Raw genomic sequence first — 288,358 nt, 5'->3', positions numbered from 1 at the left:
GTCTCCTTCAGATGCCGTCAGCCAGACAGTGTCGGCTGGCAGGCCCCCAGAGGAGAGCATTCTCTGTGGCTGCTCCGACTCTTTGGAATCAACTACCCCCTGAGATCCGGACCATACCCACTCTCATGGCCTTCAGGAAAGCTGTAAAAACCTGGCTGTTCTGGCAGGCCTGGGGCTGTTGACCTCATTGTTGAGGTCCAGCCCCGATTAGAATGAATGCATGTGGTTTTGTGATTTTATACTGTCTTTTTTTCTCTTTTTTTTTTCTTCTTTTTTTGTAGGCTGCCCGGAGTCCTTCGGGATTGGGCGGCATATAAATTTTGATAATAAATAAATAAATAAATAAATAAATAAATAAATAGATAGATAGATAGATAGATAGATAGATAGATAGATAGATAGATAGATAGATAGATAGATAGATAGATAGATAGATAGATAGATAGATGTCAGGCCCAAGCCCTAAAGACCACACAGTGAGATTCATTCAATTACAGGATTTTTTTTTTTTGCTTATACTGAATGAAAACTTACCAGACTAAATCTGTATCTGTAAACCTAACAGATATACCCTGTAATAGTTCAACGGTAAAGGTTCCCCTCGCACATATGTGCTAATCATTCCTGACTGCAGTGCTCATCTCCATTTCAAAGCCGAAGAGCCAGCGATATCCAAAGATTCTGAAGAGCCGAGGTGGCACAGTGGGTAGAGTGCAGTACTGCAGGCCACTTCAGCTGACTGCTATCAGCAGTTCAGCAGTTCAAATCTCATCGGCTCAGGGTTGACTCAGCCTTCCATCCTTCCGAGGTGGGTGAAATGAGGACCCGGATTGTTGTTGGGGGCGATATGCTGACTCTGTAAACCGCTTAGAGAGGGCTGAAAGCCCTATGAAGCGGTATATAAGTCTAACTGCTATTGCTATTGCTATGTCTATGGTCATGTGGCTGGCATGACTAAATGCTGAAGGCACAAGGAACGCTGTTACCTTCCGACCAAAGGTGGTTCCTATTTTTCTACTTGCATTTTTACATGCTTTCAAACTGCTAGTTTGGCAGAAGCTGGGACAAGTAATGGGAGCTCACTCCATTATGCAGCGCTAAGGATTCGAACCACCAAACTGCCGAACTTTCTGACCAACAAGCTCAGCGTCTTAGCCACTGAGCCATCGTGTCCCTATTGTAATAATTTAAGCTGTGGCTATCCTGAACCTTTTGTTTCATTGCACCATCCAGTTCAGGATTGTGCAGTCTGTTGTCTTGGACCCCTCTCTGGGATCTTGTGCCTTCTCCCTGGAAAGTGGCGCTATTACTGACATCTCTGCAAACTTCTTCAGCTTCGCATTTCATCACAGAATGTGAATTCTACTTCCACCCGGGCCATGCACTCTGACTCAGGTCTATGGAAGAAGGCAGCAGCAAGCCTCTTTCAAAAATCTTGTTAAGAAAATTAAAGGGAATAGTCCATGGAGTTTCCAGGAATTAAAACTGCCTTGAGAGAGGAACAGAGAGAGGTTAAGGATTTCAAAGATAAAAATTGAAATAAAGGAAATAAAAAGATTATGAGCCCAGCAGCCATTAACTTATTATAAAGTGCAAGCTGTCAGGCCTGCAATTATATTCCTTTTAGAATTTTGGCCTGCCACACTTTCTCTGCTTTCATCATGCAGTTTCATTAGTATAGTCGATGGGAGGAGGGAATAGAAGGAGTAGGATTGTGGAATGTATTGTTTTTCATTCTTTACTAGAAGCCAAGGTCATCCTTTGTCTCCGCACTTTCACACCTGACTGGAAGCAGTCGGGCGTAGACGCCAGTGTGAAAGAAGAAGATTGGACCATGTGATGGATTGTGGGTGTGGGGACAAGATCATGGAAGCAGTTGGGCATAGACGCCAGCGTGGAAGAAGAAGATTGGACCATGTGATGGATTGTGGGTGTGGGGACAAGATCATGAACTTTTAACTGATGTAACTTCCAGAGTTGGAATCCCACAGCATGATGCCAACATGCCTGTTTTATTAAATTGGAACTTTTAAGCATAGTTTTGCCTTCGACTCTGATTTAATTCTGCATGGTATTTGGAACCCTGACACAAGCACTTCCAGCTCCACTGTAAAAAAAATAACACAACAAGGCTTACGTATACTAAGAAACAGATCAGGTCAGTCCATAAAGTATATGAAGAGAAATATCCTAATTTATCTTTACTTCCACATTTCTATGAATGGTATTTCTTTCTGATTTTTCCATTTTTCTAGAAGTGGAGGGTCATTTGGCAGGCAAAAGGGGGAAAAAGCAAAATAAAGCTGGTCCTCACCCTTTTACCAGCTTAGATAAAACACTTTATTTATTTATTTATTTATTTATTTATTTATTTATTTATTTATTTATTTATTTATTTATTTATTTATTTGACTTATATACCGCTTCATAGGGCTTTCAGCCCTCTCTAAGCGGTTTACAATTTTTTTAGCAAATTGAGTCAGCAACTTGTCCCCACAGTCCGGGTCCTCATTTCACCCACCTTGGAAGGATGGAAGGCTGAGTCGACCTTGAGCCGGTGAGATTTGAACCGCTGAACTCCAGATTACAGTCAGCTAAAGTGGCCTGCAGTACTGCACCCTAACCACTGAGCCACCTCGGCTCTTGATACCTTCTTATTCCTGATTGGTTGCCTACAGTTAGAGGTTTCTAAGCTTTACCTGATTCTGTGTGCCACCCAGCTAAGCTAGTAGAATTGTGATTAACTCTTTTGAATCTGGACCTCTGACAGTGCATTCTCCTTTCCACTCCAGCTCAATTCAAACAACCATAGAATGGGGGGGAAGGGGACAGATAGAAATTTTAAGAATCCCTTTTCATTTTGCCAGACCTACTTTACCTGTTATTTCCTGTCTTATGTGAATTTCTTCTTACAGAAAGATGTCAACAAGATGAGTGTGTAAATCAGATCTTGCCTACTTGGGCAATCTCAGAAGTTGCATTATAGCACCTAAGAAATAGAAATATTTTCAACCATTCGAGAAAAAATAGAGTGGATGGAATTGGCTCTCTCTATATATATATAGGCAGCTGCTTTGGCTAAACAACATGTTTACATTTGCATGTTAAGAATTATTATCTCATCATTCTTTTTCGTACTTTAAAATACTTAATTTCCTGCAGTGGGATTTGCAAATTGAAGTCTGAAGTAATGGTCAAAATTTAGTAAGATCCAGTTTCTTTTCAAAAAAACAAAACAAGAAAATAAGCTTACCATCTTTATAATATTCTGTGTCCATTTGCCATATTATAGTTCTCTTCGTTTTTAAATTTATTCATTGTACATGCAAAGAAGCTTGTCTTATTTTGTACTGTTTTAGTTTTTTTTTTACTATGCTTTGTTTTGAACAGTTTTTAACATTTTTAAACTGCCCATAGTTTCTGGAAATTGGTAGCATATAAAAATATCATCATTATCATTGTTGCCGCCATTATCATCATCATCATCATCATCATCATCATCATCAACATCATCATCATCATCATCTCAAAGACAGAGATGAAAAAATGGATAAAAACTTGATGATAGTTTAAGCTACATTAGCAACTGGTTGTGAATAGGCTGATTATATAACAAATGATTTCTATGCAGGAGAGGGAATCCTGACACTAAAAGTAAATTTGTTTCTCTCTTAATACCACGTTACTTCTTAGTTCAACTATTTTACAGCTTTATAAAATACCCTGGTATTTATTTATTTATTTGCAACTATGCAAACAGTAATAAAATGGCTAATATGCTATTTATACAAGGGTAATTCATAAGTATCTGGTTGGAGGTGTAGCAGAATATTCTATTCACTCTTAGAATGATGGCTATTTCCTTCTTTGCCCCTTTTAGAAAACTTTGTTTCTCTATTATTTCTATAATATCTATAAACTGTATCTATGTATTTAGGAAGTTCCGAACACCGTAAAAAATCTCAAACTATGAGAAAAGGATATAAATATAAATCTTCTTACTTGAAATCATGCAGATATCCCAATAACCCACCTTACTTTCCACTAGAACAGTGTGATGTTACCTATATAAAAATACCCTTGTCAACATTTATCATAATCAGAATGAGTTTAGCCATTAAGGCAAGTAATGTGGAAATACTCCTTAGCATCAAGCTATAAAATCTGCTCTGAATGCTCTTATTGTTGTCAAACAAATAAGATGAATGGAATGTGTAGGGATATAATGCTGCTGTTAGAAGCATCTCCTGTTAGCAATTACTGGAAAATGTAAAGATGAAAGAAAATGAAGACCCAACTACAATATTATATGCTACCGAACAATGAAAATGTAATACTAGTTATGCAGAATGGAATTCTGGAGCACAACTATGTTATAAATTGGAATATAAGAAGTCATTTCTTGGTAATTGGGGAAAATTTTTTCAACTCTTGAGAATTTCCCAAAAGTATATTTTTATGACTTGACATAATATTTTTTTTTCAGGCAGTCATTATTTTAAAGCTTTTTAAAGTAGTAATTTTATTTAAATTACAATTTAAAACAATACAGATACAAACTAAAAAAAAATAAAAGAACAGAAAAGAAGAAAAAGAACGATAAAAATAGAAGGTCTAGAAAATAAAAGAGAAAAAGATGAAGTAAAATCAAAAAGAAAGAAAAATTAGATTATAGTAAGGAAAAGAAAATACATATAGAAGTGACCTCCCCCTTTTCACAAGTATTAAATTTTAAATGTAAATTTAAACATAACTTTAACAAATGATCTCTTCTTCCATTATCCCATCTCTTATATATAAACAAATCCATAAAACCTCATCATCTTAGTCCTGATCTCAGCAAAAGTCCATTAAGTGTTACCAGACATAAAAAAATATTTATTTTAACTTTGATCAAATAAACTAATTTTATATTCTTTCCTTTTAATTTTAACAATCTTGATCTTTAATTCATTCAAATAATATCCTAGATTTGTTTTTTTTTTCTTTTTTACTTCTTACACAAAGCATTTACAGGTTGTTTTGTAACTCCAATGTAGGAAAATTATTCAGATCACTCTCTTGGTTTGTTATTTGTGCATCCTTTTCAATTATTCAAACAGCATCTGGTTTCTTTTGTATGTCCAAAAGAACAAAGGTAACAAATTCCCAGAAACTAGCAAGTATCAGAAAAGGTGCAAAATTAACTATTCAGTAAGAAGGAAGGATGAAATTTTGTTCTTAGGTGCAGGTGCCTGACTACCAGATAAGAAAGAAAATGTGATAGCATTAAAAGGGGGAAATGAGAACATTAATATGTTAATTAAAGTTTGAGCACATGCCAAGGACCAGAGGTGGGTTCCTACCAGTTCGCACCTATTCGGTAGAACCGATTCGTCAAATCTACCGAAACGGTTAGAAGAGGTTCCACCAGTGGAGCCGGAAAGCAGGCCACACCTACAGAAGAGGTTCCAAAATTTTTTGAAACCCACCACTGGCAAGGATCTTGTAACTTGACAGCTTTAAGACTTGCATGCTTCAATGCCAGAGTTTCTGAATAGCTACTTGGACCGACCTAAGTACTAATTCATAATTTCATATCCGGTCACATGGGAGGCAAGCCATTCCCATCTGGTCACATGGGTGGCAAGCCACTCCCACAAAGGAGGCCACATCCACAGAGTAGGTTCCAACAATTTTTGAAACTCACCACTGCCAAGGATCTATACCAATCAGTCACAATAGAAGTAACTAGTGATAACACAATTTTCCTGGCCTACATGTATCAGTTAATACACAAAATAGATAAGGAAACCATTCTGTTATTTATACCCACATAGATGGAATCAAACCTCTTACAAAATTCTAATAAACTGGCTGTTTTTTTTTAAAGAATGCATTTATTCCAGAATGGCAATTTTCAATATGTAACTATTGTGCAATAAAACAAACAGTGTATAGAGCTCCATTCCCTAATCTGGAACCTTGAGTTATGTTAGATAGTAGCATAATTTTTGGCAGAATACCATAATAGGCTACTGATGTCTACACAACAGATGGCCACTAGGTTAACTTTATTACCTTATTATTTTGTCTAAAAGTAGCAGCTATAGAAAAGGGAACACTTTTAATTGTTTCTAGAAGCAATCAGATGGGATTCTAGCTTTTCAATTTGTAGATCTAATTCTACCATTAGAATTTAATTTAAGCATGCTCTGAATCCATGAAACTTATTTCCAAGTATGGTCAAAGCCTATAGCTAGCTAAATATGTCACATGATATTAATATATTGTTAATATAATTTTTCTTAATTCACTAAACCATATCAAATAAAAATTGAACTGCAATCTTCATCTTAAAAGGAACTGCAATTATTCCCATTAAGCTTGCATATGAAAGTTGTCTTATTAACATGTTACGGATGCTGATGCTTAGTTCAGTATTAAGCTGACCACCAACAGTTTTTTTAAAGACGGCAGAACAACTTCAAATCTTACCCTGAAGATTGAACCTGTAATTCTCTGAAAGCAAAATATTTCCTTTCAATGAGAAAGCTTGGTGCTCTGACCATCATTTAAAAACAGTGAACAAAAGACAGATCAGTAGATGCACCAATTTAATTTAGTGTGGGCTGTTTGGTGTTCTAAGTGCTAAGTATATTGATGCCAAAATAGCTCTCTAAAGTGCCTTTTGTCAAGGAATTTTTCATTGCAATTCAGTGCAAATAAAAATCTGTCAATGTATTTTATTTCAGACCAATGTCTACTTCAGTTGGGTTGACCTCATTTAACTTCAAGTTCAGGATGCAAGTGTTAAATTTAGGTTCAATTAAAAATATATAAATATTGAAGTACTGTGTCCTTGGAACAGAATCCCTTTCAGTGTTTGGAAGAAAACAGATTAGAAACAATGAACTGGTTCAATACCAAAATAACCATTCCAGAGTCCTATACACCCAGATTGTTGGGGGCAATATGCTGACTCTCTGTAAACCGCTTAGAGAGGCCTGAAAGGCCTATGAAGCGGTATATAAGTCTACTGCTATTGCTACATCTTCCAGGCTTAGAGTAACCCTGGTTCAAAAGCTGTTGGAGGACAATGGAATTAAAAACATCAAGTGTCTAGTTTGAATAGCTTCTTTTAGAAGGCTATCTAGTTCAAGTCCAATTGTTACAGTACTCAAATGAGTACTCAAAGAAATGGGCTGGAGGTCATAAATTGGCAATTAGCACCTGAACAATAAAATGACCAAGCCTATGCAATCTAGTCACGATTTTCTCTACTTAGGGAAATACCGCAAATAGCATTTTTATTTAACTTATGATTTGGGGCAGGATGTTTCTTTTAGCATTTTAGATGTCTGCTTAAAGACCAGCTGCACATGAATGTTAATGAAAATTTGTGTACTTTTACCTTTTTAATGAGTTTTTAACAGCAACATTAGAAGCCACTCTAACCAATCTGTATTGGGAAATGTGCTAGCATGGCAACAGACCCATTAGGTCCAATTAACCTGATGGAAACCCATTTTCATATTCATTTATGGATCAGGAAGCATTGTCTGATTTGTACTAATATGGAATTCTGATGAGATAAAAGAAAGAGCAATGTATTCTTCATATCTGTCTTGACAGGTCCCTAAAGAAATAAAGCTTGGACTCTTTTGTTAAATGTGTTACACCAGCAAACAATAAAAAGAACATAAATTATTAACAATGTTTCCATCCAAAAGAAATACTACTAAAGAGACCGTAGCTGACATCAAAGGCACAACACCGGTCTACCGAAAATGTTGCAGAAACAACAAAAATATTCCTTTTAAATGTCTGCTTTCCAAAGAAAAGGAAAGAAAGGTGAAATATCTTAAAAACTTAAATAAAGAAGAATATTTAAGATAAGCTTTATTGTCACAAGCTAATTTTAATATTTAACAATATTTTTTATTTATATTGATGATAAAATAACAGAATTAAAATAATCAACAAATGTATGTGTTAAGTTCATTAAGTCACGCTTTATATCCTTCCTTCCTTCCTTCTTTCCTCAAAAAGGGACATTTAGCAGATCCTATCTAGAACATCAGACTTGACCAGATTCAGTCCTACCAAGTCATGGACTATGTTTTCTGTTTGTGTCGTGTCGAGCTGTAAAAACAATAAATAGCACTTCAAGCAGGATCCAGCATAGTAGTGAACAATGCAGCAACTTTTATATGGATGCCATTCTACACTTGAAAAATTGTTCTTAGCACCGTGTTTTGTACCTTCTCTTAGTTTCTGTTAGATGCCTAAAACTAGCCCCACATAGATCATAGGACAGCAAACCAAATGAGTTATGAATGGGATGGTACTGATATCTAAACAAAGTTTATAGTTATAGTTTATAGTTTTATTGATTTGTATGCCGCCCACTCCTGAAGGACTCCAGGTGGCTTACAATAAAACAAGGGAGAGGGGAATAATACACAAACAACATTAAAATATACAACAATCACAATCTCTGGGGGGCTGGATATATCGAGGGCCCCCTGGCCTGCTGGAGCAGCCAGGACTTAACAGCTTTGCGGAAGGCCGGGAGGGTAGTAAGGATCTGGATCTCCACGGGGAGATCGTTCCAGAGGGCTGGAGCTGCAACAGAGAAGGCCGGGGAGTCGCCAGCCGACATTGGCTGGCAGATGGAATCCGGAGGAGACCTAACCTGTGTGATCGAATTGGTCTATGGGAGGTGATCGGCAGGAGGCGGTCTCTCAGGTACCCAGGTCCGATGCCATGAAGGGCTTTATAGGTAACAACCAGCACCTTGAAGCGGATCCATCACAACTGCACCAGCTGAAGCTGTTGAACACCCAAAAGGCTACAACTTCCAGCTGTTGCTTGAGCTATGAGTCCAGGGAAATCTTTGAATCACAAACCAAGTCTTACATGGGGAGCAATAGAAACTACTGGACTGCTGTTTAGGTGCTCATGTGTTTATAGAAAAATTAGCATTTAATCTGATCTTGTTTTACCTTGTCAGATTCTCACAGCTTGCAGATACTAGTTAAAAATGTCCATGGCATCTCTTGCGCAGTCTGAATGATGATATATAATCAAGTCTCCTCACCAACATTCTGGAGGAAGCCACCCCTTTCTTCACTTTCAGATTGAATCAAGCCCAGTTTTCCTTCACATAGATTCATTGATAAGCTTCAGCCGTGACGTGGAAAAGAGCACCAGGATAAACCAATATTCTAGATAGAAAAAACACAATGGTCAAGTAGTTGTGTGGAATGCATCCAATCTACCTTGCTTTCTGCTGCAACTTTCTTTTGCTTTACCTGGATCAGTTCCAGTACCTGTTCATTTCACGAACATTTCAATAGTGCACTAGCTGATCGGCTAGTAAAACTTCATTCAGGTAGAATTCAAAACAACATAAATGAAGACGTAATAGGGTTTTTTAAAAAAGTTCCTTTGCTTTTAACACATCAAGAGGTTTAGCAACCTCTTCAAGAAACTCTGTTTTAATGTCAGCATTTTGTAATGACCCTAGTCATAAAAGGGCCACTTTGTATGAGAAAGATATAATGTGCTTTTAAATTGCTAAGTGAAAGTACTTGTCTAGATAGTAAAACATCAAATTGCCTGAACAAATCTGGATTTTTATGGGCAAAAATGTCTGTGTGTGTGTGTGTGGATTTCTCTTTTCACTTCATAATTTTCTCTGGGCAGTGAAGCATTTTATGTTACTCTCCTTTACCAACTTTCTTCCAGCAAAATTTGGAAGGGTAAATTGCAGATGCCATCCTCTTTAGAAGCAAAGCTGTTACATCATCTAATGGGAAAGATGATGGAGGAAAATATTCAAGACAAATCCAACACAAAATAAGAACATATTTCTGCATTGTTACAAAAATTGTTTTTTTTAATACAACAAAAAGTGGGTAGTGGATGAAAATCCTACTATTTTATTTGATCAAACTATAAAGCAACTGTGCGCAAAGTATGTTCGTTATTGAACTTTGTAATTAATCACCTTAGTGTAATGAATTTTTTTTTAAATTAAAAAGCTTAAGTAGCTTTTTAAAAGCTGTTTCTGCATCCAAAAATCCAACTGCTTTGGTGCTCCCAAAACAATGTCACTAGAAATAGTAACCGATTATTTACAAATGGAAGGCAGCATTTTTTAAATATATTAACAACTGCATCCAGCTCTCAGGCTTAGCCTATCTCTACTCAGCACCTAATCAGATGGAAACATGGCACCCATAGCTTAATCTTCTGAGATTCTGTAAAATATAAATAAGGATTAATAGCTTAACCCAAGACAGAGAATGGGATCTAGCAATGCTGTATTGCCGGTTTTTACAAACCATCCATTGATGATGGCTTGTTGATGTTACCTAGAAAGAATATACACATACACATACAGACACACACACATATGTGTATACATACATACATGTTGTGGCTCGGCAGGAGCCGTTGGAGCTGCTGCCAGACTCCGACAGCGAGGGGTCTTATGAGTCAGCCTTGGAGGAGGTGGAGGACCCTGGACAGGGTGTCGACTCCGAGCAGGGTGAGGAGAGACTGGTTGGCCACCAGGTGGCGGCAGAGCATTGATCAAAGGAAATGTTCCGGAAAACATTTGGAAGTTGTTTCAGGATGCACGCAGGCGCAGGGCTACTCAGCGTAAAGAACAATGGAGTAACTACAGAAGGTGATTACGAGCAGCTGATGCTGATTAAGATCCTCTCCTGATTATAAAAGGGACTGTTTGTGCCACGCCCTGGTTGCAGGAGTCAACGTTCTCATTCACGCTCACAAATCAAGAGAAACCAACTTGGATAAGTGGTTTGCTGGGAGAAGCCTGTTTGCAGTGCTGCGTGAGTTTATAGGACTTTTTGCCAGAGTGATTATCTATGTGTTTATTTTGGGCTTGCAGCCAACAAGAGTCTGGACTGATTAAAACATTCTTTTGTACGTCACTTTTGGCTTTCGTTCCTAGACAGAGAAGGGGGGGTCAGAACACATACATACATACATACATACATACATACATACATACATACATACATACATACTCTTTTCCTGAAACCATCCATTATCCAAGACAGCATTTCATTACCAAGTGAATAATTCTATGGCAGTGTTTCTCAACCTTGGCAACTTGAAGATGTCCGGACTTCAACTCCCAGAATTCTGGGAGTTGAAGTCCAGACATCTTCAAGTTGCTAAGGTTGAGAAACACTGTTCTATGGAACAATATTGGTCCCAAAGAAGTCAACCTCAATTTAAGATAATTCCTCCAAAAAAGAAGGGATGGGAGAAGAACACAAAACAATAGAGTGAGATGTCATGTTCCTTCACTTAATTGAAAATACAATACATATAGAGCTGACCTCAAGAATAGGGGAGGAATGAGAAAGACATTAAGGGGGAACATTCACATAAAACTGCAAATAAGATTGAGAAAGAAGGATGTACCCAATGAAATTCAAAATAACCCTGCTTTGATTTAACTTAATATCAGCTGGTAAAGATGGAAGGTTGAGAGGCCTTCAAGACTGATTTCAGATATGGAAGCAATTTCTGGAATAGTCTTCATTGTTGTTAGGGCAGATAGAACAAGAGAATCTTGAAAGCCTTTTCTACTTTATTTTAAGTTTTCTTTCTATTCCAGCATATACCAACTATCTAAAAGCTGTAAATATGATATTTCCGGGATGGCAAACCTATGGCACGTGTGCCACAGGTGGCAGGTAGAGCCATTTGTCAGGGCACACGAGGCGTTGCCCTGTCAGCACGCACTGGCCAGCTGAGTTCAGCATTTTTAAAAGCCATGTTTCACCTTTCGTAGGCTCCAGAGGCTTTATAGGAGCCTGAGGAAGACGAAAAGAGCCTCTCCCTCCCCCCCCAGATGCCCTCTGGAGGCTTCAGGAGCTTCCCTGAAGCCTCCAGAGTGCAAAAAAAACCGACCCTATGGGCAAACCGTAAATTTGGGAACAGACTTCCGCTTTGCTCGTAGGGTCCTTTTTTGTCCTCCAAAGGCTTCAGGGAAACCTCCTGAAGGTCCCTGAAGCCTCCTGAGGTCTTAAACCAGCCAATGGTGGGTTTCTGCCAGTTCGTACCAGTTCGAGCAAACTGGTTCGTGAAATCCAGAGAGCCTATGAGAGGAGGTTCGACCGGTGGACCCAGAAGTAACCCGGTCAGACTTCAGAGAAGCCTCCTGAAGGTCTCTGAAGCTTCCGGAGGGCCTTTAGGGAGGTGGGAGAGGCTGTTTCCTACACAGCCTGGGGAGGGCGAAAAAGCATGCAAAAATGTGGGGACCACCTCTCATGCATGCATGTGCACTGGGGGAGGGTCATGCGTTGCATTATGAGTGCAGCATGCCCACACACGACCCTCCTTGCGTTCCCCCTCTTATGGCACGTGAGCCAGAAAATGTTCGCCATCACTGTGATAGCTTGTTGTTAAGTTTTGAGATAAGAGCAGGGGTGGGATTCTACTGCTTCGGGCGTACTGGTAGCTCTGAAGATTTGCTGAGAGCAAACAGGTGTGCTCCATCCTTCAGGTGGTTATACTTCCCGGGTTAACTCCCGGGTTATACTTACCAGGAGCCGAGGTGATGCAGTGGTTAAATGCAGCACTGCAGGCTACTTCAGCTGACTGCAGTTCTGCAGTTCGGCTGTTCAAATCTCACCAGCTCAGGGTTGACTCAGCCTTCCATCCTTCCGAGGTGGGTGAAATGAGGACCCGGATTGTTGTTGGGGGCAATATGCTGACTCTGTAAACCACTTAGAGAGGGCTGAAAGCCCTATGAAGCGGTATATAAGTCTAACTGCTATTGCTACTGCTATTACCTTCATTTCCTGATTTTTGAGCCTAGGTGATTGGCATGGCAGAGTGGATTGGCGCACCTCAACTGTTTTCCTGTCAACTGCTCACGTGTGTGCAGCATACGTCAGGTCCACATGCAGAGTGCAGGAAGCAGCGAGCATAAAGCGACCGGTTGTTAAACCGGTAGGTTGCCACCCCTCGATAAGAGCCCCAATTAAATTAGTCTTTTCTGCATTTTCCCAAATTCCTCTCAATTTTTTCTGCTGTTCCAATCCTTTTATTATCCATCAAGTCTAATCTAAGCTCAATACTATCCTTTTGAATTTTTCCAATATCAAGCTTGTTTTACATAGCAACATCACATGCAATATGTCGCACTTAATTTTCAAAGGGATCTATGTTTTCAGTAGCAATGCCAGTATCTCTTTTCATCTCCTGTATTCCCTTACTTTTAACAATAACTTCTGTTCTTCTTAGAAAATATATGAACCACCAGTGATGTTCGGTCAGCTTTAGGGCTGGTGAGGCACTTTTTAGACTTGTGGACTTCAACTCCCAGAATTCCACAGCCAGGCATGCTCAGTTCTGATTTAAAGTGACAGCATTTTCCCCACTTGCAAAATAAGTTTTCCCATTCTTTTTCTTCTCCCTCCCCCTCCTTCCTTCCTCTCTCCCTCCCTCCCCCCTCTCTCAAACAGACACATGCACACAGAGAAATTGAATTCCTCACCACTCTCAAACAAACACAAACACAGAAGTTGGATTGGATATATTTTCCAAAGGTTTGAAAGCAGCTCCTCTGCCATACCCCCCCTTCCCCTGCTGCCTTCCGATCAAACTTTTTGAATTCCTCCCCCCTCCCCCCCACACACCTTTTCCAGCTGTTTCAGAGACAATTTCAACTCTGCTTCTGCCTGCCCTGCCCTCCCCTCATGAAAGGCCAGGGCTCTGAGTCAGACTGAGCTAGTTGCTCCCAGAGAACTCTAAAAAGCCTCTAAAAATGCCCTCTACACGAGGCGAGAGAACATGTGCCTCCTTTGCATACAAAATTTTTTGCTTGTTAACCCTTGCTTAACTCTTAAAAGGCGAAAAATTGCTTATGCACCGGAGGCCCCTATTTCTCTGGCCTCCTCCTATGGTTAACACAAAGCACTGTTCCAAGTCACTGTGAATCTGGTAGCAACTACCTTGGCTTTAATTATTTTTAAAAAATTCTTTAAAATTCTTTCCTTTTCCTCATGACAGGTGAGGCCACGCCTCCCCTACCTCTAGTGACTGCACATCCCTGTGAACCACCCTCCCTGCATTGACAAATAATTACTGGGGTGGGAGAAACTCATCTTTCTATTAAGTCCTGTTACTCAGCAGAACATCCACCACCCATTCCAATTCTAAACAGCTAAAGAGATCATACTAATATAGATTAAGTTTAATGAAGTAATCTAAAACACATAATACTTACAGTAATAACATTTTAATATGTCATCATTCAAAGTTCGGGTTGTTTGAATTCTTTTTATATGATTTCACCATACATGCACAATCATGTACAAAATGTAGCATTTCAGCATTATGCTGCTTAATATTGCAAGTCATCTGAACAGATAGGTAGCCCCTCTTTCCAAGAAAGAGGGGCTATCCAAAATTAATTTGCAGGTGTATAATATGTATACAATGTTGTTGTGGCCCGGTAGGAGCCGTTGGAGCTGCCGCCAGACTTTGACAGTGAGGGGTCTTATGAGTCGGCCTTGGAGGAGGTGGAGGACCCTGGACAGGGTGTCGACTCCGAGCAGGGCGAAGAGAGATTGGTTGGCCACCAGGTGGTGGCAGAGCATTGGATCAGAGGGAGTGTTCAGGAAAACACTTGTGAGTTGTTTCAGGAGTCACCCCATGAAAGGGTTACTCAACGGAAGGAACAACTGTGTAATTGTAGGAGATGATTGCGCTTAGCTGATGCTGATTAAGATCTTCTCCTGATTATAAAAGAGACAGTTTGCGCCACGCCCTGTTTGCAGGAGTCAACGTTCACGTATTAACAGAAACCAACTTGGAGAAGTGGTTTGCTGTGAGAAGCCTGTTTGCAGTGCTGCGTCGGAGTGTAGGACTTTTTGCCAGAGTGATTATTTCTTTGTTTATTTTGGGCTTGCAGCCAACGAGAGCCTGGACTGATTAAAACATTATTTTGGCTTTCGTTCCTGACGGAGAAGGGGGGTCGGAACACAATGTAATATAAAATAGTTAAAATTCACTAAAATGATTAACCTTTCAAAATCAGTTAATAACAGTAAAGGCATATAAAAAAAGCAGGACGAAATAAAAATATTTAATCAATATTGGACCACCATAACGATAATTCTGATTCTGTCAACCATCAACGTCTTATTTTTTGTCAATGGGTCAAAGTCACCTTGCAGATGTGAACAGTGTTGATACTTTTAAAATAAAGTTCAACGGGAATAATTAAAGATTTTGAGAAATATTTCAAATAAGGGAAGAACGAAGGTATTAATAAAATGGAGCTGGTTAGAAAAATCTGCAGAAATAGAATTGATGACAATAAACAAATGAATAATTAATCTGTGTACAATGTAACCCACAGTTTCTTTTTAATAATATTGTTGCATTTTATTTTCTTTACATTCTGTTCACTGCTGAGTTTGCCTGGGATTTTGTTTTGTTGCTTTGGATAAATGGATTGTGACTTTCTTTATAATGCTGTCATGGTATTTTTACCTGTTCAACTGTGATGTGGGGTTAAGAATTCAGCCTTTCACTATTTACTGAAACTGTCCTATGACTTTTAGTCTTGATGAATTTTCGTGTAATTGGCTTAATTGTTATGCCACTGCTTCTGGATTCTTGTAAATCTGTGCTGAGTGCAAAGCTTAGAGATTAAATACAAAGCCCAAAACACAAAATCATACTTGACTTCCTTACATAAACAATAACAAATAATGACCATGCGGAAATAATTTTTTTAAGGCAGTGTTGCATCAACTACAGAGTCCGACTGTGAGAATTGGCTGCATATTGACTTAGCGCCAACTTTAAAATGTTATGTACTGATTTCTCTAAATTGTGAGATAGGGCTCAGAATACGCCTTTTAAATGGAAAAACAAGTTACAGATACTACCTTCTTTTGTTAGTCATTGGTTGGGTTTTTTTTTTCATGAGCTTCTCACTTATTCATTAAAGGTTCCAATCAGTGGTGATTAACACAAACCAAAGATGCCTTTTAAAAACAAGTTTACATCATATTCCTATGCATGCCAGTGCTGTGTGTGAGGTAATTTAAGGTGGTTCTGACAAATGTCATTGGCATCTTCATATCCGGTCACATGGGCGGCAAGCCACTCCCATCCGGTCACATGGGCGGCAAGCCACTCCCACAAAGGAGGCCACACCCACAGAGTAGGTTCCAACAATTTTTGAAACCCACCACTGCAGCAGTGGGTCATGGCATGCTAGAAACTGGGCTGTCCAAATAGGGTGAAGCCCTGTACACGGAATAGAGGCAGCACATGAAACAGAGATGGGTTGCTGCTGGTTTGGCCCGGTTGAGCTGAACCAGTACTGGAATTCAGGCTGAGTCCCAGAACCGCCAGCGACCTAGGCCTGCCACACACCCAAACCAGTTCCTTCACTGCCGCTTGACCGGAGTCATTTTGGATTTTAGTGACGGTGCATGCGCAGTTCTCTGTAAATTGTTCTGCGCATTCATGAAGAACAATTTATATTGAACAGGGCACGTGTGCACAGTGCACATCTTGCACGCATGTGGGTTGCAAACCGGTAGTAACGCCGGCAGCAACACACCCCAGACAGGAAACCACACCCCTTCCAGTCCGTGAAAAAACCTCTCTCCACAGAATCGGTCCCTGGTGCCCAAAAGGTTGGGGGCCGCTGCATATACAGATAGTCCTTGACTTACAACCACAGTTGACCCCAAATTTTCTGTTGCTGAGCAAGACAGTTGTTAAGTGAGTTTTGGCCCATTTTATAACCTTTCTTGCCACAGTTATCAAGTGAATCACTGTAATTGTTACGTTAGTAACACAGTAAAGTGACTCTGACTTCCCCACTGGCTTTACTTTGCAGAAGCTCACAAAGCCCACCTGACCCTGGAGCATTGCAACCATTGTAAACATGGGTTCACCGACAAAAGGGCGAACGACAAAACCGCGCCCGACTAAACCGCGGTGACAAAACCGCATGTTCTAAAGCGCTCCGACAAAGGAGCGCTGAATCGCGCCGACAACAGCGCGGCGACAGAAGCGCGCTGTAAAACTAAACCTAACCCTAAACCTAAACTTAACCCTAAATGTAACCCTAACCCTAACCCTAAACGTAACGCTAACCCTAACCCTAAATGTAACGCTAACCCTAACCCTAACCCTAACCCTAACCCTTACCTTAAGTTAAATCAACTTTCTGTCGCCGCGCTGTTGTTGGCGCATTGATGACGTCGCGGTTTTAGCGACGCGGTTTAGTCGGGCGCGGTTTTGTCGTTCACCCTTTTGTTGGGTCACGGTAAATATGAACCAGTTGTCAAATATGCTTACATGACCATGGGGATACTGCAATGGGGGTGAAAAACACAAGTCACTTTTTTCAATGCTGTTGTAACTTCAAACAGTCACTAAACCAATGTTTGTAAGTGGAGCAATATCTGTATTACTCTTTCCCCTTCACACGCATCATAATGAAGTAGGATATAAATAATGTGCCATCAAAATACTGCATTTTGTCTAGCATATACATTGCAATAAGTTGGTAACTCTGCAGTTGGAAAAGCTTATGTTGTAACTGAGCAAGTAGATTTACTATATTTAAAAATTGCTTCCAAGTGCTCATGATCAATTTCAACTAAAAGAACTTGGCCAAATAAATCATCACGGAACATCCTCAAATGTTGTCTCTTTCCCTTTCAAAATTTGCTCAGGATATCTGCATTTAACGTATCATCTAATATCATAAAACTTCTTATGCAGCCAAAAATATTGTGTTTTCTTTTTTATGGGCACATCTTCATTGGAAGATTAAAGTTGAAAAATTAAATGATTAAATCCATATCACTCTGGGATGCATTAAATGTACGTAAGCATGGTGAAATAATTGCATGAAAGTTTCAGCTCTGTTTACTCTACCAATTGGTGAACCAAAGCTTCACATGGTGTTTCACCCAATAGTGAAAGAGAAGAAATTCCTGCCACATAAAACAATAATTTGGCTGAAACGGTGAAGAAATTTTCATTTCACAGAAGTATAATCTGATTTAAAAAGCATTTTTGTGCATATCTTAAAGCTCATAGAAACAGATAGGGATAGTCCTAGAATAACAGCCATTCGTTTGGTAACCATTCGAAGTTAAAACAGTCCTGAGAAAGGTGACTTATGACTTGTCATTCCTCACACTTAGAACAGATGCTGTGCCCTCATTGTCCTGTGATTGTAATTTGGTCCCTTGGCAACTGTCATACATTTATGATGATTGCAGCATCTCACAATCGCTTGATCTCCATTTCAGCCAACTTCTGACAAGAAAATAGCAATAGCAATAGTAGTTAGACTTATATACCGCTTCATAGGGCTTTCAGCCCTCTCTAAGCGGTTTACAGAGTCAGCATATTGCCCCCAACAACAATCCGGGTCCTCATTTTACCCACCTCAGAAGGATGGAAGGCTGAGTCAACCCTGAGCCGGTGAGATTTGAATAGCTGAACTGCAGAACTGCTGTCAGCTGAAGTAGCCTGCAGTGCTGCATTTAACCACTGTGCCACCTCGGCTCTAACCAATGTGGATGCCAGCAAAGAAGGTCACAAGACAAAGAATCTTCCAATCTCAGTTGTGGTCAAAAGTCAAGGACTACTTGTATTTAGAAAGAAGGGAAAGAAATTAAAACCTACATTTCCTCCTCGTTATTTCTCTTCAGTTACTTCCTTACTTCCAAGTTCTGGTAATCATATAGAAATGGAAATAGCACCAGGGGTGGGATTCCACTGGTTTGGACCAGTTTGGGCGAACCGGTAGCTCCAACGATCAGCTGGGAGCGAACCAGTTATCCCCGATGAGCAGATGGGCCCACCTGCCCGCCCGCGCTAATTTCCTACCTTTATGTTCTCGGCTGATTGCTCCTCCAAAGAAACCCAGAAGTGAAGATTTCTTCAAACTGCACTCACACGCACAGCAATTCGCGCGATCACCGAACCGATTGTTAAACCAGGAGGATCCCACCACTGAATAGCACATATGCTTTTATACCACAATAGTGCTTTACAGCTCTCTCTAAGCACTTTATAGAATCAGCATATTGCCTCCAACAATCTAACTCTTCATTTTAGAGTGACCTTGGAAGGATAGAAGGCTGAGTCAATCTTAAGCAGTCAGGATTGAACTCCTGGCTGTGGCAGATGTAGCCTGCAATACTGCATTCTAACCACTGCACCACCATGGGCATATGGGCTAGGTGTGAAAACAACATGGTTCATCTTTCTGTCAGGTTGCATTGTATATGAGGGATCACCTCTAAATATGCTTAAATGCACACTCCATGATTATTCTTCAAGTTTAACTATGCCCTTTCTACATAGTGTATTCTAGGACAGAGGGATGCTGCAGCATTTAACAAGGGTTAGGTTATAGAGAGCTTGCATATGTGATAATGTGTAACACTGACATTTCCAGGACAATTCATTTTACAAATCTTTTCTGTGCCTATAGTCTGTACAATGCTCTGTATTTCAGCTGAAAAGTATTGTTTACTCTTGAAGCAAACATTTTGTTTTCCCCAAACACCACTTACCCTAGATGCTTGCCAAAGGCAAAGATATTATTCATTCTTTCCTACATCTTCTCATAGATCCTGTTTATCATCAGTATTGGAGAAACATCATTTCAGATTCAATGTTCAGAGTATCAATCTATTCAGGTACATGTATTTGTGTGCAGGTGTTTGTGAGACTGTTTGAGTGTGTATTGAGAAAGGGGTTGTTTCAAACTGCCTTAATTAATTGAGCAGCTTATATTTTAAGAAAAAAAAACACTGTTAGTGTCAGGTATTATGGAATTCTTAGGGATCTCTCAATGTCTCCCCTGATTTCGTTTCTTCTTTGCATTCAGTCATTCTCACAACTGTCCAATGGAAAAAGGGGGAAAGAAAATGCAGGTAAAAAGAATTGGCTTGCAGTATAGCTGCTTGGAGGCACCAATGAACATAGCAATAACACATTGGCATATGGAAGAACAGCAGCCCTAGTGATCCCTAATAGTTAGGCTCTTTTCTGAAGAATTGAGCTTGACAAGCAATAGCAATAGCAGTAGACTTATATACCGCTTCATAGGCCTTTCAGGCCTCTCTAAGCGGTTTACAGAGAGTCAGCATATTGCCCCCAACAATCTGGGTCCTCATTTTACCCACCTCGGAAGGATGGAAGGCTGAGTCAACCCTGAGCCGGTGAGATTTGAACCGTTGACCTGCTGATCTAGCAGTAGCCTGCAGTGCTGCATTTAACCACTGCGCCACCTTGGCTCTACAAAGCACTGCAAAGATGCCAACTTTAGCAGTCCGGACGAAGGACGAGGCAGAAGGCAGTCTGGGGTAACAGCAGCCCTTTATGCTTGGTACAGCACAGTAAAAACTATGTACATAGGCAGCTCAGCACCTTCCCTGCTTGACAGCTATTTATACGGAGCTATCAAGCATGGAAACCAATAGGCACGCCCCTAGCGGCCCGCGCTTAGCCAACCCGCGTCTTAACCAATCAGGATGTGGCTTGGCTGTTGCTAGCCGCTAGGTTGTAAGTCAAGGACTTAACAAATACTCAACACCCCTTCCCCCCTAGTATTCGGTGCCATTGGTAAGGGAGACCCTATAACAGCAGGGACCAGTTACAGAAGTGATGGTGGCTGGCACCCACTTCGGGTCCCATGAAAAGGACCAAGCTCAAACCAAATCCCCCACCCCAAAAGTGCGTGGAGGGGCCCCCAGGTTGCACGGCTGCTCCCCTGAATAGAGCAGGTGAAGCCTATTCAGGGGGGTTCGCAGGCGCCAACCCATCAGGAGCTCAGCACGGCTTTTGTTGTTAGTAGGGCTAGGGGTAGAGTGCTGACCTAGAAGGTAAGCTGCCACCCTTGCCGGCCAGTCGCCCCACTCCATCCTGCCAAGTGCCTTTTTGGCCAAGCGGACAGACCGTTCCACCCGGCCATTGCAAGCAGGATGGTAGGGAGCAGTCGGCACGTCCTGAACTAACTGTTCAGCTAGACCGCCAAGATCCCATCCTCGTCGCCAGTTTAGGAGTCCGGATGAAGGACTGAGGTAACAACAGCTCTTTATTCTTGGTACAGCACGGTAAAACTATGTACATAGGCAGCTCAGCACCTTCCCTGCTTGACAGCTATTTATATGGAGCTGTCAAGCAGGGAAACCAATAGGTGCGCCCCTAGCAGCCCGCGCTTAGCCAAGCCGCGTCTTAACCAATCAGGACGCGGCTTGACTGTTGCTAGCCGCTAGGTCGTAAGGACTTAACAAATACTCAACACCAACCACCATACTGGTCCTGCCACATAGTTATATCTGTTAACCACTATGGTCCATCACAGTTCCAAGTTACAAAATAAGTGATTAATGCATAACTAGGAGTACCTATACATCCAATCAACCACATCTGCCTAGACATGAAAACAGCAGATTGGTTTCCATTATAAAAAATAGCAATAGCATTTAGACTTGCATATAAACAACTTCATAATGCTTTAGAGCCCTCTCTAAGCTGTTTACAGAGTCAGCATTTTGCCCTCAACAATCTGGGTCTAATTTTACCAACCTCGTAAAGATGAACTGCTGAGTCAACCCTGAGCTACTCAGGATCGAACTCCTGGCCGTGGGCAGTGAGTTGCCTTGCAGTACTACCTTCTAACCACTGCACCAAACGTCTACAATTCCAAAATTAAATCAAAGTGGGAGGAAAGAAAAAGATTGATATCAGAAGTTCCAATTCAAAGCTGATTTAAAGCATTTTGCAGAGAACAGGGGAAAACAGTCTTCAATTAGACACTGGAACGAGCAAAATCAATATATTTATGTTCAATTGTTGCAATCATTTATTGATTTGCATATCTGTTCTGACCCCCACCTTGCCCGTTCAGAAACGACAGCCAGACACAGCTTGCAAAGGAATGTTTTTTTTTATCAGTCCCGGCTCTTGCTGGCTGCGAGCCCAAAATAAACACAGATAAATTCTCTGGCAAAAGTAAACTACAGCAAAACAGGTTTATAGATATCAAATCACTTATCCAAGTGCTTCATCTCGATGATTGCAAACAAACAGAGACTTGACTAGAACAGGAACGGAATGGAATGGAACGAACGAACGTTGACTTCTGCAACTAGGGCGTGGCACCATCAGTCTTTTATCCGCAGGAGGAGACATCCTAACGAGCCACAGCTGCTCGTTAACATCTCCTGTGAGCATCCCGAAAAAACTCACAGGAGGTTTCTGCTGAGTCACAACACATATCCATGTAAAAAGACACCATATATTAATTTTATTTAAAAATGTGACCTATATAGTACAGTACTTGTTTTCCTCCAATGCATGTGACCATCCAAATGGATACGCTTCAAGGTGCTAGTTATTACTTATAAAGCCCTTCATGGTATTGCACCTGGGTACTTGAGAGACCGCCTGCTGCCAATTACCTCCCAAAGACCCATTAGATCGCACAGGGTCGGCCTCCTCCGGGTTCCATCCACCAGCCAATGTCATCTGGCTACGACCTGGGGGAGGGCCTTCTTTGTCGCAGCTCTGGCCCTTTGGAACGAACTCCCCGCGGAGATTCGGACCCTCACCTCTCTCCCTGCTTTCCGAAAAGCTGTTAAAACCTGGCTGTGTCGGCAGGCCTGGGGTTGATGAGCTCCCCTCCCCTCTCGACAGGTGTGGTTGTTGGTTATTTTAAATGTCTATTTTGTATTGCATGTTCCCCTTCCCGTTTGAGTTGTTCGCTGCCCTGAGTCCCTTTTAGGGAATAGGGCGGCATATAAATAAAATGAAACTTCAAACTTCAAATAAAGTGGCAAAAATCCCCAAATCAATAAATGCTACAGCCCTACTAATGTTGTACAAAATCTACATGGCGTGTCATAAACAAGAATGTGATGATAGGCAGAATCCATAAGCTGATCTTTTTTTGACTGTGTATTTATAGAACAGCAGCCTGTTCAGAAATCTAAAACAGCCTAATGGATTGTGTATTTGCAACTGAGCACTCTCTTTCTGAAATATTTAAACTATTATCCTAATATAAAAAGTATGCAAGCCAAGCTTAGTTTCCTCAAAGGAGGACTACAGCCCTGAGCCATATTACTGTCTCAGCAGTTTATTGCGCCATAAGAAAGAAATGGTAATTGTGAGCTGTACGATATAATTCCTAGTTGTCTTTTTTATTATTATTATCTTTACTGGATAATATTTTTTTTTCCAGATCGAAGCAGGACATCATCTATAAAATGGCTTCTATCTAAATTTTGCTGACGGGTTCTAGATCGTTTACTTCTTCCACTGATCCCCCAAAGTTTTCACTATTTGTCAAAATTAAAGTATGTACATATTTTATATAATGCGACAAAGGGATTCTTTGCAGAATAACAGCAAGCGCAGAGCAAAAATTTCCATTGAGGCCAATAACTGGGAAGATTTTAAAATCTTTTAATTGGCACTGCCTGGGGAAAAAAAGAACAAAAAATTTAGGCATGATGTTGTTATCTGCAGTTACATTGGAATATAATACAAGAAAATACTTTGGAAACTGAAAGGATTTTTAATAGCAGTTTGTAACATGAAGATAGGGAAAATGCACAGAAAAAGCAAAAATAGCTTTTCAAAGCTCAGCCACTCCTTGAGACATGTCATTTAAAACAGGGGTCTCAAACCTCTGGGCTGAAGCCCACTGCCAACAGCTGGACGGCACACATGTGTGCAGCTTGAGACGCTTGAGTGGTGGTTGGGAACACACCATTGTGGGTTTCAAAAATTGTTCGAACCTACTCTGTGGGTGTGGCCTCCTTTGTGGGAGTGGCTTGCCACCCATGTGACCAGATAGGAGTGGCTTGCTGCCCATGTGACCGGATATGAAGATGCCGACGACACTTGTCAGAACCACCTTAAATTACCTCACACACAGCACTGGCGTGCATAAGAATATGATGTCAACTTGTTTTTTAAAAGGCATCTTTGGTTTGCGTTAAAACAACTCACGCAATGTCCTGATTGCACCACAAACGCAGTAGTCATCCTTACCTTTCACAGAGGCACTGAGTTTTATAAATATGAGCATGATAATGTAGAATAATCATATCCAAGGACCAGTGGTGGGTTTCAAAAAATGTTTGGAACCTCTTCTGTAGGTGTGGCCTGCTAACCGGTTTGGTAGATTTGACGAACCGGTTCTACCGAATAGGTGCGAACTGGTAGGAACCCACCTCTGGAACACACACTGCTGGAGTCACATGAGCAGCGCCCCGATGTGTGCATGCAACTGGAGTCCTGGGAGTGGCAGCCCAGTGCACATGTGCTGTCCCACTGTGTGCGTGGGCCGGTTCCTCTCTCCACCCCACCAGGGTCGCCAAGCAATAGAGGTAGAGGATAGCTGCTTTAAAACCCATCAGCTCTATAATTAGTCCATCATATGAATCTAGCTACAGAAACTACATGCACATATGAGGTAAAGGTAAAGATTCCCCTCACGCATATGTGCTAGTTGTTCAGGACTCTAGTGTTGCAGAAAATGACAGGCTTTAGACTTCTCAGGATACAGGAAAAGTTTATTTGGCAGCCAGATTCAGAAAGCTAGCCCATGGCTTAGCATTGCAAGTTCTGAATCACCTTCATTATTGAAGCACGCGTTCTTATACATTCTCAAAAGCATTGCAACACGGAAATACTTAACACATTTCTTAGTGGTTACCTTGAGGAGAAAGCCTTATAAGGAGATGAGGTCTTACTTCTCCTTTTGTTTATGGAGTACGTGTCATTAACTAACTTTAATTGAACCTTGGACTTTTGACATGGTTTTTGACATAGGCTTTTGACATAGGCACATCTTGAGCCGAGGTGGCGCAGTGGTTAAATGCAGCACTGCAGGCTACTTCAGCTGACTGCAGTTCTGCAGTTCGTCTGTTCAAATCTCACCGGCTCAGGGTTGACTCAGCCTTCCATCCTTCCGAGGTGGGGTAAAATGAGGACCCGGATTGTTGTTGGGGGCAATATGCTGACTCTGTAAACCGCTTAGAGAGGGCTGAAAGCCCTATGAAGCAGTATATATGTCTAACTGCTATTGCTATTGCTATTGTGGTTAGGCACTTGCTTCCTGTTCTTTTGCAAGCTGCAACTCTGCCTATGTGGCTTTACTATAGAAGTAAAGGGGTTCTAAGAGGCTGTCCAGCCTGACCCAGTCGGTTTCACACTTAATGTCCAAATCTCACTTTACGTCCTGTTTTACTAGGGTTCATCTCTGTTTCAAAGCCGAAGATGTGTCTGTGGTTATGTGGCCAGTATGACTAAATGCAGAAAGGGCATGGAACGCTGTTATCTTCCCACCAAAGGTGGTCCCTATTTTTCTACAGGCTTTCGAACTGCTAGGTTGGCCGAAGCTGGGACAAGTAACGGGAGCTCACGCCATTACGCGGTACTAGAGATTCGAACTGATGACCTTTCTGATTGACAAGCTCAGCGTCTTAGCCAATGAGGCACTGCATCCCTGACAGATGCACATATACAAGACAGCATATTGAAGACGCTGCCATAAAATCCTTATTAAATTCTTTAAAAATCAACTGAGTTTTATAAGATGATAAATGGGAGAATACAATTTCTGTCATTCTTCTCCAACTCCTAAATGCCTTGGCAATTCTAGTCAATACATCTAAGAGCACCATGCTGGAGAAAGATGCTTTTGGCAATTTCTCTCTTAAAGATTAAACAAAAATCTTGTATATTGTAATTGATCGTGAATCTATTCCCAGGAGGAAATCTCTGGAATGATGAATTGTGCTACAAATGATTCATTCTTTTTGTTCCCTGATGAGTTATGTAATAGATGCTCATAGATATTGGTGACTCCCCAAAATGTACATAAATAGCTTCTGGTGCTGACTGAAATGAGAAACAGGATGGAAAGCAATCCAAAGTGTGAGATAGCATCTCACATAGGGAGTATTTTAAACAGGCTATCTGAAGTTCAGGGATCACCATATGGAATAGGAGTTGCTCGGTTATAAATAACATATTCAAGCATAAAAAAGAGAATTGTGGTTAAGTAGGTAAAGCAATGGAAGAAAAAGAGCAAGACCAGATTGCATCCTTCTTTTCTAAAAACTTGCTATGCTGTTTCTCATGATGTCAGTTAAGAAACAAAAAAATAATTTCCCACCAGAGCCATTCATGGAGATGTCAGGATCAGAATAGAATGGAAGGGACCTTGGAGGTCTTCTAGTCCAATGCCCTGCTCAAGCAGGAGATCCTGTACCATTTCAGACAAGTGGCTGTCCAGCCTCTTCTTAAAAACCTCCAGTGATTAAGCACCCATGACTTCTAAAGACAAGCTGTTTCATTGGTTAATTGTCCTCACTGTTAAGAAATTACTCCACAATTTTAGGTTGCTTCCCTCCTTGATTAGTTTTCATCCATTGTTTCTTGTTCTGTCCTCTAGTGTTTTGGAAAATAAATTGACCCCCTCCTTTTTGTGGCAGCCTCTCAAATTTTGAATTTAATAAATTTTGAGTTTAATAAATTTATATGCCACCCAATCCCGAAGGACTCTGGGCGGCTCACATAAAAACAATTAAAAGGAATACTAAAAAGTTTAAAAAGTAGAGGACAAGTCAAGTTAAAAAAGATACAACATACACTCAACCTTAGTGGGGCTGGGCCTCATTCAAGAGGTCAACAGCCCCAGGCCTGCCAGAAAAGCCAGGTCTTAATAGCCTTGCGGAAGGCCGCGAGAGTGGGGAGAGTCCAGATCTCTGGGGGTAGATCGTTCCATAGGGCCGGAGCAGCTACAGAGAAGGCCCTCCCCCGAGGAGCCGCCAAATGACATTGTCTAGTTGACGTCACTCGGAGAAGGCCCATCCTGTGAGATCTTATCGGACGCTGGGAGATATGTGGCAGAAGACGGTCCCGTAGATATCCAGGTCCTAGGCCATGTAGGGCTTTAAAGGTGATAACCAGCACCTTGAAGCACGTTCGGAGACTGATCAGGAGCCAGTGCAGCTCACGGAGGATGGGTGTAACATGGGTGTATCTTGGTACACCCAATATCTTTCGCGCGGCTGCATTCTGGACCAGTTGTAGTCTCCGAACGCTCTTCAGGGGCAGCCCCATGTAGAGCGTGTTACAGTAGTGGACGCTGGAATACTGCTATCATGTCCCCACCCTCCTAGTCCTTCTTTTCTCTAGACTACCCAAATCCAAATCCTGGAATCATTTTTCATATATTTTAATCTCCTGACCCTTAATCATCTTAGTTGCACTTCTTTGCACTTTTTCCAAAGTCTCAACATCTTTTTTGTAATGTAGTGACCAAAATTAGATACAAAACAGGTGTGGTCTTACGAAGGCTTTATAAAATGTACTAATATGTCACGTAATTTTGATTCTATTTCTCTGACGATGTCAAGAAGAGCACAAAACAGCTAGAGACTGATACCCTATAGCAAAGAATAGTTCTAGATGTAATTCTGTCATCTACTTGGTTAATTGTAATAGCAGGTACCTCTCTGACTTCTGAATATCAGCCAAAACATAAAGTTACTTAATTGAAGGATTTGATGAGAGGGGAGGAGAAGATTTTTTTGATTAACAACCTGAGACTGAAAAGGATCATCTTAAAGGGCTAAAAATATGGTGGCAAGGTTTCCAATGTCACTCAAAATAGAGAGAAATGATTCAAAATTGCTTCAATAACAAGACATCAAGAGCCAAAACACTGACAGGATGCAGAGCGATTTTGTGAAAGGAAATGACAGAACTTTTTAAAAGTAATGAAATAGCCCCACAGAGTACAAACCAGAACTGCACATTTGTGCCAATGAAGCAAAAGTAGTTTTCCATTCAAATTGTATTTGCTACCTACGGGAAGCAATAGAAGCAAAAAGGTTTCATTTCCTCATTATAAAAATGCTACGCTGGTGGTAATTTTGAGCAGGTGGTACCCAATAAAACTGGCAGACTAATTACTGAACTTGAGCCACTGCGTTTCATGCACTCGAAGCGGAGAAGTAATTTCATTACTGCCCTCCAGAAGCTAAAAAAAAAAAAAACCAGCGCCTTTTCGATCCTCATCTTCCCTTTGAAATGTCACATTTCATGGTACCTTTAGCAGATGAGAATCAAACAGCTGTGGAAGCTTAATAGAAATTTATGAGATAGCTGCTTGACCAACCATTCCTAAAAGGGACAATACTGAAATGTTTCAAAGCCTACGAAGTTGAGATTGGCCTCTGAACTAAAGGATGTTTTAATGCAGGGCAGTCAAACTCACGGTACGCAGGCCAGATGTGTCATACATGGCCACGCCCACACCCAGTTTAGCAAAGAGGGGAAAAGTAATGATATGTCACATGATGACGCCATGACAACCTGAGTTTAACACCCCTGTTTTAATGTATATTGATGGGACTGTATAACAGCATTCTTCAATCTGGTATTTTTCACAGAATAATACAAGGTACCATGTTTCCCCGAAAATAAGAAAGGGTCTTCTTTTCTTTTGACCCCTGAAATAAGCGCTTGGCCTTATTTTCGGGGTGGTGTTATTATTTTTGAGGAGCAGGTGGCAGTGGGCGTGGTCACCTCATGGCTGCTGCTGTGTTGCAATATTTTCGGGGAGGGCTTATTTTAGCGCATGCAGTTAGTTAGTTAGTTAGCAGTTAGACTTATATACCACTTCATAGGGCTTTCAGCCCTCTCTAAGCAGTTTACAGAGTCAGCAAATTGCCCCCAACAACAATCCAGGTCCTCATTTTACCCACCTCGGAAGGATGGAAGGCTGAGTCAACCTTGAGCCGGTGAGATTTGAACAGCCGAACTGCAGAACTGCAGTCAGCTGAAGTAGCCTGCAGTGCTGCATTTAACCACTGCGCCACCTCAGCTCTCAAAAGCCCGATTGGGCTTATTACCCAGGGAGGTTTATTTTCAGGGAAACAGGGTAGTGTTTGATGTGATCTTGAAGAACCATATAAGCTGAATAACAGTTCCCATCTTATTATTGCCAACATAGCCTCTGAAGTTGTATTTAACTAGGGACTGAGGAAACTGTTAAAAATATGGAATAAATTCCAATCTTACACAATTTAGTCACATTTGAAACCATGTAAATGGTAAGTATTCAGCAGAAATGCAAGTGATCCTTGAATTACAATCATTTGTGTGGTGACCGAAGTAACAACAGCAAAAACTGAAAAAAACATAAAACATGACCATTTTTCACACCTACCATTGCAGCATTCTCATGGTCAAATGTTTGGCAACTGGCTCATGTTTATGACAGTTGTAGTGTTCCCATCATAAATATGAGTTGTATGTTCACCTTTTGCAACCTTCTGACAAGCAAGGTCAATGGGGAGGAAGCCATATTCATTTTACATCTGAGTTACTAACTTCACAATTGCAGTGATTCACTTAACAAATGTGGCATAAAACCTTTCTGGTTGAGGTTGAGGTTGAGAAAACTGAAACCATCTTGCTTAACAACAGAATCTTTGGGTCTTAAATTAAGGACTACCTTCAAGATTGGGCCTCCTTCGGGTACCGTCGACCGGACAATGCCGGTTGGTGACTACTCGGGGGAGGTCTTTCTCTGTAGCTGCTCTGGCCCTGTGGAATGATCTCCCCGCAGAGATCCGGACCCTTCCCACTCTCTCGGCCTTCCGTAAGGCCACTAAAACCTGGCTCTTCCAGCAGGCCTGGGGCTGTTGACCCCAAAATATGGTCCAGCCCCACTTGAAACGGGAGTGCATGGTGTGTTTTTAAATCTATCTTTTCTTTTCTCCTATTTTTGATTTGTATTGTTAGCCGCCCGGAGTCCTGCGGGATTGGGCGGCATACAAATGTTATTAAACTTTGAAACTTTGAAAGAACCAGGTCTTTATAGGTAGCAACCGGCACATTGAATCAAACTGACAATCACTGCAGCTAAAAAGCAGAGGTGTTACATGGCCTAACAAGGCATACCCATTGCTGTCTGTGCTGTTGCATTCTGGGCCAGTTGAAGCTTCTGAGAAGCCAGAGTCATGTAAATAAAATGGGTTGGTATATAAATGAAATGAAATAAAGAAGCAGGCATTCCAGACGTTTTCAAGGGACAGCCCTATGTAGAGTGCATTGCAATAGACAACTTGTGAAGTGACCACGTATGCAGTGGCAAAGTTCTGCTGCAATGTCCATAAGAAAAAAATCGGCTACAGTATAGTACCATCTTGTACCAATTATCTGGACATACCTTTAACAATCTTTGGACCATAATGTTATCATCCACTTTTAATGTAAATACACTTATTTATTTATTTATTTATTTATTTGTTTGTTTGTTTGTTTGTTTGTTTGTCTTGTATGCAGCCCACTCCCGGAGGACTCCGGACGGCTCACAAAAGACAAGGGAAAGGGGGAAAACGAGACAAAGACAGCATATTAAAAACAAAACCAACATTCACAATTTCCATGGAGGTAAATGCTTCTCAGCCCCCCCCCCCCCCGGCAGCCTGCTGGAACAGCCAGGACTTGGTAGCTTTGCGGAAGGCCGGGAGGGTAGTAAGGGTCCGGATCTCAACAGGGAGCTCGTTCCAGAGGGCCGGAGCTGCAACAGAGAAGGCTCTCCCCCGGGGAGTCGCCAGCCGACATTGGCTGGCAGATGGAATCTGGAGGAGACCTAACCTGTGCAATCTAATTGGTCTGAGAGAGGTAATCAGCAGGAGGCGGTCTCTCAGGTACCCAGGTTATTATATATAATTATATCTTAATGTTAGTATTTTTAATATAGTGTAAAGACAAATGTATATTGCTGGTCTTTGACCATAATAAAGATCTTACTTACTTACTGTAAGGGACCATAGTATGAGTGACCCTTTGAAGGGCCTCTCAATCTTGATGGCCTAAATACTTACCTACCTACTTTTTGATTATAGAACTTCATTATTTGAAATTCACAAAAACAACTGCAGGCACTTTCTAACCCATATAGCAACTTATATATGATTTTATGTATTTTTTTCTTTGACTAGGCACAAATTGGGGGAAGGTCCTATAAATAAAATGGCACATAGAGTTAAACTATCTTATTTATGGAGGCGGTGATCGGAGGGGAGGGAAGTGACAAGAAAAGATTCATAAGACTATGTAGGAGTGCCTGCTTTGGGCATGAATCAAAGCCTTTGATAAAAAGATGCACTAAACGGAGGACTTGAAAACTGAAATTGTCCTTGTATCCCTAGGGTTCTATAATCGTACATTTCTATAAATACTTACTCCTACCTGTAAGTAGATTCACATGCAGTGCAAAATCTTAACTATAGTTTGGATAAACCACACGACCATAAATTATATACTTCAATGGTTGGATTCATGAAATATGGTAAATGAAACAAATACCATCATTTCTTAGTGCCATATGTGAAGAAGATGCTACTACACTGAAAGTACAACATGGGTCAAAGGGAAAAGGGCACCTTCATTAGGGATCTTCTCACATATGTATCAGCAGTTTGAAAATTTTGTTACATTTATTTTATTGGAATCATTCCTATCCCTTAGAAAACCAAAATCTCTCAAAATGGATGGAGAGCATCATAAAGAGCCGAGGTGGCGCAGTGGTTAGGGTGCAGTACTGCAGGCCACTTCAGCTGACTGTTATCTGCAGTTCAGCGGTTCTAATCTCACCGGCTCAAGGTTGACTCAGCCTTCCATCCTTCCGAAGTGGGTGAAATGAGGACCCAGACTGTGGGGGCGATATGCTGACTCTGTAAACCGCTTAGAGAGGGCTGAAAGCCCTATGAAGCGGTATATAAGTCTAACTGCTATTGCTATAACTAAAATATTGTATTTTTAAAAAAGGAAATACCTTTTCTCGTCATTGTCAATCGATGATAATGGCCTTGAAGGATATGAAAGAAAGAAGTAAATTGATTAGCTTTCTTCGGCAACCACGTAACTACTATATACTAACATTGTAGCCTCCTGGCTATTGGTACCATTGTCATATGTCAAATAAATAAAATCTGCCTAATCCAAGATCCATTCACAAGGCAACAGAGTGTAGTTGGGACACTGGGTTGGAAAAGAAATTATTTTTATTAAAGGTAAGAGGTACAGGTTCCCTTTGGGTATATGTGCTAGTTGTTCCCAACTCTAGGGGGTGATACTCATCTTCATTTCAAAGCCAAAGAGCCAGCGCTGTCCGAAGACGTCTCTGTGGTCATGTAGCCAGCATGACTAAACACTGAAGGTGCACGGAATGTTGTTACCTTCCCACCAAAGGTGGTCTCTATATTTCTACTTGCTTTCGAACTGCTAGTTTTGCAGAATCTGGGACAAGTAATGGGAACTCACTCTGTTACGTGGCACTATGGATACAAACCACCAAACTGCCGACCTTTCTGATTGACAAGCTTAGCATCTTAGCCACTGAGCCATCACGCCCCTTTATTTACCTTTATTTTTATTAAGATCTTGTAAAATGCAGAAATAACTATCAAAGCTTAACTGGAAGTTCTGTATATTCCTTCATAGAATAGATCTGAATCCTACACTAGTCAAAACTAATCTTAAAACAATATTCTACTCAATTCTCTAGGGTTTGGTTTTCAAGAGGACAATTGTCAGAACTATTTGAAATTATTTTGCCTGTGTTTTGTTAAGTGGCCTAAGACTTTAGTTTATCAAGTTGTTTTTAGCTGTTTTATTTACTACGTGTGTAAATTAAACTACTTGCTTTTTTCTGGATGAAAGAGGTTTTGCTCTCAGCTTCGGTTTCTGCACTGTATACTTGAAAATGGGAAATAAATCACTCTTCATTCATTCACTCACTCACTTCTATAAATGCCTTCACAAGTGATTCTGAGTGGTGAACAATCATCAAGTTAATTAAACCAAGCCCAGTATTATGCAATTAACTAACCAGCTTGAGTTCAATTGACTGAATTGTGCAGGTCTCAGTCATTCCAGATTATATTTCTCTGACGCAATCTATCTCTATGGCAGGGGAACCTTTCCAGATAGTAAATTCAACAAACAAAACCAGTGTGTCTTAAAAACTGTTGATTCCAGTGGTGGGTTTCAAAAAAATTTCGAACTTACTCTGCGGGGGTGGCCTCCTTTGTGGGAGTGGCTTGCCAGCCATGTGACCTGGTGGGAGTGGCTTGCCGGCCATGAGTTCACTCTCTCTCTCTCTTCTTCCTTTTGTCTCTCTGTCCCTTTTTCTTTTTTTCTTTCATCTCTTTCTCACTTTTTCTTTCTTTTTTTCTTTATTTCTTTCTTCCTTTCTTTCTCTTTCTCTCTCTGTGTGAGTGTGTGTGTGTGTGTGTGTGTGTGTGTGTGTGTGTGTGTGTCAGTGGTGGGTTTCAAAAATTTTTGGAACCTCTTCTGTAGGTGTGGCCTGCTTTCTGGGTCCACTGGTGGAACCTCTTCTAACCGGTTCGGTTGATTTGATGAACCGGTTCTACCGAATAGGTGCGGACTGGTAGGAACCCACCTCTGGTTGATTCCCTGCAATGCAAATAACTAAAACAACCGTTTAGATTTCTCACAAAAGATTTCTTCTTACAAAAAACCTAGGCAGATTGCATGTCTCACTGAACTGTCTTAAACAAACTATCGGGGAGCCATTTCTTTCAACAATAGACAGTGCCCTAATCTGCCATGTATCAAAATTGTAGGTCTCTAGACAGAAGCAACTATTGTCAGGGAACAGATAGGCTTTTATTTATCTACACCTGGAAAGGTGTGTGGTCTGGCTAGCAACACAAATAATTCTCCGTGTTGAAAATAACAGAAAAAAATAAAGATAGAGTACATGAAGAGCTATAATAAGACAAGTATTATACTGTTAACTGTTTCAAGCTGATCTAGATATAGAATGAGACAGGATGAAAAATATTATAAAATAAAAGTTGCACAGTGCAAACCTTCTACCAGGGTTGTTTTTTTTTTAAATCATGAAAACATTTGGCATCTCTTCAAAAAGCCACTTGTTTCTGAAATGGGCTTTAGCTCACGGCTACCTAATTTTAAGTATAGACTCATACAATTGCTCCTGGTGAACTAAGTGAGTTAAAATTAGTATTGTTTTTCCAAATCAATACAGTGGTGCTTCAAAATAAAACTGTTCATGAAAACTTGTAAACAATCTGCTTCGTGTTTCTTGGAAGAAATCTGCTGTCTTTCCTTGATCAATTGGTCCAGTTTCCATTGGATCGATGTGTTGATACGAATGACACTATGAGGTAAATTCCTAAATGAACGATAGATACAGATTTGAATTCTACTTTTGAATCTATTGCATTTGGTACTTCTTGTCTCTCTATAAACCCTGAAGAGCTATAATTTTGGCGTTTTGCTGTAGCCACAGCACAAACATCCAATCTTAAGCAAAATCATCAATCTCCTTCTTAATTAATTTACTGATTTATCACATTTCTATGCTGGCCATCTCACAGAAAGATTGCTCTACTAACAGTAAACAAAAATACTCATCTGGTGATGTCAAATGTTTTGACCACGATTTGGGCAAGATGCCTATCTAACTTTGAAAGCAATAAACCAACTGTAGATCATCATCTTACCTTCCCCTCATGACCACCAATGACATGTCTGGGAAAAAAACCTAAGGGGCCAAACTTGAAATAAGATTTTGGAAGAGCCGAGGTGGCACAATGGGTAGAGTGCAGTACTGCAGGCCACTTCAGCTGACTGCTATCTGCAGTTCAGCGGTTCAAATCTCACCGGCTCAGGGTTGACTCAGCCTTCCATCCTTCCGAGATGGGTAAAATGAGGACTCAGATTGTGGGGGCGATATGCTGACTCTGTAAACCGCTTAGAGAGGGCTGAAAGTCCTATGAAGCGATATATAAGTCTAACTGCTAATTAATTATTTAAAAAAATCCTTGAATACTTTTTAAAAAGAAGATTTTAAAAATTGGAAACTGGGGGAAACTAGAGGGAACTACAGATTACAATTATATAACCTTAATTTACAATTACAGAATTAAGCAAAACGTTATAATGTTTGACAACACTAAAGGATATTTTTGAACAACGGACTCCGAAGTCGATTTTAATACTGATAACAGAAATGCCTGACTCTATGAAGAGAATCCATCTAAAATATTATGGAACAGGAACAAATTAAAGCTGACAAGATTGAGATTGAATTGAAAGGGGATTTACACATGTTAGTTACAAAAATGATATAGAAAGAATGCTACAATAAACACACACAAACACACATCAGCTGATGCCTTAATAATTACAGGAGATATACAAACAGAAAGTGATATAGTTTTTCTACATTGCATTTACAAAAGAGACTTGTTAAAGTTTTGAAGAATTTCATGAGAAGGGACAAAGAAAATAAAATAAAGTTCTGTAATATTATTTGAAGGAATTAAAGATTAATTTTGTTAGCATTTGAAAGATATATCTTTAAAATACAATACAAAGTTAATTTATTTGATCAATATTAAAATAGATGTTATGCCTCATAAAAGATATAACTCTAATAGCAATAGCAGTTAGACTTATATACCGCTTCATAGGGCTTTCAGCCCTCTCTAAGCGGTTTACAGAGTCAGCATATCGCCCCCAACAACAATCGGGGTCCTAATTTTACCTACCTCAGAAGGATGGAAGGCTGAGTCAACCCTGAGGCGGTGAGATTAGAACCACTGAACTGCAGATAACAGTCAGCTGAAGTGTCCTGCTGTACTGCACTCTTAACCACTGCATCACCTCGGCTCTAAGCCTTTGTTCAAGCATGAGTGCTTATAGAAAAATAATAATAAAAAGTTAGAGGATGTAAAAAGCCACAAGTGCAAGGCATTGCACTTAAGGGGAAAAAAATCAGAAGACTGGACTCAAAAATAGAAAAGAAAAAAGACAAAAAAGAAAATCGGAAAAGAACAAAATATTTCTGTGTTCTATTCAGTATTAACTTTAATTGTATGTCAGCATCACACCTTACCCTGAAGGCTTAATTAGCTGGGTCTTGTGTCTCTTCCTGGAAACATTAAATTTATCTCACAGCTAAAAAAAATATCAGCTATTGGAACTGGTTCAATTTCATTAGATTTACTCAGGCCAATATTGATTAATGAACTCGAGTACTGGCTAAAAATTATTTACCGATTGACTGTTTCCTTCGATATCAGAAGACTGGTTTAAATTTATTGCCACCCCTATTCAAAACCAAAAATACTGCATCGAAAAATCAATAGGCCTTTTGAGTGTTGTAAACTAGATGTTAGTGGTCTGCATGTTGCAATATAATATCTTTCTGGAGGAACCAGCTTATTTTAGAGAAGACAGATCAATTCCAGATTGTTGCTTAGTCATCTGTTCTGACCCCCGCTTCTCCGACTAGGAACGAAAGCCAAAGAGATGTACAAAAGAATGTTTTAATCAGTCCAAGCTCTTGTTGGCTGCAAGCCCAAATAAACAAAGACAATAGCTCTGGCAGAAAGTCCTATAACTCACACAACACTGCAAACAGGCTTCTCTATATCAAGCCACTTCTCCAAGTTGGCTTCTCTCGATTTGTGAATGCAAACGAGAACAATCACGAGAACGTTGACTTCTGCCACCAGGGCATGGCACCAGCAGTCTCTTTTATCAGCAGGAGGGGATCTTGATCAGCATCAGCTGTTCGTAATCACCTCCTGTAGTTACTCCGATGTTCTTTACGCCGAGCAGCCCTGCGCCTGCATGCATCCTGATACAACTCCCAAATGCTTTCCTGAACATTCCCTTTGATCCAATGCTCTGCCACCACCTGGTGGCCAACCAGTCTCTCCTCGCCCTGCTCGGAGTCGACACCCTGTCCAGGGTCCTCCACCTCCTCCAAGGCCGACTTATAAGACCCCTCGCTGTCGGAGTCTGGCGGCAGCTCCAACGTCTCCTGCCGGGCCACAACAGTCATCTATTATATTTCATCTGAAAAAAATAATACATGCCCTTGGAGAAACCATATGTTACCTTCATAGATATGAAAACATATTTGATTCAATGCTTACAAACATGGTATGGGTGAAAATATTTGGCTTTTCTATAAACTAGTGTCTCCTCACACTAATCTTGAAATTTTCCTGATAAATCCCAAATAATTTTATTGTGAAGAAACTGGATCATGTGCCATCAATCCTTAGAAATGATGGCTTCAGTATCAATTGGATTGAATGCTATTTAAATATATGAAATGAGGACCCAGACTGTTGGGGCAATATGCTGACTCTGTAAACTGCTTAGAGTTAAAGCCCTATGAAGCGGTATATAAGTCTAACTGCTACTGCTATTGCTATTGCAATTTATTTCTTGATTTTAATATCTTAGGAAAAAAAGATAAGGATTGTGCCTACAAAGCCTCAAAGTTTCAGTACGAACACTTCACATTTTGTGAGTTGCAGTGGTCACAAGTATGTATTGTCAACTATTAAGCCAAGGGAAGCAAAGGTTGAAGTATCTGACTTATGATGTACAAGTCTAATACTTATTACCAAGAGGTCTCTTTTGAACTTAATTAATCAAAGTTCTTAAACTCTTGCTAAATCTCTTGCTATGTATCTGATTTGTGTTGGTTCTGATCTCTGTTGCGACTTATATGCTTTGCCACCTAAAATCTTCGCTTAAGCTAATCTATGTAGAAGTTTTTCTGGCTTCCTTGACTTTTGTAAATTCTTTAGGATAGCTACTGTATAGCCCCAGATAACAGGTAAATGCATTTTAGGATTGCTTTTGTTACTTAAGACTATTTACAAAATAAACCTTATTGCTTAAGTTATATGCTATTGTGAATTATTCTTTACAATGAACTATCTTTTATTTATAGGTGGTTTCAGGAAGTTTTAAAGAGATTTCTGTGTACTGCCTTCGGCCATCCTATCATTTTTTCTTTTTCTTGTATTTTCCAGTAAGTTTCTAATTGAGATTTGTTCACTTTTCCACTACTTTCCCTCTGAATAGGAAAGACCTTTAGAGATGCAGATTGATTACCAGGTAGGCAATGAGTAACATCCCTGTCTTACTTATCTTGCTCACCTCATTTGATTTTAGGGAGAAAGGAAGGAAAAGAGACACAGAAGAATTCCTGAACTTGTTGCTTTTCTGAACATCACAGCTCTACTTCTTCCTTCTTCTTAGAACTTCACTCTGATTTAAGGGATTATTTCTCCAATTTGCCACTCTCCTGCTACCAGATTCTTTACTCTGATGGGTATCTCCTCTTCTCTTGTTATTGCTCTAACCCATCAAACAAACACTTTCAACAATTCATCAGCCACAACAATAGTAGTCACAGAATACAGCTAGAGCTCTGAACAAACTCATCTCCTGCCTTAAAAAGACAGTTAGCTTCACCTTGTACATTTGAAACAGGTAAAGGTGCATACCAATTACCAAGTGAGACTGTTGTGTGAAAAGAGGGTCACAGGTGTTCTCTAGTATACAGTTGTCCTATCATGTTCATAGCATTATAGAAGACGTCCAGGCAGAGGTGGTATTCAGCCGGTTCAGACTGGTTCAGGCGAACCAGTAGCTCCGATGATCAGCTGATCCCACCCGCCTGCCCCTGTTCTATCCTGCCCTTTATGTCCTGCTTTCTAGCTCATCTCAATCGTGTGTCACAGCTGATTCCCCCCCCAGCTGTTTTACTTACCATAAAACAGGTTGGAAGGTGTTCTGACCCCCCTTCTCCGTCAGGAACGAAAGCCAAAACAGACGTACAAAAGAATGTTTTAATCAGTCCAGGCTCTCGTTGGCTGCAAGCTCAAAATAAACAAAGAGATAATCACTCTGGCAAAAAGTCCTATACTCCGACGCAGCACTGCAAACAGGCTTCTCACAGCAACTCACTTCTCCAAGTTGGTTTCTGTTAATTCGTGAAAGTGAATGAGAACATTGACTCCTGCAAACAGGTGTGGCACAAACAGTCTTTTTTATAATTAGGAGAGGATCTTAATCAGCATCAGCTAAGCACATTCATCTCCTACAGTTATGCAGTTGTTCTTTACGTTGCGTAGCCCTTCGCCTGCGTGCATCCTGAAACAACTCCCAAATGTTTTCCCGAACATTCCCTTTGATCCAATGCTCTGCTGCCACCTGGTGGCCAACCAGTCTCTCCCCACCCTGCTCAGAGTCGACACCCTGTCCAGGGTCCTCCACCTCCTCCAAGCCCGACTCATAAGACCCCCCGCTGTTGGAGTCTGGCGGCAGCTCCAACGGCTCCTGCCGGGCCACAACAGAAGGTAACTTGGAAAGTAAGCAGCTGAGCTTCTAAATGCTCCATTTTCAGCACTGTGCGTGTGCATAAATCACACATGCACATGAAGCATGTGCTCACCAAGCCAGTTGTTATCACGAAGTGAAACCCCTTTTTATTTAGAAAGGCAGGAATACACAGCATTCACTGACAAAGGTCCAGATCACACATCCTTAGGTGATTCACGAGCCATAGCAGTCCCTGAGTTCTTCGCAGGGAGCCTCAATTATCACTTAAATCCCAACACAAAGAGTCTTGGCCAACCTGGCTAGTGGCAAGGAAATCTTGGCAAGGAATCTGCTGGAAGGAACTCTTCTGGAGCATGAACTCCACACCCCTCCTTATATCCGAGCCAGGGAGTGGCTTGTTAATGTCTCCTTCTTTTCTTGGCTAGTTGGCCCTCAATCCTATGTTGCTCTCCACTCTGTACTTTTCTGCATGTACGTGTATTTAGGACAGGCCCCAACTGTTCCTCCCACTCGTGCTGCTCAGACCCCGAAAACAGATGTGTCTCCACCTGAGCGTGAGTATATGGACCCTGCTTTGCATCTGGCTCTAAGACCTCCTGCTCCTGAGAGTCTTTTGCAGGCCCCGATGGTAACCCAGGCACCCCCTCCATCTCCCCTGACTCTTCTGATTGTCAACGAACCACAACAGATAGTCCGTCAAGTATTTGAAGATTACTACCTAAGTCTACTGCTATTACTACCATGTTTCTCTTAGCCTTTTCTTCTTTAGTCTGAATCCAATTTCTTTAATCATGCGTCATAGTATTTGGTCTCCAGGTTCATCATTTTCACCGTTCTTATTGTATTATTGCAATGCGCTCTACATGGGGCTGCCCTTGAAGAGTGTTCGAAGACTCCAATTAGTCCAGAATGCAGCCGCACGAGTGATTGTGGGTGCACCAAGGTACACCCACGTTACACCTATCCTCCGCGAGCTGCACTGGCTACCTATTAGTCTCCGAATCCGCTTCAAGGTGCTGGTCGCTACCTATAAAGCCCTACATGGCATCGGACCTGGGTACCTGAGAGACCGTCTCCTGCCGATTACCTCTCTCAGACCAATTAGATCGCACAGGTTAGGTCTCCTCCGGATTCCATCTGCCAGCCAATGTCGGCTGGCGACTCCCCGGGGGAGAGCCTTCTCTGTTGCGGCTCCGGCCCTCTGGAACGAGCTCCCTGTTGAGATCCGGACCCTTACTACCCTCCCGGCCTTCCGCAAAGCCACCAAGTCCTGGCTGTTCCAGCAGGCTGGGGGGAGCTGAGAAGCATCTACCTCCACGGAAATTGTGAATGTTGGTTTTGTTTTTAATTTGTTGTCTTTGTTTCGTTCCCCTCTTTTCCTTGTCTTTTGTGAGCCGCCCGGAGTCCTCCGGGAGTGGGCGGCATACAAGACAAATAAATAAATAAATAAATACATTTTGTACAATCATTCCTCTTTCTATTTTATGACCAAAAGTGGATACAGTAGTCTAAATATGATCTGAATAGAGCAGAACAGGTACTTCCCATAATCTCAACACTATACCTTTGTGAATACAGTCAAAAAAATGCATCCCTTTTGCAGATGCTCTCCACTGCTGATTCATGCTTAGTCTGTCATTTACCAGAACACAAAGATGACTCCTACAAATTCTACTACCAACTCAATATTTAATATCCAGAACCTGAGTTTCTTAAGATTCACAAAAGTCTGATCAGAGGTGCAAGACCTTCTCCAACAGTTGTGCAAGAAAGATCTAAGTTCCAGCCCAATGTTGTAGTTCTCTGGTTAATCTCATTTAAAGTTAGCATGGGATTCAAAAGTCATTGCATTGAGTCCTGTGATCTTCATTCAGCCAAAAGTGGATTGGCATTTCTGTAAGTATCACGGAAATGCCACTGCATGGGTCAAAATTAGTCAAGCTCAACTAATGGCCGTATTGTACCTGTCACAGCATTTCTCACGTAGCAGCAAATAATCTGAGAAACAATTCATTAAAGAATGCTATGAAAAACAACTGCAACAGCCATCTGCACAGTAAATTGAGAATTCTGTAATGTATTGGGCATTTAGAGACAGCATGGTTAGCACGCACTGTGCATATAATGTAGCCTAGAGAGACCTAAAATTATCTCTGCTTTAATATTTCACTGGCTGTGAGATGGGATGGTCCGCATGTCACCTCCCTTCCCAACCATCTTCTCTGACCCAAAATATAAGTAAAATGTGTGCCACAGCAGCTGCTCAGGCCAAATAACTCCCAAGGAAAATGATCACATGCTGCCTTAATTTGTCTTCCACACACTTCTCTCCTGCATTGTTGATGTGTACCATAGGTTTTGCTTTATAAAACTCTTCTACATAACGTACAAAATACGCAACAAAAAGCAAATACAGCTACATCAAGTAGTTCGGGAAAAAAGATAATTTAAACCCCTATTGGGACAAACTTTAATTACATGAACTAATATACTGTAAGGTTTAGAGTGCTGTTGCAAATGTTCAAATCTCCATTATTATTATTATTATTATTGTACAATTGTATCACAGCGGCCAGTTGTTTCGCCGGATTTGGCATTGGTTACTAGTCGGGCCCCACCCAGGGGCCTAGGACGTCATAACGTATTTTCGTAATATGCGTGCAGATCCAAGCAGTGCGGCTTTTTGCATTTGACTGATGGTGATTTTGTCAATTTTTAACTGTTTTAAATGTAATTCCAGTGCTTTTGGAATAGCACCCAGTGTGCCAATTACCACTGGAATTACCACTGCTGGTTTGTGCCATAGTCGTTGAATTTCGATTTTTAAGTCCTGGTATCTTGCGATTTTTTCATGTTCCTTCTCGGCGACCCTGCTATCACCTGGTATTGCGATGTCTATGATTGTGACCTTATTTTTCTCAACCAGTGTGATGTCTGGTGTATTATGCGCCAGTATTTTGTCCGTTTGTATACGGAAATCCCACAAGATCTTGACCATCTGATTTTCGGTGACTTTTTCAGGCTGATGTTCCCACCAGTTTGTTGCTGTTTTAATATTATAATTTTTGCACAAATTCCAATGGATCATTTGTGCTACTGAATTGTGCCGCAATTTATAATCAGTCTGCGCGATTTTTTTACAGCAGCTGAGTATGTGATCAACAGTTTCATCAGCTTCTTTGCAAAGTCTGCATTTGGCATCATCAGAGGATTTTTCGATTTTGGCCTTAATGGCATTTGTGCGGATAGCTTGTTCTTGCGCAGCCAGGATTAGTGACTCTGTTTCTTTCTTTAATGTACCTGTTTTTAACCATAACCAAGTTTGTTCACTGTCCACTTTATCTTTTATTTTTTCCAGAAATTGGCCATGCAGTGCTTTTTTCTGCCAACTCTCCATTCTTGATTTTATCACATCTTTTCTGTATTCTTGTTTCGTCTGTTGGGCCTTCAGTAGATTTTTGTTCTTTACTTCGATTAATAGATGTTCTTGACTTTCTTTTAAATAATCAGCCAGTGCATGTTTTTCCTCTTCAACTGTTTGCTTCACTTGTAATAATCCTCTGCCACCTGATTTTCGGGGCAGATATAGTCTATCAGTATCACCACGTGGATGTAAACTGTAGTGCATTGTCATTAGTTTCCTGGTTTTTCGGTCCAAAAGGTCCAAATCAGCTTGTGTCCAGTTAACTATGCCAGCTGTGTATCTTATAACTGGTATTGCCCAGGTATTTATGGCCTTGATTGTATTTCCACCATTCAATTTAGATTTCAAAATTTTCCTAACTCTGTTGGTGTACTCTCGCCTGACAATAGTTTTTACTTCTCCATGCTTGATGTTATCCAACTGCAGAATGCCTAAGTATTTGTAGGCTTCATTTTCTTTGCATTTAATTAGTTGGCCATTGGGCATTTCAATTCCCTCAGATGCAGTGATTTTGCCCCTTTTTATGGATACAGTGGCGCATTTTTCCATGCCAAACTGCATTGAAATATCGGTGCTGAATACTCGGACTGTATTTGTCAATGATTGGATTTCTATTTCTGACTTTCCATAGAGTTTCAAATCATCCATATATAGTAAATGCGAAATTTTTTCAGCTTTTTTGGCTGTTTGGTAGCCTAATTTCATTTTTTTTAAGATTACTGATAGTGGGATCATTGCGATGATGAAGAGAAGAGGTGAAAGTGAATCACCCTGGAAAATTCCTCGCTTGATATTAACCATTCCGTAGCTCTCATTCCCTACTGCCAACTCAGTTCTCCATTGTTTCATTGCCTTTTCAGTAAAGGATGTAATATTTTTGCTAATGCCAGTTGTTTCTAAGCATTTTATGATCCAACTATGTGGCAGTGAGTCAAATGCCTTTTTGTAATCAATCCAGACCATATTCAAGTTCGTTTTTCTGTTCTTACAATTTTCTAATATCATTTTATCAATTAGAAGCTGATCTTTTGTGCCCCTGCTCCTTCTTTTGTTGCCTTTTTGCTCTACTGGCAAGATGTTGTTTGTTTCCAAATAATCCATCATGTTATCTGCAATAATGCCTGTGAGTAATTTGAAGGTTGTTGGCAAGCATGTTATTGGTCTATAGTTTTCAGGTGTTGTTCCTTTAGTTGGATCTTTCTGAATCAAGTATGTTTTTCCAGTTGTCAACCATTCATCAATTTGGCCCTTTTGTAAAATTTCATTCAGTTGCCTGGCTAATATTGCATGTAAACTGGTCAGATATTTGAGCCAGAAACCATGTAATTGGTCCTTTCCAGGTGATGTCCAATTCTTTACCTTTTTAACTCGATTTTTGATCATCTCAGTTGTTATTTCTAATACTTGCATTTGTTTGTTGCCAATGCTTTTCTCAAAGTCATGTATCCACTTTGCTTCCTTGTTGTAGTCCTTTGCATTTTCCCACAATTCTTTCCAGAATTCAACTGTGGCCTGCTTTTCTGGTTTTTCACTTTTGGTGTCACGATTCACATTAAGACTTTGATAAAAACACCGTTGGTCTGATCGAAATTGCTGATTTTGTTTATATTGGATGATTCGTGCCTCATATCTTTCAATTTTTCTAGCTGTTGCTGTTATCTGCTGTTTTACAATCTCTACAGCTTCATTGATGTTTCTTGTATCCAATCTATATCTTCTGATTAGCCGATCTATGATTTTGTTGTTTTTAAGCCGTTGCTCATGCATGTTCTTTAAGTTACTAGCATCTGCCCTTAATTTTTTGATTTTTTGTTCTAAACGGATTTTCCACTTTGGCTTTGATGCTTTTTCTGTTGTGTGACTAGGTACTTTAATTTTAATGCCTAGTTCATTAGTGACTATTACAGCTGCGCTGTACATTAACTGGTTTGTTTCCAAGATGGATCCCGGTTCAATTGTTGAAAACACTGCATTAACCATTTTCATGATAGGGGCCAAAATTTTCTTAGGCACAGTTTTTAGTGATGGTAAACGTTGCCTTTCCTCATTAAGCAGAAAATGCTCCATGATCTTATCCTTCAATTCTTTTTGTTTTTGAGTTAGTTCATCAGTTGGTTCAATGATAACTGGTTCTAGTGGTGGTGATGTTATTTCCTCCCCGAGAGCTTCTTCTGGGAGTTCTACTATAGTGTCTTTAGTTGTGTCATGAATATCAGTTATTTCCGCTTGTGATATTGTTTTTTGGGTTTTGCAATTTGCCTGAATCTCCTCATGTTCAACTTCACTAAACACTTTATTCCGTATAATAAATCGCCTTTGATCTGCTAGTCGTTGTTCACTAACATTTGAATCTGGCTATTGTTGTTTCCATAATTCATACATTCGCTTTAAATATCCTCTTTTTTCTGGCTCTGAGTTGTAGTAACAGGCCATTATGGCACGGTTTTCATCTGCACTATATTTTTGTCGTTTTGTTGGCTGGTCCACTTGTAGCCCACTTGTCGACGGATGTCCAGGGACCCCAACATCCGCCGCGGCCCTTGTTAACCCGCGCGACGACCGATGCGGTATGGAATTCTTATTCGTTTTTTTCACCATATTGTATGGGTTGGCGGGGTTTTTTTTTACGGGACCAGATGCCAACCTGATCCCAACCTTCCTCCTTTCTCATCCAGGCTTGGGACCGGCAACGGCGGAGTTATTATTATTATTATTATTATTATTATTATTATTATTATTATTATTATTAATTTGTCTTGTATGCCGCCCACTCCCGGAGGACTCCGGGCGGCTTACAAAAGACAAGGGAAAGGGGGGAACAAGACAAAGACAACATATTAAAAACAAAACCAACATTCACAATTTCTGTGGAGGTAGATGCTTCTCAGCTCCCCCCAGCCTGCTGGAACAGCCAGGACTTGGTGGGTTTGCGGAAGGCCGGGAGGGTAGTAAGGATCCGGATCTCAACAGGGAGCTCATTGCAGAGGGCCGGAGCTGCAACAGAGAAGGCTCTCCCCCGGGGAGTCACCAGCCGACATTGGCTGGCAGATGGAATCCGGAGGAGATCCAACCTGTGCGATCTAATTGGTCTGAGAGAGGTAATCGGCAGGAGGCGGTCTCTCAGCTCTCTCAATAACCCACCAGGAGGATGATTCATTAAAAATATAATAAAACGGGGGTATATAAGTAAACAGGATAGAGAAGGCATCCAGAACATTTGTTTCAGGGAATTCTTCTCTTAATAATAGTTCTGATTTGGGTCATGTCACCAGGAGAGAAGGGATTTAGTGTAAAGCAGTTACTATTGTCAAGGCTGCTTCACTTAATAACCAAGAAAGAAACCACTCGAATCCATTTTGCAGAATTAAAAGAGTACTTTTACTGATTATAAGTAAATAGAAGCTAAGCAAAGCTGGATCTGAGCAAAAGCGCGCGAAAGCATTAGATATCAATACATGACCCATTCCCCTCCCCTTGGTAACCCCAGTCGATAGTCCAATCCCATATCTCCACAGCTGTCAGGTGGGAGACATCTTCAAAAATCATCAGGTTGGTATGCCGAACAGTTGGCCTTGGCAGGAAACTCCCGTCCTTGCCACATGCGCAGACGATGGTGAGAACAACTCCCAATTAACAGTCCTCCTGTACAGAATATTTCCCTCACCCAAATACCACGCCCTCCCTCCCCGTTTCAATGGCAGCCAAAAAGCAAGCAGCAAAACAGAGGCTGACACATTGGCCAATTGCCTTTCTCATAGGAATAGGAATTTTTTTCAGCATTTCTCTTCTGTGAAACCATCAGCTATATATGATCCATTTATACTTTTGCTATTAGCCCCCCACCCCCCAATATATACATTACATAAACCATATTGTTGCTCCAGAGCATTCAACTTTGGGGAAATTATCCTATTAATGGATAAGGTCTAGAGCCTATTTGCATAATTTCTTTCTAGCCTTCCATGCATAGATGGATAAACTAATAATAAAATTAATAATTTACGTCGTGCTGGTTAATCCAATGCAAATCAAATTGGCACTGGATTAGTTTTAGATGGATAATTTGTCGGGATTCAACTTTGTATGCACCGGCTTTCTACAGATGTAAAGCTACTGACAACGAGGGCAAAATATGTGGAGGTAATTAGCAGAAGAACATTCCTTTCCTGATTTAAAAGACTTATTTTGCAAGTCACTTTGAAACATGTCTCCTAGGTAGACTGATACTCGAAGGGCTGTCATCAGTCTTACCTTCTTAGATTGGTTCTCATTTGCCTTTAACCTCTGCAGTGCAATTTCTTACTTGGTTGACTTTGTCTTCAAATTAGAGGAAAAACCGCAACTGGTTTCTAAATGTAGCTTCACTCAAATAACTCAGACTTTCCTACCACCACATCATTTCTTCAATAAAGCTTATCTTTAATTTGTTTATGCAATTAACAGATTCATTTGTTACAATCAAAACTATAGTGTGTGTGTGTGTGTTTGTGTGTGTGTGTGTGTGTGTGTGTGTATACATACGTATTTAAATGCAATCTTTTCACTGAGCAAAGCTTTTTTTTAAAAAAAATTCCAATTTTTTATTTTATCAATTTCCTATATACATTCACAATTATATGATCTCATAACTGTTATTAATAATATGTATTTATAACAATTTTTTCCCTACAGTTGACAATATACTTGAAAATTGCTTTCTTACCATCCCATAGATCCATCTTATCTTACAACGGTCCTACTTCTTCTTCCCTCCCTCCCTCTTTCCTTCCCTCATTTCTTCTCTCCTACTCTCCTTCCTTCCCTCCTTCCTTCCCTCCCTCCTTCCCCCTTCCCTCCCTCCTTTCTTCTCTCCTTCTCTCCTTCCCTCCCTCCTTCCTTCCCTCCTTTCTTCTCTCCTTCTCTCCTTCCTTTCCCCCTTCCTTTCCTCCTTCCTTCCCCCCTTCCTTCTCTCCTACATTCCCTCCTTCCTTCCCTCCTTTCTTCTCTCCTTCTCTCCTTCCTTCCCTCCTTCCTTCCCTCCTTGAGCAAAGCTTTAACTTTAACTTTAATAAAATTTGTATGCTGCCCACTCCCATTGGGCTCTGGGTGGCTCACAGCAAAGTAAAAGCATTTAAAATATAAGAAAAGGTACAATATTAAAATTAATACATCATCCATTCAGTCAAGTGGGGCTGGATATTAATCAACAGCCCCAGGCCTGCCAGAACAGCCAGGTCTTGGTCGCTTTACGGAAGGCAGGGAGAGTGGTGAGGGTCCGGATCTCTGCGGGTAGATTGTTCCACAGGGCCGATGCAGCTACAGAGAAGGCCCTCCCTCGGGGAGCCGCCAGCCGGCATTGTCCGGTCGACGGCACCCGGAGGAGGCCCAACCTATCTACTACCTAGCATAATTTTAACAGATAAATTAACAGGAGACCAGCAATAATTTGCTTTCCTTACTCTAATCTATAATATAGGTCAGTGTTGGCTAACCTTTATGGACTGAGTGCCCAAAGTGCGTGCACACACAAATGTGCGCACACATTCATGCCCAAAACCTTAAAATGCGTTGTGCATGCACCCCTGCACATGTGCCCAGCCCCAGCGCATATGTGTATGCCCCCCCATGCATCTTATTTTGGACAGTGGCTCAGTGCTTAAGACACTGGGCTTGTTGGTTGGAAATCTGACAGTCCAGATTCGAGACCTGAGCTCCATGCAATGGGGCGAGCTATAGCAATAGCAATAGCAATAGCAGTTAGATTTATATACCGCTTCATAGGGCTTTCAGCCCTCTCTAAGCGGTTTACCTAGTCAGCATATTGCCCCCAACAACAATCCAGGTCCTCATTTTACCCACCTCGGAAGGATGGAAGGCTGAGTCAACCCTGAGCCGGTGAGATTTGAACCGCCGAACTGCCGAACTAGCAGTCAGCTAAAGTAGCCTGCAGTACTGCACTCTAACCACTGCGCCACCTCGGCTCTCATCCTTTCTTCAGCTCCTGCCAACCTTGCCATTCAAAAGCAAGAAGAGACCCGAAGAGAACTGAAGTCCAGCTGGTCAGCGCATGCGCAGCAGAATGGGCCAACTGCTCACATGCCACCTCTGGCCCATGTGCCATAGGTCCACCATCATGGAGATAGGTAGACCTTGACTTCTGCCCACAACTGAGAGTGGAATTTCCATTGCCAAGCAAGGCAGTTGTTAAGTGACTTGTGCCAATGTTACCAACTTTTTTTGCAATGATCATTAAATGAATCACTGCAATTGTGAACGACGATTGTTAACGGTTGTTAAGTGTATGTGGCTTTCCCCATTGATTTTGCAGGTCGGGAACCTTTTGGGAAGGATGCAAATGGTGATTCCATAATCTTGGTATGCCACAACCATTATAAATGCATGCTGGTTGCCAAGCACCCAAATTTGATTATATGACCATGAGAATGTTGTAATGGTTGTAAGTGTGAGGATCAGTTGTACGTCACTGTTTTCAGTGCTGTTGTAACTTTGAACGGCCACTAAATTAATGGTTTAAGCCAAGAACTACTTACCATATATTAATTTTATCCATCTTTTTTAAATGCTACATAAAACATACTAGAATTTCTACTACCTCCAACACTAGTGATTTCTATACCACTTTAAAAACAAATAAATGAATAAGGCAACATTGCAAAAATTTATTGAAAAAGTGTCTTCGTAAGATGTACTGATTGACTTAGAGAACCTAAATGGGGAATAACATAAATACATGACCAATTAAGGAATGTTTGGTTGACATTTTGGAATATATTTTGTCAATTTAAAAATATCACCTCCTCTAGGCATACCTTAGATGTTGAGAAAAGATGGGTATTATTCAGTTATAAATCAATTATATATTAAAGGCATTTGAGACTGATTAATTCATATCATTCAGTTCCCAGTATAGTCTCATTTGAAAGGATACAAACTAAGGAAACTGGATTGTTTCAAAAATTATTACTTATTAAATTGTTTTCCTGAAGTAAAATGCATTCAATCAATTCAGAATCTACTGTATGTCTACATTATGCTCGATAGTTTTGTCTACTGTATCCAGAAATTATTAATCAACTTGTATGATAAGCATTCTGCTTATGCTTCCTAGGGAATGCCTTTTTCTTTTCTCCTTATTGCTAGTTATTGCTTATCTTGGTGATTTTTATAAAAGAATAATTGCATGGCAAGACAATGTTTATTTTAGGTGCACTTCAAATTTAGAAACTGTCCAGTTCCTTCAAAAAGAGACTTGGGTGGTTTACAAGTAAAAATTTTAAAAATATAAAATCTGTATATAAAATTAGGAAGAAAAAAAGAGTTAAAATTCAAAGTTCAAAGGCAGGGAAGGGATTTCAGAGCACTAACCAATCGCATGGTCCTTTGTGGGCCCCAAGCAAGATGGCATTGCAATGACTTTAGATATTTCCAAAAAGCCAGGAGAGTGGTTGCATCTGGAAAAAGAATGTTCCAATGAGAAAGAATGTTCCTTACTCAAGGACGTGCAGTCACTAGAGGCAGGGGAGGCGTGGCCTCACCAGTCATGAGGAAAAGGAAAGAATTTTAAAGAATTTTTAAAAAATAATTAAAGTCAAGGTAGTTGCTACCAGATTCACAGTGACTTGGAACAGTGCTTAGTGTTAACTATAGGAGGAGGCCAGAGAAATAGGGGCCTCCTGTGCATAAGCAATTTTTTGCCTTTTAAGAGTTAAGCAAGGGTTAACAAGCAAAAAAATTCGTATGCAAAGGAGGCATGTGTTCTTTCGCCTCCTGTAGAGGGCATTTTTAGAGGCTTTAGAGGCATTTTTAGAGGCCTCCTGGGAGCAACTAGCTCAGTCTGACTCAGAGCTCTGGCCTTTCATGAGGGCAGGCAGAAGCAGAGTTGAAATTGTCTCTGAAACAGCTGGAAAAGGTGTGTGTGGGGGGGAGAGGGGAGGAATTCAAAAAGTTTGATCGGAAGGCAGCAGGGGAAAGGGGGGTATTGCAGAGGAGCTGCTTTCAAACCTTTGGAAAATATATCCAATCCAACTTCTGTGTTTGTGTTTGTTTGAGAGTGAGTGAGTGAGAGAGGGATCCAATTTCTCTGTGTGCATGTCTGTTTGAGGGGGGAGGGAGGGAGAGAGGGAGGAAGGAGGGGGAGGGAGAAGAAAAAGAATGGGAAAACTTATTTTGCAAGGGGGAAAAATGCTGTCGCTTTAAATCGGAACAGAGCATGCCTGGCTGAGTTGAAGTCCACAAGTCTAAAAAGCTGCCTCACCAGCCATAAAGCTGACCGCACGTCACTGTCCTTACTGGATAGGCTGGCCTCATGTAATGGGGACAAACATGTTTTAAAACCATGTCATAAAGGTCATAAACAATACCTTGAATTGAATCAAGAGGCAAAGAGACACCGAATGCAGGTCGTGCAGCAGAAGTGTTGCTATCCCTGGGTGCCCAAGATTGTTCGTGTTGCCATATTCTATACCAAACAAACTTTCCAAATGCTTTTCAAGGACACTTCCATGTAGGGTGCATTACAATAGTCCAAATGTGAGACTACCAGACTACCAGTGTAAGTGATAGAGCAAAGAACTACTATTACTTAATAATAATAAGCTTAGGTTAAGTTGCTATTATGTTTTCTTTTATAAGAGAAATAATTGTGGTGATGATTTAAGCCAATTTTCTGAATCTTCTAGTTTGGCATTTTCTAGTTTAAAACTCTAGTGCATCATTTCCGCATTGTGTAAAATAGTACAATAATATACCCTAATCTTTATGGCCCAAAGCTGAAATAATATTGAAGAAAGAAAATTGAGATAGAACTGAAACATCTGTGGGAAGAAGTATTTTTTGTTTACACAATATAGCTGGCAAGACTCCTGGGAACAAAATAATAAATTATTGGTGCTAAATTCTCCAGTAAGCAAATATTTTCTCAGCAAGGGTGATTTACAAAAGCTGGGACATATGTTCATAGAGATATTTCTTTCCCAAGCTACTTGCTATCCAAAGGGAACAAGGTGCAGCCACAGTTTTAACTTATTATTACACATTCTGCTAATGTGTATGTAGGAAAAAAGCCTCTACCAGCATCCTTCTTACATAAGGTCACTTATTCCATGCATGCAGTTATAAAACTCCAGAAAGGAAAATTAGAATTCTATACGAATTAGAAATATTTTTTTAATCCTCCCCGGGGAGTAGCATCTTTTAGCTTTTTGCTTTTCAACCCAGTTATTTCACTAGCACTGAAATACATTCAATCCCATGAAAAAAGAGCTTCTAAACAAATTACAAATCAATCAAAATGAAGTTCTGGTTTAACAGTTTATAACTGAGATCGGCCAGCAAATATCACACTGCAGCAAGTTGTTCACTTCCCTGATCTTGAAGAGCCGAGGTGGCGCAGTGTTTAGGGTGCAGTACTGCAGGCCACTTCAGCTGACTGTTATCTGCAGTTCAGCGGTTCTAATCTCACCGGCTCAAGGCTGACTCAGCCTTCCATCCTTCCGAGGTGAGTGAAATGGGGACGATATGCTGACTCTGTAAACTGCTTAGAGGGGGCTGAAAGCCCTATGAAGTGGTATATAAGTCTAACTGCTATTGCTATTGCTATCTTCAAGAATTCATTTCTATTTTACTTGTTAATTCAGTTTTCAACTCTGCCATCTTATATCTAGTATTCTCTGGTCTTAATCATTCTCCATTAAAGGTTCTTGGTGCCATTCCATTTGTTTTCCAATTTCTACAATACTGATACTCTGCCAAGGTGGTCAAAGCTGTTTTTATATGTAGGTGGGTACCATTCTGGCTGTCTATCATATACAGAAGATTGCACTGTAGCTAAAATAATACATGCTATTTCACCTTGAAAAAAGAAATTAAAGCCAGCTCTAAGTAAGGATTGTTAGATGTGTGGATCTGCATAAATGATGCTAATTTTGTCTTATTAATTTGTTAGATAGTCATTCTGGTCTAAGGATAAAAAAGAAAGATGATTTCTTAAGATCCACGTCTAATTGTTGTCCATCATTTTTCCTAAGATTTTATAGACAATTTATCCTAAAATACAGTTCACAATTTCTTTGATAGAAGCCTCAGCGTTCATAGATGCTGGAAGACCTTGCTAAAGGTAATGTCAGGATTAACTCTCAGAAAGATTTCTTTCAATTGCTTGGTACCCAAGGTCATTAACAGGAAAAACATTATCATCCACAGGGGAAAAAAACAAACAAGGAATGGCAATAGCAATAGCAGTTAGACTTATATACCGCTTCATAGGGCTTTCAGCCCTCTCTAAGCGGTTTACAGAGTCAGCATATCGCCCCCCACAGTCTGGGTCCTCATTTCACCCACCTCGGAAGGATGGAAGGCTGAGTCAACCCTGAGCCGGTGAGATTCGAACCGCTGAACTGCTGAACTAGCAGTCAGCTGAAGTCGCCTGCAGTACTGCACTCTACCCACTGCGCCACCTCGACTCTATCCAATTGGCGATTATAAGTTATTGGAATTGGATAAAGAGATTGTTGAAGAGATAATTTTCTACATCTTGGTGCCTTTATCAGTGACTGTCAACCCCATGAGTTCGGGTAGACCAGACCAGGAAATGAACATCACATGAAAGTTATAACTACTTGTATTAAGAACTACTATAGTACAGAATCTTGCAGTCTGATTATGCTGTACCACTTCTCCCCTTTCATACACCTGTGAATTGGCTGAACATCTTCTGCATGTATTTTGTGTTTTGCTGGATTTAATATATGTTTCTCCCCTTGTCATTTTAGTAATGGAGCTTGCATATCACCATCAAGCTCATCTTTCTACAGTCTCTGCAGAACACTCTTCTGTTTGTAAGACTCTTGAGATAGTTTCAGCACCTCTGGAAAGCAACAGATTACAGGGCAACTTCAAGGTTAGTAAAACCTTATTGAGGTGTGCCAATTCTCTTGTGCTGGTTAATGACTGCAATAAAGTTATGTAAGAAAGTATTGAGGTGTGTGACACTAACCGTATATCTTGACAAGATGTCTTAGGGAAATAGAAACATCCATTAAGAATAAGACTTCAACTTATATATAACTATTATATCGCTTAGTAAATCCTAGCTAGGTGGAAGTACCTACATGACTTTGACTGAGCTAAAAAGAAAACTAAACAAGGTACAATCTAGTTAATTCTCAAATGGAATACCATCAGTAATACCTAGTAGCTGAGAAATGTATTTTAAAAACCCCTAGAAGACAACAACGGCAAGCCACATTCTTATTGTGCAAAGGAAGAAAGCAAACAAACAAATCCCAGCTAAAAGGAAATCACCTATAATTATCTGCTTTACCTCTATTCATCTGGGAAGCAAACATTGGGCTTGTCAGCTGGAAAGCAGTAAGTCCAGCTTTGAGATCCAGGCACCATGTGATGGGGTGAACTCCTGTCCTTGCCCTTGCTCTAACTCCTGCCAGCCTAGCAGATTGAAAGCATGAAAATGTGAGTAGATAAGGTACCACTTTGGTGGGAAGGTAATAGTGCTCTGCAGTGGTGGGTTTCAAAAATTGTTCGAATCTACTCTGTGGGTGTGGCCTCCTTTGTGGGCGTGGCTTGCTGCCCATGTGACCGGATGGGAGTGGCTTGCCGCCCATGTGACCGGATATGAAGATGCCGACGACACTTGTCAGAACCACCTTAAATTACCTCACACACAGCACTGGCATGCATAAGAATAGGATGTAAACTTGTTTTTTCAAAGGAATCTTTGGTTTGCGTTAAAACAACTTCAACACACGCAATGTTCTGATTGCACCACAAACGCAGTAGTCATCCTTACCTTTCACAGAGGCACTGACTTTTATAAATATGAGCATGATAGTGTAGAATAATCATATCCAAGGACCAGTGGTGGGTTTCAAAAAGTTTTGGAACCTCTTCTGTAGGTGTGGCCTGCTTTCCGGGTCCACTGGTGGAACCTCTTCTAACCGGTTCAGTAGATTTGATGGACCAGTTCTACCAAATAGGTGTGAACTGGTAGGAACCTATTGTAAACTCGTGTGTGAGTGTGTGAGTGTGGGTTGTTGTTGTGAGGGAATTGACACGCAGGAGCCATGTATGCAAGACAGATCTTTATTAGTACCAGATGACAAGCGATTCAAAGATTCTCCCTGCAACTGTCAGGGTATTTATACTAGCCAGAAGCAACTGTCAAGCCCAACTGTCACGAGGCCAGCCAATCAGATGCTGTGCCTTGACCAACCAATTAGAATGCAACACAGGTTGTTGCTGGGTTATAACAGAACCCACCTCTGGTGCTCTGTGACATCACACTGGCCATATGACCATGGAAATGTCTTCGGATAGTGCTGGTTCAATGGTCTTAAAAGGAGATGAGCACCGCCCACTGCAGTTGGCAATTACCAACACAGTAAAATCCTCAGGGATTTCTTTATCTTTTTTTTACATATTCATATACTATTAATTGCATTATCATAAAACATTATATACAGATTCTTATTCCTATTCCACTCCATTCTGTTCTACTCTACTCTACGTTAGTTTCTCCATTTTTGGGATATCCTTGCTATGAAAGCTTATTCGCTCCTCTGGCAAATATTGGAAATGATCAGATCATCTGCTGCCAATTGTCCCACTGTCCTTCCAAAGTCTTTGCCTCTATATATATCTCCCTGCCACATTCTCTTTTATTGGATTTTTGCATTTTTGCAACTCTCACGTATTTGCTTGTTATGGTTTTTACTTCATCTCTAAAACAACAGAGTTATGCTAAACAAAGATTCATTTGGTTAGTAAATATGATACAAGTTATACAATCACTGTTTCATGCCAATGTTTTCAATTAAAGCAATATAAGAAACCTATTCACCTATTGTAGAATGTCCCTAACCAAATGGTACTAAAACAGCTATTAAGTACAAATAGTATTTATTTATTATTTATTAATTAGACTTATATACTGCTTCATAGAGCTTTCAGCCCTCTCTAAGTGGTTTACAGATTTTTAGCAAATTGAGTCAGCAAATTGCCCCCACAGTCTGGGTCCTCATTTCACCCACCTCGGAAGGATGGAAGGCTGAGTCAACCTTGAGCCGGTGAGATTAGAACCGCTGAACTGCAGATAACAGTCAGCTGAAGTGGCCTGCAGTACTGCACCCTAGCCACTGCGCCACCTCGGCTCCACCTCGGTATTGTATCAGTGTTTAATGACTTGCTCCTTGGCCTTCAAAATAGCCAAATTTATTTTACAGAGGATCTTTGTGGAAAGTCAAGTCTTGATAAAATTAGTTCCATTATTCAGTGTGTGTGTGTGTAGGGGGGGGGGGCAGTCATGAACTAATACACTTTATCTTGGTAGCACAAATCATAAGTGAATTCCCTATTGAACAACTGTACTGGAAAGTTTTACATTAATGCAAAGATTACCATGGGAGATTAATTTATTGCTTAAATCTGGTCCTTGTTATTAGATTCTGTTAACAGTGTAAGAAATGCAGTTCTAAGCTGCATCAGCAGTAAAGTGACACAATCAAGAGAATTATTGTATTTTCTATTGCTTCATTCCTTTCTATTCATCATACTTAATCTAGAATAATGTAGCCAACTCTAGGCATCAGATTTCAGAAGGACATTGACAAACTAAAATATGCCCAGTAGAAAGCAACAAAGATTTTAAGGGAAACTTCAATTGGAGGTATCGTATATTAATTGTATTGTATGTTAAACCTGGTGAATAGCAATAGCAATAGCAGTTAGACTTATATACCACTTCATAGGGCTTTCAGCCCTCTCTAAGCGGTTTACAGAGTCAGCATATCATCCCCACAGTCTGGGTCCTCATTTCACCCACCTCGGAAGGATGGAAGGCTGAGTCAACCTTGAGCCGGTGAGATTAGAACTGCTGAACTGCAGATAACAGTCAGCTGAAGTGGCCTGCAGTACTGCACCCTAACCACTGCGCCACCTCGGCTCTTTGTGATTAGATACAGTAGACATATTCTCAAGAGGTATTATGTAGAAGATGGAGAAGAACCGTTTAGAATGTTTTGAAATTATAGAAAGAAACAATGAATTTAAATTGCAAGGAAATAGATTTTGGTTACACATTAAGAATAATTTTTTAATGTAAGACTGTCTCAGGATACGTCAGATAGATAATTGCACCAATGGATTCTTGTGGCAGACAGAAGGTTTTACTACATGGTCATCCGCTTCCCTTCCAACCTTTTAATTCTATGATTCTGTGGGTTTTCCATTGCTCTCCCTTTATCTACCAAAGTCTGGGTGGATAAATACTAAGAAAACCCAACCTGATGTTCAGGATGCTCATATGTGCAGTGCATGGTCCAAGTTCTTAATTCTTCTCTTCCTTCTTAGTATATTTTTATTTTTAACCTTGGGGGGTGGGTTAGTTTTTGTCTTGCAGTTTAATTTCTTTAAATTATGCCCCCTTTGAAAGATCAGCTTAGAAATAACATATCAAAGTCCTGCCTCTCCAGGAAATAAAAAAACTGTTGAAAGTAGTTCACTTTATTTGTGATTCAATTTATGTGCACAGAGAGCTTAGTTATTTATACTCACCTGGGCTCATAAATCCCCCACTTCAAATCCACTCACCTCTTTTCCCTATGTGTAATCACAACCACTTACCTGGCTGGCACCGTAACCAGTAAGAGATGGAAAGAGGTCATCGGCAACTCAAGTGACCCCAAAACTGAACAGAAATGTGGACTTCAAGAGAATTGTGACCTCTAGTGATGCTCCGAAATGATGTAGGCTTCCATCCCTTCTTTCTACTTGTCATCACTTGTCAACGCTATTTGTATGCATCAGTATCACACTATGTAAGGAAAAGTGGTACTTCTGGACACTTATTATTGAAAGTTATGGCTTGGTGGGAGTAAGGAATGAGGAGAGAAGTGTTGAAATGTTTGCCTTCTATATAGGTTACTGTTGTGACTCAGCAGTTCTGCTGAGAGTCTTTTCGGGATCAAGATTCATTAGGCAGCTGGGAGTGGTTAGAAGCAAGTTTGGAGATAAAAGGAGGGATGCTGCCACGCCCCAGTCGCTGGAGTCAACGTTCCTTCGTGTGTTCCATGTTTGATTACTAATCGTGATTTATGCCTGTTACACTGGGACAAGTGCTTTGGTGTTTCATGTAAAACTGATCCGTGGAGACGGTGAAAGAACAGCGTTTGTAAGAGCTTTTGTTTTGAATTCTTATCGGAGATTTGTGTTTATGTTATTTTCTGGGCTCGAAGCCAGTTTGAACTGTAAAACTGATAAAGAAAAGTCCTTTTAAGTTATTTGCCTGCATTTGTTAACGAGCCGTGCAAGGGGGGGGGGGGCAGAACAGGTTACTATATTTCCCCCCAAATACGAGTGTCAGTGATGTCAGCAAATAAGATCTCACTAATAACTTGCATCCTGATTAAATACTACAGGGGTTGATTACGACAAACTGGAAATTACAATTAAGGTGTTAAAAAGTGTCTCCTCGGCCATGCAGTTTACTGAGTGTCTCTCTTGACCCAACCAATCTCGCAGTGTGACTATTGGGATGAAATCTGGAAGGCCACTATTCATGTTGCCTTGAGACTTCAGAGAAAAGATGGGATAGAAACATAAAAAAAACCCCACAAAATAAATCAATAGTGTGAGAACCAAAAAGCTGTTTGGCAGCACTGAGTAGCAATTTGTGTGTTTGTGTGCATGAAAATAAGTAGCTCAGTGTATATAGCTGGGTGGTAATAATAAAAACAAAGTCTTTGTTTTCTTTCTTGAAGTTCTATAGTGCATTAAGAGCTAGAAAAAAGGAAGGGGGATAAAAGGGGACCTGAAAATGTACTTACAGTAGGTGGTGGGTAAACAGAAGGTGATCTTTTCAGATAAATTTCTATGCCTGTGAACAGACACATCATACCAAAGCAGTGTAAACATAATTTTTAACTTATTTGTATTCCCAAAATTACACTGTAATTCACTTTTCAACAAAAAGACAAAACAACACAACACACATCGAGACCGACATCTTTCTGCTCACTGTTTCACTGTCATGTAAACAGATTTAAGTTGCTGAGTAAATGTACTTGCTGAGTAAAGATTTGTGTTTAATATTGGGGTAAAATCTATTGGCTCCCTTAAATTTTAATACTAACATACCATCAGATGATAATGTTTTTCTCCGAAGTGCTCTGATTTATAAAATTACTAGTTTTTTTGGGCATCAGATATAGTATTATACCTTCTCTATTTAACCATCATTATGGCACAGAATTTCCATACAATATAAGCCAAAAGTCATTAATTGCTTCTGAGATCATATCAATGAATGGAGTACAAGATCTGATTTAAAAACTGGAGCCTAAAAGTAAGATCCAATAAATGTGATGGAAGAATGTTGCTTTTGTTTGGAGACAGGGAGCATCAGCAGCTAATTCTTGATATTAGTAGAGGAGAACTATTTCACTGACACATTTAAGCCAATAAATTGAGCCTGTCAGAGACATCTAAACCACCTGATTTAAAGTCCAGCAAGATTTAGACTAGAGTGACTAGATTAGATTAGACTAGAACAGAACAATTGAAAGGGACCTTGGAGATCTTCTAGTCCAACCCCCTCAGTCAGGCAGGAAACCTATACCATTTCAGACAAATTGTTACCATAGGCAGTTTTCTTCCCATCTTTCAAAGTTGTTTTTTCCTTTCCTACTTATACACATAGTCCTTGTATTACAACTGTTCATTTAGTGACTACTCAAAGTTAAGTAGAGACTGCCTCCTGCCAGTTACCCCCCAGAGACCTATTAGATCCCACAGACTAGGCCTCCTCCGGATTCCATCTGCCGGTCAATGTTGGCTGGCGACTCCCCGGGGGAGGGCCTTCTCTGTAGCTGCTCCGGCCCTATGGAACGACCTCCCCGTTGAGATCCGGACCCTCACTACCCTTCCGGCCTTCCGCAAAGCAACAAAGACCTGGCTGTTCCGGCAGGCCTGGGGCTGTTGATTTATCCAGCCCCATTCTAAGCTATATGAATGTTGTGAAATTTTTAATGTTGTTTTTTATTTTTTGTATGTCCCCCCTTCCTTTTTTACCTGTAAGCCGCCCTGAGTCCCTTGAGAGTGGGCGGCATACAAACCAACTAACTAACTAACTAACTAACTAACTAACTAACTAACTAACTAACTAACTAACTATAAATAAATAAATAAATAAATAAATGGCACTGGAAAAGGGGGCTTATGATCATTTTTCACTCTTACAACAGTTGCAAAATCCTCATGTTCACATGATCAAAATTCAGATGCCTGGCAACTGACTCACATTTATGACGGTTGCAATATCCCATGGTCATGCGAACACTTTTTGGACCTTCAGTGAGGGAAGCCAGATTCTCTTAGATTCTCATTGTTACTGCAATGGTGGTGATTCACTTAACAACTGTGGCAAGAAAAGTGGTAAAATGAGGCAAAACTCACTTAACAACAGAAATTTTGGACTCAATTGCGTCAAGGACTACCTGTAGCACGTTGTTGCAGGAAAATTAAATACGCACTCAACTAAATTTCCACATTTTGTGCTTATTATTAAAAGTTTGACTTTTCTGCGAATTCACAGGCTCTCTCCCAATCTGCCTGAAACATGTTTTCTGTAACACTGTGCAACATTACTGACTCTGGAGTTCCAGGTTGTGAAACTTAATTGCTATATATGGTGGCAAGGAGAAAACATTGATATAATGTTAAGGAGCCGAGGTGGCGCAGTGGTTAAATGCAGCACTGCAGGCTACTTCAGCTGACTGCAGTTCTGCAGTTCGGCTGTTCAAATCTCACCGGCTCAAGGTTGACTCAGCCTTCCATCCTTCCGAGGTGGGTGAAATGAGGACCCAGACTGTGGGACGATATGCTGACTCTGTAAAACCGCTTAGAGAGGGCTGAAAGCCCTATGAAGCAGTATATAAGTCTAACTGCTATTGCTATAATCCTGACCATGCTGTCAAGCAGACTTCCGTACTCCATTTTAAGGCCAAATTGCCTCACAAAAAAAGTACAAATTACAATGCAATGAATTAAAAGTCCTACATTCATGTTGTTTTTATTGTTGGATTACAGCATTTACATTTCCTTCACATTAAGATCACAAAAGTATAGGCATAGATTCCTACCAATACTTTCTTCCAATACTAACCTGAGCCAATAATTGCAGCTTCCCCAGAGCCTTTTATCAGTTTTACATCATTACATCTGGTGTAAGGTTTAATTATATTAGAATCAACACATTTACATGTTATATATTTTTTTTTACATTCAGAGTAATTACTTCCATTAGAATAAAAAAAAAGGCTTTTTATTCTTTTGCCGTATTGCAAAACCCCTTCAACTATTTACCAAACACGGTATATATTTTTATAGCACTGAATATCAGATGCTGAGATTTTATTAGTGAAAATTATTTGTTAATACATTTTCTAACCACATTCAACGTAAATGTATGGAGGCTGCTGAGGCTAAAAGAAAGAACTGGCAGCATACTGTACCAATCCCCCCTCCTTTTTTATTTTTTGCAAGATTATAACTATACAGTATTTTGAAGAAGTAGGCAGTATGACATGATAACACCAGAAGTGCACATAAACCTCAATAAGAAGCTTCAAATATCCATATAAAGATAGAAAATTGTGAAGGCAATTTTATTCAGAAAAGAGATCATGACTAGGTAGGGGGAAAAAATAAGCAATAAATAAACAAATCAACAAACCTGCGCATAAAAGCTACTTTTACATAACAACAACATTGCCATAATGTATGTGTGTATGTGTATATACGATCAGCCAGAGAGGGAGGGAAGAACAAAATTAGTTTGAAAACATGATGAAAGCTCTAATTTCTATATAGTAGACGAGGGGTGTTCAACTCTTGTTAAATGTATCGCAACTTTTTTCCCCTTCACTAAACTGTGTGTGGGTGTGGCCAGAGTGTGGTGCATTTGGTTCGTGACCCGACAAAAGCGCGAACGTCATAAGCGTGCCGACAAAACCGCGGCGCTAAAACCGCGATGTCAAAAGCGCACCGACAACAGCGCGCCAACAGAAGCGCGATTTAAGTTAAGGTAAGGGTTAGGGTTAGGGTTAGGTTTAGGTTTAGGTTTAGGGTTAGGTTTAGGGTTAGGGTTAGGTTTTGGGTGAGGTTACAGCGCGCTTCTGTCGGCGCGCTTCAGGGCTCATTCGTTGCTCCTTCGTCACGCGGTTTTGTCGGCACAGTTTTGTCACCGCGGTTTAGTGAGGTGCACTTTTGTCGTTCGCACATTTGTGATGGAACCCATTTGGTTTGTGGGCCGCAAGTTTGGCACATTTTTTGTACTAGACAGAGGGCCACAACTGAAGTATTTTTATTTTTCTTACTTTTGAACTGGAAACCTATGTAATAGGACCTTACGTATTGGACCAGCAAAATGGAGGGATTAATGTTTCTTTGAAATGTGGCCTGCTATATATTGGAATGTTCTTTTTGACAAGGGCTCTCTGAAGAAGAGGACTCAAGTTTTTCTATTCTGTCTGAATAATAATAATTATTCAAAGAAGTGATTTGGTCAGAGAAATAAATCAATCACAGAAGAGGCTAAAAAGTTGGTTTTATCCAGAGTCCTCCCATTTAAGACACGTAACTTGTTTTGTTTGCTCGCAAGTACATTAATATTGAAGAGAGGTGTGTCTAAGGCTTTAAAAAGGGTGATAGTGTACAGGTAATTATGAGAAAAGGTGACTTTTGAGAAGGTGACCATGAGGTATTCATCTGGCTTAAACCATCCATTTATTTTCATCAGGTATGTTTTCTTAATAGCACCCAAACTCTTACTGTAGACTTGAGAGCTTCGTCAAAAAATATCCTTGATAGAAAATAAAGAGTGTCTAATTTTATTCTCAAAATAGGTGGGCACAAATAGTAGGAATAGCATCACATCATTATTACAGCCATTCAGAAAGGAAATAAACATAGATAAGGGAAAGCATGACCTTGGGATAAAACCTGCACCTGTTCAACTAATCACATTGAAATACCAGAAAGCACATGAACAGATGAGCTTCCAGGTGAAATTGAAACTCAAGACCACACTAGCTACATTCACAGTTATGGCTGCTCACTGCAAAGGCTTTGGAAATTCTGCAGTGACAGCCAAAAATAAGTAAAGCCGTAGAGTTATCACAACTCTATTCTGCTACTCTCCATGCATCACACTGAACAATTTTCAGTGTTTCACTGAAGCACGGAAGATATCCCAATAAAAAATGTTGAGCACCTCTTTAATAGAACTCCTAATGTCCCATTCTGGAAATGTATACAGAATATGCAAGTGATTTACAGAATATATAGCTATCTGGCCATTAGGGACAACTATTGAAAATCTTTTCAAACTACGAAGATAGGCAAAATTTATGCCTTTGCATATTTATTGAATAAAGGCAAATAATCCTGATATTATGCTGGTGTTATATCTATTTGTAATTTATTCCACTGCCTATATATTCAGATATTTAGGATCAACCCTTATCCAATATTTGTGAGATACACAAACCCCCAAAATTCTTGCCCTTACAAACTGCATGTTTTTCGCCCCAAAATTACTTTTTAATATACTACGTGATTTAAGTGTGTGATTTTAGCAGCTTTTCTTTGATTTTTTTTTACAAACTAATTGTCCAATCAATTTATTTCAAAAGGGCTTATCTATTCCAACTTTTATTGAAAAGATCACAGAAAGAAGGGAGGGATGGAGGAAAGAAGGAAAGAAAATAAAAGCTATATTTTACATAAATAGGCTTGTTACATCCACAGACAATGTACAATATGCAGGCCATGAGTCACTAAGAGAATTGTTGCAATGGCTTGATCAAAAGAGCTTCTAATAGTCTAGCTAGCTATTAGAGAAGAAGAAAAAAATGTTTAATTCATTGGAAGATTTTAATACATAATATCCTCTTCTATAGTACCATATCAACATTTCTTAAAAGTTGAAAATTGTTTCATTTTTTTTCCCTTCTCTGTTTCAGTGCAGTGCTGAATAAGATGGTGGTAGCTTCCAAACACATAGAAATTAAGGGTTGATCACAATTTTTCTGATCTTGGCAAAGATCTCCAGCTGGGCATCCCTAACTCCTATATCTATTTTACTTTGATGTCCAGTGTTGCAGAGAAGTCCCAAAACCAAGAAAGAAAGTTGTGCAAAATCACTGAAAGGAATTCAAATCCTTTTTTTTTTAAATCGATGTGTATTAGTGATTTTCTGTGAAGTAACAAGCTGGTTCATCAAATGGAAGTGTGCTTTTCTTCCCCATACAGAAATAAAGCATATCCAATCCCTCTCTTATTATAAAAAAGACAGATTTCCAACTTTTAAGGCAAACTAGCATTATTGTTTCTGAATCAAAGGGGCCCCAGGAACGATGGAAAATCCATTTGAGAAGTTTCATTTTTTGCTACAGAGGTGGGTAGAATGGGATCTATGTATATTAGCAGCTATGCTATCAAATAATTGCCCTTCATGCATGTACATATTGTCATAGAGTAACCTTACAAACACGGGTGCTTAAGAAAGATACCCAAAAAAACCCCTGCAGGTGTAGCAGACCGTGACCCGTCAAAACCGCGCTCGACTAAGCCGTGCCCGATTAAACCGCGTCGCTGACGTCATCAACAGGGCGACAACAGCCAGCGCGGAGAAAGAAGGGCACTTTAAATAGCGCTTTGAAAGCAAGCCGATTCAACTTAAGGTAAGGGTTAGGTTTAGGGTTAGCTTTAGGGTTAGGTTAAGGGTTAGGGTTAGGTTTAGGGTTAGGTTAAGGGTTAGGTTTAGGGTTAGGTTAAGGGTTAGGGTTAGGTTTAGGTTTAGGGTTAGGGTTAGGGTTAGGTTAAGGGTTAGGGTTAGGTTTAGGGTTAGGTTAAGGGTTAGGGTTAGGTTTAGGATTAGGTTTAGGGGGGTTAGGTTTAGGTTAAGGGGTTAATTTTAGGTTTAGGGTTTACAGCGTGCTTCTGTCTCCGCGCTGTTGTCGCCCTGTTGATGACATCAGTGACGCGGTTTAGTTGGGCGCGGTTTAGTCGAGCGCGGTTTTGTGGTGGAACCGTAGCAGACACATTTTGAAACAAACAAATTTACTAAGTGCATATTGTGCAGAAGAAACATTAAGCATTCCCAATACGACTGCCACACATTCATCAAGGCAACAGAAACTATTAAGCAAGTGTGACTGTGGCTCACTAAGTCACTTTCTCCAAGGATTTGGGGAAGGATTGTTGTGTTCCAAAGGACTTTAAAGTGTCAGTTTAAAATAACTGATTGAGCTCCAAACTAAACGACTATGTGCTCAAAGGAGAGACACACACGCACATGCGCGCGCGCGCGCACACACACACACACACACACACACACAATATTGGATTTTTCCAGAGTGTCCAGATGATTTTTTTCCCAGTACATGTTATTGCCAGCTGACAGTTTCAGCAGCTTTGCATAATTGTGCTGTCAATTATGTCAGGAAGGACGGATGTCTGAATATTTTGGCTGTCCCATTTCTGAAAGTTGAAAATTTTTTATTTCACTGTAGCCAGTCCCGATGGATTTGCAAAACATTATTTGCAGTACTCAAACACACTAACACACACACACACACACACACACATGCAGGCACACACCCATATCCATACGTTTGTTTGCTTAAACCACTAGGAGATAAGCAGAGTAAGATAAACATGCAGCTGTAACTGCATTTAGAATGGTGAGATAAACAGAATTGTCTTTTTTTTTTACATGTTGAATGTCTCTAAGAAAAGTAAATGCAGAGTCAGTCACAGATGACAATGTCTATTAGTTCTTAGAAGAAGGCTTTGATAACCCTTAAGAGCCAGTCTGGTCCATTGGAGTAAGACTGAATATGTCACCCCCTTTCAGCCTCATGTGGCTGTTATGAATGTGCTATGATTTGCAAAGCAAATATACCCACGAAGGCGCTTCATAAATAATGGTTAGTAATAGTTAACAATATTTCAAGAGTTTCAGTTCTGCCTTAAACCCTTTAACTAATAATCACTTCCTTGGAGCAATCTTCTTATTGGATTTTTTTTTTTTAAAAAAAGAACATAGGGAAGAGAAAAGGGAAAATAACAACAGAGGACACACATGAGTGCAAAGAAAAGAGTCATTAAAAGTAAAAAGGCAAGAAAGGTAGAATCACAGCTGTTAAAAAACACCGATTATGCCAAGATACCATTTGGATTTGACGGAATGTATGAAAGAGCTAAAAGTTCATCCTGCATGTGTATTAGTCATACTGGACCTTCTGTTATCCCTTCTAGAGGAAGGCTGGTAGCATTATCGGTGGTCGATGTGTCTTCTTTCTTCATTGATGTCTGGATTAGCAGACTGACATATGGTTTGTGACAAGCCAGGTTGCACAAAGGAGGGTAATGCTGTCTGTAGCAAATGTAAGCAAATGCAAGGCCAATGATTCCTCCAACGAAAGCATCTAGGTGTGAGGAAAGAAAAAGAAAAGAAAGATTATTTACTATTGGAATAATAACTTAGGAATGCTCTGAAATTAGTTTGGGGTTTCCTACTTGAGGATTATTTTTAAGATGCCTTTAGAAAAACACCCGACATGTAGGCAGAATTTCTTTTTTAGCAAATCCCCAACAAGTAGCAGGTTTTCTTAAAATGTGGGGCAAACATTCCCCAAAATTGTTAATGGGATTGGCAAGAATCTCAGGCCAAAATAAATACTTTAGGGGAGTTCAACATGCATTGTTATTCCTACAGCCTCTACATGGGACTGCCCCTGAAGAGTGTTCGGAGACTACAATTGGTCCAGAATGCAGCTGCCCGAGATACACCCATGCCACACCTATCTTCCGCGAGCTGCACTGGCTTCCTATTGGTCTCCGAACACGTTTCAAGGTGCTGGTTATTACCTTTAAAGCCCTACACGGCCTAGGACCCGGATATCTGCGAGGCCGTCTTCTGCCACATACCTCCCAACAGCCGATAGGGTGGGCCTTCTCCAGATACTGTCGACCGGACAATGTCATCTGGCGACCCCCCCCCCGGGGGAGGGCCTTCTCTGTAGCCGCTCCGACCCTATGGAACGATCTACCCCCGGAGATCCGGACCCTTCCCACTCTCACGGCCTTCCAAAAGGCTACTAAAACCTGGCTATTCCGGCAGGCCTGGAGCTGTTGACCTCATGTACGAGGTCCAGCCCTGCCTAGATTGAGTATATGAAGTGACCTTTTAATCTGTTTTTATTCCCTCTATTTTAATTTTTTATTTCTGAAATGTATTCTGTAAGCTGCCTGGAGTCCTTCGTGATTGGGTGGCCTATAAATTTATTAAACAGTTAAATAGCCTATTTTTATTCAAATGTGTAGGTAAAGTTTGCATCAGTAGTCAACTTCCTTGAACAGCTACTTCCCTTCAAGCTACATACAGTACATGTACACTCTATATTTTTTCCAGAATCACACAGCTGTTTCAAAGAGATATAGCTTGAACTATGTTGAATTCAAAGCACTGCACTGTTGTAATAAATATCATACCTTGGCTCTCTCTCTCAGTGCTACCTAGCCACCATTTTAATATACCATTCTCTACTGCAGGAACATGTAGCAGTGTTCCAAAGAAAATGGGAATTAAGATAGCAACTAACCCAAGATGCCCAATAAAACTTGCATGTGTGTGTGTGTTCTTTTTCTTTTTGATTGCCTAAACTCAGCAATTGTGCTGTTTCTATTTGGCAAATCATTTGAGGTGAGACTCTGGAGACCACAAACAATGAACAGAAGTTCTATACGTACCCAAGATCTAATCTGCATCAGCTTATCCACAGTTATAATTAATACTTGTAATCATTTACAGATTAGTTTCTACAAGAATTTCCTTTCCCTCAAACTTAAGACTTTTACAAAATTATTGGAAAACAACAACAAAGTCTTTATTTTCTGTCTGATTTTTAAGGTTTTGCTCTTTATCTCTAGAGATACTTATTATGGTGAATCAAAGATGAAAATGTATAATTATTTCCATTAGCATATCCAAATTTTATTCCCATTTGGAAAATTACAATCAGATCAACAATGTTGGATGTGTAGGCATCTCTCTGATAAATTTAGCTCCTAAAATAGCCAGTAATTGTTAAATCAATTACTGGTAGTCCTTGACTTATTACTACAATTAAATCCAAAACATCAATTGCTAAATAAGGCAGTTGTGCCCCATTTTACAATGTTTTCCGCACACAGTTCTTAAGTGAATCACTCCAGTTGCTGTAAATCATGGTAGTGAATCGGGCTTTCCCAATTGACTTTGCTTGTTGGAAGTCAACTGGCAAGGTTACAAAGATGATGCCAGTGCAATTGGCATAAATGTATGTCAGTTGCCAAGCATCTGAATTTTGATTATGTGACACTGTGGATGCTGCAAAGGTTGTAAGTGTGAAAAACAGTCATGTCATTTTTTCAGTGTCATTGTCTATTGGTTATTATTACTGTTATGGTTGGTTGCATAGTTAGCCAAATGTTTAGACTGGATTTGGAATTTTTATTCATTTGGTCATTCTTGAAGGCCAGTTTGGTCTCTCCAATATTCAATTAGCCTTAATAATGGTGTACTAACTTCAGTGCTACTTCTTCACTGTCCTTCAGATGTTCTTCAAATACTTTTTTTTACTTTTTCAAATATCTGGTATACTTGCAATATTCAACGTCCGTCTATATTCCTTGGTAAGTAGAGTTTTCTAGTAATAGAATCAATATACTTTTGAAAACCCACCCACGGCTAAGAATGTTAGTCACACATAAACATAAACAAGGACAGGTGGAAGACAGATGGAAAGCAGGAGAATCAACCAATCAGGGTAACACTATCCAAAAAGAACACCTGTTTAGCATCACTGCCAAAGTTGGTAATCTAGACAGCAATTTCTTAAGCCAGCTTGATTTCTGGCATGTTTCAGCATGAAGACAAGCAGCTTAAGGATGCTGAGTAGAATTGATTTTTTCCAACCATTAGCTCAGGATGTGACCCATTTGGATCAGCATTAGGATCATCTGCAGAAAAATATGCCATTAATACATTCTCTTTCTTTCTTCCTCCCTCAATACACACTCAGAAAAAAAGTGCAGCTAGTTGAGTTATTCCAGTTCTATCTCTTTCAACTTCAAAGACAAGCATATGCTGCTGTAATGGACACATAGTGGTCCCCTTGGGTGCAATCTATTTCCACTATTTAGAAATTGTAATTGCACACTACTTATTTTATCATGTGAATAATTGTGCCTCTTGGTGGAATACATTTCTTAAAACCATACTTCATCCAGCAAACCTGACTAGCCGTATTATTTTTAAACTGAATATCTGTGTGCATAATAATACCTACATATTGACTTTTCTAAAGTTTGCTAAAGCTTCCAATATATAAGTGCTGGACAACTAGCAGTCTACAAACTCTTAGTTACAAACTCTGGAGCCTCCTGGAATTGCTTTAGATAAACCTAACAAAAGAAATAAGGTTGGCTAAGGCATTGGGTAGGCTTGCCATACTAAAGTACAGAAATAGAAATAGATATCCTTGATCATTAACCCCCTCTATGAAAAAATGCCCCCATTCGTATCATGATCTTACATATCTCTGGGCCAATAGCTACCAGAATTTATTCAAGAATACTACCATATTTACCAATTATCTCTGTAATGTGCGAGTGAAGCTTGAATATACAAGTCAACGTATAGTTATCTACAGTGAAGCCTAACACAAAAATAGTTACGCTTGCTATTCTTCCTGTAACTCACATTAGCTACTTAATACATTTTAACAGCTTTTCTTAACTTGATTATGCAGTTGTGTTAAGACTACAATGCCTATGCTGGCCTGGAATTCAGGGAATTGCAATAAAAATACATTGGAAGGACGTGCTGACTTGGTAAACCACAACATGCCCTAACATAAATTAATAATTTTGACACCCTAACTTCTGATTATTACCATATAAGTTTCTGGATTTAATTCAGAGCTGGAATTTCATACAGGTAATGCTCCCATTGTTGAAGGATAAAATAAAATATCACTGATAATTCCTTCCTTTTCGACTTCTAAAACTCTAAAAATCTTTTCGAGAACTCTTCAAAACTGCTTCATTAAGTTTTTCCTCTTGTTAAATATTTAAAAGTCTAGGGCTTACAGTACAGTTTAATACATTCCCTACTTGGTGTCATTTATAGATCATTTAACCTTTGCCCAACATGGTTAAATAAGCTCCAAAAATCATTTAAAATCTGCTGTAAAAGTACACTGTCTTCATGGATTAGAAGAAGCAACCTGAATCTCTTTGTCTGCAAGCCTATTATCTAGGGATAAGTCCCACTGGTAAGAGTGAAAAACCTACTTTCATGAAGAGTTAGGCTGTGCTGAACTCTACATATCTCTAGAAAAGAACACACCAGCATCTCATTTTATTTTCATCTGATCTCATACGCTTTCAATGATTTAATTAGCAAGTTTCAGGATCCATGAAGCAGTTCTCACATGCTAAACCAAGTCACATTTGATCTTTACTGATCTTTCTACTGCAATGCGCTCTACATGGGGCAGCCTTTGAAGAGTATTCGGAGACTTCAACTCATTTTTTTTAGCAGTTAGACTTATATACCGCTTCATAGGGCTTTCAGCCCTCTCTAAGCGGTTTACAGAGTCAGCATATTGCCCCCAACAACAATCTGGGTCCTCATTTTACCCACCTCAGAAGGATGGAAGGCTGAGTCAACCCTGAGCCAGTGAGATTTGAACCGCCGAACTGCAGAACTGCAGTCAGCTGAAGTAGCCTGCAGTGCTGCATTTAACCACTGCGCCATCCAGAATGCAGCCGCGCGAGCGATTGTGGGTGCACCTCGGTACACCCACGTTACACCTATCCTCCGCGAGCTGCACTGGCTACGGATTGGTCTCTGGATACGCTTCAAAGAGCTAGTCGTAACTTATAAAGCCCTTCATGGTATTGGACCTGGGTATTTGAGAGACCGCCTGCTGCCAATTACCTCCCATAGACCCGTTAGATCGCACAGGGTTGGCCTCCTCCGGGTTCCGTCCACCAGCCAATGCCATCTGGCTACCACCCAGGGGAGGGCCTTCTCTGTAGTAGCTCCGGCCCTTTGGAATGAACTCCCCGCGGAGATTCGGACCCTCACCTCTCTCCAGGCCTTCCGGAAAGCCGTCAAAACCTGGCTGTGCCGGCAGGTCTGGGGTTGATGAGTTCCCCTCCCCTCTCGACTGTATGGCTGTATGACTCTTGTGTATTAATTACGTCTATTGTGTTTGTGTCCCCTTTCCCCTTTCTGAGTTGTTCGCCGTCCTGAGTCCCTCCCGGAGAAGGGCGGCATACAAATAAACTAAACCTCAAATCTCTTGTTCCTCACCGCCTGCCTAAATCGTATTCCAGAAAGAGCAAGGACAATTTAAAAAAAGCAAGGATTACCAGGACTCACCTTGCCAGTGATGCTTGTAATCGCACATGCGTGATAGAGCAATCATCATGGCACAATACAGAGGTAGAATTGCGGCACAGAGACGCCAGCTTTTTCCACGGCCTTTTTCAGTGAAGCAGTGCAGCTTTCCAGCCAAGTAGAAAGTGGTAAAGCCAAGGCCTGAAAATGCGACTGCCAAAGGAAGAAGAAAACAGGGAACGAGGAGGTGAAGTAGCACAGCAGAATGCCACCAATGCCAGAGAACGTAGCTCATTGCTGAAGAAAACAAGCTTCCCAAGTGATATAGGCAATTATCTTATGCCATTAACTAGAAATCCTATCTAGGCATTTCTCTATAGCTTTGACCTGAAATGAAAAGACAGGAGCTCTGTTCTGCTATCTTGCTCTCCTGCAATTATTATTATTATTTTAAATCACATTCAGTTCAAGTTTATCTCCTAACACTGGCCCGCTTCATTTCTTCAACACATTGCAAATAAGACCATTTCAGATTATATTATCATTTTGCAACCCAAAGCCTTCAAGTTATTGTGTGCAATTATCAAAGAAGTGCTTTTGATTTTTTTTTAATAACCCCCCAAAAAACAGATTATCGGTTTGCAAGAAAAGCAAGAAAGTGAGATGAAATTAATATGCTGCATTAAATTATAATTGGATCCTCCTGTGGCCAATATTGATTTAACCAAGATGCAGCTGTGATTTAATTATGTTCCAAAATATTCTACTTATAACTGTGTTGGGGAGGCAGTTAGAAGCAGCAACATTCACAAATCCCATTTCTGAAAGGGGAATGACAGGAATCTTTTTTAAAAAAAATTGGACTATAACCAATTAGTGATAAATCAATAGTATATTTGTCCTGCTATATGTGCAAAAGGTGCTTGCTTCTGATATACTTTTAGGTCACAGAATGAGTGCATGTTGCAACATCTATAATTTCTAATTTGTGCTGCAGAGATTTAATAGACCTGGAACTAAGATTGTCCAGTCATATTTTCTCAAACATTAATTTGCTTGATAATTTAGTGTAGTACCCATATACAAATCTCTCTCTCTCTCTCTCTCTCTCTCTCTCTCTCTCTCTCTCTCTCTCTCTCTCTCTCTCTCTCTCCTCCCTCCCTCCCTCCCTCCCTCCCTCCCTCCCTATCTATCTATCTATCTATCTATCTATCTATCTATCTATCTATCTATCTATCTATCTATATGTATATGTATATGGGTACTACACTAAATTATCAAGCAAATTAATGTTTGAGTAAAATCTATATATTAGATTTTACAACCCCCGGTATGCCCAAATATGGGAGGAAGATCACTACTTCCATTCTCTATCCTTCAGCTCGTCACAAGAGACCATCCAGGCAGAAACCCAATATTTTTACTGTTGCCTTTTTGTTACATTTTGTGTTGTATTTGTGCTGATAAATAAATAAAGGGAGACTAGTATAGATCTATTTCAAGCTATTTAGCTCTCATCAGCTAGCCATACCCTTACTGGGATTTGAACCTGGGCTATATTACACCCTGGCTTCGCTGATAACAGATAAGAGCCTGTGGCCTAATGGCTAAGATGTCTGCCTAGTATGTAATATAGCCCAGGTTCAAATCCCAGTAAAGGTATGGCTAGCTGATGAGAGCTAAATAGCTTGAAATAGATCTATACTAGTCTCCCTTTATTTATTTATCAGCACAAATACAACTATATATCTATATCTATATCTATATCTATATCTATATCTATATCTATATCTATATCTATATCTATATCTATATCTATATATCTCTATATATCTCTATATATCTCTATCTATCTCTATCTCTATCTCTATCTCTCTATCTCTCTATCTCTCTTATCTATCTATCTATCTATCTATCTATCTATCTATCTATCTATCTATCTATCTATCTATCTATCTATCTATCTATCTATCTATCTATGCTAACATATGTTTTTGGGGGAGCAAGGCAGAGAATAGGTTAATAGCCTGGAAACTAGCATAGCAAATGTATTTGTTAACCAGCCATGATTTAGAAATCAGTTGTAAAACCTAATTATTTCTTCTGATTGTGATTTACAGTTTGCTGAATTCACTAAAATATTACTGAAATATGATTGGGAATGCCCACAGACGTTTAAAATATTAGCCTTAAAACAGCCAACAATTTCCATTTCCAGAAGATTATAGGCTAATGACCTCTGTACAGCAGCCAATATGTTACATTACTTTCATCAAGGACCTTGTAAGATACACTACAAATAGAAACGAATTCCAAGTAACTATGCAGAGGAATACAAAGTTTTCACCAGGGGTTGGTGACCAGATGTCAGACAAAAGAGCATTCTTCAGAGAAAATAATGTTTAGTGAATTACTGCCACAGCAGTTGTGGTATGTCACAGCAGCCACCTACCCAAATGCAGACTGATATTAACATTTTCTTCCAGATGTGCCCTGCCCCTCCAGCTTATTTTAGTTATTATTAGGGGTTAATGGTTGCACTTCCAAATATGCCATAGGCTGAGGTATATATTTGATTTTCTATGCATGCCCGAAAGATATAGGTGGGCACTCAAGGCATTTTGATAAAAAATATACTTCTGTTACAAATTACTCTAAATGGTATGCACTCCAGTACAATATATATCTAAGACAGATAGATAGATAGATGGCCATTGGCTGTGAGAAGATGCTCAGATTCCTAGGAGGAGCTTATAATACACATAGAGCAATAAGGTTGGAAGGGACCTTGGAGGCCATCTAGTCCAACCCCCTGCTGGAGCAGGAGACCCTATACCATGTCAGTGCTTTAAAAATATAACTTCTATTTATATGTCTGTCTGTCTGTGTGTGTGTGTGCGCGCGCACACACGCACGCAAGAAAGAGAGAGAGAGAGAGAAGACAGACAGACGGGTGGGTGGGTGGGTAGGTAGGTAAGTAGGTAGGTAGATGGATGGATGCTAGATGGATGGGATAGATATAGAAAGACAGACAGATAGATGAATGATGGATAGATGAGAGAGAGAGAGAGATGAGAGAAGATAGAAAGATACAATAGACTAGATAGATGATAGATAGATAGATAGATAGATAGATAGATAGATAGATAGATAGATAGATAGAGATAGATAGATAGATAGATAGATAGATATAGATAAAGATAGATAGATAGATAGATAGATAGATATAGATAATGATAGATAGATAGATAGATAGATAGATAGATAGATAGATAGATAGATAGATAGATAGATATAGATAATGATAGATAGATAGATAGATAGATAGATAGATAGATAGATAGATATAGATAATGATAGATAGATAGATAGATAGATAGATAGATATAGATAATGATAGATAGATAGATAGATAGATAGATAGATAGATAGATAGATAGATAGATAGATAGATAGATAGATACTGTCTGTCTATAATTATTTTGGAAAAGATTTCCCAACTCTATAATAACCATGCAGTAGAAAATTGAAATATCCATCACCCACAGTAAGTGCGGCATACTCCGAATGCCACCCACATCATGCAAGACGGAAACCCCACTTTTGGGTCCCCAAAGTCTTCCAGAAATAATAAGATTTTGACAGGTTTTATTAACACCCACAGAGTTGGTGCTGATCTAATCTTAGATAGAACACTATTTCCAATGGAATGGCAGCATATAAAGATCTCAAATTGGAAGCGAAAATAGGCAGTTAATATTGTACGTGTGTTTATGTACATGCACCCACGCTCACACACATACACCACACTGTATATTACATTTAAAGGTCACTCAAAATCAGAGGTGGGTTCCTATCAGTTTGCACCTATTCGGTAGAACTGGTTCGTCAAATCTACCGAACCGGTTAGAAGAGGTTCCACCAGTGGACCCGGAAAGCAGGCCACACCTACAGAAGAGGTTCCATTTTTTTTGAAACCCACCACTGGTCCTTGGATATGATTATTCTACACTATCATGCTCATATTTATAAAACTCAGTGCCTCTGTGAAAGGTAAGGATGACTCCTGCGTTTGTGGTGCAATCAGAACATTGCGTGTGTTGAAGTTGTTTTAACGCAAACCAAAGATGCCTTTTAAAAAACAAGTTTACATCATGTTCTTATGCATGCCAGTGCTGTGTGTGGGGTAATTTAAGGTGGTTCTTACAAGTGTCGTCGGCATCTTCATATCTGGTCACATGGGCGGCAAGCCACTCCCATCCGGTCACATGGGTGGCAAGCCACTCCCACAAAGGAGGCCACACCCACGGAGTAGGTTCAAACAATTTTTGAAACCCACCACTGCTCAAAACCAAATGAATCTATCAAGCTTACATATTAAAACTTATAAACAATAAAATAAAAAGATACTATCTAGAATAACACAATACAGCATGCCCAAAACTGACAGGAATTCAGCAATCATTGTAACCCCAGGCCTGGAAAAGCAAAGCCAAGTTTTTAAAGACTTGCAGAATACATACAGTACAGATGAGGGGAAGACATATAAATCCTTTGGGGAATATTGTTCCAGAGAACAGGCAAAGTCGAAATAATACCTTTAGTTTCATTTAAAAGTTGGTATTTGAAGGGCATCGAGGGCTATGCCTACTAATACACTGCTGATTTATGAGCACCATGTTGCTTAAGTCTTTTCTGGTAGAAATAGAAATATTTCTCCAGAAATAGTCTGGGACATGAGACTTGCTTCAGATTTCAATCTCAAAATCTTGGGTCACTTTAAACAGGGGTGGGTTTCAACCGGTTCGCGGCAGTCCCTGCGATCCGGTTGGTCGCCGAGCCCGGAGGTAAGTAACTTCCGGGAACGGCGAAGCCCCCCCCCCCACGCCTGCGCGCTCGCTCCTTACCCGGTTTTGATGAATTCTGCGCTTCCATGCATGCGCAGGACGCATACAGCGCCTGCGTGATCCTCCAGGAGCAGCTGGAGCATCGCACAGACGCTAGTACGCATGCGTGCGCCACGCACGTGCATGCGCACGCCGCACGCGTGCGCGAGGACACCGCAGTCCTCGTTCCAACCAAACCGGTTGGAACGGGGCAAGAAACCCACCCCTGCTTTAAAGCATTTATATAGATCTGTAATTTTAAAAATATATTTTGTTTATAATAACTTTTCGTAAAGGATGCTCTGAATGGAATTCCCTGTGTGAAGCAGTTACAAGTAACATCTTGTGAAGCATATTATTCAGCCAAAGAAAATTTGTACTATAATAACAAACTGTTTGTTAAATCCAACTGTTAATGGATTTATTCAGTCCTTGCTTCTAACTTAGTTTATTTCAGGAAGTTCTTTAAAAACAACAACAGCAGCAATGTTCACACTGTTCCTTTTAACCAAGTCAGAAGCATAAACCTCAATACATAAGTCTATTCTCCTGAGAATGACACATAGGTATGCCCAAAGGACATAAATCTTGCAGTTAACCAGCCTGAAGTACTTCTGATGTACTCATCCCTTTTCCTACATAGATAAAACTGCAAAGCATTTCTAGATTTATGTTTCCTTTTGTAAAGCATCAACAGGTATTTGTATTTGTATTTTTGTATTTTATTGGTCTTGTATGCCGCCCACTCCCAAAGGACTCCGGGCGGCTTACAATGAACAAGGGAAGGGGATAAATAGACAAGTAGACAAACAACAATTTAAAATACACAACATTCATAGTTACCGTGGGGCTGGCTATTTCAACAGCCCCCCAGCCTGCTGGAGCAGCCAGATCTTAGTGGCTTTGCGGAAGGCCGGGAGAGTAGTAAGGGTCCGGATCTCCACGGGGAGCTCGTTCCAGAGGGCTGGAGCTGCAACAGAGAAGGCTCTCCCCCGGGGAGTCGCCAGCCGACATTGGCTGAGAGATGGGATCCGGAGGAGGCCTAGTCTGTGCAATCTGATCGGTCTATGGGAGGTAATTGGCAGGAGGCGGTCTCTCAGGTATCCAGGTCCGATGCCATGTAGGGCTTTATAAGTAACGACTAGCACCTTGAAGCGAGTCCGGAGACTAATGGGTAGCCAGTGCAGCTCGCGGAGGATAGGTGTAACGTGGGTGTACCTGGGTGTACCCACGATTGCTTGCGCGGCTGCGTTCTGGACTAGCTGAAGTCTTCGAACACTCTTCAAGGGCAGCCCCACGTAGAGCGTGTTACAGTAATCCAGTCTTGAGGTCACAAGGGCGTGAGTGACTATCTGAAGGGCCAATCGATCCAGGTAGGGTCGCAATTGGTGCACCAGGCGAACCTGGGGGCAAAGGTCCCCCTGGTCACAGCCGACAAATGGTGTTCTAAAGTCAGCTGCGGATCCAGGAGGATTCCCAAATTGCGAACCCTCTCTGAGGGGCATATAATTTCACCCCCCAGCCTGAGAGATGGAATTCTTGGCCAATCTTTGGGAGGGAACATCAATAGCCACTCGGTCTTGTCGGGATTGAGTGCAAGCTTGTTCATACCCATCCAGACCCTGACAGCCTCCAGGCACTGGCACATCATTTCTACTGCTTCACTGAGTTGGCACGGGGCGGACAGATACAACTGCGTATCGTCCGCATATTGGTGGTACTTAATCCCGTGCCGGTGTATGATCTCACCCAGCGGCATCTGACAGAGAAAAAGAATTGGCAGATCTAGTTTGGGTCTTTTTACAACCTGGTATCATTCTATATGAGATGGCTAAAATAATTGTGGCTAGTCATCTTTGTTCTGATCAATTCTACCAACCAAAATGGTTGTTGAAAAAAGTCTACAACATATGAATGTAAAAATAAATGCATGTGGGGCAGGGGGGGGGGGGGGGTTAGACATAAAAATCCTCAATAGATTCTTCCAGACTATGGATGGCCATAATAATAAGACACCATTGGCATTCTTAATTTTTGCAGGAAATATTAAACAACAACATTAGGGAGAAATGTTCTGGGCTGATTACACAAAAAAGCTTAAGAAAGAATGCATCCAGTTACTAAGTTGAAAGACTGCAGACTGGAATGAAAGTGGGGAGAAGGAAGAAAGCAGTGGCAAATTACTTCTGGTGTAATTTACTTGCTGATTTCTGCCAAGAAATCAACAATAGAGATGTGTTCCTGTTGTTACCAAGAGTTGAACTCAATTCAGGGGAGATTTTATCTTATTAAACACCTTTGTGTTTAAAACTGTTAATATTAGAAAGCAGACATCAAAATCTACAAAGCGTCTCCAATCGATCTGGAGTTGTTTATTAAACACACATAAAATAATATTGGGAAGAACAAAACAAAAGAAGAATTCAGGCATCTTTACATTATTCACAGATCCTGAACCTGTTATGTCAGACTTATAGAATATTTCTTCTAATGTGCAAAAGTGTTCATGAGCTTGTTTATTTGTTTATTCTCTTATAGCAGAGGTCATAGCCATTTCCCATTCACTTATTCATGTATAGTAATTCATAAAAAGCCAAGAAGGTGTTTTTTTACCCCCAGATTAAGAATTTTTCTGGCCTTTTTAGAAACAATACAGTGTGTTGTTGCTTTCAGCAATAGCTCAGCGTCAATGATAATAGAATAAAAATATATTCTTCCTTTTTCTGGAAGAAGAAACTGGAATGTTCTGATGTGTGCAAGAGTGTGTGTGTGATCACCACGTCAAGAGCATATGCCCGAAGGACAAATTCCGAGATGCATCCTGAAATGATGAGAAAAGTGATTTAAAAGTCATTCTAATAAACTAAATTGGCTTTTGGAAGGAAAGAGAATGAATAAATCATTTCGTTTTTTAAAAGATAATTATGAATGTCCCCATGCTGCACTTCAAGGAAGTCAATTATAAGTACAGACCTTCCTTGAGCTTTAACTTTTCCGAAAAAAATGTCCTCTCTGGAGGTTTTATAAAGTACAAGATGTGCTTCTTTTTCTCCCGCTTTCAACAAACACAAAAGATAATACGAAGGGAACACAAATTAGCTGATCCATGGGACATATAAGTCCTTTTGTATTAGACTTCAATGTTTAGGGGGGGAACTCTCTTGTGGAAAGGAATATGAAACAAAATAGGCTGAAGTTTATTAATATTAAGTTAAAACTAACAAGGTGGTCTTGGCTCAGGAATCTTAGTACTTTACTTGGGTAGCTTTTTTTTCTCTCTCCCTCCCTGGAATAAATTTTAAGAAAACCTGGGAAGATAAGATCTAGAGTGGGAAGGATACCGTTCATTTCTACACCATATGTTGAGTTGACCAAGTATTTATTTCTTAAAATATTTAATGGGAAGGATGAAGGCTTAATCTTTTCAGTCTCAGCCCAAGAATATTGACCTGGTTTCAGTTGTTTTTGCCTTAGCCTGTTTGCGGCATAGCTGATTTAATTTTAAATCAGTGTTACAACTTACAAATAACAAACTTCTGAAGTCCTTACAGTATTGGGGTTAAATATCAGTGATATTGGGGTGCAAATTCCTGCAAAAAATTGTCCTGAGAGTACGGAATCACCAAAGTTATGATTTAGTAACTTATTACGTGATAAAGAAGATCTCTTCTTTAGCCCACTTCCAGGTCAGAATGAAGAATTCTATGTGAGGCTTCTTTTGGAAGATAACAATCCCAAGATAACTCTGATTATTGCAACGTTTATATTTGTAGCCTGCAGAATGTTTATCCTGTTGACAGCAAAGTAGGCTATTCATGACCTCAAGTCTTTTCCTTGTGCATGTTACACCATAATTTATATTACAAGCTGTACTGTTTTCTTCTTTAATTAGGCTTGAGTCTATGACCTGCAAAGAAGTTTGACTGACTGGCCTTAGCCTGTTATGTAAAGCCAGCCACTGTAATTTGCAAACCATAATTTCTATCTTGGTGTTATGACAAAAAGTCCACTGTAGATTATTTCATAGACCAATGTTTAAAATAACTCATCGTGTTAACCCACAATTCTGAATTATATATATTTAGTTTTTAGGTGTGAGGCTAGATGATCTGCATTTGGAGGATAAGACAAATACAATTGATGCAAGGAAGCAATTTTTTTTCTGGAGGGCTGACATAACTCATTGTTCCTTACTTTTTGACTTTAGAGCATCTAGTTATAGTTATAGTTATAGTTTTATTGATTTGTATGCCGCCCACTCCCGAAGGACTCCGGGCGGCTTACAATAAAACAAGGGAGGGGGGATAATACACAAACAACATTAAAATATACAACAGTCACAATCTCCGGGGGGCTGGATATTTCGAGAGCCCCCCGGCCTGCTGGAGCAGCCAGGACTTAACAGCTTTGCGGAAGGCCGGGAGGGTAGTAAGGGTCCGGATCTCCACGGGGAGATCGTTCCCGAGGGCTGGCGCTGCAACAGAGAGGCTCTCCCCCGGGGAGTCGCCAGCCGACATTGGCTGGCAGATGGAATCCAGAGGAGACCTAACTTGTGTGATCGAATCGGTCTATAGGAGGTGATCGGCAGGAGGCGGTCTCTCAGGTAGCCAGGTCCGATGCCATGAAGCGCTTTATAGGTAACAACCAGCGCCTTGAAGCGGATCCGGAGACTAATGGGTAACTAAAGTAGCAATTCAGTGAAAAAGATGCACAGACACATAAGCATGTTGTCAAAAGTCCTGATCTGAATCTGTCCACCTGAAGCTTGCAAAGTAAGAAACTGTGAAAGCCCTATGCACACCAGATTCTGGCTCCTACAGAGATTTATCCTTATCTAAATGGCATGTGGAACAATGTTCTTGCATCTCTTTGCAGAAGTTGGTGAGTCCACCCAGGGACACAGAACTTTTTGATGGCGAAGTAATCCTATTTAATTTTTTTACTAGCATGGAGTGATTCACAGAGCCAGGATTTTCCTGAATAGAGGTGGTGATAGAGTGGTTACAGGAGAATGGTGAAGTATAGCAACAGCACTTAAATTTACAAATTGCTTCACAGTCCTCTCAATATGCGGACGATACTCAACTGTATCTGTCCGCCCCGTGCCAAATCAATGAAGCGGTTGACGTGATGGGCCGGGGTCTTGAAGCCGTTATGGACTGGATGAGGGTTAACAAGCTTGTGCTCAACCCAGAAAAGACCGAGTGGCTGTTGTGTTTCCCTCCCAAAGATTTGGGAGGGAACACAACACAAAGATTTGGCCAATATTCCAACACTCAGGCTGGGGGGTCAAATTTTACACCCCTCAGAGAGGGTCCGCAACTTGGGAGTCCTCCTGGATCCACAGCTGTCATTCGACCACCATTTAACGGCTGTGACCAGGGGGGCATTCGCCCAGGTACGCCTGGTGCGCCAGTTGCGACCCTACCTGAACCGGGAGGCACTCACAACAGTCACTCGGGCCCTTGTGCTCTCTAGGCTGGAATACTGCAATGTGCTCTACATGGGGCTGCCCTTGAGGAGCATCCGGCGACTTCAGTTAGTGCAGAACGCGGCCGCGCGAGTGATCGCGGGTGCACCCCGATTCACCCGCATAACACCTATCCTCCGCGAGCTGCGCTGGCTACCTGTCGATCTCCGGATGCGCTTCAAGGTGCTTTTACTCACCCATAAAGCCCTACATGGCAGTGGATCTGGATACTTGAGAGACCGCCTTCTGCCGATTACCTCCCTACGACCTATAAGATCGCATAGACTGGGCCTCCTCCGCATTCCATCGGCCAGCCAGTGTCGGCTGGCAACTACAAGGAGGAGGGCCTTTTCAGCAGTCGCCCCGACCCTTTGGAACGAGCTCCCCGTGGAGATTCGTACCCTCTCCACCGTCCAAGCCTTCCGCACAGCCTTGAAGAACTGGCTCGCCCGTCAGGCCTGGGGATAAGGACCGTTACCCCGCCCGAATACTGAATGCATGGTGTTGATTTTATTATATGTTGTCGTCTTAATGTTGTATTCCCCCTCCCTTGGTTTTCTGTGAGCCGCCCTGAGTCCCCTCAGGGAAAAGGGCGGCCTACAAATGTCAATAAAACCTACAAAAAAACCTAACCGGTTTACAGATTCAGCATATTGCCCCCAACTATCTGAGTCCTCACTTTACTGGCCTCAAAGGATGGAAGGCTAAGTCAACCTTGAGTCATTCAGGATTAAACTCCTAATAGTGATCAGAATTAGCTTGCAATACTGCATTCTAACCACCATGCCACTACAGCTATAATAGTGACATCATAATATACAGTAAATGACACGTTTATGTACTTACAATAGCAATAGCAATAGCAGTTAGACTTATATACCGCTTCATAGGGCTTTCAACCCTCTCTAAGCGGTTTACAGAGTCAGCATATTGCCCCCAACCACAATCCGGGTCCTCATTTTACCCACCTCGGAAGGATGGAAGGCTGAGTCAACCCTGAGCCGGTGAGATTTGAACAGCCGAACTGCAGAACTGCAGTCAGCTGAAGTAGCCTGCAGTGCTGCATTTAACCACTGCGCCACCTCGGCTCTTCTGCCCTCTGATGCTATTATGTAATTTACAGTATTTAGTCATGGCATGTTGATACCATTTATCTACTTTTCTTCTCACTTTGGGATATTTTTTTTTAAAGTCTGCCAACTTTAGTCTGCCAAAATAATATTCAGGATCCCTGATCAAAGTACTTCTAGAAGTCACAAAAGGAGGTTTTTGGAATGCAAGCTGTCTATCACAACAGGTGTGATTTCCTCAGAACACAGCTACTTCCTGCATAAGTGCTTCGTAAATTATTCAGAAAGAGTTATTGTGATTTGTTTAATCTTAACAGGCAAGGCACTTTAGTTCATGAAGACTAGAAGTGAAGCATATGTTAACATCTAATCATGCATTCCTCTCGTGAAAGTTAAGTCCATGTCCAGCAATCAATATAATATATCCTGTTTGAAGGTATGAAATACAAGGACAATAATGAACATAAGTATATTTTCTGAAAAAAATAATACTAATGTCAACTGAATATAGATTGTAGAATGAAAATGAGGTTTTTAATTTTACTAGATGAAAAATTTGAGACGGTAAATATTATTCGAGGATATGGATGTTAAAACACTTGTAACCAAACGACATGTTGCATGTGATGATGGTTTTTCTTTTCTTTTTGTGTGTTTTTCTTTTTCTTTCTTTCTTTTTAATTTTATTTTATTGTTGTGTCTATTAAATATATAACAGAGAGTTATATAGAGGGTTGTGTATGTGGGGGGGAAACATAGTTGGGATGGACTGCCACAGGTAGGGGAATAAGAAACGATATTAAATTATAATCTATTAAATGAAACAATGAATGTATAAGAATGATAAATGTTAAAAGACCTGTAACCAAACGACATACTGTATGTGATGATGGGCTTGTTTTTTGTTTGTTTTTTGCTTTTCTTTTTCTATTGTTGTGTGTATATGGATTACTGCAATGTGCTCTACATGGGGCTGCCCTTGAAGAGTATTCGGCGACTTCAGCTTGTCCAGAATGCGGCCGCGTGAGCGATCGTGGGTGCGCCTCGGTTCACCCACGTAACACCTATCCTCCGCGAGCTGCACTGGCTGCCTGTTGGTCTCCGGGTACGCTTCAAGGTGCTAGTCGTCACCTACAAAGCCCTTCATGGTATTGGATCTGGGTACTTGAGAGACCGCCTACTGCCAATTACCTCCACTAGACCAATTAGATCCCACAGACTAGGCCTCCTCCGAATTCCATCAGCCGGCCAGTGTCGACTGGCGACTACCCGGAGGAGGGCCTTCTCTGTGGCTGCTCCAATCCTCTGGAACGAACTCCCCATGGAGATTCGTACCCTCACCACCCTCCAGGCCTTCCGCACAGCCCTTAAAACCTGGCTGTTCCGACAGGCCTGGGGCTAAGACTCGCTGCCCCACTTCGAATGGTATGATTGTTGTGTTTTTTAACTATGTATGGCTTTTTATGTTTTTTGTAATTCTGTTTGTATTTCCCCTCCCTTTTGAGTTGTGAGCCGCCCTGAGTCCCCTTAGGGAAAAGGGCGGCATACAAATAAATTAAACCATAAACCATAAACCATATGTTGTCTATGTAATAAAAATAAAAATAAAATTTTTTATAAATATAATATATCCATCTTCTCATTATTAACCGTTGCTGCTAGAGTTTGTGGAAATTGATAAAATTATAAAGTATGCATATGATCAGACTGGGGCAACAAAAAATCTTGCCACATTAAAGGCTAATCAACAGGTAATCATATAACTATTAATGGATACTATTTGTAGTATAACAGAAGGGGGATTCTTTCTCTAAGAAGCTACAGTACGTGGAACTTCTACTCTGCACAAAATACCTACTGAGAGAACACTGCTGTGACTTGTAGCTATGAAACTAATATATTTTTCCCCCAAGCCAAGTCTTTCTTATAAAATATTTATTATAATATTGATTTTCCCAGTCATGCAGCTATCCAGAATAGGGTTGTTTACTCCTACAGTGAATGCATGAAGTGTTAGCCAGAGATTTTTTTTTAAAAAAAAAACCCAATGTAAATGCTCCCCATTGTTTAGGTCTATATTGTGAAAATGCCTCGTTAATAGTGCATTATTTATTAAATCCACTTAGTTTAATTGCCATTCACTAGAAATGTAAGTGTGTCAGTATGTGTCTTAATATGCTCTTTAAATGTAGCACTATGCAATAAAGATTGGGAAATTCTTTCTCTACAAAATAAGCCTTGTTTCCGCACTACTTTTCCACTTCCTACACACCATTACCTCCACTAGACCAATTAGATCCCACAGATTAGGCCTCCTCCGAATTCCATCCGCCGGCCAGTGTCGACTGGCGACTACCCGGAGGAGAGCCTTCTCTGTGGCTGCTTCAACCCTCTGGAACGAGCTCACCGTGGAGATTCAAACCCTCACCACCCTCCAGGCCTTCCGCAAAGCCCTTAAAACCTGGCTGTTCCGACAGGCCTGGGGCTAAAGATTCGCTGCCCCTATCTCGAATGGTATGATTGTTGTGCTTTTTAACTATGTATAGTTTTGTGTTCTTGTTAAACTGTTTGTATCCCCCCCCTTCCCTTTTTGAGTTCCCTTTTTGAGTTGTGAGCCGCCCTGAGTCCCCTTAGGGAAAAGGGCGGCATACAAATGAAATAAAACTCTAAACTCTAAACACTGGAACATCTGATCAGGAAAAGGATTCCTTGTGGGATTAATAATGCTATTCCGAAGCCTGTTGTCCTCCTATCTTCTCACCTTCAATGTGTTCTCTGACTTATTAGACTGAAGCTACTACTAGAATAAAAATTAAACTTCCTATACTAAATTTATATTTACGCAGTACTAATGTTTGAACAATACTAAATAAGTATATGTAGATAGATGTCACTTTATTTTATTTTGTTTTAACTTACTTCTAACTTAAACTTTTCATTTTACGCTAAAACTAGTTGGAGATAAATAACATACCGATTAATTTTAGACAGATAATATTCTGACAACAATAATGAAAATAAAGCTCTGTACTACAGACTATCACCTATTTGGTCCTTCTCTTTTACTTTTAAACAATTCGTTAATTGTTTCGTTCTATTCTGGTCATTAATCGAAATAGTTTGATGGACTGATTGACTACTAAATATTTAATATGTTAAGATATGTTAAGATATACTAAACTTTACATTCCTAACATGCTTGGGTACTTGAGAGACCGCCTGCTGCCAATTACCTCCCAAAGACCCATTAGATCACACAGGGTTGGCCTCCTCCGGGTTCCGTCTACCAGCCAATGCCACCTGGCTACTACCCGGGGGAGGGCCTTCTCTGTGGCAGCTCCGGCCCTCTGGAACGAACTCCCCGCAGGGATTTGGACCCGCACCTCTCTCCAGGCCGTCCGAAAAGCCGTCAAAACCTGGCTTTGCCGGGAGGCCTGGGGTTGATGAGTTCCCCTCCCCTCTCGACTTGTATGGTTGTGTGATTCTTGGCTATTTTAATTACTTGTATTCTGTTCTATGTTCCCCTTTTCCCCTTTTGAGTTGTTCGCCGCCCTGAGTCCCTCCCGGAGAAGGGCGGCATACAAATAATAAAATTCAATTCAATTCAATTCTTTATCTCAGCACTGGTTCCCATTGGTCAACACTGCCAACAAGTGTAGCATGTCAATTCTTCTCTGACACTATTTTTATTTATTATGCCACCTGCCCAAACGTGCGTCTGCACAGAACTACTACAGTAGCTTTACTTTGTATAGACAACCGGATGCAGGTTTTCTTCGGGGGAACACATCATTTGTGAATGTCTCCATTATCTCAGGAAGATAAAACAAATCTCTCCTTGAAAGAAACAGAAGGAAGGCAAATGAGAAGGGACCAAGAACAAGAGTTTGCATTCTGTCAACATCTCTGACAGGAGCTGCCTTTGTTATATAATGGAGTGCAGAGGGCAGACATCACAATGATTGATGTCAGCTTCCAGATCAGAGGCATTTTACAAAGTAGGCAGACAAAGTAATGATTCTTTGAAATAATTTTTGTAAAATAATTTTTTGTGAGGAGGAGAGAAAGAAAAAATTCTAGGCTGACAGAAGGATGTGGGCAAATCTAAAAAGGATTGAACATCAAGCACATCACACCGGTTTGTTATCATTTGTCAACTTATGGAGAAGATTGAACAAGATTGTTTCCAGATTGTATATATTGAGCAAACAATGTTTAGTTTTTTAAAAAGGTCATAGAGAGGAGTATGAAAGACTCCAGGCTGGGAATATATATTCCCAATTCTCATTGAACTGTCTGTTCTCATAGCTTTCAGCTCTTATTGAAGATTTCTTTCTTTATATAGAAGTTATTTAAGTAAATGTTATTATTATTATTTATTTCTAATCATCCTCTTCACTACTATTCATATATAAACATATATTTAGCTGTTGGTATATTTTAATTCCATTGTAACTTCTGTACTGTGTGCACACACATACACATGCAGTAAATATGAAATGGGTAAATCTGAATTAAATCCAAACTGAATGCCTTTTTCCTTCATTCCTAATTGATTTGATTTGATTTATTGGATTTCTATGCCGCCCTATTCCCAGAGGGACTCAGGGCAGCTCACAAACCAAAATAGGGGGGTGGGAATACAAACAAGAGGAACAATGGACAAACAACTACAAACAATTTAAAAACACTCAACAACCACACAATTTGAGCGGGGGCGGGGAATCCGTCAGCCCCAGGCCTGTCGGAACAACCAGGTTTTAAGGGCTTTGCGGAAAGCCTGAAGGGTGGTGAGGGTCCGAATCTCCACGGGGAGCTCGTTCCAGAGGGCCGGAGCAGCCACAGAGAAGGCCCTCATCCGGGTGGTGGCCAATCGGCATTGGCCAGTAGATGGAATTTGGGGGAGGCCTAATCTGTGGGATCTGATGGGTCTATGGGAGGTAATTGGCAGAAGGCGGTCGCTCAAGTACCCAGGTCCAATACCATGAAGGACTTTATAAGCGATGACTAGCATCTTGAAGCGTATCCGAAGACCAATAGGCAGCCAGTGCAGCTCGCACTAATTGGGACACAAACAAGTGATCTCTGAAATCATTTGTTACAATCAGGGCCCTTTCTTAAAAATGGGGAAATAGTGCAAATTGATTTAAGCTTTTGACATTTTGACAAAAAAAAATGACATTAATTTATTTGGGTATGTTATTGTTCAAAATATTAGGATCTGTAATATAAGAAAATTGTACATTTTCCGAGGATAAATTGAACCCTGTGATTTAATATGTTATTACTTTTGTGCTTATATTATTCATGGTGATTAAATAAATAAATCCAATAGAATAATGAAGAATGGGATTCAATTATGATTAAATATATTTATGCTACTGAAGTAAGTGTCCACCTTCAGTAAAGGTGAATGTCCAATTTCCAGGAAAAATCAGTGGTCTCCTAATTATTTAGTCTGCCGCTTCATTAAAAGTACAAAGCGTGGCCCATTAACTAATCTGCACCATACGAAGGACCAAAGCTATTTGTTCTCCTTAAAGGCCCTTTTTTTTTCTTATACTGCACTAAAAATTACATTAATTTGCCAATGGCAGAGATAAACCAACATACACATTCACTTGGTACAGTATCCCATGCTTAGGCATTGCAGAACATTATGTATCAACTGCTTTCTAATAGCTGTTGAGGTAAATAAAGTATTAAGTAATTCACTGCTATCTCCAGGGCCGGATTTTCCTATAGGCTAACTAGGCTTCAGCCTAGGGCCTCAAGATCAAGAGGGGCCTACATTCAAATTGTTAGCAAAATTAAAATTACACTATTCTAAAAACAGTGAACACTAAAACACTGAACCGAAAATAAGGAAAAAGTCTACGCATATGACTAATAAACAAACATAAAAATGTATTGGTTAAGATCGTTCCAGCGCCACGGTAGTTGGGGAGCCCGCCCACGTTCCTGGCACCGGCGGTCGGGCGAGAGGAGCGGCCATTCCCAGTAGCCGCCCCGTCGACGTGGAACCCACCAGCAGCCAGGCAGGTGAGGGCGAGAGGGCCAAGCCGGGCAGCTGAGCGCAGCAGGGGAGGCGGCCGGCCTCGCTGCCTTTGTCACAGAGCAGAGCCGCCCTCCGTCGGGAGGCCAGCTATATATATTGATATATATTGATATATATCACAGTAATGATGTAGTTTATTGTCTCTCATGTAATTAAGAAACTTAAAAATGGGAGGTGAAAGGGCCTCATAAGTGGAATAGCCTATGGCCTCTTTTCATCTAAATCCGGCCCTGGCTATCTCCCCTGTAAGAGGCAAGAGTACAATGGCAGCTATTGGTGAGGCTGACAAGTGATAGGAACATTGTCAGGTTGATACTTATTAAGTTTTTCATCAAGAGACAAGAGAGGGAGAAAGAGAAACAGAAAAAGGAAGCACGGCTCATGGAACAGATAATTGCATTGTATCCTTAGTGAAAATGTAAACTGGAGGTGAATTGGTTTTCAAAATCAAGGCATGACAATAAAACCTGACTGGGCGGATACATTATTTGATATTAAAAACTAAAAACAGAAGATTGATTCTGCTTGCTAAATTGTAGAGTAATAGTTTTTGAGTTAGTTTTGAGTTAGTTTCTGTCAGATTCATCTAGTTACCGCTAGACAAATTATTATCCATGGCACAAATGTCTACTACAAATAGCAATGTTTTTTTTTAAAAAAATGAAAGGGCAACATATTATAAATCCCAGTTTTTTTCAAATCATATGAAACTGTTTATCACAGATCAATGACCCAGATTAAATAAAACGTACTAAATAAAACCTACAGAGTAGAGCTACAAAACAGAACATATAAAATAAAAAAACCAAACAAACATATGAGATAAAATATATATATACAGCGATGCTGGTGCTATTTTACTATCAGCAATATATAAATTTTGCAAACAAACTAAGAGTTACCTTGGAACTTTACTAATTGCACAGAAAATTCTTCAGTCCAGCCCAGAACTGAAGCAAATAAGAAGTATTAGAGTTTCTTTCTGTTTGTCTCAACAGGAATTACAATATTGCAGAAAGTGACTCTGTGTTCAATATCACCATCTTTACAAGGACACAGCCTTCCTGCATATTACAATATTTTCCCTGCAGCTCTGCTGATTAAATAATATTGAACCCTAGTGATGTAAATGTTCAGCAAAATTTATTATTTGCTGCCTGAACTGGGCATTGCAATGGCTCAATGGCACCCTAGGTGAGAGTTTACTACATTCTGACTGTAATTCTCTATCAAAGATCCTTTGCTTAAAGACTGCCATTGGCCATACCATAACAATGGATGTTCTCCCCTAGCAGTTTCATGTAGATGAGGGCTGTCAAACTCGCAGCCCACAGGCCAGATGTGTCACGCACTGGCCATGCTCACATCCGGTTTAGCAAAAGGGGGAAAAGTCATGATACGTCATGTGCTGCCGTCGTGATGACACGGGTTTGACACCCCTGACGTAGATATCCAAAAAGAGTCTTGCTTCTAAGAATTATTATCCAAGTAACAATGTTACCTTTCTGAAATGTGAGTTCAGGGTTTAATAGCACTTTCAAGATTTAAATACATTGATCTTTAGAATTTTCTGTTGATTCACATGGGAATCACACTGCTGTCTGGGAAATTTGTGAACATATCACAGGTAATAGGAAGATTAAGGACTTAGGGCATAGTTTTAGATTGTGGATTCATGTTTATCTGATTTTTAATCTCTTCTTTTTTCACTTAGCAAATGAGCAAGCAAGTTACTTATTCCCTGCATAGCTTTAGGTAGTTTGATATACAATGTAAATTGGCCGAGGAGAAAGTCATGTATACAGTTTTGTAATCAAATTGCTCACAGGATACCGAGTAATTAAAATCAGTTAATTAAGAGAAGCAAGTGTATGGTCAATGCTCCGGGTCAGGGTTTAAAAAAGAAATGACACAAACTTTAATAATGGGGCTATAACACAAGAAAGTAAACATCTAGTTTGGAATCTAAGTTTCAGTTTGATTTGTGCTTTCACTATAGCAATAGCAATATCAGTTAGACTTATATACCGCTTCATAGGGCTTTCAGCCCTCTCTAAGAGGTTTACAGAGTCAGCATATTGCCCCCACAGTCTGGGTCCTCATTTCACCCACCTCGGAAGGATGGAAGGCTGAGTCAACCTTTTGCCGGTGAGATTTGAACCGCCGAACTGCAGCTTAGCAGTCAGCTGAAGTGGCTGCAGTACTGCACTCTAATCACTGCGCCACCTCGGCTCTCTATCACAAGGGAAAGCTCAGGAAGAGCCTTAAACTCTATATTAGTTTTTTGTCCATTTAGTCTTGGTAACAGCACCAAACAAACCAATTATTTGATCTAGTATGTCAATTAGCTATTTTACAAACTTATACAAAGATGCATAATAGAATGATTCCAAAGAGAAGAAGCTAGGAAGGAATATTTCTCTCTTCCAAACTCTCACTGGCTTGTGTAGTTTTTTTCCCCATATTTAAAGAAATAAAAGTGAAAATATATTTAATGCATTAAAATCACCAATATGCAATAGTTACGGCCCCATCTATTCAACTTTATTCTTTTTAATATGGCAGAGGGACCTGTACGAAAAAAACCACCGTGTCTGTGTATAGTTGTGGTGTTATATCTAGATGGAAGCAGCAGATGGTAAATATTTATGTGTGAATTTGATTGTTAAATAAAGAAGTCTCTGTGGAGGTTTTTAACTGTGAGCAGAGCTCTGCTGGCTATTCCAGTGAACAGTTATTTTTTAGATCAGTGATCCCAGCAGACGTAAACAAGATTGATAAAGTTGAAGAAGCCATAGACTATTCTAGAATGCACAATATTTTTCTCCTTCCCATATGTAGCTCTAGGGACATAGACTGTAGCTCTCTGCTCTGAGAAGAGGACAGGATGAATGACTCCGGTAAATCTCAGTGGGTAACGAATGTCCCAAATGACGGCTTATTTGGATGCAGTACCAAACCAGAGTTTGATAAAGCTTCACACTGTGATTTCAAGTCCTTGCTTCCTGGATGTTCACCTAAACTCAAAATGTATTCTTCTGTGCTGAGTTAAAATATTCATCAAAGAAATTAAGGAAGAATGAAAATGCCTCCGTCCAATAGAGTAAGATTTTGCAGGGAAAGAGAAAGCATTTCAATTTTTTAAACAAAGAATAAAAGGAATCCCTTTTTTATCCCCCTACTTCGTGCAGCATTTTCTTTAGACTATGGTAAAAAAATAAATACCCCATGGATAGAACTATTTGTACCAAAGTGAATTGTCACTATTATTGGGATGGACAGATAGGCTGCCTCCGAACCAGTGAGTGAACATCATCTGCTCTGAATGTCCTGAATAATCTTTACTAACCCAATTTGTCGGTAATGAAAACTTGAGCATCTGGTTCCACTCCAGTTGGAATAGAAACAGAATTTCTATTCTATTTCTAAGCACCATGTAATAGGAAGAAATAACATGGAATATTTGCCCCGTCTATGATTTAATTATAACGGTCCTAGAAACATCAGTTAAGCTTTTGCTGGAACAAAGGAGTCCTAATCAAGCTTTGCCAGCTCCATGCTTATGTGCAATCATGTTGATGTGACGGTATATCTCTTGCCACTTGTCCCAATTCCATTCCCTCATAGATATCCATGTTGGAAACAGAAGAGATGGAATATTTGCTCTCATCCAATAGAGCTCTCGTGGCCTATAGAAAGGCGAGAAGAACATGGGGCTGCCCTTGAAGAGTGTCCGAAGACTTCAATTAGTCCAGAACGCAGCCGCGCGAGCGATTGTGGGTGCACCTTGGTACACCCATGTTACACCTATCCTCCACGAGCTGCACTGGCTGCCCATTGGTCTCCGGACATGCTTCAAGGTGCTAGTCGTTACTTTTAAAGCCCTACATGGCATCGGACCTGGGTACCTGAGAGACCGCCTCCTGCCAGTTACCTCCCAGAGACCGATTCAATTGCACAGACTAGGCCTTCTCCGGATTCCATCTGCCAGCCAATGTCGGCTGGCGACCCCCTTGGGGAGAGCTTTCTCTGTTGCAGCTCCAGCCCTCTGGAATGAGCTCCCCATGGAGATCCGGACCCTTACGACCTTCCAACCTTCCGTGTAGCCACTAAGTTTTGGCTGCTCCGGCAGGCCGGGGGCTGTTGAAGTATCCAGCCCCACGGTAACTATGAATGTTGTTGTATTTTTAAGTTGTTGTCTGTCTTATTTATTCCCTTTACCCTTTTTATTGTAAGCCACCCGGAGTCCTCCGGGAGTGGGCGGCATACAAGACTAATAAACTATAACTATAACTTTTCCTTCACAGACAGAGAAAGTATTAATCACTGCCCTATTGTCCCATTGCCCGAATGGATCAGCAACCATTTTTGGAGGGGAGAAATAGGCAATATTGCCATTTATTTATTTCTAGTTTGTTTGTACCCGGCCTTTATTATTTTTACAAGTAACTCAAGGTGATGAATATATTCAACACATCCTCCTCCTCCTGTTTTCCCCACAACAGAACCTTATGAGGTGGATTGGACTGAGAAAAAGTGAATGGCCCCAAATCAGTTTTCATGCCTAAGGATGGATTAGAATTCAGGGTCTCCGGCTTTCTGGCCTGGTGCCTTACCCACCAGACCGATCTAGCTCTCAATCATGTCTCTATTAAGGTTCCTGGGCTTCACTTTTCCAATGTAGGTTCTATTTTCTAGCAATTCAAAACTAGTATTAGAATGAGATCAAAAACCGCCGAAAGAATAACTATCCAAAAATTGAATTTGAATGGTAATTCAAATACTCCTATTAAGTTCGGATAGAATACTGCAGCCACCCCCGGCAGTTTCACTGGGAATTTATCAGAGGCAGTAATCCCACCTTCAGCTGAATGCATGCTTATCCTAGCCTTTAATACATTTTAGAGCTATCTTTTTCATAAATTCGTCACAACTTTTTACAATACTTCACAATATTTTGGCTTGAAAATAGAAGATTTCAAAACCCAGAAACCCAGAAATATTTATTTTCTCCATGCTTGTATTAAAAAGAAAGAAGTAAAAGTCCAGCAGTGTGCCATTTCATCATTTTTCTGTGGTAAAATAGCAATAGCAATAGCAGTTAGACTTATATACAGCTTCATAGGGCTTTCAGCCCTCTCTAAGCGGTTTACAGAGTCAGCATATCGCCCCCACAGTCTGGGTCCTCATTTCACCCACCTCGGAAGGATGGAAGGCTGAGTCAACCTTGAGCCGGTGAGATTTGAACCGCTGAACTGTAGATAGCAGTCAGCTGAAGTGGCCTGCAGTACTGCACCCTAACCACTGCGCCACCTTGGTTCTTAAAAAGAATTTTGCCCTTATATCTTCCAAGTACCTGTGGATAATTTAGGCTATTTTAGAGTTGAGAATGAACTCCTTCTAGCTAGAATGATAGTAAAACTGATAAAAGAATATTGTTGGACTTTAGAACACGAACGTGGAGAACATCTAGAAAGTTCAGGGAGAAAAATGATGACTGTAAAAAGTTTTTGCCAAGTTTTGAACAAGCAACCTTCTACATAAGAGCCGATGTGGTGCAGTGGTTAGGGTGCAGTACTGCAGGCCACTTCATCTGACTGTTATCTGCAGTTCGGCGGTTCTAATCTCACCGGCTCAAGGTTGACTCAGCCTTCCATCCTTCCGAGGTGGGTGAAATGAGGACCCAGACTGTGGGGGCGATATGCTGACTCTGTAAACCGCTTAGAGAGGGCTGAAAGCCCTATGAAGCGGTATATAAGTCTAACTGCTATTGCTACATGTGCAGTAAGTCCACTCACAGGAAGGCAAGGCTGTGTCCTATAGGAGAGTTCCTCACAGAAAGAAAAGAAACCAGCAATTGCTTTCCTGGAACCAAAAGTGGAGAGGGCACTGCAGCAACTGAATTGTCTAATGGGAGAACATAGGAGCCTGTTGACCAGATGGAATCTCTTAAAAGTAATCTTAGTCTGGACAGGATTTTCTTAAGAAAATTTAGAACAGAGGTAGGGAACTATGGCCCTTTTATGACTTGTGGACTTCAACTCCCAGAATTCCTGAGCCAGCATGGGAGTTGAAGTCCACAAGTCATAGAAGGGTCATTGTTCGTTCCTCCCATAGTTGTTCTCTGTCCCCTCTGATGTGAGCCGAGGTGGCGCAGTGGGTAGAGTGCAGTACTGCAGGCCACTTCAGCTGACTGCTATCTGCAGTTCAGCGGTTCAAATCTTACCGGCTCAGGGTTGACTCAGCCTTCCATCCTTTCGAGGTGGGTAAAATGAGGACCCAGATTGTGGGGGCGATATGCTGACTCTGTAAACCGCTTAGAGAGGGCTGAAAGCTCTATCAAGCGGTATATAAGTCTAACTGCTATTGCTATTGCTATAGCTCAGAATTGGAAAATGCAGACACAGTCCAAGATCACACTACCTACTTCTATTTGATTCCTGTTTTTATCTAACGTTGCTCTCTGGTAATTTCCCAGTGTCTCCAATGATTGGTTCCTTTGCGGGAATATTCAAATTCTGCAGTCTGATATGATACTCTTAATGCCGGTCTCGAATGGTTGGTTCCATTGCAGGAATATGCTAATTCTGCAGCCTGATATGATATTCTTTAATGTCTATCATGTGTCCCATCTGACAAGTCTTCCAGTTTACATTACCGAAAAATCACCCCTCGTTTCTAAATTCTAAATCTCATTTCTAAATGGCAACAAATTATATGACTGCTGAACACCAATATACAAAGCTATCCAAGCAATAGCAAGAGACAAATGATTCAGCTCTTTGTTTGTAGAGCTTGATATTCACCAAGATTATTGTATATCTTATCCCCATGCAAACAAGTAAAACTCATCACTTGGGTAACACATTCACAGTCTTGCTATTTTTCTAAGGAGGGATTTTGAGTGAAGCCATCTCTACAAAAGGATATCCATCACTCTCACTTGAAATAAAATATATAAAATCAGATGTCTAATCAGTGATCTGAAACCACAGTAAAAAGCTAAGATGATATACAATTCCACATTTTAAGATTTGAATTCTAGGTTTGTTGTCACAGAGTCATTTTATATAATGCATATTAAATTAAATATTGATTTCTGAAATGCTTTTTATATAGAATATTAGAAAGAAAATGAAGCTTAAATTTGAAATAGAATCCACAAGAATATAGCAATACAATTAAGGCAAAACATTATGAGGGCAAACAATGGTTCCTATAAAGACATGTTTTTCTAAAAAAGTTTTATGAACTGTACACACTGCACCTTTTTCCAACAGTTCCATCTTTTTTTGTATCCTGAGGTTAAAATTTACAAGGTTAAAACCTTGCCTAAAACACAATTTAAAGTCTCCATGTGTATGTTTAAGAATGATTCATATTTTAGCATAGGTCATGCATTTACTACAATGGGGATATGCTAAATGAACACCTATTAAAATGGGGCTAATAATGATTTGTACCACTGTATTATCTTGATATAGCATTATTAACACTTCACTTAATCCTCCAGGGAAGAAAGATTGAAGGCAAATGAGGTCGAGGCAGAAGAAGAACATCATGGTTTCAAAATTTAAGGGACTGGTTTGGACAAAACACTTTTTTGTGTGGCTGTTGATGAAAATAGGTTCATGTTCTGACCCCCCTCGTCCCACACCAACACACTCTGAGTGAAAGATAAGTTACAGCATTTAATTAACAGACAGACAGGTCCTTGGCAGCAAACCGGCACAGACAAGCTTGAGCAGCAATCTAGCACAGATAAGCCATGGCAGCAATCCAGCCTGCCAAGCTCACAATAATGTTCTCCAACATTAGTTCCTGCTTTGACTTCTGCAAAAGGGGCGTGTGCACAAGCAGTACTTTTATAGTCTGGAGAGGAGCCTAATGACCACCACCTGAGTGCAATTACCTCCTGTAATTACATAATTGTTCCTTACGCCTATTAGCTCTCTGGTGCTGGGCATCTAGGAACAACTCCCTTGGCTCCTCCCCACTGCTGACGTCCGGATCACACTCCCTTGTCTCCTCCCCATTGGTCCAAGGCTCAGGCGCCTCCTAGTGGCCAACCAGCCTCTCTGCGCCCTGCTCGGAGTTGGAACCCTGTCCAGGGTCCTCCACATCCTCCAAAGCCGATTCATAGGGCCCCTCGCTGTCGGAGTCTGGTGGCAGCTCCAACGTGTCCTGCTGGGCCACAACAGTTCATCAACATGATAGCCCACATCCAATGATGGATATGGCACAAGAAGAAGAAGAAGCATTACTAATAATAAATTATTTATACACTGATGATAGATAGAAGGAAGTCCAGTAAAGAATCTAGCAGACTGAATTAGATTTTAATATAATAGTATTTCTTCTTGTTTTCAATTTATTCAAAAAAATGGCAGATACATTCTGAAAATTTTCATAGCTTTTATCTAAAATGAAAAGGCTTATATACCTTCCCATAATTTTATATTGTTGGTTTTGTACAATCATACAAAATGACTGTCTTTCTCTGTTACTTGTCTGATCGTTGTCTAGTCTGCAGCTCTTCCTTCTGTCTCCCAAGGTCATTCTCACATACCATTACATACATTTACATCACCTCAGTTTGCCACATAAGCATATCTTCCATAAATGATGGCAGCATTTATTCACAAACACACACATACATGTGTGCCTGTATCAATTTACTTCAAACCAAAAATTCTACATCAGAAAACTATGTTAAATATTAAATAACCCAATCCCCCTCACATGTGGGGCTTGAATATTTCGGTAATTGACAAATCTATCTTTGGCTCTTATGACTGGGTAGCCATGACCTTTTGTTTTCAATTTTCCATGAAGGCAATCCAAGAGTCTCCCAGATTACTCTCCAAACAAGGTTCTATTACCATCATTAGTTAGTTAGCCTCTCTAAATGTAAGAAGAAGTGGATCTTTATCCAGCATTATGTTTCTGGAATCAAATAAATTAGCCAATAAGACCGTTTGTCATATATTTTTAAACTAGCTATTGGATTTGGATTTCTTCATGTGAGGATTACACACAACCAATCAATCCAAATAAAAAGTTTTGCTTCTTCCTGGGAAAAAAAAATCCTTTTGAAGTCTTATCTCTCTCCAAGAAATAAAATCTATATGTAATTGAAAGTTGAACAAAAGTTTGTAAACCCTTGTGGATTTGTGATTTATTGGACTTCTCTCTCCCATTTTACCGATACCAGGCTTCCCCCCAATCTCTTAAAGATATAATGTGAAGGTGAATTTCCTTTTTGGATCAATGCAGCAATTTGTCTAGCTTACTTAATTAAACAATCACGAAATTGGGTATAATATCATATTTGTATGGATATTACACAGCCAACAGTGGGATATTTGTCATACTTTCTTATAGATTGCTATTCCCTTTGGCTTTCTGACAGAATTTGCAATGGTTCTGTTCCATCTTGTTTTTCTTTACTTTTAGTCCTTTTTTTCTATCTTGTTCCCAGAAGCCAAATCAATGATTAATTTTCATTAGATTCCTATATTTAAAGCATCTCATTTCCCCACCTCTTTCTTGAATAATCAAAATCTAATACTGGTACAACTGAGTGAGAAATTACTCTCCAAATTAAGTCTCAGCATTTCTTTAAGCTATGGCCAATGGCAAGTTATTGAACTTTCTAATTAATAGAAAATTCTAGAAGGAAAAAAAGTAAATATGCAAATCTAAGGATATATCCCGTACCACTTTTCACAACTTGGTGTTTTTTTAAAAAAATGTTGGAACTATAATTCTGTGAAACCTTATAGCCAATAGTGTAGTGATTAAGGCAGTATGTTCAAAATCTAGGTAACTTTAAGACGTGGACTTCAACTCCCAGAATCCCATAAATCTTAAAGTGATCAAGGTCAAGAAAAAGTGGGTTAAGATATTGGACTGGCTTTTGGGACAACCAAGTTCATTTTTTCCCTGGCTGCTCTGAAAAGTGTTGTGCACCATGCGTGGCAGCGCAGAAGCTTTAAAACACAGATAAGGAGCTCAGGCGGGCGGGTGGGCCCTCCGGAGCACCGTACCGAAACGGTATTCAGTGCTCCGGGCTGGCTCCGGTTGGTCCATACTGCGGTGTACCGCCTGCAACCCACCACTGGAGAGCAGGCACAGAATTTCATTTTAATGTGTGCCAGGCTGCCCACAGGAAGAAATAACAATAAAGGTTATCTCCTCTTCTTCCTCCGCCCTTCCTTCTTATCTTGATAGGAATAACAGAGTTGGAAATGGAAAATCCAATCGATTGTCCTTCCTCTTTAGTGCTTCTTCCACTAAAAATGCTTGGCCCCCAATTGCTTTTCATCTAATGCTGAACATTATCATTTGCCCCCAGCAATCTCTTTGTATTCTTTTTGGCCCACCTGGAATACAATCAAGACTGGAGGGGCATTTTATAATCTATAATCTTTTTCTAGATCCCCCCCCCCTTCACTTAGGTTCCAGCCTCTTAGCAAAGAAAAAAAATGGATGCAAATGAGCCATGATTTAATATCTCATCTAATGTGGCCCTAAATGCGAAGATGTGTTAAGTTTCCTGCAAAGTAATTCTTGACTGCCGAAAGTGATTTTCAATGTTTTGAATATTCGTCAGGCCAGTTGATCTGTTTTTTAGAATGTTCTTTCATGGAAGACTTCTTTGATATTCCTCAACAGGTTGCACATGCATATATATGCAGTGACGTTTTGTTGAAAAATGAAGGATTGATTGATTGATTGATTGATTGATTGATTGATTGATTATATTTCCATGCCACCCTTTTCCCCGGAGGGGACTCAGGGCGGCTTACAATCCAAGTCAAGGGTGGGGTACAAATAAGGGAAAGAAAAAAGCACAAAACAAAACAGTACCACAATTTAAAAGCACACAGCAATCATACCATTCGAGAGGGGACAAAAGCTCATTAGCCCCGGGCCTGTCGGAACAGCCAGGTTTTAAAGGCTTTGAGGAAGGCCTGGAGGGTGGTGAGGGTTTGAATCTCCACGGGGAGCTCGTTCCAGAGGGCCAGAGCAGCCACAGAGAAGGCTCTCCTCTGTGTGGTCGCCAGTCGGCATTGGCCAGTGGATGGAATTCGGAGGAGGCCTAATCTGTGGGATCTAATCGGTCTATTGGAGGTAATTGGCAGCAGGCGGTCTCTCAAGTACCCAGGTCCAATACCATGAAGGGAATAAGATCTCTGTTTGAAGGTATTTTCTGGAAAAAAATAATACTAATGGTAACTGAATATATGGTAATACTAATGGTAACTGAATATATATTGTAGAATGAAAATGAGGTTTTTAGTTATACTAGATGAAAAGTTTGAGATGGTAAATATTATGCAAGGATGTGGATGTTAAAACACTTGTAACCAAACGACATGCTGCATGTGATGATGGTTTTTTTATTATTATTTTATTTTATTTTTATTTTATTGTTGTGTGTATTAAATATATAACAGAGAGATATGGTGTGTGTGTGTGGGGGGGAAATGTAGTTGGGATGGATTGCCACAGGTAGGGGAATAAGAAATGATACTAAATTATAATCTATTAAATGAAATAATAAATGTATAAGAATGATAAATGTTAAAAGACCTGTAACCAAACGACATACTGTATGTGATGATGGGCTTTCTTTTTTTCTTTTTTCTTTTTCTTTTTCTATTGTTGTGTGTATATGTTGTCTATGTAATAAAAATAAAAAATAAAAATTATAAAAAAAACAGGTTGCACATGCTTTATCTTTATTTTTTCATTGCCATTGCTTCTTGCTATTGGAATTGCAATTGTTTTGCAATTGTAGTTGTTACTTACAAACTTACAAATCCTTCATGGTGTACTTGAGAAATTTTCTATCGCCAAATGTTCTATCCGGCTGACGGTGAGGTCAGCTGGAATGGGAATTCTGTGAGTCTCCCAATTAAGCAATGTGGGACATTTGGCAAGCATCCTTTCTCAGCAATGCCCTTGAGATTCATGCTGCTATCACTCTTTTGCCTTTCCATCACTTTTTAAACATCTGGTTGATGTTCCAGAATGAAATCCTTTAGCAATGAGACAATGGTATCAGTCTTTTGGACAGACTACTATATTATTATTATTCTATTTGTGTGCTTTTAAAAAAAAATCAAATTGTTGCTTTGGAACTTGGCCTTGAAAGTGAAATAATAAATGCATAAACCTTTTTTTGGCTATTATTGCTCGTATTCTATTATTACTATTCAACTCATGTAAGCCTTTCCAGGAGCTACAAGCGCAGTGAAATGGCAGCCTGAAAGTATTTCAAATAAATAATTTTGTGATGGAATCTTTTGTGCCAACACTTGACATAAAAAACAGCAACAAATACAGAAGGTTACTGTTATATATGCTCTTGCCGTTCATTTTTCTGACACTAATTAGATTAATATTTTCACCCACAAATATATGCTCTATATCAGTGTTTCTCAACCTTGGCAACTTGAAGATGTCTGGACTTCAACTCCCAGAATTCCCCAGCCAGCGAAAGCTGGCTGGGGAATTCTGGGAGTTGAGGTCCAGACATCTTCAAGTTGCCAAGGTTGAGAAACACTGCTCTATATATCCTTTCAAACGCAATGATAGCAAATAACTTTTAAAAAATTAATATGAACTGCATTTGAGGTGCAAATGTTACACATATTTTTGAGGCCCATGAAATATATCCTTTTTAGTACTGCCATTGGAGGTTAGAGAAAATAAAGTTGGACAATAGCTAAGATGGCTTTCCTTGGACCCATTTACAAAATAATGTGCAACTTTCAAAAATGTGCTCAAAGAAAGACCTGATAGGTCTTTATAGGAAAGAAATGGAAATGTTCTGCTTTGCAGACTTGTTATTTTATGGCTAAGATAGTAGCACTTCTACAAAGCTAATTGTATAGTCATAAAACATGCAATGATCAAAGAAACCAAGAAAACAAATACAAGTGCAATCCTTCAAATACAAAGGATCAGACAATGAATATTCAAGTACAGCTTGAAGAATCAATATCCAGGAACGGTTCAGATAATTTCTGAATGAATTCAAGACAAAAGCTAAGTGACATAACAAAGTGTTGTATGGCTTGAAACACTAGAATTGTTTCAAGGGGAAAATACTGACACAAGGAATCTCCTTACTACAGGTACTCCTCAGGTTATGACTACAATTGGCCCCAAAATCTATACGGCTGAGTCAAATATTTATTATGTGGGTTTCGTCCCATTTTACGACTTTTCTTGGCACAGTTGTTAAGTGAATTGTTGCATTTGTTCGTGGTTGTTAAGTGAATCTGGACGCCCCATTGACTTTGCTTGTCAGAAGGTCACAAAGGCTGATCACATGACTCCATGACATTGCAACCGTCATAAATATGAGTCAGTTGTGAAGCATCTGAATTTTGATCATGTGACTAGGGGAATGCTGCAATGGTCGCAAGTGTGAAAAATGGTTGTTAATTACTTTTTTCAGTGCTGTTGTAATTTTGAGCCATCACTAAATGAATTGTTGTAAATTGAAGAATACCTGTAGTAAAAATGTGATAATGAATGAGTTTGTAGAAGAGTATACTTGTATGTGAAGTTTTTGTCATAAATAGGTACTGTTCTCATGGCTAGTAGTTGTAGTTGAATTTATTTATAGGCCGCCCTTTTCCCTGAGGGGACTCAGGGCGGCTAACAACTTGTATGGGAGGGGAAAACATACAATAACATATAAACACAATGTATAATTAAAATCAAGCAACATTCATTCAACATTCGGGTGGGGGCGGATTTCTGTCTATGGGATATGGGGAAGGTTCAGATTTCATTTTCTCCAGCACTACTTGGCCCAGTTTCTAGAAGCTGCGAGCCAAAAGATTATGCTTGGACTTAAATCAGGCAATTCTTCTTTTTGGGATAAGGAATTCTGGTCAATAAGCATGTAGAGGCAGATGTAGGGACTCCTGCTTGGGCAGGGGGTTGGACTAGATGACCTGCAATGTCCCTTCCAACTCTGTTAATCTGTTAATGTCTCAACTATTTCCAGACTTATTTGGGTTTTAACTTGGGAATTTCAAGGGATGGTAATGATTGGGCTTTAGCATATCCATTTCCAAGCTTTGAAATTTTTGTGCTAATAGTTACACAATCTTAATTTGGGGAGCACAATCTTTGAACTCTTCAGATGTAAATGGGATTTTTTGAGGCCACCTACCATCTAATGGTAGAGGACAAGAAAGCCTGGAGGAACGTTGTCCATATGGGTGCGATGGGTCAGGCACGACTTCGCAACTAACACCACCAGCACCTAATGGAGTACAGATTATCCATTCTTCAGCTAGATACTATATTAACAAAACTGGACGTTATTTTTTTATAAAAAGAACAGAATCTAAAGGGATTATCTAATGATAGGAAAGAGTAAATCCTCAAAGAATGTAGCCCTAACCAGATACTATAAATCTTTTTCCCGTGGATAGAAAGCTTCCTGTTATTCACTATAGCTTAATTTCTATATTTATAAAAGATATTTCCTGAATTAATAATGGTAAAATAAAACATTCCAAACTCAAGGAAGGAGAGAAGGAGAGAAGAAAGGAGGGAAGGAAGGAGGATAGGAAGGAGGGAAGGAGAGAAGGAGAGAAGAAAGGAGGGAGGGAAGGGGGAAGGAGGGAGGGAAGGAAGGAGGGAAGGAAGGAGAGAAAGAGAGAAGAAAGCAGCGGGTTCCACCACAAAACCGCGGTAGACTAAAGCGCGTGTGACTAAAGCGCGGTGACAAAACCGCACCGTCAAAACCGCGCGACAACAGCGCGCCGACAACAGCGCGCCGACAACAGCGCGCCGACAGAAGCGCGCTGTAACATAACCCTAAAAATAACCCTAAACCTAACCCTAAACCTAACGCTAAACCTACCCTAAACCTACCCTAAACCTAACCCTAAACCTAACCCTAAACCTTACCTTAAGTTAAATCGCGCTTCTGTCGGCGCGCTGTTGTCGGCGCGCTTTTGACATCGCGGTTTTAGCGCTGCGGTGTTGTCGGTGCGCTTTTGAGGTTCGCGGTTATGTCATGCCACGAAGCAGGGAAGGTAGGAGGGAAGGAAGGAAGAGGAAGTAGGACCGTTGTAAGATAAGATGGATCTATGGGATGGTAAGAAAGCAATTTCAAGTATATTGTCAACGGTAGGGGAGAAAAATTGTTACAAATGCATATTATTAATAACAGTTATGAGATTGTATAATTGTGAATGTATGTATGAGAAATAAAAAAAAACATTCCAAACTCATCCAACTCTTAGCTAATTGTTAGACAAAAGCAAAATAATAAGAATTACACAATAAATTCTAAGGATATTGCCCAGAGCAAAATTAATAAACCAGTCAAGTCTGCAGGAAGCCTTTTGTCTGAGCTATTGCTATGTCTTCTTAAGGAATGAAATATTTTAGACGTACTGACCTACGGAACGGTTAATTAACAGATTTATCTTTAAAATAGGAAAAAATGGTTGTAATTATGGGCAAGCACTAGGTGCTTGCAGTTCATCAAATACTTTAAAATCCTTCATTTTTGCTGAAGGAAATAGAGTCGTTCTCCATAAAATAAATGAAAATAATGACATCTCCAATTTCCATACCAAAGTATAATGAGAGGTACAAGGATCATGTACAGTGTAAATTCATGTCTGTCTGTAGGTCTATCTATCTACTATAGATAAGTACATATGCATACATTACATACCCTAGCTATTGAAAATAGGTTAATATTCCACTGCATAATGTAACATCATTTCAATTTTGTAGCTAATGAACAGCTTCAGGAAAAATAAGACTATTCTGCAATTCATTCATATTCCAATTTGTGTAAATAGGCTATCATGGAAATAATTTATTTCATGTCTTATTATTATCATAATCTTCCTGCTTTGATTCTGTCGACAATAATATAATAATTTATATTTAATAGACAGTTTTGGTTGGTTGACCTTGAAAAAAGTTAAGGAGCCCTGGTGAGTAACTGTATAAAAGCCAGAAAAACGTAGAGCCATAAGCTAAACATGGCAGTCAAAACAGAAGAAGACAAGCAGCTGCCAAAAAAAGCCAACACAGTTCTAGACTACATAAACAGAAAGATATAATCAAGATCAAGTGAAGTGTTAATATCACTTTATAATGCCTTGGTAAGGCCACACTTGGAGTTCTGCATTCAGTTTTGGTCGCCACAAAAAGATGTGGAGACTCTAAAAAGAGTGCAGAGAAGAACAGCAAAGATGATTCGGGGACTGGAGACTAAAACATATGAAGAACGGTGGCAAGAACTGGGTATGTTGAGTTTAATGAAAAGAAGGACTAGGGGAGACATGATAGCAGTGTTCCAATGTATCTCAGGGGTTGCCACAAAGAAGAGGGAGTCAAACTATTCTCCAAGGCACCTGAGGGTAGAATAAGAAGCAATGGGTGGAAACTAATCAAGGAGAGAAACAACTTAGAACTGAGGAGAAATTTCCTGACAGTTAGAACAATTAATCAGTGGAACAGTTGCCTCCAGAAATTGTGAATGCCCCAACACTGGAAGTCTTTAAGAAGATGTTGGATAGCCATTTGTCTGGAACGGTATAGGGTTTCCTGCCTAGGCAGAGGGTTGGACTAGAAGACCTCCAAGTTCCCTTCCAACTCTGCTATTGTATTGTATTATATATTCCACATGTAAGTCTGTATTAAGCCAATAAAACTTAAGATGCAGAATCTGTCTTCTTGCACCAGACTTTGATATGTTTCATGAGCCATTTTTAACCCATTTGCTCACTTTAGATTCAGGTATAATAGACTATTCACTTTGCAGTACGAGATCATCTTATACAGAACATCCAACAGTTAAATGGTCATCATGGAACAGAAATTATTTTCAACCATATGTTGGATTGAACAATATGATCTTATCCACAGCTGATCTTAGAACATCATTTGTCGGCTGTGACCGGGGGGGCTTTTGCCCAGGTTCGCCTGGTGCACCAATTGTGACCCTATTTGGACCAGGAGGCCCTTCGGATAGTCACTCACGCCCTTGTCACCTCAAGACTGGATTACTGTAACACGCTCTACATGGGGCTGCCCTTGAAGAGTGTTCAAAGACTTCAGTTAGTCCAGAATGCAGCCGCGCGAGCGATTGTGGGTGTACCTAGGTACACCCATGTTACACCTATCCTCTGCGAGCTGCACTGGCTTCCCATTGGTCTCCGAACACGCTTCAAAGTGCTAGTCGTTACTTTTAAAGCCCTACATGGCATCAGACCTGGGTACCTGAGAGACCACCTCCTGCCAATTACCTCCCAAAGACCGATTAGATCGCACAGACTAGGCCTTCTCCGGATTCCATCTGCCAGCCAATGTCAGCTGGCGACACCCCAGGGGAGGTCCTTCTCTGTTGCAGCTCCGGCCCTCTGGAACGAGCTCCCTGTTGAGATCCGGACCCTCACTACCCTTCCGGCCTTCCACAAAGCGACTAAGACCTGGCTGTTCCGGCAGGCCTGGGGCTGTTGAGTTGTCCAGCCCCACTTCAGATTTGTGACTGTTGTGTAATTTCAAACTATTGTTTATTTTTTTTATACCCCCCTCCCTTTTATTGTAAGCCGCCCTGAGTCTTTTTTGAGAGTGGGCGGCATACAAAATTTAATAAATAAATACATTTAATAAATAAATGATGAAATATTGTGAGCAGGTGTCTTTCTGAGAAGCAAAGCAGTGATTCTAATGATAACTCATCAATAGCTTGATGGACATACTTCCTGAATCAGATGCAAGATGCAAGTAAGAATCAGCTACATTTCTGGCTAGAAAAGGGGTGAACAACAAAATCATCAGGTGGCAAAAATTGTTGAAACATACATATGAGTGGTTTGTGATGCCTCAGCACAACAAATGGAACATCCCTAACATAAGCATTAAAACATAAAATAGCCCATACACATTCCAAAGCTTCATATTAAAGCTATGGACATGTCTTCTTAGGACAAGAAAGTGAAGTCTGTCATTTGTCTTCCTGAGTATGTAGCAAGATGATACTAAGTCCCAACTTAGTTAATACATATTTCAGCTGCTGAAATGCAGATTCAATTGAAAGATGCAACCAATTTCTATGTCAACTTCAAAATGGAGCAGGCATCTTTCAATTTCTCAGCTTGCCACACATTGTGGGGTGGGGTGGGGAGAGCTCGGGAATGTCAGACCAGACAGCAATCACAGACAATTCCATGGGAAGGAAGATCATCACAACAGGGGCAGGGCGGAAACTGAGGGGAGCCGCTAAAGAGATACCAGAACACCTAATTGGACAATGCAACCCAATGTGACAATGAGGGAGGGCATTATCTATTATTTAATTTTACAGAAACCACGGGAAATATTTAGAGCTGGTTTTGTTTTCATTTCTGCCAAAATGATGTACTCAATAAAGCAGTTCTTTGAGAAAAAAGAATGTCTCAGATTTTTGAATTGGTTGGGTTCATTATGCAAATATTTCAGAAACTACTGCATCTGCTGATCGCAAATATCCCTTCCATCTTCAATTCTTGCAATCTTTCTTAGAGGACACTAAGAAAGATTACATAGTAAGTTATAACTTAGAATTTTTTATCACATAGCTTCATTAGTCACAGCACTATTAGTTCTCCATTATGTTTTCCTCCTTTCTTAAAATCTTCTTTTCCAGTCTGATGCCATCCTCCTGTAACCTATGGTAACTTGTTCGGACCCCCCTTCTCCGTCCAGGAATGAAAGCCAAAAGCCACATAACTCAAAAGGTTTCTTTTAATTTTTTATCACATAGCTTCATTAGTCACAGCACTATCAGTTCTCCATTATGTTTTCCTCCTTTCTTAAAATCTTCTTTTCCAGTCTGATGCTCCTGTAACCTATAGTAACTTGTTCTGACCTCACTTCTCCGTCCAGGAATGAAAGCCAAAAGGCACGTAACTCAAAAGTTTCTTTTAATCAGTCTCGGCTCTTGCTGGCTGCGAGCCCAAAATAAACAAGATAATAGCTCTGGCAAAAATCCTATAACTCATAACAAAATGCAAACCCAGCTTATCTTATCTCAAAACCACTTATCCAAGTTGGCTTCTCTCGATGTGTGCACGCGAACAAGACAATCACTAGAACAGGAACGGAACGTTGACTTCTGCAACCAGGGTGTGGCACCAGCAGTCTCTTTATACTCAGGCGAGGATTCCAATGAGCAACAGCTGCTCGCAATCATCTCCTTTGTCCTTTACGCTGAGTAGACCTAAGCCTGCCTGCCTCCTGATACAACTCCCAAATACTTTCAGGAACATTCCCTTTGATCCAATGCTCTGCCGTCACCTGGTGGCCAACCCATCTCTCCTCGCCCTGCTTGGCGTCGACACCCTGTCCAGGATCCGCCACCTCCTCCAAGGCCGACTCATAAGACCCCTCGCTGTCAGAGTCTGGCGTCAGCTCCAACGGCTCCTGCCAGGCCACAACAGTAACTATAATACATTTTTAATGCAGAAGTAAATTCATGTAGTCAGATATGAAAGCAATGTAAAAATTAATTGCCCAAACCAATTCTTAAATTTCCATATTTTTCTTCAGATTTCTGAGATATCTGAACATGAATTTATTCCTGTTTTCACCACTTTGTAAGATAGACATGTAGACAGATACTTATATACATGTGTAAACATATAAATATACATATTGTATCAGAGGTGGGTTCCTACCAGTTTGCACCTATTCGGTAGAACCGGTTCGTCAAATCTACCAAACCGGTTAGAAGAGGTTCCACCAGTGGACCCGGAAAGCAGGCCACACCTACAGAAGAGGTTCCAAATGTTTTTGAGACCCACCACTGGTCCTTGGATATGATTATTCTAAACTATCATGCTCATATTTATAAAACTCAGTGCCTCTGTGAAAGGTAAGGATGACTACTGCGTTTGTGGTGCAATCAGAACATTGCGTGTGTTGAAGTTGTTTTAACACAAACCAAAGATGCCTTTTAAAAAACAAGTTTACATCCTATTCTTATGCATGCCAGTGCTGTGTGTGAGGTATTTTAAGGTGGTTCTGACAAGTGTCATCGGCATCTTCATATCTGGTCACACGGGCGGCAAGCCACTCCCACAAAGGAGGCCACACCCACAGAGTAGGTTTGAACAATTTTTGAAACCCACCACAGTATTGTATCTATAATCTCTCTTTCTCTCTCCCACCCTCCCTCACTCTAGTCTATTCTCTCAGAAATATTAAATGAAAGGAAGAAAAACAAAGGCAGTGTATATGTATGATTAAGTGCTCAAATTGATGTAATTCACAGATTGAGTTCTTGATACTGTAAACTAAAAACAGTATTCTCAATTTTAATATCAATATACATGTTTCATAATGTAATATATCAAACATGAAAAAATGTGTTAAAAGAAATCACTGATCACAGAATGATCAAAGCATGTGTTCACTTTATGGGAGTATTACAGGATCTCATCGAAAGAGATTGGTTTTCTTCATGAGATAAGAGAAATATAATTTGTAGGTGAGAAGTCACTGATGACTTATATGCAGCTAATGTTACTGAAATACACATTTAAAAAGATTGTGCTTTCAAATGTTGGCTTTCATAGCCTTTTCAATGACACAAATCGATAGTTAAGGTACCAATAAGAGCCGAGGTGGCGCAGTGGTTAGGGTGCAGTACTGCAGGCCAGTTCATCTGACTGTTATCTGCAGTTCAGCGGTTCTAATCTCACCGGCTCAAGGTTGACTCAGCCTTCCATCCTTCCGAGGTGGGTGAAATGAGGACCCAGACTGTGGGGGGGCGATATGCTGACTCTGTAAACCACTTAGAGAGGGCTGAAAGCCCTATGAAGCGGTATATAAGTCTAACTGCTATTGCTAATGTTTTTAATAATTACTATAATGGTTAGCGCATCACCATTTCCATTCCATCTTATCCCTGAAAAGGACAAAGGCTTCGGCAAGTTATAAATATATAAAATATCAAAGAAAAATAAATGAACCTTCCTATTTACTGGAATGTATTTAGCGAACATTGGATAGGAAAAATGTATTCATTCAGTGAATTAGTTATATAAATCCTTTTTCCCACTAAAATGTAAACCATAGAAGTTAAGGGAGGGCGGGGGGAAACAGCAGATGGCAAACTTGGTTGTATAGAGCATTTTATTTCATTTTTTCCTTAATTCTTCCAGGTACTGCCTGTGCCTGGAAAAACAATCATATTCCACAACTTTTCACTGTGCATCTGCCACAGAGACAAAAATAATTGTGCTGAGTAGTCTGTATATTCTATATTCCATTCCTCATATTCAAAAACCATGCACCTTTTTTCAGTATTTTCTTAATTTAGAATCAGTTACCAAGAAAATTAGGGGAGGGGGAATAGCCAAAGTAAGTAGCCAATGATCTCTCTGCAGTACTGGGCTTGTTATCTGGAAGACATTATATTAAAACCTTCAGATGTGGTGCATATATTCTTATTTACTTCCTACACATTACATAATGTTTGTTTTTCAGGATTCCAAGCATTCTTGCAGGATAGGACTTACTGCTTACTACTGTAATGCGCTTTACATGGGGCTGCCCTTGAAAAGTGTTCAAAGACTTCAGCTAGTCCAGAATGCAGCCGCGCGAGCGATTGTGGGTGCACCTAGGTACACCCACATTACACCTATCCTCCGCGAGCTGCACTGGCTGCATAATGGTCTCCGGACTCGCTTCAAGGTGCTAGTTGTTACTTATAAAGCCCTGCATGGCATCGGACCTGGGTACCTGAGAGACCGCCTCCTGCCAATTACCTACAAAACCAATTCGATCGCACAGGCTTGGCCTTCTCCGGGTTCCATCTGCCAGCCAATGCCGGCTGGTGACCCCCCCGGGGGAGAGCCTTCTCTGTTGCTGCTCCGGCCCTCTGGAACAAGCTCCCCGTGGAGATCCGGACCCTTACTACCCTCCCGGCCTTCCGTAAAGCTACTAAGTCCTGGCTGTTCCGGCAGGCTGGGGGCTGTTAAAGCACCCAGCCCCATCTTAATTGTGACTGCTGTGGATTTTAAAATTGTTTGTTTGTATTGTCTTATTTATTCCCTCCCCTGTTTATTGTGAGCTGCCCGGAGTCCTTCGGGAGTGGGCGGCATACAAAACCAATAAACCTAACCTTAATTGGAAAACCAATTAACCTTGAATCAACTGGTAAAGCTCAGGTTAATCTTTGGACGTACAGTAGTTTCTTGGGCGACGTGGGGCTGGGATCATAAACCTTGGATTTCGTCCACCCTTGCAGTGGTAGACGTTGTTATATAACACAGGGATGGGAATATCCAAATTGCATTGTCGTCCAAGAATAATCTTGACTTTCCTTGGATTGGAAAGGAGAGGGTTGAATGACGCTGGTTTACTATGGAACATCTCCCACCAGGATTCACAGGGATTGAAGCAAATTCCTGTAAAACACTTGAGATACATTGGTATAGTTTTGAAAAAAGAGGCTCTTTCCTAGTAGGAAAGCATCTAGTAGTGCAATTTAGCTTTTTGGACCAAAGGAGGGTCTCTGATCCTGGACTGCCGAGTTCCTGTCCTCACCTTCCACAGCTGGTATTTAATACACATATTAAATGGATACACATTATTGTCAGTGCTTCTTGGCAGAACAGTGTTTTGCAAACTGTTTGCAGACTGTCCAGGCTTTGATGCTAAATTATGAGTCTCTTTCTCTCATTGATGACATCTTTCAATCCAAAGGAGCAAATTAACAAAGGACCAAATCAATAGAGATTTGGCACAAAGTTACAAATTACTTGCAAGGAAATAATTTATTGACTCAAGCAAACAAGAAATTTCTTCCTCCTGTTTCAGTCCCTTTAATCTTTGGAGAAAACATAACAAGCTACATATTATACTGTAGGGAAGGTTTTCAAGGGTATAACAAGGGAGATACAATCTTTTTCTTTCCTTTGATGTAGATAAAATCACCCAACACTGTGAAAAACCAAAAAAGAGCAACATTCATTGGTTATAAGCCAACAGAGACATAAATGTCTTTTGCTGTGTTAATATTGGTGTTTAAGTTTTGTGTGAGATGATGGTAATGTATGTTTTATTTAGCTATGATTTGAATGTATTTGTTCCATAAAATGATTCATATATTAACATATACTAAACACAAACACACACACACACACACACACACACACACACACACACACACAGAGAGAGAGAGAGAGAGACTTGACCATTCATGCAGATCAAAGGGTTTCAGACTATTGAAATATTTACTGCCGGAATATATTCTAAAACATTTGGAGTCATTTTATAGGATATTAATTGGCACTGGAATCATGCATTCATGCATTTAATAATGTGTAGGAAAGGACAAGGTTTCTGTGCAAGAGAGAGATTGATGTCTCTGTAATATATCCGTTTAACCACAGGTGGGAGTACTTTCCTGAAATCATGAACAACTTTCCTCTTCCACATTTCCATATCTTTCCTTTGACTCACTCAATAATTCCCAATGGGGAATTATTATTAAGGACACATGTATTTTAACTACCTTATTTAATTAATTTAATTATCTTAATACATTATTTTAATTATAATGTATTTAAAATTGTGTATTTTAAGTTTATTTCATAAAGTTACTACTACTGGGTAGAATTGATGTAAATTGTGACAATAATGCCTATAAATGGGGAACTCTGTCTTCCAGCTCCAAAGAGTGAACTTGCCATTATAATTCTCGATTTCATTTGATATACTATTGGAAGAGGAATACGTCCATGCATTGGTGCAAAATGTCTTCTACCAAACTGATAGATGCATTTTCTTTTATTTACTAAATCTATAAGGCTGTTATACTCTAACGGTGTGGCTCTGTGGTGTCTACAACAACAAAAAAGGAAGAATAAACCGAAATCCCACTCTATGTAATATTAAAACATACACAAGGTATAAGACACAGAACACAATAGCAATAGCAGTTAGACTTATATACCGCTTCATAGGGCTTTCAGCCCTCTCTAAGCGGTTTACAGAGTCAGCATATTGCCCCCACAGTCTGGGTCCTCATTTCACCCACCTTGGAAGGATGGAAGGCTGAGTCAACCCTGAGCCGGTGAGATTAGAATCACTGAACTGCAGATAACAGTTAGCTGGTGGCCTGCAGTACTGCACCCTAACCACTGCGCCATCTCGGCTTGGCAACCAAGCACCACTACAAAGCTATGAAAAAAGAGAACTTCAAGGAACTGGTCCCTAATGTCTTGGGACGGAGACGGCAATCACATCTTAATATCTTTCTTAAAGGCAAGTAGAATTAGGCCCCATCATGTATCTAGAGGGAAGTTGTTTCAGACAGTTGAAAACAGAGCAAGATAACACTAATTAATTGTTACAGGACAGTGAGGTGCTAATCCTGAGAAAGGATCTGAAAATCTGTATTTTTACACTGCTGTAATGTAGACTATACGACAGTGGTCCATGGGGCATCAAGGAAATATGTCTATAGTTTGTTGCTCTTTAGTTGCCAGCAGTATTACAGAATGAGCATCAATGCATCGATCCATCATTCCGTTCTGCTTAGCAAAATCCCAGATAAGATCAGATTTGGTTCCACTCTTCTAAATGGTTATGGGGTTAATGATTGTAGTACATCTTGGATTGGATACAGCAATAACATTCCAAAGATTTCAATTACTCCCTGCTGTTTTGCCAACCTTGGCAACACAAATAGTAAACAGTACAGAATTAGCTCTACTAAGCTCATTTAGAAAGCCTCCTTATTAAACTAAATGAGAAGTAGCAACAGATAAAGTAACCTTATTAAAGCACCAATTTTCAATTTTACATTAATGTGAGCATCATGAAGAAGGAAAGAAAGAAACGGAGCTTCTTTGCACAGGACTATAAACTTTTGGGATAGAATCAAGATCACATGAAGTGTTAATACCACTTTATAATGCTTTGGTAAGGCCACACTTGAAATACTGCATTCGGTTATGGTCGCCATGATGTAAAAAAGATGTAGAGACTCTAGAAAGAGTGCAGAGAAGAGCAACAAAGATGATTAGGGGACTGGAGACTAAAACATATAAAGAACGGTTGCAGGAACTGGGTATGTCGAGTTTAATGAAAAGAAGGACTAAGGGAGACATGATAACAGTGTTCCAATATCTCAGGGGCTGCCACAAAGAAGAGAGAGTTGAGCTATTCTCCAAAGTACCTGAGGGTAGAACAAGAAGCAATGGATAGAAACTGAGCAAAGAGAGAAGCAACTTAGAACTGAGGAGAAATTTCCTGACAGTTAGAACAATTAATCAGTGGAACAACTTGCTTCCAGAAGTTGTGAATGCCCCAACACTGGAAGTCTTTAAGAAGATGTTGGATAGCCATTCATCTGAAATGGTATAGGGTTTCCTGCCTATGCAGGGGTTGGACTAAAAGACCTCCAAGGTCCTTTCCAACTCTGCTATTGCATTGCATTGCATTGTATTATATTGTATAAAGAAGCAACTCTTAAAAATATCAGATAGAAGCAGCGTCTAAAAGCAAGAGAGCTAAAAACTACTGTCATTGCAATTATAGCAAAATATATTGATTGTATCATGTATTTTAGATTTCTCCTAGTGAAGGCTCTGATCTACAACCACGGTAGTTAAACATAAAAATAATGATTATAATAAGCACAGCATGCACAATAGTTTAATAAAAGCAAACAGGAACCTGAAGGTTAAACTCCTCCCCCCCCCGTTCAAAATGAAAGAAGTACACAATGTACACAATACCTCAAATAATATCCTAATGTTCCGTTCTAGAATAAAGAGGCTTTCAAAAATAAATGATAGGTTTTGGTTTCAAAATCACTGCATGCTCAACTCAAAAGTCAAGATAGGCATAACAAAGCTATCTGACTGAAATCAGGTTTCCACCTTTAAATACAGAAGAGACATTTAGCAATTATCTTTTTGAAAGACAAATTCCTTTTCCATCTATAAAACAAGGTGGTTACTACACAAAGCTATCTAGTTGGCTGATCTTGCCTTAGGATGTCAACTGGATTGCAAAACCCTCAACTAAAACCATCTGTTGACACTCCTTATGAATTTTTTTCCATCCTACATAGTAGCCCAAATTCTTTTGAACATGGAATGACTATCTGAATGAGCAGTTAACCAGGGCAAGTTCCAACACATTGAGTTGAAAGTGGCTAGTCTTTTGACAGTGGATCGTAACAGTGGCATCTGCTTCAAAATGTAATGATGCTAAAATATTATGTATACAATAATGTCATCATGCATACATCAACATTTGGTACTTTCTTCCCAATATCTGGCACAAGTATGTATATTGTGGTGTCTGCATGGTAATATTGGCATATACAAGTGATTTGACGTAGCTTGTCTCCATTGAGAACACTTAGATTACCCAGTGTTCTAATCAACTGTCTAAAATAATGATTTATATTATGGGGTCGCAACCTATTCTTTCCTAATTGTCTGATCGATCAAGACACTCCCCATTCTAGTTTGTTTGCTGCCTCAGTTCCCTCTCCCTTGTTTCCCTCTACTACACTTCTGGAAGGAACTTTGACCTCACTGTCTCAGCTTCACAACATAAAAACTTCATTGGGGTCTTAGACTATTTAAAATGTCTAATTCAAGTAATCAACAGAATATCCTGATCGCATTGCGCATATCCACAAGAAGAAGTATAACATGTAGAATGACTAATCAAATTCATCCTACATGAGTAACTTTATATAAAACACATAAAATTGTGTGGTTTAAGTGCGACTTTGAGGTGTCTATCTGCTAAATCATAATTTGTATCAATTCCATCAGGATGACAGGTAAGATTTTAATGAAAGAGGAAAAAATAGCCTTAGTCTTAAATCATAGGCCACACACTCAATGTCATCTGTTGCACATGAGCACAGTCTTTATGATATTGGAAATTTATTAAATCTATCATACAAGATTACTGAGGGTAAGGCAAAAAGCGTGGCACGACAAAACCGCAGTCCACTAAAGCGCGCCCGATTAAAGCGCTTCGCTGACGTCATCAGCAGCGCGACAACAACGACCGTGGAGAAAAAAGGGCACTTTAAAAAGCGCTTTTAAAGCAAGCCAATTCACGTAAAGGTAAGGGTTAGGTTTAGGGTTAGGGTTAGGTTAAGGGTTAGGTTAAGGGTTAGGGTTAGGTTTAGGGTTACTTTAAGTGTTAGGGTTAGGTTTAGGGTTAGGTTAAGGGTTAGCGTTAGGTTTAGCATTAGGTTAAGGGTTAGGTTTAGGGTTAGGTTTAGGGTTAGGTTTAGGGTTAGGTTTAGGGTTATGTTTAGGGTTAGGTTTGGGGGGGTTAGGTTTAGGTTTACGCGTTAATTTTAGCTTTACCGCTCACAGCGTGATGTTTTCGTCGCACTGTGATGACATCAGGTACGCGGTTTCGTCGAGCGCGTTTTAGTCGACCGCGGTTTTGTGGTGGAACCGGCAAAAAGTGGTTCCACAGAAATACCTTTGATACCTTAAGATTGTGTTTTGCAGGGAGAAAGGGAACTCTTTGCATCTTTAAAGGGGTGGTGTCAGCTCCTCTCCATTAGTTAATTAGGAAAGAAAGACCATGAGACTCCATGCGTAGAAATCAAATGTACTTTTACTAATTAAAAATGGTTAAAGGCAATGCATAGCGAAGTCTGATTAATTAGGTGCGAAAGCAGTTGATATATAGAATAGCCCATTCCCCACCCCTTGGCATAATAGTCCCAGCCCAATCATAAGTCTTCCAAATGTCAGGTGCAAGATAACTTCAAAAGGCATCATGAAGATGGAATGTCAGTGCCGTTAGACCTGGCGGGAAACACCCACGCATGCGCAGCCCGATCAGTCGGTGAACTCCAGAACCTTCCACCAGCACAATGAGTAACCCCTCCCAAATACCATGCCCTCCCTCCCCGTTTCATGGCAGCTGAAGCGATAGCAAAGCAGAAGCTGACAGGTGGAGGCTTGTACAGTTTTACAACATTATGAAATTCAACATTCTCAATCCATTACACATATCAATCTGTACAAAAAGAGAAAATGTCACATTAGCCTGTTTTCTTGATATTTACAGCTTTTTACATACTTGGTGACTTCATTGATATGCCATTTATAGTTGTTTTTACTATTAGAATATATCTGATTTTTTGTTATTGGTTTATAATCAATTATTCTTATTGTTGGACTAAGGTCTCAATGTTTCCATGCCTCCAAGCCTCTAAGTGGCAGTGTTACTTCTTTTTCCTCTGCTTTTATCTCCCCCCACTTTATATTCCAAACTTAAGAAGAAAAGTTCTTTAAAAACAATCCAAGAGAGCATTCAAAAAAGAAAAAGAAAGAAAATCTTAATCAATAAGTATTAAAAAAAGAAAAATAGAAGAAAAAACATCCAGTCCAGTTTAAAAAGTAAGAAGTGTTTGTAAATATTTCATCCAAAAAAAAAAAATTAAAGAAAGATAACACACTAAGTTTGACTCAGGCTTAATCTCACCGCTTAACCTCTTCTGTCTTCAATTTTAATTTTACTTTTGATCTTTTTGGGTGGTCCCTTCTCTAATAATAAATTTTATCTCACTAATTTGACACACTTTCTCTCCCACTTTCCATCCATTCTGGAGTTGTCCCAACTTTCAGCAGCTTCAATGGCTGCTTCTCTGTGACTGGAAAAAAGAGCTTCTCCTGGATCTACCAGGGACTTAGCGATGTCCCTAGGAAGAGCAGGATGTGCCCTTCTATATCACCGTCTTTATGGGATGGTTTAGGTCCAAAAGGACCGTCCAGCAGCAGAGATATTGACGGCAATCTTGGAACTCCAAGATCACACATCATATCATTGCGATGTCAGCCCCGCCTCCTTTTCGTTTGGACTTTTTCAAGGCCAACCATTCTCGGTGTCCAAAGACATACAATATATATGGAAGAGTCAAATAACATCATATTGGACACTGTTGGTCTTTTTGGGCTGGACCCTGAGGGGAGGGATTTAGGGTGATTTTCAATGTGTAACTTTGTGTGGGTTTTTCCCAGATCTCGCCTTGCTTTTGCTGCTATCAGTTCATTCTTAGCAAAAGTACCTCTTCTCTAAGTCCATGGAGTCGGGAGTGGGGGATCTTTCTTAGGATTTGAATGGAGGCAGACCTGACAGCATCCTTATGACTGAACTCCTAACCTAATCTTGCCCTTCCATTTCTCAGCTGCCATGACAAGATCCTTCAGTCACAAGTACAGTACATGGTCAAGTTTAGGATCTCTGGCTGGGTTGTCAAGCTGCTTCATACTTCTGCATAAAAAGTGGGAGAGGTATGGCCATCTCTTGACTGACTGCAATATTGTTAAATATTTAACCTTGCTCCCTTGATTCTGTTTGTGAATTTTCCACTATCATACTGGTATCTTAAGACTAACAATCCCTGTTGGAAGGGATAAAGAATCAAATATATTGGTATGTTATTGTAGAGTTGCATAGAAGCTCCAAAAGGGCAATCTCTTAACTTTCACATTCTCAGGATAAATTGGATCATAATAAGCAGCAACTGACAAGTGATAATTAAACCTAGATTAATGCAGCTGGCTGCAGAAAGACTTAAAATCCATCTGCGTGAAGGCAGTTGCCTATAAAGAGTTTCTTCTGTTTTGGGGTTTTGCACTGAATGGAGCTTACAGAGGCTTGTTAAGAATTAGAAATAGGTTACACATGTCCCATCCACAGTATCTGGACAAGCAGATAGTGCCCCAGGCTAGCTTTCAACAGTGAAAGTGGCCAATGCATAATTACTGTAAGAATTAGTTTGTTCTTCACTTGCCACCTTTTTAAAAAAGAACCGTACAGGATGATGCAGCAGTTAACCATCTGAGTTAAAATACTGCACACGTGCAGACTATACATGCTTTATTCCCTCAGAATGCAATACTGAAATAAAAGAACAAATGTAACACCATGGTAAAATACACACTTTGCATGGAAAAAGTTTTAGCTCAATAACTGACTATTCCAGATATGTTAAGTTAAGTTTAATAAACTTATATGCCGCCCAATCCCGAAGGACTCCGGGTGGCTTACATAAAAGACAATTTAAAAAGTACTAAAAAGGTTAAAAAGTTTTAAAAAAACAAAGCAGGTTAAAACACAACACACTCAACCGTAGTGGGGCTGGACCTCATTCAAGAGGTCAACGGCCCCAGGCCTGCCGGAAAAGCCAGGTCTTAATAGACTTTTTGAAGGCCGCGAGAGTGGGGAGGGTCCGGATCTCTGGGGGTAGATCAATCCATAGGGCCAGAGCAGCTACAGAGAAGGCTCTCCCCCGAAGAGCCACCAAACGACATTGTTTAGTTGACGGCACCCGGAGAAGGCCCACCCTGTGAGATCTTATTGGTCGCTGGGAGGTATGTGGCAGAAGACGGTCCCGTAGATATCCAGGCCCTAAGCCATGTAGGGCTTTAAAGGTGATGACCAGCACCTTGAAGCGCATTCGGAGACTGATCGGGAGCCAGTGCAGCTCACGGAGGATGGGTGTAACATGGGTGTATCTAGGTACACCCAATATCGCTCGTGCGGCTGCATTCTGGACCAGTTGTAGTCTCCGAACGCTTTTCAGGGGCAGCCCCATGTAGCCCCACACTTTATCTGTGTGATAAAGATTCCCATCTAAGAATCAGGACTGTCCTTCAGTGTGGAGAATGGTAGAGGAAAGAGGCCTTTCACCGACTGAGTGAAAGGCCTTTTAAATGAAAATCAAAAACTGTACATCAGCTGTACACCACACCAAGACAAAAGCAACCAATTATCTGAATATTGAAAGCAGCTAGGCAACATAGATAAAGCCTTTTCCTCCCTCTTTTATTTTCTTTTTATTAGCGACAAAGAAAATTTCTAAATGGCTGGTTTCCAAAAGGTCACTGAAATTAGCAAAATTATAAAAGCCAGAAACAGGCGGTATCAATCCTAATTCCATGTTTTAACATCCCAACATCCCAGGAAAAGGAACTCTTATGCAACTATGCAACAAAGTCCTGCAAACAGTTTGCTCTTCCTTGGTAACCCCATTCAAATCTCAGACACAGAGGGGCCTATCATGAAGCAAAATATCTAGAGAATCAGATATCCCCCCGGGGTTTATTTTGGGATGGGGTCCTCACAATAGCTCCATTCTGGCCAAATGTGCTAAATCAGGGGTCCTCAATTTTTTTAAACAGGGGGCAATTCATGGAGCCTCAGACTGTCAGGGGGGAGCGGACCAGGTGAGCAGGCGTGACTAGGTGGTCATATGAATGGATGGGCATGGCCAATTTAGCAGTCCATTTTGCCTTTGTCCTTGCTGTACCTGTCCCTTCCCTACTCACCTACCAGCACAGGATCATATGGCTGTGAAAAACATCCTAAAAGGATGTTTTATTTGGCAAGGGGAAAAAAACTTAAATTACTACAAGATGCTAGATCTAGAGGAGGATTTGGCCTACCTGATTGGGAGCTATACTATCAAGCAACAAACTTGATGCGGATTAAGGAGTGGATATCATTAAAAAACTCTAGACTATTGAATGTAGAAGGTCACGACTTATTGTTGGGATGGCATGCTTTCTTATGGTATAAGGGAACTAAATCACATGGTTACTTTAGAAGACATTATATGAGGGAGGCGTTGCTATTAAACTGGGAAAAGGTAAAAAGATTACACTATTTGAAAATTCCAGTCTGGATATCAACAATTGAAGCATTTTCATATCCAATAATATATAAAAAGGAACAAACAGTTAGATATATAGAATTATTGAATGCAGAGGGTGAGCTCAAATCTATTCAAGAGTTGAAACAAGAAAGGATGGAAATGAACTGGTATTCATATGTACAGATACAATCTAGATAGAATGAAGATAGAAAAACTAAAGGTCTTTATAATAAAATGACTGAGTTAGACAAAATTTTAACAGGCACTGATGAAAAAGTAATTTAAAAACTATATGGATATTTATTGGAGTTTAAATTGCAAGAAGAACAAGTTAAAGAAACTATGATAGCTTGGGGGGAAAACTTTAGGTATGGGATTGACTTAGAGAATTGGCAGAAATTGTGGTCTCAAAATTATAAAATGACAATGTCTACTGCATATATCTAAAAGGCTGTTTTTAAACAGCTTTTGCAAGACCTTTAAAGCACTACTTTGCAATCAGGCAGCAGAGCTGCTTTTCAAGCAACAGCAGCCCCGCCCCTATTCACCCACAGGCCCTGAAGTACGTGGCTGCACTGGCGAAATCACCCCTTAGTCAACTGGTCCTCCCCAACACCCTTCGGCCTTCAGCAGCAACGGTTTGATCAGAAGTGCAGCAGGGGTGGGTTCTGGTGGAGACTACTGCCTGTTTGCTCAGGGACGAGCTGTGTGCACACACTGTGCGCGCATGCACAGTACAAATAAAATTGCTCTGTACCTGCACAGAAGCAAAAAACAAGATGGCGCCACCTATGTTGCCGCCGGGGGGGGGGACAGCCACCGGGGGCACACACAGTGCATGCACAGTACAAATAAAATTGCTCTGTACCTGCACAGAAGCAAAAAACAAGATGGCGCCACCTATGTTGCCGCCGGGGGGGGGACTGCCACCGGGGGCACACACAGTGCATGCACAGTACAAATAAAATTGCTCTGTACCTGCACAGAAGCAAAAAACAAGATGGCGCCACCTATGTTGCCGCCGGGGGGGGGGACAGCCACCGGGGGCACACACAGTGCATGCACAGTACAAATAAAATTGCTCTGTACCTGCACAGAAGCAAAAAATAAGATGGCGCCACCTATGTTGCCGCCGGGGGGGGGACTGCCACCGGGGGCACACACAGTGCATGCACAGTACAAATAAAATTGCTCTGTACCTGCACAGAAGCAAAAAACAAGATGGCGCCACCTATGTTGCCGCCGGGGGGGGGACTGCCACCGGGGGCACACACAGTGCATGCACAGTACAAATAAAATTGCTCTGTACCTGCACAGAAGCAAAAAATAAGATGGCGCCACCTATGTTGCCGCCAGGGGGACTGCCGCCGGGGGCACGCACAGTGCATGCACAGTACAAATAAAATTGCTCTGTACCTGCACAGAAGCAAAAAAACAAGATGGCGCCACCTATGTTGCCGCCAGGGGGGACTGCCGCTGGGGGCACACACAGCACGTGCACAGTACAAATAAAATTGCTCTGTACCTGCACAGAAGCAAAAAACAAGATGGTGCCACCTATGTTGCCGCCGGGGGGGACTGCTGCCGGGGGCACACACAGCGCGTGCACAGTACAAATAAAATTGCTCTGTACCTGCACAGAAGCAAAAAACAAGATGGTGCCACCTATGTTGCCGCCGGGGGGGACTGCCGCTGGGGGCACACACAGCACGTGCACAGTACAAATAAAATTGCTCTGTACCTGCACAGAAGCAAAAAACAAGATGGTGCCACCTATGTTGCCGCCAGGGAGGACTGCTGCCGGGGGCACACACAGCGCGTGCACAGTACAAATAAAATTGCTCTGTACCTGCACAGAAGCAAAAAACAAGATGGTGCCACCTATGTTGCCGCCAGGGGGGACTGCCGCTGGGGGCACACACAGCACGTGCACAGTACAAATAAAATTGCTCTGTACCTGCACAGAAGCAAAAAACAAGATGGCGCCACCTATGTTGCCGCCAGGGGGACTGGTTTGTGGGCATGGGAGGCCTACATTGCTGCTGGTTCCAGCGACCCAGGATGCCAAGCTACTACCAGTTCGGCTGAATCGGTCCAAACCGGTAGGAACCCACCACTGAAGTACAGCTCAGCCAGTGAAATAACTAACCAGAAGTGCAGCTGGAGTGGATGCTCGCTGGAAGATAAGGCAGATGGTGAGATGCGGGGCAAAGGGCAGGGCTGAATCCCACCACTCCACGGGCTGGATACTTTGCATTGGCAGGCCATATCCGAGCTGCGGGCCATAGTTTGAGAATCGATGTGCTAAAGGATCAATTGTCCTTAGAGGAGGCACTCTTCATATTTGCTATTCACCTGGTGAATTTAGATTTTTCCAGGGTTAACATTGAAAAGGGCTAATAAATCTAACAATATATCTGTTAAGTTCTTGGCCTCTTCTAAACACCAAAAGTAATTCCTTTTCTAAGCTTGATTCTCACAGTCTCTTTGGCAAGAATTTATTAGAAAGAAAGGGATTACAAGACCTCCAGCAAATGAAATATTTCCCAGGATACAGCCAATATAGATTAAGGCAATGTTCCCTTATATTGCTTTATTACTGCTTTTTTTTTGAGGGAACTGGAAACTGGAGGGTCTTGTCATCGATAAGAAAGGAGCTTGGAGAATTGCCTCCTAATTAGTCTGGGAAATAATCATTACAGATTCACAGATTATGCTATGCCAAAACTGATTTTGGTTTAGCTCCACAGTATTTAAACTGTGTTCCCTAAAACCTCAGGGTTTCCATGAGAATCACCCAGGGTTTGAACATGACTATTTAGTTTGCACTGCATTAAATTATTATTGCAACATTAATTGTAACATTTTATTCAAATAAAACAAATTGCATAAAATGTTTTCATTAATGCATTCGGGATTGGTTTTTCACAGTTGCCTTCACAATCTTCACACTAAAGATTTTTCAGGTTCCTTAAGTTTGAAGTCAGTGATTTAGCTCAATGTACAAACCTAGCCGTAATAATTTATAAAGCATAGTTGATCATTTTTTGTTGTTCAGGTTTCCCTCAACTACTGAGCCGAGGTGGCGCAGTGGTTAGGGTGCAGTACTGCAGGCCACTTCATCTGACTGTTATCTGCAGTTCAGCGGTTCTAATCTCACCGGCTCAAGGTTGACTCATCCTTCCATCCTTCCGAGGTGGGTGAAATGAGGACCCAGACTGTGAGGGCGATATGCTGACTCTGTAAACCGCTTAGAGAGGGCTGAAAGCCCTATGAAGCGGTATATAAGTCTAACTGCTATTGCTATTGCCATTGCTACTTCACTGAAAGTCATTTCACTGGCATGGCTTCAAGCTCTCAACTAATATTTGCAGCATGGGAGTTGGGATCTATTCTATTTCTACTTGATCAGCTTTTTGTGAGGCAGTGAAAAGGAATTGACACACACATATCCATTCCCCCCCAAAAGTGTTCTGACAGTCATTGAGCTAGAAGATTAGATTAAGAAAAAAAAAAAACTAAAATATAGCAACAATTCATTTTAAGGATTTATATCCCGTATGGAAATCACCACCGTTGTGAGGAGAAAAAAGGAACATTCATCAGTCATGTAATGGCTTTTCATTCATATATGTGCATTTGGAGAAAACCTTCTGATTTAAAGACATAAAAAAACATATAAGAGTTATAATTTCCATGTAATTTTTATGGATGTTTATTACAAAAAACTAAACTACCATATTTTTCAGAGTATAAGATGCACCAGAGTATAAGACGCACCATGATTTTGAAGAGGTAAATGTTAAAAAGTTTTTGCACTCCTCCCAAACCTTCTGCACACCTCATTTTTTGCCAAAAAAGTGGGGGCATGCAGAGTTTTGGGAGGCTTGTAGAGTGCTCCTGGGGGTTGAGGATGCCAAAAACAAGCAAAAAATGGGCCATTTTTCGGGGGGGGGGAAGGAGCCAGGAAAGGCTTTGGGAGGCTTGCAGAGTGCTCCTGGCGGCTGGCGAGAATGAGCAAAAACAGCCCAATTTTTGCTCATTTGTCCCCCACCCGCTCCCAGGAGCATTTTGCAAGCCTCCCCAAGTCTCTGCATGGCCATTTTTGCAAAGGGGGGTGGGTTTGGTAGGCAAAAATGCTGTATTCAGTGTATAAGATGCACCCAGATTTTCACCCTCTTTTTTGAGGAAAAAAGGTGTGTCTTATACTCCGAAAAATATGGTAATACAAACTAAAGTTAAAGAAGCAAAAAGAATAGTAATAAAAAATAAAAAGTGCAAGAAAAACAGAAAAGAATATATTCTGACCTAGGCTTCCTGATACAATAAAAAGCACACAATTAGGTCCCCAAACCCTCTTTTTATTTCAAAGGCTGTGAATTATAGTCATTCACAGCCTGTAATGAGTTCAAAAACGTTGAAAACAGTTCTGCCAAACAAGAGACTGTCAAAGTCTTTCGGTATAAAGCTGATAAGCACCAACCTTTATCTTCTTTGAAAACACTGCCAAAGATTTAATTAGCAATTAGCTTGGCAAGGCCACATGGAGCAAAGAGTCCAAACGGAGTTTCAGAAAGTAAACTGACCAGCATGAACCAATTTGTTTCCTGCAAAGGCTCATGTGCCTTGGCTCCTCCTATATGCCTATGGGAGGGGCCAATCACCTCCTAACCTTACTCCCGAGTCGTCCCTTCTGTTTTAACTGTTCTTGCCTCCTGGCAGTTCTGCGCATGCGCACACCAGGAACAGGGGGAACCTGTTCCTCTGCCTCACTACTGTTTGACTCTGGAGGCTCCGGAGGTAGCACATAACTCCCAGATGGCCTTGGCTCCCTCTCTGCCTCTGATGCAGAGCCTTTGTCCATGCCTTCCCCAGACTCCTAGATTAGCCCATGTTCCTCCCCAACCTCCTCGCGGTCTGATTCTGCTGCCAGTTCCACAGGCCACCGGCGGACCAACACAATGTGATTTAAAAAAAAAAGAAATACATAAATATGTTAAACTTATTTACTATACAAATTAAGTAACTTCCTATCCCCTATAAGGTTACAGACATATTTCTTAAACCCATATCTCATTCCTTAACTATTAGCAAATCAACTTTTCAATCTAGGTATCACTCTAAAGGTTTGCTGGAATTTTGCAAATAAAAGTCTTATTTTAACCTTGATCAAATAAAGTAATTTTTTTTAAAAAAATCCGTCCTTTTCCTTTTTATTTCTAATAGTATTTAGTTCATTCAAATATTGATATAAGATTTGAGTTGGCTTGTACTTCTTTTCAGTTAGAATCTTTAGCCATATCTAGTGTCCAGTTTTTTAAAATTATTGAGTTACTTATCTTTTATGAACTAAGATAACCAAAATAACCCACAAGCACCATTTATTTTTACAGTTAATTCCAAAATCTTAAAGCAAGCGTCAATATTCCAAATTTAACTGGACCCTTAACTTTCTGAGATCAAAATCTCAGCAGCCCTTGAAGAGTATTCGGAGACTTCAACTCGTCCAGAACGCAGCTGCGCAAGCGACTGTGGGTGCACCTCGGTACACCCACGTTACATCTATCCTCCGCGAGCTGCACTGGTTACTGATCAGTCTCCGGATACGTTTCAAGGTGCTAGTCGTAACTTATAAAGCCCTTCATGGTATTGGATCTGGGTACTTGAGAGACCGCCTGCTGCCAATTACCTCCCACAGACCCGTTAGATCTCACAGGGTTGGCCCCTCCGGGTGCCATCTACCAGCCAATGCCACCTGGCTATTACCCGGGGGAGGGCCTTCTCTGTGGCACCTCCGGCCCTCTGGAATGAACTCCCCGCAGGGATTCACCTCTCTCCAGGCCTTCTAAAAAGCCGTCAAAACCTGGCTTTGCCGGCAGGCCTGGGGGTGATGAGTTCCCTCCCCTCTCGACATGTATGGTTGTGCGACTGTTGTCTACTTTTATTATTTGTATTTTTTTATGTTCCCCTTTTTCCCCCTTGAATTGTTTGCCACCCTGAGTCCTCCCGGAGAAGGGCGGCATACAAATAATAAAATTCTATTCTATTCTGCTTTTTATTTCAATTTCTTTTAATTTCCTAAATTGTAATTAATTGTTCCTTTTTTTAGAATTGAACTCCTTGGGTAACTTTTCAAACATGTTTGTTTAAAAGTCTAAGTTTTAGAATGGTTGATAGGCAAGTGATTAGAAAGTGAAGCTTGTGTACTTAGTGTCCTTTAAAAGGCTCCACTACAACTGTGAGCAAGATGGCTAATCCCTTTCTCTCCTGGCACTTAACTCCATGGAAGACCACTCTCCTGAAAGATGCCCTGCAAGGACCAACCAAATGGAGTAATATGGGTGACCTCCTGTTCTCTCCTTATCCAGAAAGGTTCCAAAGAACCCATATACTCATCAATTCTTTTATCTTTGCTGCAGTCACTGACTACATTTTTTTTTCAGAGACATCTTATTTTTCTAGGCCTCTCCCTGAAGTCTAACTCTTCTAGTTTCCAAAACTTTGCAGGGATTGTTTTACAGGTCTCATTTGTTATACAGGCCATATATCAGCTATCAATGACTTAAACTGGAATTACCATTATGTATCAAACTATACATTCTATACATACTATGTCAGGCCTGCAATTATATTTCTTTTAGAATTTTGGCCTGCCACACTTTCTCTTATTTCATTATGCTGTTTCATTAGTATAGTCGATGGGAGGGGGGAATAGAAGGAGTAGGATTGTGGAATGTATTGTTTTTATTCTTTACTAGAAGCCAAGGCCATCATTTGTCTCTGCATCAGTACACCTGACTAGAAGAAGCTGGGTGTGGATGCCAGCATGGAAGAAGAATATTGGACCATGTGATGGATTGTGGGTGTGGGGACAAGATCATGAACTTTTAACTGGGTGGAATTCTGATGTCATTTCCAGTATTGGGATTAACACAGATGTGCTAAGTTGTCTGCTTTACTAAATTGGAAATTTAAGGATAGTTTTGCCTTTGATTCTGATTTAATTCTACATGATACTTGGAACGCTGACACACTATACATATGTAGGCGTGGCATGACTGGGTGGGCACGGCAGGGGAAGGATACTGTAACATCTCAATTCCCTCCCTACTCCAGGGAAAGGTTACTGTAACATCCCCATTCCCTCCTGATCAGCTGGGACTCGAGAGGCAGAGAATAGATGGTGGCGGGGCCAGTCTGAGATGGTATTTACTGGTTTTCCAAACAACTCAAAATTCCTGCTACCAGTTGTCCAGAACTGGTCAGAACCTGCTGAATACCACCTCCAGAGGTGGGTTCCTACCAGTTCGCACCTATTCGGTAGAACCAGTTCGTCAAATCTACAAAACCGGTTAGAAGAGGTTCCACCAGTGGACCTGGAAAGCAGGCCACACCTACAGAAGAGGTTCCAAAATTTTTTGAAACCCACCTCTGGCCCTTGGATATGATTATTCTACATTATCATGCTCCTATTTATAAAACTCAGTGCCTCTATGAAAGGTAAGGATGACTACTGCGTTTGTGGTGCAATCAGAACATTGTGTGTGTTGAAGTTGTTTTAACACAAACCAAAGATGCCTTTTAAAAAACAAGTTTACATCCTATTCTTATGCATGCCAGTGCTGTGTGTGAGGTAATTTAAGGTGGTTCTGACAAGTGTCGTCGGCATCTTCATATCCGGTCACATGGGCGGCAAGCCACTCCCATCCAGTCACATGGGTGGCAAGCCACTCCCACAAAGGAGGCCACACCCACAGAGTAAGTTCGAACAATTTTTGAAACCCACCACTGACCACCTCTGTTATGCATACATTGTAATTTACTTCCTATTCTTCTTCTCATCCCAAGAATTGATACTCATTACCATTACTAGTATGTTTAGCAAATACAGGAAAATATGCTGTACACTAAATGAACGAATGAATGAAGAAATAAATAAATGAATAAATAAATAAATAACAGAATAGCTTAGACAAAAGGAAAGAATGATGTGAAAAAAACACCAAACTTAGGAGAAATGTTGTCAGTTCAAAAATGACTTGCAAGCGCTTATTAACACTTATCAATTGGACCCTGAACCCAGCCAGGAAAATATTATAGCTAGGAGAAAATTGTGAGACTTTTCTAGCATGTTGCTTTCTGATTACTTGTAATAGAAAGATAAGCAGCAGAGAAACTCAAATTATTGTGAGCGTTTTTAAAATGTCAGAAGTTAATTAAAAAGGTCTGGAAAATGCATTGTGTATACTATTTCAATATCTTCACTAATTCAGCCAGACAATTTCCTTGTGGCCAACAGCAGTCAATGTTACTCAATTTCAGGTAGAGCTTATGTATGTCTCTACCTGATGATTTTTTTTCTCATTTTCCCTCTGTAAATGAAAGCAAAGTTAAATTTCATCATCTGTCCAATCCATTTTTGCAAACCTATCACATAGGCTTCTCTTTAGATTGTATGATCAAATCCCCTACTGGGTTCTCAGATCTTATAATCTAACATAGCTGCAAGATACCCAGAAATGAAAGTATCCATAACGCCAAGACTTAGAAACTGTGTCATATATTATTAATGGGTGCAAACAAATAAAATGGGATGAATTCAAATGTGAATAAGGCCTTTGGCTTTCATAGCTTGAAAAGAGAACAAATTAATGGAGGGTAAGAATAGCAATTATTTTTAACTATAGTACATGGGGGCTTGTAATAAAACGCTGCACCATGGATTGCTCTGCTCAGCCAGGGTTATTGTAGGATGTGCTGCGGCTTTCAAAATGCTTTTTGGTTTTGCAATTAAGTGTCAATCAGTGCCCTGTGTCCAAAAGGCATGCCCATTTTTTTCCTTTCTTTCAATGGAAAAGGCTCTAAGCTTTCACACCCTGCTTTTACATTTCCCAGAAAATGCAAATAGGTATAGAAAAAAAAATCAACAGCACTTTCAATTTACATAGAATTTGTGAATCAACCAAGTAGCACCTCAAAGTAGACGCAATATGTCTTGATTATTAATTATTTGACAGTCTTTTTTCTTTATTGCCATACATTCTCTTTGTTAAAATATTTGCACATTGCATCCCTGTCAGCCCTACTGCCTACTGCCAACCACCTCCACGCGACCAATTAGATCGCATAGATTAGGCCTCCTCCGAGTTCCATCTGCCGGTCAATGCCGACTGGCAACTATGCGGAGGAGAGCCTTCTCGGTGGCAGCTCCGACCCTATGGAATGATCTCCCCGTGGAGATTCGTACCCTCACCACCCTCCAGACTTTCCGCACAGCCCTTAAAAACTGGCTATCCCGTCAGGCCTGGGGCTAAAGACTGTAACCCACCTGAATGGTATGAATGTTGTGCTTTTAATTATGTACTGTTTTACATGTTAAATGTTTGTTTCCCCCCCCCTTCGAGTTGTAAGCCGCCCTGAGTCCCCCCAGGGAAAAGGGCGGCATATAAATAAACTCTCAAATAAAAATTCAAAAATCAGGAAAGAAAACCACAGGACTCCATTGGTAGAAATCAAGTGTACTTTTACTAATTATAAATGAATAGAAGCTAAGCTAAGCTAAGTCTGAATATTTAGGCGCGAAAGCGAAGAATATATTGTATAATTCATTCCCCTCCCCTTGGCATCCCGTGCACAGTCCAATCATAATTCTCCCAAATGTCAGGTGTGAGATAACTTCGAAAGGCATCACCAGGGTGGAATGCTGGTTCCGTTGGCCTTGGCGGGAAACACTCCTCCTCCACATGCGCAGTAAGGTGGACGGTTCAAAATCTAGAATCTTCCTCCAGCACAACAATGAGTCCCCTCCCAAATACCATGCCCCCCCGTCCCCGTTTCAATGGCAGCCGAAGCAGCAGCAAAGCGGAGGCTGACATCCCCTTTTTAAAAGCCCTAAAGTGGTTTGCAATGAAAGTTTAGACTGCTCATATTCTTCATCACCTTAAACAGTTATAAGAAAGCAATTATCCTAGCATTCACAATTATAAGGACTGGTTGAATTGGCTGTTATACCTAAATAAGTGGGATTAAATGTGTGGGCTAAAAGAACTAAATGTAGTTTTAGGTCACCTTCAACTCTTTCTTCTGGAACTAAATGTTGTTTTTGCAACTCTCGCAAGTAGCAGCTGGTGCTTGAAATCATGCATTCATTACTAGTAGGAGATTCCAAAATTGATGCACTGGCAAATTGTTCTTCAATTGCTCAGAACAGTAATCTATTTACAGTAACAAAGAGCAGGATGATGTTAAGAAAAAATAGCTGCTCTGATTTAATTTCCAATCTTTTATCAATGAGCACCTGGTTGGATGATTTGGCTTGCAAAAAAAAAAAACATAACACAAAACAATCCAAGCCTCTTTAGAAGAGTTTCCAAAACACTCTTTCTGCTTGACATGGTTTAAAGCCAAGATTATATTTAACAAGGGACTTTGGTCCAATAGAAATGCTTTAGTAAATATTCAAAGGGCAAGGCATTTTTGAAGATAAATTACCCTACAGAATCCAAGCCTTATGGGGGAAAAATCTTCTTGGCCTGGCATTGATATAATGTCATTGATTACTTGAACCTGACACCAGACTTTGGGGAAGAGATCATTTAATTATTTTGCTAAAGAACACTGAAAGGCTGCCAATTCCTTGTGAGTGTCTTATTTAATTTAAATCATATAAAGGAAACTAGACAGAGATGCAGATAATTAAATAGTTAACTCCATTACCAATATTTTGTTGGCATGAAATCAATCTCAATTTGCAATGCCTCAGGTTTAATACCACATCTCATCATATTTTGAACAGCCCTAACAACACACCGTATTACATGTCAGTTCAGAAGCCAGTTCAATACAGTAATCATTATAAAGTAAATGAGTATAGGATTAGATCCTTAACGACATCATAAAACATTAAGCATGTTAACGTGTACCAGTAAGTCAGAAGTCTGATAAATTCTGCCTTACTTTGGGAAAACTCAACCATTCCCTCTTGGCTGTTCTTGCAACAAACCACAGAAATACTTCCATGATTATTTTCAGTTAATATCATATAAGAATGTATCACTCACAGATTACTTTCATGCAGTCCTTGGTTAATTTAAAAACTAATCAACCACTCAGAACTTGCATGTCTTCTAGTCCAACCCCCTCCTCAAGCAGGAGACCCTATACTACCATTTCAGACAGTGGTTGCCCAGACTTTTCAACCTCCTCTTCGATAGTTAATTTTACACCAGAGGTGGGTTCCTACCAGTTTGCACCTATTCGGTAGAACCGGTTCATCAAATCTACTGAACTGGTTAGAAGAGATTCCACCAGTGGACCCGGAAAGCCGGTCACACCTACAGAAGACGTTCCGAAATTTGTTTGAAACCCACCACTGGCCCTTGGATATGATTATTCTACACTATCATGCTCATATTTGTAAAACTCAGTGCCTCTGTGAAAGGTAAGGATGACTACTGCGTTTGTGGTGCAATCAGAACATTGTGTGTGTTGAAGTTGTTTTAACGCAAACCAAAGATGCCTTTTACAAAACAAGTTTACATCATATTCTTATGCATGCCAGTGATGTGTGTGAGGTAATTTAAGGTGGTTCTGACAAGTGTCGTCGGCATCTTCATATCCGGTCACATGGGCAGCAAGCCCCTCCCATCCGGTCACATGGGTGGCAAGCCACTCCCACAAAGGAGGCCACACCCACAGAGTAGGTTCGAACAATTTTTGAAACCCACCACTGTTTTACACTCATAGTAAAAGTTAAATGCCTCTTCCCTTTCCTATGCTCTGTTTCTTAGAAGAAATATATCCTCAGAAAGAACCATCCACAGCCATAGTGGCACAGTGGTTAGAGTGCAAAACTGCAGGCTACTTCTGCTGATCACTGGCTGTCAGCAGTTTGGCAGATAGAATCTCATCAGGCTCAAGGTTGACTATCCTTCCCGGTAGGTAAAATGAGGACCCAAATTGTTGGGAGAAATATGCTGACTCTGTAAACTGATTAGAGAGGGCTGGAAAGCACTGTGAAGAGGTATATTCGTCTAAGGGCTATTGCTATTTGCAATATGCAAATTGTGACCTCTAGGCTGGAGTACTGCAACGTGCTCTACATGGGGCTGCCCTTGAGGAGTATTCGGCAACTTCAGCTAGTCCAGAATGCAGCCGCGCGAGCAATTGTGGGTGCACCTCGCTTCACCCACGTAACACCTATCCTCCGCGAGCTGCACTGGCTACCTGTCAATCTCCGGATACGCTTCAAGGTGCTACTTGCCACCTATAAAGTCCTCCATGGTAGTGGATCTGGGTACTTGAGAGACCGCCTACTGCCAATCACCTCCACACGACCCATTAGATCTCATCGATTAGGCCTCCTCCGAGTTCCATCTGCTGGTCAATGCCGACTGGCAACCACGCGGAGGAGAGCCTTCTCGGTGGTAGCTCCGACCCAATGGAACGATCTCCCCATGGAGATTCGTACCCTCACCACCCTCCAGACCTTCCGCACAGCCCTCAGAATCTGGCTAGCCCGTCAGGCCTGGGGCTAAAGATTGCAACCCGCCCGAATGGTATGAATGTTGTGTTTTAATCATGTATTGTCTTATATGTAAAAGTCTGTTTTCCCCCTTTCCTTTGGATTGTGAGCCGCCCTGAGTCCCCCCAGGGAAAAGGGCGGCATATAAATAAACCTTCTAATCTAATCTAATCTAATATGCATTATTTGCCTTTGCTTGATGCATCTCTAGATGAATGAGGCCAAGGAACATCATCTTTTGCGGAAGTCTCTGCCTTGTTCCTATCTTTCAAAAAAAAAAATAGTGTTGGAAGCTAAGAAAAAATTCTTCTCATTTTGTTTACTAAGCCTGAAAAGCAGGTGACAGCTCTGATTTAGGAGGGGGGAGTATGGGGGAGGGGCTTTTGCACAACATCATATTGCATCAATATATCAATTTGGCATCTGGATGCAATAAAGAGGACACATTCTGGGGCCCTTCAGGGAAGCAATGTCGTTCCAGGAAGAAGGCCTTCTCTGTGGTGGCCCCTGCTCTTTGGAAACTACTTTAACACCCTAATATTGTTGGGCAATAATACCTGGCTTGGGCCTTGGAATCAGGATGTTTCAAGTCTCCAGTTGATGAGCTAAAAAGAATATTAGTTCTGATCACCATTTCATTGTTTTAATGATATATTAATTTGTAAGGGGTTGATTATGATTTTTTTTCTTGTCCAGAGCCGCATGACCTGAGCCATAGAAATGGTTTAAATAAACAGCACAGAGAAGCAGCACACTGCTGATTTATTAATAGTCCTCTAGAAACTTAATTGACTTAATTTGATATGAGAAGATAGGCATTGTGGAATCTGAAGTGAAGTGTTTTTATATGTATATAAGGTCAGAGGTGGGTTGACAATTTTTCTACTACCATTTCGGGGGCGCTATTACCGGCAGCAACCCACCTCTATATAAGGTAAAGCAGAGGTGGGTTCCTACCAGTTCGCACCTATTCGGTAGAACCAGTTTGTCAAATCTACCGAACCGGTTAGAAGAGGTTCCACCAGTGGACCCGGAAAGCAGGCCACACCTACAGAAGAGGGTCCAAACCTTTTTGAAACCCACCACTGGTCCTTGGATATGATTATTCTACACTATCATGCTCATATTTATAAAACTCAGTGCCTCTGTGAAAGGTGAGGATGACTACTGCGTTTGTGGTGCAATCAGAACATTGCGTGTGTTGAGGTTGTTTTAACGCAAACCAAAGATGCCTTTTTAAAAAACAAGTTTACCTCATATTCTTATGCATGCCAGTGCTGTGTGTGAGGTAATTTAAGGTGGTTCTGACAAGTGTCGTCGGCATCTTCTTATCCGGTCACATGGGCAGCAAGCCACTCCCATCCGGTCACATGGGTGGCAAGCCACTTCCTCAAAGGAGGCCACACCCACAGAGCAGGTTTGAACTATTTTTGAAACCCACCACTGAGGTAAAGGTAAAGGTTTCCCTGGCACATATTTGCTAGTCATTCCCAATTCTAGGGGGCGGTGCTCATCTTTATTTCAAAGATGAAGAGCCAGCACTATCCGAAGACGTCTCCGTGGTCATGTGGCCAGGATGACTAAATGTGTATCTATGTGTGTGTGTATATGTGTATGTGTATGTGTACGTGTACGTGTACGTGTACGTGTACATGTACATATACATATACATACATACATACATACATACATACATACATACATACATACATTTATATGCAGGTTTTGGCATATTCGGGTCTTTTCCCGTGTAAGATTGAGAGTATCTTGGCAACGTTTTGACAAGGTCCCACTCGCCATCTTCAGGCTGGTGCCTTCGGCTTTGTGCTTGTGTGAGCAAAGCGTGATCAGAGCTGCCATCTTTCTATAAATATTGGTTGGCTGTGTTGTAACATCTTGATTAGTTGACTGAGTTGATGTTTGCAGATTAGTCGGCTGTTTCGTTTGCAGATTAGTCGGCTGTTTCATGGCTGAGGTACTGGCTGTGTGCCTATTGTTCTTTTGTGTCGTAATGACCTGGGTAATGGGCTGTGTGATGACATCCTGAGTTCTATTGTAATGATATCCTGAGTCCTGTGCTGCAACCTCCTGGTATTTCATAGACTCCTTGGTTTTCTAGCTGGATCTTGTCTTTGGGGTTTCTTAAGATGTTGGCTATTTTTTGGTCATTGCTGAAGGCTGACAAACGTATTAATCTCCAACAGATTCCAAAGAAAAACAATTACCAACCTAATCCAAAAGGAAACACCCCCCAAGAACCAAGACACAGAACAGGACAATGGCATCGCCCTCCTCCCTTACATCAAAGGCACCATGGATAAAATCAGCAAAATTCTCCACAAGCACAATATCAAGACAGCCTTCAACGCAAAGGCTCAGGATGTTACAATGCAGCCAACACTCCAGGAGGTTGCAGCATAGGACTCAGGATATCACTACAATAGATGTCATCACACAGACCATTACCCAGGTCAATACAACACAAAAGAACAATAGGCACACAGCCAGCACCTCAGCCACACAGGATGATACGAAACAGCCGACCAATCTACAAACATCTACTCCATCTATCAATCAGGATGCAACTACACAGCCAATCAACCCACTTACAGCAACAAAGCTGTTGTAGGAAATGACGGGACACACAAGCCAGCAGTCCACACATCCCCATCAAGATTTATAGAGAGACGGAAGCTCCAACCACGCTTTACTTGCACAAGCACGAAACCAAAACCACCAGCCTGAAGATAGCGAGTGGGACCTCGCCGAAATGTTGCCAAGACAATCTCAATCTTATACGGGAGAAGACCCGAATACAACAAGACCAGCATACCTACACCCGTGAAAATCTACGACAACAAATATATATACAACAACAACAACGGACACACAGCCAGCACCAATCAGCACCAATTTACAAATCATTACACAACCACACGACCAATCATTCCACTTACTGAAACAAAGCCAGCACTCCACACACCCCCACCAAGATTTATAGAAAGACGGCAGCTCCAACCACATAACTAACTAACTAACTAACTAACTAACTAACTAACTATGTATGTATGTATGTATGTATGTATGTATGTATGTATGTATGTATGTAGAGGGAGGGAGGGAGGGAGGGAGAGGGAGAGGGAGAGGGAAAGGGAGAGGGAGAGGGAAAGGGAGAGGGAGAGGGAGAGGGAGAGGGAGAGGGAGAGGGAGAGGGAGAGAGAGAGAGAGAGAGAGAGAGAGAGAGATTGATTTTACAACCCCCGGTTGTAAAATCTAAATAGATACCTTTCACCCTGGCTGGCTGATAAGCAGTCAAGCTCTGTGGCTCAATGGTTAACACATCTGTCTTAGAGGCAATACAGCACAGGCTCGATTCCCAGTAAGGGTATGGCTAGCTGATGAGAGCTAAATAGCTTGAAATAGATCTATACTAGTCTCCCTTTATTTATTTATCAGCACAAATATTACATACACACACACACACACACACACACACACACACACACACACACACAGTTAGTTAGTTAGTTAGTTAGTTAGTTAGTTAGTTAGTTAGTTAGTTCGTTCGTTCGTTCGTTCGTTCGTTCATTCGTTCCTAACAAGGAACTGCAACAGGATGTTTTACATGTCCAAACAACAGAATCTTTTAGTCCTGGAAGTCTAATTTCTTACAGCTTAGAGGTTTGTCCGCTACAACTCACTCCTAGAAGGTACAGAAAAAGTATATTGATTTTAGCAAGATATTGCTCAAAAGTAATAACAGATGCAATGAAGCTGATGAACAGGTATCCAAGAAATGAAAATAATACAGAGATGGTAGAGGATAAATGCCAGCAGAACATACCACTTCTATGCCAAGAATTCACAACCACCTACATATGTACATGCAAAAGAAATCTACAGACAAGAAATTTGCATTAGAAAATGCTCGACATCGAAGATCCAGAAATACGTAAACAGGGATTAGGAGATCAGATTTACATCCACTCTCAACCACAAAAAGCTTGCGTAACATATTTTACCAGGTGGTTGGGAGGAGGAAGAATTAGTGGGGCAACCGTATTCATTTTGAAACCCCTTTTTTTTTAATTCCTAAATGTAATTTTTTACACCCAACAGGACTGATACCAGCAACTATGAAATGAGTGACAGTATAAAATTAGGTCTTTTATCATGCTTTGCACACTTTTGTCAGCTGTTGGTTTCTTACTTTATTTTATGTGTAGTCTGCTAATTGTCTTCCTGCTCATTTGAGCAATATAAAAAAGAGGGCATAAAAACACAGAAATGTCAGTATTTTCTCAGGCAGCAAGAAGACAGAAACAGGCTGACAAAATAAAACAGAGTGCCGTTTAATACTGTCATAATTAGCCTGAAAAAAAAAATCACAGTGAATTGGTGCCAAGAATAAATGGTGTGATTTATTGCAGGAATTCATCCTGTAGCCCATTTACCATTTGGTTGATTAGAAGGCATGTGGTTTATTAGACAATAAGTTAGCACAATTCTCATTAATAAAAATGGAAAGAGAACACAATTTTTCAAGAAGTTTGGGAGATGTATGCCTGAAAAGATCAAAAATAGCTGGACTATAAATCTATATCAACTGTTCAACCACTTTTACCCTTAAGAAGCAAGCTTTTTTGTTCCTAAAGAAAATTTAGGCAGGAATGACTTGCTACTTTATCCAAGAAGTAAAGAAGAGAAGGAAATGGAGGCGTTCTATGAATATCTGTATTCAGTTAATAGATAGATGTGTCTCTCCATCAACAAAAAGAAGAAAAATGATTCTTCTGCTGGGTGAAGAAGTATCAGTAGACAATCTAACTATTAATTGTTTGGAAGAACTATCCTATGTTGACAATATATACCATTTGGGATAACTTGATCAGAAAAAAGAACCAAGGAGTTAAATACTATGCACTGTTTCATGAAAATATATCAAACATATTAGCAAACACTAAATAGAAAATCTAATCTGGGCCCAAATAACCGTTTTCCAACTCTTGTGTCATGTGACTTGTTAGTGTTACAAGGTTTCATGTGTGAAGGGGGAGCAGGTGTTTTAAATTTGGTGTTATCACTCTCACTCTCTCATATTGGTCACTGGAAGTTCAACCTGGCACCTCATCAGTGCTGGGTTTCAAAAATTGTTCGAACCTACTTTGTGGGTGTGGCCTCTTTATGGGAGTGGCTTGCTGCCCATGTGACCGGATGGGAGCCGCCCATGTGAGTGGATATGAAGATGCCGACGACACTTGTCAGAACCACCTTAAATTACGTCATACACAGCACTGGCATGCATAAGAATATGATGTAAACTTGTTTTTTAAAAGGCATCTTTGGTTTGCGTTAAAACAACTTCAACACACGCAATGTTCTGATTGCACCACAAACGCAGTAGTCATCCTTACCTTTCACAGAGGCCCTGAGTTTTATAAATATGAGCTTGATAGTGTAGAATAATCATATCCAAGGACCAGTGATGGGTTTCAAAAAAATTTGGAACCTCTTCTCTAGGTGTGGCCTGCTTTCTGGGTCCACTGGTGGAACCTCTTCTAACCGGTTCGGTAGATTTGATGAACCGGTTCTACTGAATAAGTGCGAACTGGTAGGAACCCACCTCTGCACCTCATGGCAATGAACGATTGTTGCTCTACATAAAGATGGCCTAGGCTATAACTAACACACACACACACACACACACACACACACACACACACACACACGTATAACTCAACCATTGCAAAACAACCTTGTTCACTGAAAAAATAAATTCTATTGTGTTATTTAATGTCTCATATGTGCATTTAGGACTGCAAAAAGAAGAATCAGACTCAGTTTTATGCAATCTTGTATGACAGTGATTTTTTGTTGTTGTTGTTAATCTGCCAATAGTTTGTTGGTGGGAAAAAATCAGAACAAAGTGGACAGCAGTAGAGAGAGACAACTTGTTCTGAGAATTTGAAGAAATTTACCCAGAACCTTTGGTAAATCTGGATAGCAGCCATCTCAACAACAGTGATCCTGTTTTACTTCCTTCTGAAAAGTGGATTATTACTCATTTATATGCAATACACTTAGAAAACTGACTTTTTTAAAAAGCTGTACAGCATCACACATGCAGAACTGATACTCACTTGCATTTGTTAGTTTATAATTTGTCATATACAATATACATAACTAGGCATTTGCCTACAGCACTATTGTGTGTCTTTGTATACTGTAAGCGTATGTGCATAGAAACATTTACAAATAGAATAATATACCTATATTACTGTAGTTCTTACATATATCCTTTCCTGTCCAGAATAGCAATGATCACATCTTTGACATATATTTTATGACTTCAAATAAAAAAATTGAAATCAAACTGAAAGTACCTGACATTATTTTTTCCAATGATTTAAATTAAATTTCTCTTCTGTTACCTTAAAAGTTATCTTTCAAAGGCAGATTCTTTGGAATGGGAAGGAATTCTGGGAATTGTGCCCATATAATAAAACTCCTGCACAGCCTGGGATATATTGTATTCATTGCAACAATGATTAGCCATTTAAAAAGACTTTGTAGCAAAAAAAATGATACTAAACGAGGACTGAGTAAACATTCCAGCGATAGAATCGTTGCCTCACATATTGTGCAGGTGTAAACATTTTTTTGTTTATAGGCTGCCTGATTCCAAATGACTCGGGAAAACTTCCACTTGAAAATCAAGAAAAAAACAAATCACCGAGAAACAGCATAAGGGATCAAAACAACTGTAGGTAGCCCTCAACTTACGACTACAATTGTGCCCGAAATTTATGTTGCTAAGTGAGACATTTGTTAAGTGAGTTCTGTCCCATGTTACAATCTTTCTTGTCAGAGTTGTTAAGTGAATCACGGCAGTTGTTAAGTAGTTGTTAAGTGAAACTGGCTTTCCCCATTGGTTTTCCTTGTCAGGAAGTCACAAGAGGTAATCATGTGACACTGCAACTGTCATAAATATGAACGAGTAGCCAAGCATTTGAATTTTGATCACGTGACCATGGGATGCTGCAACGGTTATAATTGTGGAAACCGGTCATAAGTCACCTTTTTTCAGTGCCTAAATGAATTGTTGTAAGTCAAGGACCGGTACCAATTATCTCAAGGGCTTCCTGATCTAGGGACAGTTACAATAGCAATAGCAGTTAGACTTATATACCGCTTCGTAGGGCTTTCAGCCCTCTATAAGCGGTTTACAGAGTCAGCATATTGCCCCCAACAATCCGGGTCCTCATTTCACCCACCTCGGAAGGATGGAAGGCTGAGTCAACCCTGAGCCAGTGAGATTAGAACCACTGAACTGCAGATAACAGTCAGCTGAAGTGGCCTGCAGTACTGCACCCTAACCATTGCGCTACCTCGGCTCATTAGATGACACTAGATGAATACGTATGAAAGGTCTCTTCCAGAAAGGACTATTATGTCTAATAGGCCCCTCAAGATGCATATCAGTTTCATCCAACACTTAAAATGAAAAGTCTCCAGCAGCAGAACCACTTCTGAGTTGTTATTTATGATCCAGACCCGCATATGATTCAAAATATTTCTACTTTTCTTCTAAATCAGGGAGTAGATTTATGGCCAAAGACTGATGCTTTTTCTTTCTTCCTTCAAATATCCCAGTCTCTCTGACTTTTCTGGGTTTAAATCACTTTTAAAAACAGCCATAGAATCATACCCAGCAGACAATTAGAAAAGCGTAAGCCCTTCTGTTCTGGGCCATTGCTCCATCCAGTGCTTCTAATGTTTAGTTTGGTGGCACCAGAGGTGGTATTCAGCCAGTTCTGACCGGTTCTAGTGAACCGGTAGCACCGGTAGCAGTAGTTCGGACAACTGGCAAATATCACCACTGGCTGGTTCCGCCCCCATCTATTTGCTGCCTCGAGAATCCCAGCTGATCAGCGTCCCAGCTGATCGGCTAGGTTTTGTTCTGTTGCCCTGCACAGGAGGCCAGGGCAACAGAACACGGGACCTGGAAAGCAGGTTAGTGGGGTGGGAAGGGAAAGGGGATTTTACAGTATCCTTGCCCTGGAGGGGGGTGGAAATGGTGATTTTATAGTATCCTTTCCAGAGGTGGGTTCCTACCAGTTCGCACCTATTCGGTAGAACCGGTTAATCAAATCTACTGAACCGGTTAGAAGAGGTTCCACCAGAGGACCCGGAAAGCAGGTCACACCTACAGAAGAGGTTCCAAAAATTTTTGAAATCCACCACTGGTCCTTGGATATGATTATTCTACACTATCATGCTCATATTTATAAATCTCAGTGCCGCTGTGAAAGGTAAGGATGACTACTGCGTTTGTGGTGCAATCAGAACATTGCGTGTGTTGAAGTTGTTTTAACGCAAACCAAAGATGCCTTTTAAAAAACAAGTTTACATCATATTCTTATGCATGCCAGTGCTGTGTGTGAGATAATTTAAGGTGGTTCTGACAAGTGTCATCGGCATCTTCATATCCGGTCACATGAGTGGCAAGCCACTCCCATCTGGTCACATGGGCAGCAAGCCACTCCCACAAAGGAGGCCACATCCACAGAGTAGGTTCAAACAATTTTTGAAACCCACCACTGATCCTTTCCCTAGAGTATGTTGGAAATGAGATTTTGCACCATCCTTCCCCTGCCATGCCCACCAAGACACGGCCACCAAGCCATACCATGCCCACAGAACTAGTAGTAAAAAAAATTGTATCCCACCACTGGGTGGCACACTCTCTGTCTATCTCCTACATGTCCTGCATATATCCTCTTGGAAGCAGGAAGAATCAAAGCAAAGAACAACATTTGGGGGAAAAAACTTACAGGAGGAGTGGATGCTGGGAAAGCTTTTCCTTCCTTCTGACACAATGTTTGCATCACCCGTGCAGTGCATTTCAGAGTTCATTATTCCATCCGGAAAGCAGCGGTAAAAGAAATCGGGACGTGGTCTGCAAGAAACCCCAGGAACATTTGATATGGAAGAGCAGTCATTAGTAAAGCCTCCAAGTGATCATTATACTAAGCTGACTGTTTCTGCTCGGGAAGCTCTTTTTCCCCCCCACTTTCCTTGGAGTACAAAGTGCTGAGGGAAATTAATTAGTTATTTTCATCCAAAGCATTGTGATCATGAAAGCAGTTTAAGAATTCTAACCGCCTAGAGTTAAACCAAGGGGTTTATATGAGAAGACCATTTTCAAAACTTAATTGGCTTTTCCAATCTCATGGAAAAGATCACACGAGGCACTTTTAAAAGGTGAAGAAAACAGAGGAGTCATACTGGTATCATGCAATGAACTGATTTCAACCGAGCTGGGTTTATGGGAGTAGGCAATTAAAATTAATTCCTTCTACATTTTCCCATACAAGATTTCATTTCTCCAAGTAAAGCAGAGTGGAAGTTGCTTTAACCTAAACACTTTTGTGGAATTTTTTTGCTCTGCTCCCTACATACAGGGAGAAAATCCTGTGTATGTTTTTTTTTTTCCCATTACAATACCCATTAAGGTTTTAATATAGCACCTTAAAGGGTGTAAGCACCCTTTAAGGTGCTATATTGTGTAAGCAATAAGCAATAGTTAGACTTATATACTGCTTCATAGGGCTTTCAGCCCTCTCTAAGTGGTTTACAGAGTCAGCATATTTCCCCCAACAACAATCCGGGTCCTCATTTTACCCACCTCAGAAGGATGGAAGGCTGAGTCAACCTTGAGCCTGGTGGGATTTGAACAGCCGAACTGCTGAACTGCAGTCAGCTGAAGTAGCCTGCAGTGCTACATTTAACCACTGTGCCACCTTGGCTCCACCGTGGCTCCACCGTGTACTTGGGTGCTCCAAAGTTGATCTAATCTGAAGCACTGCATAATATTTTCTAGATGACTAAGCAATCTACAAAGCATTAATTTTACCAGTTTTTCATTTAATTGCCCATTAGTTTCTCCACCTTTACAAGAACATGCACTACAATAGTAGCAATAATGATGAAAGGCAACCCAATGTCTTTGAGGGTATTTGGGGTATTCTCCAAAACAAGCTTTTTGCTTGTCATTCTTATCCAGAATCATGATTATGGGTACGTTGGTGTATATTGAATAGTTACTCAGGACTTACCTCCCCACTATTAATTTAATAGTGTTTGTGCAGAGTCCGTTTAAAGCAAGAGCCAAGGACACAGCTAAAAGCAAACAAAAAAAACGTATAAAACCACAAGATATGCTTTAAATTTGCAATCAGTACTCAGAAATAGGCTGCTATAACATTTTCAGAAAACCTAACTGATAATTTGATGAAATATGAAATGTTTCCAGTGGCATTTCTCTCCACGCCCCCCTATGATCTTTCTATCCTATGATAGTGAATTCTTATCTCATGCCTTGGGAACACACAAATTCCTTCAGGATAAAGATGGATTCATATTCTATCAACAACATATCAATAAACCATTCCTTCGTGCTCAATTTATTGCCAATGAGAAGGGTTATATAAACAGCTAACAAGGGTTGATATACTCCACATGAACTAGAACAAGTTTTTCCTCCTTTATTTGCAGTCTTGCAATGTGTTTTTCATCTTTTTTTTGGAGGGGTGCTTTTTAGCTCTCTTTTTAACTTTTAATCTCTCTTTTAAGACAACTTTTCGATTGATTTTTTTGTGCACTGTGTGCCTTTTGTTGAATGCTGACTCCTGGCAACTGCCTGGACAATCTGGACTCTGCAGTTTTCTTAGCAACGTTTTTGGAAGTGGCTTGCTATTTCTTAGGCTGAGAGCGAGCATGACTGTTCCAAGGAGACCCAGCTTGGTTCATGGCAAAGATGGGACCAGAGCTTAGTGTCTTCCAGATTCTAGCCGGGCATCTTAAACCCTACACTAATTTAACTCTCTATGCCAGGGGTGTCCAAACTTGGGAACTTTAAGACTTGTGGACTTCAACTCCCAGAATTCCCCAGCCAGCAAGGAGGAAAGGAAGGAGGGAAGGAAGGAAGGAGAGAAGGAGAGAAGGAAGGAGGGAAGGAAGGAGGGAAGGAAGGAGAGAAGGAGAGAAGAAAGGAGGGAAGGAAGGTGGGAAGGAAGGAGAGAAGGAGAGAAGAAAGGAGGGAAGGAAGGAGGGAATGAAGGAGAGAAGAAAGGGGGAAGGAAGGAGGAAAGGAAGGAGAGAAGGAGAGAAGAAAGGAGGGAAGGAAGGAGGGAAGGAAGGAGGGAAGGAGAGAAGGAGAGAAGAAAGGAGGGAGGGAAAGAAGGAGAGAAGGAGAGAAGAAAGGAGGGAAGGAAGGAGGGAAGGAAGGAGGGAAGGAAGGAAGAAGAAGTAGGATTGTTGTAAAATAAGATGGGTTTATGGGATGGTAAGACAGTAATTTCAATTATATTGTCAATTGTAGGGGAGAAAAATTGTTACAAATACATATTATTATTATTTGTATGTTATGAGATCATATAATTGTGAATGTATATATGAGAAATAAAAATTTATTAAAATAAAATAAAATAAATACGAAGTACAAAAACAAAACAAAACAAAAAATCTCAAAGTTCCCAAGTTTGGACACCCCTGCTCTACGCAGACATAAGGACATGATTTCATCAGATGCAAAGAGCTTCTGGCTTTTCAAAGAAACAGTAAGTCAGAATACCAATACAAAACCAGGGAATACTCAATAATTGCTCCAGATATTTCCAAAGGTCCAAGAAACACTGAAATTCTTTCATCAATCGTTTTTTTAAAGACCATCATAATTAAAATTTGTTGGCAATCCAAATAACCATATTTACCTGAAAGGAAGATGGGAGTTTCTCTTCTCAAAAAATAATTACCTTTGAAATGGGAAACTTGAGTTTTAATCATTAAATAGAGGCAGACATTGTTGAAAGCAAGTGGATAGACCAAAAGTGGAAGCCTGTAGCCATAATAACAAGCTAGTGCCTAATAACAAGCTAGTTTCCTTCTGCGGAAATGAGACTCAGAACTAAAAAAAAAAGAGAATGTTTTGAGCCCACTGATTGAAAGGACTTCATGCAGTTTGCCTAGTCAGTAAAGGCAAAGCAATAGCTACTTCTCTCTTTTGTCTCATTGTAGACACACGCTTTTTAGAGTAGAGATTAATAAGAGACATTGAATTCTCCTAAACTGTTAAAAGATTTCATAATGATGAATAGGATCAGAAGTTCAAAGTACTCTTGCTAGTAGAATGGTTCCTGACCTCAGTAAAAGTTCCCCTCGCACATATGTGCTAGTCGTTCCTACTCTAGAGGGAGGTGGTCATCTCCGTTTCAAAGCCAAAGAGCCAGCGTGTCCAAAGATGGACACATAGTCATGTGGCTGGCATGACTAAATGCTGAAGGCGCACGGAAACACTGTTACCTTCCCACCAAAGGTGGTTCCTATTTTTCTACTTGTATTTTTACGTACTGATAGGTTGGCAGAATCTGGGACAAGTAACAGGAGCTCACTCCATTACATGGCACTAGGGATTCAAACTGCTGAACTGCCGACCTTCTGATCGACAAGCTCAGCATCTTAGCCACTGAGCCATTGCATCCCTCCCCCTGAACTCAATAGGCCTACTTAATTACTACTATCTTTTTCTTCCCTACTGTCTTCCTTTTCTCTCTCTCCTTTCCTTCTCTGTCTAGTTAATAGATAACTCAATTTATTTTTTTCTCAAGGGAGGGAGATCTTTAGTTGATTTGTATAGAACATATTGTTTGCATATTACTCTATCAATACATTGTGACAACTTTAGAAGAATCAATGCAAAGGAGAAGAACCCTAGTAGAGTGATGATGAACCTTTTCAGCATCGAATGTCCGAATTGGAACATACGTGTGTGCACATGCCGGAGTGCCGGAACCAGCCAGCACCAGCCAGCTGGTTTTCGCACGCACCTGTGCATTCGCACTGGCCAGCTAATCTTTGGGTTTCCGGCAAGCATGAAGACCAGCTGGCCAGCATGCATCGGAAAGGTGGCAATGGTGCACATCCCCATAGAGAGGTTCTGCGTGCCACATTGTGGCATGCATGCCATAGGTTTGCCATCACGGCCCTAGTAACTGCAAAAATGAGTGGGAACTAAAGGCCATACATAAGAGATGATGATGTTGATAGCAATATTCTTCAATTATTTACCAATACAGATACCAAGCTTTTGAAAAGAAGGTTTTTTTTCATCTTCCAACATTTCTGGAAGAAAACAATTTCACATTATTCTTGGCATACCTAGCAAAGCTTCTTTAATTTCAGTCTTGTCTGTGCGCCGGATTATTTTCACCACAAAAATGACAGCCAGGGGTGTCAGGAATGAAATGGCCTACAACAGACAAAACATATTAAATGTTACTGCTGTATCTCCCCATCAGAAATAGTAATATTTAGTGTGCTTCATTTAGATGGGATGATAGTAATAGTGTGCTTCATTTAGATGGGATGATCTTCTGTTATTATTGATAACAAAGCTGCAGGAACACAAGAACAACAACAACAATAATAATAAATACTATTATTATGAAAAGAGAGACTGAATTCTGAATCTTAACTGATACAAACAAAATAGAGCTGTAAACTTAACAACGATCAGCTTTCAAAATGAAAACCAAACTCTGAAGAGGAAGCAATACATTACAAAACACCAGGACAAAGATTTTCCAGAAATATTCATGGCTTTAGTATATCCTATATACAATTCAATTCAAATTCAATTCAAGCCTTTATTGTCAATGAACAACTTGTGTACAATGAGGTTGGATGAACCTCCCTTGGTGCTGCTTCCCCAAGACACAAAATAAATCTCAATATATTTTGTACATGAAACATAGGTTTACGGAATGTTCGGATTTTTCAGAATCGAATTATTCTGCCCAATCCATTTTCTCGCCAGAAGGATTTATTTTCCAGAAAGTATACTTCACAATTCAGCCCCTTTAAATTTTAACAAGAATTCTATTGTGTGAGTTCTGCAGATCATAATGTGCCTTATTTTCCCCTCCTCTATTTTTAAGACTGTTATTGTTCCTTTAAAATTCACAAAAATGAATTTGTGAATTTTATTCACGAACGGTTCGTGATGGGGAATGTTTTCAGCATTGAGTGCCAAAAAGGTTGTGTGGAAACATTGCACACGCACGTATGTGCTCATCAGGCCACACTCTGGAAAAGCCAAACTTAAGGGTTTTAGCGCCCTTGCCTATTAGTCTTCTGGGTTTGTGGCACGCATGCATGTGTGATGATCAGCTGCCCTTTGTGCCGAATACTGGTGTGCACATGCGTGCCCAACAATCAGCTGGCCAGCACGCAATGCACACCAGTTTTCGGCACAAAGGGCAGCTGATCATCACACATGCATGCGTACCACAAACCCAGAAGACAAACAGGTAAAAGCGCATGTGCCGGACAACATGGCTTCATGTGCCACTTTGGGCATGCGTACCATAGGTTTGACATCATGGGTCTAGGAGGTCCTCAAAGATGTGCTAAAAAGCACCGTTTCCCATTTTATCTGAGAGAAATATATCTGTACTTCAATCAGCCAAATTCTCCTGGATTCATGATATGACTGCATGTGTCGTTCCCTGCTATTTGGCTTAATATTCACATTCAATAAACTCCAGGAGTCAAATATAGAAAGCTTTTAAAATAACCAAGCAAGCAAGCAAGAATAATGTTATGCTGGCATGAAAGGTTTTATGAAGAAAACTACAGCTTTTCTATTAATACTTCATACACAATCTTCTACTTATTTAAAAATCTAAGTTCACATTGCCACCATCCTATTTTTTTTTCCATTTATCTTCTTGTAATCCCTTGCATTGAGGTGGAGTCCTGGCAACTGAATGGCGCTTGAGCATTAACTGGCTGGATGCCCTTCCTGATGCCTATGTGGAGTTCACAGTAGACAATTAATCATTGCATCCAGAGAGAGAGAAATATCTGCCGCAATCTAGAATTGAACTCACAGCTTCCTGATTATTTGGCGAGATATTTACCTCTAGGCCACCGTGAACACTCTGTCACCACCATAAATGATCATTGCAAAAGCTGATCATGTAATAATATACACCCAACAGTCATAAAATAGAGTATTAGGAAAGATATTATTCACCATATAGAGGAACATTCTGCATATAATGCCATATTTCCTTTTCAATTTTAATTTCATTCTTTTCAATTTCATTTGTTTAGCGCCATTCCATTTTCACAATCATTTCTCCGAACCCCAAGAGTTTTGTATGCACCTATTTTCTTTCATATTTACCCTAATAAACTGTATTGTATATATTTTGCATAGTTTTTTCTTCTGACTTTTGACCACCAGCTGTCAGCTGTGACCAGGGGGGCATTTGCCCAGGTTCGCCTGGTCCGCCAGTTGCGGCCCTACCTAGATCGGGGGGCCCTCACAACAGTCACTCGAGCCCTTGTGATCTCTAGACTGGAATACTGCAATGGGCTCTACATGGGGTTGCCCCTGAAGTGCATCCGGCGACTACAGCTAGTCCAAAATGCAGCCGCGCGAGTGATAGTGGGCGCACCTCGGTTCGCCCACGTTACACCTGTCCTCCGCGAGCTGCACTGGCTGCCTGTTGGTCTCCGGGTGCGCTTCAGGATAATGATGACCATCTTTAAAGCACTCCATGGTAGTGGATCTAGGTACTTGAGAGACCGCCTTCTGCCGATTACCTCCCTAAATCGACCAATCAGATCGCACAGACTGGGCCTCCTCCGAATTCCATCTGCCAGTCAATGTCGACTGGCGACCACACGGAGGAGAGCCTTTTCTGTTGCTGCCCCGACCCTATGGAACGAGCTCCCCATGGAGATCCGCACCCTCACCACGACCCAGACCTTCCGCGCAGCCCTCAAGATCTGGCTCTCCCAGCAGGCCTGGGGATAGGCTTCCAATTACCCGCCCGAGTGTTTGATTGCTGAATGAAAGCTGTGTTTTATTATTTTTCTTTTGTTCACAAAGTGTTTGTTTTGACCTTGCACTTCCCCTCCCCTGTGGTTGTAAGCCGCCCTGAGTCCCCTCAGGGAAAAGGGCGGCATATAAATCCCAATAAACCTAAACCTAAACCTAAACCTATATGATCCTATTTTTTTAAAAAAAGAGAAATATATAAAAATAAGAAAATATGTACTATTCCATTGTAGATTTCTCTGCTTTAGTGTACAGGTTTGGGATATGCAAGCAGGGGAAGTTTATATAAATTTCAAGCTTCCATCTTTAAGAATGAATAATGCTACAAAATGATTACGATGTGGGCATTTCTAGTTCTCTGGGTTGATAGTGCCTGTATATATACCATCTTTTATTAAGAAAATATTTCAATAACTAGGATTAGCATAAAAATAAATTAATCCACAGAAGTGAGGGAATAGATTGTGATCCAAACAGACAAGCATTATCCCGGATACCTCAAGGGCTGAGAAAATCTGAGTTTCTTATTAAAGTGCACAGAACATATTAAAAATTCTTGAAATATAGGGGATGTTTGATTTAATGTGACATGAAGGCATACATCTGATTCAGAATCCTATAGCGCCACATGTATGGTTCCACCACAAAACCGCGAAGCCCTTATCCGCGCCGACATAAGTGCGGAGGGCAAATCTGCGCCTTCCGAAGCACTCAGCACCCTAAACCTAACCCTAAACCTAACCCTAAACCTAACCCTAACCCTAACCCTAACCCTAAACCTAACCCTAAACCTAACCCTAACCCTAACCCTAACCCTAACCCTAACCCTAAACCTAACCCTAACTTAACCCTAACCCTAACCCTAAACCTAACCCTAAAGCAAACCCCTAAACCTAATCCTAACCCTTACCTTAATATAAATCGGCTTTCTGCCACCGCGCTGTTTTAAAGCGCCCTTCTGTCACCGTGCTGTTGTCGTCGCGGTGATGACGTTGCAGCTTTAGCGACGCGGTTTTATCACCGCTATTTTGACGAGCGCGGTTTTGTCGTACCACACACATGTATACATATGTGTTTGAATCCGCAGCAAAAAATGTAGGCTTCAAATCACAAAGTTCACTTCATAAACGGAAACCGTGAAAATGTTGACTGAAAAATGAAAACATTGAACGAAGCCTTAGTAAATTGTCATATACTAAGGCTTGGCACAAAGTCTTCTTGTTCATATCTGTGGACAGATTTTCTGTCAAAGTGAGGCACTTATAACAAACCGAAATGTAAAATAGTTTTACAAAACAATCATACGCTATGTTTTTAACCAAGGATTTGTGCTTGTTTTGTTTTTTAATTAAGGTATTATGGTTTCTAATTAAAGTGTTTGCCTGAATTAGCCCTATTCCTGTTCCAGCTTACAACAGCAACCAGGCCACAGGCTCATTTACAATCGAAAGGTCAGGTAAAATGGAAACACGTGGGGCTTTGTGTGCCGTGAAATATGCCGTTCTCCACAGATTCTCCCACAAGCTTCATAAGCTTCATTAGTGCTGGAATACTGACACCATTCATCATTTCAATTTGCTTGTGCTGCTTTGAAAGAAAGGACTGTCTCAGAGGTGCAGCAGGATCAAGCTATGAATTGCATAGCCAACTTCAAAAGGCCAGTTAGGCTTAATCTGCTTGAACAATACTTACGTTCCCAAAAAAGGGGAAGGGGGAAACAGGGTACAAGGTTTCCTTTCTTTGGAAAGCCTCCCCCTTTTGCTCTGCTAGACATAAACAACATTATCATTCTGGACTAAACTATGTGCAACTTCAGTATTATGCTTCACCTGATTCTGGATATCTACACATAACACAAGGACCCACACAGATAGAGTAGTACATGCAGATACTGTGTTCCACATGTATTCAATTGAATCAGTTCTAAAATGGGCCTGTGTGCAGTATATCCAATGCATCTGTGAATCAATCAATCAATGAACACCAGTGTTTCCTAAATGAATATTTATTAAACTAAATGAACATTTATTAAACTCTGCTCAGGGGGAAGGGAAGTAAAATATATTCCCACTATGTATTTCCAGGTATGTTAAAACAGGATTCATAACCACATCATACCATGCATTGTTAATCTTATAATTGCATTTTTGTTAATGATTTTGAAAACAGTAGAAGGATAGTATAGGATAGAGGGGGGTGGGAAGGGATAGGATAGGATAGAATAGAAGTTGGAAGAGACCTTGGAGGTCTTCTAGTCCAACCTCCTGCCTAAGCAACCAAGCCCCTATACCATTTCAGACAAATGGTAATCCAATCTGTTCTTAAAAACTTCCAGTGTTAGAGCATTCACAATCTCTGGAGGCAAATTGTTCTACTGATTAATTGTTCTGTCAAGAAATGTCTCCTTTTTTGCTTTCTTCAGGTGCTTTAGAGAATAGCTTGACTCTCCCTTCTTTGTGGCAACCCCTGAGATATTGGAACATTACTATCATCTCACCCTTAGTCCTTCTTTTCAATAAACTAGACTTACCGAAGTCCAGCAACCGTTCTTGATATGTTTTAGCCTGCAGTCCCCTAATCATCTTTTCTCATGCAGTATATTAACTACTCAACCGAATGCTAATGATGTATGACTAGGTATTTAAATACAGCAAGTCCTCAATTTATGACCACAATTGAGCCCAACATTTATGTTGTTAAGTGAGAAATATGTTAAGTGAGTTTTACAACTTTTCTTGCCACATTTCTTAAGCGAATCACCGCAGCTGTTAAATTAGTAACATGGTTGTTAAGTGAACCTGGTTTCCCCATTTGACTTTTGCTTGTCAGAAGGTTACAAAAGGAGATCCCATGACACCGGGCAGGGCCGGATTTTCCTATAGGCTAACTAGGCTTCAGCCTAGGGCCTCAAGAGCAAGAGGGGCCTACATTCAAATTGTTAGCAAAATTAAAATTACACTATTCTAAAAACAGTGAACACTAAAACACTGAACCGAAAATAAGGAGAAATTCTACGCATATGACTAATAAACAAACATAAAAATGTATTGGTTAAGATCGTTCCAGCGCCGCGGCAGTTGGGGAGCCCGCCCACGTTCCCGGCACTGGCGGTCGGGCGAGAGGCGCAGCCGCTCCCAGTAGCTGCCCCATCGACGCGGAGCCCACTAGCGGCCAGGCAGGTGAGAGCGAGGGGGCTGAGCCGGGCAGCTGAGCGCAGTAGGGGAGGCGGCTGGCCTCTCTGCCTTTGCCGCAGAGCAGAGCCGCCCTCCGTCGGGAGGCCAGCTATATATATTGATATATATTAATATATATCACAGTAATGATGTATTTTATTGTCTCTCATGTAATTTACAAACTTAAAAATGGGAGGTGAAAGGGCCTCATAAGTGGAATAGCCTAGGGCCTCTTTTCATCTAAATCCGGCCCTGACCCAGGGATATTGCAATTGTCCAAATGTGAAACAGTTGTCAAACATCTGAATGTAAGTCAGACCATGGAGATGCTACAACAGTCATAAGTGTGAAAAATAATGATAAGTCACTTTTTAAATTGTCATTGTAACTTCAAACAGTCACTAAGGGAACTGTTGTAAGTCGAGGACTACCTGTATATAATATTTATTTAATCATTCATTTTTTTTCTATTTTGCATGCAATTATTCTACTAGGAAGCAGTCTAGAGGAACAATCTAACAAAAGCTAATTTTGATAATTTTGATGGATTATGGGAAGAGTTTCTCAATTACATTTTCAGGGGCATGCAATTTTTCAACAGACCTGTAGTTACAGCTTTCAGTTTTAAAAAGACAATAAAAAGAAAGCTAAACAGGCCTGTCAGTTTGTTTTAAGGAACACTCAAAGATTTATTATTTACTGGCTACAATTATCTTATTCAAAATAATCCCATTTGTTGCCATGTCTCCTACGGAGAACGAAGAGAGATAAAAATCATTCAGGTGAATTCTTATAAATTGAATTAGTTTGAATTTCTGAAATATAAAAATATTTGCATGGCACCATATTTGCCTTTTCATAAAAGTGTAAAACTCTATGTAACTTTTCACGGCATAATACTCTTAAGGAATGTTATTTATGCAGACTAGTTAGACATGTATAAAAATGTTTATTGTAAGAAATGTGTATTAAAAATGTATATAAACTTTCACAAGTATTTTCCTTACTTTTTGTTTAACTTTTTTATATTTATTGCAAATGCTCCAAAATTTGCAATACGTACGTGGTGAATATAACAGAACTATTAGAAAAGCAAAGCAAAGCAAATTTCTAAAACTGGACACTACTGCTGCCAGCTATAAGTTATTTTTTTGTGTTTATTTCTTCATTTAATATATAGATTACCCAAGACTCTCAAAAATTCTGGCCTGCTTACAATTAAATTAAAAGTAAACAATCAAAACATTAAAAAACAAAACAATTACAAAGACAGAGGAGAAGGGAAGGGAAGGAGATGGAGGGGAAGTCCAAGTTGAAGTTAGGAACTCACACATAGTAAGTACTATCCTTGTAAGTATAGCTAGAAAGTTTATATTAACCAAGAACAGTGGCAGACATATTTTTACAAAATTACTCTTCCAGACACTGAAAGAATAGAAAAGAAACCACCTTTTGATCACCTTTGTATAACATCTTGATTAGATGTTAAATCAATCTGGGCTTAAAGTTAAAGTTTAAAGTTTTGACAATGAACTCCATGTCCCTGGAGATTTATATTCTCTTCTTAACAGTTTTTTCACTGCTGCTAATATTGTTGTTGTAGTTATACTTTTGACAATAGGCAGGCAGACATTCTGACAGTTCAACATGAGGGAATAAACAATTCATTAATTGCTGTAGTAAAAATACCATGTTTATGAAATTGTGGCCAAGGTACTACCACCATATTATATTAATGTAACAAGAGAGAGGGCACTGTCTTTCAACACAACATACAACAAAGGTTTGTGTATACAATTATTTTTCCTAAAAGCCAAGAACATTGTTTACTCTCACCCAGTTGCCTCTTGAAAAGACACTAAGTTTCACAAATCATCCCAAAAAGGCATTTCAGAATTGTTCTTTCTTTGCTATAAGAAATCCACTGACAAATCACATTTAATAGTTATGCTGAAAAATACTGTCTTTCACTTAAGATATATTTCAGCTTTGACAGCATATTTCATGCCAGTCATAGTGGTTTTTTTTACTGAACTGTGGCTGTTTTATTTTTTTTATTATTATTTTTTAAAAAATGAGTGGATAACTAGACTTACCTTGTTATCAAATGAAGGAAAGTTTCCTCCTTTGAAATATGAATAGCATGTAGATAACAAAGTTTACCTTTTGTTTACTCACCTCTTTAAAAGCAATAGTTTGTATTGGAATGGAGCACCTAAGTTCTATTCTTCTCTAAAGTGTTTTGGTGAAAATCACAGGTTTTCAGTGTATATTGAAAGATGAAGAGTCAAGAATCCTTCTCAAATAACTATTTTGTACAATTATAGGATATAAGAACCAAAATTGTCCAGATTTTCTTTCTTTTTTCTTTTCTTCTTTCTTTTTCCTTCTTTCTTTTTTCTTTCTATCTTTCTTTCCATGTATCCATTTACCCACCAACACATCCATCCACCCAATTTCAAGGCATTTGTAGCATTATCTATGCCCCAGAAATGTTAGAAATATAAAAGGAATCACTTGAAATGAAATGACATTTTGCTGAACAAAAAAAAAAAAAACCTCCAAAAGTTTGCATATCTGTTCAAAGTATCTACTAAAATGATTAGGAACCAACTGATACTAAAGGTAGAGAGGTCCTTACACTCCTTATTCAGCCAACCTGACTATTGTGCCAAGGCAGGCATAATTGAGTTCCCAGCATCATCATTTATCCTGAGTGACTGTAATACTGTTTTGCTATCAGGTCCAAGAGAAGCCAGACACAGCATCATGGCATGGATTCCGTGAAAAGCCCTCTGGCACAGTTTGCTATGAGATTTATACAGGCTGCCTTGTGAACTGGGAAAAGAACCAAGATTTAGACTATATCGATCATTAACTGCTGTGCAGGTGCCTCTCTAAGCATATGTGATCATGATGAGGAGGAAAAGATCAGCTATAACAGAGGGTTAGCAATAGCAATAGCAGTTCGACTTATATACCGCTTCAAAGGACTTTCAGCCCTCTCTAAGCGGTTTACAGAGTCAGCATATCACCCCCAACAATCTGGGTCCTCATTTTACCCACCTCGGAAGGATGGAAGGCTGAGTCAACCTTTGAGCCGGTGAGATTTGAACCGCCGAACTGCAGTTAGCAGTCAGCTCAAGTGGCCTGCAGTACTGCACTCTAACCACTGCGCCACCTCGGTTAAAAAAAAAGTTGGGTAGCAAGCAATAGTGGCCTCTAAAATCTCAATTTGATTTTACCTCAGAATTCTTTATGAACCATGATACCGCCAGCAATTTATAAAAAGCGAACATAATTGCGATAAGGCTGCTTAGCTGGCCGTCATCATCTTTCATACCATAAGCAAACAAATTATTTTGCAGTGTTAAATTTACTACACGCTGTTAGGAATTGCATTAATGCATCTCCCCGCTTATCAGTCTGTTGTTTTAAAAACATACTTTTCTACTTTACATTCGCTAACAGCCATAAAATTAGTTCTCAGTCCACCACTGAATGATCGTTAAATTCTAGTACTTACAAACATGAGACGAGTAGGTATGTTGTCGGATTCTACCAGTGGATTTTTATACAGCCAGATCTCTTCTGGCTGAATAATTCTCTGGAATGGATCCAAAAACTCTGTGAAACTAAACAAACAAATAAGAAAAAAGTTTTTACCACGTATTGCAATGAATTTCAAAACACTCAAAAGCATTTCAAAATGAGATGTTGTCAAAACTGTTGAAGTTAAACTAAAGGAATTGTTAATTTTGCCACGTGTAATCAAATAGATGCATAGAAAGTTTCGTTTGTTTTCCTTGCTCTCTTTCTCTATTTCGGGGGCCCAGAGTGAATTGTGTGCGTGTGTGTGTGTGTGTGTGTGTGTGTGTGTGTGTGCGCCTGTGTGTGTGTATATATCAAATCAACCCAACAAACTGACATGACATCCTTCACCATAATTGTTAGAGAACTTTTATTTTCATCACTACTGCCCAAAACCTCATCTTTGAAAGCTGAGTATTAATTAACATTTCAATATTTCAGAACCAAAATACATGATTTATTTTTTACAATGTGAGTTGCAGTGAATAGGTCTAGAAGAGCAGTCCCAAACTTTGGCTTTGCGAACCAGTGCCATCAGGCAGAAAGGATGTTTCACACACATAGCGATAGCAATAGCAGTTAGACTTATATACCGCTTCATAGGGCTTTCAGCCCTCTCTAAGCGGTTTACAGAGTCAGCATATCGCCCCCACAGTCTGGGTCCTCATTTCACCCACCTCGGAAGGATGGAAGGCTGAGTCAACCTTGAGCCGGTGAGATTTGAACCGCCGAACTGCTGAACTGCAGTCAGCTGAAGTAGCCTGCAGTGCTGCACTCTAACCACTGCGCCACCTCGGCTCATCATGTCTGCCACTTGCGCAAATGGAGTTTTGCATGCTTGCCCACCCCTTCCACAGCCCAGTTCCCAATGGGCTGCGGACTAGTACCAGTCCATGGACGAGGGTCTTGGGAACCCCTAGTCTAGAAGATGAGCTTTTTTAGTTATAGCTGTTGGAATACTACATAAAAACAGAAAAACCATAAAAACACAAAGATAGCTATAGCAATAGCACTTAGACTTATATTTTGCAATTATTATTTTTTTTTGCAATTTTAATAGATTGGTATGCCACCCAATCCCGAAGGACTCCAGGCGGCTTACATAAAAACAGTTTAAAAGCATTTAAAAAGGCTAAAATACAAAACAAAGATGAGTTAAAAGAGGGCACAACATACACTCGATCTTAATGGGGCTGAAGATCAGTCTCGAGGGGTAGATCATTCCAAAGGCCGGGGCAGCTACAGAGAAGGCTCCTTCACAGTGCTTTACAGCCATCTCTATAGCAGTTAGCAATAGCAGTTAGACTTATATACCGCTTCATAGGGCTTTCAGCCCTCTCTAAGCGGTTTACAGAGTCAGCATATTGCCCCCAACAACAATCCGGGTCCTCATTTTACCCACCTCGGAAGGATGGAAGGCTGAGTCAACCCTGAGCCGGTGAGATTTGAACAGCCGAACTGCAGAACTGCATTCAGCTGAATAGCCTGCAGTGCTGCATTTAACCACTGCACCATCTCTAAGCAATACACAGAGTCAGTATATTTCCCACAACAATCTGGATACTTATTTTACTGACCTCAGAAAGATGGAAGGCTTGAGACACTCAGAATTGAAGTGCTGGCAGTTGGGCATAATTCGCCTACAATACTGCATTCTAACCACTGTGCCACCACAGCTCGGGGTTGTGTAGCATAAGAATTTGGGTAAGAACACTATGTGTATCTGGTTATGTTTTAGAAAGTGTACTTACCATATTTTTCAGAGTATAAGATGCACCGTTTTCCCCCCAAGAGAGCATAGAAATGTTGGTGCATCTTATACACTGAATACAGCCATATGTGGCCTCCCAAAGCCTCACCCCTGCACCCAATTTTCGCAAAACATGGGCAAAAAATGGGCCATTTTTCACAAAAATTGAGTTCCTTTTTCCTTCCTCCAGCCCCCAGAAGCACTCTGCAGGCTTCAGGGCTGAGAAAAATGGGGGCATTCACAAAAATGCTCCCATTTTTGTGAAAACTGAGCCGTTTTTCGCAAAAACAGCGACGTTTTTGCCTTCCTCCAGCCCTGCTGAAGCCTGTAGAATCTTCCTGGGGGTCAGGGAGACAAAAAACTTTTTTTCTTACTTACCTCTTCATAATCTTGGTGCGTTTTATACACGGTGCATCTTATAGTCTGAAAAATACAGTAAATTGCTACCTATGTTCTGAATCTGTTGGGCTCCTATCCTCATTTATAAGAGGTCCACACTATTAGGATTTCTGTCTTATTAAAAATGTTGCTTCCCATAAGCAAAAGTTTATTCTGCTAGTGTAGGGGCGTGTTTGAATACAGATGGTCCTCGACTTACAACAGTTTGCTTAGTGAGTGTTCAACACTGAAAAAAGTGACTGATGATTGCTTTTCACACTTACGACCGCTGCAGCATCCCCAGGGTCAGATGAATTTCAGGCACTGACTCATATTTGTATTTGTATTTGATTATTTGTATGCCGCCCTTCTCTGGGAGGACTCAGGGCGGCGAACAATTCAAGGGGGAAAACGGGGAACATAAAAAGACAAAATACAAATAATAAAAGTAGACAACAGTCGCACAACCATACATGTCGAGAGGGGAGGGAACTCATCACCCCCAGGCCTGCCGGCAAAGCCAGGTTTTGACAGCTTTTCGGAAGGCCTGGAGAGAGGTGAGGGTCCGAATCCCTGCGGGGAGTTCATTCCAGAGGGCCAGAGCTGCCACAGAGAAGGCCCTCCCCCGGGTAATAGCCAGGTGGCATTGGCTGGTAGATGGCACCCGGAGGAGCCAACCCTGTGAGATCTAATGGGTCTGTGGGAGGTAATTGGCAGCAGGTGGTCTCTCAAGTACCCATATTTATGACAGTTACAGTATCCCAAGATTGTGTGATCATATTTTGCACAAGCAAAGTCAATGGGGGAAGCCAGACTGTCTGAAGTGATTCACTTAACAGCTGTGGGTAGAAATGTCATAAAATGAGGAAAATTCACTTAAGAAGTGTCTCTCTTACCAACAGAAATTTCAGGCTCAATTGAAGCCATAAGTCAAGGACTACCTGTATAATGATTTTTTTTTTAAAGAAGCAAGCAATATAGGAAAGCTATTTTTTTTTCTTTTTTCTTGACTGTGGAATTCTGAGAGTTGAAGTCCACACATCTTAAATTTGTTGAGAAACACTGGTCTAAAGTAAAAGGAGAGATAAAGCAGACACCAAGAGTGAGAAACTATGACTCTTCAACAGATCTTCCACATCGGGCGTGTCAAACTTGTGGGCCAGATACGTCATGCGCTGGCCATGCCAAACCCCATTTTAACGAAGGGGGGGAGTTGCAATACGTCACGTGATGACATGTTGTTGTGAGTTTGACACCCCTGTTCCATATAAAGATACAGTATAGTGTCATAAGCTAGCGTCCCATGAAGTTGCAACTGTGGCTTGAAATTGCGGTTCCACCACAAATGCGCGAACGACAAAAGCGCGGCTGACTAAACCGCGGTGACAAAACCGCGCCGACAAAACCACGCAGACGAATGAGCGCTGAAGCGCGCCGACAACAGCGTGCCGACAGAAGTGCGCTGTAACCTAACCCTAAACCTAACCCTAACCCTAACCCTAACCCTAAACCTAACCCTAAACCTAACCCTAAACCTAAACCTTACCTTAACTTAAATCGCGCTTCTGTCGGCGCGCTGTTGTCGGCACGCTGTTGTCGGCGCGCTTTTGACATCGTGGTTTTAGCGCCGCAGTTTTGTCAGCGCGCTTTTGACGTTCGCGCATTTGTCGGGTCACGGAAATTGCAAGCTGTTTTGATCTATCCCTGTACCAGTGGCATCCATGGAGAGAGAAATGCCATTTCAATGCAGTGACCTTCAAACACTCAAGAGTCTTCCTGTCTTATGTTCAAAGGCACAGTGTGCTCTTACAGAAGTTAGCACTGCTAGCTAAAGGAGCTGAAATGTAGAACTGCCAGAATGCCACTATTTAACAGTATGGAATGTAATTGAAGATTGCCAGCAGGGGCATATAAGGGAAATATTGACTATTTATCGTCTTTTGTTTTTGCAAAGAGAAGCAGGTACAGATCTGGGTAAAGTATTCAGTTATTAGTTGACAAGCGAACTCTAATTGGCTCTCAGTTCTCTATGCTCAGTTACAGCCAGAAAGAGCAAACACTAATTGGCAGGCATTTTCCACAAGCTCTAAACTTGTAAATAATATAAACATATCTTGTGCCTCTATGTGTCCTGATCTCCCAACAAAGCAGAAATAGGGGGAGGGGGCGAACCAGAACAATTTGTTTGTGTTGAAATTTGATTGCTGAATTGTTTTTGTTAAATTCAGCAAATTTGAGATGGGAAAAGGCTGATCATCTGGAAGACCCAGATATATTTGAAACCCAGGAAGCCAGATATAATGGGATATGTGGATGACCTTGATAAAATAAGGGGAAGGGATGCTGCCTAGGCAACAGATAAGAGATGTAGGAGCCCTCAATGGCTTAATAGTCATTTGTTTTTTTTTGTTTGTTTGATTTATTTATTTGTCACGCATGTATAAGATAACAGATATAAGTATAAACATGATTATGAAAACATGAAATGGATACGAATAAATGGGGACATTAGGACAGGGACGGTAGGCACTTTGGTGCGCTTATGCATGCCAGGGGTGGGTTCCTGCCAGTTCTAACCTCTTCTGTAGAAGAGGTTCCACAAATCTACAGTGTCATTTAGAACCGGTTCCAGCTCCCTCCCCCCGCGCATCCGCACATCATCAAGATGAAGAGCGAGAGGAGGAATTCTGGGAGTTGAAGTCCACAAGTCTTAAAGCTGTCAAGTTTGAACACCCCTGGTGGTTTTTTTCTAAAGGGTTAGGGGTTCAAGGGTCTTGTAACTTGAAAGCTTTAAGACTTGCACACTTCAATGCCAGAGTTTCTGCGACAACATTTTGATTGCTAAGCAAGAGCGCTGTTAAGTGAGTTTCACCACATTTTACAAGTTGGCCACGCCCACCCAGTCACATGGCTGGCAAGCCACCCCCACAAAGCAGGCCACACCTACAGAAGAGGTTCTAAAAAAATTTGAAACCCACCACTGATGCACACCCCTTACAGACCTCTTAGGAATGGGGTGAGGTTGTCAGTAGACAGTCTAAGGTTAAAATTTTGGGGGTTTGGGGAAGAAACCACAGAGTCAGGTGGTGCATTCCAGCATTGATCATTCTATTGCTGAAATCTGCAATCAGGTTTGGAGCGATTTACCTTCAGTTTGTATCTATTGTGTGCTCGTGTATTGTTGTGGTTGAAGCTGAAGTAGTCATTGACAGGTAGGACATTGTAGCTGATAGTTTTATGTACTACACTTAGGTCAGACTGAAGGCGGCGTAGTTCTAAGTTGTCTAAGCTATGTTAGAGACAGAAACTTGGGAGGACCCACCCTAGTGGATCCCGGAATTTAACAAGCAAGTTAAAAATGATGGAGAAAATTTGCTCTTTCAAACTTGGAAGATGCCATTAATACAGCCTTACAAGAAAATAGAATTAATTCATTTAGTCATGTTTTCTATCTCCCCTCTCTTTCTCTCTCTCTCTCTCCCTCCCTCCCTCTCCCTCTCCCTCTCCCTCTCCCTCTCTCTCTCTCTCTCTCTCTCTCACACACACACACACACACACACACACACAGCATAGCCCATACGAAGTGATGCTGGAAATTATAGCTTGGCAATATCTGGAAAGTTCCAATTCCCTACTCTACAAAAACTACCAAATTCTATAATTCAACATACTGGCAGTTGAAGTTAATGCCAGAGCAATGGAGCCAAATTCTCTCTATTTCTAAAACCCGCTCGATATCCCTAGCACTATCTCACTACCTATTTCCTAATGGTGAGATCAGCTGGGTGGAAAGACTGATGCTACCACTTTCCCTGGACTTTCATTTGCTAATGCTTTTCTCCGCTACATTATAGTATGAACTTTTGATTATTTGAATCAAGTAATTAACCAAGGAGATTCTGTCTCCCAGTGCCTAGAACCTAGAGGAGCCTAGATGGGACTCCACAGGCTTTCATTCAAATCTAGCAAGACCGATTATGTTTGAGGTTTAGGACTCTCTGGTTCTGGGGACTAGCCATCCTTGCTTCTAGATGGGGTTACATTGCCTCAAACACATTTGGACCCACGGATCCTGTTTGAGATGGTAGAAGTCTGCTCCTAGACTTCCATCTGGAAGTCTAGGAGCATCTATGCACAGCTTTGTACCATGTCCAATTGTACCTATTCCTGAGACGTCCTCTCATAGTCACTCATGCCATTGGACAGTTGCAACATCCTGTACATGGGGCTGCCTTGAAGACCATTAGAAGCTGCAGCTGGTGTATAATGCATAAGGCCTTGAAGACGTGGCTCAGTGCTTCAGCCTGGGGGGCCCAGCACATCTCCTGGTTATGTTGATTCCTATGGGTTTAAAATTTTCATACATTTTTATTATTTTAATGTAAGTTCCCAGAGTAATGTTTGAGACGGGATGCTATATAAATCTATAAATACATACATATAGAGAGATTCATACTTTGATTTGACAGTAGGATATATTATTTATTTCAACTGGGAAGGAAGGCTTCTTCTAAGCAAATCCTAGAGCAAGCCCTCATTCCCATAAATTGCCGGCAATCTTTTCCCTCCCACTCAGCAATGACCAGACTTGACAGTTTGACAAGCAGTGAGCATTTTTACATTAAAGGCTGGCCTCTTTAATAATGTAGCTGCAATGTAATAAGGCCAAGTTAAGAGTATGGATATCAAAAATATCAATACAGCGTCACCAAGATTATGTTCCCAATGCTGTAATCAAGCCCTGATAACCTTAGATTTCCTATTAGACTTGTTAGGATATCTTTTCTTTGCCCTTACAAGTTTTGGTGCAGCAAAACATGCCTTTGAGATCCTCTTTTTCTCATCTTTAAGTACTCGTCTACATCCCATGCGAATATATATAATTAACAGGTTTTTCCAGTCAGAGCTCGCAGCTTTTCAAAGACTGTAACCCAAATCTCTTTCATTTTACATTCCATAAGCAATTTGCACAATATACAGAATGAATAAAGGCCTGTGGTGAGTAGATCTTTCATGCCACCTGAAGCTTCTTTAACATTTAATGTGCAATTATGACATTTCAAAATATATTAGTCACACTCAAGGATAGTAAAGTTCTATATTGTAGTGCCTATTTATATTTAAACCTAAATATATACCTATTTACATTAGATGATCAAGATCTTATCTCTTTTGGTGTCGATCACGCCATTCCAGTCACCCAACAATATACAAGACTCAAAGTCCCACTGTACTAATTTAGCGTGAAGATTTCTATAAAATCCCTCTTGTTGTTGATTAGGAGCATAAATTCCCAAAAGTAACGTCTTTTTCCCTTCTAAGATTAAATCTAATGCAATATATCTTCCAAAGGGATCTGCTTCAATTAGCTCAGCTTTAATGTCTTTTCTTAAATATACTACTATGCCATTTTTCTTTTCCATGGCTGAGGTCGCAAAATGTTGGCCCAGTTTGGGGTTAAACAAATATTTTTGATCGGTTGATTTGATATGAGTTTCTTGCAAGCAAATTATGTCATTCTTAAACTGTTTGAGATAATGAAATATTTTCTTTCTTTTCTGTAGAGAGTTCAGTCCGTTAACATTCCATGTCAAAATCTTAGTTGTCATTTTTGGTTGCCTGAAGCTTTTTTAGAGCCTCCCGCAAGGCCTGTCTCACCTTTGGTTTGGCTCCTCCCACAGCTTCTGAGCTTGTTGCAGTAGCTCCTTGATCAATGGCCAACGATTGTTGAGATTGTTGCATAGTAGCTTGTTTATCCGTTTGTCTGGTGGTCTTACGGTTGGATCTTTTTTCCTTGACTCCTTGCCCTTCCGGAAGAGGGAGATGATACATTTTATCTGATGGTTGTGTGGTTTGCTGTTTATCTTGTTCGTCTCGTGGTTTTTCACCATATCCCGAAGGTTCAGGGTGTCCCATCTTCAGAATCCTATGATAGAAATCATGAGCTTTCCATACAGAGCTGAGACGATATCTTTGTTTGTCCATTGTAACTATAATACCGAATGGGGCATCCCATCTGTACTGTATCTGACGCTTTCTGAGCTCTTCCACCAGAAAAGCATAATCTCTTCTAGCTCTTAGCATCTGAGGTGGTATTTCTTTCAAAACAATCAGGTCCTGTCCACCAATTTGAAGCTTAGTATTGTAAGACTCTTGTAGTATTATATTTCTAGATTCTCTTGTAACAAAGTATATTACCACGTCTCGGGGAAGTTGCCTTTGTTTTGCCGCCCATGAGTTCCAATCACTAATTGCAGCTGCCAATCAAAATTGGATCCCGGTTTTCCCACCAGACGGTCAAAAGCTTCAGAAAACATTTGCTTTAAGTTCTCCTGTTTTTCTTCATGCAGCCCCCTCACTCTTAATGCAAGCTCCATCTGCTTATACTGTATCATAATAATTTGTTTTTCAGCATTATCAATTTTTTGCTCCACCACTTCAGTTTTGGATATCAGGTTAGTTTTAGCTTCATTGAGAGTTTCTAAATTATCTTCCATTCCAGAAATATATTCTGTTATCACATTTACAATTCCCATCATATTATCATTCATTTTAGTGACCCTGGTATCGAATTTGTCATATAGAACTTCCATCTCATTCCTTATTTCATCTTTGAAATCTTTAAGCATTTCTAGGTTCTGTTCTCTGAATTCTTTAAACATTTCTAAGTTCTGTTCTCTGGATTCTTTGAACATTTCCAGAAAAAATTCTTTTGTTAGTACATCTCCACTAGGAGGCATAGATGGTGGGGGCTGCAACTTTGTACCAGGTATGGGAGACGTTTTCGGAGGTAATTTGACAGAGGTTAATTTGGATGCCATTATATTTTGGTTTTAATTATTTATTCTAAATTACTAATCCACTGTGCTATGTGGAGAAAAAGAAATTCCTCCCCCCCCCTTTTTTTTCCTTTTTTTTTTCAAGGGGTTTTACGGAGGATTTCAAAAGAGAAAGTCCGTTTGGAATGTTTGGAATGTCTCTTTATCAACAACAAAGAGTCTTGAAAGCTTTAAGGGAGTAGCTCTAATTAAATTATAAGAAATTGTTTCTTTGATTCTGTAGCAGGAAGCCGGAGATAACAAATGCAGAAGCTGTAAACGCCATTTTGAAGACAATTAAACAAAAGAGGTTTTTATAACATTGAAGCTGGTATTTCAGATAGAGAAAGGTTTTAAAGTTCACAAGTTGGTCTTTGCTCGTATTGATTTTTAATAGTCTCTTTTCTAAAGATTGTCCTAAGGGGGAGGGGTCCTGTCTGGTGCTGTGAATAACAGCTGCGGCGTTCAGGTCGGAGTTGAATGACTCAGCTTTGGGTTGATCCTCCCCCTCCATCCACAGCTCACAAAAAAAACAAACTGTGAACTTCAAAGAAGATTCTTACCAGCTGAGATTCCTCACTGCTTTTTTCTTGTCTGAAAAAAGAGTTATCTTCTTGATATTGAGTAGATAACGAACCTGAATTCTGGGGGCAGCTCTGTTAAGCTGCCGACCGGCGACAGGCCACTCCCCGGAAGTCCCAGATGATCAAGATCTTGTAAACCAGCTAAATCACATAATATTACTTGGTTCTCACATGAACTTTCTCAAGATGTTGGCAATTTTACATTTTAGGTTTTTATTCTCATATCATAAGATGGGGAAAAGCTGATGGTCCCTGTTTTAGGGATACACTGAAAAAAATGTGCATAATAGATAGGTTTAAAATATTATCTCCTGAAAATTGAAGGTTCAAAAATAAGAACTTTGTGAAACAGTTTTGCCATGGGAGATCCATCCAATACAACTGACAAAACTTCTAGGATAGCAAGAGAAAAGTCTTATTTTTCCTCAAAAAAAAAAAGAAAAAAGATCAGTACAGTTGTGTTTTCAAAATAAAAACCAATTTTGATACAACTGTGATGGCTGAGAATCTTCATAGACATTTCTAGAAGCAGACTATAACTGAAACCCTAGCAATACTTTCAGAATAGTTATTTTAGGAAAACTGCTGAAAAACTCCTGGAGTGGACTTCTGGGTTCTCCAGTCAAACATTCAATTTCCTGAAAATGAAATTTGAAGCATATCCAGCACATACTTTGGTTCTTAGTAATTTTGTTGTGCAAGATGCAGATATTTTCCTGTCCACTGAAAATATTATGAAATTAAAATGAATAAACCAAGAAATATCCTTAAAGGAGCAGGTAAGACATTCAGTGTCTCTCAAATATACAAAATACTTGCACCATTCAGATTTGATTAATAGCAAGGCAGACACATACACTTTAATATAATATTGACTTGTCATATTTGTGCCCAACAGGACAATTTATATTAGGACCATAGCGTTTCCATTTTTAAAGATAAAAGAAATAACAGTGAAATACATTGTGCAGATCGGTTTTGGCAAAGATACAATCCCGATAGCAATCACACATAAATGAATTGGATCCTTACTGAACATCCATTTAAATTAGATATATTGAAATGTATCTTGACTATAAACCTATACAAGCCTACTTGTAAGTGAGCTCACTAGAGCTTCCAATTTGGTTTGTAAGAGGCCAGTATCAATTTAATATCCTATTGTTTGATGTCATTTTGCAACAATATGATAAGGCACACATTTCAAAGGCTACAGACAGCAGATTAAGAAAGAATCACTGAAAGATTTCAGCAATCAAGCAGAGCATGCTATCAATGGTCCCTGAAGTATGTATTGGAATTAGCTGAAACCCAATCCTTAAATCAAATTAAACCACTAAAATCCAGTTCCATGTTCCACATTTGTAAAAGTACTCCCAAATTGTCCAATCACAATTTTAATGTGTGTATTAGTAACCTAGAGATCTGCAGAAATGTATATGAAAGATTATCATCCAGTTTTAGTTTATGGAGAAAAAGTGGGGGAGAAGGATTATAATTAACCAAAAACTCAAGAGACTTTGGCTAAGTGACACAAGCAAAAGATATCAGTAGCTAAAAGACGGATGGGCAGGATCAAAGAGCTCATAAGAATATTATTGGAAGAGCTAATTATAGATAATTATCAGGGTCCAGTTAAAATGCAATAGCAATAGCAATAGCAATAGCAGTTAGACTTATATACCGCTTCATAGGGCTTTCAGCCCTCTCTAAGCGGTTTACAAAGTCAGCATATTGCCCCCAACAACAATCCGGGTCCTCATTTTACCCACCTCGGAAGGATGGAAGGCTGAGTCAACTCTGAGCCGGTGAGATTTGAAGAGCCGAACTGCAGAACTGCAGTCAGCTGAAGTAGCCTGCAGTGCTGCATTTAACCACTGCGCCACCTCGGCTCTGTCCATAGGAAAGATGACACTAAACTTAAAGGCATCTAAAAAACAATTCCTTGAAAGTCTGAAAGGTACATTAAACTGATCCTTGCTTGACAACATATCGAAATCTGTCACCAAATAATAATAAGCATTTTCCTTTAATAAATAGAAATCAAAAAGAACCTCTCTCCAGGATATGCTGTTGTGGTCTGCCAGCAGCCTTTACTGTATCAGGAAGCCTAGGTTAGAACAATGGCAGTATCTCTTATCAAATTCAGCATACCTCAACTTCTCAAAGCATGCCTGCAAATTTCACCGCATCCTATTAACGAAGTCTTGAATTTGTAATTTCCAGCAACTAAGTAAATATTGGTCTGATCCTTGTTGATGCTTTAGGTCAGAGGTGAACAGTCTGAGTCCCAGGCTCTCTTTTTCCTCCACCTGGACCTTCTTTGTTTCTAAGTTTCATTGCATTCATGTCGCCGTCTCTTTAGCCTAACGAAGAATTTCTATGCATGCATATTAACAGAAGCCATGTGGTGTTTCTCAGATTTAAACATTTCCACCTTCAGGCCTTTTTTTTTTAGTTCATTCATGAATTAGAATAAAGTTACAACTTCACTAGTGATCCTTCTTAAACCAACAGCCTCCTTTGTCCAACCTCAATTATGAGCGGCAGTTATGAGAGGCCATCATATTTCATGATCTCCCCATCTCCTAAAACTGCAGTCCAGTGATGTCAATTGAGAAATGAGAAGTTCAACAGTCATAACATGGTCGTGCTATGCTAGTATCTCCACGATATAAAAGTTAAATGTATGCAAAAAATGTGGTTTTTTATTTTTATTATTTTTTCTTAATATTTTATTTATTTATGTGCACCCTGCATTCATTATTATTATTATCATTATTATTATTATACAATTCTATCACAGCGGCCAGTTGTTTCGCCGGATTTGGCATTGGTTACTAGTTGGGCCCCACCCAGAGGCCTAGGACGTCGTAATGTATTTTCGTAATATGCGTGCAGATCCAAGCAGTGCGGCTTTTTGCATTTGACTGATGGTGATTTTGTCAATTTTTAACTGTTTGAAATGTAATTCCAGTGCTTTTGGAATAGCACCCAGTGTGCCGATTACCACTGGAATTACCACTGCTGGTTTGTGCCATAATCGTTGAATTTTGATTTTTAAGTCCTGGTATTTTGCGATTTTTTAATGTTCCTTCTCGGCGACCCTGCTATCACCTGGTATTGCGATGTCTATGATTGTGACCTTATTTTTCTCAACCAGTGTGATGTCTGGTGTATTATGCATCAGTATTTTGTCGGTTTGTATACGGAAATCCCACAAGATCTTGACCATCTGATTTTCGGTGACTTTTTCAGGCTGATGTTCCCACCAGTTTGTTGCTGTTTTAATATTATAATTTTTGCACAAATTCCAATGGATCATTTGTGCTACTGAATTGTGCCGCAATTTATAATCAGTCTGCGTGATTTTTTTACAGCAGCTGAGTATGTGATCAACAGTTTCATCAGCTTCTTTGCAAAGTCTGCTTTGGCATCATCAGAGGATTATTATTATTATTATTATTGTTGTTGTTGTTGTACAATTGTATCACAGCGGCCAGTTGTTTTGCCGGATTTGGCATTGGTTACTAGTCGGGCCCCACCCAGGGGCCTAGGACGTCGTAACGTATTTTCTTAATATGCGTGCAGATCCAAGCAGTGCAGCTTTTTGCATTTGACTGATGGTGATTTTGTCAATTTTTAACTGTTTTAAATGTAATTCCAGTGCTTTTGGAATAGCACCCAGTGTGCCAATTACCACTGGAATTACCACTGCTGGTTTGTGCCATAGTCGTTGAATTTCGATTTTTAAGTCCTGGTATCTTGCGATTTTTTCATGTTCCTTCTCGGCGACCCTGCTATCACCTGGTATTGCGATGTCTATGATTGTGACCTTATTTTTCTCAACCAGTGTGATGTCTGGTGTATTATGCGTCAGTATTTTGTCGGTTTGTATACGGAAATCCCACAAGATCTTGACCATCTGATTTTCGGTGACTTTTTCAGGCTGATGTTCCCACCAGTTTGTTGCTGTTTTAATATTATAATTTTTGCACAAATTCCAATGGATCATTTGTGCTACTGAATTGTGCCGCAATTTATAATCAGTCTGCGTGATTTTTTTACAGCAGCTGAGTATGTGATCAACAGTTTCATCAGCTTCTTTGCAAAGTCTGCATTTGGCATCATCAGAGGATTTTTCAATTTTGGCCTTAATGGCATTTGTGCGGATAGCTTGTTCTTGCGCAGCCAGGATTAGTGACTCTGTTTCTTTCTTTAATGTACCTGTTTTTAACCATAACCAAGTTTGTTCACTGTCCACTTTATCTTTTATTTTTTCCAGAAATTGACCATGCAGTGCTTTGTTCTGCCAACTCTCCATTCTTGATTTTATCACATCTTTTCTGTATTCTTGTTTTGTCTGTTGGGCCTTCAGTAGATTTTTATTCTTTACTTCGATTAATAGATGTTCTTGACTTTCTTTTAAATAATCAGCCAGTGCATGTTTTTCTTCTTCAACTGTTTGCTTCACTTGTAATAATCCTCTGCCACCTGATTTTCGGGGCAGATATAGTCTATCAGTATCACCACGTGGATGTAAACTGTAGTGCATTGTCATTAGTTTCCTGGTTTTTCGGTCCAAAAGGTCCAAATCAGCTTGTGTCCAGTTAACTATGCCAGCTGTGTATCTTATAACTGGTATTGCCCAGGTATTTATGGCCTTGATTGTATTTCCACCATTCAATTTAGATTTCAAAATTTTCCTAACTCTGTTGGTGTACTCTCGCCTGACAATAGTTTTTACTTTTCCATGCTTGATGTTATCCAACTGCAGAATGCCTAAGTATTTGTAGGCTTCATTTTCTTTGCATTTAATTAGTTGGCCATTGGGCATTTCAATTCCCTCACATGCAGTGATTTTGCCCCTTTTTATGGATACAGTGGCGCATTTTTCCATGCCAAACTGCATTGAAATATCGGTGCTGAATACTCGGACTGTATTTGTCAATGATTGGATTTCTATTTCTGACTTTCCATAGAGTTTCAAATCATCCATATATAGTAAATGCGAAATTTTTTCAGCTTTTTTGGCTGTTTGGTAGCCTAATTTCATTTTTTTTAAGATTACTGATAGTGGGATCATTGCGATGATGAAGAGAAGAGGTGAAAGTGAATCACCCTGGAAAATTCCTCGCTTGATATTAACCATTCCGTAGCTCTCATTCCCTATTGCCAACTCAGTTCTCCATTGTTTCATTGCCTTTTCAGTAAAGGATGTAATATTTTTGCTAATGCCAGTTGTTTCTAAGCATTTTATGATCCAACTATGTGGCAGTGAGTCAAAGTGAGTCAAATTATTATTATTATTATTATTATTATTATTATTATTAAAAATAAAAATAACTAGTATAAAAATACAATGAGGAAATAGAGGAGGAAAAGAGAAAGAAACAAAAAAAGAGAGACATCTTTGTTTTCTTTTGCTACTGTCATTCAACTATTTGCAGATCTTTGTATTTGGTGATTTCCTCTGGTTCTTTGTCTTCTCTCCTGCTCTTTCCAGGTACTGCCACATCTATTAATCTAAGTCTGTATCGGAAGTTTCAAGAAACACTTTGACGTGCCTCAGACTTTACTTTATAATGGGAATGGAAGCAGAGAGAGACAGAAGTAGAAAATGGAACAATCATAGAGAGTGTTTTGAACAATAGTTTCATTCATACTTGGCAAAATATAGAGATTTGTCCCTTTGTAAGGATTAATACTTTCCAAATGCACTGCATTTAGATATTTTGATTCTGCTTTCTAAAACATTGTTCTATTAGTGTAAGGGCAGGCAATTATAATACTACAGTTACCATTCTTAGAGACTACGTTATTGCTGTTGTTAGTCCCGAAGTCATGTCTGACCCATTGTGACCCCATGGACAACATTCCTCCAGGCCTTCCTGTCCTCTACCATCCCCCAGAGTCCATTTAAGCTCATGCCTACTGCTTCAGTGACCCCATCCAGCCACCTCATTCTCTGTTGTCCCCTTCTTCTTTTGTCCTCAATTGTTCCCAGCATTAGGCTTCCTTCTCATTAGGTGGCCCTTTATTTGAGTTTCATCTTCAGATCTGGTCTTCTAAAGAGCAGTCATGGTTGATCTCCTCTAGGACTGACTGGTTTGATCGCCTTGCAGTCCAAGGGCTTCGCAGGAGTCTTCTCCAGCACCAGAGTTCAAAGGCCTCAATTCTTTAGTGCTCAGCCTTTCTTATGGTCCAACCTTCAAAGCAATACATTGCAACTAAGAAAACCATAGCCTTGACTATATGCACTTTTGTGGGCAGGGTGATGTCTCTGCTTTTCAGAGACTATATCTCCCAGCAAAAGTGGAAGGGTGGCTGTTGTGGCCCGGCAGGAGCCATTAGAGCTGTCGCCAGACTCCGACAGGGAGGGGGCTTATGAGTCGGCCTTGGAGGAGATGGAGGACCCTGGACAGGGTGTCGACTCCAAGCAGGGCAAGGAGAGACTGGTTGGCCACCAGGTGGTGGCGGAGCCTTATATCAGAGGGAGTGTTCAGGGAAACACTCGTGAGTTGTTGCAGGATGCACCCCGTCAAAAGGTTACTCGACGGAAGGAACAACGGAGTACTTACCAGAGATGATTGCGAGCAGCTGTTGCTCATTGGGATCCTCTCCTGAGTATAAAGGAAACTGTTTGTGCCACGCCCTGGTTGCAGGAGTCAACGTTCTCGTTCTCACTCACATTCATGATTCAGATAAACCAACTTGGATAAGTGGTTTGCTGTGAGAAGCTTGTTTGCATTGTCTAGGTTTGTAGCAATTGCTGCCAGAGAGCTTATCTATTTGTTTATTTTAGGCTTGTAGCCAACAAGACTGATTAAAACATTCTTTTGTACGTCTGTTTTGGCTTTCGTTCCTGGACAGAGAAGGGGGGGCTCAGAACAGGTGGCAATGATGATATATATAGTTTCTGCAAATCAGTGCAAACACTAGTAACCATTGACTGAATTTCTTTCTAGATTGGTGTCTATGGAGAGTCTCAGTCATCCAGGTCATGGTTGTCCCAAAGATGCTTTTTCAAGAGGCAACTGGACTTTCTGGTTTTTATTTGAAGAAGTTTCAGCTCTGAAAGCCGAGGTGGCACAGTGGTTAAATGCAGCACTGCAGGCTACTTCAGCTGACTGCAGTTCTGCAGTTCGGCTGTTCAAATCTCACCGGCTCAGGGTTGACTCAGCCTTCCATCCTTCCGAGGTGGGTAAAATGAGGACCCGGATTGTTGTTGGGGGCACTATGCTGACTCTGTAAACCGCTTAGAGAGGGCTGAAAGCCCTATGAAGCAGTATATAAGTCTAACTGCTATTGCTATTGCTATTGAAGCTGAAGAAGCTTCTTGGATGAGAAGTGAAACATTTTCAAAGAAAACCAGAGTCCAGTTGCTTCTTGAAAAAGCACCTTTGGAACATTCCTAGATTGGTGATACATCAGGCTTTCCAATCCAGCTTCCACCATTTGGCAAGATTCAAATTTACTGGAATTACTGGAATCTAATAACAGCTCTAATTATTTGGCGGCAAGGATTATTGTGGTACACGTAATTCAACATATTAGAAGGTCAGATAATGGAAAGCTGATCGAGTTTCATTTCCCAATACCAACAAAATAGTTTTGTTGAGAAATATATGAGCATTAATTATCAGTATGAAGGAGGTAGCATAAAAAATAAGTATAATAAAAATATTGGCTCAAACTACCTTTTAAGAAACAAATCCTGCAAATATTTGGTCTTAATTACCTTTTCACCGTCATGCATCACAAGACATACCTATTACAATTATTGTTCCTCCTAAACTTCACCTTGGGCAGCAGAATCTAAGTTTGCAAATATTTTACATTCCATTTCCAATTTCCTGGGTTAAACACAACTTAAAACTCACACTAACTTATTTTGTGGTTCTGCATCAGAAGAACACATTCCTCACAAAGTACTGAAATAGCTTTTTTGCACTCTTTGCCCTTTGTGCCAAAAATGACAACTCAATTTGAAATGCAATTCTTTTTTTAAAAAAAAGAACATTAACCATTCTAGTTCATTATTCAGAAGAATTAGATTTTACAGGCAAGCTAAGAATGTAGGTATCATAATAAACAAATGTGTATACAAACCAGCCCAAGAAGAATGTTCAGAGATCACATCCCAAGGCTATTTAAAGTACAAATGGCGTCTCATTTATTTTCTGTTTGTTTTTTTCCCCTGAATTCAGGATGGATGTATGCACTACCATCTAAATCTGGGAGTAATGAAAGGGCAACAACATGTGATTTCCTTGTTCATCAATGTGTGTTGTTATTGTCAGAGAAAATGTTCTGCTTCAAGTGCCAGATACCTTGTCTGGCTTTATGTCTTATATACCATATTATGAACGTGATGGGATAGAACCATTTGTGTTGATTGACCCAAGTTAATCATAGGCTAAGACAAAATTTTCTCTTTTGCACATACAGAAGCCAAATCAATTTTAACTGAACTGAACTGAACACCAGTGCAAGGACAGCTTCTCCGCTACATTAGATTAGTATACAAATCTCTGACCTCTGACCTCGGAGGAATATTTTTAATTACCAAAAATCCTTAGCAAAAAAAAAAAAAAACCTGAACAAGCAGAAGCAAAGGGAGAGCCCTCCATGGTAGTGGATCTGAGCACTTGAGAGACCGCCTCCTGCCAATTACCTCCCTGCGACCTATTAGATCACACAGATTAGGCCTCCTCCAAGTTCCATCCGCCAGTCAGTGTCGACTGGCAACTACGCGGAGGAGAGCCTTTTCAGTAGTAGCTCCGACCCTTTGGAACGATCTCCCCGTGGAGATTCGCACCCTCACCACCCTCCAGACCTTCCGCACAGCCCTCAAGACCTGGCTATCCCGTCAGGCCTGGGGATAAAGATTCTAATCCGTCCCCACCCGAATGATGAATGAATGTTGTGTTCTATTTTTACTTATGTACTGTCTCATGTCTTGTCTTGTACTCCCCTCCCATAAATTGTAAGCCGCCCTGAGTCCCCTCAGGGAAAAGGGCGGCCTATAAATAATAAACAAATAATAAACAAACAAACAAACAAGAAGTCAAAGGTTTGCTTTTTGGGGACTATCTAGCTGTTGAGACTTACTGCAAGGTACCTTAAGAGCCATTCTGAAGTCTGGCAGAGACTGGATGACTGAAAGGCTAAGATTGCATTGTCAGCCTCTGCTTTGCTGCTGCTTCGGCTGCCATTGAAACGGGGAAGGGGGCATGATATTTGGGAGGGGAATACTAATTGTGCTGGAGGAGGATTCTGGAGTTTCTGATGCCTGTCTTACTGCGCATGCGGAGGTTTCCCGCCAAGGCCAACGGCACCGACATTCCATCTGGGTGATGCCTTTCGAAGTTATCTCACACCTGACACTTGGGAGAATTATGATTGGACTGTAACTGGGATGCCAAGGGGTGGGGAATGGGTTATTCTATATATCAATCGCTTTCGCGCCTAAATAATCAGTCTTCGCTTTGCTACGCTTCTAATCATTTATAATTAGTAAAAGTACATTTGATTTCTATCAATGGAGTCTCGTGGTTTTCTTTCCTAATTATTCAATGGAGGAGTGCTGACAGTATGGCCCTAAGTTCTCCTTCAATGTTTTTACTGAATCCCATCTCAGGGTCTACTCTAGACATTAAACCACTTGGATGTTTTACTAACTTTTATAATGAAATTATATAAAAAGAAAACAAAGCACAACCATCATGATTTGGATTTCAAGTTTTTACAATCTCACCCATCTCACTGTTTTGTCCAAATAATGTTATTAAACATTTTGGATAACGCTATAAAAAAATAATATAAACCAAAAAGATAAAAAGTGGATATATATATATATAGAGAATATATATATAAAGAGAAAAGAAAGAGAAGCTAATTCCCCCAAAATCCAAGTCAACAATAAAAAATCCAAACAGAGCTCTAAGATTGTAGCATTAATTAACATATACAAAATTCAGTTCTTCATATTTTGTCTCTTAACTGTAACAAAATCCCATTTAAAAGTTATGAAAGGGTCCCAATATTCTATTATAAAGAAAATAAAAATCCATAATTTCTTATGACAGAGACCATTTCTCCTTTACAAAAAATAAGGCGCAATACCGGGCTTCCTGGGAGGAGCCTACTGGTGGGGGCAGCAAAAAATCAGCTGCCTCCGAATTCCTGGCTACGTACCTGTTTAGAGGATCTTCCATCTGACGTCTTATCAGGTTTTCTTATCCTTCAGGCAAGAAGGAAAGAAGAAACTGTTTTGCTGGCAAATGCTCTTCGATTTTTGCAGCTTTTGTGCTTGCAAGGAAAGGGGGGCTAGCCCAAGGCAGAACGGCTGTCCGTGCTGGGAACTTCAAACTGCCTTGTGCAGGACAAAGTAGGTCTCTCCCACTCTGCTCTAAGTTTTGTTTGATTTATTCTTATCACGAGCTGGATCCGTTTACTGTGGACAATAATTGCTTATCAACATTTTAGCTTCTTTTCTTTTTCTCCTCCGAAAAATTATTTACTCAGAGGCTTCTAAAATGGCGCCGAGCAGGCTGGTTTCTCCGGTAATAACGAACACTTTCTGCTAATCCTCACAAGAATTCAAAACAAAAGAGATTGCTTATCACTTGTTTTGGTTTCACAACAGAAGAATTTTACTCCTTCATTAACCTTGCTTATTTGGAAGTTAAATGGTGATGAATCTGCTGAATGGTCTGGTTACAATGTTTACTCACTGAAAGTTTTGCCAAGCCTTAAACTTCAAAATAAAAGCCTCTTTATTTAAAGCTGCATATTTAGGCAATAGAGTTTTATTAACTGCAGGCAGATAAATTTTGAAATGGCCTCAAAACCAAATATTAACTTGAAGTCGTCACCCTCTACTTCCAGGGGCACATCCTCAGTGCCTGGCACAAAGCTGCAGCCTCCGCTTCCTACGCCCCCTGCTGGGGATGTGTTAACAAAAGAATTTTTCCTGAGTAATCTAAGCGAGGCTCTTAATGCACAGACAATTAAAATGGAAGATAAATTTAGAGATAATAGAGAGGAGAGAAAAGAGGAAATAAAAGAAATGAAAGAAGAAATTAAAAGTGAAATAAAAGGACTTAAACAGGAGCTGTATGAGAAATTTGAGGCTAAGGTTGATAAAATTAGAGACGACATGCTGAGTCTTGTAACTGTATTAACAGAACATATTTCTGGAGTGGAAGATACTCTAGAGGTTCTTAATGATGCCAATGCTAACTTGACATTGAAAACAGAGGTGGTGGAACAAAAAGTGGAAAATGCTGAAAAAGAAATTATTATGATACAGTACCGACAAATGGAGTTCGCATTAAGAGTAAGGGGGCTGCGTGAGGAGAAACAGGAGAACCTGAAACAGATCCTATCGGAAGCTTTTGACCGCCTGATGGGAAGACCAGGGACCAATCAAGACTGGCGAATTGACAAAGCTTACCGCGTTAACTCCTGGCTGGCAAAGCAGAAGCAGCTTCCTCGAGACATCGTTATATATTTTACTACAAGAGAGTTTAGAAATATGGTACTGCAAGCATCTTATAACACTAAGCTTCAAATTGGCGGTCAAGACCTGGCTGTTTTGAAAGAGATACCACCTCAAATGTTAAGAGCCAGAAGAGACTACGCTTTTTTGGTCGAAGAACTCAGAAATCGTCAGATACAGTATAGATGGGATGCACCATTTGGCATCATATTTACATTTGATAAGCAAAGATACCGCCTCAACGCTGTATGGAAAGCCCGAGATTTTTATTATAATATATTGAAGGCCGGACACCCTGCACCATCTGGACCTAGAGAAAGACCACAAGAAGGACAGGATAGACAGCAAACTACACAACCACCAGACAAGATGGAGCATCTCTCTTCTCTAGAAGTGCAAGGTGCTATGGAACCTAGCCGCATGACTACTAGACGTATGGAGAAACAAGCTAAAAAGCAACAGCATCAACAATCATCGGCCATCGATCAAGGATCTACAACAACAAATCTGGAAGCAATGGGAGGAGCTAGACCTAAGGTTAAACAGGCCGTGCAGGAAGCTCTAAAAATGCTTCAACCAACCAAAGATGACAACTAAGATTTTAACATGGAATGTTAACGGACTGAACTCTCCACAGAAGAGGAAGAAAATATTTCATTATCTCAAACAGTTTAAGAACGATGTAATTTGTTTGCAAGAAACTCATATCAAGTCAACTGATCAAAAATATTTGATCAACTCAAAACTTGGTCAACATTTTGTAGCTTCTGCTATGGAAAAGAAGAATGGTATAGTTGTATACTTAAGAAAAGACATGAAAGCTGAATTAATAGAAGCAGATCCCTTCGGAAGATATATTGCTTTAGACTTAATCTTAGAAGGGAAAAAGACATTACTTTTGGGAATTTATGCTCCCAATCAACAGCAAGATAGATTCTATAGAAATCTTCATGCTAAATTAGTACAATGGGACTATAGTTCCTGTATACTATTGGGTGACTGGAATGGAGTGATAGACACTAAGAGAGATAAGAAGATTTCCCGCCTAAATACCAAGATGCGAGCAAAGTTACCCAAATCTTTCTTTGACATTATGGATGATTTTGAATTGAGAGATGTTTGGCGAGAAAGAAATGCAGAGGAATGCGACTTCACTTTCTTCTCGGACAGGCATCAATCCCTCTCAAGGATTGATTTTATTCTAACCACTAATGATTTGCTTTCTAGGGTCAAGAAAACAAAGATTGCAGCTAGGATCCTTTCGGACCATAACCCAGTTTGGATGGAGTTGGGAAGGGTAGTGCAGGCAAGAAGGTCTTGGAGATTGAATGAAAACTTATTTAGATATGAAAAGTATATTAATGATTGTAAAAAATTACTATCTGAATATTTTGTTTTGAATATGAATAAGGGTACATCTATGGAATTTGTATGGGACGCAAGCAAAGCGTATATGAGAGGAGTTTTGATGAATATAAATAAAACACATAGAAATAAGCAAGGGTTAAAACGAACAGAACTGGAAGAGGAAATTAAGAGAAAAGAGCTGGAGTTAACAATGAACCCAGACGATACAAAGGTTAAGGAAGCTATTAACATATTAAAATCTCAATTTGACATGTTGATCTCTGACCAGGTGGCTACTAATCTACTATATGCAAAACACAATACTTTTTGTAATGCAAACAAACCTGGCAGATGGTTAGCTTATCAGATTAGGAAAAAAAGGAAAACTCGAAATATATCTAAACTGATTTACAGAGGGAAGGAGGTGTTTCAACAGGAAGAGATTCAAAAGGCTTTCTGGGAATTTTTTACAGAACTGTATAAAGGGGATAAAATTAATGGTTTAGACATAGACAAATATTTAGACAAAGAGAAAATACCTTCAGTTAGAGAAGAACACAGGCAAAAATTGAATCAACCAATAACCTCGGGGGAAATCCTGCAGGTAATTAAGCAATTAAAGTCAGGGAAAGCACCAGGTACAGATGGCTTGACAGCGGTTTACTATAAAAACTTACAGTTAGAAATGGTAGAACCTCTTAGAGAATTATTTAATATGATTCAAATGGAAGGTAAAGTTCCTCCATCTTGGAAGACAGCGTTTATATCTTTGATACCCAAGGAAGATCAAGATACTACTCAACCCAAAAATTATAGACCTATTTCATTACTGAATGTAGATTATAAAATTTTTACTAAAATATTAGCAAATAGGTTAATGTTGGTCATTCAACAATTGATACATACGGACCAAACAGGTTTTATACAAGGGAGACAGATGAAAAGTAATGTTAGATTAATTATTAATGCATTAGAATATTTGGGAAAGAACAACCAGATTCCTGCTGCGTTTATATTTTTGGATGCTGAGAAGGCCTTTGATTGAGTTAACTGGCAATTTCTGTTGAAGATACTGCAAAAAATGCAGATAGGAGATAATTTTTTACAGTCAATTAAAGCAATATACCAACAGCAAACAGCACAAATCATAGTCAATGGAAGTCTAACAGACTCTTTTCAAATTGGAAAAGGTACAAGACAGGGCTGTCCTTTGTCCCCATTATTGTTTATTATAACTTTGGAAGTATTGTTGAATAAAATACGGGGCTTGGATGGTTTAAAAGGGATCAAGATTAGGCAGCAAGAATATAGAGTCCGCGCTTTTGCGGACGATTTGGTCATAATATTGGAACAACCGCAGGAATCTAGTATGGTTTTAATGAATATGATTAATCAATATGGTCAAGTGTCGGGCTTTAAAATAAACTTAGGAAAAACCAAAATATTAGCTATAAATATGAATATTAAACAAAAGGAAGAATTAGGAGCGATGCTAGGATGTGAGGTAGTTAAAAAAGTCAAATATCTTGGAGTTAACATTTTAACTTCAAATGGGAAATTATATAAGCATAATTATGAACCACTTTGGCATAGTATACAGACAGAGATGAAAAAATGGGAGAAATTGCACCTATCTTTGCTGGGCAGGATAGCGGCAGTGAAAATGAACATTCTACCAAAATTTTTATTTCTCTTCCAAATGTTACCTATACTAAAAAAAGATGCGAACCTTTTAGAATGGCAGAAGGGTATCAACAAATTTGTGTGGGCAGGAAAGAAGCCGAGGGTAAAGATGAAAATAATGCAAGATGTACGTGAGAGAGGAGGATTGAAACTACCTAATTTAAAACTATATTATGATGCAGTGGCATTATCTGTAATTAGTGATTGGATTCACTTAACCAATGATAGAATATTGAACATTGAGGGACACGATCTGCTATTTGGTTGGCATGCTTACCTGTTATTCAACAAAAAATTGGATAAGAACTTTAAAAGTCATATTTTAAGAAATGCTTTATTGCGGGTCTGGAAGAAATACCAATATAAATTAAATGACAAGATACCCATGTGGGCAATTCCTAGACACGCAATTGAAAATATGAATACAGCACAAAAACAGGACAGAATTACCTACAGACAGCTTCTTACCTCGGAAAGGGGGGTATTACAATTAAAATCTTTAGAGGTATTAAAAGAGGAGAAGGTAGTTCAAACATGGTTCCAGTATGGGCAATTACAGGCTAGGTGGAAAATAGATCAAAAAATTGGTTTTATTCAAGTTGAGGATAATCTGTTTAAACAAATAAGAGATCAAAGCTTAATGCATATAAAGAGGATATATAATGTATTAATACAGATGGATTCGGAAACAGAATTAGTTAAAGATTGTATGATAAAATGGGCTCAAAATATTGAGGAACCAATAATGTTGGATACATGGGAAAGAATTTGGGTAAGAAATGTGAAATTTACACAAGCTCAAAATCTGAGAGAAAATTTTTACAAGATGTTCTATAGATGGCATTTAGATCCTAAAAAGTTGGCTTCTATGTATCCGAATGTACAGCCTAAATGTTGGAGGTGTGGTTCTCTCGATGCTACATATTATCATATATGGTGGACCTGCCAAAAGGTTAAGGCATTTTGGATAAAAATATGGTGGGTTATGCAAAATATCTTTAAAAGAAGGATAAAGTTTACTCCTCAGTTATTTTTACTAGGTATATGTACTGACTTTACAGTGGTAGAGACCAATTTGATTCTGCACCTGATAACTGCAGCAAGACTGTTGGTGGCGCAATATTGGAAGAAGGAAGACTTGCCTACAATCCAAGAATGGACATTGAAAGTAACAAACTTAGCTGAAATGGCTAAAATATCGGCATATCTTAAAGATCATTCAAATGAGAGATATAAACGAGACTGGAAAAAATGGATTGACTATATACAAAATAAATACGGGACTAAGAAATTCCAGTTAGCCTATGCTTAAGATCAGAAATGATTTAAACTGTTAAAAGTCAGTTCAGTAAGAAGAAGCTAAGGTCAATCTAGAATGTCATTAATTTCTTTATTTCTTTTTTCTCAATAGATTTTAGACTGTGTTAGTTAAAAATCCATACCGGGTACGGGTTCTGGGAAGTCGGGGGGGGGAGGAGGAAGGGGGTGGGGGGGTGGAGGGAGGGAGGGGTACACACAACAAAAAAAAATTGTACTTCAATGTCTTAATGATTGACAAATGATGACATATTTGTGTTTTTTTTTAAAGAAAAAATAAAAATAAAAAAGTTCAAAAAAAAAAAAAAAATAAGGCGCAATACCCAACTATCCTACTAACAAACATTTCACAAGTATAAAGGAATCCCAGCATCCTAGTATAGGGGGGAACCCTAAATTTTAACATGACAAATAAAAAGAATTTCGGTGAAAATCTACATAGATTTTCACGGGTGTAGGTATGCTGGTCTTGTTGTATTCAATCTCAATGTTACACAGGAAAAGACCCAAATACAACAAGACCACCACACACACAACACACACACACACACACACATTATATTTATTTATAGTAAATATATACACACACTGTTGTGGCCCGGCATGAGCCTTTGGAGCTGCCGCCAGACTCTGACAATGAGGGGTCTTATGAGTCGGCCTTGGAGGAGGTGGAGGACCCTCGACAGGGTGTCGACTCCGAGCAGGGCGGAGAGAGACTGGTTGGCCACCAGGTGGCGGCAGAGCATTGGATCAAAGGGAACGTTCAGGAAAACATTTGGGAGTAGTTTCAAGATGCATGCAGGCGCAGGGCTACTCGACGTAAAGAACGGAGTAACTACAGGAGGTGATTACGAACAGCTGATGCTGATTAAGATCCTCTCCTGAGTATAAAGGAGACTGTTTGTGCCACGCCCTGGTTGCAGGAGTCAACGTTCTCATTCGCGTTCACAAATTGAGAGAAGCCAACTTGGATAAGTGGCTTGATAAGAGAAGCCTGTTTGCAGTGTTGTGTGAGTTATAGGACTTTTGCCAGAGCAATTATCTTTGTTTCTTTTGGGCTCGCAGCCAGCAAGAGCCGGGACTGATTAAAACATTCTTTCGTGCATCTGTTTGGCTTTCGTTCCTGAACGGAAAAGGGGGGGGGGGTCAGAACGCACACACATGTATATATATAATAAATATATATGTACACACACACAACCTATAAATATGATTTGAATTGACCACTGCCTTAGTGTAACTCACTGATATCAAGAATGTCTATCTTAGCTCCAGCCATTACACTTTTTACAATTTTGAGTTTCCCAACCAATATAATAATAATATATTTTTGTTGATATTAACTAGCAGCTTTATCTTCTGTTGGCTTTTATTGCTATTTTCTTCCGTTATTCCAAGCACCAGAAGTTTTTTCCAATGACTTTTAGCTTCATGTTATATGTCCAAAACATTTGGTTTTTAGTTCTGCCAGGAAGCCGTCTGCTTCATGCCATCCTGTTTTGAAGGATTGTTTGTTCTGCAGTCCATGTATTCTCAACAGTTTTTGCCAGCATTGTAATTCAAAGGAATCCATTTTGCTTTATCCAGCTTTCTGATGTTCCAGCTTTCATAACCATATGTTGCAATTGGAAAACTTTAAGACAATTAAGCAACAACACCAACTGTACAATTCTACAATATAAATTAAATGTTGATGCCTTTGCTGAATAATGTGTTTTTTTACTTTGGAGATTAACAATGTATAAAATTAACTTAAACTTTTGTTGTCTTTGATTGTACTATTGTACAAAGTTATTTTAATATACACTTAATATAGTATTTTAAAAAATTCCAGAAATCAGGAGTCCCCATTCTTATCTTGCCATACTCAGCAGTTCTATAATTATAAGATGCTTTAATTCACAATTAATGCTATTTGTGAGGACATGATGGCTTAATGATAATGGAACTGTTGGCCAAAAATAATCTGCATTCCATGGTTTGAGCCAGAGGTGGGTTCCTACCAGTTCGCACCTATTCGGTAGAACCGGTTCGTCAAATCTACCGAACCGGTTAGAAGAGGTTCCACCAGTGGACCCGGAAAGCAGGCCACACCTACAGAAGAGGTTCCAAAAATTTTTGAAACCCACCACTGGTCCTTGGATATGATTATTCTACACTATCATGCTCCTATTTATAAAACTCAGTGCCTCTGTGAAAGGTAAGGATGACTTCTGCGTTTGTGGTGCAATCCGAACATTGTGTGTGTTGAAGTTGTTTTAACACAAAGATGCCCTTTAAAAAATAAGTTTACATCATATTCTTATGCATGCCAGTGCAGAGTGAGAGGTAATTTAACAAGTGTCGTCGGCATCTTCATATCCGGCCACATGGGCGGCAAGCCACTCCCATCCGGTCCCATGGGTGGCAAGCCACTCCCACAAAGGAGGCCACACCCACAGAGTAGGTTCAAACAATTTTTGAAACCCACCACTGCTCTGGCTGTGCTTCTTGACTGGATTATCTCATAAAGCTAACAGTATGTTCCTTCCTATAATGCAATTTAACTATTCCTATACAAACCTAAAGGAGAATTTTATGATTTCAACCTTCATTGTTTGCTGTTTTATCTTTTTCTTCACAGTTGCATGAAGAACTGTTTTTGGCATTCTTTGCCAATCCCCACTCAGCTTTCTTGATAGCACCTATAACATCCCAATGCTAAAGAACTGAACATTATAATATTCCTCTACGTGACTTGTTTCTCTTCCAGTCTCCTCTAGGTGTCCTTTTTGGATTTAGTTCTTAGCTAATTTTTTCATGGAGATACATTATCTGATCATATTTCTATAATCGAATTCCTTTCCTACTCCTATATCCTAGTTCACCATTTCCTGATAGAAAAAAAAAACTACTCTTGTTGGAAAAGAAAGAACCAAATAAAAATGAGTTGCTGTTTCATTTTTATTGCCCTAACTATTTCCCCATCTTCACTGAGATATTCGTATTGTTCTCTACATTTCTAAAAAAAGATATTTTTTTGTTCCTAACATATTCCCAGAGTTGTCTTATAGCAATAGCAATAGCAGTTAGACTTATATACCGCTTCATAGGGCTTTCAGCCCTCTCTAAGCGGTTTACAGAGTCAGCATATTGCCCCCAACAACAATCCGGGTCCTCATTTTACCCACCTCGGAAGGATGGAAGGCTGAGTCAACCCTGAGCCGGTGAGATTTGAACAGCTGAACTGCAGAACTGCAGTCAGCTGAATCACTGCGCCACCTCGGCTCTCTGAGGGGATATCGATATTATAAAAATTTAATAAACGAATAAGTAAATATATTTACTGCATTTCATCCATCTGAGCAGTTGCTTTCCTAATAACATCTCTATCCCTCTTCCTATATGTGATCGGTTTTGATTCTTCACATTCACTTTGCTAGATAATGAATGCATTTTGGGTCCTCTGTTTTTTTTAATATAATTTTCCCTAAATGGATTGCTTTGAAATTTTTCTTTTTGTAATTACCACTGATTTGAGCCCATGTGGTTCTGGAAATGATTCAGAAGATGTGCCTACATAAATGTAATTGTAACTGCACAACTAAATTCTCAAGGAAATGTGTGCTTATTTCAATGGATAGGCCCCACATTTAAATTTAGTGAGTTTCAATTTTATAAAGTTTGAGTAATACCACCTTCTTTCTTACTAAAACACATCTTCCGAAATTGAATATACTGTTTTGGAGAATTATAGGGGGAAGTTTTCCACCTCATTTTCCATTCAGTTGTGTCAAGATCCTTGTTAAAAGAGGTTTTTAGTTTCTTGACTTCAGTTTATATCACAACATGTTTATCTTCTGTTCAAACAAGAATGACATTTTGTGTGTCTACTAGATGATTTCCCAGAAGTATAATCTTGGAATTGGCATATATGACGTAAATAAATTGAAAATACAAATTGAAGGGCTTTAGGATTCAGTTACGGATAATATTGAAATCTTCCTCCTTCTATATTAAAGGAAGAATTCCATAAAAATATGGTTTGCAATAGCATGCCAACTCTAGTTTGAATTTTATGATTGTGCTATTTTAACAAAAGTGAAATAATGCAAATTTGATAGCAGCAGCAGATCATTTTTGCTGGAGAGGCTGGTGCAATGTGTTATGCATACTCTAATTCAATTGATCGAATCAGTCGGTGAATTATTGTCAATTGAGAAATTGCAGCATTAGTTTTATTTATAAAAAATTCAGAGTGGCCATAATTTAAAATACTTCTTGACATTATATACGCCTCAATGCACCATAATTCTTTATTTGTGGATGAATAGACAGACTCACCACAAAATAATATGCATATAACTGCTATTTATAAGCATTTATTAAATTATGTTATGTTAGACCTTCAAGAATATATGGAATAGAGCTGTGTAGCCCTTTGGATTCAAAGTAAAAAGAGGCAATGCAGCTCCTGGGGGGGAAAAGAAATTTGGTTTAACGATGAGATAGATACACACTACACACCCTTCACATTCCTGTACATCTTTTTGCTTTCATATCCAAAACACAACACAATCCTTAATAGGAGAACAATTTAGGGAACTAGAGTATCTGCCCTATCTGTGCCAGATAAAAAGCTACATTAATCCCTGTTGAAACAAATTGTTTCACAGCTTTGCTTAATCTAAACAAAATCTTATTATTTTATACTTCATTCTTCTTGGAAAATTCCTGTGGTAAATTTCCGGTTTAGTTTGCACCCAACACACTCCCAATTAATCCTTGCGTCCAGATCAGAGCAAGCATGGAAACCACTCAAAGCAGCTGGCAAAGGAATTACTTGCTTTTGTGCATTTAATATCATCAGACACCAAAACAAGGCTACTTGGGAAGCCAGAACTAAAACCATACAATTCAAGGAAAAAGAGAGAAACATCTGAGAAGAGATTAAAAGGGCAGAGGGCATAATATCAGCTATTTACATTGCCAATATGTCATAAATCAGAAGGGCATGGATTTTCTAGAACCACTGGAAAGAACATTGTAGGTATTTCCTCTTTTTTATTGGGGACGAAAAGGGAAATTTTCTTATAGTCTTAAACTAAGAATCAAGTGTAAGTGTTCTTTGGACATCCATGGAAGAAATTGGAAAACATTATTAATATTTATTTGTGTTTTCTTTGTCTTTCTTCAGATTTTTTCAAACTTTTATCCCCATAGTCTTTTTAATCTTCATCATTTCTGCTGATTGTTAATGCTTTTTATGTATATGCTTTGTAAAACATAATACAATTATTTGAAACATTTAATCCATTTATATACAGTAGCTGTACACTGGGTGACCATTTCCCTATTTATGCTATTAAGGAAACAATTTGGTGGTTAGGAATAATGTATCCAATAATTCTTGAGCTCATGGGGAAAAAATCTCTAGGTTTGACTGTTGGCTGGCAAAACACTAATGGTGTTTTTTTTCTTTTATAAGATGTCTTCCACCACTCTGAACCTTCCTTAGCTGTTCACACTTTTCATTTTGAAAAACAAAATAAAATACTGTATGAAATAATTCATGTTTTATATCTTCCTGTGGGATTTAACTGAAATGTGGAGAGGCTGAAGATTATTGGAAGAGATAATTGCATGACAAAAGGCAAAAAAAAATCACACATATCTTTGATTACCTTGCATCTAAATAAACGTACAGATATCACATTCTGCCCATGAGAATTTATCGTCTCTGAAATAAATTTGAAAATCAGATTCTCTTTCACCAAATGTAATGAGAATTAGTAAAAAGAAAAATAAGGTATAATCTGCATGGTGCTCTTTTGAGTCTTTAATTTATAAACTTTAGATATTTATGTTATATGTGCATGTACAAAGAAGAACAGAAACAATATCAGTCATGTTGTTATTGGAAAATAAATATACTCACAACATTGGATTTAAATAATGGCTGGTCTATATTCTCTAACTTGAGAAACATAATTCTAGATCTATTAAATTTTTTAACTGAAAACTTTTATTAGTTCTTTATTTATTAGCTACTGGGGCTATATGAAACTTTAAAAAGTTGATTCAATTTTAAGATTTGATTGAACTGAATCTCAGGAATAATTTAAGTACAGGTAATAAAAAAAAAATCCAGAGAGAACTGAAAGCATTTTTAGAATTTCAGTAGACTTTCTACTGATTCTTAGCTATTCCAGTTTTTCTTTTATGAAGTGATAACGTTGAAGGTAAGCTTGAATGCTGCAATTGGTTCTCTAAAAATGAGATGAATAGCTAGCCAATGAACTTTGCTAATTAACCTACCAGTTCAGGACTGCAATTGGTCAGAGGAAGAATAACAGTCTGGTCTACTATTAAGACAGGCTTATTATTTGTAATATATTTGAAAGTATTTCTCATTTAATTGAGTAAACAGAGTGAGACCCTTTTCCACATTGATTCAATACATTCAATAAGTTTTATTTATCCTTACACAAGGGCTCCTTTTTTTATGCCTTCCAATTCTCCCTGAAAAATGTAGAAGTAATAATTTTGATGCACAATTGTGAAATCTTTAAAGCTATCTGAAAGAAACCTGGTGAATTCTTAATGGGTTCCATCACCCTGCTTTTATACCCAGCCTCTTCAAGGAATTTTTATATTTCTCCATTGCATCATATGGCCTCTGTGTCTATTGTATTGAATCTTGACTTCGTTTAAATCTTGTTGCCTTCAATCTTGAATTGTTGGCCTCTTTGAACCTAGAATTTATATCAGTGAAGACCGATTTGTATTGCATAGCTTTTTGTCACCTAAGATGGTGCTTAACTTATCCAAGTGCCCTGGACACATTGCAAACAGATAAGTGTTGCTGATAAAGGGATTCATAACAAGAAAATATTCCATATATTGTTCTGTGCAACAGCTCTTTGTACACAGTTTACATTCTCCAGGAAGGTCTCTACTTTCTCAAATGTACTTATTTGAAAGAAGTTGTAGAAATGAAAAGAGGTCAGTGCAGTTTTTTTTAAAAAAAATATTTTTTTTCTATTTTATTTCATATTCACCTCATTGTATTACATTTTGTTACATCTTAAGCATAAAAGGTAGAGGCATTACTTCTATGTTATATACATCACTATGGTGTATTTTTTGTCCTCTCATCCCCTGTAAAGAAATGGATTATCCTGTTTACTCTTTTTGCAAAGTTTGTTGGTGCTTCTGGAAAGAACCAATCATGTAATGAATCTTTAGCCCTTGAGCAAGCTACTTTGAAGCTACCCAACTAGCAATAAAACATACATAGCAATAAAGATAGAACTGCTATCGCTAGCAATAACAGCATATTTGAAACCCAATACGCTAAACTTAATCTGGACTGCAAATTAACTTTTGCGCAGTGGCTCATTGGGGAAAGTCAATGCTCATAGGCAAACATTCCCAACACACTGATGCTAAGATGTTTGTGACCACAGGATGCCAGTTTTGCCCTTTGATGCTTGCATTGTGACATCTCATGCAAGTGGATAAGGGACAGATATGTTGTTGCTTGTTTTTTCTTGTTCACCCGACATTATGTCACTGTCTGTATGGTTTCCCAATGCTTTTATAAAACATGCCTGTAAGTAATTATGGCAATGGTTAAGTTACTTTAAGAAATCAAATCAACTTTAAGCACAGTCTATATTTACAAAGTATTGGAACAGTAATTCAGTAATTCATATTTAGCATCCTAGATAACCCACATGAACTGAAGTTCAGAGTGCTGTAGGCAATTTTAGTTAATATTGCAGTCAAATAAACTAAAAAAGGTTTCTAAGGCACTCACATGATCTGCAAATGCATCCCCCATAAAATAGCACCTTCACTGGTTCAGCTCATACAGATTTCAAAAGCACCATTGAAACATGCATAATTCAAGAGAAACCTGAATAACACACAAATATCACATGCAGTGAAAAAATATCACATATACATTGAAGAATAATGATTAAGGAACCATTGGTTGCAGAGGTTTCTTGAATCACGTTATTTGGGAAACACACAGATCATTTTTGAAATTCCTTCATCAGCACAAACTGTGACTGAAGCCAATCAAGACAGTGGCATAGGTACACAAGGGGGAAACAGAAGAACACATTCATCTCAAGTCGCCACTTTTCAGAACATGATTTAGATATTCCCCCCCCCCAATTTTTGCAAATTACAGATGTCTGAACTTCAGCTCCCAGAATCTCATCACACTGGGCTTTGGAATTCTGGGATTTGAAGTTTCCAAACTGGAATGGCTGTTCTGCTCCGGGCAATGAAGTTTTGCTCGGGCAGTCAGTTAACTCCATGTTTAGGAATCTCTTTCAGACCACGTTTATTATCAGGCATCCTTAATAACAAAACTTACAGTTCAGGGTTAAGATTCTTCTGACTTTCCATGATCTGTCCCATCTTGTAGTGTAAAAAGATGATGATTTTATCCCCATGCTGAGTGGAGATGTAGAATGCTATTATTCCGGTTCACAAAAGCAATTAAACTGCCCGGCTATAAACTTTGCATGTGGGCAAAATGCCCCGGTGGCCAATCATAAACAGAGATGTGATCACATGTCATGGAACTACATTTCCCATAAGGCAGTCTCTGCCTGCATTTCCCATGAGGTAGTTTCTTAAAGGAGACAATTCTTAATTCCTACACTAGCTATATACTGTTGGGACAGCACAATGGCCAAGGTTAGGAAACATGACTTAGATCATCTTATGAATTGTGCTTTTACTGGTTTAGTTTATCCCAACTAGCAGTGAAATGTATAAATGAACAACTAGATGATGATGCACAGGTGGTACCTTGCTCAATAGTAGTAACTGTGAGAGGGATCTTGGAGTCCTAGTGGACAACCATTTAAATATGAGCCAGCAGTGTGCAGCAGCTGCCAAAAAAGCCATCACAGTTCTAGGCTGCATAAACAGAGGGATAGAATCAAGATCACATGAAGTGTTAATACCCCTTTATAATGCCTTGGTAAGGCCACACGTGGAATACTGCATTCAGTTTTGGTCGCCACGATGTAGAAAAGATGCAGAGACTTTAGAAAGAGTGCAGAGAAGAGCAACAAAGATGATTAGGGGACTGGAGACTAAAACATATGAAGAACGGTTGCAGGAACTGGGTACGTCTAGTTTAATGAAAAGAAGGACTAGGGGAGACATGATAGCAGTGTTCCAATATCTCAGGGGTTGCCACAAAGAAGAGGGAGTCAAACTATTCTCCAAGGCACCTGAATGTAGAACAAGAAGCAATGGGTGGAAACTAATCAAGGAGAGAAGCAACTTAGAACTGAGGAGAAATTTCCTGACAGTTAGAACAATTAATCAGTGGAACAGCTTGCCTCCAGAAGTTGTGAATGCCCCAAACACAGGAAGTTTTTAAGAAGATGTTGGATAGCCATCTGTCTGAAATGGTATAGGGTTTCCTGCCTAGGCAGGTAGCTGGACTAGAAGACCTCCAAGGTCCCTTCCAACTCTGCTATTGTATTGTATTGTATTGTATTGTATTGTATTGTATTGTATTGTATGAAAGAAAGAAAGAAAGAAAGAAAGAAAGAAAGAAAGAAAGAAAGAAAGAAAGAAAGAAAAAAAGAAAGGTGGCGAGGTGGCGCAGTGGTTAAATGCAGCACTGCAGGCTACTGCTAGATCAGCAGTTCAGCGGTTCAAATCTCACCGGCTCAGGGTTGACTCAGCCTTCCATCCTTCCGAGGTGGGTAAAATGAGGACCCGGATTGTTGGGGGCAATATGCTGACTCTCTGTAAACCGCTTAGAGAGGGCTGAAAGCCCTATGAAGCGGTATATAAGTCTACTGCTATTGAAAGAAAGAAAGAAAGAAAGAAAGAAAGAAAGAAAGAAAGAAAGAAAGAGAAATAGAAAGAAAGAAAAAGAGACAGACAGAGAGTTAAACTGATGCAATGAATATGCACATATTGATCAGAAGTACTACTGGACTAGAAGTTCCATATTGCAATCTAAATTAGTTGTTTTAATTTTAACTAATGAAGGCATGACTAACTAAACACCATTACTTAATTTAATTTAATTTAATTTAATTGATTTATAGGCCACCCAATCGGCAGGACTAAAGGCTGTAGTCTGTATGCAGGTTTGTATTTTATTATTTTTAGCTTTTGAATAACTGCAAAAATGTGGATACCTAAAATTCTTCATGGGATATATAACCAATTAAAAAAGCATTGATCTCTCAATTTGGATCTTATACACTAGCAGCTTTTGAAATGATTGGGTGTACATAGGAACATTCTCAGGGGACTCTTAAACATATAGTACACTTATATAAGTTACTGAAGAGCATTACTAAGATAGACACCGATAATTTACAAGTACTTTGGAACAAAGAAAGGCAGTATCTTGTCTTAAGCCTTTAACAGGAGATTAATTTAAAAATGATTCTTTTGTGACTCTTGCAGCAATGACCTCAGAATGTTTATAGATAATTAAAAATGTGACTTCTTTGTGGTATTTGACTTTGTAACTTCAATCATGAAAATTTCGTTGTTCTATCCAGGAGATACTATCAGAAAAAAATAATTTTAAAAAGAAAAATTAAGCAGGGAAGATTTACTTTTGTTACAGTTCAATATTATAGAATTATGAAAGCTTTATTTCTATGCCAAGAAAGATCAGCTATGGTTAAAGAAAATCAAATGACAATTTTCGCCACAGTTTGAAGCTTTATATGAAAAGCCTTAGAGAAGCAGTAAATTAAAAATGCTCCTGGATGAACGCACGCACTGTTTATATCTAATAACATGCTACTTTTGCAGTTCAGAATTTATTGTATTCTTATATTTAACTTTATCCTCATACCAATCTAATTAAATTCTCTCTCCTGAGTCCAGTAATAAAGACATATAAATTAATGAAAATTACCCAAAAGTTTGTTGAAAAATTTGACAGTATGTATATTCAGAGGAAATTAATCCCTGAAATTGAGTTATTTAACACTATCTTACTAAGATGGAAGGATAAACAAGCTTTTACAACAACACTTCCTTAAAAATTGAAATTGAAAAATAAAAAAAATAGCAGTTATAGCAGTTAGACTTATATACCGCTTCATAGGGCTTTCAGCCCTCTCTAAGCGGTTTACAGAGTCAGCATATCGCCCCCAACAACAATCCGGGGTCCTCATTTTACCCACCTCGGAAGGATGGAAGGCTGAGTCAACCCTGAGCCGGTGAGATTTGAACAGCCGAACTGCAGAACTGCAGTCAGCTGAAGTGGCCTGCAGTGCTGCATTTAACCACTGTGCCACCTCGGCTCAAATTCAGTGTAGGTAGTCTTTGGTTAATGATCACAATTAACAGCAGTACTTTTGTTGTTAAGTGAGTTATCGAATGCCCATGAAAGGCTTACAACCTCACCTCCGCTGTGGTTGTTAAGCCCATTATCCATTAATCCATTAAAGAAGATGAGTTTAATCCTAGGCAGATGCAGATATTTCTCTTGGCACACAGAATATATCTGCTGAAAAAAACTCCGCATTGGTGACAGGAAGGGCATCTAGCCAGTTTGCACTCAGCTCCATTCAGTTGCCCAGACACCACTCTGCAAGGGATGATGGGGTCGTTAAAAGAGGATTGATGATGATTAAAGAAGATAGTGTGCAACTTGCAATTTTACTGCTGTCTTCATTGTTGGAAGGTGGCTGCGAAGATGCAAATGGCAATCATGTGACCAGGGAACCCCACTGACAGTTGTCACTTATAAAGCCCTTCATGGACCTGGGTACTTGAGAGACCGCCTGCTGCCAATTACCTCCCAAAGACCCATTAGATCACACAGATTAGGCCTCCTCCGGGTTCCGTCTACTAGCCAATGTCATCTGGCTACTACCCGGGGGAGGGCCTTCTCTGTGGCGGCTCCGGCCCTTTGGAACGAGCTCCCCGTAGAGATTCGGACCCTCACCTCTCTCCAGGCCTTCCGAAAAGCCGTTAAAACCTGGCTATGTCGGCAGGCCTGGGGGTCGATGAGTTCCCTTCCCCTCTCGAATCGTGTGGCTGTTGGTTGTTTTAAATTCCCTGTACTTTTTGTTGTAGTTCTCCCTTCCCCTCCTTGGGTTTGTGCGCTGCCCTGAGTCCCCCCGGGAATAGGGCGGCACATAAATAAAATGAACCTTGAACCTTGACAGTCATAAAACTGTTACAAAAAAACCCTGGATTTTGTTCATGTGCCTGCAAGGATGGTATAATGGTCATAAGGAAGCCAAATTGGAACACTTTGTCTACAAATGTACATTGTTTTACACTGATTTTCTTTTGGAAGACTCATTGTTTTTATGAATGCCCATTTTTCTTTTGGAAGACTCATTGTTTTTATGAATGCCCATAGGTTTGTCCCGTGCCTTGATTTTGATATACAGGAAACAAACTATATACCAGTGGCATGGAAATCGACATTGTACATTCTTACAATCTCTAAAAGATTAATAAAAGAAAGAAGGAACCATCTATTTTTTGTCTGTTATACAAGGTTTTGAAGACATTACCTCTAAATATTGGAACTACAGTTGTGTCTCTAGGAATCTTCACTGATAAAGTAGTTCCATATGCGGTACAGACACAAAATAGTAAGTATTTAATCTTTGTGTGCTAAGTTAGACAAATTATTCTAAACATAGATTAATATTATAATGTGAACATATTTTTCTCTTTTCCTTCTGTTATTATTTTTGTTTCTGTTTGCAAAGTGATTAATTTTATCCTACAATGTTAAGACAAAACAGGATATTACTATTCTTGTCTTGAAGTACTGAGCTATCTATGTGGTTGCTAGGAGTAAAAAAAAAAGTCTTGATGACACAGAATCAATTAATCAATATGTTTAGCTAGGCTCCCTGAGAATGTTACTGTATTTGCCAAATAATTTTGAAGCTGATGGCAGATGCAAATTGAGAGATCAATATTTTTCTTTTCTTATTTTTCTGTATTTTTCTGCGTCATGTAGATTGTATTTATTTTATTTGTATAATATAATCTTCCATAAAATTAGTGGGAAAACCCCCCCAATGATTTTAGATTACTTTTTTATTTCTGCTTTGGTGGCTGACATCATGCATTATACAGTGGATTCACTGCAGTCTTAGACTATGCTCCAGTGTCTTGGTGAAATGTAAGAATTACAAAATAGATAATTCTAGATATTCTAATTGAATATTTCTCTTCTAAAATATTCTCTTTGTGGAATATAAAAAGAACATCTGGGGCTTACTGATGCATTAATCCTTTGGGATGCATTAAGGAATTCATTTGGGAAAGTGTTATCTGCAAAATGAAAGTGAACATTTTGCAAGCCCCACCACTCAGGAAATGGGTATTGAAAAATTAAACAACTGGTTCTTAAATCCAGCGGCCAAAATAAGGATAAAACAATAAAAGGACTGAAACTGGACAATTCTAAGCTATTTTTTTTTAGTAACTATCATTAGAACTAAAAGTCCTATTTCTTATTTATAAATAAATGTAGGATTTCCCATTATATATATTGATGGCAGCAAGATTAAGCACAAAAATGGAAGGACACTTTGATTAAGTGGAGCTGAATTGAGGTAACGATCTCCGGATGCGCTTCAAGGTGTTATTAGTCACCCATAAAGCCCTGCATGGTAGTGGATCTGGATACTTGAGAGACCGCCTCCTGCCAATTACCTCCCTGCGACCAATTCGATCTCATAGATTGGGCCTCCTCCGTATTCCATCGGCCAGCCAGTGCCGGCTGGCAACTACAAGGAGGAGGGCCTTCTCAGTAGTAGCCCCGACCCTTTGGAACGAGCTCCCCGTGGAGATTCGTACCCTCTCCACCATCCAGGCCTTCCGCACAGCCCTTAAGAACTGGCTAGCCCGTCAGGCCTGGGGACAAGGATAGGCGCCCCTCCCGAATGATGAATTTTTTAGGATTTTTTAGGATTTTATTGAAAATTTATATGCCGCCCTTTTCCCTGAGGGGACTCAGGGCGGCTTACAACAGTGAAGGGAAGGGAGTGCAAGACAGGACTTAAAAAGAAAAAGAAAAATCGTGATTAAAAGAAATTGATCATAAAAACACAACATTCACTCAACATTCGGGCGGGGTGAGAGTAATCCTATCCCCAGGCCTGACGGGATAGCCAGTTCTTAAGGGCTGTGCGGAAGGCCTGGACTGTGGTGAGGGTACGGATCTCCACGGGGAGGTTGTTCCATAATGTCGGAGCAGCAACTGAGAAGGCTCTCCTCCGCGTAGTCGCCAGTCGGCACTGACTGGCGGATGGAATTCGGAGGAGGCCTACTCTGTGCGATCTGATGGGACGCAGGGAGGTAATTGGCAGGAGGCGGTCTCTCAAATAGTCAGATCCACTACCATGGAGCGCTTTATAGGTGGTAAGTAAGACCTTGAAGTGCACCCGACGATCAACCGGTAGCCAGCGCAGCTCACGGAGGATTGGTGTTATATGGGCGAACCGTGGTGCGCCCATGATCACTCGCGCGGCCGCGTTCTGGACTAGCTGAAGTCGCCGGATGCTCTTCAAGGGCAGCCCCATGTAGAGCACATTGCAGTATTCCAGCCTAGAGATCACAAGGGCTCGAGTGACTGTTGTGAGAGCCTCCCGGTTCAGGTAGGGCCGCAACTGGCGCACCAGGCGAACCTGGGCAAATGCCCCCCTGGTCACAGCCGACAAGTGGTGGTCAAAACTCAGCTGTGGATCCAGGAGGACTCCCAAGTTGCGGACCCTGTCCGAGGGGAATAAATTTTGCCCCCCCAGCCTGATTGGTGGAACGTTAGCCAAATTTTTGGGAGGAAAACACAACAGCCACTCGGTCTTTTCCGGGTTGAGTACCAGTTTGTTAGCTCTCATCCAGTCTTTAACAGCCTCAAGGCCCCGGTTCATCACGTCCACCGCTTCATTGAGTTGGCACGGGGCGGACAGATACAACTGAGTATCGTCCGCATACTGGTGGTATTTTATCCCGTGCCTTCGAATGATCTCGCCCAGCGGTTTCATGTATATGTTAAATAGCAGGGGGGACAGAACCGAACCCTGCGGCACCCCATAGGTTAGGGGCCTCGGGGACGATCTCTCCCTCCCCACCAACACCGACTGCGACCTGTCCGAGAGGTAGGAGGAGAACCACTGTAAAACAGTGCCGCCCACCCCCACCTCCCGCAGTCGTCGCAGAAGGATACCATGGTCGATGGTATCGAAAGCCGCTGAGAGGTCGAGGAGAACCAGGATGGACGCATAGCCTCCATCTCTGGCTCTCCAGAGATCATCGGTCAATGCGACCAAAGCGGTTTCAGTGCTGTAACCGGGCCTGAAGCCAGACTGGAAGGGGTCAAGGTAGTTAGCTTCCTCCAAGGTACGCTGAAGCTGTAAGGCCACCACCTTCTCAACAACCTTCCCCAGAAAGGGGAGGTTGGAGACTGGACGATAGTTGTTAAGAACTGCTGGATCCAAGGACGGTTTCTTCAGGAGGGGCCTCACCACCGCCGCCTTAAGCGCGGTGGGGAGGTGTCCCTCCCGAAGAGAGGCGGTAACAACCGCCTGGATCCAGCCTCGTGTCACCTCTCTGCTGTTGGCAGTCAGCCAGGAGGGACACGGGTCCAGTATGCAGGTGGAGGAACTCACAGCTCGCATAGCCTTGTCCACATCCCCGGAGGCAACATCCTGAAACTCAACCCAGAGATGGTCTACCAAGTTATTCCCCTGTGTCCCGGCTGGATCTGCAGGGGTGGAGTCCAGTTCCGATCGAAACCGAGCAATTTTGTCCGCCAAGAACTGACTATATTCCTCAGCCTTACCCTGCAGGGGGTTCCCCGTCTCCCTCCTATTTAGGAGGGAGCGGGTTATCCTGAACAGGGCGGCTGGGCGAGACTCGGCGGACGCTACCAAGGAGGCAATGTGTGATCTTTTGGCGGTTCTCAATGCCCAAATATACTCCTTGGTGCAAGCTGTCAACAGTGCTCGGTTCGATACGGACCTATCGGATCTCCACCGGTGCTCTAGGCGTCTCCTCCGGCGCTTTATCTCGCGGAGCTCCTCGGTGAACCAAGGGGGTCTCCGCGAGCCGCTGACCCGGAGGGGCCGTAGTGGCGCAATTCGGTCTAGAGACTCTGATGCCGCCGAGTGCCAGGCCGCAGCAATAGTCTCCGCCGAACTGTGGGCGAGAGCATCTGGAATGACCCCAAGCTCCGTCTGGGTCCATCAGTCGCCTGGGGCGGAACCACCTGGTCGGTTCCTCCTCCCTACGGTGGGGGTTTGGCCTCCGGAAGTCTAGCCTCAGTAGGTAGTGGTCTGACCACGACAGGGGAATGATCTCATTTCCCCTCAGACCAAGATCATAACTCCACTGCTCCGAGAGGAATACGAGGTCGAGTGTATGTCCTGCCAAGTGGGTAGGGCCTCGAATTACCTGGGTCAGGCCCATGGCTGTCATGGAGGCCATGAACTCCTGCGCTCCATCAGAGTGTTCACCGAGCGAAGGCAAATTGAAGTCCCCCAGAACCATTAGTCTAGGGAACTCAATTGCTAGCTCGGCTATTGACTCGAGGAGCGCAGGGAGGGCCGCTGCAACGCAGTTGGGAGGCAGGTACGTTAGCAGCAAACCCGCTTGACCCTTGAGGTCCAACTTCACTAGCAGGGACTCACACCCGACAAGCTCCGGAGCAGGGATCCTACGAGGAGCTAAAGACTCCCGGACTACAATAGCCACACCGCCACCCCTTCCCTGGGCTCTCGGCTGATGAAGCACCTGAAACCCGTCTGGGCACAGCTCTACGAGGGGGACTCCTCCCTCCGTGCCCAGCCATGTTTCAGTAATACATGCCAGGTCTGCCCCCTCGTCTACAATCAAGTCCCGGACGAGGGGAGCCTTATGGATAACAGACCTGGCATTTAGCGACAGCAGCCTGAGACCAGGGTCCTGATCGCTCACGCCATCTGACCTTGGAGTGGGACTCATAGGGCCGGAAGGAGGGATCTCTGCAATATAGCGAACCCTCCTTCCCCTATAATGGCCAGCCCTAAAGTCCCCGCCATATCTGCCTCTCCCTGTTATGACCGCAATGCTCCGACTCTCTCCCGTGGGCATAATTCCCCCAACCACCCCAATGGCCCCCGCTTGCCCCGCCAGGTCCTCTGAATCAGGCATACTCAGACACTCACACAGGCAGTTCCCACAATATAATTAAAACACAAAAAGAATACAGCAGTAATAATACTAAAAGTGGGTCTTTCATACTAACTCATTCAGTCCCACGCACTCAACATACCCATTTAAAATTGCGCAACACAGAATTTAAAATTATGAGTTCCAGAAGAGCCAGCCTCCCTTCCTCCAGTTCCAGAGAAATCCGAGGCCAAAGTCCAAGATCCGTATTCTATAAATAGTTGTAGATGGAGGGGGGGCAAAGCACAGGCCCCAGGTATCAGCCAGCACCAGCTTTGCAATCTCGCACCCTCCAAATCCAGATAAAACGCGGAATAGTAAACAATAACGGTCCATAGGAGATAAAACGGTGAATGTATGTTGCTTATTACTTTTATTATATGTCTCTATGTCAATGTTTGTATTCCCCCTCCCTGATTTTATGTGAGCCGCCCTGAGTCCCCTCAGGGAAAAGGGTGGCCTACAAATATTAATAAAATCTCTAAAAAAAATCTCTAACGGCTCATGTGCCAACAGAGAGGGCGCTGTGTGCCACAGGGTTACCTTCACAGGCATAGGGCATACAATGTTACGGTGATCTACATACGTCTACTGTGTTTCCCCGAAAATACAACCTGCCCTGAAACCAAAGCCTTGCCACATTTTTTGCGTGGGCAAAATATATAAGCCCACCCCCCCAAAAATAAACCCTCTGCTCTAGGAGTGCGCTCTATGGTTGTGCGTTGGCTGCTGGAAGACTCTGTAAGAGAGTCTTCCGGACAGAGAGTTTTCCAGAAGCCAGCCCACAACCATAGAGCGCACTCCTAGAGCAGGCGCTGCTGGAAGACTCGGCAGCTGAGTTTTGGAGTTTGGAACTGGAGAAGACGTTATGCTCAAGGAGAGTTGTTTTTTAAAAGGCATCTTTGGTTTGCGTTAATACAACTTCAACACACGCAATGTTCTGATTGCACCACAAACGCAGTAGTCATCCTTACCTTTCACAGAGGCACTGAGTTTTATAAATATGAGCATGATAGTGTAGAATAATCATATCCAAGGACCAGTGGTGGGTTTCAAAAAATTTTGGAACCTCTTCTGTAGGTGTGGCCTGCTTTCCGGGTCCACTAGTGGAACCTCTTCTAACCGGTTCGGTAGATTTGACAAACCGGTTCTACCGAATAGGTGCAAACTGGTAGGAACCCACCTCTGAGCCAGAGATACTAGCTGTAACTTTATTATAAGGTTACATTAACAGAATCTTGCAAGCCTGAAAATACACTGCCTCATACACACAGTGAGACACACACACACAAACACACCTCTACAATCCAAGAAACTAGAAATATCTCTTCTGAGATGATTGCCATATCCCCATGCCTTCTGCATAATCAGCTGCTGCTTATCTGACTTCTATTGCTCTTCCTCCTACCTCCTAAGGTTATTCCCACATATCCTTACACTTGCTGACAGCTTGGCTGAACTTGTATGCATTATCTCTGAGGAATCCTGGAGTACTGGTGAAATGTCAGATGATGATCAGATTCCTTCCCTATCTTAAAAATACATAAAAATGGGGAAACAGGAAAGTATCATAGAGTCAACTCAAAATCTAGCCTGGGAAGTTTCAACAACTGTTCTTCAAGAATCCAATCTGTTAGCATTCAGGAAAAAATGTGGCAATCACCACATGTCAAGATAGATTTGACTAATATGTCTTTTGCCAAATCATCCCATTTTTGATCCAGTTTGTAAGATTACTGTAGATATAACTATATTTCTGCAAAATGTTTGACAAAGAATCTTGTGATATTCTAATTACCACCTTATGGTTGGATGGTGTGAAGTAAACTAGATACATGGGTAGCTATGGAGTCAATTAACTAAATGTAGTCTTCTCTGATTTATTATGCTCAAATGAAAGCTACGTAGCCTTATGACTTAATGTAGATTTCTACAATGAATACAAGTTGGATTATACAGCCTAAATCAGTGGTTCCCAAACTTGGCAACTTTAAGACTTGTGGACTTCAACTCTGCTGGCTGGAGAATTCTGGGAGTTGAAGTCCACAAGTCTTAAAGTTGCCAAGTTTGGGAACCACTGGCCTAAATGATCACTTCCAAATTTCAGATTCTGTGATTCTATTTCTAATAGGTCAAAGGAAAACTGTAGCAGATGCTACAAGGTAGGCTATAATTAGAAGATACTACAAAGAAGATGTTAAAATTTTATTTTTATGCCATCTAGCTGCTGCTGCTCTTTGATTTCTATACATTAAATAAAAGATTCAGGAAGTACGATGACCCTAAAAAGAAGGATATTTAGTTAAAAGGCATGTTAAACCAGTATATAGTTTTTCCCCTGCTTTTATTCCTGCATAGAGGTATGGTTTTAACAAGCAAGGGAAATAACCTTGCTCAATGTCAAAAACCAGAACTTCAATAATTATCATAAGTTTCTCAAGTCTACACATCCTTAGAAACAAGATCCCAGAACAATTTTAATAAGCTCAGCTAAAAGAACTCAACCATAATCCATGTTCTTACTACAGGGATATATTGTATTCCTTCTATAACAACAACAAAAATCTTCCAATTCCATATGATCTACAAATTCTCAGTGAAACTTAACAAAATTTTAAATTTCCATTGACAGCTTAAATGTTAACACTGAAAATCACAGAGAATGCATCAGGCTGTTGCAATACAGAGGAAACACAAAGACTTATGTGAATACACCTTCTGTAATTGATATCTTTCTGTTCTGTGAGAATGAATTTAAAGCAAGACAACCTTAATATGTTAATCTGGGTTCACCAACAAATGCGCACTTGACAAAAGCGTGCCGACGAAACCGCGGGGAAAAAACGGCAAGTTCAAAATCGCACCAACAAATGACCGCAGAAGCGCACCGACAACAGCGCGCCAACAGAAGCACGTTCTAAACCTAAACCTAAAGGTAATCCCAACCCTAAAGGTGACCCTAAACCTAACCCTAAACCTAACCCTAAGCCTAACTCTAAACCTAACCCTAAACCTAAACCTAACCCTAACCCTAACCTTTACCCTAACCCTAACCCTTATGCTAACCATTACCTTAACTGTAATCGCGCTTCTGTCGCCGCTCTTTTGTCGGCGCGCCTTTGTGGGCGCGCTGTTGATGTCGCGTTTTTATCGCCGTGGTTTTGTCAGTGCGCTATTGTTGGGCGCGCATTTGTCAGGTCACGGTTAATCTGATCTCCAATGGAATAGTATAACATTACCTCCCTAACGTATGAAGTAAAGCTTCTCATTGTAGAGCCCCATGGAAAGACAATACTTTGGCAAAGTAAGCAACTTTATAGAAGTTGCACAAGTATGGCTGGAGCTGTTGATTCTTTGTGGTCTTTGAGTAGCATGCCAACTAAATGCAAGTTTGTTCACACAGTCAGTGAAAAACTTAATCAATTTAACTTAACATAATTTAACCAAAAAGGGTGGGAAAAAGAAAATGCAAAAGAATTCAAACATTATTTCTTTATATAGGATTTGGTCTTGAATAACTACAGTTGCTGAAAAACATTAAGGTTTTATTCTATAAACATAATTTATCTGAGGTTCTTGGAACTTTCCTAGTTGTTCATTTCTCCCTATGGAGGAAAGTCTGGCAAGAAAAATAAAAAAGTGATTTGAAGTTACAGGTTAAACTCGAAAACGATATTCTATCGTGCAATAGTTCATTTATTTCAGTAATGCAACTTAAAAGGTGAAACTAATATTTGAGATAAGACTCATTACATGCAAAGCAAGATAGTTCAAGCCGTGATTTGTCATAATTCTGATGATTATGGCGTACAGCTCATGAAAACCCCCAAATCCACAATCTCACAATATTAGAATATTGTGAAAAGGTGCAATATTCTAGGCTCAAAGTGTCCCACTTTAATCAGCTAATTAAGCCATAACACCTGCAAAGGGCCCCTGAGCCTTTAAATGGTCTCTCAGTCTGGTTCAGTAGGAATCACAATCATGGGAAAGACTGCTGACCTGATAGTTGTGCAAAAAACCATCACTGACACCCTCCATAAGAAGGGAAAGCCTCAAAAGGTAATTGCAAAAGAAGTTGGATGTTCCCAAACTGCTGTATCAAAGCACATTAATAGAAAGTTATGTGGATGGGAAAAGTGTGGAAGAAAAAGGTGCACAAGCAGCAGGGATGACTGCAGCCTGGAGAGGATTGTCAGGAAAAAGGCATTCAAAAGTGTTGGGGACTTTCACAAGGTGTGAACTGAGGCTGGAGTCAGTGCAGCAAGAACCACCACACACAGATGGATCCTGGACATGGGCTTCAAATGTCGTTTTCCTCTTGTCAAGCCGCTCCTGAACAACAAACAACGTCAGAAGCGTCTTACCTGGGCTAAAGAAAAACAGACCTGGTCTCTTGCTCAGTGGTCCAAAGTCCTCTTTTCTGATTAGAGCAACTTTTGCATCTCATTTGGAAACCAAGGACCAAGGAGTATGGAGGAAGAATGGAGAGGCACGCACTGCAAAATGCTTGAAGTCCAGTGTGAAGTTTCCACAGTCTGTGTTGATTTGGGGAGCCCTGTCATCTGCTTGTTTTGGTCCACTGTGCTTCATTAAGTCCAGGGTCAACTCAGCCATCTACCAGGAGATTTTGGAGCACTTCATGCTTCCTTCTGCAGACGAGCTTTATGGGGATGCTCATTTTCCAGCTGCCCACACTGCCAAAAGCACCAAAACCTGGTTCAATGACCGTGGGATTACTGTGTTTGATTGGCCAGCAAACTCGCCTGACCTGAACCCCATAGAGAATCTCTGGGGCATTGCCAAGAGAAAGATGAGAGACATGAGACCAAACAATGCAGAAGAGCTGAGGGTCGCTATTGAAGCATCCTGGTCTTCCATAACACCTCAGCAGTGCCACAGGCTGATAGCTTCCATGCCACGCCGCATTGAGGCAGTAATTGCTGCAAAAGGGGCCCAAACCAAGTACTGAGTACATACGAATGCTTATACTTTTCAGAGGTCCGATACTGTTCTACATACAATCTTTGTTTTATTGATTGCATGTAATATTCTAATTTTCTGAGATGGTGGATTTGGAGTTTTCATGAGCTGTAAGCCATAATCATCACAATTATGACAAATCACGGCTTGAACTATCTTGCTTTGCATGTAATGAGTCTTATCTCATATATTAGTTTCACCTTTTAAGTTGCATTACTGAAATAAATGAACTTTTGCACGATATTCTAATTTTTTGAGTTTCACCTGTATAAATACAATTAAATACAGATAAAATGCTTATATATTAAGTATTTCATAATGCACCCCTTCCACCATGTTAAGAATTATAATGAAGGAGCAATATTTTAACATGAGGGGTCCTTGGTGCTCTTTGATTGTTTTCTTGCAGATGTTTCATTACCCAAACTAGGTAACATCATCAGTGCTAGTGACTAGTGACTTGTAGGTGCCTGCAAGAAAACAAATAAACTCAGAGAGTAACAAGGACCTTTCATTTCAACCCTGAGCTACAAATATTCTCCAGTACTTCATAGTTATTCAAGTGATTCAGAAATTAGTTATGCACTAAATGAGGTAACAGTTATTTTATCCCAACTTTTTCTTGCTGTTCCCTACAATCAGATTTCCAAATGGCATTTTCCCATTTTTTTTTTCCTATTGTACTTACTTTCTTATCTGACCCCTTGTTCAATGTGGAATTTGGTCCTTTCTTTCAGACTGCTTGTTTGGGTTTCTTCTTAGAGACTGTTCTGAACTTTTAGATAAATCTACCTCAGAGGTGGGTTCCTACCAGTTCGCACCTATTCGGTAGAACCGGTTCGTCAAATCTACCGAACCGGTTAGAAGAGGTTCCACCAGTGGACCCAGAAAGCAGGCCACACCTACAGAAGAGGTTCCAAATTTTTTTGAAACCCACCACTGGTGGGTGTGTAATGTCCCGCAGTTAACTACGTATTAATAATGATCTAGTAATATTTCCTTATACATTTTAGGGACCTTTCCTTACATAATTGGTGTTTTCTTTCATATTTTTGGATTTCTAATTTAATTGTCAATTTATTTATTCCTGAACATTGTAATATTTATTCACTTACATATCTCTGTTTTTCCACTGTTGTGCAAAGACAATTCCAGCAGCTGCTAACATGTGTAAAATTAAATATATATTATACTCCCTTTCAAATAGCCAACAAAATATTTCTGGTTTTAATTCCGTATCTTGCTTTACGATTGCTTCTAACCACTAACTTCTGAATAGCTACTTGAACCGACCTAAGTACTAATTCATAATTTCATATCCGGTCATGTGGGCGGCAAGCCACTCCCATCCGGTCACATGGGCATCAAGCCACTCCCATCCGGTCACATGGGTGGCAAGCCACTCCCACAAAGGAGGCCACACCCACAGAGTAGGTTCCAACAATTTTTGAAACCCACCACTGATCCACCTTTTAGATCATAGTTTTCTCTTCTCTAAATTTCACATTTCATCTTCCTAATCTACCCCTTCCATCCCTGATTCCTATTTCTCTCATCTCAGCTCTGCTCCCCTGGCCATTGTAATGCTAACCGCTCTGATTGTTTCAATCAGCACTTCCACTTATAGTTCATTTGAGGTTTCAGAATTGGAAAGAACCATTTAAGGTGCCTAGTCCAACCCCTGGCTCAGTTCAGGAATCTAATTTAAAGCAATTATGACTATGGCTGACTATGCTTGAACACATCCAGTGGAGAAAAGCTCACCATCTGTCTCGATAATTAGTTCATTGTTGAACTGCTCTTGCTGTTAAGAAGATCGTTCTCCCCTCTATTCACTTGCAATCTGCCTTCTTATAGCCTAAACTATCATTCCCAAGTTCCCTTCTCACTGTAGCCTTCTCAGTTTCCTCACTTCGCTGGACTTAGATTTTGATCATTCCCATTAACTTTCTATGATCCTACTCCACTTCATGTTTATTTATTTTTTACTGAACTGTGGTACTGTTGAAAGAAATGTCCTTCTGGATTCAGCTCCAAGTGGGGAAGAAGACACTGGAGACATGGAGGCTGCTTGGAAAGATGGTTTATTGTTGGACAGGGCCACATGGCTTGAGCCCTGAACAGAAAAGGTGATCACATGTTTCAATGTTTGTGGAGAAGAAGAGAAGGGCTGAGGGAGGGGCTTGCTAGGCCTTTTATACCCTGTTTAGTCCCACCTCTCTGTTTCCTGTTCCTGTGTAAGAAATGTATTCTGATTGGTTGTCAGACTCCCATGGTGCCATGCAGGGGCTACTCTCTAAGCTGTGATGAGTCCAGGTATAGATGAGTTCTCAGATGCCATGTGGAGAGTTGAGTAACATCCCTTCCCCCTGCAGCTGCAGTGGGGAAGTCTTTATTATGTAAAGTGGGCGAGCCTGGCCTTCTCAATGGCCTATTGACAAAGTGTGGATGGGCAGGAAGCTACAGGCAATTATTCTGTCTTTTAAAGCATGTTTCTTTCTTTTCACATCCAGAGAAATATTCTAATATTTCCTAGGATATTTCATTTTTCTGGAAGAGGGTTGGATGATAACTTCCCACAGTACTAAGAACAGGACAAGATGGATGCTAGACCAAATCAGAATGAAGCAGAGCTACTCCTTATAATTTGAAAACTATACTACCAATTCTGGGGATATAGGCCTTCATTTACCAAATTTTCCTCCAGCTAACTCCCATTTAAAAAATAACCTTTCCATTCTGCTGATCTTCCTCAGTCTCACAACTGGCCCTTTAATGTTCTGCAGCATTTGTCTAGAATGAGCCCTGGTTACTGTGGAAGACATCTGTTTATATTCCATCTGCCAGAGGGCAAAGTGTGGTTCCCTTTGAAGTGGTCACCCTGAGTTTCAGTTGTAGCTTTTTTTCCTAGTTATTTGCTTACTTGCTTGAATGCTGCTCCATAAAGAAAACTAGCATATCACAGAATTGTTCAAAGGTACATTCAATCATCTGACACAACCTGGAACTCAGGTAGTATAATCGTGACCTACCTTTGCCATAATAAGAACCAGATCAGAAAGATGTCAGAAGCGATAGCAGCTAAAAACTACTTTCATTCCCTGACTGGAAGCACAAGCAAGAATTTTAAGCATTTAGAGTAAAACTCCATGTCAAGCAAAAAAGTGAATCTACACATGTCTGTATATTATATGTGAAAATTTTATGCACACAGACCAGTGGTGGGTTTCAAAAATTGGTCAAACCTACTCTGTGGGTGTGGCCTCCTTTGTGGGAGTGGCTTGCTGCCCATGTGACTAGATGGGAGTGGCTTGCTGCCCATGTGACCAGATATGAAGATGCCGACAACTCTTGTCAGAACCACCTTAAATTATCTCACACACAGCACTGGCATGCATAAGAATATGATGTCAACTTGTTTTTTAAAAGGCATCTTTGGTTTGCGTTAAAACAACTTCAACACACGCAATGTTCTGATTGCACCACAAACGCAGTAGTCATCCTTACCTTCCACAGAGGCACTGAGTTTTATAAATATGAGCATGATAGTGTAGAATAATCATATCCAAGGACCAGTGGTGGGTTTCAAAAAATTTTGGAACCTCTTGTGTAGGTGTGGCCTGCTTTCCGAGTCCACTGGTGGAACCTCTTCTAACCAGTTCGGTAGATTTGACGAACCGGTTCTACCGAATAGGTGCGAACTGGTAGGAACCCACCTCTGACACACACCAACATGTGCATTTAATATACCTTACTAGATGCCCCATTCATCTCCAGGAGAGCTTATATCTACAAGAAAACCATTATACTTCAGTAAGACATTTAAAACTGTTGTGGTAGCAGAGTTCAGAATTTCATAGAAAATAGCTTAATTCACTTTTGTATAGTAGGAAGAGGACATTTATTAGAGCAATAGATGTTCAACAAAGCTCATTTATTTTGAAAGGTGAATTAAGCTACTTTTCTACACAAACAGAAGACAATGGGTATCAAACGAATTACTTAAAAGCAAGTCTGACACAGAAATTAGAACAATTCTTTCCACCTTAATTTAACTTTTGCTTTGCCCCGTGCCAAAAGATATCTTAAACCTTAACAAAGTAGCTTCTCTTCTTTTTTAATTAACTAATGTTTGAAGAGTGGTATGGGAAAAGCTTGGTAGCCCTGCTAAGGATCATTATTTCAGATGTGAATAAAGTAAACAAAGTGAGTAAATGAACCAAGGAAATTTTCAACTGGGGAGGGGAGGGACAGAAAACAATGGAGACTTTTCCCTTTAATCATGGACTTTAAGAATCTTGCAAAAATGAAGGCAAGAGCAATAGAAGAGCCGAAGTGGCGCAGTGGTTAAATGCAGCACTGCAGGCTACTTCAGCTGACTGCAGTTCAGCAGTTCGGCTGTTCAAATCCCACAGGGCTCAAGGTTGACTCAGCCTTCCATCCTTCCGAGGTGGGTAAAATGAGGACCCGGATTGTTGTTGGGGGCAATATGCTGACTCTGTAAACCGCTTAGAGAGGGCTGAAAGCCCTATTGTTGCAGCAGATTGAGGTTTGTAATCTACTTACGAAAGACCAGGACTTGAGACCACGAAGGTGAGAGAAACAGGTTTATTTGATGCATCGAGTTCAGCGTGTTCACACACCAAAATCTGAACTGCCTGGGCTCTGCCCAGGATGCTACTTTTATGCTGTGTTCCTTACTGTGCATTATCAAGGCGTTTCCATACACGAGACAAACATGACATTTCAAAAAGGGGAAATTCATTTGGAATGTTACAGAGAAGTACATAGGAAAAATACAAGAAAGAGAAGTTCCTATAATGTCTTAAGCTGCCAGCAGTTTTTACCTCTGTTCTATCTCTCACCCATGTCTGGCTTCCTGTGCCCCTCCTTTACAGGGTCTTGCCACACTGTTCAGCCCTATTTTTAATACTTATGAGGAAGTTGGAGAGAAAGTTCACTCCAGCTAAAAGTCAACTTTGTAAATCCAGGGCACTAGAATGAAAAGCCAAGCTAATATGAATTTATAAGGTCCATTCTATTAAGACCACCTAACCTGGCCAGCCACTGGTGGGTTTACCTGTGCAACCCCTCCTGCATCACTATGAAGCAGTATATAAGTCTAACTGCTATTTCTATTGCTAATACGTAATACCTTTCAGTGCTAGAAAGGGAGTAGGTAATGCATTTGAATGACTTCCTTATTATAGGCACAGGATACACTTGGACTAAGTCTTTGAAGTACTGACTCCTATCTGCCATCCTGCATAGAGGTAAATTTGCTCCAATAAAATGCATTCATAACAGGTGATAGTACCTACATAGGGATTTTAAAAAAAAAACTAAGCAAGGTTGGGCAAGATTTCTATTTGGATCAGAGACCACTGGGAAATCCCATGGCTGTAGATAAGATTGGAAGTAAAAAGAACTCCCAGAGGAAGTTGGTGACAAGCCATGTCCATACTCGTCCCAATAAAGCATTTTTATGCAGTCACTGTCAGCATTGACTTCATTTAGTAATCAGGAAGGAAACCACTGGGCTCCATTTGAATGAAATCAAGTGTACTTTTACTAATTATAAATGAACAGTTGCAAAGCAAAGCTGAGTCTGGTTAATTAGGTGCGAAAGCGGATAATATCAAGTACAATTCAATCCCCTCCCCTTGGCAGTCCCTGTACATAGTCCAATTATAATGCACCCAACTGTCAGGTGGGAGATAACTTCAAAAAGTCTCATCAGGATGGAATGCCGGACAGTTGGCCTTGGCGGGAAACTCCCTTCTTCCACATGCGCTGTAAGGTGGTCAGATCAGCGACTAGAAACTTCCTCCAACACATAATGATTCCCCTCCCAGATACCATGCCCCCCTCCCCGTTTCAATGACAGCTGAAGCAGCAGCAAAGCAGAGTCTGACAGTCACCTACATTCATGGCCTTGATAAAATACAGTGTTAGAGCAGGAAGTCATAGCCTCCTCATTGTAGCATCCCACTGTGGCATGTTACTTGCAAGTGGGAAGCTCCAAAAACCTGAGTTTTCTAATATTCCAAACAGGTCATCATTCCAAGACCTGATAAATTTAGAACTTTAAACCTCCACAAAAACAAACTCTCTGGCCCGCTTCTATTTTCCTGTTTCCATTGTCTTCCATTGTGGTGCAGTGATTAGAGGGCAGTACTGTAGGCTGCTTCTGCTGACTGCTGGCTGACTGCAATTTGGCAGTTCAAATCTCACTAGGCCCAATCCTACCAACCTACTGACTTTGGGGGAATTGCTTGAAGACTCTCTTGTCAAGCCTACTAAATGGGAATGTTTAAGGAAGATCTTTGAGAAAATTTAGCCAGAATTCTTATTTGCAAGGACTCAAAATTATGCATTAAAGCCAGCATAATCTAATCCTATGTTTCACAATCTATGAACATAAAGATGAAAGGAAATATGCCATATTATATATTATCAGCTGGACAAATACCAGAATCTCTTCTCACTTGCATGTACTATATGAGAGGATTCAATCACAAAGAGTAATCAGTCGAATAATTATTTTATCACAGCTATTAGCAGCATCTAACTAAACTTGGCCGACCTTGAAAAAATTGAGTGGACCAATTAGTGCTTGGATAGGAGACTACAGAAAAAACACCAGGGTACCATAAAATTAGGAAGAATTCAGTCCCCAGACTCAACCTATCTTATCTCCCTCTTCAAGAAATACAATACCGTGTTTCCCTGAAAATAAGACAGGGTCTTATTTTATTTTGACCCGCAAAATAAGCGCTTGGCCTTATTTTCAGGGAGGTCTTATTATTTTTGAGGTGCAGGAGGTGGCGAGCGCGGTCACATCATGGCTGCTGCTGTGTTGCAATATTTTCAGGGAGGGCTTATTTTCAGAGGAGGACTTATTTTAGTACATGCGCTCAAAAGCCCAATTGGGCTTATTATCCAGGGAGGTCTTATTTTCAGAGGAACAGGGTAACTAACATACTATGAGAAGTAACTGAAACCTTAGTCCAATGAATAATATTTCAGAAGTTGTAATGTGATATACTGTATCAGGGGTTGCCACAAAAGTAGAGGGAGTCAAACTATTCTCCAAGGCACCTGAAGATAGAACAAGAAGCAATGGGTGGAAACTAATCAAGGAGAGAAGCAACTTAGAACTGAGGAGAAATTTCCTGACAGTTAGAACAATTAATCAGTGGAACAGCTTGCCTCCAGAAGTTGTGAATGTGCCAACACTGGAAGTCTTTAAGAAGATGTAGGATAGCCATTTGTCTGAAATGCTATAGGGTTTCCTGCCTAGGCAGGGGGTTGGACTAGAAGACCTCTAAGGTCCCCTCGAATTCTGCTATTGTATTGTATTATTGGCATACACAAGAGCTAAGGTGGCGCAGTGGTTAAATGCAGCACTGCAGGCTACTGCTAGATCAGCAGTTCAGCGGTTCAAATCTCACCGGCTCAGGGTTGACTCAGCCTTCCATCCTTCCGAGGTGGGTAAAATGAGGACCCAGATTGTTGGGGGCAATATGCTGACTCTCTGTAAACCGCTTAGAGAGGGCTGAAAGCCCTATGAAGCGGTATATAAGTCTACTGCTATTGCTATTGCTATTGCTACTTTAACACGCATTTGTTGATTACACTTGTAATCCTAAATACACTTACCAGAACATCAACAAATTCTCTATATCTATTTAGACGTCCCATTGCTTACTCTCTGATTACAGAATTGCACATTAAATACCATTTAAAACATGATCTTACTTCTAACCAAACATATATACAGTCATGCTGTTTTATAACAACTGTTCTATATCCTTATTTGTTACCAAAATAGAATGAAAATGCTGAGAAGCATTAGAAAAGGTCTAATCTATATTCTTTCTTCCAAGGATTAATTCAAAGCAGCTGGTTTTCTCCTTAATGGAATTAAATAAAAATCATAATGTTTTTTACTAGTTCAAATTATAGAAAGCCCCAAAGGTGATTAATTAAAATACACTGATGGAAAGGCAGATACAAAGCTTCAGCCTTGCTGTTTATAGGCAGTTAGTAAGATCTAAAAGGATCTTAAAATTCTTAGAATTACCCAGAAAATTGGTATCATCTTCAAAGACAATATAATACTGGTGAGCAAATTTGCAGTGACCTTAATTGTGAATATAGAACATTTGGAGATTGTGATTGGATGTACACCAAATATTTTTTTTAAAAAAAACACAAAAACAACTGATATCCAGAAAGCATAGAAATATTTTCTGATGATGAGTGCCTTCTTTCATGATCCTGCCTTATTATCTTTCCCCTGTGTTTTCCTTGTCAGTACTGCCTATTTATTTCTGTCTATAGATCTACTTCCGCTGAAACATTTTTCATTCCCCGAGTTGTATCTTTCATTGCATATATAGCATTTTTGATAGGACAGGAAGAGAACGATTTCTGACAAAGCTGTTATTGTATTCTGCAGTTTATACATTTCAATGCACGGGGTTGAATAGAGAAGGGGAGCTGTTAAATGAAAAACTTTTTTCAGGTCTCAAGCCATATTTTTTCCAGGTTCGCCATATGTGCTTCTATTCTGTTATTAAATATCTCAAGATGGATAATATAAAAACACTGCCACACTGGTGGCAGTGCCAAAAAACTGCCACAGAGCTCATACAGTTTTATTTATCTTGAAGAAAAAAGGCACGGATGTTATTTGCCAAATCATTACAATTTATTACATAGTCTGGTCATATCAATACCGTTTGATGGTTACTAAGGGTGGATAAGAAAAACCCCAAGTAATACCAAATGATGACAACGATAATGAAGATAACTACCACTGTTGATGACCTACTCAGAGGATATAAATGTTTGGGATACAAAAAACAATGTGTTAGCAGGAAATATGTTGACTTTAAAAGGCAAACAGAAAGCATCAGCATCAAGAAATGAAGTAGGTCAAACTAATAAAAAATTCCATTCAAAGATTTTAGGAGCAGCAAAGTTGCTTATATATAATCTATATTTAGAAGAACTATATTGTGAAATTATTGGAAGACCCATGATAAAGCACTAATATTACATTTAAATCAGATGACGGACTGCCACATGTTGGGGTGGAAGCAGATTCTTTTTATATCTGAACCAAAGGAAGCAGATGAAAGGAAAGACTTTTGCACCATTAGAATTATAAAAGTAAGAATAATTATAATAATTATCAATGTATGTATATAACATGCCACCCATACTGAATACATTTCGATTGCAGAAAGATAGAAAATAATAAAAATTCTTAACTTACACAAGGCATAAAAAGTTTAATAGAAAAATATTCAATAATAGTTATAATAATAAATAATAATATCACAACAAATTACAGCCATAACACTTCCTAGGTAAATACAACAGATATTGTTTCTAAGGAACAATCCAATTATCTCTAAAGACATTTCTACTACAAATTATTTCACAGTCAGGGACAATCTCAAGCTATAGTACAACAGCCCTTAAAAAGTCTTTATTTTAATTCTAATCAACCATATGAAATAACTTTAACTAATAGCAAATGCCACTTTAATCAACACGAAGATCCAGACAAGATAGCAGTAGCTCGTATCAACATAACATTTTAAAGATTTGAAATATCCGTCTCAGGCTATCCCATAATAAATAAGGATCTCTCTCTCTCTCCCAGAACTTATTCTCATTATTGGAGAGTGGGAAGAAGGCTGGGTGTCTTTTAGACTGCTAGGGGATGATTGCCTTTCAGAGAAGTGAAGGTTTTGAGAAAACTGCAACATTATCTCAATGCAAATAGGCTTGAAGCTAGGGCTACTGCTCACTTCCTTTACTATTCTTCCAACTCTGGAGGCAGAGATTGCCCCATCTGCAACCTTCACCCAATGTGAAGGTGGCGCAGTGGTTAGAGTGCAGTACTGCAGGCCACTTCAGCTGACTGCTATCTGCAGTTCAGCAGTTCAAATCTCACCGGCTCAAGGTTGACTCAGCCTTCCATCCTTCCAAGGTGGGTAAATGTGGGAATAATTGCAGAGACCTGCTCCCACAGGATGTGCCATAGTGTACACGAAACAATGAAAGCGCATGGGAATGTGGGAAACAGGATAAATGACTCATAAAAGTAACTGGCCACAGGCAAGCTCTGGCCCTAAGTGATAACATTGTATGCTAATGAGTGTAATAAGAATAAAAGGGGGTTTCAGAGTCTGTTATGAACTCTCATCCCGAGACATCTTGCCTGAGTGTCTTATTCCTCCTGAGAGACCACCACAGGTAAAATGAGGACCCAGACTGTGGGGGCAATTTGCTGACTCTGTAAACCGCTTAGAGAGGGCTGAAAGCCCTATGAAGCGGTATATAAGTCTAACTGCTATTGCTATGACTAAACCAGCGACTGTGGATCTTCCAGCAGTTATTTTCATCATATGGAGGGAACACTGTTCTTGTACTTTTGTTATCTCTCTTTTACTCTTAGCATCCAAGATGAACCAACGGAAAGCCACTATTTTCTCTGAAAAGTACAGCATGAGAACGAAAGGAAATATTTCCCTAAGGGAGAAGAAGAAACTTTAAATCCCACTTTTAATTGGAAGGATTGGAATGAGCCCTTTCCTCTCAGATGCCACCTGTCAGGATCAAGGGGAAAAAATTGAATATAATTTCGCTTTACTTTGTTTAGCCACTGGTGTACTTCCATTATCTTTTATCTTGCTGTTCCCACAGGAAGGCAAATAGTCTGATGAGATCCTGTATTACAGGCAGAATACAATCAAATACTTAACTTGAACTCTACAAACGTGGATCTGATTCCTGGCGCATGACATTTACATACAAATTGAAACTACAACTTTATATGTTCAAAGCCATATTGATATGGAACTTTTACTTGCTTGACTCATTCACAGAATTTGACATGGGCCCAGATATTAAATCTTGACATTTCTACCATCTTTTTCAGCCTTTTTCTTTTCAGAAATATATTCCACACGCATACATGGAAGAAAAGCAAGAGTTGAACGAGGGATTTTCATTGGTAATGCTAGAAAATTCCATGTACATTTTAAGTTTGTTGTTAAGAGCTAGTTTGGTGTATTGGTTAAGCTGCTAGGCTAAAATCAGAGGGCTATGAATTCTGGCACCTCCTTAGACAGCTGGGTGACTTTGGACTAATCTAGAGATCAGCAATCTGCGGCTCTGGAGCCACATGTGGCTCTTTTATCCCTCTGCTGCAGCTCCCTGTTGCTCATAATGTGTGTTACACCCGCCAATGTGTGACACCCGCTGGAATGTGATTTCTTGAGCTTTTCACTCAAGAAATAGTCAGGCATGGGAAGGGTTTTGTGGCTCCCGGTATTTTCTTTTCTGTGGGAAATGAGTCCAAATGGCTCTTTGAGTGTTTACGATTGCCAAACCCTGAATTAATCCATCTCTCTCTCTCTCTTTCAGTCCAACTCATTTCACAGGTTGTTGTTGTAGGAAAGTAGAAGGAGGTATGAATATTAGGTATGTTCGCTGCCTTGAATTGCATATAAAAATGGAAAGATAAAAATCTAAAAAATAAGTTACTATCATTGGAAAATAAATATAAATGTCAGGTTCAATAAAGGTGATCTATATGCAGTAATTGATAATTTACCTAATTGATAATTTATCCATATGAATAATTCTTCTATAGTGCTTACTTATGCTCAGAACAAAATATTCACATGTGCTCATAAACACATGCTTTGAAAAGCTAGTAAAAGTTCAATGTTTTGGCCTTTGGGTTATTTATATATTTGGAGAGGAAGTCAAAGATTAAATGCCACCCTGAATCAGGGCAAACTTGAATTGTGTTAGCAATAGCAATAGCAGTTAGACTTATATATCGTTTCATAGGGCTTTCAGCCCTCTCTAAGCAGTTTACAGAGTCAGCATATTGCCCCCAACAATCCGGGTCCTCATTTTACCCACCTCGGAAGGATGGAAGGCTGAGTCAACCTTGAGCCTGGTGAGATTTGAACAGCCGAACTGCAGAACTGCAATCAGGTGAAGTAGCTTGCAGTACTGCATTTAACCACTGCACCACCTCGGCTCTGTTAGGACAGTAATTATGTGAATTGTTATCCCAACATCTCTAGAGGTGGCAAGGCATTGAAGAACTTTATATCAAGATCCTGGTTTTTCTCTTCAAATAATTTGGCATCAGCACTATCACCCTGGACAGCTCCTGTCTTTGAGTGTGCAAAACAGAGAAGTTAAAGTACATCTTCCTACAAAATAGCCCACTGGTGAGAAATAAATTTGAATTGTAAAGAGAAAATGTGACCAAGGTTCTGCAGTATGAAAGAGACAATTTGTCCCCCCACAAGGGGATGTGCAATGATGGTTCAATTCGCATCAGAGACGTTTATGAAAGAGTTCGTTTTTCTACCTACATCTTATTATTTATTTATTAGATTTTTTTAAATCTCCCCTTTACTACTCAAGGCAGAAAACATACCTAATACTTGTTCCTCTTATTTTCCCTACAATAACAACAACCATCTCAAGGACCGGGATACTTCTGCTGGTAGAAGGACCTTGATCTGGGAGCAGGTTCAAGGTACAAGGTTCATTTTATTTATATGCCGCCTTATTCCTGGCGGGACTCAGGGCGGCGCACAAACCCAAAGGAGGGGCAGGGAAACACAAGAACTCCAACAAAAAGTACAGGGAATTTAAAACAACCAACAGCCACACAATTCGAGAGGGGAAGGGAACTCATCGACCCCAGGCCTGCCGACACAGCCAGGTTTTAACAGCTTTTCGGAAGGCCTGGAGAGAGGGTCCGAATCTTTGCGGGGAGCTCGTTCCAAAGGGCCGGAGCCGCCACAGAGAAGGTCCTCCCCCAGGTAGTAGCCAGATGACATTGGCTAGTAGACGGAACCCAGAGGAGGCCTAATCTGTGTGATCTAATGGGTCTTTGGGAGGTAATTGGCAGCAGGCGGTCTCTCAAGTACCCAGGTCCAATACCATGAAGGGCTTTATAAGTGAGGATTAGCAGCTCATGAGCCTTCACTGAAATGGCAAAAGAAACCACTGAAGGTCTCTGGTGTGAAGGCGTGGCCAAGGGACAATACCAATGGCTGACACCATAGTGCCTAACAACCATGGCATGGAGATCTGGGGCCAACTGACAGTTCAACTGTCTTTCTGACAGGAGTGTTGGCAAGGTGTGTTGGCCCAAAGTCACCTCATTCATCATGCAATACATTAGGAACATTTAATAAAGGTCTCCTATACTCTGTGGCTGAAATGTCAGAATCTGGAAGTGTTTTAGAAAAAAAAAATGGCAATCATTTCCAAATCCTTAAAATCAGCAAAGGTGTGATATATTAGATCAAGAATCCATTTTTTCTTTATTTCTTCTTATATCAATATTCTAACATTTCTCCATTATAGATACATATCCACCCCTAGAACCTATTGAACATTGGAAATTGTAATATTGTAATTGTAATAATTGCAATATTTCCCACGTTCAATAAAAATAATGTAATCATTTATTAACAATTCAGCAACTTGATTAACTAAATTTAATTCAATAATTGTAATAAAATATATCTGTGGACCATGAATGCAGAAAACAAATAGCAATAGCAGTTAGACTTATATACCGCTTCATAGGGCTTTCAGCCCTCTCTAAGCGGTTTACAGAGTCAGCAAATTGCCTCCAACAACAATCTGGGTCCTCATTTTACCCACCTCGGAAGGATGGAAGGCTGAGTCAACCCTGAGCCGGTGAGATTTGAACAGCCGAACTGCAGAACTGCAGTCAGCTGAAGTAGCTTGCAGTGCTGCATTTAACCACTGCGCCACCTTGGCTCTTCCAAATGTACTTACGTTATTATATATATTATAGTGTATCATGTCATATTATATTAAATTATGTGATTGTATCACATATATCATATTCTATTACATTATGCTATATGTTACATTATATCATATGATAATTACAGTTAGGAAATAGCATAATATGTTGCATAATAGCTATGCTATTAGCAACTATGTTGATGTTGATCACCATGGCTAATGATTCACAGAAATAGACAGACACAGAAATAGGGTTTTTACCAACAATAAACTAACAAGATATCTCACCATTATATCCCACACAGAGAAGCCGACTCATTTGGCAACTGAAACAGAAACACCGCTTCAAAGACATAGCTAATAAGTTACCTGTTTTTCTTTGTATGTTTGTTCATTTATATTCAAGGGATCCTATATTAAAAATGAATAATGCAGGAATTGTAACAGGAAAACCCAGAATAAAATTGTAGTGGAAACAAATGACTAAAATACCATAAAATGTGTGTGTGTATGTGTGTACGCACATGCACGCACATGCACGCACACACACACAAACATATATACATACACACATACATACAATGGGATGTGGCTGAAATGTCAGAATCAGTGGCTAAGATGCTGAGCTTGTCGATCAGAAAGGTCAGCAGTTTGGAGGTTCAAATCCCTAGTGCCACGTAACGGAGTGAGCTCCCATTACTTGTTGCAGCTTCCGACAACCCAACAGTTCAAAAGCATGTAAAAAATGCAAATAGAAAAAATAGGGACCACCTTTGGTGGGAAGGTATCAGCGTTCCGTGCACCTTCGGCATTTAGTCATGCCAGCCACATGACCACGGAAATGTCTTCAGACAACGCTGGCTCTTCGGCTTGGAAACAGAAATGAGCATTGCCCCTAAAGTCAGGAATGACTAGCACATATGTGCGAGGGGAACCTTTACACACATACACACATACATACATAAAAATACATACAAAAAGAAGTATCATGTCCATTATGTTACACATTGCCTTTGGCAACAGAACAATACATCTGAGGATATAGCAGATCTTACTTAAAAGATCTAAAACACATCACTTATCTATGACCTTCAAAAAACGTAATATTTTTCTTTACTACTGTACTATCTGCTAACCCAGATGGCTATTGCTGCCATTTGATAGACATGGCTCTGCTCTTCTAAAGATCTCTGAAAGTCGGAATATAATCCCATCATGTTGAGAAGATCTTCCAATATCTGCAGACTTGAAAAAGTAATTAAAAATGTGGCCCAGGGACTAGTTCATTGTTATTGCTACTTTTTTTTTTCAAACCAAGCAGCTCATACATGATAATACTTAAAAAAAGAAAATGTGGAAGAAACAGAATTATCATAGAAATTTATTTCTTAGTCACTCGTCTTTTTTTTTTTATCTGCAAGCAAATGAGATGAAGACATCCTAGAAATTCACGGGCTCATATGAAATGCAATTTGCAATTTTGCTATGAGATGGCCACAACAGCAATTCAACACAACAGCAAGTGATTTACTCCTTTAAAAAATCAAAAGAGTGGTGAAAACAATTAAGAATAGATGCTGCTTGGGATTCCCACTGAGAATGTATTGGCTGGAACTAATTCCTAAAAGTGATTTATAGCTAGGATGCTGACTCCTATTATTCCTGGAATGTTCACTGTAGGACGTCTTTTGTGTACTTTTTGATAGCTATGCCTTCAGCTCCTATCTTTTCACTTCCAATCTAATTACTTTTGGTCTTTTGCATTTTTCCTTGCTGTCAAGGCCATTGTTCTTTGCCAGCATCTATACACGGGGATAATTTGGCTGCAACTAATGGATGAGCTTCCACAAGTGATGACATAACACGAAAGCAGAAACAATTGGCGTACTTTTTGGTAACTGTCTAAAATCCTTTAATCATCTTTCTAGCAGACATTTAAGGAGAAAGGGAAGAAATGAGCACAGGAAATAGCAATGAGAGGAATCATAGTTTCGGTTCCACTACAAATCCACGAAGCCCTTATCCGCGCCAACATAAGCGCGAAGACTAATTCGCGCCGTTCTAAGTGCTAAGGAAAAACGCGACCCTACCGCGATGACATAATCACGGAGGGCAAATTCGCGCATTCCCAAGCACTCAGTACCCTAAACCTAACCCTAAACCTAACCCTAAACCTAACCCTAAACCTAACCCTAACCCTAAACTTAACGCTAAACCTAACCCTAAACCTAAACCTAAATCTAACCCTAAAACTAACCCTAAAACTAACCCTAAAACTAACCCTAAACCTAACCCTAAACCTAACCCTAAAACAAACCCCTAAACCTAATCCTAACGCTTACCTTGATTGAAGTTGGCTTTCTGCCGCGGTGCCGTTTTAAAGCGCCCTTCTGTTGCCGCGCTGATGACGCGCGGTGATGACGTCGCGGCTTTAGCACCGCGATTTTATCACCGCGATTTTGACTAGCATGGTTTTGTCGTGCCACGCATAGTTTGCTCTACCTTTATTAGTGTTTGTTTATTATTTGAAAACTCACCTACCATTTATATGCCTTAGTCAGGCAGCCAGAAAGTAATTCATAGTATCTGAATTTAGTAATTGAAGGCCCTTAATAGAAAACCCCCCATTTAGTGTACAAAACCTGCCTATATACTGTAAGTTCCTGCATATGTATAAATCCAATTTTGTCATTTCATGCCTGTGTAAAAATATATATAGAATATACTTTTGAAAAACTGCACTTTAAATGCATACAATCCATAAATTAGGTTAGCACAAAATCCTCTTGGAATTTAACAGAAATTTCCCTGTAACATATGTTCCTCCCCTTGTTAGTTCATTAAATTGAGCTAATGTATTTGCATTACTATAGCTCTTCAAGCATTTATGTGTGGTCAGCTATAAAAGTTGATGTTTATTATAACAATAATGAACCTAGACAACACTCAAATTGCAAGGGGGGCACTAGATGACTTCAGTTAACTATAATTTAATATTATGCCTGAAACAAAAACTATGATTAATATTAGACATGTTATGTTAAGTCAAGTGAGCTTCAGACTCCATAACTTGATGTTGTCTTATTGGCCTATTTCTACAAAAGTACAGTTAAGATTAATCAATTAGTTGAATTCAGACAAAACATGCAATACATGAAAAAGCGAAGCACTAATTCCTTTTCTCTACATGTGAATTCGAGCCCTGTTCATCTAGCCTCAATCATCTTACAATACATCACAGTTATGAAATGCAACCACTATATGCAGCATTTGTCTTTCCAAGTATGGAAAGGTGGACTGCATTACATTAACTCATCAAACACATTTCCATATTCACACAGATAAATTCACAGTTCGTAGTTCAATAGAAATTCATACAGTAAGCTGAATCTATGAGTCATGTACTTCCCATTGCAGTTAACACAAGAAAAGTATTACTTGCCAATGTAAGTGCCCCGGAAACTACAACTAACAAGTACAGTTCTTTCTCTGTTTGACTGGTTTAGCCTCACACATCAGCTCATAACTAGCGGTGTGTATTATATAATTGCCATTGAAATCATGCAGCCTGAACCTTTGTCTAGCAATGTGTTGTTTCTATAATGGGGGCACCCAAGTATGAATTTTGGCACTGTTTGGGACTTCATTAGCCTCACCAAATTACAGGAGGGAATTTTTATGGATCAACTCAGTAATTGGCCTAACAAAAATATGACACATTTATAAAGCATTATGCCTTTTTCATTGAAGCTTGATGCAGCTTGCATTCAATCCATCAGCAATAATACAAATCGATATGAGCTTTTTAAAGTAGTAAATAAGATAAAGTGACACTATCACTATCACTTTAACAGTATTGTATTTTTCTTTCTGCACAGCCTTGGATATAAATGTGTTGGGACTCGCAACCCCTAGAACAAGATGGAGTTATTAGGAATGTTTCAATTAGTCCATGAGAATGCAAAGTTCCACCTTTTTTTCCCCAAATAAATGAAGGACTAAGGCACGGGTGTTGAACTCTATCGTGTCATGTGATGTACTGTGACGTATCATGATGTTTTTGCCTTTGTGGAGCCGGGGTGGGCATTGCCTGCACATGATGTGTCCAGCCCATGGGCACCATATGTCACGATACATCACATGACACAATAGAGTTGACACTCCTGGGTTGAGGGGAAGCTATTATAACTCTGTTTCTTTATTATGGCAAAACAGTAGAGACATATGGAGTTTTAATTTAAATAAAATTGTCTATAACATTTAATATAATTGAACAAACAACTACAAGATAGAAAATGTCATGTTTTGTGTGCAATATCTCAAAATTACTATATCTGACTTTTTCTCCTTTGGGAAAAAAATATTCCTGTCTTCTAATCCACAGAACTCCCATGTCATGGAATTTGTCCCTGCCCGTAAGATCAAGTGTACTACAAATCTCCAAATTCCCAGCCAAATGATGGAGGGAAGCTTCGGTAGGCAATAATAATAATGGATGATTTAAGTTGATTTAATAAAAGCCAGATTTTTATCTTCAAGGCTCAGTGTCATCTGTTCCAAACTTGGTCAGTTAGAAAAGAAAGACTCTCAATGCCAAGGTTAGCAAAAGTATACTTACTAAAGAGAAGTGGTTATAAAGCAGGATTTAAACTTTCACATTCAAACCATCTGGTTAACTTTCCCCTTGATTATCTCTACTATCCAATTACATTCAAACAAATTGTTTTGGTAACAGTCCCTGGCCGTGGCACGACAAAACTGCGCTCATCAAAATAGCGGTGATAAAATCGTGTTGCTAAAGCCGCGACATCATCACCGCGTGTCATCACCGCCGCGACAACAGCGCGGCAACAGAAGGGCGCTTTAAAACGGCACCGCAGCAGAAAGCTGATTTCAATTAAGGTAAGGGTTAGGATTAGGTTTAGGGGTTTGTTTTAGGGTTTGTTTTAGGGTTAGGGTTAGGGTTAGGGTTAGGGTTAGGGTTAGGGTTAGGGTTAGGGTTAGGGTTAGGGTTAGGGTTAAGTTTAGGGTTAGGGTTAGGGTTAGGGTTAGGGTTAGGGTTAGGGTTAGGGTACTGAGTGCTTGGGAATGCGCGGACTTGCCCTCCGCGATTATGTCATTGCGGTAGGGTCGCGTTTTTCCTTAGTGCTTCGAATGGCGCGAATTAGTCTTCGCGCTTATGTCTCCGCGGATAAGCGCTTCGCGGATTTGTGGTGGAACCGTCCCTGGCTTGGTGTTGCATTCCATGGCATGAATCAACTGGCGGCTCTCATGGGACAGCACAATGAGTAGGCACATTCCCCTTATGCTACCTCCCTCTTTATCCCATCCTGCAGCTCCCTCCCCCCTGTTGCATATGACAGATTGGCATCTTGAGAAGCATGGCTGGCGCAGCATCATGGAGTCCTGGCACACAAGTTTACTAAAAAGCAAATATATCTGTTTGCAGGTAACATTCCCAAAGCTTGTTTTTTTTCCCAAGCAGATACAAAACTTGCAGTCTCCCTTTCATTGACTGAACTGCATCTCCCAGATGTTTCTCCAATTTGCAGCTAACCATATAAGAGCAATATAACCTACCAACTACAGGGCTCATTGAAGAATTAACTTACAGCCATCCAAAGCCAATCAACAAGTATCTTTTCAGTTAGACAATTAAGAGACATAGCTATCAATGCAGATCCAAAAGCAATAGAATAACTTTCTATGAAGGATAACTTTCTATTAAGCTTTCCTACTGCATAGCAGACCAATTTATTTTATATTGAGATTTATCAAAAATAAACACCATCTTCCCTTCCAGCTTAATACTGTGGGGCAAGCAGCTATGGCTCATTACACCCATGTTACACCTTGGCTTTGCGAAATGCACTGGTTCTAGTAGGCTTATCAGGACAATTCAAAGTGATGATGTTTACCCAGCCGAGGTGGCGCAGTGGTTAGAGTGCTGTACTGCAGCCACTTCAGCTGACTGTTATCTGCAGTTCGGCTGTTCAAATCTCACCGGCTCAGGGTTGACTCAGCCTTCCATCCTTCCGAGGTGGGTAAAATGAGGACCCAGACTGTGGGGGCAATATGCTGACTCTGAAAACCGCTTAGAGAGGGCTGAAAGCCCTATGAAGCGGTATATAAATCAAATTGCTATTGCTATTGCTATTGCTATTGCTACCTAAAAAGCCCTTCGTAGCATGGGGTCAGGTTATGTGAGAGATTAACCCTCTCCAACTCAAGTCACCACACCTGGCAGAAAGGGCACATCCAACAATGTCAATTGGTAGGACCAGAAAGCATGGCTTTTCGGTTTCAATCTTTTCTCTCCTAGAATAATATTCCTCCGAAGATTAGATTATTCCAATCTTGCTGGCCTTTTGTAAAGCATAGGTCTGTCATTTCTTTCAAGCATCAGAGTCAAACGCATGACATGAATGTATTTGTTTTTCACTGGTTTATTCTTAGTATGCCATTGTATTTAATTTTTACATGTTTTCTTTATAGTATCCTAAATAGTATTAAGTTTTTATTGCATTAGCCATTCAGAATTTGTTATATGGGATGGGCGGCTCTATAAATCCATTTAGTAAGTAAATAAATAAATATGTTTTCTATTCTCTATTATGTGAACTGAAAACTCAGAAATATATTTGGAACAGCACCTAGTTTCTGGCCACCAGTCAGGTGCATACCACCAGATCCACACATAAAGAGTTTAATTAATTACTTAGGCTCATTCCTATTTCACAGAAATCTTCCTAGACTGGCAATTTGCACCTGAGTCAGACAAAGTTCAATAATATTCAAGGAGAGAAAGGGCACATTTTTGTGCCTACGTAAGGATTCCAGACTAATTCCCCACTTGACTCCTCCTCCTGGTTCAGCCAGTCTTTCTCCAACACCCCCTCCCCCAATAAAGTAATTTTGGTGGTCTATCTGAATAACATGTTCAGAGGCATAAACAGAGTGAATGTGCAACCTTATTGATTCCCCTAAACTCCTCAGAAGCATATAAGATATGAACCTGAAGTATCCTATCTTGAGTGAATGAAGACTTCTTTTGCTATGTTCATGAGTCTGTGGGATTTCAACTTGCTCCCCTTGCTGTTGGTGGGTTCATTTATCTTTTCATTGTACCAATTTTATCAACTTCTTTTTAAAAGGGAGAATTTTAGATTGTTTTTTTTTTCTGCAGCTTTAAGCAAAATTTAATTTTTACACATTAGCCCAAATGATTAGATTCAGAATTAAGTGTGAAACTGACTTTTGGATCATTCTGTATTTCTCATGTACGAAAACTCCTTGATCTTAGAGATCATCTCTCTTGCAAGGGGTGCCATTTTTCAAATTCCACTGCTTCATCAACAATGACTGCCCTAACTACAATAAAGCATTTTGCCACCATCTGCATCCAGAAACTGCAGTTACTGAAAAATGTAGAAGCTGAATCATTTGCAAATGCTAAGCATTAAGTCACTGGTGTAAAATCAATATTTAGACCATTTTATGCCTCTCTACTTGAACTATACTGGTGGCTGGTTTCTTTTTGGTTAAATTCAAGGTACTACTGTAAACAATTATTGTAAAACTATGTTTTGCATGGGATCTGGCTATCCGAAAGGCCACGTTGTTCCGCATATTGCTTCCCACATTCCAGGCATCATTTGAGGTGTTACTTCTGATTCCCTGGGCCCATGAAACCAGGCATGCAGCAACAAGTTGTAGTACTTTTAGAGGTTTCATCCATCTTGTGGAATGTTCTGTCAAAAGATATTTTGTCAGGAACTGAGAGCTGATTGCAGGCAGATTGCCTAAACGGAGTACGGTAACTTTTCCGTGGGAAAATCATGCAGATCTTTCCCATTACTGAACTCCTCAATATCCAGGGCCAATAACTATCTCCAAAATAAATATGGCAAACAAATAGAACACACTGGACTGACATCATAGCCACAGCCGCAAATTAAGTTCTAATGAATAAAGGCTTATATTAACAAGAGCAGTCTGGGAAAGTGAACATACAAAGTACATATTCGGTGAATGTTTTTGCTTTATTTTCATCATTTAATCTAAAATAAAGTTGTGTGAAATGTTCTCTGCAGTGCAGAGGTGGGTTCCTACCAGTTCGCACCTACTCGGTAGAACCGGTTCATCAAATCTACGAAACCGGTTAGAAGAGATTCCACCAGTGGACCCGGAAGGCAGGCCACACCTACAGAAGAGGTTCCAAATTTTTTGAAACTGGTCCTTGGATATGATTATTCTACACTATCATGCTCATATTTATAAAACTCAGTGCCTCTGTGAAAGGTAAGGATGACTACTGCGTTTGTGGTGCAATCAGAACATTGCGTGTGTTGAAGTTGTTTTAACGCAAACCAAAGATGCCTTTTAAAAAACAAGTTTACATCATATTCTTATGCATGCCAGTGCTGTGTGTGAGGTAATTTAAGGTGGTTCTGACAAGTGTCGTCGGCATCTTCATATCCGGTCACATGGGCAGCCAGCCACTCCCATTCGGTCACATGGGTGGCAAGCCACTCCCACAAAGGAGGCCACACCCACAGAGTAGGTTCAAACAATTTTTGAAACCCACTCTAGCTACTGCTAGAGTGTATATAAGTCTACTACTTATATACTGCTAGAGAGTATATAAGTCTACTGCTATTGCTATTACTACTGCTGCAGTGGGTACTTTGATGGGGCATTTCTCATACAACCAGGTTAAGACATAATCATGGATATACTGACTGGTGATTCTCTAGTTTGAGACTCACACAACATACAGCCTGAGACAACAATATAATAACATCAGTTACAAATAGCATATGTAGAAATCAACCCAAATGATAACTGAAAATCTTTCAAAGCTAGAGCCAAGGTGGCGCAGTGGTTAAATGCAGCACTGCAGGCTACTGCTAGATCAGCAGGTCAGCGGTTCAAATCTCACCGGCTCAGGGTTGACTCAGCCTTCCATCCTTCCGAGGTGGGTAAAATGAGGACCCAGATTGTTGGGGGCAATATGCTGACTCTCTGTAAACCTCTTAGAGAGGCCTGAAAGGCCTATGAAGCGGTATATAAGTCTACTGCTATTGCTATTACTACTGCTGCAGTGGGTACTTTGATGGGGCATTTCTCATACAACCAGGTTAAGACATAATCATGGATATACTGACTGGTGATTCTCTAGTTTGAGACTCACACAACATACAGCCTGAGACAACAATATAATAACATCAGTTACAAATAGCATATGTAGAAATCAACCCAAATGATAACTGAAAATCTTTCAAAGCTAGAGATGGGACTGTGTCCTCCACTCATCTGGGGATTAAACAATAGCTCAGTGGATAAACAAAGACCACAAAAAACATTCCAGTTCTGTCTTCCAACAGCTTACTGCTATTTTATGTGATTTGTTCCCTTAAGTGGCCATCTCATCTTCATGATGTTAGAAGGGCAGTGAATTCTTGCCAGACTTCTGCAATTCTATTCATGTTGGTGTTATTTTCAAGGCATTAAGAGATTTTCTTTGAACAATTTTCAAGGAGCGTAAAATCCTACCAAAGGAAAGCTAATGACCTTTATCCTCTCTCATCTCAGGTCTGATTCAGCTACAAAATAGCATCAGCTTCAACATGTGTTCAAGGAAAGAAATTTTATCCATGAAAAGAATAGAAATAACAAATAGGCACTGGGAAGGTATAAATGCTTAGTGCAAAAGTTAACAGGAGCTAATCTCGCCCAAAATGTTACTAAGAAGTATGTGAAGTTATTATCAGCATTTTGAGGAAGCAAAGGCTGAGATTAAGACACTTAATAAATATTAGGGTGAAGAATCACTTGGAATTATTGGAGTAAGATCATGCAAAATACATCCATAAACCGAATGACATTTCTTTTAAGTACTTTTAAGATATCCAGATATTGTGGGCTGTACAAAGATAACCATGTAATTTTAATTTTCTTTTATGAATGCATGTCCTCCAAGTCCTCACACTGCAGATCTCAGATGAAAGAAAAATCCCAAATATAATCACACTTTCTGCATTGCATATCCATGTCAGGTACGTTCTCCATAAGGAATAACTACTAAACCTTGGTCTACAGTAGTCTGGATCAAATTAAAAGCCTCCCCATCTATGGAAGTACTACACACCAACGTTTCTAAAATCATGGCTATTGGTTTCCAAGTCTCCAAATCTGGAAAGCGGGAATGGCTGACCTAGAAAAAGACTGTTTGTCCCATACAAAAAAAAAAAAAAAGCATGGGGAAGGGAAAAAGAGGAGAGAGACATCTTAAAATATTTAGCCATATCATTTTTTATCTCCAAGCCTATGACTTTTTTTCTTCTGTGGGTAAAACGAAGACTGTCCATTCATCAAAAAAGTAACCAGCTGTGTTATGTTATGTAACATATTCAGGAAGAAATGGAAAACAAGCATCACTAGACCTTCCATTTTACAGGCTTGAATTGTTGATGGAAAAGAGGGGAGGGATGAGGAAGGGAAAAAGGGAAAAAGAGGAAATGGGAAAAGGAAAGGAAATGGGGGAAAGCCTCAGCAACAGTTTCCCACTATTCTGGAGATACAGCATGCATGCATTTATAAAAGCCAAACGCCAGGAAGAAATCACCTCCCATAAATACAAGTTCTTTTACAGTTATAAAAACGTAATTCTTAACATGAAGACTTGCAGCCAATTAAAAAGCAGCAGCGGTACAGGGAGATTGTATGCAGCAGAAGGACAATGTCTCCCACCCCCTCTCCCCTTTCATCACCCACAGCCATTTCCCCCCTCCTCCCCTTTGTCAGTTTCCAGAAAAAGGCAGGAGAAAACCATTCAAGAGAATCCTTGGCACAGCCAAGGAGAGAAAAAAAGCGGATATGCCGAGTCCCCCTTGCAGCATCACTTCCACTCCTAAATTCAGATTTCCTTGAGGTCACTCTGTGAGTCGGACAGAGGCTTTCAGGCTTCCTCACTTTCCCTTCTCCCCACTTGTGAACTTCGAAAGAGTCAGGAGTCCCAGAAGCCATCCCAGATGCATGCAGCCCCTCTTTCTGAAGTGCAGGGAAAGTCCATACACACTCATCTCATCGCGCGTTTTGCAGTAACCTCCCAGAATCTGTGACAAGAGGAGAAGGCATCAGAAACCCTGAAGGAGACACAGAGCTGAGGGACGCATCAGGCTTAGACAGCAGATGCTGAGGAATGGCAGCGTGCCAGGTGGCCGACTGGCTTCGCTTTATCCATTAGGAGAAGGCAGTGGAAAGGCTCTGTCCATAGACCAGTGTTAAAATAAGTTCACTATCTGGAAGGGAGGGAAAATTGGAAGTATCCTATGTTTCACCCCCAGGCAACCAAATGCTTGGGCTTGCAAGGGCAAGGATGCCACTCACAGTAGGCAACACCAACTCTGCAACCCCAGGCATGAGGTTTGTTTTGGAAAGGCATGCAGAATGATTTTTCTGGACTGCATTTAAGCAGGAAAAGGAAAACGTTTCTAGAATATACCGAATGCTGTTAGGACGCTGGATTTTGTAGTCCGGTGCATCCTGACATTATGAGTTTGAGGGGAAGAAAAAAACTTAAAGACACAATATTGCACAGTATAGGCATTGCCAGGAAAGCTTGGTGTTTTAAAAAGAAAATACACCAGAGGCATTTCCAGTGATTCTTTCTGCAAAATCTTCCACATTTTTCCAGATGTAAAAAAAAAACAAAAAAAACTGCATTACCCTCTGCTGAGTCGCTGCTATCCAAACTTTGGCCACCTGCGCCCAGTTGCAATCCTAACCCTTTTAGATGCTCCTTTAGACAGCTTTGCCGCCCGGAATCTTCCGAGAGTGGGCGGCATACAAAACCAATAAATAATAAAATAATAAAATAATAATAATTTAGGTCGGAGAAAAAGCTCACCAGCACTAAGCGGCATTCACTGATGCCAGGGCTCTAGCGACAGCCAAGGCTACATTCTAAACGCCAGGAATTCCTCTGACCATGTACAGAATGCCCTGAACACGGCCACCACCACCAATCAGATAGGGAGGAAAGCGGAGCTTAAGGGGTTCAAGAGGAGAACTTCTGAGGTTTTGAACGCCTCCCTTCCAAAGCTTCCGTCTCATCTTTAAACACACCTAACATCTAAGCCAGTGCACAGGTGGGGTTTCTTCGGGTAACACTCTCCACCATCACCACCCCGGGGCCGCTGCTTTGCTCAATTTTGTTCCCGGCTCCAACTCGCCCTCTTCTCCACCTTTGCAAGCCAAATCGGGGGGTTTTGGGGGTGGGGGGGTGTTTGTCTGCAACTGATCCAGAAAGCGCGCGCACAGGTGGGCCGTGGGCACCTCGAGCTTGGCGGCCAAGAGGAAAATAAAAAAAGGAGAAAGACAGAGCACAAAGTTGCTTCCAACACTTACACGAAGACGCCGAAGAGCAGGACTCGAATCCCGATCTCGATAGCTAGATCCCGCATGGTTTAATTAATCCAAGACGAGCGGGCAGGATCAGGTGGGGGGGGGGAGGAGGGAAGGCTGGAGCGGGGCGGCTGGCGGTGGCTTCACAGCTTCCCCGGGAATCCCGCGTACCCTGGAAGAGCCGGGGAGGGGGCGATGGGAAGAAGAAGCGCCGCCGCCTGGCCCCGGAGCCGCTCTTCTGGAGAGCCGCCTTCCCCCCTCCCGCCCGAGTGCCGCCGCGCTGCGCCCAGAGCCAGCGCCTCCGCCTCCATTCATTCCCAAGGCCGGCCAAGAGCCGGGATGATTCAGGCCATTCGCCTGCGCCTCCTCCGAACTGCGGACAGGACAGAGAAGCGTCCGATTGCGCTCGGCGGAAAACGGAGCCGATCTCTTCGCCGCGCCACTCGGGGTGCCTGCTCGCCTGTTCGGTCGGTTGGTTGGGCTGACGGGCGGGCCGACCCAGCGGGGCTTCCCCTGCTCGGGGGGCCGGAGGACGGGAGAGCGCAGGCGGAGGCTCCCGCGGTTTTCTAGCGCAGGCTGGGCTGAGGGGATCCTGGGGGATTTCCATGCCCCTCCCCGTCTGAGAGACTATCTGTTGCCTCTGCTGTACTTAAAAAACTCTTTTAACTCCGGCACGTTTCGCTCTTACGACGGCTGTCCCTGCTGGTTTTCTTCCACATCACCTTTTCTTTTCCTTTTCTTTTTTTTTTAAGCCAGAATCAATTTTCAGAGACAAAAACCGGGGCTGGCAAGAGTTTTTCCCTTGGTTGTGGTTGGGATGTTGTTGTGTTTTTTTAATCTCTAAAAGCTACAATAGCAACGCTAAACCTGCTCAATAGCAATAGCAATAGCAATTAGACTTATATACCGCTTCATAGGGCTTTCAGCCCACTCTAAGCGGTTTACAGAGTCAGCATATTGCCCCCAACAATCCGGGTCCTCATTTTACCCACCTCGGAAGGATGGAAGGCTGAGTCAACCTTGAGCCGGTGAGATTTGAACAGCCGAACTGCTGAACTGCAGTCAGCTGAAGTAGCCTGCAGTGCTGCACTCTAACCACTGCACCACCTCGGCTCACCAGGACACATCACCTATTTATAGGGTGGGGGGGGATTTCTATCTATTGAGATAAAAACAAAGGCGCCGCTTCCTTCCAGTCTGTGGCAAGGAGGCTTGTTTCCATAACAGCCCATTGAAAGGCAAAGAGAACAGACGGAGCAGTTTTTCCTTATGAATTTGGTACTACTAAGAATGGAATGGAATGGAATAGCAATAGCAATAGTTAGACTTATATACCACTTCATAGGGCTTTCAGCCCTCTCTAAGCGGTTTACAGAGTCAGCATATTGCCCCCAACAACAATCCGGGTCCTCATTTTACCCACCTCGGAAGGATGGAAGGCTGAGTCAACCCTGAGCCGGTGAGATTTGAACAGCCGAACTGCAGTCAGCTGAAGTAGCCTGCAGTGCTGCATTTAACCACTCCGCCACTTCGGCCTCTAGGAATAGCGTAGGGTAGAATAGAATAGATTAGATTAGATTAGATTAGATTACTTTATTTGTATGCCGCCCTTTTCCCTGAGGGGACTCAGGGCGGCTCACAATTCAAGGGGAGGGAAGGACTAACAAGTTACAAACATGAAGACAACACATCGTTAAAAAGCGCAACAGTCATACTATTCGAGTGGGGTTGAAGTCTTTAGCCCCAGGCCTGTCGGGACAGCCAGGTTTTAAGGGCTACGCGGAAGGTCTGGAGGGTGGTGAGGGTACGAATCTCCACGGGGAGTTCGTTCCAAAGGGTCGGAGCAGCCACCGAGAAGGCTCTCCTCCGGGTAATTGCCAGTCGACATTGGCAATTGCCAGAATAGAATAGAATAGAATAGAATAGAATAGAATAGAATAGAATTCTTTATTGGACAAGTCTGATTGGACACACAAGGAATTTGTCTTTGGTGTAGATGCTCTCAGTATACATAAAAGAAAAGATACGTTTGTCGCGAATCATAAGGTTCAACACTTAATGGTAGCCATAGGGTACAAATAAGCAATCAGATCGGAGGTGGGTTGCTCCTGGTTCAGCCCAGATCGGATGAACGTGTAGTAGCGGCGGAGGGAGGCACTGTCCAACCGTTCGGACACTTCTGTGCATGCGCAGAAGCATCGCACATGTGTGCAAGCATACACAGGAACACACTCAGACCAGTAATAGAATTGGCAACTCACCACTGAATCAAATCATACTAGGAAACGGTCAATATAAATCATAAGGATACAGCAACAAAGTTACAGTCATACGATCATAAGTGGGAGGAGATGGGTGATAGGAACGAAGTGGGGACGGGGTGAAAATGTGTTAACTTCTAAGCAGGGGTGGGTTTTTGCTGGTGTTGCTGCTGGTTCGCTTCATGCAAGCGTGTGCAGTTGGCTATAAATTGTTCTCCGCTTACGCAGAACATGAAAAAAATTACTAGAAAATATAGAGCAGCATTTCTCAACCTTGCCGACTTTAAGTCCCGTGGACTTCAACTCCCAGAATTCCCCCAGGCTGGGGGATTCTGGGAGTTGAAGTCCACAGGACTTAAAGTCGCCAAGGTTGAGAAACACTGATATAGAGGAACCAGTTTGGGGGCCTAGCCAGCCTGGGTTGCTGCCAGTTCTGCGACCCAGGCCAAAATACCGCTATCGGTTCAGCTGAACCAGGCCAAATGGGTAGCAACCCACCTCTGCTTCTAAAGCTTCCCTTAGTGCAGCGGTTCTCAACCTGTGGGTCGGGACCCCTTCGGGGGTCGAACAACCCTTTCATGGGTCGCCTAAGGCCATAGGAAAACACATATTTTCGGGGGGAAAATATGGAAAACATAAAATAATTTTATGGTTGGGGGTCACCACAATATGAGGAACTGTATTAAAGGGTCGCGGCATTAGGAAGGTTGAGACCAGGGGTGGGTTTCAAAAATTGTTCGAACCTACTCTGTGGGTGTGGCCTCCTTTGTGGGAGTGGCTTGCCACCCATGTGACCAGATGGGAGTGGCTTGCCGCCCATGTGACCGGATATGAAATTATGAATTAGTACTTAGGTCGGTCCAAGTAGCTATTCAGAAACTCTGGCATTGAAGCATGCAAGTATTAAAGCTGTCAAGTTAAAAGATCCTTGAACCCCTAACCCTTTAGAAAAAAAACTAGGGGTCTTCAAACCTGACAGCTTTAAGACATGTGGACTTCAACTCCCAGAATTCCTCCTCTAGTCACGTTGGCTCAGGAACTCTGGCATTGAAGCATGCAAGTCTTAAAGCTGTCAAGTTACAAGACCCTTGCAGTGCACCCCTAACCCTTGAGACCCACTGCCTTAGTGTTTTCCCAACACACTTTAGTAACCATATGTCTGACCCGTATAAAAATCATGGGTTTTTAATTTTTTTTAATAAGGGGCGGGTAGTGCTATATTTTTTAAAAACACACAACTGTATTTAATACTTAATGTTCATATCATATTTAATACTCTGTTTCTACACCAATATTTTAATATCATTTTGATCACCCCAAACCACCTCTGAGATTTCAAGTGATGTGCAGCATTTTCTACATGGGATTCATCTGAGCTTAGGTCCGCATCAGATTTATTAAAACATAATTTCAGCATTGGGTTAAATATATTACTTAGGTTGGACATGGGGGGGGGGGTACCTGCTTTTGTTGGTTTGCCTTGTTGACAAACGATGAAAAACAAGAGAAAGAGAAAAATTCTCTTTCCAAAACAGGCCCAATCAAACCTACTGGCTGAATTGCCTTAATATTGATAGAGCATTTTATCACCGCTAAACCCCTTCATATTTTGTTTAGTTAAAGCTTGAGATGCTTTCAACTGCTACTCATGATTTAACAGTCAAGGAAATTGTAATTTAAGAAAGCAATCTTAAATATCACATTGTTTAAGATGGAAGGATTGCTTGGTCTCATGTTCACTAACAGCATTGATGGTTAAGCTCTGTGCAACAGTTTGCCTTGGCCCCTGTTGAATATATATTGGATTCCTCTGTAAAAGACATAAAGCTCCCTCCAGATTTCATCTGTTATATTGCTTGTCCAAGCAGAAACCTGAGGGTTTTCTCTATGCCACATTGTGACATATAGCACTGCATGAATCACATAAATATAAAAATCAGACAAAAGAGATCTCAAGCTGGTGACTTTGGGCCTTTATCCATCAGACGTATAGTAATTAATTGTAATTAATTGTCAAAATATAAACTGAAGACTGAGTCTGAAGGAGGCATACATATCTAACAAATACACAAGTATTTAAGTAAGGTGTTATTGAATTGGGAACAAAACCTGTCCTTCATTTCATTCAAGAAATGGATTTTATGCAAATATCAATCTTTTTATTATAAGATTTATAGATAGATAGATAGATAGATAGATAGATAGATAGATAGATAGATAGATAGATAGATAGATAGATAGATGATAGATGATAGATGATAGATAGATGATAGATAGATAGATAGATAGATAGATAGATAGATAGATAGATAGATAGATAGATAGATAGATAGATAAGATAAGATAGGTGAATAGGTGGATGGATGGATGGATGGATGGATGGATGGATGGATGGATATGATAGATAGATAGATAGATAGATAGATAGATAGATAGATAGATAGATAGATAGATAGATAGATGATAGATGATAGATGATAGATGATAGATAGATGATAGATAGATAGATAGATAGATAGATAGATAGATAGATAGATAGATAGATAGATAGATAAGATAAGATAGGTGAATAGGTGGATGGATGGATGGATGGATGGATGGATGGATGGATGGATGGATGGATGGATGGATGGATATGATAGATAGATAGATAGATAGATAGATAGATAGATAGATAGATAGATAGATAGATGATAGATAGATAGATAGATAGATAGATAGATAGATAGATAGATAGATAGATAGATAAGATAAGATAAGATAAGATAAGATAGGTGAATAGGTGGATAGATGGATGGATGGATGGATGGATGGATATGATAGATAGATAAGATAGATGGATGGATGGATGGATGGATATGATAGATAGATAGATAGATAGATAGATAGATAGATAGATAGATAGATAGATAGATAGATGATAGAGAGAGAGAGAGAGAGAGAGAGAGAGAGAGAGAGAGAGAGAGAGAGAGAGAGATAGAGAGAGAGATAGAGATATGGACAAAATAATAAATATATTATATTATCTGTACCAAAACTAGTCCAGTACAAAAATAACTCAAGCAAGCAAGCAAAATCCAAAAATTAACATGAACAGTTTAACAGCTTAATTCATGTTATCCTTCTGTTATCAAAGTTGGATATGACATATTTTTATGACTTAATTTTTATCTATTAACACACATAGAACATTATGCCAAGGTAGCTTTTTAAAGGGTTACACACACGCAGTCATGACTGACAAAGAGGGAAATGCAAATTAAGGAAAGAGAATTCATAAAAAGCCACCTATTGAATCAGTATGCTATTAATTGAACTGGTCTAGTACTTGTGCCATAGAGTGGCCAAACAAATGCATTCTAGAAGTTTACCTATATAGCCAGGATAATGCCAGCCTTTTTTCACTCTCACTTCCTAGCAGCTGATACATAAAGTGTGTTGCCTCTGATTCCCTGCAAACTCTGTTTATTCAAGCCTAGAATTAATTTTTTAAATTATCTTGCTTCGACTGGGGATAAGGATCTTTAGTCATTTAAAGGTCCACGGGCTTTTGAGCAGGATAAATCTATGAGACAATGAAGAGAAACTCACGTAGAATAAAAAAATATCGCTGATAACCTATCAGAAGCGTTCTGGATTTTATCCTGTATTTATGACATGGAAAAGGAGATAACATTAAACTTCACTGGTGTTACAATCTTCTAAAAATCCCTGATAAAAGTAAACATGATAGGCTAGTCAACTGAAAATTCTGACATAACCTCTAGTTGGACAGTTATTTTCTATTCCAATTTCTTCATCTAGGAAGCTTTATGTAAAATTGAAACAACAGGGCTTTAAACTTTTGTGTCGAAAGTCGAGGAATATCTACCTTAAATCATACTGGATATGACCTGTATCACAAGAAACAAGTGTGCAATCAAATAGTTAAATACTGTATATTGCAATGGTTTAAAGACATTTTTTTCTAGTAAAGCAGTGAAATCAGTGAAAATGGGGGATACAAGAAAGAAACAAAATAATATTAGAACAGTCAAAATAACTGAAATAGACATGAACATGCCTTCGACTTATGTGGGAGGTATGGCAAATTGAAGAGGAGCAGATGGCTGTGGCAAACACCAATGAACCAACCAGGTTCCTTCAAACTGCTTTGGATAAAGAGAGAATAGGGGATTGCCCACTTATGCTCCAGTCGGCTCTTCCCACAAGAGACTGCAGGACAGTGGTGAATGCCAGGAAATGATGGAATTAGCCATCATACTTGCAACCACAACAGAGACTTTTAAAGGGCTCTAAGTTTGCAGATCTCATTTTCTATTCACTATTAGAAATTGTTCATTAACCAAATGCTAAGCTATTAGACATCTTTGGCATGACAAATTTGAAAAAGCAAGGTGACTATCCCTTTAATCCTAAATGAAAGAAAGCTTTAATTATGAGCTTAGGAATTTAAGAAATCTAAAGTAAAGAGGAAAAAGAAATAGGATCTTGATCTTATCAAATTATAAATAAACTAAGGGTCCAAATAAAATTGGATTATTGAAACCTTTACGATAAGAGATCCTGTTTATGGTTTTTGCAAGACACAACATAAATTATTTCATCATTTCAAAAACTGGACATTAGAGGTACTAAAGATTTTAGGCAGGAGAAGATATGCAAGATGGTGATCACAATAAAAATACTAAAAAAAAAGACTTTTGAAAAATGGGATCAGAAAATAGTAGCCAAATCTCAACAATAACAATGATGTCTGGTTATGTGGACAGATTATGAACAAAAGATATGATATGATTGAAGAAATGTCAGAGAACAAAAGTTATTTGACAAATTGGAAATGGTATCAAAAGTGGATATACTACCAGAAGGCCAATGTAGTGGTTTAGAAAAGGATATTTTACTGGATATACAAAAGAAACTGGATGAGGTTTTAAATTTTCAAAGGAAATATAAATGACAAACCTGGATAATTATTTCCATTAGACTTACAAAAAAACTGGTTAAAATCTTGAAAATGAAGATTGTACAATGAAACGAAAAAGAAATGAAATCAAATCCTACAACAATATTTGGAGAAACCAAATATTGACTGTTAAAAGTAAAAAGAAGCGATATAAAGTTGGTTCATTTGACCAAGCTTAAAATAAGACACATTGTTATTTCTGGCTATCCTTTTTGGACTTTCTGCAGACACTAGAGCTGAAAATACAATGTTTTATTGATTTGTTTCTACATAAGAGATGTAGTACTGGGTAAAAAGATAAATATAACAGTAGGGAGAGAGAAGAATTACTAAATTTGTTTATACTGTGATGATGGTTGGAAGTCACTTCTTTATTTATTTTCTCTGTCTTCATTATATTCCTATCTTTTTCTTTTCTTTTTTCCTTCTACTCTTATTTTTCTTTAACTTTGGTTTGTGTTGTATTAAAATTCTTCGTAAAAATATAGATAGATAAGAGAGGGAGAAAAAGAGACGGAGAGCAGAATAGTCCTTTATTTCCTGCTCCATTAGGTTTAACACATGTTCAGAGCTCATCATAGAGACGATATCTGGGGAATGATAATCTGAGTATTCTGCTTGAATTTATTATTCATTTAATTCTTGTATTTAAACTCTACCTTGTCATTCAGTAGGATCTCCTTCGTCACTACTAAGGAGTAGTGCTAGCACCAGCATTGCCACAAGTATCCTCTTCTTCACCTTTTGAAAAAAAGGAACAAATAAACTGTAAACAAATAACTTAATTTTTGTAAGTTGTGCCATTGCATTAAAAAAAAGATACACATGAGTAGGTTTTGGTAATGATGGCTCAATTTATCAAGTACTTTAAGAGCACCATTGTGTTTTTCCGAAAGCATAGGTTTGTCGCACTGTTGGACATTTATATAAGGGTAGTTTAGTTTAGTTTAGTTTTGGTTTATTTGTATGCCGCCCTTCTCCAGGAGGGACTCATGGCGGCGAACAACTCAAAGGGGAAAGGGAACATAAACAACAGTACACATAATTAAAATACACGAAAATCACACAGCCATACCAGTCGAGAGGGGAGGGGAACTCATCAACCCCAGGCCTGCCAGCACAGCTAGGTTTTGACGGCTTTCCGGAAGGCCTGGAGAGAGGTGAGGGTACGGATCTCCACGGGGAGTTCATTCCAAAGGGCCGGAGCTGCTACAGAGAAGGCCCTCCCCCGGGTAGTGGCCAGATGGCATTGGCTGGTGGACGGAACCCGGAGGAGGCTGACCCTGTGTGATCTGACGGGTCTTTGGGAGGTAATTGGCAGCAGGCGGTCTCTCAAGTACCCAGGTCCATAGAATCACATGTGTAGTAGCCTTAAGTAAGATTTTAAAACTCCATTTTGAATGGAAACATACATATTATCAAAATAAAGACAAGATAGGAAAATGTAAGGTCAGGTTGTTGACATCTAAACAATTAAAACACTTAATTTGCTGTGTAATCCTATAGAAATAATCCAAGCACCAATTAATTTTCCTCCCAGAAAAGTGGATGTGATCAGTTTTAATTTTTATAATCCCACTAGAAGCATGAAGGAGCTATCCAAACACTTCAGTCTCAAAATAAATGTTATAATAAGAAGATTGATTCTTTACACACCAGCTGTTCCTATATGTAGCAATAAAGACACAGAGAAAGGGAGAAGACAGGAACATTTGATACTTTTTCTATAATTATGAGCAGTTTATAAAATAAAATGCAACACTAGTGTTAATTATTATAGAGCTGGAAATATATAGGTAAAGAAGAAGGTTGTTGAAATGTTTTTGTTTAAACATACAATCTTTGTTTGGGGGGTATTTTATCTGGTCTTTGCAGGCTAAATATCCTATATGATAAAGTACTTTTTTAATATAGTAAAAGTCAAATGCCTGATTTCTCTCTCTTTGGGGCAATGGATGTAAATGAAAACGTCAGACATAATGTGTCTGTTGTCATTCTCATATTGCAATTAAATATAACAGAGGAGATTTCAAAGAAATAGCTGCCAGTTCTCTTTAGTCAAATATTCCCTTTGATGATATGGGGAGAATCTCAGAATTATAAATAGCTTGTTTACTTATGCTTGTGTTTCCAAGGTCCCAGCATCAGCAAGATTCTTCATTGCATACCTTATTCTTTGTAATTTGCATTTTCAAACATAATCCAAGTACAATATCAGTAGGCTTCATCCAAGGCAGGACTGGCCCAGAGTCTATTATCCCACCTAACAGAACAAGCAGCATAAGTGATTTTCCATTACCATTGACTGACACCACTATGTTTTGTATGCAGGTCATTGTTGCATGTCAGAATGTCTTCATGCTACTATGTTTGATTGCAATAGTTCCTTCTCCATTAGATGCCCCATTCCCCAACTTTTGCTGCAAACAGTGCATGCTCAGACTCCATTCATGTCAATGGTTTTAATGTTCTAATGCTCTAATCTCCTGGTTTCATTTGGTTCACTAAAACTAATCAAGACCAATGGGTTGACTTTAACTTTTTTTTTAAAGTGCTGGCAGCTTAGAAAAGCATAGGAATGGTTTTCTATATGCAAGATACACAAGAGATGTGCAAGAGTCATGATGGTGCAGTGGTTTGAATGCAATAGCAATAGCAATAGCAGTTAGACTTATATACCGCTTCATAGAGCTTTCAGCCCGCTCTAAGCGGTTTACAGAGTCAGCATATCGCACCCACAGTCTGGGTCCTCATTTCACCCACCTTGGAAGGATGGAAGGCTGAGTCAACCTTGAGCCAGTGAGATTAGAACCGCTGAACTGCAGATAACAGTCAGTTGAAGTGGCCTGCAGTACTGCACCCTAACCACTGCGCCACCTCGGCTCTTTTATGCAGTATTGCAGGTTAATTCTGCTGACTGCCAGCAGTTTGGTACTTTGATTCTCACCAGCTGAAGGTTTACTTGGCCTTCCATCCTTCCAAGGTTGATAAAATGAGGACCCAGTTGTTGAGTGCAATATGCTGACTCTAAACCGCTTAGAGAGGGCTGTAAAGCACTATGAAGCAGTATGTAAGTCTAAGTGCTATTGCTATTTATAGCTATAGATCAGTGATGTGCGGTGAGGTTTATGGCTGGTGAGGCAGTCCTCCCACTGACTAAAGCTCTTTCGCTCACCTGTGTTCGCGGCAGAGCTCAGGCGGGCTGCCGCGAGCTCAGGCAGGTGAAAGAAAGTGCTTTAGTCAGTGGGGTGCTGCGGGAGAGGAAAAAATGCCTGAGCATTGCATTTATTAAAGAAAAAAGAAAAAAAGGAAATTTGAAGGAACAGAGGGAGTGTGGGGTGGGGGTGGGGGGCATCGGAAACGGAGAAAGAGAGGAGGAAGAGTGAGCTCGCCGCTGCAGCTTTAAACAGAATGACAGAGTCGAAGCCTCTAAAAAATGCGCCCTCTACTATGAGGCAGGAGAACTGCGTGCCTCAACTACTTTGGGATTTTTTAGGCTTTTAACCAGAGGTGGGTTCCTACCAGTTCGCACCTATTCAGTAGAACCGGTTCATCAAATTTACCAAACCAGTTAGAAAGGGTTCCACCAGTGGACCCGGAAAGCAGGCCCCACCTACAGAAGAGGTTCCAAAAATTTTTGAAACCCACCACTGGTCCTTGGATATGATTATTCTACACTATCATGCTCATATTTATAAAACTCAGTGCCTCTGTGAAAGGTAAGGATGACTACTGCATTTGTGGAGCAATCAGAAAGATGCCTTTTACAACACAAGTTTACATCATATTCTTATGCATGCCAGTGCTGTGTGTGAGGTAATTTAAGGTGGTTCTGACAAGTGTCGTCGGCATCTTCATATCCAGTCACATGGGCAGCAAGCCACTCCCACAAAGGAGGCCACACCCACAGAGTAGGTTCGAACAATTTTTGAAACCCACCCCTGCTTTTAACCCTCGCTTAACTCTGCTCGAGCGCCTAAAAAGTCAGACTAGATGAGGCATGCAGTTCTCCCGCCTCATAGTAGAGGGCGCTTTTTAAGAGGCTTTTTTAAACAGGGAGTCATTCACGGTGCGGCAGCAGCTAGCTAGCCTAACCTCAGCACTCGCCTTTTCCTGTTTACATTTTTTTTCCTTTTCACGACTGACAGTGGTGAGGCTGTGCCTCCCTTGCCTCCCCTGACTGCACTTCACTGGTATAGATATATAGGGAAAAGGTGCATTTATGCTATTTTTGGAATAGATCAATGCCAACCCCACTACCACGCCAATCTTGCTTTGCATTTTAATCTTGGGAAGGCTTCATTTCTTGACTCAATCTCTTGTCAGTTGTAGCTCTGAAGTTATTAAATATCCACTCTACCAGAGGACAATGCTGCGGGGCAAATGTACCATAATTTGAAATGACATCATGTACATTGCCATCCTTCATTAAGTCTAACGTTACTAAAGTTCAGCACTGCCTTCCGGTCCTCAGATTATAAAAGGAGAGATGAGAAGGTTTGGCTCTTTTCTTTTCCCCTTCTACTTTGGCATGATTAAAAATTAACAACTAGAAAAGCATTGTTAATAAAAGTTGAAGAAAACTATCAAAACTAAACATTTTTTTAAAAAAATACCTTACATTGGGAAGAGAGCTATGCTTTTTTTTTTCATTTTATTGATCAACGTTATCAAATTTCAAAGAGGTAAACTACAGATAACAGAATAGAAAAAAAATTCGAAGGGGAGAGAACGCAAAGAGAAAATGTTTAAAAAGTGACAAGAAAAAAAAATCATGGGGAAAAATTCACTTCCGGTTTTCTTCAGTACAATTCAATTAAAATAACCTCTTATTCTGAGTTATAACAAAACACCGAAACATCATATAAAAAATATAAATTAAGCAATCAAAACAGCATTAGAATTATATAACAAAATAACTTTTGATTATGTTGAAATATAAATAATATGTAGGTCTTTGGTTATTTGGGTTTTCTCCCACGTAAAATTGGAGGTGTCTTGGCGACGTTTTGACAAAGTCTCATTCGTCATCTTCAGGCTTCGTGCTTCCAAGCACGAAGCACGAAGCCTGAAGATGACGAATGAGACTTTGTCAAAACGTCGCCAAGACACCTCCAATTTTACGTGGGAGAAAACCCGAATAACCAAAGACCTACATACTAACACCCGCGAAAACCTCAGAAAATAAATAATATGCAATATACATTGTCTAATAACAGTCAAATACACAATAATTTTATAATTATAACAGACGTAAAACCAGTGGTGGGTTCCTCTCTCCATCGCTACCGGTACCCTACATACGGGGCCGGGAGTCTTGGTCGTGCACATGCACTGAGCACGCAGGCGCACTTCACTTCTCCTGTGACACCTAGCTGCTTGTTGGAGGTCACGCAGGCACCTCATGCTGTGCACGCATGTGCAATTGGCTGGTTGCTTTAAAAACAGATATGGAAAGCAGGCGGGTGGGTTGGCCAAATAAGCCACAGTATTGGTACGGTGCCCACTGCTCCCAGCTACTACCGATATGGCCATACCGACCGGAACCCACCACTGCACCAAACCCTAATTTTTATCTTTATAGCAATAGCAATAGCAGTTAGACTTATATACCGCTTCAAAGGGCTTTCAGCCCTCTCTAAGCGGTTTACAGAGTCAGCATATTGCCCCCAACAACAATCCGGGTCCTCATTTTACCCACCTCGGAAGGATGGAAGGCTGAGTCAACCCTGAGCCGGTGAGATTTGAACAGCCGAACTGCAGAACTGCAGTCAGCTGAAGTAGCCTGCAGTGCTGCATTTAACCACTGCGCCACCTCGGCTCTTTCTCAAACAAGAAGTCCAAAAATGGTTTCCAAATAAAAATAAAGCTAGACAGACTTTTATCTTTCACCAAAGGAGTCAGTTTTTCCATGCCTGCCTGTTCCATTAATTTCAGAACCCACTCTTCATTTGTGGGAATTTGTGTGTCTATCTATTTCTGTGCATTGAAAAGTTTTTCTAGCGTTGTCGTGCATAGGGGGGAAAAAACCCATCTTTTCTTTCAATCTGCTTATCCATGATATCTAAAACAAAGTTTTAGTCAGTTCAGTTTTACATCCATTTTTAATATTTTCTGAATCAAACAACATATCTGATTCATACTTTTTGGCAGTCTTATCTGTCCATCAAAGTTGATGAAAGATGTTTCCACACTAATTACATTTTCAACACTCATTTTATATTCCCTTATACCTTTTTGACAATGACTCTGGAGGTAAATACATCATCATTGTGACACATCACTTTATAAGAAAAAAAACATTTTAAATTATAGTTCAGTGAAAATTTCAAAATCTACTGTAAATATTTTCCCATTGATCAAGCATAATATTTTATTCAAAGTTTTTTGTCCATTTAATTATATACTCTAACGTTTTTATCCTCCTGGTTAATTTTTGGCAACAATTTATATATCTTGGCAATAATGTTTCATCATTAAACTATAAGCTCCTTTCAAAATCTGTTTCTTCATCTGGAAAAACGTTTTTGTAATCCAGTTTACATATTTTTGCTAATTGTGAATAGCCAAACCATTGGCCACTATAACCCTCAATTTCCAACTATTCTCTTGTTTTCAAGCTAGGTTTTCCTTCAATAAAAATGACAAGATCAGCATAAGTCAACCAGGTTTATCTAACTATCATTTCTCTTCTTGACAAGAGAAGCAAAATTCTTAAAAACACACACTCAATTTTGCTGACTAATAGCCATTGAAAATAAATTTGAAATTGACATATTTCTCTCCAAACTAAAATTGTACAGATGAAAATAATCTATTGGGAATAATATTAATATGTTGAACAATTATTATAAATGGTGACTAAATTTGTCTGAATTTATCCATTGTACAGTGTTTCACAATTATTTGCTAGTATATTATTTTTTTAGCCAAAGCTGTTTCTTGTGTCTTTAATCCCATTCAACCAATGAAAGTTTTATCAGTAGCACTTATGGTAGACTTTTATACCTCTTCATAGTGCTTTTACAGCCCTCTCTCAGGGGTTTACAGAGTCAGCATATTGCCCCCAACTATCTGGGTGCTCATTTTACCCACCTCAGATGGATGGAAGGGTCAGTCAACCTTGAGCTGGTCAGGATCAAAGGAATCAAACTCCTGGCAATGTGAGCAGAGTTAGCTGAAATTTTAACCACTGCATTCTAACCACTGTGCCACCACCTCATTGTACTTTGGTTTCTCCAAGTTCATTATAATTATAAAAAAGCTGGCTACCTCCCTCCTATTTCCCCCAAAACAACAACCTATGAGGTGAGACACAAAAGGATTGGCCCAGTGGTCGGTTTCAAAAAAAACCGAACCTATTCTGTGGGTGTGGCCTCCTTTGTGGGAGTGGCTTGCCGGCCATGTGACCTGGTGGGAGTGGCTTGCCGGCCATGTGTTCTCTCTCTCTCTCTCTCTCTCTTTCCTTCCTTTTGTCTCTCTTTTTCCTTTTTTTCTTTCATCTCTCTCTCACTTTTTCTTTCTTTTTTCTTGTTTTATTTATTTATTTCTTCCTTTCTTTCTCTTTCTCTTTCTCTCTCTCTGTGAGTCTGTGTGTGTGTGTGTGTGTGTGTGTGTGTGTGTGTGTGTGTGTGTGTGTGTGTGTGGTAGGTTTCAAAAAAATTTGGAACCTCTTCTGTAGGTGTGGCCTGCTTTCCGGGTCCACTGGTGGAATCTCTTCTAACCGGTTCGGTAGATTTGACAAACCGGTTCTACCGAACTGGTGCAAACTGGCAAGAACTCACCTCTGGATTGGCCCAAAGTCAAACAGCTGGCTTTCATGGCCAGCTGAATTCACAGTCTCTCGCTTTTCAGCCTGGTGCCTTTGCCACTAGACCAAACTGCCTCTACTTTTTGTGTCACTATCTTAGCTGGCAGTTTTCTTAATAGAAGAAAAATGAATTGATACTTTTGGCAGGGCAACTAATTGCCCTAAGCATGGACAAGCTTCATAAGACGGCTATCAGCTTTCAGAAATAGGCTCGGTAACCTATCTAGTCACCTCCTTTCGTTTGCAGCCTCAATTGCAGGTTCCTATTTCTGCATGAAATCATATAATCAATGAACTGGATAAAATGTCCTGTCTTATGCCTTTAAAGGGTACCATTTTCTGGGAATCAAATGACACAACGGAAGATATTTTGACCTGCCTTTTGACTCCTAGTCTGGCAAACCATGACTGAAAAAATCCTATGCAAGAGAAATTATTTCAAAAGGCTCTTAGTAAGAATGTTCACTTAGAGGCAGTTTATATGTCATGACTAAAGTTATCACATTTTTAATATTCAAGGCCATTTGCGGTGTTGTTGTTGTTGTTGTTTTATAAATGTTGATGATCATTGCTAACAAATGATGTGTTTCTCACCTCTGTATGTAAATGCTGAATGAGTCTGGTAGGGGCTGAGAATCCACTCTTTAGTAATTCTACCTGTGCACAACAACACATAAGTGTAAGGTCATAATGGGAAAAACATGGTCCATTTTCCCCCAAAACAGTCTTCCAACTCCTGAAAGCAATTGGAGCAAAAACTAGAAGGTGTGACTTTTCAATAGCCACATTAGTTCTCTGAAATAGTCCTCCAGTTGGAATCAGACAGGTCCCTCCACTGATTGCCTTCAAATAGATGATGAAAATAGAGTTAGCGTATTTTTCAGAATATAAGACACACCGGAGTATAAGACGCACCAAGATTTTGAAGAGGCAATTTTTTTTTAAAAAAAGGGTTTTGCACTCTGCAGACCTCCCAAAAATGGTCCATTTTCCCCCAAAACGGGCCTGTTTTTTTTCTTTTAAAAAAGGGCATGAATAGTCTTTAGGAGGCTTGTAGAATGCTCCTAGGCGGAAGGACAAAGACGAGCAAAAAACAGCCAGTTTTTTTCAAAAACGGACTTGTTTTTTTGTCAAGAAAGGGCATAAGCCTTAAGGAGACTTATAGAGTGCTTCTCCATGGCCCATTTTTCATTCATTTCTGCCCTCCCCAGCCTCCAAGAGCACACTCAAAGCCTCCTAAAGGCAGTGATGTGCAGTCAGGGGAGGCAGAGCCTCACCACTGTCATCATGAAAAGAAAAAAAAATGTACAAGGAAAAAGGCTGAGGTGGTTGCTGCCAGAGTCACAGTGGATGACTCTGCTTAGTGCTTAACTGTTTAAAAAAGCCTCTAAAAAAGTGCCCTCTACAGGAGGAGGCGGGAGAACCACGTGCCTCATTTAGTCTATCTTTATGATCACTCGAGCAGAGTTAAGCAAGGGTTAAAAGCCAAAAAAATCCTTATGTAGATGAGGCACGTGGTTCTCTCACCTCCTCCTGTAGAGGGCACTTTTTAAAGAGGTTTTTTTTTAAACAGTTAAGCAGAGTCATCCATTGGGGACTCTGGCAGCAGCTAACCCAGCCTGACCTCAGCAGCTCTTGCCTTTTTCCTTTTACATTTTTACATTTTCATCATGGCAGATAAGAGCAGAGTTGAAATCCTCTGTGATTGTGAAACAGCTGGAAAAGATATATGGGTCGGAGGGAGGGGGAGGAATTCAAAATTAATGTAATTTGTAAGTATTTGTAAGTAATTTGTGTGTGCATGTGCGTTTGTTTCTTCACTCAGAGGGAAGGGGGTAGGAGAGGCAGGGAGGGCAACCCACTAGCTTTCTTTCTCTGTGTCGGGGCAGCCCGCCAGCAGAAGATGAGACTTTTACCTGCCTCTGCTGGCGGCTGGCGCTTTCTTTCTTTTGCCGCAAAAGAAAGGAAGCAGATTTTGCCCGCCCCGCCGCTATGTCCGACTCCGACCCTGGCAGGAATTCCGGACATAGTGGCAGAGCGGCCAAAAGCCGCTTTCTTTCTTTTTGCCTCACCAGCCATAAACCTCACCGCACATCACTGCCTAAAGGCTATGCATGGGCATTTTTGGTGAAGGGTTTCATGAGGCAAAAAATACTGTATTCAGTGTACAAGATGCACCCTGCCTCTTTTTTGAGGGAAAAAGGTGCATTTTATACTCCAAAAAATACAGTATTTCCTGAAAACTGAAAAATTTCCAGCTATATATTAATTTTTTGATGATAAGGATTATTATATTTTCAGATTATAGTATAGTTAATACTATGACATGCATGTTTGGAAGCATCCTACATCATGCAAATATGTGGGATTTGTGTGTGTGTGGATGTAACAAGAAAGCAATATAATAAATAAATATTACTGGGTAGAATACAGTACAGAATAATGTTGTTTATGCTTACATTTGGCAGTGAAAGAGGCAAAATTGGTAACAGCTATGGAAATTTGGGTATCAGCCTACGGGGAGTCCTTGACTAACAACTGATTGTTTAACAGCTACTCACAGTTAGGATGGTCTAGAATGGGTGCTTTACAGCCTATAAAGCATTTCTGGCCATCGTTAAACATTGTGCCAATCTTCCAAATAACATAAATGCATTTCCAGTGCTTGGCAACTGTTCACATCTTCAAATGGTTGACGGGGCCTTTTGATCATTTGCAATCTTCTCTGTCGGCTTCTCCAGAAAGTCAGTGGGGAAGTCAGCAGGGAAGGTGGCAAGTGGAAGCCACGTTGCAATACAATAGCAGTAGACTTATATACCGCTTCATAGGGCTTTCAGCCCTCTCTAAGCGGTTTACAGAGAGTCAGCATATTGCCCCCAACAATCCGGGTCCTCATTTTACCCACCTCGGAAGGATGGAAGGCTGAGTCAACCCTGAGCCGGTGAGATTTGAACCGCTGAACTGCTGATCTAGCAGTAGCCTGCAGTGCTGCATTTAACCACTGCGCCACCTTGGCTCTCCACGTTGATTTGGAGATCTATTCCTTCAGCACACCAAGGGATTTCCTCTCCCCTCCATGCTAGAGGAATAGATCTCAAATCTGGGAAAAACACTATCGCCATTGTTCTGAGCTCTTCAAAATGATGGTGTTCCCTAGCGTTTTAGTTTCTGCCTCTGTGGAGTGGAAAATGTTAGCAAACTCCATTCTTCTCACAATCATTCTCCCCAGTGGGGCAGGAAAAGGACCCAGGACTCCTATGTATTGAGGGAGACTGCGATCAAGACCTTCTCCCCACTCCACCACAACCAGGAAGTTTGGACCTTCTCCCTGGCACTCTGCTTAAAGACCACAACTAGGAGAGCCAGATTTGAGGCACATAGCATATCTCTTAGTAACTACTGTACCAGTGGTGGGTTTCAAAAATTGTTTGAACCTACTCTGTGGGTGTGGCGTCCTTTGTGGGAGTGGCTTGCCGCCCATGTGACCAGATGGGAGTGGCTTGCCACCCATGTGACCGGATATGAAGTAGCCGACGACACTTGTCAGAACCACCTTAAATTACCTCACACACAGCACTGGCATGCATAAGAATATGATGTAAAGTTGTTTTTTAAAAGGCATCTTTGGTTTGCGTTAAAACAACTTCAACACACGCAATGTTCTGATTGCACCACAAACGCAGCAGTCATCCTTACCTTTCACAGAGGCACTGAGTTTTATAAATATGAGCATGATAGTGTAGAATAATCATATCCAAGGACCAGTGGTGGGTTTCAAAAAATTTTGGAACCTCTTCTGTAGGTGTGGCCTGCTTTCCAGGTCCACTGGTGGGACCTCCTCTAACTGGTTTGGTAGATTTGACGAACCGGTTCTACTGAATAGATGCGAACTGATAGGAACCCACCTCTGTACTGTACTCAACGACTAAGATTCCAGGCCCAATTGTGGTTGTAAGTGGAGGATTACCTGTATACTACATGAAAGCTTTTGGCAAGCTACATGTGAATTAGCTGCGTGCATCTAATATGTATCTACTAATCTCCCTAACTTGGTATCTTGTAGATGTATTGGATTGCAATTTCTGTAATCACTATTTTGGAGGAAAGAGTAATAACCATTTGAAACATAAATAATGTTTTCTATCATGGTTTGGCCATGACATTGTGCCAATTTTGTTGGTTGCCAGTTTGTATCTGCGAAGCTCGCTTGGCTATTTTATCTCCATTATTTATGGAAACAGACATTAACATTTCAGATCAACCAAACAAAATTTCCTTTGTGATCCATATTATGCTGCTGAGTCTATATTCACTCCTTGTTTATATAATTCTTATTTATGTAGCCAGATTGATTTTCAAAACTAAGTGAAATTTGATGTACTGATTATGCTTATTGGCTATTTCATTTGAACAAATCTGATTCAAGGACAAAGAGAGGGGGAAACAATTAAGAGCTCTATCATTTGTTTTGCCCCTCAAAGGCACCCTTGCAAAATCACTCAATCGTGGTTAAAGAATCATTTTAATATTTTCTCAGAGTTGCATAACAGTTCAAAAGCTGGTGTTTATCTTTCCTGCACTCTTCCCATCAGAAGGACCATCTTAAGATATTTTGCTACCTACTCATCCTGTCCATTAAACAGATATATTGAGAGCTCATTCTTTCTTCCACATCACCAAGGGAACAATGTCCTACAGCACGGCCTTCCTTCCCTCAGTGTCTGCCACCAACTCAATTCTGCATAGAGCGAGCTGCAGAGGGTGCCATAAGTCAGGTTGATCATGGCAGCGCACCGAAGAGGTCCGCATGGGGTTTTGCCAGCTGCAAAGTGCAGGACAAGGGGCAGAAGCCCCCAAACCCAGTGGGGCAACACAGCTCCAGAAGTAGTGGACAGCCACCTGGGATCGGGCCTGCCATGGAGCCCTGGTCCACAACGCCTGCCACCCTGTCCCCACCTCAATCCTAGGCGATCATGCTCTATTGCTGCTGGAGCTGCATTGCTCCGAGGGCTTCTACATGAAGCCGCTGGGTGAGATCATTCGACGGCACGGGATAAAATACCATCAGTATGCAGACGATACACAGTTGTATCTGTCCACCCCGTGCCAACTCAGTGAAGCGGTTGACGTGATGTGCCAGTGCCTCGAGGCTGTTAGGGCCTGGATGGGGGTTAACAAGCTTGTACTCAATCCGGATAAGACCGAGTGGCTGGTGTGTTTCCCTCCTACTAATTGGCCAAGTTTTCCATCTCTCAGGCTGGGGGGTCAAATAGTACGCCCCTCAGACAGGGTTCGCAATTTGGGAGTCCTCCTGGACCCACAGCTGACTTTCGAACACCACCTGTCGGCTGTGACCAGGGGGGCATTTGCCCAGGTTCACCTGGTGCACCAGTTGCGTCCCTACCTGAACCGGGAGGCCCTCACAACAGTCACTCGTGCCCTTGTGACCTCTAGACTGGACTACTGCAACGTGCTCTACATGGGGCAGCCCTTGAAGAGCATTCGGAGACTTCAGCTTGTCCAGAATGCAGCCGCGCGAGCGATTGTGGGTGCACCTCGGTTCACCCACGTAACACCTATCCTCCGCGAGCTGCACTGGCTGTCTATTGGTCTTCGGATACGCTTCAAGGCACTAGTCGTCACTTATAAAGCCCTTCATGGTATTGGACCTGGGTACTTGAGAGACCACCTGCTGCCAATTACCTCCAATAGACCTATCAGATCCCACAGATTAGGCCTCCTCCGAATTCCATCCGCCGGCCAATGCCGATTGGCAACTACCCAGAGGAGAGCCTTCTGCTGCTCCGACCCTCTGGAACGAGCTCCCCGTGGAGATTCGAACCCTCACCACCCTCCAGGCCTTCCTCAAAGCCCTTAAAACCTGGCTGTTCCGACAGGCCTGGGCCTAAAGAGCTTTTGCCCCCCCTCCTCGAATGGTATGGTTTTTGTGTGTTTTAAATTGTATTATTATGTTCGTCCTTTATTCCCTGTCTGTATCCCCTTCCCTGATTGAATTGTGAGCCACCCTGAGTCTCCTTTGGGGAAAAGGGCGGCATATAAATGTAATAAATCAATCAATAAATCAATTCTACCCCTCGTGCTACGTTTTGCAGCCAGTGGTGCTGGACTTCAGGGTGCTGGACTTCTTGGATTTCTCTTCAGGGTGCTGGACTTCTTGGATTTCTCTCCTCCTTACTCCCACAACATATGCTCTAATGGAAATTATGGCTAAAAGGCCTTTGGAAGCTCCAGCTGCCCCTTCCTCCTCTCTTTTGCAGAAACTCCTCTTGCTGCAGAATAGGGATCGCTCCATCTTTCCTGACTTTCAGTTTCTCTTGTCTGGTTATCTTATCCTGCTCTCCCCTATCCCCCCCCCCCCCCTGCACAGTCTCAGTTGCTGCTTGGAGGTGTGGTGGGGGGAGATTTCTGGTTTTGCAGGGCTAAGAGGAAAAGTGAAACAGGCCCTCCCTCCAAGGCTGTGCACCCCTTGGAGTTTTGCAGCCAAATTCTCCACCCAAACAGAGGGAAACCCCCCCCCCCGAATACTGCAGGGCAGAGCAGGCTGGGCCCATAACTGGGCAATTTGTGTGTGGGGGGGCTGCTGCAGCTCTACTGTGAATGGAGGTAGAGAAAAAAGTTCGGATTCTCTCTGCTGCAGCACTTAGCAGTGAATGTTGTGACAGAGAGAAGCCGAACTTTTTTCCCACTGTCCCGGAATTGCACCATGCAGGACCAGCAGGACAGCGGGATGTTCTTTCTTTCTTTCTTTTGACAGTGGGAGAAGGAAGAAAGTGTTCTTGGAGGGCAAGCGGACATCCTGGGGCTGCTGCACATGCTCCCCCACCCCCGCTGCAGGACAATCCAAAGGGGATGGGGATGCTGCAGAAAAGGCTGCCTTTCACCTGGGCCCGCAAACATCTCATGCCAGCTCCACAGGGCTTCGGGCTCCGAAACAGCCCACTTGTCAGCGTTCCAAGTATCATGTAGAATTAAATCAGAATCAAAGGCAAAACGATCTTTAAAGTTCCAATTTAATAAAGCAGACATCTTAGCACATCTGTGTTAATCCCAATACTGGAAATGACATCAGAATTCCACCCAGTTAAAAGTTCATGATCTTGTCCCCACACCCACAATCCATCACAGGGTCCAATCTTCTTCTTCCACGCTGGTATCCACACCCAGCTTCTTCTGGTCAAGTGTACTGGTGCGGAGACAAAGGATGACCTTGGCTTCTAGTAAAGAATGAAAACAATACATTCCACAATCTCACTCCTGTCTATTCCCCCCTCCCATCAACTTTACTAAAGAAACAGCATAATGAAATAAGAGAAAGTGTGGCAGGCCAAAATTCTAAAAGAAATATAAATGCAGACCTGACACCACTGACTTTCCACCTGGCCACCTACCTGCTCTCTTTGCCGATTAGTCCATCCGACCACCGGTGCTACTCTGGGAACTTGACCTGTGGAGTCTGGCGCTCTGGGAGGAAGGAGACTCGGCCTCAGCCCACTCCCCATGTGAGGGGCTTCCCCCCACCCACTCATCAGCAGCTTGTGCCTCTTGGTCTGCTTCTTTGCCAGCAGTAAGTAGCGCCATAGCTGAGGAGCAGGCATGTGGTTGGGTAAGAAGCCAGTGGGCTGCTTTGGAGCCTGAAGACCCACAGAGCTGGCATGAGGGGTACGCGCACCCAGGTGGAAGGCAGCCTTTTCTGCAGCATCTTCCTTCCCTCTTTGGATCACCCTACAGTGGGGGGGGGGCTCTGCCTTTGCAGAAATGGAGCAGGTGCATGTGCAGCAGCTCCGGGATGTCTGCTTGCCCTTCCACTTGCGCCATCCCTCTCAACTCCAGCACAGCTTCCGCATTTCCACCAAGGGCTGGCCGCCCACCCATTGGCTAGACCGGACTGTACGCTGACGTCATAAGGCAAGTGGGCATGGAGGACTGCCAGTAATGCCACATGGAAGGCAGGGAAGCATGACAAGGTTGCGGGGAAGAGAGTAGGCTGCTTGCTCCCTTTCCTGCAGTCCTGCCATGCTTCCTGCCTTCCACGCAGCCTTTTGTTTGCCTGCATTCACAAGCTGGCCACGGGGATGCCAGGAAGGTCATGTGGAAGGCAGGGAAGCATGGCAGGGCCATGGGGAAGGAGGCAGGGGCAGCTAGCTAAGCTGCGACTTGCAGGCTTACCTGAAAGACAGATCAAGGGTGCAGCGCTTCAGGCGGGCAAGCTGCAAAGCAGAGACTGGGCAGGGCGAGGAGAGTGAGCGGTGACCGAGGAACCAGTTCAGGGGTGTGGCCAGGCTGCTATTACAACCGGTTCAGAAAGATATTCCAGATTTTTACTACCTATTCGGCCAAACCTAACCAAACTGGTAGGAAACCACCTCTGGTTATGGAGATTTTTATACTAGCCTCATCTCTTCATTACTGCATGAATACTCAGTTCTACACTTCTATGCTGCTCTATGAAACCAATCCTGCTACAATATACAGTATTAAAATAGAATAGAATAATAGAATAACAGAGTTGGAATGGGCCTTGAAGGCCTTCCAGTCCAACTTCCTGCATAGGCAAAAGTTCTACAACACTTCAGACAAATGGCTATCCAACATCTTCTTAAAGACTTCCAGTGTTGAAGCATTCACAACTTCTGGAGGCAATTTCTGTTCCACTGATTAATTGTTCTGTCAGGAAATTTCTCCTCAGTTCTAAGTTGCTTCTCTCCTTGATTACTTTCCACCATTGCTTCTTGTCCTACCCTCAGGTGCTTTGGATAATAGTTTGACTCTCTCTTCTTTGTGGCAACCCCTGAGATATTGGAACAGTGCTATCATGTCTCCCCTAGTCCTTCTTTTTATTAAACTAGACATACCCAGTTCCTGCAACCGTTCTTCATATGTTTTAGTCTCCAGTCCCCTAATCATCTTTGTTGCTCTTCTCTGCACTCTTTCTAGAATCTCCACATCTTTTCTACATTGTGGTGACCAAAACTGAATGCAGTATTTCACGTGTGGCCTTACCAAGGCATTATGAAGTGGTATTAACACTTCACATGATCTTGACTCAATCTTTCTGTTTATACAGCCTAGAACTGTGTTGGCTTTTTTGGCAGCTGCTGCACAAGATTGCAGCAGGATATTGCTGCAGGATTGCTACAGATTCTGCTCAGATGATGAGCAGAATTGCTCAGATGATGACCTGCACCATATACTAAACTAAATGAACACCTAGTTTGCCTTATTACAGGGCTATGTAAAAATATGTTATTTAAGCTCCCATTTTGCTGCACGACACACAGTGGTGGAACTTCATGTAAACAGAGGGATGTAAATACATATCCAATATCTGTTGAGTACAGTCTTAGATAAGCTGCTTCGTTGTCTTCTAACTCAGCCAGAAACTGTTCCCAACAATGCTGCCTATGGGGCATAAGTTGAAGCTAAGCAATAAGCATTATTATTAGGGCTTCTCTGAGAATTTGAAAAAGAACTTGCTATGCAGAGGTGGGTTCCTACCAGTTCGCACCTATTCGGTAGAACCGGTTCGTCAAATCTACCGAACCGGTTAGAAGAGGTTCCACCAGTGGACACGGAAAGCAGGCCACACCTACAGAAGAGGTTCCAAAAAATTTTGAAACCCACCACTGGTCCTTGGATATGATTATTCTACACTATCATGCTCATATTTATAAAACTCAGTGCCTCTGTGAAAGGTAAGGATGGCTACTGAGTTTGTGGTGCAATCAGAACATTGCATGTGTTGAAGTTGTTTTAACGTAAATCAAAGATGCCTTTTAAAAAACAAGTTTACATCATATTCTTATGCATGCCAGTGCTGTGTGTAAAGTAATTTAAGGTGGTTCTGACAAGTGTCGTTGGCATCTTCATATCCAGTCACATGGGCGACAAACCACTCCCATCTGGTCACATAGGTGGCAAGCCACTCCCACAAATGAGGCCACAACCACAGAGTAGGTTCGAATAATTTTTGAAACCCACCACTGCTGCTATGCTTTCCTTCCCCTTAGCCCAGTACTCTACCAAGCAGTAGTTACAATAAGGATTGTGGGATAAATAGACCACAGTCACCCTTGGCATTAAACCTTCATAAAGTTTGGATTTTGCAATGTGGACTTTGCTCTGTTGTATTCCAGGAGGTTGTGGTTTATTAAGTTAATCAAATAAATGGTGGGTTACCACTACCGGTGATTGTGATTATCTATGATCACACATATCCAGGGGCAGGATTGTACCATTTTTATTAGATATATTTTTCTGGCAAAACAATGGGCTGCTCATTAACCTAAGTAAGCCCCTACAATTAATCACATCATCTCAACATACTCAATAGTGCCAAGGTGGCGCAGTGGTTAAATGCAGCACTGCAGGCTACTGCTAGATCAGCAGGTCAGCGGTTCAAATCTCACCGGCTCAGGGTTGACTCAGCCTTCCATCCTTCCGAGGTGGGTAAAATGAGGACCCAGATTGTTGGGGGCAATATGCTGACTCTCTGTAAACCGCTTAGAGAGGCCTGAAAGGCCTATGAAGCGGTATATAAGTCTACTGCTATTGCTATTGCTATTGCTACTTCATCCCCGATAGAGGTTCCTTCAGTGTGTAAGGCACAATAGGGACATGTAATTAATGTGTACTTCCTTCCAACATCCAGTGTATCTTTAAAACAAAAACAGGAAAATGTTAAGTCCATTTATCAAGGCCATTAAGTAGTTAATTAAACAGCCAAGTTTATAATTCTAAAGCCACTTTTCCAGTAGTAAGACTCTTGAATTCAATGGGTTTTGCTTGTCAATAGATATATATATATGTAATCTTGACTACATTCCAAGGATTAAATAAGATTCTAATCCACACATTTTTTACTTCCTTCACTTGAGGCATGTATTTTTCAACTATAAAAGTTCTTCAAAAGATTTAATGTCAGGGTCAAAATAATGAATGCAGTCTAAGAATATTTAATACTAAAATACTTAGTAACAATAAAGCCTCATTAAAAGAAAAGGCTAAAATAAATTAATCCGGGTGAATAGCATAGATTAGACTCATGTCTTGCCAGCAACTGTAACGGCAGTTTTGAAATTCACGAATCTAAAATGAGCCTGGAAATGTGGCATTGCCTCCAATTTAAAGATGGAACACGGTCGTCACTTGCATTGAAATTCTGTGAGCCTAGGTTTAGTAGGGGAGGATTTTACCAAATGAATTCTGATCTCAATAGAATCAAACACATTTGAATATTTCACAGCAAAGCCTTGCTAGTTCAGGATAAAGTTGGGCTCAAATTTTCATTGCCTCATTTTGAAAAGATGAGTCAGTAATTGAGTTGTACTTTACAATCACTCGGTGCAGATATTCCTCAGCAATAGTCTTGATTGCTAAAGGAAGATAGATTTTCTTTTTCTTTTTACACTAGCTATTATTCATTCAAGGATTGATTGCTTTATCATGAAAAGCTCAATCATTTTTCAGATATGGAATGGCAGGACTGTAACTATATTCTGCATAGAAAAATCCTGATCTCAGAGTTAGCAGATATAACTGGTATATTATCAAGGGTAATCATTTAAATTATTTAAACATGACTTCCTGAATCAAGTACAATTCTCTGGGTTTGCAGCATATTAAACCAGCGTATTAAACCACAAACCATAGTTTATAAGCAACAATATCATAGTTTACACTGACGGCGTAGTTATTCAGTCTTCTTCTGTGCCAGGGCTTCCATTATATATTTCTACTCTTTATTTACATTTTTAGGCCTTTAAGGCAGGAGGAATTAAAAAAAAACATTTATAGCTTCACAAAATCCTGAACTTGAGAGACGTTCACTGCCCCAAATCAATCAGCAAATTTTGTGGCTGAGTAAGTTTGGATTCTGGTTCATTTTGGTCTCAGTCTGTCGCACTTTTGCTCTAATGCAAAAATTAGAAAGTTGTTTCAATAGTTGTATTTTATTCATTTTAATCAACCTGAGAAAACAGGAACGGGGAGAATGATTAAACTGAAAACTCCAAGAGAAGGAAAGGGCTCAAGGAAGAAGTGCGAAGCCAAGATTGGATTTTATTTCCAACAGTTGTGGGTATATAACAATGTCAGTGTTCCAAATAATATCCAAAATTAAATCAGAGTCCAAGGCAAAGTATCCCTCAAAGTTCCAATTTATTAAGAAAGATGTCGGCACATCTGTGAAAGCCCGAATCTGAAAGCTTCCCACTTTTTCCATCCAGTTGAAAGTTCATGATCTTGCCCCCACACCCACAAGTCTATCACATGGTCCAATCTTCCACTGCCATGCTCGAAGTTCCACTCATCCAGTTCCGGTTAGGCTCAGAAGAGCCGAGGTGGCGCAGTGGTTAGGGTGCAGTACTGCAGGCCACTTCAGCTGACTGCTATCTGCAGTTCTGCGGTTCTAATCTCACCAGCTCAAGGTTGACTCAGCCTTCCATCCTTCCGAGGTGGGTGAAATGAGGACCCAGACTGTGGGGACGATATGCTGACTCTGTAAACCACTTAGAGAGGGCTGAAAGCCTATGAAGTGGTATATAAGTCTAACTGCTATTGCTATTATTAGATGTGTAGAGAACAAAAGGTGACCTTGGCTTTCTAGAAAGGAATTTTATTTGGACAACAACACATTCTACTCCTTACTATTCCCTCTCCCAATTCCCCACTAATGAAACAGCATAGTAAAATAATAGAGAGTGTGGCAGGCCAAAGATCCTAAAATGAATCGGCTTAAGGCTGACAACACACTTACATGTTGTGTGCAAAGAACTGTTCAGGGTATGCATGCATTAAAATGGCCGGAGATCACAGTCAAAAAAAGGTAAAGTCAGGATTAAAAATTGATTAATTAAATGAATATCTGTTGTCTTTAAAACAAGGCACTCCATTTTTAAAATTAGTAAAATCCCTCTCTGGGTATACTCTATATATGCACACCTGCTGTACAACCATGGGGACTGGGAGAGAAACAATAAAAACAGACTCAATTGCAGATCAATGGTGGGATTCAAATAATTTAACAACTGGTTCTCTGCCCTAATGACCAACTGGATAGCTGTGACTTGGTAGTCATATGACTGGGTGGGCATGGCCAACTCAATGTCACTCATGTCAATGGGTCAATGCCTTAGTTGTTACAATGTAATAAGGGTTAACCGGAGAGGCAGTTTCTGTAAGCAGGGCAATAAGGATTAGGCTAGAAACAACACCAGAATGTTTCCTTCCTGCCTTCCTTACAGGATTAGCCCTGTAAAGTGGGGGGAAAAAACAAAATGAGATTCCTTCCAACAACCCGTTCTCCGAACTGCTTAGAAAATTAACAGCTGGTTCTCCCAAATAGATGCGAACTGGCTGAATCCCACCACTGAATACAATGCATAAACTGCATTGGATAAATTCTCTATCAGAGGCACACATCCTCTACATTCCTAGAGAGACAGAGCAAGGATAGTAGGGTTCTCTCCAATTCCTGAAGCAAGGGAAAACTCCTTATCTCCCTACATTACTTACATTTCGGCCACTTGCTTGCAACATTTACACTCTACCAGGGATGTGCAGTCACTAGAGGCAGGGGAGGCGTGGCCTCACCAGTCATGAGGAAAAGGAAAGAATTTTAAAGATTTTTTAAAAAATAATTAAAGCCAAGGTAGTTGCTACCAGATTCACAGTGACTTGGAACAGTGCTTAGTGTTAACTATAGGAGGAGGCCAGAGAAATAGGGGCCTCCTGTGCATAAGTAATTTTTCACCTTTTAAGAGTTAAGCAAGGGTTAACAAGCAAAAAATTTCATATGCAAAGGAGGCACATGTTCTCTCGCCTCCTGTAGAGGGCATTTTTAGAGGCTTTTTAGAGTTCTCTGGGAGCAACTAGTTCAGTCTGACTCAGAGCTCTAGCCTTTCATGAGGGGAGGGGAGGGCAGGCAGAAGCAGTTGGAAAAGGTGCGTGTGTGGGGAGGGGGGAGGAATTCAAAAAGTTTGATCGGAAGGCAGCAGGGGAAGGAGTGGGGGGTATGGCAGAGGAGCTGCTTTCAAGCCTTTGGAAAATATATCCAATCCAACTTCTGTGTTTGTGTTTGTTTGAGAGTGAAAGAGAGAGGGATCCAATTTCTCTGTGTGCGTGTGTCTGTTTGAGAGAGGGGGGAGGGAGGGAGAGAGGGAGGAAGGAGGGGGAGGGAGAAGAAAAACAATGGGAAAACTTATTTTGCAAGGGGGGAAAATGCTGTCGCTTTAAATCGGAACTGAGCATGCCTGGCTGTGGAATTCTGGGAGTTGAAGTCCACAAGTCTAAAAAGTGCCTCACCAGCCATAAAGCTGACCGCACATCACTGCACTCTACTCACTTTGAACAATGTCTTCCATTTTTATATAGTCTCAGAAACAAGAACAGACCTCAATAAGCACTCTTGTCTCCTGTCAAACTCATGATGCTGGCTTCTCATTCTTCCCATGCTCACTTTTGGGGTATTTATTTTCATTACTGCACCTGTGGCTCATTTGCTTCCTTTCAATAGCAACTTCTTTTATTATTCTACTCTCACTTTAGGTAAGAACTAGCACTCTCCTCTCCATATGTAGGTGTTCATTTTGAAGGTGGAGAAGATCTTGGATAAGCATCGTGTCTCTAAACAAAGGTTTGGCTGCTGTATATGTGGGAACTCCAACGAGGGTTTCAATACTGTACTTAGTTAAAAGTTACAACAAGCCCTGGTTTGCACAATTTCATAATGTAGAGTGAGCATAAAATTAGAGGTTGTAAATTGACTACTGAGAGAAGAATAAGTTCTGCTTTCTCAAGTTTGAAAACAATGATGCAGCAAATTGCAAGTTTGCAAGTTTAATAACATTTATATGCCGCCCAGTCCCGTAGGACTCCAGGCGGCTTACAGTATAGAAATAAGTCAAAAAATAAAATACAGAGGGGGAAAAAAGATAGAGTTAAAAACAGCACACCATACACTCCGTTCTAAGTGGGGCTGGACCGTATTTTAGGGTCAACAGCCCCAGGCCTGCTGGAACAGCCAGGTTTTAGTGGCTTTCCGGAAGGCCGAGAGAGTGGGAAGGGTCCAGATCTCCGCGGGTAGGTCATTCCACAGGGCTGGGGCAGCTACAGAGAAAGACCTCCCCCGAGTAGTCGCCAACCGGCATTGCCCGGTCGACGGTACCCGGAGGAGGCCCAACCTGTGAGATCTTATGGGTCGTTGGGAGGTATGTGGCAGGAGGCGGTCCCGCAGATATCCAGGCCCCTAAGCCATGTAGGGCTTTAAAGGTAATAACCAGCACCTTGAATATGTATATGGCATACATGAATATACATAAATACATGAATATGTAGTACGATCTACAACAGCAGCAGCAGCAGTAAACTGAAGATGTTGAAATGGAGATGCCAAGCTATGTGGATATAAGAAGGTACCATGAGTTCTTCAAGTTTCCAAGTCAATGATTGCAAATCCAGATCCAAGTCATTACGCTACAACAACACTAACTACTCATCCTTGTTATTCCATCAGTTAGGAAGAATGAACAAACTTATTTTGTAAAGTTTCACCCGTCAAAATATAGTATAAATTCTCCCCAGAGAAGCCAATTCATTCTTTAGTTCAAGCCTTTAGCTGAGGATAAGTCTTGTTTTTGCATATCTGACATCCATAAAATCCACGCATAAGCAGTCAACTGTTTAATGCTCAAGCGATAAAATATTCCAGAGTGGATTTTTTCCCCCACGTTTTTAAAAATAAATTTGCTTCTATTCATATCATTCCCAAAATTACCGCAGGTCAGATTGACCCTCCATTCAGATATTTCGTATGTGCTTGTATTCATATTATTCCAAGAGCTACTATTGGTCAGTCTGACTCTGCACTCTGAGGGTTGATGATGAAGAAGGACCATATCTTGAAGCATATGTGTCATCTTCAATATATTCTAATTACTATAGTAATATATGGGTTGCAGCTTTTTCCAATATGCAAATAGGCTGCCTCCAGAAGATAAGAGTTGGATTTCCTTACATTTGTTGCCTGCTTTCTCTCTCCTCTGGTAGTTATGCTATATTCCACACAGCCTCACAGCAGCCTATTCTGCTTACAAAGCTATGCTTAGACTTTCGATGCGACCAGAAGAGAGATGATAAAACAACAGCAGAAGAAAGTGGCTTCTGCAACTGTTAAAAGCATCTCTCTTTCTCTTCCTGACATAATGACAGATACAGTATCTTCCAGGTCTAATCTTTGGAACTGCCATTAGGTTCTTCACAAAAAAAAAAAACCTAGAGTCAAAGCTACAGTAGATAGATTTTGTCTTTAGAGACTAAAGAAGGAAAAAGGCTATTTTGGATATAACTGCTATTCACCCAGCAAGACTTCTTCAATGGCATTTCTCAAGAGAAGTTTCTTTCTGCAGTTTTGGGACTTCTGGGGGTCCCATAATCTCATAGAAACCACAGGGGGAAATGCCTTCTGCCTTCAGACTCCTTAAGAAGGAAATTGCAAAGGGATATGAATGACATCTCAGAAGAGAGGGAATGCCTGTAAGTAATTTGGTATGGTAAGGTAGGTAAAGTAAGAAGATAAGAAGCAGCACATGGTGCATGATGCAGCACATAATTCATACATGGCAGAGGTGGGTTCCTACCAGTTTGCACCTATTCAGTAGAACCGGTTCGTCAAATCTACCAAACTGGTTAGAAGAGGTTCCACCAGTGGACCCAGAAAGCAGGCCACACCTACAGAAGAGGTTCCAAAAAATTTTGAAACCCACCACTGGCAAGGATCTTGTAACTTGACAGCTTTAAGACTTGCATGCTTCAATGCTAATTACAGTTAAATGAAAATGGATATATAATAATGCTTGAGTTAATATGAGTTATGTTGGTTGACTGTGGAGGAGATGTACCAAAACCTATCTGTAATTGATTGACACATTTTCTACAGATGTAAAGAAAGATGCTGTACCTGTTTTAAATTAAAATTAAAAAACATTTATTAAAAAAAAAAGACTTGCATGCTTCAATGCCAGAGTTTCTGAATAGCTACTGGACCAACCTAAGTACTAATTCATAATTTCATATCCAGTCACATGGGCGGCAAGCCATTCCCATCCGGTCACATGGGTGGCAAGCCACTCCCACAAAGGAGGCCACACCCACAGAGTAGGTTCCAACAATTTTTGAAACCCACCACTGATACATGGTCTCTGAAGCACATATTTTATGGTCTACAAAAATCTATATTCTATTACTTCTAGAAATACAAAGAGAACTTCTAGAAGAACAAATAGAGATTGTAGCAGTGTGACACAGTGTTTTTCTTTCTTTGGTGAGGTGCTTTGCCCTACCATGCTGAGATAGGACAGCTGGCATCCTAAATTAGCCAGAAAGTCCAGATTTTTTAAAAGTTTGTCCTCTTTCCGCATGAATGATAGGCTCCTTTGTCAGCCACAGACCTGGAGCTACACAGATAATAGAAAGGCTAGGAACAGATTTCATTGATCTATTACTCATTAAGGATACTATCCCACCATCAAGATATTCAGTAGTGTTTTATTTACACTGTTGTAAATAAGGAGAGAGTTTTTTTTAGGAGTCCTAAAACATTGAGAAAATAATATTTTCTTTTAAGAAGCATCTAGATAAACCAAGGAATGGAGACATGTTGTTTTTTAAAAAAAGATAAGTATAATGTAAATTTTAAAATCCTTGACAAATACCTGACCCACTCAGTAGTCTGATCACTTCTTAAGAAAAAAAACTATGCCCTGTAAGTGGGTTACATTTTGTACTAAATTATTATTTATTTGATTAATAGAGAAATCATTCTAAAGAACAAAATAGGATCCCCTTCTTGATGTCAAGAAAGATGAAGGAAAACTGAGGAACATGTGAAAACGAACTAATCTGTAGGACATGTTTTCAGAAAAAAATAATCAAGGGCAAATACTCAATTTACAGACTTTGGTTACATTAATGTCACCAGTCCCATATACTAATTATTTCTGCAGGTTTCATAACTTTCCAGATAAAAGAACGGTTCCCACTTGTATCTGATTTTTATATAACTGTCTGTGAAATTCTTATGCCTTGCTGAAATGGATAGCCATTGTGGCCATTAAAGTATAAAGTGTTGCTTTGGCAGGGTTAATATAAAGAATTATGACATGCCACACACTGTACACTTATGAAACCTCCAGATGCAGTGTAAGTGATTGGGGCCCCCTTGTGTCCCCAAAGGATACTGCAAAAATGTGAACACAAGCCTACAACGTTGATCTTCTCCACCAGTGTCATAATACACCTTACTAGATGTTATTACAGAATGCTGCTAATATAAGAATACACTTATAAGATGACAGTTAATGAGATACTTTTCTTGTACGATCTTTGAGAGATGGTCACCCATCAATACATGCTCAGAGGAGAAGTTGCATTTATCTTCTTGGAACAGATCTCAATCCTATTAATCTTCTTGAGAGTACACATTTTGATGGCCTTCATTTGATTTGATCCCAATTTTCATTCTTTCATTCCGTGACCCGTCAAAAGCGCGGACGACAAAAGTGCGATCGACAAAATCGCGCCTTTGACGTCATCACAGCGCGACGAAAAAGATCGAAAAATTCAAATAAAAATTAATAAAAATTAAATTAAAGCAAGCCGATTCACATAAAGGTAAGGGTTAGGGTTAGGGTTAGGGTTAGGTTAAGGGTTAGGGTTAGCTTTAGAGCGTTAGCGTTAGCGTTAGGGTTAGGTTAAGGGTTAGCGTTAGGTTTTTCGTTACTTTAACGGTTAGGTTTAGGGTTAGGTTTAGGGTTAGGTTAAGAGTTAGGGTTAGGGTTAGGTTTAGGGTTAGGTTTAGGGTTAGGTTAAGAGTTAGGGTTAGGGTTAGGGTTAGGGTTAGGTTTGGGGGGCTTAGGGTAAGGTTTTCGCTTTATTTTTACATTTTTCGAACTTTTTCGTCGCGCTGTGATGACGTCACCGCGCGCTTTTGTCGAGCGCGATTTTGTCCTACGCGCTTTTGTGGTGGAACCCTTTCATTCATATATGTGCATATTTGCATGTGTATTCTTTTAAATATAACGACACATAAATGTGTAGTGTAGAGGTTAGTTAAGAGATTCATCTGTCATTTCTGGACCATTTTCATGGGGTTTGTTTTCAATTTTCTTTCAAAGAAATTGTCTTGCAGTTCAGAAATTCTACATATCTAGGGTCCTAGAGACATCTAATGCAATCTTATTTCTACTGTTATCACATTGCTAAGGATAATATGGAACCTATATCAATAGATCAGGTATTTTCTGCTATGCACCAAAGTAGCGTGCTTATATGTGGCTTGGTAATTTGGATAACTGACAGTGCATAAAACTTACGTTGTCCTTCACACTGATTTGCTATCTTTATTGCCCTGTCAGGTATATGTTATACTATATGGGGGTATAAGGAACTATGGATTTATGAGTTGTGGAAGGAGCAGTGTGTGTGTTTGTGTTTGTGTCTATGTGTTTGTGTCTGTGTCTATGTTAGGAATGAAAGAAAAAATAAAGGTATAGTGCAGAGGTGGGTTCCTACTGGGTCAGCCCAGTTCGGCCAGGTAGGTAGTAACTCGGCTTGCCATGCCCCTGAACTGGTTCTCTCAGTGGCACCATAGGCGGCGCCATCTTGTTTTTTTGCTTCTGCGCAAGCATTTTTTTAGTACTGTGTTTTGAGGATCGACGGAAGGACGAGACGGGAGCCAGGACTTTCAGACAAGAGGTTTATTCAAAGGTAACTATTTACAGGCAATTCAGCACCCTCGCTGCTTGACAGCTATTTAAACGGAGCTGTCAAGCAGGGATATGAGCGCCCCCCTAGCGGCTAGCAACAAGCGACACTGCGCCCCAGCCAATCAGGGCACCGCCTGGCTTGTTGCTAGCTGCCAGGTCGTAAGTCAAGAACTTTCCGAGTCCTCAACACTGTGCATGCATGCCTAGTGTGCGTTAAGCGCATGCACAGCGCGTCCCTGAGCAAACTGGCAGTAGCAGCAGCCAGAACCCATCCCCTAGTATAGTGACCATGAAAGTGAAAATGAAATGAACAAGGATTGGTGGAGCTATGTTTCAAGAGAGGGAGAGATTGAAGGGATCACTTGACAAATATCACTCTGAATTTCTGTTTGAAGTTTCATCTATCTTTTGTTCTTGCTGCTTTGCTTTTCTCTGTCTAGATGGGTGTACATATTCCAGCAGCCATTTCTGTGTGTGTGTGAATGCATCCACTTCTTCTCAATTATTACTTGATTGCTGTTACATTTAATTTTATCACCTTATAAATTTGTGACTGCCTAAAACGGTAGATATTGTAGTTGTATAGTACAGTATTTTCCAACCTCAGCCATTTTAAGATATGTGGACTTCAACTCCCAGAATTCCCCATCCAGCCATGCTGGCTGGGGACTTCTGGGAATTTTAGTTCACACCTCATAAAATGGCTGAGTTGAGAAACATTGATATAGTGGCCTAGATTTGGATAGCTTCCTTCCCAAGTATCAGAGTAGCCCAAATCTATATTGAATCGTATGCCAGTTATTTAGTTACTTGATTTATGAGTTACCTTTCTATTCACACTCAATGCACCTTACATCTTAAAAGATAAAGATCATTAAAACACAAAGAATAAAATCCGGTAATACCTTGGAAGGAATTTTGTGACTTCATGCTAAGTAGAACCTGGTAAACTGGACAATTTGCTCAGTGAATTTCTTTATCTGCCTGATTGTCTCAAATAGCACAAGAAGAAAGAGGAAGATGAGAAAGAGATTATCCATAGATAAAAAATGACTTACAAGTTATTAGTGTGAAATGCTGGTTTGAACAAGGCAACTGGTGCATTTACAAGTGCTTAAATGTAATTAACAGAAGCCTACTTTAAATTCTGGTTTATAATACTAATTTGTTAATCAATATGGTAATCTCTTTAATATTGTTGAATGCAACAAGCTTGGCAATTGCAGCTGGCTAGATGCCTCTAAGAAGTCTTTAAAAACTACAACAAAAAAAGAAACCTTAGAACATATCCCTTGCTGGAAAAATTACTTTTCTTACAGAAAAAGGAAGTAAAAATAAAAAGTCTGTAGAGATTTTTGTGGACAACAGAAAAATATAATTAAAGTGTTGTAAAGAATGGCTCGATTTTGTTCATCTAAGCCAGAATCTCATGTGAAAATGAAATTAAACATATCCTAATTGGCTTTATTCCATCTCTGTTTGGCGGCCTGCTGCAGGAAAAGAGAATAAGAATCACGTAATATGGTTAATTTTAATTAAAATCCCTATTCCAACAGGAAAGCCAAGATTTTAAACACTGATGTGGTACCAGACAAAATCTTTATCCAGAGGATTCCTACTTATCATAAATGATGAGTTTGGAAATGACATTTTATCTTTCCCACCTAACATTACAGGAGCTTTCTTCTGCTAGAATTCAAAATTTAAATCATTGTCCACACTTTCCCTCTCCCTCCCTCCCCCCCTCTCTCACACACACATATAGGCATCTACTCCTAACGATCCTGTTGACTGCATCCAGAAACCTCATGCTTAATTTTTGGGCATAGAATGGCAGCTGGATAACAAAACTGCTTTTCTCTCTTTCTTCACAATTGATTCTATAACTATTATTATTATTATTGAGTGTGATCTAGTGCTTTATGGTATATTGCCTTCAACACTCTGGGTCCTTATTTTACCGACTTTGGAAGGATGGAATGCTGACTCAACCTGAGTCTAATAAAATGGAATAAAATTAAATAAAGAAATAAATATAAAAAGAAGAAACAGATTACCTAGTTACTTCTTAGTTAGATGATGGATATGTTTTCTGTAATTGACAAAAATTTAGAGACCTATTTAGTTGGCCTTTTTAGCAGTATTCTGTCCTGAAAAAGAAGAGCTGGATAATGAAAAGGAACAACGAAAAACACATTCAAGTATTCTACAACTGGAAACATATTTGTGCTATTCTTTGGCTTCATCAATATTTGTGGATAAGTAAAAGCAGTAATATATTATTTAATTTAGCTCTCATTCCGTCAAATAAAATGAAAAGCCAAAATAAAAGAACATTCATAAAAGCATAATGTATTTATTCCAGAACTCTCCAAAACTGTAATTAGATTATCTAATGTATGCTAGACATTGAAAACTTCCATTTGATTTTAATGTTGTCATCATTATTTTAAAGAATGCCATAGCCTTGCGGAAACAAAACATCCCACTTTATTTATTGCCTTGCACTATTGTACAAGTTCAGCTAATTCTCATGATCAATAATAATAAAACTGTCCACTGTGGTTATGTAGCAGCTAACATGCTCTAGGTTCAAATACAGTAATAAAATATTTTCTTTTTAAATCTTACTAACGGTTATAGCAAGCAATTTCTGCTTTCCCTGTATGGGTAGAACAGCCATGTACATTTCTGATTAGGTCTTTTAAAAAAAATCAATTTCCATACTGCGCTCAGAACAATGTAAGCTACTAAAATAAAGTAATCTGCAAGATGAATTATCTTACACTTGTATTCCATTTTATTGGCCATCACTTACAATTTGTTAGTACCATATCCCATTTTTAAATGTATAGATAAACATCCTAGAACAGATATAAATGACAGTGCAATGCATTGCAGTGATAAGAAAAAAAATTCCATTTTTCACCCAGAAACACACATTCTTCTAAATGCAGGAAGACCGAAGATGGAGGAAGGAACATTGTTTAAAAGGAGAATAGGTCCAAAAGCACCAAATAGATCAAATGTACTTTAAAATGTTCTCCACTGTCCTGATCCTCCCCCCAGCCATATTTAAAACAGGAACTATTGGGGATGCCCAAAATAGGTATAGTGGTTGTATTAATCTCTGACATCTCTACCTGAATTGCACTAGTCTAGACTCTTTTATACTGGTTGCGTATCAGGAAGGCTTTGGGAATTAAAGATGAATCCAGCTGGCAAGCCTGCTTTAAAATTTGGCATCCATTCTTCCTGCTGCCAGACAAACTATTTGACATGTATATAAGTTTTTTCTGCCTTTTTGAAAAGATCAGACCAAAAGAGCAGGCATCCTTTCAGAGAATTGATAGAATATCATCATAGACCAATAAATGTATCTGTACTTGTAGTTTTTCTGTATTAGCCATCCCCCTATTGAGTGACTCTGGATACTTCATTTTTAACGTGTTTTTTTTTAAATCCGTTTCTTGCATTTTTAAAAACTTGTTTATTGTTTTGGACATTAGAAAGCAAGATTAGTGCTTCTTATAAATGCCAAATGAAAGACTTCTATGGATATGAGAAAATATGCCCTTCTTTACCTGTAGCTGAATGAACACCATAGAATAGAATGGAATGGAATGGAATGGAATGGAATGGAATGGAATAGAATAGAATAGAATAGAATAGAATAGAATAGAATAGAATAGAATAGAATAGAATAGAATAGAATAGAATAGAATAGAATTCTTTATTGGCCAAGTGTGATTGGACACACAAGGAATTTGTCTGGTGCATATACTCTCAGTGTACACAAAATACATTTTTCAAGAACCATAAGGCACAACACTTAATCATAGTCATAGGCTACAAATAAGCAATCAGGAAACAATCAATATAAATATAAATCATAAGGATACAAGCCACAAAGTTACAGTCCTGCAGTCATAAGTGGGAGGAGGTGGGTGATAGGAATGATGAGAAGACTAATAGTAATAGCCTTAGTGAATAGTTTGACAGTGGTGAGGGAATTATTTGTTTAGCAGAGTGATGGCGTTCGGGGGAAAGTCTGTTCTTGTGTATAGTTGTCTTGGCGTGCAGTGCTCTATAGCATCGTTTTGAGGGTTGGAGTTGAAACAATTTATGTCCGGGATGCGAGGTGCCTGTAAATATTATCACAGTCCTCTTTTTGAATCGTGCAGTGTACAGGTTCTCAGTGGGAGGCAGGTTGGCAGTAATTGTTTTTTCTACAGTTTTAATTATTTGTTGAAGTCTGTGTCTGCCTTGTTGGGTTGGAGAACCAAACCAGACAGTTATAGAGATGCAGGTGACAGACTCAATAATTCTTCTGTAGAACTTTATCAGCAGCTCTCTGTATCTCTATGTGAAGAAATGGAAAATGACAATATTTTGCGCCATGAATTCATCTATGTTGGGATGTCCTTTTTTTAGTGTCTTAAGAACATCCTCTTCCATCTCTATTACATTTGAAATACAAGAATACATAACTCCAAAGTCAAATTACATGCTTTAATACTTCCTTCCAGCTTTCTAAGAATAGGCATAGTAGAGAATAACTTTGTTTCCTATATGAATAGGTGCATATAAATAAAGCAAATGAGTTTAAATGAGTTTACCTTAACATCTCTGCCATTGCTTAAAAATATTGTTGTAATTTTTAAAAAATTAAATGTCAAGGAGAGGTACAACGAGCATCAATTTCTGCTGTTTCTTGCATCAGTATAAAAAGAACATCTCTGTCACTGTTTCTGTCTCTCTTCCTGTCCTTCTTGGCTTGTTTGCATAATCAACCACACAATCCTTGTATGAATCAGGAAACAGAAATGCTGAGCATATTTTTTCTTTCTTTTTTTGCATGAATATATCACAAGATATCGTTATCCTGAGAGACCGCCTCCTGCCAATTACCTCCCAAAGACCGATTCGATCGCACAGACTTAGCCTTCTCTGGGTTCCATCCGCCAGCCAATGCCGGCTGGCGACCCCCTGGGGGAGGGCCTTCTCTGTTGCAGCTCCAGCCCTCTGGAACGACCTCCCCGTTGAGATCCGGACCCTTACTGCCCTCCCGGCCTTCCGTAAAGCTACTAAGTCCTGGCTGTTCTGGCAGGCCTGGGGCTGTTGAAGCATCCAGCCCCACTTTAATTGTGTATGTTGTTGTATTTTAAAATTGTTGTTTTGTCTTATTTATCCCCTTTCCCTTCTTATTGTAAGCCGCCCGGAGTCTTCCGGGAGTGGGCGGCATACAAAACCAATCAACTCAACTCACTAAACTCAACTATCACTTGGCAATGAATTAGGCAAGAATTGCAAACATCCGTAACACATTTTGGAGGTGCTTATTTTAACCATCAATGAATCAAGAAGGTAGATTAAGTATATAGGCATCCATCATACATAAGTGACAGTATTTGAACAATTATGTCCAATTCTATGACCATAGTTTAGTGAAAAACTTGAATTTTGGGGACAATTCTGTATCTTGTTATCTTCATGGATGTAATTTACATTGACTTCATTCGTGATGAAGAAACAAAAAATGGAATATTCACAGAAGGCTGCAGTTCAAGAATCTTAATTTATCTCTGGCAAGTCCAGATACACTGGAAAAAATGGTGCCTGAAATCCTGAGAAAAGTTTTCCAGTCCTTGTAGACAATTCTGAGCAAAATGGGACAGTAGCTGGCCAAGGATAATATAGGTTCCTGTGTATTTGTCTGGAATTGCAAATCCTATGTAAATCCCATTTATTTCTAACAGAACATATAGATCAAGGCTATAAATCATCTTAACCTCCTCAGTAAGTATTCAATAAATCCAATTAACCTTCATTTGACTTTTTCTAATGCAGATCTGTCTGTGTTTGCCTAAGCAGAGCAGAAAAATAATGTGAGATTCTTAAAATATTTAACCTTTTAAATATGTTATACAACTGGTCTGATATGCCCAAATGATTATATTATTAACAGTAAAAAAATAAACTTTTGCTTGAAGCCAAGCTTGATACTTAGTGAGATCATAGCAACGACATGAAAATAATTTGCCGCTGCCTTTTTTAAATTTGGAAGTAGAAGATATTCCTTGATCAGTCAGTTCTTTCCTAAAAATGTCACATTGCTATACACATTTAGCAATATGATGATATCACTAAGAAAGTGAAAACAATGGATAGCTCTAAAAGGGTCATTCCATAAATATCAAATTGTTCATTTCTTTAAAGTGATGAAAAATCAGCAAAGGCATTGCTTAAAACCGGCTGTTCTGATATTTTTAATTTCATTAAATGTGTTCAGCTAATCGAACATGATTCTGTAAATAAAAATGCATCATCCTATAATTAAATTATCTGAAAATACATACTGAGGAAAAAGTATTTCATAGAGATTCTATGGAGTCTGGATTCTTTTGTTTCTTGACTGTGTGAAGGATATCACCTGTGAATATAGTATAATGAAATAATACATGAAGAAGGTAACGTAATTCTTGATAGAGCCGAGGTGGTGCAGTGGTTAGGGTGCAGTACTGCAGGCCACTTCAGCTGACTGTTATCTGCAGTTCAGCGGTTCTAATCTCACTGGCTCAAGGTTGACTCAGCCTTCCATCCTTCTGAGGTGGGTGAAATGAGGACCCAGACTGTGGGGGCGATATGCTGACTCTGTAAACCGCTTAGAGAGGGCTGAAAGCCCTATGAAGCGGTATATAAGTCTAACTGCTGTTGCTATTGCTATTGCTAGCCTCTGGCTAAAAAGCAGTAGACCATGAGTTCTAGTCCACATTAGCCGTGAAAGCCAATTGGACGTCTTTGAACAAGTAACTCTCAGTCCAACTCATCTCACAGATTTGTTGTGGGGAAAATAGGAGGGGAACAATGTGTTGGATAGGTTCACTATCCTGAGTTATTTATAAATATAATAAATGTGGGATATATATAAGTAAACAAAAATAATGAATATTGAGAATTATAGAGAAATATATACCCCTTGATAGATATGTTAATGGATGTCTTCCCACTTGTTCATGTTTCATCTTTTAAAAAATTATATTGCATTTAATGTTGTATCTCCGGTATAAGATATCCACACATGTTACGGAGAATCTATACAAATGTAATGAATGAAATAGCAATAGCAATAGCACTTAGACTTATATACTGCTTCATAGGGCTTTCAGCCCTCTCTAAGCGGTTTACAGAGTCAGCATATCACCCCCACAGTCTGGGTCCTCATTTCACCCACCTCGGAAGGATGGAAGGCTGAGTCAACCTTGAGCTGGTGAGATTAGAACCGCTGAACTGCAGATAACAGTCAGCTGAAAGGGCCTGCAGTACTGCACCCTGACCACTGCATCCTGACCACTGCTTGGAGCTCAAAGGAAAGGACATATGATATTTTTGTTTGAAAGTAATTATTAAACAAATTAGGAGCTTTGTATTTAAATTATAGAAGTGTTCATCTACTAAGAAATGTATCACGTAAATTTAAGAAATGCTGGCTATGACCAGTGGTGAGGTTCAGGGGCAAGTTCAGGTGAACCAGTTGTTAAATTGCTGGTTGGCCCCACCCCTTCCTGCCCTGCTCCTTCCAGGAATCCCCATGTGCCTCATTTGGCTCCCAGGGGGCTCCAGGGAGGCCTAGCCTGTAAGGCTGGGGCACCAAATCAATCTATTCGCTGCTTCCCAATCAGTGTGGTTGGTCTATTGCTGCCTTCCAGCCTCCCAGCTGATCAGCTGGATCTTCTTTTGTTGCCCTGCAAAGGAGTCTGGAGTTTGAAAGCAGGTTAGTGGTGTGGGGAGGGAATAGGGATTTTGCAATATCTTTCCCCCCCCCCCAATGAAAAACTTACTTCTGAAAGACTTTGTACTAGTCTGTATGTATGTAGTTATGTATTGTTTGTTTGATTGTTTGTTTATATAGCTACCTGTTCAGACCCCCCTCTTCGTTCGTTAACAAACGACAGACAGAACTTCAAAGGAAATATCTTGATCAGTCCTGGCTGCGAGCCCAAAAATAAACGTAGATAAAGTCTCTGGCAAAACATTACACAGCAAATGCAAAAACAAAAAGCTCTTACAGCAAACCAGGTTTACAGAAAGCAAATCACTTATCCAAGTGCCTCTTTGAATCAGGTTTACAGAAAGCAAATCACTTATCCAAGTGCCTCTTTGAATCACGAAACTGAACTCATGAACAAACTAACGATGAACGACGAACGACGTTGACTTCTGCAACTAAGGCGTGGCACCATCCTTCTTTTATCTGCAGAAGATGACCCTAATGAGCAACAGCTGCTCATTATTCCTGCATCCCAACGCAACTCACAGCAAGCTTCTGCTGAGTCACAACAGCTACCCATCTCTCAAGAAGTGACTCTGGGTGGCTACAGTAATTAGATCAATCTAAAGGTTCAGGAAGAGGTTAAACCATGCATTTAGATTTTGAGGACCAAAGACAAGTTTTTCTCAATTACAACAGCTATCTGTGGAGTAGATCTTTGTTATTATTCCTAAATATTTCCAGAACATCTTCTCCACAAAATACAATGATCATGTTTCATATCATAGCTGAATGGTAAGGGAATAATGGCAGCATCCTATTCTAAGATGCTATCTGTCTTTTTACGCACAATACGTAATGAAATCTATACTGTGCATTTTCTTAACCTATCCATACATGGCACTTTGAATTGATATTCCCCGATTAATAATTCAGGCTGCTCCAAACTCCATCTAAAGAATCTGTAGGTTTGAACCACAGGACACATACCATATGTTTTCAAAAAAATGTACACTAATCTAGCCAAAGTGCAAAAATAAAATAAAATAAAGTTGCAATGATAAGATATCCATCAGGGATTTTTATTTTTATGAAATAGTGATAATTAGGCAGGATATTTAATTCCCAAAAGTTTTATTATACAAATTTATACCAAATAAGCTTTATCATTATATAAACAAAGATGTATGCTATAATTTTACACTTTCCTCTCTATATTTATGGGAGTTTGTACTTTCCTAACTTATTAGAGGTTGATTTTCTTGACCCTTAAACCCCCTTACCTTAATATGTCTAAACATTTAACAACAGCATCTTCTAAGTCATCTCTTACTTCCCTATTCCGATTTCTTACTGTATTTTATCTGTTCCTATTCATATTTTATCCTAAAGTGATAAGCATTATTTATTCTATTTTTTCCATTGAGATAACATCATTTTTCTAGTCTGCTTCCTGTTATTTAATCTTTTTCTTCTCTCTTCACATGTTCTCATTCATATCTTCACCTGTTCAGACTTTGGGAAATTTCCCTTCTATTTTATCACTTCTTCTATTACTAGTCTGTTAATAGTTTCTTTATTCTTTTATACCTCTATTGCTTCTGAGTTTTGTCACTTTATTAGATATTTAGTTGGGCGGGGAGGAAGTTCTATTAAAAAATAAAAAATTAAATGATAAGATACCCATGTGGGCAATTCCTAGACATGCAATAGAAAATATGAACATAGTACAAAAACAGGATATAATTACTTACAGACAGCTTCCTACCCTAGAAAGGGGTGTATTACAACTAAAATCCTTGGATGAATTAAAAGAGGAAAAGGTAATTCAAACATGGTTCCAGTATGGACAGCTCCAGGCCGGGTGGAAAACAGATAAAAAAATTGGTTTTATGCAAGTCGAGGATAATTTATTTAAACAAATAAGAGATCAAAGTTTAATGCATATAAAGAGAATATACAATGTATTAATACAGATGGATTCCGAAACAGAATTAGTTAAAGATTGTATGATAAAGTGGGCTCAAAATATTGAAGAACCAATAATGCTGGATACATGGGAAAGGATCTGGGTAAGAAATGTAAAATTTACACAACCCCAAACTTGAGAGAAAACTTTTATAAGATGTTTTATAGATGGCATTTAGATCCTAAAAAGTTGGCTTCTATGTATCCGAACTTACAACCCAAATGCTGGAGATGTGATTCTCTCAACGCTACATATTTTCACATGTTCTCATTCATATCTTCACCTGTTCAGACTTTGGGAAATTTCCCTTCTATTTTATCACTATATAGTATATTAGGCTTGATGAAAGGTGTTTGCACATGTATACTGTCTTTTCTTATTTTTTTCTTTAAAACTAAGATATGTTAAGTATATTGATATGGAAGCATAAATACCATCAACATAAATTGGAGTTTGCTCAGAAGCGGAAATACACCAATGAGAAGAAGAGTGGGAAACAGAAGAGAGAAGAAAGATAGGAAGAGAGGGATAGGAGAGAGGGTAAGGGGGGAAGATGAGGAGGATAAGGAGGAGTGGAATGTAGAGAGAGGAGAAGGAGAAAGGAAGGGGAAGTAGAGTAGGAAAGGATGATGGAGGGAAGAAAGGAGGTAGGAGAGAGGTAGAAGAAAGAGGTGTATAGAGAGCAGAAGAGCTAATAATGGGTTTTTATCTTTCTGGGCATTGATGACAAGAGGAACTGATGTAATTACTACTTAATACAATAGGATACTGGCTATGTAATAGTATACATGTGATTGTATATTATGAAAATGGAAAATAAAAAAGTATATTTGAAAAAAAAGAATTTCTCTTTTTCTTGCTACCATGAAATAGTCAACTCCTTCTCTGGCCCTTGGCCGTTATCACCATTCTCAAATTTGCAAGTATCACCATTCTCAATTCTCCAAGTAAAAAAACAGTTGTGGAATAAACAGTTTTGTTGCTAGAGAAAGCTTTATGGATACGCCAATTTATATGTAGCTCAATTTGAGGGATACTTGGTTTTATTTGTTTTACTATAATGCACTAAAAATGATTACAGACAATTAACTTACTTATTTTTTTATTTTTCTTCATCTCAGAACATTGGCAGGGATTGGTTTATTGTATTTCAAGTTCTGCAGGAATTGAAATGAAGTAATTTGTTTGCTTATTTGCTTGTTTACAGGCATTGACTAAACATAAAATGTATGTCTAGAATGTTTTGGATGTTGGAAAGTATTAACACTAAAGAAATTCATTTCCCTTGGTTTTATAGCAATTCTTATTCCAGAATTGGAATTGAAATGTACCATTTTTCAATAAAAGGTGCGTCTGATCCTAAGCTACTTTTCAGAAGTTCACAGTTTTCCCCATTACCTTGTTATCTTTGCAATGTTTCGCCATGTAGGACAAATTATGAATATCAATATAAGGACTGATGTCCCTTATTAGTGGCATCATCCCCCACATGAAACATAACCACAATTGTCATGGGAATTATAAGGCTTCTATAAGTAGCAATTTAGACTTCCAAAAAACAAAATTCATCTAACTTTTGGGATGAACTTAAAAAATCAAATCGCCATTGTCAGAGAAATTAAGGCAATGGAGAAGAAGAAAATTAGGATCAGTACACTACTTCCTTTCCCTAATCAAGGGATTGAATGCTACACTGCAAAAGATTTTGGAAACTCACTCTTGATAATAAATTTTGAAATATAGTTGATCTTTCCTAATAGTTCAAATGGAAAAAAATGTGTGATTGTCAAAGTGACTGAGTAAGCAACTTAGTCATTCCTATTTCTAGATTATCCACTAGATAGATCAGGTTAATGTGTCTCTCAGATTTCACTAGAAACAAATTAAAAGGCTTTTTTTTTAAATAATGAAGATTTTAATGTCTGCAAATTTAGCTACAACTGATAGAACATCCCTATGAGTAAAGGTTTTCTGACCTGTATAGACACCGTGCAGAATTTGGAATAAAATGAAATGAAATATGCTTGGATTATTTTTATTTGGCGCTAAATAGTTACCCAATAGTTTGTTGTTGTTTGTTATCTGATGACACAGATAAACCTCCTGGTGGCCTTAACGATTCGCTCAAAGAATGCAAATGATCATCTGTCTGCAAGGAGTATAAATCCTTCCAACCCCACCAGTTAAAGCTGAAGAAGCTTCTTGGATGGGAAGTGAAAAGTCTTCAAAGAAAAAAACAGAAAGTCCAGTTGCTGCGAAGTAACCATCCTCTGCTACCAAATGTGATGTTCCCGTGGGTCGTCCATGAGGCCAATGTGGAGAAAAGACACGGACACGAGCTTTCTCGGGATGGAGCGACCCAGATTGGGGGTCTGAGAGCCCCTTTTATTGAGATAGGACAAAGGCAGGAGGAGCAATCAGCAATAAGCATGTGATTAAAGACAGCCTGTAAAACTACAATTTCTAATCTACTGCTCAGGGAAGTTCTGTCTATATATGGTCAAATTCTGGAGTCATTGGTAAGGCACATCTAGAGTGAACCTCAGGATGTTATGTTGTACTATCAGGATGTTATGGAGCACTGTCAGGATGTTATGTTATGTAGGAGTTTGTTTTTTTCCTATGTGGTTCAGCGTGGCTCTGCATGCCCCGTTATGCACTGGGCCATGGGTGACCCACGCCTACACAAGGAATTATATTACAACAAGTTGCCTCTTGAAAAAAGCACTTTTGGGACAACAATGACCTGGATAATTTAGAATCTTCAAAGACGAGTTGTTGTTTGATTATGTTAAAGGGGTATTGCCACAAAATGTAAGCAGTTCCTAGTAAAATTTCTTTTCAGAGTTGATTTATGGAGGCTTTATCAATGTCAATTGTGTTCAGTAGTGTGCCAGATGTTTTAGAATTGCCCCCAAAGTACCATTAATATTGGTACTCTTTTGCCACAGTCACAGGCGACTTCAGCTTGTCCAGAATGCAGCCGCACGAGCGATCGTGGGTGCACCTCGGTTCACCCACGTAACACCTATCCTCTGCGAGCTGCACTGGCTGCCTATTGGTCTCTGGATACGCTTCAAGGCACTAGTCGTCACTTATAAAGCCCTTCATGGTATTGGACCTGGGTACTTGAGAGACCGCCTGCTGCCAATTACCTCCACCAGACCGATTAGATCCCACAGACTAGGCCTCCTCCGAATTCCATCCGCCGGCCAGTGTCGACTGGCGGCTACCTGGAGGAGAGCCTTCTCTGTGGCTGCTCCGACCCTCTGGAACGAACTCCCCGTGGGGATTCGCACCCTCACCACCCTCCAGGCCTTCCGCAAAGCCCTTAAAACCTGGCTGTTCCGACAGGCCTGGGGCTAAAGAACCTTTGCCCCCGTCTCGAATGGTATGACTGTTGCATGTTTTAAATTATGTATTGTTTTGTGTTGTCGTTAATTTGTCTGTATCCCCCTTCCCTGGTTTGAGTTGTGAGCCGCCCTGAGTCCCCCTTCGGGGGAAAAGGGCAGCATACAAATGAAATAAACATTAAAAAAAAAACATTCATTCTATTTCTATTTGCATTTTTTATATTTTGTTATTTTCTCTGGTTCTTTCTTTTCTGTTCTGCAATCTTCATGTACTGAAACCTCCACTGTCCAAACTTTTTTTGTCTTCCTTATCAACCATTGTTAATATGACAGCTGCTTGTCTGTTTGAATTTTAAAGTCCCAGAATACTTTAGCTTCTTCATTTTCTATTACTTTGTTTTGTGGACTAACTTTCCATGAAATATCATAGCACTCACTCTAGTCTCGCTGAAACTTAGAAACAACTAACACAATCAGACAGCAATTAGTATTCTACAATTAAAATATGGGGACTTGGACTCTAGAATTTTCCAGCATGTGTATTGTAATGAAATCTAGAAACTAAAGTCCATTTATCCAGAATAGTGTTTTCAACCTTAGCAACTTTAAGATATGTGGACTTCAACGCCCAGAATTCCCCAGTGAGCCTGCTGACTGGGGAATTCTGGAAGGTGAAATCCATGTATCTTAAAGTTGCCAAGATTGAGAAACGCTGATAAAAGAGTACCCAGATTGGAGAAGGTTGAAGTACACAATGTTTAAGCCAAGTAATCTTTGAGCTTTTTTCACCCATACTCTTTAGAACAATTTGAAGTTAATATGCAGAACAAAGCTGACCAGACCAAGGAAAATAATTGCATATTTAGTAGAACCTGCAAACAGCTATCCAAACAGTGAGTGTCAAATTACACCTCCTTACTCACTCTCCATCTGATGTCATGCATATACTTCATACATCAAGAAAAGTTGGTAAGTTTCCTAAATGTCAATGTGTGGTTACAAATATGCATTCTTTCAGTTAATCCTTGGAAAAGGAGGTGGCACAGTGGTTAGAGTGCAGAACTGCAGGCCACTTCAGCTGACTGCTATCTGCAGTTCAGCGGTTCAAATCTCACCGGCTCAAGGTTGACTCAGCCTTCCATCCTTCCGAGGTGGGTGAAATGAGGACTCAGACTGTGGGGGCGATATGCTGACTCTGTAAACTGCTTAGAGAGGGCTGAAAGCCCTATGAAGCAGTATATAAGTCTAACTGCTATTGCTATAAAAATACCCTTCTGTCTAATCCATTTTCCAAATGTGAATTCCTGGTTTGATTAATGCCCTCCCATCATATTCCTCCTTCCAGCAAATCCATTTAGAATAAACTATCTACTTTTATATCTGCTACAGAATTCTAAATGAGTTATTGAAATATCATAAGAAGCCATTAGATTAATAGCTACATCATTATCTAAGAATAATGTTATTTTTTTACACAAGCCTGTTATATTTCTAAAGTTGAAAAGTAACTGAATTAAAACGGTGCCAGGTGGGGCTCCAAGCAATCCATTATGAATGGCAGCCATGAAACCACATTAACTCTGCTAGACGGAGGACAGATTGCTTCAAATTAGGTGAAAGATGCAGTAGAAATCAGACGAGGACTTGAAAAACCTCTGAAGTTCATTTTACAACAAAATAACTATAAGGTTTCTCTAAGGAAAAACCAACAACTCCTTCAAATTAAAATAAATTAAAATATTCAAGCATATGGGTCAAATGGGAATACTAAAGGTTATGTTGTAGCTTTGGATATCCAACTTTGAAGCCAAGGTGGCGCAGTGGTTAAATGCAGCACTGCAGGCTACTGCTAGATCAGCAGGTCAGCGGTTCAAATCTCACCGGCTCAGGGTTGACTCAGCCTTCCATCCTTCCGAGGTGGGTAAAATGAGGACCCAGATTGTTGGGGGCAATATGCTGACTCTCTGTAAACCACTTAGAGAGGCCTGAAAGGCCTATGAAGCGGTATATAAGTCTACTGCTACTGCTATTTGAAATCTACAAATATTTCAGTATGACAGGGTTTTTCTTTTTAATTTTTATATGGAGGTAATCCTCAACTTACAACCACAATTGAGCCCAAATTTTTTGTTGTTAAATGAGACATTTGTTAAGTGAGTTTTGTCCCGTTTTACGACCATTCTTGCTACAGTTGTTAAGTGAATCACTGCAGTTGATAAGGCAGTAACCTGGTTGTGAAGTGACTCTGGTTTCCCCACTGACTTGGCTTGTCAGATGGTCAAATAGAGCAGTGTTTCTCAACCTTGGCAACTTGAAGACGTCCGGACTTCAACTCCCAGAATTCCCCAGCCAGCGAATGCTGGCTGGGGAATTCTGGGAGTTGAAGTCCGGACATCTTCAAGTTGCCAAGGTTGAGAAACACTGAAATAGAGTGATGATGTGACACTGACACACAGCAACCGTCTTAAATATGAAACAATTGCCCCACATCTGAAATTTGATCACATGATCATGGAGATGCTGCAAAGGTCCTAACTGTGAAAAGAGTTATAGGTCACATTTTTCAGTACCGTTGTAACTTTGAACTGTTGTAATTCAAGGACTACCTGTATAAAGGTCTATGGAGATTCTCAGTCACCCAGGTCATGGTTGTCCCAAAGGTGTTTTTTCCAAGAGGCAACTGGACTTTCTGCTTTTTCATTGATGTTTCACTTGTCATCCAAGAAGCTTCTTCAGAACTGTAATTTCTTTTTATTTACTTTTTTTGTTTCTCATATTACCTTTATTTTTAATCCATAGGATCACAAGATATCTCAGAAGGGGTTTGATAGAGGGCAGTGCCAGGTGTGGGCCCTGGGAAGTCGGGGGGACTGGGGAGGGGGACCTACTGGGGGTGGGTGGGTGGGTGAGTGGTAATATAGTTTTAACAAGAAGAAGAATGCACTTGTATACGGTTGTCTCTTCTTTTTTTTCTTTCTTTATATTTTTTTCCTTGGTTTTTTTCTTTTTTTTTACTATCTTTATAGTTCAATATTAATAAATAAGAGTTGAATAAAGGAATACACCAAGGGGAGAGGTAGAGGGAAAGAAGAGGGAGGAGCATGGAGGGAGTATGTAAGGAGGGTGTAAGGGGAATACTAGGGTGAGGAAGGGGAGAAAGGAAGGTTTGAGGGGAAAGGGAAGTAAGAAGGGGAGTGTTAGAGGGAGGAAAGGAAAGTTGGAGGGGGAAGATGGGGTGTATGGAGAATGGAAGTGTCTGGTGGGGTTTTGTCTTATGTTAAATGATGATGAGTTGTGTTTGCTTTTTTATTTTATTTTATTTCTTTTCTTATAGCAAATATCCAGTATATAAGTGACTGTTAAAAAAAAAAAACGGAATGTGAAAATGAATAAAAATTTAATTTAAAAAAAAAAAGAACTGACTGGATGATGGGGAATGGAAAGATAATAATACTTGCAGACAGCTGATCATTTGTATTCTTTTAGACTCACTAAATGACCAGCTGTCTGCAAGGAGTATAAATCCTTCCATTCCCCACCTTCCAGTCAGAGCTGAAGAAGCTTCTTGGATGAGAAGCGAAACATCTTCAAAGAAAAACCAGAAAGTCCAGTTGCCTCTTGAAAAAGCAGCTTTGGGACTACCTGTATACATAATTTTTATATAAGATAACATATTTTTGATACACCTATCCTATCCTCCGCGAGCTGCACTGGTTACCGATCAGTCTCCGGATACGCTTCAAGGTGCTAGTCGTAACTTATAAAGCCCTTCATGGTATTGGATCTGGGTACTTGAGAGACCGCCTGCTGCCAATTACCTCCCACAGACCCATTAGATCTCACAGGGTTGGCCTCCTCCGGGTGCCATCTACCAGCCAATGCCACCTGGCTATTACCCGGGGGAGGACCTTCTCTGTGGCAGCTCCGGCCCTCTGGAATGAACTCCCCGCAGGGATTCGGACCCTCACCTCTCTACAGGCCTTCTGAAAAGCCGTCAAAACCTGGCTTTGCCAGCAGGCCTGGGGGTGATTAGTTCCCTCCCCTCTCGACATGTATGGTTGTGCGACTGTTGTTTACTTTTATTATTTGTATTTTGTCTTTTTATGTTCCCTTTTTTCCCCCTTGAATTGTTCGCCGCCCTGAGTCCTCCCAGAGAAGAGCGGCATACAAATAATAAAATACAATACAATACAATCTTCAAAGAAAAACCAGAAAGTCCAGTTGCCTCTTGAAAAAGCAGCTTTGGGACTACCCATATACATAATTTTTATATAAGACAACATATTTTTGATATATTAATTTTTTTGTTACATTACAGTAACTTCTGCCATTGAAAAGAATGCTTTTATCATCAACAAATAAGTAGCGCTGATATTATTAACAAGATTTAACTGGAATCAGTAGTTCTCTATCTCTTTTCCCCCAATTTTCCCGCATAGCAACACATCTCAAGAGAGTTCTTTTGGCCTTTCTGGGATGCCTTTCCATTATAATTCATTGCTGATAAATCCAGATATGGAAAAAGACTTTCTAATTTAGAAATTCTAACTTCTGATGAATAACCTTTAGTCTCCGTGTTTCTTGTACTAAGCAAGCATCAAACGGCTTGCCATTTCTTCAGATTGCTCCAGTGTGTCAAGGAAGAAACACCTAAAAGCAAGAAGTTTGTCTTCAATGGAGAACAGGGACAAATTTTCACACCGGCCTTCACAGTCGGCATCCTTTTTAGAGCAACCTGTTTTTGTATTATTGAATTGGATTAGAAATTGCCTCTGCTTTTTGTAGCTAATCCAAACACAAAAGAAAAAGAAAAAGAAAATTGCCTTGCTTGTGCTTAGTGCAGGATTTTCTAGGGAAATCATTTCATAGTTCAAGGACCCATAGTTTGAATCCAGTTAGAAAAGTAGTTGCATGCCAAGTTTATTTCTAATTTGTATTGCATTTAACAAACCAAAACAGGGGTATGCTTCTAAAGGCACGCTTGCTGTTCTTGCAAAATGCCTAAACTGTTGCTAGGCAACTGCTTGCTTTTTCTATTTCTCAGTAGTCCAAAATGTATACAGTGCAAGTTACCCAGTTGCTCGACTTATATCCCATGCCTTTTCTAAAGATCACTGCCAAAAGACCAGAGGTGGGTTCCTACCAGTTCGCACCTATTCGGTAGAACCGGTTCGTCAAATCTACCAAACCAGTTAGAGGAGGTTCCACCAGTGGACCCGGAAAGCAGGCCACACCTACAGAAGAGGTTCCAAAAATTTTTGAAACCCACCACTGGTCCTTGGAAATGATTATTCTACACTATCATGCTCATATTTATAAAACTCAGTGCCTCTGTGAAAGGTAAGGATGACTACTGCGTTTGTGGTGCAATCAGAACATTGCATGTGTTGAAGTTGTTTTAACGCAAACCAAAGATGCCTTTTAAAAAACAAGTTTACATCATATCCTTATGCATGCCAGTGCTGTGTGTGAGGTAATTTAAGGTGGTTCTGACAAGTGTCGTCGGCATCTTCATATCCAGTCACATGGGCGGCAAGCCACTCCCATCCGGTCACATGGGCAGCAAGCCACTCCCACAAAGGAGGCCACACCCACAGAGTAGGTTCGAACAATTTTTGAAACCCACCACTGGAAAAGACCCAAAATTCAGATTTCACTAAGGGACCAAGGACCTACTGGTATCTCCAAAATGGGAAATTAAGTGATTGTCACATTCATGAGGGGCTTTTTTTTGTAAATATACCACCAGTTTTTTCTCAGTGTGCTAGGTTCTCATGCTAGGTTCTCCTGCTGCATTTTAGCTTTTCAAACAGTTATTAAAGTCAAGAAGAACAGCGCTCAACAAATGGCACAATGTTCTTAGTTGGAATAAGGCTAAAATGGTTTTATAAAAATGCCTCTTGAGAATTCCTCAGATATTTTAATATGTATGGAAATGCTTTCAGTTTCAAAAGCCTGCTGTGAATTTGACCCGCACTTCTATTAATGCATGCTCCAGATGGGTTTACCCAGGTTTTGCATTCAAAATTGTGAAGGTTTTATCCAGAACACATATCCAAGTACAAATAGGGAAAAAGCAGTATAAAACCTAAGAACTCAGCACAGAGCACAACCACTGCCTTAAAAGGATCAGTATAAAGCAAACTAATGAAAACTTTATTGGGCTAGAGAAACACCTGAAGCCTAAAAAGCATTTCTTTGGGAACAGCTAGTTGCAAGAAAAGGATTCTGTGCCATGCTTGTATTCCTATTTCATAGAGTCACCACTCCTCATCCCAAAACAAATCCACACGTAAATGAACAAATCATGTTTTCAGAGCTGTTATATATTAACAAAGAAGCCAAGAACCTACAACCTAAAAAACTAAAGTTTTCAAAATGTTATCAGTCATATCAGTTGCTATTGAAACACACAGTATACAGAAGAATCACCGCCTGGACTATAAGTAATATTCCGAATATTCATGGGGACTATGCTAAGCAACAGCACAGCAATTCACCATTTCATAGCTATAAAATCCATTTGGCAAACATTCCTATCCTTCATGATCAGACTGGGGGGAAGAAAAAATCATCATAGGAAAGCCTCTGTGGCAGGGACTATAAAATGTGTTTTTATTTTAACTGTAATCATTTCTGAAATGATTAAAACTGAACATTAAATAAGACATCAGCTGCCAGGAAAATAACAAAATCATTTGTCAACTCAAGAAATGTAAAAAGGTGCTTTTTTACCTATGAATAACAGAATAACACAGTTGGAAGCCATGGTGGGATACGACCAGTACGGCCCAGTACGAGCATACCGAATGCCGGCTGGAAGCACCAGGTACCGTTCCGGTATGGTGCTCCGGAGGGCCCACCCACCCACCTGCCCTCCTTACCTGCATTTGAGCCGATTGGGGCTTATGCGCACATGCACGGAGCATACGGCACCTGCGCAACACTCCGCCGAGCAGCTGGAGTGTCGCGGAGCATCACAGGCGGTAAGTACGCCTGTGTGCGCTGTGTGTCTGCTGCGAACGTGCATGTGGTGGACGCCTAACCCCATTGCACCATACCAGTTGCAACGGGATCTGGAACCTACCACTGGACCTTGGAGGTCTTCTAGTCCAATCCCCTGCTTAGGCAGGAGACCCTATACCATTTCATACAAATGATTATCCAATCTCTTCTTTAAAACATCCAGTGCAGAGGTGGGTTCCTACCAGTTCGCACCTATTCAGTAGAACCGGTTCGTCAAATCTACCGAACCGGTTAGAAGAGGTTCCACCAGTGGACCCGGAAAGCAGGCCACACCTACAGAAGAGGTTCCAAAATTTTTTAAAACCCACCACTGGTCCTTGGATATGATTATTCTACACTATCATGCTCATATTTACAAAACTCAGTGCCTCTGTGAAAGGTAAGGATGACTACTGCGTTTGTGGTACAATCAGAACATTGCGTGTGTTGAAGTTGTTTTAACGCAAACCAAAGATGCCGTTTAAAAAACAAGTTTACATCATATTCTTATACATGCCAGTGCTGTGTGCGAGGTAATTTAAGGTGGTTCTGACAAGTGTCGTCGGCATCTTCATATCCGGTCACATGGGTGGCAAGCCACTCCCATCTGGTCACATGGGCAGCAAGCCACTCCCACAAAGGAGGCCACACCCACAGATTAGGTTCGAACAATCTTTGAAACCCACCACTGATCCAGTGCTGTATGTTTCTGGAGCCAAGTTGTTTCATTAATTAATTGTTCTGTCAAGAAATTTCTCCTTAGTTCTAGCTTACTTCTCTCCTTGATTAGTTTCCACCCATTGCTTCTCGTCCTGCCCTCAGGTGCTTATGACACAGGGATTTTTTAAACAAACTGTAATTTTTTAAAAATTCAACAATCAAAATTTTTTGGAGGGGGTCGAGAGAGAGAGAGAGAGAGAGAGAGAGAGAGAGAGAGAGAGAGAGAGAGAGAGAGAGAGAGAGAGAGAGAGAGAGAGAGAAAACACATGGCCCGTTTGAAAAAAATTTGAAACCCACCACTGATGGGAGTACCAAAATCTGGAAATTGACAGGCGCAGTGTTTGGACAAGAGTCCTGCTCCCCTTTTTAAGCACGTGTTTTCAGATTTTGATCCCTCCTTTTCATGGATGCTATTGTTCATTCATCACTACTCATCAAATAAAGTAGAGACTTTTTTAGAGTTATACTCACTCTTTTGCCGTGTGTATGTATGAACAAACATTGTATTCAAAACAAGCTGAACTGTTTTTGAACAAATACTCTGAATGACACTATCACTGTTTTTATGTACTCTCTTATCTCATTTCTATCCATTCATTCATATCACCTGATAAAATCATTTTGATCATAACTTGTAGAAAGAATGGCAGCTTCAGATTTTTTTTATTGTAACCAGTATGTCAAAAGATATTGATTCCCCTTTACCTCTTTTGCACAAGAGTAGAAATGCTAATCCTAATATTAGAGCCAGAATAACTGGAGGGTGCATGCCTAAGGGTTCCTCCAATCTAAATCTCATATTTTCAATGTTTTCAACAGTCTTGCGTCTGGAGTTCAGTCATCTGCATGTATGAAATGACTGAAAAATACATAGGAATGAGATAACAGTGACCTAGCATCCTGTTAAGGTCCTAATAATTTGCTTTTCAAATTGTTTAGACAACAGTTTTTATCCAAGTTATTATTTAATTTAGATTAATGAAACATAAACAAAAAATGGGCCATCACGTTGTGCATTTTTCCATCAAGAATGTTCAGACCATTCATCAAGAACAAGGATGTTCAGAATGCAAATCTAAAAGGAATCGATCCAGAGGAATAAAGATATAATACAGTTTATTTTCTGAAACCCTTGCAAGCTTTGGTGATCCCGGGAAAAGAAATTGTTATTTTTAGAAAAGAAAAATGACACCTCATAAAAATCACAAATGCATTTAGTGTATTTATTTCAGTGAGAAGGACAAACATGTCCTTCAAAGATTTGGAAAACAATGAAGGAAAGAAACAAACAAAAAATAAAGATAGAAAAAGATAAAGGCAGAAATTGACAAATTTGAAAACTACCTGGAGTGTCAAGGTAACTGAATTATAGTCCAAAACAGAAAGACAGATCACAGCTATTTTCTTTAATCACTAGATTGCGCATCCAAGTCACATCAGATTGGCAGGAGCATACAGCCGTTTCAGATCTTGATGAAATCACTCCACAGCCTGTAAAACAAGCAGATGAGCAAAGATGCCCCTCTGTCACATCTCTTATCTACTGTGTCAATAAACATTCTGATAGTCAAATAGAGAATTGCTAACAGACATTAACCAGTTTTATGTATTCTAATGTTACTGCAATCATGTTGCTGCCATTTTTCTAGGATAATGACAGAGGTGCTAGTTCATATGAATGAATGTTACTTATCTGGAATAAAGAAATTTAATTTCTGAGTTTTAGAACTCTGTACTTGATACCCTTTTAGAGTGTTGTGTCTTTAACCAAGAATCAAAGGCACCCGATCCTTTGTAAATAGGTAGGTAGGTATGCATTGGGGTGGGTTCCTGCCAGTTCTAACGTCTTCAATAGAAGAGGTTCCACAAATCTACAGTGCCATTTAGAACCGGTTCCAGCTTCCCCCCGCCCCCCGCCCGTCTTCACATCATCAAGATGAAGAGCGACATGAGGAATTCTGGGAGTTGAAGTCTACAAGTCTTAAAGCTGTCAAGTTTGAACACACCTGGGGTTTTTTTCTAAAGGGTTAGGGGTGCAAGGGTCTTGTAACTTGACAGCTTTAAGACTTGCACACTTCAATGCCAGAGTTCCTGAGCCAACATGACTGAAGGAGGAATTCTGGGAGTTGAAGTCCACAAGTCTTAAAGCTACCATGTTTAAACACCCCTGGGATTTTTTTTTCTAAAGGGTTAGGGGTGCAAGGGTCTTGTAACTTGACAACTTTAAGACTTGCGTGCTTCAAATGCCAGAGTTTCTGAGCCAACATTTTGGTTGCTAAGCAAGAGCATTGTTAAGTGAGTTTCACCACATTTATAAGTTGGCCACGCCCATCCAGTCACATGACTGCCAAGCCACTCCCACCTGATCACATGGCTTGCGAGCCACTCCCACCCGGTCACATGACCAACAAGCCACTCCCACAAAACAGGCCACAGCTACAGAAGAGGTTCTAAAAAAATTTGAAACCCACTACTGGTATGCAGTGGTGGGATTCAGCCAGTTCGCAGGTTGGTAACTTTCTAAGCAGTTCGGAGAACCGGTTGTTGGAAGAAAATTTTGAAACCCACTACTGGTATGCAGTGGTGGGATTCAGCCAGTTCGCACCTATTCGGGAGAACCGGTTGGTAACTTTCTAAGCAGTTCGGAGAACCGGTTGTTGGAAGAAATCTTTTGTTTTTTCCCCACTTTACAGGGCTAATCCTGTAAGGAAGGCAGGAAGGAAACATTCTGGTGTTGTTTTTAGTCTAATCTTTATGGCCCTGCTTACAGAAACTCCCTCTCCAGTTAACCCTTATTACCATTGTAACAACTAAGGTGAAGTGCCCATTGACCTGAGTGACATTGACTTGGCCATGCCCACATGATCACATGACCACCGAGCCCCGCCTATCCAACTGGTCATTAGGGCAGAGAACTGGTTGGTAAAGTATTTGAAACCCACCACTGCCGGTATGCATGTATCTAATCTCTCTCTCTCTCTCTCTCTCTCTCTCTCTCTCTCTCTCTCTCTCTCTCTCTCTCTCTCTCTCTCTCTCTCTCTCTCTTTTTCACTCTCCCTCCCTCCCTCCCTCCCTCCCTCTCTCTCTCAGTGCAGGCATGCTCTCTCTATATTATGGTATAATGTGGAGGCTTTCAGGACAATACCTCATCAAAAATGGTTTCATAACCTCTCCAAGTCATGATTTGTCTAACTATTGTGTCAATTCAGTTATCTTTGGTTTATATAACATGATCGCTAGAATTAGGCGACACAATCATCATCATAGTTGTTACTTAGCCTCTAAACCTTCTGGAAAATCTCAGAGGACATCAGTAATGGAGTGGTATTGATGGACATGTGGTTGAAAGTTAGGGAGATGTTTTCTAG

General features: G+C 40.3%; 1 protein-coding gene across 1 annotated transcript; it reads right to left on the bottom strand.

Moving 5' to 3' along the window:
* Positions 1–65,627: 65,627 nt before the first annotated feature.
* Positions 65,628–229,442, bottom strand: PLPP4 (phospholipid phosphatase 4). The gene is made up of 7 exons (XM_087725905.1): positions 229,358–229,442; positions 155,499–155,607; positions 146,108–146,198; positions 143,008–143,071; positions 141,724–141,848; positions 71,214–71,384; positions 65,628–66,207 (listed from the first exon to the last, which is right to left on the bottom strand). Exons 1-7 carry the CDS (start codon positions 229,411–229,413, stop codon positions 66,008–66,010), a joined length of 816 nt encoding a protein of 271 aa, XP_087582031.1. The 5' UTR covers positions 229,414–229,442; the 3' UTR covers positions 65,628–66,007.
* Positions 229,443–288,358: the final 58,916 nt, after the last annotated feature.

This window comes from Thamnophis sirtalis, unplaced genomic scaffold (genome assembly GCF_051295495.1).
Source record: "Thamnophis sirtalis isolate CommonGarterSnake01/CBP01778 unplaced genomic scaffold, rThaSir2_p1.2 scaffold_11, whole genome shotgun sequence".
Taxonomy (NCBI): domain Eukaryota; kingdom Metazoa; phylum Chordata; class Lepidosauria; order Squamata; family Natricidae; genus Thamnophis; species Thamnophis sirtalis.
Note: the sequence above shows the minus strand (reverse complement) of the source record. Positions and strands in the feature narration are given on the sequence as shown.

Excerpts from the sequence above, each read along its gene's own strand:
- PLPP4 (XM_087725905.1), bottom strand. The coding sequence starts at position 229,413 with ATGCGGGATCTAGCTATCGAGATCGGGATTCGAGTCCTGCTCTTCGGC. Across the intron at positions 143,072-146,107 it reads AATTAAAGAAGCTTTGCTAG|CTGTGTCCTTGGCTCTTGCT; the intron begins GTATGCCAAGAA and ends GTTTGCTTTTAG. Across the intron at positions 66,208-71,213 it reads TTACAAGCATCACTGGCAAG|ATGCTTTCGTTGGAGGAATC; the intron begins GTGAGTCCTGGT and ends CCTCACACCTAG.